This window comes from Glandiceps talaboti, chromosome 2 (genome assembly GCF_964340395.1).
Source record: "Glandiceps talaboti chromosome 2, keGlaTala1.1, whole genome shotgun sequence".
Classification (NCBI taxonomy): domain Eukaryota; kingdom Metazoa; phylum Hemichordata; class Enteropneusta; family Spengelidae; genus Glandiceps; species Glandiceps talaboti.
Window position 1 is genome coordinate 1,847,501 of NC_135550.1, and position 209,746 is coordinate 2,057,246.

Sequence of the window (209,746 nt, forward strand, 5' to 3'; positions counted from 1 at the left end):
AAATAGTAATACCAATACAATAAACTAAATTTCTATGTGATTGGGTAAGGTATAACTTGATGCGTTCGTCTTACAGAGCCGATTGTATGTGATCCCGCTGTCTCGGAACGCGTATGGGGGTCACCATGGAAATGGACACGAAATAACCGTGTCTGTTCCATTCACCCTCCTCGTGTTTAAATTTTGTTTCCGCGCGATCCTTTACGTCATACAAATGTAACATTGTTGCCATCATTTGCACCAGATTGTGAGCTCCAATTCTATACTCGGAACAATAACATAACATGGCATTTTCGATGTGAAGGCATGGACGTTTGCACCTGAACGACTGGTGTTCAGAAAAATGTATGTTTTTTGCACTTGTGAAGTTTTTGTACTTGAAGTATATGTATGATTGGGGGTATAAATATGTGTAATGGAACAATTTATGTTGTATATTTTGCATACCTGTGTGTGACGTTTAGCCACTTGTGCAATGTGTGTGGGCAGTATGGGGTCAAGTAATCATTGAGTGTGGTTGTTGTTAAAACTATAAGGGGACAATCATTATTTATTAGTATGGTGGATCCTGTATTTATTTTATTTTATTTGGAGGGGTAGGGGAGAGGTTGGGGTTTTTTTTCCACAAAAAGGCTATCCTCCAAATGCAATGATATATATGGGAAGGTTCCATAAACCACCGGTCACTTTAGTGTGATAAATCAAGAGATTTGCTGGGTTTTCTCTGGGTTTTAAAATTTATTAGTAAAACAGCAAAACTCTGTAAAAATATGCCAACATTTGACATTTTCTTTTATATTCTTATGTAAAATTTACTAATGCTGAAAATTGAATATTAGTAAATTCCAGTTTTTAATAATTAATTTACTAATTAAGAATTATATCCATTATGATGACTGAATATCCACAGGGAGGGAGTAATGTTCCTCCAATGTTCTTCTAGACTAATAGTCCTGTGATCTCTTTCCAAAAGTTGTGCTCTTCATATTGCTCTTGATTAGATTTTCCATTTCAAGTCTTGGATAAATGACTGAACTCATGGGTTCTTAATTACACACACCATGGTTTCTTCTCCGACATCATATCAGTGCAACTGTGCTTAAAACTCTTCTGTGGATTTTCTCTCTTTCTCATTTTGCTTCTTCAACTGCAGTAAAGGAAATGATTGGTTAAAACTTAAAAATCTTTAAAGGTTATTTTACTTCTGTTGAAGGCCAAAGAATATCCATAAGAATACAAATATTTTAAAGATGCATCTGACTTGTGTTGTTGTGTTATAACGTTACGGATAGCTTTGAGCTTCCTCCACATGATGTTTGACTCTTGAAGGGTATGTTATTAAATAAATTGATAGGACATGTATTTAGAGCCAGTGCTGATATCTCAATATGCTAACTACATTAACACTAAATGATTGGTAAGAAGGGGAGGGATGATACTCTCTTCAGATTATTGAAGTATTGAAATATTCATGTATGATGTGAAAAATGGGATTACTCAGTTTCATAGATGTACTGGTTCATTTCATTATATATATATATATATATATATATATATATATATATATATATATCACATCATACATGAATATTTCAATACTTCAATAATCTGAAGAGAGTATCATCCCTCCCCTTCTTACCAATCATTTAGTGTTAATGTAGTTAGCATATTGAGATATCAGCACTGGCTCTAAACAATTGTGTGCATCAATTAAGTTCATGGAAGTATAACCCTTCTTTCATGCTCAGTGTTTGAGATGTGCAGGATTAGCAGTCCGCTACTGGAGCTAATAGTAAAGTTTGTGCACAGGGGACAGCGAGCATGTAATCGATTGATTGATTGATTATTTGGTCGAATGATTGATTGATTATTTTTTCCTTCTCTCCCTGGCTACTTTTCTCTCTTTCAACTAGTATATAATACTAGTTTATGCATGATTGATTGTTTGTATAGGGTGTTATCCGCCAAAAGATTAGAACGCGTTCCAAATTAATTACGGAAAATTCCAATTACCTGGCGGAAAAGTTATATACACTGTGTTTAAATTAAGTTATGAATTTGAATATTTCCTATGTTGTGTGATGTTACAATGACTTTTGATTGATACCAAAATTATTTACTTAGCCCCTCTCTAAATTTTGGTATATCCACTGAGTAATCATGTGATTTTTCAAAATCATATGATTAATCACATGATCACTGTGAAATCATATGATTAACCACATGAACACTGTGAAATCTTCAGAACAATCACTAGATTGTTTTGAAAAAGATGTTGAGTAATCATGTGATTTTTGAACACCAACATTAATCACATGATTACATATGACTCATATGTGATTGATCACTGTATCTTTTTATAATTAATTCTTGATTAATCACATGATTTATTTGTATTATATGACAATGGTATGTTGTGTTACTATTACAAAACAATTTGTAATTTGTCGAACATTTCATGATAATAACCATGTTCTTTTTAGGTTGACTTTGCAAGACATTATACACTTTTAAAGGCATTTATATTTTTAATTCTATTCAAACTCTCATACAACATACAATCCATGCATACTCTATTACCCAGAATGGAATACATAGTTCATATTTAATATAGCACAAATTTTATTTCATTTCACCAATGTTTGGAAAATAAATGATACAAAATATATGATTTATGAAGTTTAAAACTTACAGAACATAATTGTCTAATTATAGAAATGAAATCTGAAATTTGAAGTTTGCATTCTTATGATACAGTAAAATTACTGAAAATCATTACTTATACTTATTAAAATAAAAACTATCACAATAAATAAGGTAATGTTTTTTCTCATAGTTATGAATTAGTTGGAATTTGATACAAGTCTTCTATTTCACATATAAGTTCAATTGCTGAATGTTGTTAATAATGCAAATTGTTTATCAAAAGTAAAACTCCATAAAGAAATCCAATGTACACATCTGCACAGATGTTATCAAATTACATGAAATGTACAAACAGTTAGAATAAAAGTTAATTACCAAAAATAGCGCCAATGGCATACATACATGCACACACCCACACATACATACATATATAAACACACCACAACTATCTCAAATGTATTCTATAAATCTTATAAAGTAAGCTGATTTAATTAGGAAAAAAACCACACAAAAAAATCCCAGAGAAATGAGACTTCTTATAATGGCACATTTATTTGTAAATTTCCTACACAATAAAGTTTCAAAGAGTAACATAAAACCTGAGGGGCATTTCACAAATACTGCACTGCAAGTACAGTCAGTCTGAAATTCATCCACAGAACCACACTCAAAAAAATCTCCAGATTCACTTAAAAAATCAAACGCATTGTTTGCAAGTGAGAAAATACTCCAGACAGCTTAAGAGTCAGTGAAGACTGATAGAAAGGAAGGTAAGATCTTGTGAACATAATGAATAAAACTGGCAATATATATTTGCAAAGATTTTATCTCGGAGAATAGTGCCAGTGAAATTGATGGTGGCTTGGAGGTAATCCATAGAATGCTAAATATGTTGTACTTTCCAGTTTTCCCAACTTGTATGATGCTAGTATTAAAAACTGATTGTAAAGTAAAATGAATTGAAATGTGTCACAATATTAACTACTTGATTAACTTCAACATGATGATAAGGTGAATTAAGTATTGCTTTCTAAAATATTTCACAGTAGGGTACAGATAAAGACATGAGACTTCATACAATTTACAACTTTGAATCAAACTTGTGTCAAAATCTGTATGTTTTTAGTTGTCCGAGATCCTAGTAAATGGTACAATAAATGAAAAACCATGACACTTGTCTATCCCCAGAAAAATTTGCATTAGAGTCTAGAAAATGGTGACATTGATGAGAAAGGTAAGTTAAATTACAAATGACTTTTATTGCAAAAGTTGGAAAAGGGATCTGAGTAAACAAAATATTTTCATAATTTATGAGAAAAATGATGTCATACATGTATGTGCACATTGATTGGTTCAGTTTACCAAGCGATGACATATTTTTTCCATGGATGTTAATGACCAAGTCAGCGTGCTCCCCATATGCACAAAGTACATACAGTGTATAACCTGATAAGCTGACATGTCTTCCTGTCTGTTTTATGCTGCTCAGCTGCCACAGTCTAGTTTAAATTCTCTTTGGTCTTCGTTTTTGTGTCTTTGGCTGCAACAAAATAAAACTCTTATAAATGAAAATGATCATTTTTCTGAAAAATTTATGCAATACTAAATCGAAAATATAAATATTTACATGTGTTCTGACTTTACTATAAGATGTTGTGGTAAAACGTCCACACAATGGCAGAACACATACAAGTGCAGGGCTCGAAATTAACTTTTTTAGTTGGTAGTCACTTTGACTACCACTTTTTAAAACTGGTAGTCAACAGGGAAGATTTGGTAGTCATTCTTTTTTTCAGCATTTAATAATTTATGCATAAACAAAACATTAAGTAATAAACGTTCTGATAACACCTGAGTTTTCTTCATGAAATTAGTGACATTCATATTATGCAAACATTTGACCTGTCCTAAAATAATACATGTAATATCATACTACAGTAGTATCATAGTAAGTAAATATCATATAAATGATTATTGTGTGTACCAAGCTGTTATTTTGCAATGGCCACTTGGAAACCTCAAACTGACAGTGACACAAATTTTGGCATAACACATACATAATAAATATACACATTCATTCAGTCACACACACACATGTATACATGTACAAACACCCCCCCCCCCCACCACCCACCCACCCACCCACCCACCCACCACCCACCCACCAAACAGTTACTGGCCTCAAACATATATACAGGACGTGACTGAGAGATTGACAGAAATAAACTTCAAAACACTGACTAGTCACACAGCAAAATTACGTACTTTCCATGTTGTATTTTATTTCACTGAATCAATAACCTAGAGTTACATGTAATGATTAGTGGCTCATTCCATTTCGGGTGTGTGGGTTGCTTGTCAAACTTATAACACAAATACTCTCAGATCTGAGCATTTATGCTATTTATTATCATTTACTTTATAAAATATAAAATGTCATACGATAAAAAATACACACGGTCACCATCCATTTCAGTTTCCCTTAAATTAAAAAAATAACATGCTATGACCCAACCCTAGAGAGAAATGGTATGTGCCAAGGCACGTCCCTCAAATCTTATCTGTTACTATCTATAAACACAGGAAGTCATTCTGATTGTGTCTAGGATTTGTCTCCTCCGCTAAGGGCTTCGATAAACGACGTAAATTTTCATGCTTCCACTAAAATTGAGGTATCCTAGCATTGAATGACTAGTTGTAAAATACTATTACATTCGCGATTAGTGGTGGGAGAATGATTTTATTCCGTATATTTTCCTAAGTTTTGTATCATTTTGATCGCAACTGTGTGACATGGAAAAGACAATGAAACAGTCATGAAATCAATAGAGTGTTGCGTTTGAGTAGACGTTATGGCGTTTGTAACATCACACATAAGCTACGTGTATTTTGTTTATTTTACCAAGCCACTGTTATTGACTACAAAGTAAGCAATATCAAACATGCCAGCCATATCTAATCACACGTAGCTATAGAGTCCGGTGCTCACGCTACATTGCCAACTTGTCAGCAGGCCTTCCATGCATACGGTGGGTTGGCGTCCCTAGGATTTTCGTGGTAGTCAAGGATGACTACCAGTTTTCGAACTTGGTAGTCATTTTGGAAAAACTGGTGGTCAATTGACGCGAGACTACCGCTAATTTCGAGCCCTGAAGTGTTGTTGGGGCAATTGTACTTGAGTTGCATAAATCTTTTATCTTTAGATATTAACCCTTTCACCACCAATGGCCTCATGGGATTGTGTGTTGTCCACCAGCCCCCTCACTAACATAATGTGAGAATGAGTGTGGTGTAATCAAACTGATATAAAAATACTTAGAGTTGCTTATTTTTAAAAAATAAGGTATCATTTGAATGGAAAATAAATTTTCTACATCATAGTAGCAAATACATACATTCAAATATCACAGACATAACCGAAATATGGATTAATGTAATAAAATATTAATAAAACAAACATAGGTTGTTTATTTATTGACGTATCACAAATAAACAAAATATTTATATTACAAACAAAATTCAAAATACCAACATTTATGTTCCTACAAAACTTCTGTATACTGGTTAAATGGTCAAAATCGGCGAAAATTTGTCAGAAAATGTTATTTTTAGTCGTAATAAATTTGAACGAAAATAATTAACGGCTCACTAATCCGATTACAACGCAATAGTCAGCCCCGCACCGGCAATCAAAGGGACAAAAATATCTGAAGTCGTCCCCCCAATACCTTCTGAAAAATCAGTTTGTGTAATTATATATCATTATTTGACAGAACAACAAAAAATTATCACCAAATTTATCCTCAAAATCAGTAAAAAATGCCGCCAAGTTGGTAGTTTACGAGTCCAAATCGGGACGCCAAAGTGACGCTTTTCGCCGACATGCTTACCCACGAAAGCAAATATGCAGTCGGGACTTTGAAGTTACGTTGCGATAATCTGATCCTTCCATATACTGTATCGAGTTCACTCAGCCATCTCCTTGTACAAAACATCGTATTCATAGTCAAAATTGAGTGGAAATTTCTACGAACATCACCTTTATTTACATTGCAAACGATGTTAGGGGAGACATATTTTGCTTCGGCGTTGTTGAAATTTGAATTTTACATTGAAAAACTCGCGTAAAAAATCCGATCGGAAAATCGCCCATATCACGAGTAAGTTTCCCTCCACTGACTTCTACACACTGAGCTAATACAAATACAAGTCATTATTGAGCCGTAACAAAAAGAAATAAAACCAAAATAATCCACGATATAGCCCAAAATTACCCCCAGAACGTTAGCATGGGCGTCGGCACGGTCACAAGATTGCGTAAATTTGAACGACATTCAAAAATTCAACCGTAAACTGCCGTCGGCAGCTCACACGGCCTTAGCGGGAATTTGATGCTTACATACAAGTACAATGTGTTCCCACAGCTAAATACTTGTATTCAACGATGTATTTCAAGTCAAATTCTGTCGAAATATCCAAAGATAGTGACATAATTTATATCGTAGGCCATGTTATGAGAGCCGTTAATTACTTCCGCCATGTTGAAATTCGATTTCGTGAGCGAAAAACGCACAAAAAATTACGATCGCTCGTCATTTGGATCGTACTCCAGAAACCGTTCACTGTCATGCTTTCAAAATGGCTGTGTAGATAAACAAGGCTAATACGCATGTGTGGAACTAGTTATGGCAGCAAATTTTGCAGCAATAGCTGCCGTTAAACGGCTTAACGGCGAGGTAGGTGAATGAACTTTGGCGTTCCCGCAATAGCGGGAATTGGTGGGCGCCCTAGCGCGTTCCCGCAATAGCGGGAATTGGTGGTGAAAGGGTTAAATGGCATCCATCTTCCTCACGAGTTTGGCTTGGAACTTGCACATTTAAAGGATAACCAGAGCCAGATTTTGCCAATGTTGGACCAATCACACAGTTTCTTTGGCATTTGGGGATTTACACGTCTTTCATTACGATTTGGTGTATAAACATATTTGCCATGTACTGGATAGTTCTCACGCCACTAATCCTGACACCTATGACGGTACTGGGAGACAGTACTTCCGTCAACATTCATCATTCCTATTATTCTGATAGCGCAGACAGTTAATGATGTTGCACAAAACAATATAGTTTTTACGAAAAATTTCTCCACTGCACAGTGAGCAGAAACTTGGTTCAATAGTTTACTAAATGGGTTGAAAATTACTATCTTTTGAAACCGTTTTAATGCCCATTACATGGGCATGATCTACAAAGGCATACCACCGCGTTAGGCCTACCGAGACTTTGTGATGATGTCATGGCTCATGCATTAAACATTAGATTACGTCATTTTTTTGCAGTCCTAACCTATTACATCATGCAAACTTTATGTTACGATGCAGTCAAAATTGCATACAGAGTAGGTCGCCCCTTCCGTCTCAGTCCTGCCAAGAGATAGCCCTGAAACTTGGTTTTAGGCAAGAAAAATCAACTCAAAAAATCAAGAAAAGTCGACAAAGTAGTCAGCACACGATTGAATGTTTATTTAGTATGGTATGAAGTGAGTGTGGCATAGCAGTAATTAGCCTAAAGGATCAGAGATGTTATTGTTTACGTTGTAGATTTGCTTTTTGGGATGGAAACGAAAGATAGGAAGTTGTTTACATTTTCATGGGAGGGGGAGGGGGCGATGAAATTACATAGAGAAACAAATGGTTATATAAGCCCTGTCCCCACTTGAATCGATTTCGATTCGAATCAAATTGAATCGATTCGAATTCAGTTTATGTCCCGAAACGAAATGTTAGAAATGGATTTGAATCGATTCAGTTTGGTGTATTGTCCCGGACACGTTAAATTTGATCCTGTTTAGTTGATTCATAGACCCTCCACTTGATTTGATAAAGTAGTCACAGTGTATTACTATGGCGACACGCAATCAGCATGGAGGATTTTGTGGGGAAATAACCTCATTATCAAAGATATCCGTCAAGGCGAGGGCCGGCTGCCAAAGCTCAAGTTATTTGTCTCTTGACCAAGATACATAGACAAATACAAGCTAATCACGACTACATTTACTACTGACTTTGTGTTAGTAAATAATATGAAATGGGAACATGAGCAATTTTCCTATTGCGGTACCATCGTCAGCTAGATACAAACTCAACTCGCAAACTAAAAAATCATTCAAATATTAAAAACATTTTATTATCTCTGCAAAACATTCTTTCAACGGGAAACTGTATTTGCCAGTCCAGTGTTTTTTCTACTCTGTGGTTTTACATGTATGCACCCCTTTCTGACGGCGATGAGCATCAATAGCTTTCAGTTTGCGTGTTTCAAGTATCACGTGAAGAAATGTACAAATCTCTCCAAAATAACTAAAACCATGGCTGAATAATTATTTCCAACGATCGGTCTTTTTTGTTTTCTTACAAATAAATGGAGCTAATCAACATCAGTGAATTGATCCACTTGTTGTGTATGACGAAATGAAAGTTTGTAATGAACCATGCTCCATGGTTTCACTGTCTTGGAGACGAGTTGACCTCAACTTAAATGATCGGCAATTTCCGGTCGCGGTCGGATTGTTGTTCGTGTAAGTTTCACGATATCTATCTTTGAACATTTTTGACAACGTCCTTTCCACATGAATTCTATCAAAATAAATTCATCGCAATTAGGGTCACAATCATATAAAATTCGGTCGGTGCGATCATTTGATCGGCTCTTCGGTAACTTTTGGCTCTGTTTTGGCGGTAGGATTTGACCTCTAAGCAACAATGCGTGGGCGTAGGTCATGGGTTACAAACTGGGCGGGTTATATGGATGTGTTACAGGATGTACTGATTTACTTATACGTTTTGCCCGATGGTGGGATAAAGACGTTGTCGGGGTCGCTTCCCTTTGATCTGATTCGCACTTAGTGCCAAAATAATGTTCTAGGAATGTAACTATAAAAAGTACCACGCTGCAGAAGAAACTTCAGACAATACCCCCCCCCCCCCCAGCTTTTTTTCATTTTTCGATTGAGTTTCAAAAAACGAATGTTCGACTTTCGATATCAAGACGCCAACACCAAGTTCCAAATTCACATGTAATTCTAAATGTTGAACTCTTTATACGAATACATAGTTTGAAATTGCGTCAAAAAACGAAACATGTCATGTGTAGATAAAATTGGATTTCGCTTGGACGTCGTTAGTCACGCACTATATTCATTGAAATCATGTGTAAACTGTCAGCATGGTGTGGCATCTTTTTGAATACACACGTTTACTTGAAAAGAACGTGCACCATTAGATTATCAAATTAGAAACGACATTCCCAAATTGTCACAGTCATTCAGGATCAGACATAACATGATAGCGTAATTATAACATGTTCTATCTCGTTGATGTGTTATTGTCAACGTGAAAATGGAGAATGTGAAAGTTTTTACCTGGAGTTATGTACAAGTTGCCAGCGACTATGGTATGTCAATCAATAGGAACCTCATATATATCTTCATCCTTTTCACTGCTACAGTCAATAGTGTCTAGAAATAAATAAAAACCATATCATGGGTATTGTGTATGTAAAAGATTTAGACGATCGTTTTTTGGAAGAGTATGTTGAGTTTTCACGATGCATGTAGATTTATGTTATGTGTTCATTACTGTCCCAGGGAGTTTTAAACTCCGACTTGTAATGATTTACACATCATAATTCTAAACATAACGTCTGTTGTTAATGCTGTTGCAGTGAGCAATGTTTTCCCCAACCATACATTTACACGAGCTATAGATGTAGATATAACAGTAAAGTTGAGAGAAAGAAAACACATTAAAAGGATATATGTTTGACCATTACATTAAATTTGTCACAACGAAAATATATCTATATTCTCCCGACGAAATGAATCATATGAAAATTATGAGTTGTTTAAAAATATCAAGTTACTGACCTTCACTTTGCAAGTGTTGGCGAACATGACGCATTACTCCATTAGACGAAAAGTATGATGCATCACATATATCGCATACAAAAACCCCGTCACTCTGACTGTAGTACGCTTCTTCAAATTCTACGGTTTCCATTTTAAAGGTTTCTTAACATAATACTCACGGTTAAAATTACGGTCAGAATATATATATAGACAAGCTCAAGAGGATGGGTGCATGAGTTGCTGGCTCTAGGTCTCTTCTGAAGAGCCTCGTTGCGTCTAATTTGCCGCCACATTTTTCCTCGAAGGTGATAGGTCGATTGTATCGCATATTTATCTTTGCACAACGAATCAGAAGTTTGTAGGTCGCGATCGCACCAAGATATAGACAGATTATACATTGTAAAGTTCAGATTGCGAGATAAAATAAAATATGTCATGGGGTGACTAAGTTAGCTAAACATAGTAATCTATGAGCTTACGACTAAAAACTAGGATCTGTCAGTTAATCGAAAACTATTTTTTTTAAATTTTATCTCAGCATCATAACACCAAAATAACACCACTACACAAGAAATCGATGAGTATACAACCTCTATGAAGCCGTGACATTGCACATTTTTCCATTATCGGATAATAATTGGATCATATCTAACTTCGATTTTAATATTAGACTGCACTGGACTCATCACATCCCCAGCCTCCCAACCAGCACGTCTAATATTAGACTCTAACTTGGATTTTAGACACGTTTTAGATTTTATCCGATAGTATCGTCTTCTGGGCCCCTCGGCCCAACACTACTACGTTTTATCTGATATTATGCGATAATTTCGAACTTAGAGTATAAAATCTAACTTAGACTGTAATATTAGACAGAGCATCAGCGGGGGCCCGACACCATGTTTTATCGGATAATATCCGATAATTTCTAACTTAGAGTATAAAATCTAATTTAATTTAAACTATTATATTAGACAGAGCATCGGCGGGGGAGGGGGCCGCACTACGTTTTATCAGATAATATGTAATAACATCGTATTCTGGGATTTAGACTCTAACTTAGATTTAGGCACGTTTTAGATGATCGTAACAAATGCATAATACAATGAATTTAAATGCTAACTCTGTCCCCATGAGATAATTTAAGATTTGTCAAATAACACCCCCCCCCCCCAACACACACTCACGGTAAGGCCAGAACAAAGTAACCAGAGCTCTGAAAGTAACCATGCCGCAACAACACAGTAACTTGAGTAAGAATATCAGACATACATATAATAACCCACGACTCTCCCAGATTTATTTATGGTTAGTCAAACATGAAGAGTCATTGTACTCACTGTACTCTATGACATGTTGATTAACTTTTTTCCATGATGGTATATTTTAAATTATATTAGTTTACTTCAGTTAAACAAAGAAATGATGACGAGAACTGGCTTTGTGATGCGACCGTGACCTTGGCATTACGTGTTGGTAGTCATGTAACAAAAATGCCCAAGAACATGTAAATTTATGACACATTTTGATTCATTTTACAATGACGTTATTCCCCAACTCAGTTAAACTTCTGGAAATGAATTGAGTATTAAAAATGAGCCAATAACGAACGATTCTGAACTGTAATCACGTGATTGTTCTGTTGATTCTGCTCCCCTGCTAAAATAACAGTCTGACTTATTGTAAGTTTATGGTACATGAAGATCCATTTTAGATTGACACTATTCCCAAACAAAGTTGAAAACTTCCGAGAATGAAGAATTCAGTTACACAACCAAGAAACTACGATTTATAATTTTTTAATCGCGTGATCGTTCTACTGATAATGCACCTGTGCGAAAATAAATTGCAGAATGAGTTATTGTCGGTAAGATGTCAGTTTGTGATACGCCAGGATTCATTTAACAGTGACACTATTCCCGAATTCAGTTAAACTTCAGGGAGAACATCGGATATACATATAATAACAACCCACGACTCTCCCAGGTTTATTTATGGTTAGTCAAACCATCAAGCGTCATTTATCGCCTTCATTATCCCATGGTTATTATGTACATGAACGTCGCAAGGTAACATTGCATGACCATGGCCATTTAAAAGGAAATTGGTTATATGCACAAAAGTTAGAACTGGATATAGGTTATTTGTCAATATATTACTCAACTCAGAAAGAATCGATCAAAGTTTCGGGGCTACAAGCAATCACATTAAAATCAAATGTGGTGAAAATTGTGCGTTGATCTACCCTGTACAATGTGCGACAGGGAGATCTCAACTGAGCTTTTCGAAAAGCAAGCGGTTTAACTAGTAGCGTCGACAGATTATAATTTTCGTAAGCCTCACTGTACTCTATGACATGTTGATTAACTTTTTTCCATGATGGTATATTTTAAATTATATCAGGTTTGTTTAGTTAAACAAAGAAATGATGACGAGAACTGGCTTTGTGATGCGACCGTGACCTTGGCATTATGACTTGTGTTGGTAGTCATGTAACAATAATGCCCAAGAACATGTAAATTTGTGACACATTTTGATTCATTTTACAATGACGTTATTCCCCAACTCAGTTAAACTTCTGGAAATGAATTGAGTAAAATGAGCCAATAACGAACGATTCTGAACTGTAATCACGTGATTGTTCTGTTGATTATGCTCCCCTGCTAAAATAACAGTCTGACTTATTGTAAGTTTATGGTACATGAAGATCCATTTTAGATTGACACTATTCCCAAACTTAGTTGAAAACTTCCGAGAATGATGAATTCAGTTACACAACCAAGAAACTACGATTTATAATTTTTTAATCGCGTGATCGTTCTACTGATAATACACCTGTGCGAAAATAAATTGCAGAATGAGTTATTGTCGGTAAGATGTCAGTTTGTGATACGCCAGGATTCATTTAACAGTGACACTATTCCCGACTTCAGTTAAACTTCAGGGAGAACATCGGATGTACATATAATAACAACCCACGACTCTCCCAGGTTTATTTATGGTTAGTCAAACCATCAAGCGTCATTTATCGCCTTCATTATCCCATGGTTATTATGTACATGAACGTCGCAAGGTAACATTGCATGACCATGGCCATTTAAAAGGAGATTGGTTATATGCACAAAAGTTAGAACTGGATATAGGTTATTTGTCAATATATTACTCAACTCAGAAAGAATCGATCAAAGTTACGGGGCTACAAGCAATCACATTAAAATCAAATGTGGTGAAAATTGTGCGTTGATCTACCCTGTACAATGTGCGACAGGGAGATCTCAACTGAGCTTTTCGAAAAGCAAGTGGTTTAACTAGTAGGGTCGACAGATTATAATTTTCGTAAGCCTCACTGTACTCTATGACATGTTGATTAACTTTTTTCCATGATGGTATATTTTAAATTATATCAGGTTAGTTTAGTTAAACAAAGAAATGATGACGAGAACTGGCTTTGTGATGCGACCGTGACCTTGGCATTACGTGTTGGTATTCATGTAACAATAATGCCCAAGAACATGTAAATTTATGACACATTTTGATTCATTTTACAATGACGTTATTCCCCAACTCAGTTAAACTTCTGGAAATGAATTGAGTATTAAAAATGAGCCAATAACGAACGATTCTGAACTGTAATCACGTGATTGTTCTGTTGATTATGCTCCCCTGCTAAAATAACAGTCTGACTTATTGTAAGTTTATGGTACATGAAGATCCATTTTAGATTGACACTATTCCCAAACTTAGTTGAAAACTTCCGAGAATGATGAATTCAGTTACACAACCCAGAAACTACGATTTATAATTTTTTAATCACATGATCGTTCTACTGATAATGCACCTGTGCGAAAATAAATTGCAGAATTAGTTATTGTCGGTAAGATGTCAGTTTGTGATACACCAGGATTCATTTAACAGTGACACTATTCCCGAATTCAGTTAAACTTCAGGGAGAACATCGGACATACATTTAATAACCCACGACTCTCCCAGGTTTATTTATGGTTAGTCAAACCATCAAGCGTCATTTATCGCCTTCATTATCCCATGGTTATTATGTACATGAACGTCGCAAGGTAACATTGCATGACCATGGCCATTTAAAAGGAAATTGGTTATATGCACAAAAGTTAGAACTGGATATAGGTTATTTGTCAATATATTACTCAACTCAGAAAGAATCGATCAAAGTTTCGGGGCTACAAGCAATCACATTAAAATCAAATGTGGTGAAAATTGTGCGTTGATCTACCCTGTACATGTGCGACAGGGAGATCTCAACTGAGCTTTTCGAAAAGCAAGTGGTTTAACTAGTAGCGTCGACAGATTATTATTTTCGTAAGCCTCACTGTACTCTGTAACATGTTGATTAACTTTTTTCCATGATGGTATATTTTAAATTACATTAATTTAGTTTAGTTAAACAAAGAAATGATGACGAGAACTGGCTTTGTGATGCGACCGTGACCTTGGCATTACGTGTTGGTAGTCATGTAACAAAAATGCCCAAGAACATGTAAATTTATGACACATTTTGATTCATTTTACAATGACGTTATTCCCCAACTCAGTTAAACTTCTGGAAATGAATTGAGTATTAAAAATGAGCCAATAACGAACGATTCTGAACTGTAATCACGTGATTGTTCTGTTGATTATGCTCCCCTGCTAAAATAACAGTCTGACTTATTGTAAGTTTATGGTACATGAAGATCCATTTTAGATTGACACTATTCCCAAACTTAGTTGAAAACTTCCGAGAATGATGAATTCAGTTACATAAGTCAGAAACTACGATTGTTAATTTTAATCACGTGATCGTTCTACTGATATGCACCTGTGCGAAAATAAATTGCAGAATGAGTTATTGTTGGGTAAGATTTCAGTTTGTGATACACCAGGATTCATTTAACAGTGACACTATTCCCGAATTCAGTTAAACTTCAGGGAGAACATCGGACATACATTTAATAACCCACGACTCTCCCAGGTTTATTTATGGTTAGTCAAACCATCAAGCGTCATTTATCGCCTTCATTATCCCATGGTTATTATGTACATGAACGTCACAATGTATGCATTTCGTGCAATCTCCCGGGAACACCGCCCGACACATGATTTTAATCATGTAATGTGAATAAAAAATCGTGCATACAATGTTAAAATCCTTTTTGACTTCGGATTTATAAAGAAACCATTTTAAGTTTGTATTTTTTTTTAATTTATATAACTAATACTACCTTTACAGAAAACACAAAAGTGTTAGGACATTTTGCAATTTAGCAAACATATGAACATATACATGTGAATACACAATTTGATGATGAGTAGAAGTAGCCCCAAAATTAAATTCACGTGATTTTTAGTTTTGGCGAAATCCCACAAACAAATACGTTATCACGTACATTAAGTGGTCGAACTACAATCATGTGACAAATTGATTTCGAATATTTCGACAGACATTTTTTAATTCGTCGCTTTAAAACGAATCATTACGGTTGCGTTGGAAAGGACACATCAAATGTACATTGTAGACCTTGACCTTATAGGATACTGGTATAATTGAATGGACGAATCTGGTATGATCGTAGATTCTTATTCAGTACTTTTAACGTTTTACTTGCTTTATTCTGAAAGAAAACAAATACACTATAGACTCTTCGAACACGACATTTTTAAACAAAGAGTTAATTTTATGACAACCCTAATATATCAGTACTGGGCATTAGCTCTGACATATCGAAAAGTGTCTTACTATCTAACAAAACCGTGCTAGCAGAACTATTGTTTTTGCATTTATTGTTATCACTACAATCTGGTTTATACTTGATATAGTGAACTTTTTCACGATTTATGTCCCTCACAATTCATTGTTTTTATGCGAAGACATTTTAAGAACATACCCCCCTCCCCGTAGTAAACTAGAAATTGCTATATACCTGACTCCATTTCGATACTATAACCCTGTCCCGACACAAATTCTGATCCTGTTTCGATTCGGATCGAATTCAGTTCTCCTGTCCCCATATGCCCATAAATCGGTTGTAAACCGATTTAGTTGAACCGGTTCGAAACTACCTCAGGGGGTGGTTTCGATTCGGTTCAAAGTAAATCGGTTCGGAACAGGTTTAACTTGTCGTAGTTAGGACAGGAAAAACCGACTTAGAACCGATTTAACTTGAATCGGTTCAATGTCCATTACCCACAGCTGCGCACTTGAATCTTGACCTCCAGGTTAAATTTTGCAAGTTTAATACATGCTTTGTACGCCGACACCTTCACTTTGGAATACAAGCAACCGGAGTACATGAAGTATTATCCAGCACAAGATGGCATCGCCTGAGCATGGAATGTTCAGCAATAAATGAGTGACAAAAACAACCACTTGATTGCTATAAAAACCTTATTTATTATGGATTCATCAACACCTAAAAAGAAGTCTTTTTGCCAATTGCAAAATTTCTCAAATTGATAGACACTTCTTTCCCATTTGGCGGTAGTTGTCACAACCAGAATTAAGGTTAACCCCACGGCCCGGGCACGACTTTCTACTTGTTACATTACTAAAATTACTTACATGTCCCTATCATTTCTCGGGTTTATAACATCCGATACAGTTTTAAGGATCATTTGAATCCAAAGTCAAGACGGGTTCGCTCTTGGGACACATCGAACAACAGAGAGATAAACAACAATGTGTGTACGACATGTCATGTGACTCTTGTTAACGAAAGTTAACGGGAAGAGCCGATCGTTCGATCGTACCGGCCACGTTTTATATGGTCGTCACCCTAATTGGTTTTAACAGAATTTATGTGGAAAGACGTTGTCAAAAAGGTTCAAAGCTAGGCCGTGTTGCATGTCACGTTGGGATAGGCCCGACATCGTGAAACTTACACGAATAACAATCCGGAAATTACCGATGCGATGTCACGCATTTGAGGTCAACTCTGAAGTCTCGAAGACAGCCTGGTTCAGCATGATTAGATCCGTTTATTGAGGTGAAAACAAAAAAGACCGATCGTCAAAAATAATTATTCAACAATGGTTTTAGTTATTTTAGAGAGATTTGTACATTTTTTCATGTGATATTTGAAACACGTGAAAGCCGACAAGGTCAATGCTCATCGCCGTCATTGTGCAGTGCCTGTTTTAAAACTGAGTGTCGATATGCGGAAACGAGCGAATAAAACCACAGAAACAGCGTGAAGATTCTATAAAAAGCACAAGGACTGGTAAATACAATATCCCTTTGAAAGAATGTTTTTGCAGAGATAATAAAATGTTTTAAACTTTGAATGAATTTTGCTAGTTTAGTTTGCATACCGATGACGATGTAAATGGGTACATGAAATAGTAAGCGTTGCAATAGGACAAATCGTTCATGTTCCCAATTCCTATTAAAGAACTAAAACAAATGAATTACGTTTCTTATGGGCAGTAAGAGGTTGCAAAGGTGTACAAGTATCGATCAAAATTCCATATACACTTGTCAGCTGTTCTCGATCATCCTAAACTTCAATGATATTTATGTAAAATTAGGGCCAATATTACGTCGCTTGGCCCAAATCGATCGTGGCATTGCTTCACCCATAATATAGTGCTCAGTCAACATCCAAATGTTCCTTCGTCAAGTCAAATAACTGTTCAGCTCTGGCAGCCCTCGCTTTGACGGATAACTTTGACAAGAAGTCAACGAGGTTATTTCCCGCGAAATCCTCCATGTTGATTGCGTGTCGTCATAGTAATGCACTGTGGCTACGTCATCAAATCAAGTAAACAGGATCAAATTTAACGTGTCGGGACAGTACACCAAACTGAATCGATTCAAATCCATTTCTAACATTTTGTATCATAACTGAATTCGAACCGGTTTAACTGAATCGATTCAATTTGATTCGATTCGAAATCGATTCATATGGGGACAGGGCTTAATATTAGTGAAATATAAGACACCTTTAGCGAGTACAGAGCTTTCACCCAAATAACTCGGGCGTGATCAGCGTAATAAGTGCAATGGTGATATGTCATACTGAACTCTGAATGGAATAACCTGACAATAGATGGGTGGAAGGTGGTATCAACCATGACAAATGAGGGGCGGTTAGTGTTGTTTAATTTTAGACGACTCCCCTATTGTCTTAGCCCGGTGTTGGTATTTGACCACCGAAATTCTGAACCATAAAACTTCGTTGTCTGCGCTCAAGCTCTTCCGAAGAGATTCTGAAGTACGCTATGTCTCAATACATTGTGCAGTGACCGTTGTTAACTTCATTTTGCATTACGCAGTCCCATAGGTGTAAGTAAATCCACCTCACCCATCTTCCATGTTTTGGACGAAAACATCTATGGTAACAGATTTTGAAAAAGGTATACCATTCTCATTCAGGTCAAGTCTCAATGCAATACACGTTCTCATGTGGACGTTTGATTAAGGGTCGTTACATAATACATGTATAAAGAGGATGTGATGTGTGTCTACAGTGGGTGTTTGTTTGGATTGTGACTTCCTGGCATGACCAACAACTGTCTCAACTTGGCACTTTGTGACGCAAATACAGAAGACAGTATATGGCTTAGTTCCCTGTATTGAGAGGGCAACATTGGTCATGTCTGCGAAAGTTTAATCATGTTGTAACCATGGTAACATACCATTCAAGTATAAGTTTATACTCAGATAACTATTTTCTTATACTGTAGTTGTTTGAGGTTTATGCGATCTGTCTGGCCCTAAAATAGATTTTCAATTATAGATCACATACGTTAATTTTGGGCGGAAACAGCCAACAAACGGGACTCAACAGTCTAGTCCAGTCTAGTCTAGTCGTGTAGTGTAGTGTAGTGTAGTGTAGTGTAGTGTAGTGTAGTGTAGTGTAGTGTAGTGTAGTGTAGTGTATAGACTTGCCCAAGTCTCTAGGCTAATTATTCCCACTTTTTTAGAAAAAAAATCAAAACTTGCATCATCCTAACTCACCCTAATCTAGTTTAATGAAAACAACCACCTAAGAAAAAAATCTGAAAAAAAAAATCAGTCACGTTAAGGCTTGAGCAACATTGTAACTGCAGAAATTTTGAAAAAGACTCAAAAAAATTTCTGGGTATAGAAATGGGAAAAGAAATAGTACCAACACATAACAAACGCAAAAAAAAAAATCGACCAAGGGACTGGTTCCAGCCTATGTAGTACAGTATAGTATAGTCACAGACTAATGTCTGTGGTGTAGTATAGTATAGTAGAGTAGAGTAGAGTATAGTATAGCATGTATGTATGTATTAGGGGGAGTATAGTATAGTACGGTACAGTACAGTATACTATATTTTATTTGACATGCAATAATGTAAGAAATACATTATCTAGCGTCAAAAACATACAGGAACAACAATTACAATGATAATATATAGTTATGAATATAAACCAGTAAAGCACTAAATTACAGTTACAAAGATATCACAGAGTTAGAGAAGTTTCCAAGCTATTAGTGGAAATCACAAAAAAAATCTGGGGATAGAAATGGGAAAAGATATAGTATCAACACATAACAAATGCAGAAAATATCGACCAAGGGACTGGTCCCAGTCTAGGCAAATGACGAAAACACGAAATTAAAGGAAAATGAACGGCAGCTATGTCGTATATGTGTTTACTTCGTGTACATGGATAAACACCAAAAAGTTTACAAACTCAAAGTGAAATTCAGAAATTAAACATTGCTTCGGCAGGAAAGTTTCAACTGGAAATTGTATATACCAGTGATAATACTGTTTAGTTTCCATGTTGTATCTGTCGAGTTTTTTCATAATGATGCACGTTTGCTTAAACGTAATTTATACATGCAGCCCTGCCCTGCGCGTCAGTAATGAATATGTTGGCGACAGCTCTCTGCTATCACGTACAAACAAGAACAAATCTTATTGAAATAACTAAACTATTGCTGAATAATTATTTAGATGATCGAACTTTTGATTTGAACGTTATAGGAAGCTTGAATCAATATCACTCAATCGATCAATTTGTTGGGAAACCTGGAGCCCTGAAGTATGTAAAACTGCGAGACTTTCATTTGCAACACGTGACATCTCATCGGTAATTACCGGATTCCTACATTCGTATTTTATTTTATTTCACGTTATATTCATACATGGCCAAGCTCAGAGCCATGTGTAGGTGGATTTTGGTAACGTCATCTCCATATATAGTCTATTCAAATCAATAAGTCTTATTCTGGTTTTCTCTTTTTAATTTTCTCCCATACTCCGTGTACATTTTGGTAATATCGTCAAACATGGAGATAGAAGGGTAAACAAGTTCACGCCACATGACTGGAAACTTATGGTTTATCGCGGCACAGTTGCTGACATGTAAGCTTGACCTTTTAGTCATTGAGTTTGTGGAAAATGTGTGTCGGTGTATCAAAATGTATCTCATAAAAATTTGCTTGTCACAGCATATACTTTCTTTCTCTATTACCACCAAGGTTCCCGAGGACCAACCCATGAGCACTCAAGATATGATTTTATTCAGATGTTCATTCACACCGAATACTAGTATATTATGCCGTGTCATGCGGTAATGAACGTCTTATGAATATATGCACTTTAACAAAGTAGTAGAACCAGGAACTTCACTTTCTTTATGATTACTTAGAGAAATGGTTTTGATCTAGCCATGATTGTAACGCAGTAGCAGTTGTAAGGCAAAAGTTTGTCCGACCTTGACAGTACGTCATGGCTCATGCATAATTAGATTACGTAACTTTTCACATCGAGTGGACCCACCCCACCATCCGATCGCGATCGCTGTCTGCAGGCATAGGGCTAAAACTAGTTCTGCTTGCAGACGGTGCACGGCCGGGTCTACCTTACTGTTATGACCCTCTAGTCCTGCTTGCAGACGGTGCACGTGTCTACCCCTCACACCCACAGGCATTTGTTTCCCGAGTTATGTCTCAGAATGTTTCTATCAGAATACAATAAAATGTCGATAATATCGTTAATATTGACGTATTTAGCCAACTATACACGAAAGGGGTAAAATTACACTTGTTGTTTCTGTGATCGCGCAGGTTCACTCACTGCGACAGTGAGTGAACCTGCGCGATCACAGAAACAAGTGTAATTTTACCCCTTTTGTATATAGTTGGTTATGTACGTCAATATTAACGATATTATCGACATTTTATTGTATTCTGATAGAAATATTCTGAGACATAACTTGGGAAACAAATGCCTGTGCTCACACCGTCCTGCGCTGCAAACAACGATGTAACATTACTAACAATCCTATCTCATGCGAGTGCAGAAATGCACTCGCACCAATTACAGAATAATTCCATTCATAATGATAAAATATTAGCAATCGATCGAATATGTTCCCATTATACATCTCTTTGACGATAGTAGCCGGCTGTAACTTAAGATCGCAAAAAGAGTGTCGAAATCGGAACCTTTCCAGTTCCGACTAATTCCAAACGGCCAAAGTCTCTTTCCTTCATTTTAGCAAGGTTGACAAGTTCGTAGAACAACTTTGTAAGAAGATGAATACTTATCATCCTGATGGGTGTATATCTGTAGCCATGAACTATTGTATGATTTTATCAGGAGTACTAATACATTCGTCCTATTAATCAAAGTGGCATTGACATCGCTAGGAATTTTTTCAAGTTATCCAATTTGAACTTTAGTATGTAACTTTTTGAAACACTTGCGTGATTGTCATTAGTGTGCTAGATGAATTTTCGTTTATATAAATCATTACTTCTATGAAACATTTTTCTTCAGTGTGAACTTGTCAAAATAATCCACCAGATAACATGTAAACATTTCTAGAACTCAGTACTCCTTTGGGATTTACTGTATAAAAGTAATTATGTAAACATCGGTAACATGCAATGCAAATCTTGGTTGACCTTACAGTACAGTATACATTACGTGTCTTCTGTATGTAAACTTGTTGTTCTAATGTTACTCTGTAATGTTACAAGACGTTGTTGCATAGTGTCGACACCAACAAATTTACATTCAAACATTCCAATGCTGAAACTATTTAAATGATCAGCTATCACTGCTCCTTTTGAGTCATTTTGTACATTTTTTGTAACGTCCATGCCTAAAACCTGTGTTTATGACACAATTGAAGCTTGTAAGTTGTACAAACACCGTGAGCCTATGCTACGTGTACGTGAATCTGGATAATTTCATTTATTGCACATGCGCAATGAACAAAGAACGTCTTCCAAGGTCTTGCATGTCATGGGTCATGAAACGCATTACCATTACGGAGTCGGTCATTTCCCCGATGATACAATTGATTTAAGCTAAAAACTGGTCAAGAATTTTTTGGGGGGAATGCAATATGACTTTTACCAATTTTAAACATAATTTTGAAATCGATAGAAATATTCTGAGCGATTACATTGCAGCAAAATGTACCGCGACGGCAATATAACTTCGAGCCCTGTCCCTCAAACCTCAACGACACATGCTGCTCCAACGTAACGGGGGGGGGGGGGGGGGTGTTGTAGCACAGGCATTTGTTTCCCGAGTTTATGGCTCAGAATATTTCTATCAGAATACAATAAAATGACGATAATATCGTTAATATTGACGTATTAAACCAACACTATATGAAAGGGGTAAAATTACACTTGTTTCTGTGATCGCGCAGTTTCACTCAATGCGAAGGAATTGAAGACACAAGTGTAATTTTACCCCTTTCATATAGTGTTGGTTTAATACGTCAATATTAACGATATTATCGTCATTTTATTGTATTCTGATAAAAATATTCTGAGCCATAAACTCGGGAAACAAATGCCTGTGGGTTGTAGACACCATGAGGAACGTTTGATGTTCGTTCGAACCTTACAATCTTGCTTTTGAACTCAGGGGTTGGTGGAAACAAAACAATTTTTTTTTCTGATGTCGGAGCTGCATATTAGGGTCGGTCGGGAGATGAGAAACAAAAAAATAAAAAGGGCCACCCTAATGCTCTCTCTACGTAAGAAGGCATCACATCGCGTCAGTCCAACATGTCCAAGATTGGGACGCACCCTTTTTGATCGACACTTGACGACCGGCCGTGCTCATGATTGAATACGCGCCACTCACTGTGACTATCTCTCTGTGTCAGCTGGGCTTAGTAATTCTTGATTTTCCCAGCTACGTATATCGTTTTGAATACTAAACATACATATTACGACTTTTTGATATATATCTGAATATGTGATAGATATTAATCAACATTTTCATGAATTTTGAACAGATTTGTTGAGTCTTGAAAATTACCGTAGCAGAGATCATATCATGTCACAGGTCATTATCTAGTACGGCACAGTAACATCGCAATTTCTAGATTTTGCAAGCGAAATTTAAAAAATCAAAACCATACGATTTTAGAAGAGATTCAAAGGGTTCAAAATTTCAAAATTTTATCGTAAGTAACGAAAAGATACAAATGTTGAACCAACGGATTGTGGGGGTCCGAACCTGATATTGAAATCCGAATAACTATGAGACTTCCCATAGAAAAACAATGGCCGTGTTATTTGTATGATTAGGAAACTTCGCTCAGGTTCATTTTTTTCAATGTGCACCAATATGTCTGAAACTTCGTAAGTAGCACCCTAAAGGTTTTTTCTAAAAATCCTATGGTTTTATAGATTTTTGAATTGTTTGCAATTTTTATGTTAATGTTGAAAAAAATTTACACACCGCCGGTACATTTTACCATACACCTGCATAAATAGTATCCTCTAACTTCATTATTATGTGAGTAATTTGCGCAATACAGACTGACTTAGCCTTTGCTTTCACAAAAAATAATCTTTAATTTTATCTAATGTTTGTGGTAAATAAGGCGAGAATTTTGAAATATTACGTAAATTTCACCCACAAAAATAAAGCTATTTACAAAAATTACAGGTCAATGATGTGTTTCACGTATGTTCACCATAGTCGGTGCGCTTGCTTTCAGAAAAAAAAATCGACATTCTTTTCACTAAACTTTGCAACATTGTATAATCAATCGATATTGTAGCTGCCAATCAAATACTACTCCCTATAAAATGCTTCGCGGAAAAGCAAGACAAAAATTGACCCGTGTTGGTTGGACTGTTGTAAATTGTGCATCTGAAAGAGAAGTTGAGATTTTGTGATTTTCGGTCATCCGAACTTGAATTTTTGTAACCATGGCGAGGTAAAATTGCTAAAAAGACGATTTATTGCAAATATTGGGACACAGGGTGCGGTAATTCTTTAGTTAACAGCATGTCTGGAAAGTCCAGCTTCATGGCTAGAAGTTTGCAGGACGGAGGGGGAAGGTACGACTCACTCCGTATGTAATTCAAGCAGGACTAGGCTACAACATGACTAAAATTTTCAAACATAATAATAATAACTTTATTAAGCAACTGCATTATCTGTGAACACAGTATGGTAAACAACAACAAGAACAAAGAAAGAACAAATAATAAACTAAACATAGTACATGCTGTATGTGATGACCCTACATCGAATCGAAGGGACGGTTCCCGGTGTGATGATTTGTTGTATGTAACTCGGCACAATCAAAGCCATTTTTTCATTGTCCACTGGTCAAAATTATTTACTCCTGCAGTGGTTGTAGGTTCACTAAGTTGATGATCGTTCCTAAGCAAGCCATAGCAACGAAAACACCCCTGCTGTGCAACGCCCACCTACAACAACGTTAGAGTTATACTTCCATGGTTAGAGCGACCTTGTTTTCCTATCATACTAATGATGGTACAGCAAAGAGTATCGTACATGTATCTTGTGTTAGAAAGTATTGATTCACCATCGTGGGGGAAACATTTTCAACATTTCACAATTCCCTTTCCACTGGCAAGTATGACAATGTTAAGCTACGGCCTCTTGATACAAATTATTATTAGTATAGTGTATCCTTACACCAGAAAGAACATTTACTGATCCATGAAAAAGAATCTGCACTCATGTCGACGACAATGTCACAGATTGTAAGAAAAATAAGATAGTTTACACTGCACTGTAACAAACTCTTTTTATTTGTTGTAGCATAGCTCTCTATTGTCTATGGTTGTAGCAAAAGCTCACGACGCGAATGAACGGCAAACAGAAAACACAAACAAAGGCTGTAATCATGGAGATAAAAGCAGAATGTAATCTACCGCTTTGGCGGTTTGCTTTGGCGGTCTATAAACACACGCCTATATAACTAAACATGAATCAGTTGCCACATTTAGTAGTATTGTATCATCCACAATATAGATTAAAATGAGATTAATACAGTAAATCCTCCGAGACAGCAAGGCCCAACACAAGCCCCAACACAAGCCCACAAGTCTACGAGCCCACTGGAAAGATAAACAACGAGATGGCCCGACACAAGCCCACACATAGTATTCACTCACTTAGCTGTAAGCTGTAAGTGTGCGCGCAACGTTGTATCATGGACCAATGTTGGAAATTTTGATTTAACTTCAAGAGAGCGGGCGATTTTCACAACTACGATTTGGCAGAGTTGTGGACGTGATTGAAGGAGACATTGACGATGAAGTGAAGGTGAGTGAATATAGATAGATGTTTCCATTACTCACGGACACCTTCAGTGTCCATTGGCAGTTTTAAAATCTTGTCTGTTTTACTATGTGTTTCTTCACGGTCATGTTCACTGCGAGATAGGAGTATTGATTGTATCACAAAACAAAAGACAACGAACAGCGTTTGATACGTGTATGAACGTCTGCGTTATGATCTTGATGGGTTTTGTACATAGTAATGAATGTATAAGGTAGATAACTTGATAATGATAGGCGGGGGCTGAGAGCGAGAGTCTGTCTAGTTCCTGACAATGTTTATAGTTCCCGTTCAAACATGTATGGTTCGACCAAGTCCTGCTTGCATGCGGAGTAATCCGGGACTCGATTCTGACAATTGTCAGAGTCAAGTCAGTAATACAGACTCGTGCACCGTCATGGAAGCAGGACTAGGTTCGACCATATTTCGATGTAACACTACGTAATTATCCATTTCATATCTAGTCCTGCTTGCAAACGGAGTGAGTCATCCCTTTTGGTGAGGGTCATATCGAAGAGTCTATCTTGTATATGATCCTAGCGATATCGCTATTTCTGGATCTTGTAAATACCACTAAATAACCATTATAGAATGGAATAGTAGCTCACAAGTGACTGTGATTCAAGTGTTAGCCCAAGGTAGTTAGCACAGACAAACAACAATCAATCAATGTTTATTGCATAACATCACAGTATCGTTATTTTGCGGGTCGACAGGCCTAACTGCGGATCGATTTGTGGGTTGTTCAAAAACGACAATTATTTATATAAAATCAACCAAAACATATATAAGTTTACAAAAAGATAAGGACAAATGAATACATATACACATTAAATAATCTGTATGAGCAAATAAGTATTCAGTCAATACTATGGTGATCAACCTCACTATGATGATGATTAATTTTTTTAGTATTATAGTAATGACATGGATAGAATACAGCACAGGGAGCTCTGTTGTGACAATAATAGAGACAAAATTACTGGATGTACTGATTATTCAATTATTCATTATTCACTTTCAAGGTTGTGGCTGTTCCACTATTCCTTTCTGTTCCTCAGTGATGTAACTATGGCCTAACTACTGGTTGTCATCTTAATGTGGTCAGGGTAGTGTGTGGGAGCCATTGAAACTAGTCTGACTAATTAGTCCCCGTCGGACGAAGTCCGGGACGGGGACTTACGGATTGGGTTTCGTCTGTCCGTCCGTCCGTCCGCAGCCGTTTCTTGGAGATACCTGGACCGATTTTTTTCAAACTTGGGACAGGGGCATAATACAATTGCATACATATGCACGTCAATTTGTTTCATGATACGATCAAATATGGCCACCTAGCAGCCATTTGTTTGCAAATTTTCCCTGTCTAAAGCCATAACTCATACATGCTTGAACAGATCTCATTCAAAGTTGGTATTTGGACAGTGTTCTATGACATACATGTGCACATTCATTGTTGTCATGATACGATCCAATATGGCCACCTAGCAGCCATTTTGTTTGTGAATTTTCCATGACCAAAGCCATAACTCGGACATGCTTGAACAGATCTCATTCAAAGTTGGTATTAAGACAGTGTTCTATGACATACATGTGCATATCCATTTGTTGTCATGATACGAGCCAATATGGCCGCCTGGCAGCCATTTTGTTTGTGAATTTTCCATGTCCAAAGCCATAACTCGGACATGCTTGAACTGATCTCATTCAAAGTTGGTATTAGGACAGTGTTCTATGACATACATGTGCACATTCATTGTTGTCATGATACAATCCAATATGGCCACCTGGCAGCCATTTTGTTTGCGATTTTTCTATGTCCAAAGCCACAACTCAGACATGCTTGAACAGATCTCATTCAAAGTTGGTATTAGGACAGTGTTTTATGACATACATGTGCATATCCATTTTTGTTATGATACGATCCCCCATACCCGACCCATCCTTTATTAGTCCCCGCCGAATGAAGTCCGGGACGGGGACTTATGGATTGGGTTCCGTCTGTCCGTGCGTCCGTCCGTCCGCAGCCGTTTCTTGGAGATGCCTGGACCGATTTTTTTCAAACTTGGTACAGGGGCAACATACAATGGCATACATATGCACGTCAATTTGTTTCATGATACGATCCAATATGGCCGCCTAGCAGCCATTTTGTTTGCGAATCTAAAGCCATAACTCAGACATGCTTTAACAGATCTCATTCAAAGTTGGTATTAGGACAGTGTTCTATGACATACATGTGCATATTCATTGTTGTCATGATACGATCCAATATGGCCGCCTAGCAGCCATTTTGTTTGCGAATTTTCATGTCCAAAGCCATAACTCAGACATGCTTGAACAGATCTCATTCAAAGTTGGTATTAGGACAGCGTTCTATGACATACATGTGCATCTCCATTTTCGTCGTGATACGATCCAATATGGCTGCCTGGCAGCCCTTTTGTTTGTGAATTTTCCATGTCCAAAGCCATAACTCAGACTCCATTTTCATCGTGATATGATCCCCCATACCCAACCAATCCTTTATTGTTGGAGGCATATTACATGTCCAACAAGCACACACAACATATCTAAGTCTGTTTGTTTTAGGTTCACAAATGTTGTTGCATGATCAGAGTAGTGATAATTCCTTAAAACCCAATTATAGCGGGGACTATGTCATTCTCAATGACTTGTCAAATTGACATATGCATCAGGACCTCCGAAAATATTGACCTTCATCTTCAAGGTCAAATAACCACATTATTGTTAATGCTTATGTATATGTCTTATTAGCATGGACCAATTTCAACCAAACATGGTGCAAATTTCAGGTAGTGTAGTGTCAATAACTAAAGATAAAAAAATCTTGTCATCAAGATCCTGTAGCATATACTACAACATGTATATATGGAAGTTGTTGTCCAAAATAAAAACTATAATAATGATGATAATAAAGTTTCTATATTGTATTAGATACCTCCATTTTTCCATAACCTACATTGGAAATTGTGTATTATAAGTCATTCCCCCAGTTCAAGAAAAAAAATCATTTCTTTATTTTACAACATTTTAACATTAGCCATGGCTTATAATTTGATTGTTACGCTACTATTTCACTATTCATATACCTGGGGGGAGGGGAGGAACTAGATATTCCACGAAGACTTGTTCCCCAAAGTTATGCTTCTCTTTATATCTTCACCCATGACTTTGAATTGAATTTCCATGTTCAATATTTTGGTTCTTTAAAGTGGCCATATGGATGAGAATTTGGTATTTATTTTGGATTTTTATTTGATAAAACAGCTTCACTATGTTTTTCTACTTGAAAAAATAATGTGAAATAACATATACCAAATCCATGTTCACATCTCAATAAACAGCAAAACACTAAACAATGTGTAAAATGTTTGTTATTGTACGTACAATAACAAACTTTTTACACTTTTTGCATCTTTTTGCAATGTATTGAGTTATGAACATGGACTTGGTATATGTTCTTTCGCTTTATTTTTTCAAGTAGAAAAACATAGTGAAGCTGTTTTATCAAATAAAAATCCAAAATAAATACCAAATTCTCATCCATATGGCCGCTTTAACATTATTTTTCAAAAATTATTTTAAGTGTTTAGTTCTGTATGTAGACACAAACTTACAGTATAACTTTGGTACATAACACACCAGTTTGAGATTGTGTGTTCAGAGAAGTTTTATTTGTATTTAGAAATATTTTGAATAGAATTAATTCTGTTTGTGGTAACATCAAAGAAAATCAGAGTGTTACGAAGAATAAAGATACAATGCTTCTATGCTATTCACTGGGTGTAAAACTCTTAAAATATTCATGATATTTTTTAAAAATTTAAATATGATTTTAAAGATTCCTATATAATTTTATTTCAGATCAAAACAATAATGACTGAGGAAGACATTGATGTTAATGAATGGATTTTAACAGTGTATGACAAAGAAATGCACTGTGGTAAAATGACTAAGATCACTGGTGAAATAGAACATGCAACCTTCTTGAAGTGAACTGGTGCTGGCATAAATACAATAAACAAAAAGGACAAACAGAAATTAAACAAGAAGTTCGTCATCTGTAAAGTGAAAGAGGAATCAAGGGGAGATGAATTAGGGAGGAAGAATGGGAAAGGTTAAGGGGCCATGGAAAAGATATATTTCAAAATACATTATGTAAATGTAATATTTGAGTATTGAAAAGAACTTTGAACAATAATAATATAAGGTGGAAAAAATAACTGAAATGATATTAATATTAGCTATGAGTGCAAAAGATACATTTTTTAAATCTGAATTTCAGTGAGTGTGGAGTTTTCATACAAATCACTTGGACGTCTTCAGCGTAATGGAGATTACATCATACTGTCAGGTGAACTCTGAATGGAATCACCCAACAATAGACTGTTGTAGATGGGTAGAAGGTGGTATCCATGGGTAGAAGGTGGTATCCACCGTTACAGTTGAGGGTCGGTTGGTGTTGTCTGATTTTGATTGACCCACCTATTTACCTAGGTCAGTATTTGTCTTTCCTGCCAATAATTTTCAGGGGTATGTGATGTCCTGTATTTTTGAGATGTGCGCCGACTGCTGTGAGTGTGTCAGTTTGACTCTTGTGTTCTCTGAATTTGGATGCCAAATACTCTCGCTTGTCAAGTTGTCAATACATGAAAAACGTGTATTAGTTGCATGCATGTTTTAGTCTGGATTCCAACTGTGGTTTCTAAACCCTAACCTGTGAGTGGACCTTTAATGGTAACAATACTGTATAGGAACTAGATTAGTAAAGTTTATACCAGTAACGTTTTGTTATAGTCTTGTTGTCACTTGACTATGACGTTAAAGTTGTACGAGTTGTCAATACAAGATGTAAAGTTTTGTTGTTTTATGATTGGACATCAGAGCAGTATTAAAGTTGAAGTTGTAAAAGTTTCACCATTAAAAGTTGATACTAGTATTTTCTAGTAATGTGTTAGTAAATAATGACAACACAACAGTTTAAGATGTTACATAGTCTTTACAGCTGATTTGACAAAATAAAGAACAAAAATGAAAGTTAGCCTCCCAGTTTACTTCATTTGTGGAAGTCTGTACAGTATATGACTTGCAGATTTACGATCTTATCTCAGTTGATCTTAATACAAGCATTCAATGGGTTTGCCTGAATGAATAAACAAGTTAATACTGTACAAGGAGTTTTCTGCTTTTCCTATACCTGCAAATTACATATGTATAACTATGAAAAATGCACATATATAAAGTAGAATTACTTACGATTGTAGAAGCTATATCATTCAAAAATACATGGGACTAATATTTTCATAGGCGACTACTAACTGTGTGAACCCTGGTGATATTACATCTAAGTTTTAGTGTAACTTCAACAATGTCTGTTACTGTTGTAGCAAACGTTGAGACAGAGTTGGAAACCAATTCTAGTAATCTATTAATATATATGTAAACATTTATATTTGTTCTTTATTTCGTCAAATCAGCTGTAATCGTTTTCAAAAAAAAATTCACAATGACAGTAAAAATTGAACTATAAATGAACTTTATGAAGTATTTTGTTGTGTAAAACACTGTGTATGTATGTATGTGTGCATGCGTGATGTGATACAAGTAATTAATGAAGTTTGAGTTGAAGCAAGGACAACAAGGTAAACTGACACTAAAATGACCACACATGGTCTCAATGAGTTTTATGGGGCTAATTGTTTACTTTCCAACTGATAACCAACAAGATTGTCTGCTACAACCTAGCAAAACAGGACAGTCAAATAATTTCTACAGAAAAGACTACTTTTGACCGTCTAGCTTGAACTAAAAAGAATTAATTATGAATTTTCCCATGATACATTACTACATGTTATTAATATTACTACTGCAGACACCAAAAGTGTATCTTACTTTTTACTGTGAAGGATTTATGAATGATATATTTTATTCTACAGTGTTTCATTGTAGCTAGTAATCATGCGAATGTTATCAGTTTTATGCCATTTTCACAAATTAGTAAAATCCAATAAAATTTTGTGTTTTGTTAAATATAAAATGTCCATTCATTTTTGAGTAATACAGTATGTGTGGATTGTATATTGCATGAGAGTTTGAATGGCATGACAAATAGAAATGCATTTATAGTGTATTGCACATTCAACCTGAAAGTAACATGATGGTTCTACATACTGTGACTGTTTTATATTAACACATCACATATCAGTGTTATATAATAGAAAAATCATAAGATTACTCAAAAATTATATTTAAAAAGATACTGTGATGAATCACATGATTAATAATTTGTAATCATGTGATTAATGTTGGTGTTCAAAAATCACATGATTACTCAACATCTTTTTCAAAACAATCTCGTGATTGTTCTGAAGATTTCACAGTGATCATGTGATTAATCGTATGATTTTGAAAAATCACATGATTACTCAGTGGATTTACCAAAATTTAGAGAGGGGCTAAGTAAATAATTTTGGTATCAATCAAAAGTCATTGTAACATCACACAACATAGGAAATATTCTAATTCATAACTTAATTTAAACACAGTGTATATAACTTTTCCGCCAGGTAATTGGAATTTTCCGTAATTAATTTGGAACGCGTTTTAGGCATAATGAACATTTTCACTGTAACCGATCATGGGATTAGGGGTGTTTTAATTTAGATAAGAAGAGAACAATTGACAAGGTGTCTTTATTTATATAGTAAAGATACAGTTGAAAGAGAGAAAAGTAGGCATATAGACAGTGTAGCCGACACGAAAATAGGGTACACGAAAAAAAGAAAAAAATCATGGGGGGGGGGGGGTATGATGAACTTACTGCGTGGGCTGTAAGGTAGGGGGTGGCCCATTCCAAGCTATCAACTTACTTCTGGAGTTACCAAGTTAGGGCTTGGCATCTAAGGTAGGGGTGCCATGGCCTATTCCAAGTTATTCCAAGTTACCAACTTACTTAGTTACCAAGTTAGGGTTTGATCTCTAAGGTAGAAGGTGGCCCATTCCAAGTTACCAACTTACTTAGTTACCAAGTTAGGGTTTGATCTCTAAGGTAGAAGGTGGCCCATTCCAAGTTACCAACTTACTTAGTTACCAAGTTAGGGTTTGATCTCTAAGGTAGAAGGTGGCCCATTCCAAGTTACCAACTTACTTAGTTACCAAGTTAGGGTTTGATCTCTAAGGTAGAAGGTGGCCCATTCCAAGTTACCAACTTACTTAGTTACCAAGTTAGGGTTTGATCTCTAATCTAAGGTAGCAGGTGGCCCATTCCAAGTTACCAACTTACTTAGTTACCAAGTTAGGCCTTGGGCTAGAAGGCAGTAACTTGTTCTGATTGACCCATTCAATGTTTCAGAAGTAGTTCTGCTGAGCACAGTCCCTCTGTATAGAGACTGTGTGCTGAGAGACAACATGGGTGATACAGGTTCATAACTCTACATTAGGGAGTTGGAACTTGGTAGACTTGCATATGATTTGCATGTCATTATCGGCTACACCATCTGTAGCCCGAAAAGTAGCCAGGGATAGAAGGAAAAAACAATCAATCAATCATTCGACCAAATAATCAGTCAATCAATCGATCGATCGATTACATGCTCGCTATGGCCCCTGTGGTTTGTGCAGTGGCTGATAACCCAACTCTTTGCCTGTGTTTGCTGTTGAAGTATTATCAGTAATGGATAGTGTAAGACCTTGAAGGAATTATACTGTCAGTATAATTCCTCCAAGGTAAGACAAAAGCCATGGTCACATTGGTTTATCTTTGTTGTTCATTCTTATCTCTTCACAATGGCTGGGTCAAAACCCTAAATTTTGGACATTACATTATTTTTGTAGAAGTAGATCACTAAGATGGTTACATGCAAAGCTGTAAAACTACCTGTGAAACACTGGGATTTTCTGAACATAGGACTTTGACAAAGTTACATAATACTGGTAATACTAGATTGTCAGGTTGACATTTATAGCCGGTCATACAGCTGTTATAGCCGGGTGTTGTAACCGGTAACCGGCTATTATCTACATCACTGAGTACGCTGGTGTTTTTTCACAATTTTTTATTATACGCTATTTGCAATGATGTGTAAATGAGTGTCTCTTACTCTAGTCACCACATTGATGATTCTTAATAATGACTGAGACTGCCCCTGGATTATATATATCGATATAGCTAAAAAGTCATGTACTATTTCTTGTCTTAGGTTATCATGTACGCAGTCGTCCTTTTTCCAACTGACAACACAGTTGATGTTGTGCCAAGATCCTGGCTTTATGGCAAGGACCTCAAACAGTGTTGGTGGCCACCACACAAAGGCCTGAAGTTTACCAATATGATCATGAACTTGGAACCCTCCCAACCAGGCTGGGAAAGCTATGACGTGCAGCTCTTAAAAGAAACAGGTTGGTGTGTGTTATAAGTAGTTGCAGTATTTTATTGAAATTTGGAACATTTAGAGTTAGAGGTAAAGGATGTATTACTAGCTATGTATTTAATCATCTGAAGGACAGCAGTAACTAACTGTTTATTCTCAAGTTGATGGTGTCTTCTGTGCTCCCTCTGACAATGACTGGACCATCCCAAGATTATTCTGTCATTTTATCTGTTAGAAGTTATCTTTAAATCAATAATGTGAGAAAACATTAAAACCCTAAAAATTAGGAAAGAGACATATCTTAATTGGTGTGGAGATTTTACTCTTAGACTGATAATATACATTTATGAAATATATTCCTGAAGTACCCTTTTTGTGACTTCTTTGAGACATGATATGTATCTAAATTATTATCATGTAACCATTATTGGAATTCCCATAATTGGTGGAAGCCATGGTTCTTGGGCGTGGGATATCATAGAATTTTATCTGCACTGGCAAAAGTGTGTGTGGTATGTGTGCTTATCTGTCATACCAAGTAATGTAAATATTTCCCCTTTTATACCTGCTGTGCTTTGCAGTGTTTATCAAGTTAACTATAGATATCTTGCTTTGGTGGTAGGTGTATACTACGTTCACACTTAGGCAGTTAAACCGGTGTCGGGCCTACTTAACTTTAAGTCAACTTAAACATTTCTAATGTGAACGCACTATGTCAGCCCAGGGCCGACTTAATTTAGTCCCAGACAAAGGGTGGGTTTAGGCCCGGTCTCAAACCGACTTAAAGTTAAGTCGACATAACATAAGTTGAGTGTGCATGGTTAACCTGACCTAAACCCAACTTAAAAGTCATTCCAAGTTGCTAAAGCAACCTCTTCCCACCAGACCCTGCTGCATTGTCAACTCGAAAGGGTGCGATTCACTGTTATGGTTGAAGGCACGTTCATGAACATCCACAAGGTTATGTGTTTGTTTCAACTGTTCTCCTCCTTTGTCGTTGATATCGCGCTCGTCTTGACCTGTTTAATGTAATCTGTCCGTCATTTTCTTCACTGAAGTTTCTGAATCTAGCGAAATGACCTGTTTAACAGAGTTCGACCTTCTTGAGTGTAAAAAGCGTAAGAATAAAAGAAAGAGAGAGAACAACCTTGCTTGTGGTTGTCCGACGGCCGCCATTACGTTGGAATGAGGGTGCTATGACTTTGGAATGTTAGGTTGGGTCAAACGCAAAAACCTTTCATGAATGTAAGTCGAGTTGTAACATTTTTTGGCTTATCAGGCTAATCCTTATGTCGGCCCTGGGCCACTTTTGGATTTGAGTGTGAACGTAGTCGTACTCTGGGTTTTTGTTTTTTACTTATACCTCGTTCACACTCAAAACCAAAGTGACCCAGGGCCGACATAAGGATTAATCTGTTAAGCCAAAACAAATCACGGCTTGGAGTTAGTTCGGGTTCATACACGAAAGGTGGTAAGGCTTTTGATCCAAAGCCAAAGTGCCCTCACTCCACTCAAACCATCAAACAAGCCATATTCTCTCTCTTTCTACCATTCCTACATTTGTTGCTCAAGAAGGTTGAACTTTGTAAACCAGGGCCATTTTAATAAACTTAGAAACTCAAGTGAAGAAAATAATGAACAAATTATACAGAATAGATCAAGACGACCAGGGAGAACAGTCGAAAAGAACACATACTTAATATCGATGTTCATGAAAGTGCCCTTTGGAGTGGACAACACCGTAGGGTATGGTAGGAAGGGGTTACTTTAGGGACGTAGAAATTGAATGATACAGAATGGGTTGTGTGTGCGTGTTCAGTGCTTCTATGCTGAAGTCAAACACCGAGGACGTCCTAAAGTCGGTTGAACCATTCACATTCAAAATAGTTTATGTCGGCTTATCTTTTACCCCAGCCCTAAACCCCCCCCCCCTCTTGTCTGGGACTAAATTAAGTATATATATATATATATATATATATATATATATATATATATATATATATATATATATATATATATATATATATATATATATATATATATATATATATATATATATATATATATATTGTCTTGCATTTTTTGAATAAATGAATGGACCTCTTTATCACCGTACTGCTATAAAAATAAATATATAAATCAACAAATAAATGAAAAAAAATTATATACTGGGGTATTTCCAACATAAAACTTAACCCTGCAATGTTATGATAACATGGTTAAAGTCTTCTGCAACCCTGCAGTGTTATGATAACATGATAACATGGTTAAAGTCTTCTGCTACTTATATGTTTCCTGTACACTCTTTCAATTATATATTCCAGGTACGCCATCTCAGTACCTTGGGAGGTGTTTCTTCCAAGGATGTGGTGGAGAGGATAATGGTGGCCATGTTCTCTCAATCATTATCCACGATCTACAACTGGCTGGGAAAAGGGAAACTAAAAAAACATGCCCTTTCACAACTGAGTATTGCAACAATTATCAAAGGTAATTTCTCAATTAAGATTTTGCATGTATCCTAACAGAGGGATAATGTCTCTGCAAGGCGAATCCTGTATTATTATTTATTTTTCACAGTGCTGCTCACATTGGTATTCAGTTTTACTTTATTAGTTTATTAACCAAGGTAATGAAATGAGTATACCAGAGTAATGCAGTACATTATAAATAATCCTAATTAACCCCAGGATTGTAAGAGGCACAAGTGATGGACTTCTATATTCTCTCATGGTGCCAAATAATTTGACAAAAGATTTTAGAGTGATATTCATAAAAATTATACCATCCAAATTATGATATGTCTCAAAAAAGTGGCACTAGCCAGGGATCAAAGAAATAAAAAAAATAAAAAATCAGTAATGAATCGAAATCTCATGCAACATTTGCCATTCCAGATGCAGCCAAACAGTCTAATGTAAAGGAGGCTGACTGTGAGGCAGCCATCAAGAACTGGCTGAAGTATGCCAGCGACCGGGATGGGGGTCGAAAAAAGAGGGCAGAAAAGCAAAAAGGTACAATTATAGTGTCATATCAAATATTCATGACCTCAGTGAACTAAATTAAGATCACAGATGTCAGCCTGACTTCAAAATACTCATTTCTTTATGGTGCATATATATTTTTCCAATCAGTTGACTTGTTACTTTGTAAGTTGTAACTGTGAAAGAGGAAGTGTGTTGAAACCAGCCTCCAAAATGTTGTCCCTGCTTTCAGGAAATTCATGTTTTACTATTGAAACTATAATTGAAGGTCCCATGAAGTGTTTGACATAGAAACATTTAATTTTTACCTTGTCAGCCATGAAGATATGCTGTAACAGTTAAAAATATTGGTAATAATGTTATCTTTTTTCAGTATCTGGCAGTTTACATGTGTAAATGACTTAATTTTGACTCACATGCTGGAGTCTGAGAAAACACCTATGATTTAAAATCAACAAAACATGACTGCCTAAAATTTTACTTCTTTATTTGCAGAAAGAGATAGAGTGCAAGCAAGGAAGTTCAAGGCTCTTAACCTGAACCTTGACTCAAGTGATGAACAAGAGTGATTTTTAGCACAACTGAACTGAGGTTCAGTAGTGCTATAGGGATGGCAAAGTGTCTGTCTGTCTGTATGTCTGTGTGTGTGTGTAAACAACTTAAAGTCAAAAACTGCTGGACCGATGGCTTTGATATTTGGTGGTCATGTTACTTCTGGTATCTAGTTGGGAAATTGTTCAAATGAAAATGATAGTATCACAGATATGGGTTTTGGGTCAAAAAATGTGATTTTTGGTCAAAAAACTTAAACTCCAAAACTACAAGGCAGATTGGCATGAAATTTGGTGGGGACATTCTTAGGGGTGAGTAAATTAAGATTGTTCATGACATGATGATTCCCTCAGTAATATGCAAATTAGGGCTAAAAATGTGTCTTTTTGGTCAAAACGCTATAATTCCAAAACTACTCAGCAGATTGGGCTGAAATTTAACAGGGATGCATCTGTGGGTGTATAGACAAAGAAATACTAAGCATACTATGATTTCATGAGTGATATGCAAATTAGGTGGAAAAATGTTCATTTTTGGTCAAAAACTTATATCTCAAAAAGAACTTGGTCAATGAGACTGAAACTTGGGGAGATGTTTCTGAAAGTGTTATTCTTGCAGATTTTCTTCAAAAACATTTCGACAAAATCAAAATGATTGCATCACAGATGTGCATTTTGCATCAACAAATGTGATTCTGGGTGTGAAACTCATGCAAAATGAAAAGTTATAGTTTTATAGATGCAATAAAATCATTAAAATCTTTTATGGGCTACTTCACATGTCAATGTCAATTGCATGAAGATTACCCTCTGTTTAAGGTTGCTTGGAAACACTGTTTTAAAAATACTCTCTATGATTAAACAGGTTCATTCTGTGCTACATACATAATACAGTCTTTGGGGGTCAAGAAAGTGTGATTCACCAAATGAACATGTATACCTAGCATGCTCACCATGCGAATAAATATTTTCAAAACAGTACATTGTACAGTTGTGCTACAACACCATTGGTGGTATTTTTAGCATTCAAAGTTGGTGTGAGGAGACATTGTCCATAGGGCAACCATTTTATTATAAATTCTGCCATGTCTACAGCCTTTATTACTTTGAACTCTGTTAGCAAGATGTCATACATTCCACACACAATTACATTTAAGATAAGTTTTAGATATTTCCAAATATTCAAAAAAAGAAAAGAAAAAAAAAGCGGGAACTGTGTAATATCATTACTTGTACACTAGCAATAAATATTTGATAAAATCCAATATTTTGTGTCTTGTTTAGTGTATTTGAATCACATTCAGCCCTGAATGGAATCTCTGATAGATCTGTGGGCAGCTTGCCATTATGCAGTGAAGCACCATTGGGCCAACAGTGGCCCAACGTTGGGCCAACCTTACCACCAATTAGCAATGTTGGGCCAAAGTTGGGCCAACGTTGTGCCTACCTATTTCTTGCCACTGTTGGGCCAACGTTGGGCCAACCTTGCCAGTGTCCAAAGTTGGGCCAACGTTGTGCCAACCTATTTCTTGCCACCAGTGAGCCAACGTTGGGCCGACGGACAAAACGACGTTGGGCCAACCTCAGTTCCTGACGTTGGCCCAACTGATCTACTTTCGTTGGGCCAACGTTGGCCCACCACAGGTGTGCTATCTGGGGGGCATCTAAATAACGCGCGATGTGTTCCGTAGGGCAGTTATAAGCTGAGACGATGGGCCTACCAGGAATTTTAACCTTATGTATCTTGGGTAGTAAATAAAACATACATACATACATACATACATACATACATACATACATACATACATACATACATACATACATAATATGGCGTTGAATGCCTGCCAATATTCGAAAATTCAATACTGCAATGACTATATGCAATACTGCAATGACTATATGCAATACTGCAATGACTATATGCAATACTGCAATGACTACATGCGATATGACTACATGAGGTGACTACATGCGATATGACTACATGAGATGACTACATGCGATATGACTACATGAGATGACTACATGCGATATGACTACATGCGATGTGACTACATGAGATGACTACATGCGATATGACTACATGAGATGACTACATGCGATATGACTACATGCGATGTGACTACATGAGATGACTACATGCGATATGACTACATGAGATGACTACATGCGATGTGACTACATGCAATACTGCGATGCGAGATGATGACATGATATGCGGCGATTTTGTAATGACGTTATGCCATTCGTAGATTATTCGATATGCATAATACGAGTATTAATATGAAACAGGCTAGGGAGTACTGTCTAACAAGAAGAAACAGGTCAAGAATGAACCACGTGGCTTCCGTTGTCTCTTGCTGAGAATTGCTCTCGTCTAGCGTCTGCCCATGGCTTCCACTTCGACCACAGCCTCCATAATCCGTAATTTACAGTCGAGTGTTCATTCCTTACTGGTAGACCTGCGATCACTAAATGATAGAAACTTTGATGGCTTCCAACGGAAGTGTGTAACCCTTGTGCGTCTGGCATTTAATTTAGACGCTTTAGGTATAATTGACAATAACGTCGTAAGTTACCTACATTTGTTGCCACAATTTTCTGTTTGGTTTTGGCACACGGTAATAGAGAGAGTAAAAAATGCTGTTCTATCACACATATTATATTTAGAAAACTACATATTTCATACATGTTTGATTTTCAATTAAATAAACATCGTTGACAGTTTTTATGCCATGGTATGGTGACACACTGAAAATACAAATCGGAAACTTGATTGGTGAGCTCAAACATTCAGATAGACCGGTCAGTTTCTCCAGCTTGGGGGATGGGGGGGGGGGTGTCAGTGTTTTTTTCCATTGGGCCGACAAAAAGTCACTGACCCCCCTGAATAAAGTTTCATAGCATCTGACAGTAAGTTGTAGAGGGAAGAGCTTTGAGACTGGGATATGTCCACCTCTTGTGTGAGTGTGTGTGAATGGGGGGGGGGGGGGGTTCTAGGGGTCTCCCCCTAGAAAACGGCCTGGAGGATTTTTACTTCTAAAGGCAATGTTTTGGCTATTCACAGACACTTTCAGACAATAATGTACAAATTTTACAAGACAGCTCTAACATGTAAAAAGCAACTCTGTGAGGTTGAAACATTTTTGAAATAATAATAATAATAATAATAATAATAATAATAATAATAATAATAATAATAATAATAATAATAATCCTTATTTAGACTCGATAGCCTCATAGGTATAATACCTCTTTTCATGAGGGTCGAGTTATTATTATCCCTAGCATAGACCTAAATCTATAACCAGGTACCCAATTATACAGCTGGGTTATCTGAGGCACAATCGTGGTTCAAACCTTGCCCAAGGATTTTAGCCATTCAGAAACAAATGGCAGCGACGGGGTATGGCGTAGAATGCCTGCCAATATTCGAAAATACAATACTGCAATGACTATATGCAATACTGCAATGACTATATGCAATACTGCAATGACTATATGCAATACTACAATGACTATATGCAATACTGCAATGACTATATGCGATATGACTACATGAGATGACTATATGCGATATGACTACATGAGGTGACTACATGCGATATGACTACATGCGATGTGACTACATGAGATGACTACATGCGATATGACTACATGAGATGACTACATGCGATATGACTACATGAGGTGACTACATGCGATGTGACTACATGAGATGACTACATGCGATATGACTACATGAGATGACTACATGCGATATGACTACATGAGATGACTACATGCGACATGACTACATGAGATGACTATATGCAATACTGCGATGATGACATGATATGCGGCGATTTTGTAATGACGTTATGCCATTCGTAGATTATTCAATACGCATAATACGAGTATTAATATGAAACAGGCTAGGGAGTACTCCTCAGCATGTTGCACGTGGTAAGAGGTGGACCATTTGATATCCTGGGGGGGAGGGCTTGGAAGATTTTGGGGGAAAAAAGATGCCAAATGGATTTGCTTGAAAAAAAAAATCCGGATATGAGAGGGTTATGGAAAAAAAAGATGGACCACTGCTGCTAGAAAAAAAATGTCTTGGCAGGGAAATGATGCACAGGTTCGAGTATACTGTTCAAATTGCTCGTACCTCTCCAACCAGGACACTTGTCAAATCATGACAAACAGTTTCAAACACATGTCAGGGACCAGTCAGTTTCGTTAGCCTGTGGTACATATAATATTTGTTCTTGTCTCTGTTTCTTTCATAAATGGTTTAAATATTACTTCATGTAAGGGTTCAAACATAACTATACATAAAAAATATACATATAATACATGTATTACCTAGCTATAACACTAGTTACAGAACATGCCATGTAAGTGTTTGGCTGTTTCACAATCAGTGCTTCACTTATCTTACACTTTGGGGCAAAAGTGAACTTGAAGGTTTTGTAATGGTAACCTTCATACTATTGGATAGTTTATAAAAGAACTTAATCTAAATTGTTCTAGTCTCTTCAGTATGAATTTGTCAAAAGGGATATACTTCCTATTTCAGACACTACATGTATCGACACCACAACTCAAATTCAAGTTTATATTGTACACTAGGTATGACCTCCTAAAGTGCTCTAACACATCAGTAACTTTACTATAAATGCAATATCAATGACCCTATACCAATGTTACAGGCCCACTTTTATAACATGGAAAACTTATGTAAAAAGTTATATTTACTTTAGCTTTTCGATGTTTGGCAATAGTATCTCAGAGGCTATGAATAACCTAAAAATCGCCTAAATAGAAACAAAAAACTGCAGATCTGGCGGGGGGGGGGGGGGGGGGGCCTTGGACTCCATCACCCCAGAGGCCACTCATTCGTTAAACCAACAATAAGATTCACCAAAATTGGTAAAAAAAAACTTGAAAAGCTTCTAGGGGGGATCCCCTAGGACCCCCCCCCCCCATAAGAGGTAGACATGTCCAAGCCTCAAATCAAAGTTCTTCCCTCTTACTGTCAAGATGCTATGAAATTTTATTTCAAAAATGTTTCAACCATGTGTAGTTGCTTTTTACATGTTAGAGCTGTCTTGTAAAGCTTGCAAATTATTGTCTGAAAGTGTCTGTGAATAGCCTAAACATTGCTTGAGAATTAAAAAAACCTCGAGGGCTTCTAGGGGGACCCCCGAGAACCCCCCGTAAGAGGTAGACATGTTCCAGTCTCAAATCAAAGTTCTTTCCTCCAACTCTTACTGTCAAGATGCTATGAAACTTTATTTCAAAAATGTTTCAACCTCACAGAGTTGCTTTTTACATGTTAGAGCTGTCTTGTAAAATTTGTAAATTATTGTCTGAAAGTGTCTGTGAATAGCCTAAACATTGCCTTTAGAAGTAAAAATCATCCAGGCCGTTTTCTAGGGGGAGACCGGCTAGAACCCCCCCCCCCCCCCAATTCACAGACACTCGCACAAGAGGTGGACATATCCCAGTCTCAAAGCTCTTCCCTCTACAACTTACTGTCAGATGCTATGAAACTTTATTCGGGGGGGGGGGGGGGGGGGGTCAGTGACTTTTTGTCGGCCCAATGGAAAAAAAACACTGACACACCCCCCCCATCCCCCAATCTGGAGAAACTGACCGGTCTATCTGAATGTTTGAGCTCACCAATCAAGTTTCCGATTTGTATTTTCAGTGTGTCACCATACCATGGCATGCTTATTTAATTGAAAATCAAACATGTATGAAATATGTAGTTTTTTAAATATAATATGTGTGTGATAGAACAGCATCTTTTTACTCTCTCTATTACCGTGTGCCAAAACCAAACAGAAAATTGTGGCAACAAATGTAGGTGTTCAACATTGACGTTAAAAAAATCCGGATATCTCAAAGAAGCAAAGAAAAAAAAAGTTGCCAGCATAGGAAAAGGAGAAAAAAATAATTCTCAGGCAAGCAGGTGGGGAAAAAATAATGACTCTCCACCAATCTTCCAAGCCCCCCAGGATATCGAATGGTCTACCCCTTATGCATATTGAATAATCTACGAATGGCATAACGTCATTACAAAATCGCCGCATATCATGTCATCATCTCGCATCGCAGTATTGCATGTAGTCATCTAATGTAGTCATATCGCATGTAGTCATCTCATGTAGTCACATCGCATGTAGTCATCTCATGTAGTCATATCGCATGTAGTCATCTCATGTAGTCATATCGCATGTAGTCATCTCATGTAGTCACATCGCATGTAGTCACCTCATGTAGTCATATCGCATGTAGTCACCTCATGTAGTCATATCGCATGTAGTCATCTCATGTAGTCATGTGTGTCATTTAGATTTATTGTCATGTGTGCATCATTCGCCTTGTGTGTGCGTCATTTATAGTCACGAGCACAGGGCACGTATTATTGCTTAGATTGCCGCCCTGGATCGCCGTTTTCTTAGGAAAATATCGTACGAATCCTGCTGCTACAAATGTGTCAATCTCTAAAGTAGCGGAAATGTTTTTTCCTTACTTACAGGTAGGAATATATAGTCAAAAGGTTGTTATATCTAGTCTGTAGACCAGGAAAACAACAATCTAAGAAATATTACACGCCCCTGTGGTCATACGTGCATTACTTGCCTTATGTGTGTCATTTATTTCCATACGCTAGTCATTTGCCATAAGATGTGTGTCATTTGCTCTTACGCATACATAATTAATTTTGTGTGTCACTTACGTTCGACTGTAAGATACGTCCTGACGTTCCGCCCTCACCGGCGTGGGAGGGGTTGGCTGAGTGTGAGGGCGCCCCATCACGGCGTACCTTACAGACTACACTTACGTTCATCATCATCACACATCATGATCAAATGTAGACGAATAATAAAAAGTAAGTACCCTAGAGAAGACACTTAACACTCTAAGCCGTCAGATGTAGGTGATGTACACTTGATATCTTGTAGATGTAATAGAAATTGCCTTGAATGACAGCCACAAAAGCCAGACGATAGTACTTTCAGTTGGTCATTATATGTATAGACTATTTATAGAACTTATGGTATATTTTATTTCATTTATTTCATTCATCTAGATTAACTGGTATATACCGAGTACCGTTATGATATGGCAAGTCGGGCAAAAAAGTCCCCTGAACGTTAGATCCTTGATATTTTTATTGTCCATTCCTAATCCCAATGATATGATGTACAGGGTTGGTAGAACTTCACTGAGCTCTGTTGAAATGTGGCGCATGAAATATTGAATCTAACGTCCATATTATCTAGTCAATGCTAGGGGTATCATTGCTGCCAAGCAATTCTTTGTCGCTTCCTTTGAGTTGCCATACATACCCTTTTATATACAATAGGCCACAGTTTTTCCTTTATTTTTATTTATTACTTTTATTTATTTATTTTTTTTTGGGGGGGGGGGCAAGTTTAATACACACACTAACAATGCTTGACAGCCAATAGTGAGGAGTTATGAGGGTATGGTGCCATTATAACTCTCAAACATGAAAACCTATAGTTTGTGTTGGTGTTGGTGTAAAAATAACTTGAATATGACACAGGGCGAACATGACGAATGCAGGTGGAGACGCGGGAAGGATGGCGAATGCAGATGAAGACGCAGCGAAGATGATGAATGCAAACGGAGACGTGGTGAAATTGGTGACAGTGGTGGAAGTGCGAAATTTGTGTCTGTGGATGTTAAGTATGAGAGAAAGTCCATAGCCAGGCAAGTGAAAATAATCCAAACTACCGACCCTCTGACCTAACCTAACCTGAGGACAACCCAAAATGAGAAGAAAAAAAAAAGATGAACCGTTTTTGTGTATATGTAATATGTGGTCATGCGTAGTGATGGCAAAAAAGGACCGAGGCGTGAGGTAGTTGATGGCGATGATGATGAAAATACGGGTAGTATTTGAAATGTGTAGGTTGGAGAGGGGGTTATAAGAACAACAGTCACTCATTCATTCATTCATACTTAAGAAAAGTAAAAGCATTTTAATTTCACAAGATTTTGATAATCATTTTCTTTGGCCTTTGTAACCATCTATTGTTTTGTTATAGTTCCATGCTAATGTTATAAAAAAATAGTATAAAAATTAAAATTACTGAAAATGTAACATGTAAAATTAACTATATATGCAGTGTGCGTGAACAAAAAGAGTGTTTCCTGTCAACAGATGGGCAGGACATTGTGTTTTTATATTTGTCAGGGGGGGGGGGGGATTGTTTTGTGGATGAATTGCAGGGGGGGGTCACTATTTTTAAGTACAACATGAACGGTTGCTAGTATTCAATTCCCACATTTCTTGCAATAGTGCTATTTAATACCGGGTGCTAGTATTCAATTCCCACATATCTTGCAATAGTGCTATTTAATACCGGGTGCTAGTATTCAATTCCCACATTTCTTGCAATAGTGCTATTTAATATCAGGTGCTATTATTCAATTCCCACATTTCTTGCAATAGCGCTATTTAATACCAGTTGCTAGTATTCAATTCCCACATTTCTTGCAATAGTGCTATTTAATACCGGTTGCTAGTATTCAATTCCCACATTTCTTGCAATAGCGCTATTTAATACCGGGTGCTATTATTCAATTCCCACATTTCTTGCAATAGTGCTATTTAATACCGGGTGCTAGTATTCAATTCCCACATTTCTTGCAATAGTGCTATTTAATACCGGGTGCTAGTATTCAATTCCCACATTTCTTGCAATAGTGCTATTTAATATCGGGTGCTAGTATTCAATTCCCACATTTCTTGCAATAGTGCTATTTAATATTGGGTGCTAGTATTCAATTCCCACATGTCTTGCAATAGTGCTATTTAATACCGGTTGCTAGTATTCAATTCCCACATTTCTTGCAATAGTGCTATTTAATACCGGTTGCTAGTATTCAATTCCCACATTTCTTGCAATAGTGCTATTTAATACCAGGTGCTGGTATTCAATTCCCACATTTCTTGCAATAGTGCTATTTAATATCGGGTGCTAGTATTCAATTCCCACATTTCTTGCAATAGTGCTATTTAATATCGGTTGCTAGTATTCAATTCCCACATTTCTTGCAATAGTGCTATTTAATACCGGGTGCTAGTATTCAATTCCCACATTTCTTGCAATAGTGCTATTTAATACCGGGTGCTATTATTCAATTCCCACATGTCTTGCAATAGTGCTATTTAATACCAGGTGCTGGTATTCAATTCCCACATGTCTTGCAATAGTGCTATTTAATACCAAGTGCTAGTATTCAATTCCCACATGTCTTGCAATAGTGCTATTTAATAATGGATGCTAGTATTCAATTCCCACATGTCTTGCAATAGTGCTATTTAATACCGAGTGCTAGTATTCAATTCCCACATGTCTTGCAATAGTGCTATTTAATAATGGATGCTAGTATTCAATTCCCACATTTCTTGCAATAGTGCTATTTAATACCGGGTGCTATTATTGAAGTGTAATAGTGACCCACTTTGAGTGTTATATTATCCATATCCATATTATTGATAATGGTCTTTCTGAGACCTCGACCTTTGACCTCGACCTGTATCTTCAAGGTCAAATAGCCAAACATTAATCATAGTGCACAGTATACAGCAGAGATGCATAGACCAATTTCAATCAAGCCTGGCACAAATGTCAAACTTCACATTTTGTGCACAAGCTCAGTCTGGTAGCTTAATACATAGAAACCTAAATTAAATGACTTAATACCCATTTTATTTATAATGAGCTTTGAGACCTGGTCATTGCTTTGTTTTGTGACCTTTGCAATGATGACAAAATATTGGCCATATTTGTCATAAAAAATTCTGAATTTGACTTGGCTAGTAAGTTGAAATATTGAAGACTGTCTTTGATGAAGACTTGATGAAAATGTATCAGTTTATGAACAACTTTCAGATGAATATTTGAGGCTACATCACTTTTCATCTGTGTTCATGACAGCACAGATCAATTGTAGATGAACAGCAAAGATAAGTAAAGAACTTCTAGATGACGCTTACCATTCATAGCTTTTAGGTGTAAGTGATGTATACTTGATATTCTGTAGACGTACCATATAATAGATATTGCCTTGAAATACACTGCCATGGATACACTAAAGACGACAGTACCTTAAATTCACTCAGTCATTAGTAGCATTTTTATGCCAACAATTATTTAGACTGAGAATGTAGTCATACTCGTATGGTAATTCTGGCTATATGGTCCCCTGGATTTGAGAGTTTAATTTGAATGTTTGTAGTGAAATTGACCAACCCACCCCCCTGATAAAAAGAGGATTAAATGTTTGATAGCTCTCTACTGAGCTCTGTATGCAGTTGAATTTAGGCCGCATTGAAAATTGATTACTCTAAAATCCATATTATCTAGTCAATGCTAGGGGTGTCATCGCTGCCAAGCAATTCTTTGTTGCCAATTTGAATCACCATACAAGGACACATACTTTTTTTTTGGGGGGGGGGAGAGGGTTAACATACATGCACATGCTTGACTGCGAATATGAAGAGTTATAATGGAATGTGCCATTATAACTCTAAACCATACAAACATACATACAGAAAGTTAAAATGAATGGGGGACTTTATTGTATTGTTGTAATGAATATGACGCACAACGGTGATGGCAAATAAAGAAGGCGACACGGCAGTAATAGAGATGGCGGCGACACGGCGGAGGTTTGTGAGGTTTATGTGTGTTGGTATGAGAGATTAAGGCCATAGACAGCAAGTGAAAAATATGTAAAACCTACAAAGGACTAACCAACGAACCATTGCCAACCAACCGACCAACCGACCAACCAACCAACCAACGCCAACCAACCAAACAACAAAGTAATCAACCCTAGAGACCCACCTAGTCAGAGAAAACCAAAATCCACAAGAAACCAGACGTACGGAAAGGGATAACAAAAATCGAGGAGTGCTGTTTGTGTATGTCAATATGTAATATATGATCATGTGCAGCGAAGACAGCGGACCGAAACGCGAGGTAGATGATGGCGCAGATATGACAATTGGTGCCGGAGACGCAAAAATGATAGTGTATTTGATGTACGTATGTTGGAAGGGGTGAGGTGGGATAGTTAAAAGAGCAATCACTCATGCAGCCATACAAACTAAAAAAAACTCAAAAAACTTACTTGGTGCTGATGTCTGAAACTGTTTTTCTGTTCTTCTAAACTCCTCCAAAAGTTCTACTAATAAAATAACTTAAAAATACATTTCAATACATAAATTACATTTTAATAGATATACATAAATGCAAAATACACATCAGTATCGTAATAATCAAATACATCGATCAGTCTTGGGTCTTCTTATCACCACAGGCTAAAAGAAAGAAATTTAAGAAATAGTATAAGAATTGAAGTATTCACTCACAATGCAATTATATTATTTTCTAAATTTATTTTATATTGCAGACATGACAATCAAATAGAAATAAAGTTTCTAAATCTAACTTTCAATGTATAAACATATTAAATATTAAAAAGAAAGTTTTTTGACTCACATTTTCCATCATTTGTCCATCTTTGTCGAGCCTGGCTTCCTGAAAATAAACTTGCATGGAAATTGTATTAATACAGTTTGGTTAATATATTGTGTTTTATTTAATAAAATAATGAAAAAATACATTCAATATAAATTACATTTACCAAAGTGGTTGATATTAAATTATGGTTGATATTAAATTTTCAAGGTTATAATTTGTAGACAATATTTTTTTATGAAATGGGGTGAAAGGAAGAAATCAAATCTTGATGAAGGTAAACTTGCCCAGGTTTGGGAAACCACTATAAAGAAAGAACTGTGTGTATAAATTTGCAAATACAGTATAATTAATTGATTTTTTATTGTTCTACTGTTTCTCCCTGAAAAATCGACCCCAATGGTTAGAAAAGCCAATGAGAATAAGTCAAGCAAAAACATTTTTATACTATTAAATTGATTATGAAATAATAACGGACTAAAGTTGCATAAAGTGGGTAGAATTTGTATGTGTTATCAAAATGTGTATTTTTGTCCTATCTCAGAGAATTAAATTTTTTTTGCAGAAGTAATATGGGAGGGGGGGGGGGGGGATTGCACAACTCCCATAGGTGGGAAAGGTCTGCTGGAAAGTAGTGTTTTTTGTATACTTTTCTGGGCTGGAAAACTTTGGAAAACCCTGCTCAGCTGGACTGAAAGATTTTGCTTCAGTTGCAGCTTAGAATAAATCTATAAATTTCAAAACATTATTACAATTCTTAAAAGTGAGATTTCATTTTCCAAAAGACAATTAATTTGGTCAGTTTTTAGCTATTTCATCGTACAAACTGCCGCCTGTATCTATCATAGATCTGTAGAGTATCTATTTTGTGCTATAAAGTTGGTATTAGAAAGTGTCTCCATTTTTGGGTATGTAATATGACAACAGTAAGGGCTTGGTAATCTTAGCAAAGCCTCCTAGTATCATTTCACACAGAGTTGTCCTGTCATATGAACATGTTTAATGAGAGTAATCCATAATGCCAATACTATTTCAACTTTAAGTGCAATTAATTATGAAAGGAGAATTAGAAATTAACAGTCATTGGTGCCTAATTATGTGCTTATTTACTATATATTAGTATTTATTATATATTAGTATTTATCATACATTAGTATTTATTATATTAGTACTTATTACTTATTAGTGATTATTTATTATATGTTATTATTATTATTATTATTATCATTATTGTTATTAAGATAGAATTTAATAGTAGGGCCGGCAAAGAAAATTTATCTAAAGTGTGCTTCTTTGAACTAGTATTGGCAAAATAAACCACTTTCATTAATTTTGTTCACATGACCATATATCCCAGGATGAGGTGGGCAACTCTTTGTGAAATGACATAGGGAGGCTATGTTGAAACCCCCAAAAACCAAACTGTTGTCATACTACACACCCTAAAAATGGTCTGACTCTTTCTTATACCAACTGTATCACTCAAAATACATACTATACAGGTCTATAATACATGCAGACGGTAGTTCATATGATGTAATACCTAAAAACTGATCAAAAATAATTAATTTTTTGAGAAATGAAATCTTACTTTTAGCAATTGTAAGAATTATTTTGAAAAATATATCAATATTTTGAACTACAATTAAAATAAAATCAACCAGTCTAGATGGGCAGGGTTATCCAAAATCTTCTCGCCTAGAAAAGTATATACCCTATATCATACATGTACATGTACCTTATGACATATGCATACAGACTTTACAGCAGACCTTCCCCGTATAGTCCATGGGAGCTCAAGGCCAGGTTTCAAAATAAAGCTTGTTTTATGATTAATTATGCAGAAAATATTGATTTTTGATGACAAATATGGCATATTTTCCGAATGACATGTCACCTTTGTGCCAGTTTTGAAAGAAATCAGATATTGGAAGTCTGAGCCCATTGTAATAGTCACTCACTTTGGGGGACTAAAAGTGCTTTTGCTGGAGGAATTCTATTCCCTTTTCTAAACATTGTGATCTCTGATTGAGAGAGAAACACAAGTGTGGTAAACCATAATATTTTTGTTCAAAATTTCAATTGATAAATATTGAATCAAACTTTTATGATTCAGTTTTAATTTAGCAAAACCAATTGCAACCTACAGGAGCATTTTGGTTTACACCAGTTATATTTTTACAGCTATTATTTTATTTATTTTTTACAGAGGTTAATGAGGGAGACGGTAGTTCTCTTATAAAAACTTTTTTTTAAAACTCCTCCCATGTAACAAAAACTACTCTAATGGTGAAAAACTAATGGTCCTTACTCAGTGCTCGGGGATCATCATGTTATAGACTTTTTGTAATTACAGATTTTTAGTTGTAGTCTTTTTAGCCCTAATTTGCATATCACTGATGAAATTATCATATCAAGAATACATCTTAATCTAATTATAGACAACCAAAAAGACATTTTTAGATCATAATTTACATATCACTGATTGGATCGTGTTATAGACCTTTTGTAAATATAGACTTAGTTTTAGTCTTTATAGCCCTAATTTGCATATCACTGATGAGATAAACACATCAAGAATACATCTTAAACTAATGATAGATTTTTTACCATAAAGACACATTTTTAGGCACTAATTTGCATATTACTGATTGGATCATCTTATTATAGACTTTTTTAAATAAAGACCGTTAGTTTTAGGCTTTTTAGCCCTAATTTGCATATCATCGATGAGATCATAGTATTAAGAATACATCTTGAACTACTGATAGACTTTTGACCAAAAAGCCACATTATCAGCCCCTAATTTGCATATCACTGAAGAGATCATCTTGTTATAGACGTTTTGTAAATATAGGCTTTTAGTTTGAGGCTTTTTAGCCCTAATTTGCATATCACCGATGAGATCGTGGTATTAAGAATACATCTAAATCTAATGATAGATTTTTGACCAAAAAGACACATTTTCAGACACTAATTTGCATATTACTGATTGGATCATCTTCTTATAGCATTTTTGTAAGTATAGACTTTTAGTTTTAATCTTTTTAGCCCTAATTTGCATATCACTGATGAGATAAACACATCAAGAGTACATCTTAATCTCTTGATAGATTTTTGACCAAAAAGACACATTATTAGGCACTAATTTGCATATTACTGATTGGATCAACTTGTTATAGACTTTCTTTTAGTTTTAGTCTTTTTAGCCCTAATTTGCATATCAGTGATGAGATAAACACATCAAGAATACATCTTAATCTAATGATAGACTTTTGACCAAAAAGACACGTTATTAGGCACTAATTTGCATATTACTGATTGGATCATCTTGTTATAGACTTTATAAAATAGACTTTTAGTTTTAGTCTTTTTAGCCCTAATTTGCATATCACTAATGAGATAAACACATCAAAATTACATCTTAATCTAATGATAGAATTTTGACCAAAAAGACATATTATTAGGCACTAATTTGCATATTACTGATTGGATCATCTTGTTATAGACTTTCTTTTAGTTTGAGTATTTTTAGCCCTAATTTGCATATCAGTGATGAGATAAACACATCAAGAGTACATCTTAATCTAATGATAGACTTTTGACCAAAAAGACACATTATTAGGCACTAATTTGCATATTACTGATTGGATCATCTTGTTATAGACTATTTTATTGTTAGTCTTTTTAGCCCTAATTTGCATATCACTGATGAGATAAACACATCAAGAATACATCTTAATTTAATGATAGATTTTTGATCAAAAAGACTCATTATTAGGCACTAATTTGCATATTACTGATTGGATCATCTTGTTATAGACTTTTTGTAAATATAGACTTTTAGTTTTAGTCTTTTTAGCCCTAATTTGCATATAAGTGATGAGATAAACACATCAAGAATACATTTGAATCTAATGATAGAATTTTGACCAAAAAGACATATTATTAGGCACTAATTTGCATATTACTGATTAGTCATCTTGTTATAGACTTTCTTTTATTTTTAGCCTTCTTGAACCTAATTTGCATATCACTGATGAGATAAACACATCAAGAATGCATATTAATCTAATGATAGATTTTTGACCAAAAAGACACATTATTAGGCACTAATTTGCATATTACTGATTGGATTATCTTGTTATAGACTTTCCTTTATTTTTAGTCTTTTAAGCCCTAATTTGAATATCACTGATGAGATAAACACATCAAGAATACATCTTAATCTAATGATAGATTTTTGACCAAAAAGACACATTATTAGGCACTAATTTGCATATTACTGATTGGATTATCTTAGACATTTTGTAAATATAGACTTTTAGTCTTAGTCTTTTTAGCTCTAATTTGCATATCACTGATGAGATAAACACATCAAGAGTACATCAAAATCTAATGATAGATTTTTGACCAAAAAGACACATTATTAGGCACTAATTTGCATATTACTGATGAGATAAACACATCAAGAATACATCTTAATCTAATGATAGATTTTTGACCAAAACGACAAATTATTAGGCACTAATTTGCATATTACTGATTGGATCATCTTGTTATAGACTTTTTATAAATATCGACATTTAGTTTTAGTGTTTTTAGCCCTAATTTGCATATCACTGATGAGATAAACACATCAAGAGTACATCTTAATCTAATGATAGATTTTTGACCAAAAAGACATTATTAGGCACAAATTTGCATATTACTGATTGGATCATCTTGTTATAGACTTTCCTTTATTTTTAGTCTTTTAAGCCCTAATTTGAATATCACTGATGAGATAAACACATCCAGAATACATCTTAATCTAATGATAGATCTTTGACCAAAAAGATGAGATCATAAGCCTTAATTTGGTTTTGAGACACATATATTTGATCACTATATCATGGGTATAACTGAAGCGGTGACATTATTTTGTATTGTAATTTATGAATGTTCTGACCATCACAAAACGAAAAATAAATTTGGTACACATTGTTGGTTGTTATGTGGTTATTAGCTATATTTGTAATATTGTAAACAAACTTATCTTTTTCATCATCTTCAAAGAAGAATGTCTTTACGGAAATAACTCTTAAATTTGTAACATGAATGAAAAAAATATGCTGCAGAGCAAAATACACGGGTTTTAATTTTGTATGATTAGCATTTTAATGAAAGAAATATTTCGATTCAACTTTGTATTTCTTGAAAAAAAACTAACTAACTAGATTTTGCGAAAACTTTAACCCTAATTAGAAGTGGCACAGTCAGTATTTCTAGAAATAATCTATTTTAAGTTTACATTTAGTTTACTAGTTTTTGCGAAAGTTGTTAATTTTAGAATGGGAACCCTAATTAGAAGTGGCACAGTCTGTATTTCTAGGAACAACCTATTTTAAGTTTACATTTGGTTTACTAGTTTTGGGGTAACTTTAGTATGGGACCCTAAATAGAAGTGGTTTTCTGTGGTTATAGGCAATTATGGTTTTCAAGTTTGTGTTTCGTAAATAGTCTAATATAAGCATCAATGATTTTTCATTTGAACATGGCAAAATACAATTGTTTCGGTTGTGAAAGAAATGTGTATACCGGAGGTGGCTGAATTTATAGGAATCTGGGTACCCGAGAACAACTTTGTGTACATGACTATGTATGACGTATCTATTCAAATTTGTTTGTCGATAAATTTTGATTTGTATTTTTTATTCGTAGATAAATTTTGATATGTATTTTGTATTTGTATTTTGCGTTCTTAATGTTTTCGAAAATGGGGAATATTACAGTCTGTGCCACTTGAACAACCAATGACAAACTTTCCTCCTGACAAAACCGTCTAAATCCTAACCTGTCAACCCGGGCCGCCACCTTCCCGCCAAAAAAGGTACCGCGCCGAAATTGCCACCATGGCCCCCATTCCCATACAACGGGCCCAAATGCAGCAGAAAGAACAAACATAGCAAACCGACTTATCTCATATATCATCCTTCGACGTTCTCGCAGGGACCAAACCATGATAAATTGACGAACCAATACGCAAACCATTGACTTCCATTCTCGAACAGTCTCTATTGTACGGCGAACAAACATCTGAAGCAAACACAGCATCCATACGGTGATACACATTGCAATTTTTCCTTCCAACTTCCTCTTTTCGACCAGTGAGCGAAGTAGACAGCATACAGCATCCAGGACCCATACCAAACATCGGAATATTCTTCTATCATCCACTCTCAGCAGTACAAGGCTTCGGACATATACTATGACGACATAGACCAGGGTGAGCAGCACAATACCAGTATCCATCTTTGTTTATCGTTTGCTGGAGTCGCAAAGACAGTTTGAAAATGTATCACGCGTCATTTATATACCCAACCCAAGATGTTAGATTCCTGTCGAGAACCATGAACCAATCAGACCTAGAGGATCAAAATTTTCCTCTACCCCTCCAGGTGCACTTTAAAGGTGGTGGCAGGGAAAACTATTGTGTTTGTAAGACTAGTTAGGTGTTGTTTGTTTCAAATTGGTCAATCACTTGACAGGGAGTACACGTGTTACATTTGACAAACAACCAATCAAAAGTCCGGAGTTGATTTCTCCACATTCTTTTATTTTACAGGAATACAAACTTATGTAACGTGCACAGGGGTGAACACTGTGTAATGAAGGTATAGACTAGCGTTCCTCGCTAAATGCGTGCAATGACGGATAAGCACCGGTATTGTTGATGAATTATAAATGTATGTGTCGACCCCCGTTTGAATGAAAGTGTAATGTATAAAATTATGTCAGGACGTGGTGACGGGGGCTATTGTCTTGGAATAATAAGGTGTTGTATTTTGTTACCAATTACTCAACTCGTTGACATACAGTTTATTTATTTATTTCACGGAAGGCCGGCAAGTCCCATTTACAGGCTCCTAAAAATGAAAAATTCAAGAATACAAAACACACAAGCATATCAAACAAACAAAACTAACTTACTGCACATTAAAAACACATTTTTCGATTACTTATTCTCTAAGTATGTCAGTCATTTCATGATGAACGAAGAAGTCATAATCAAATACAGCTGTAAGTCTTGCACAGTCAACCAGTTCAATTCTGATAGAAATCTTTTTAACAGTTCATGTTCTTTCCTACATTGCAATGTCAGATCCCTCACAAAAAAACTTTGATAGCTTTGTTAACTTTCTAAGCATGTTAGATCAAAATTTTCTTTTTATAGCTCTAACGGAAACTTGGTTACATCCCGATTCAAATTGCTGTCTTTATGATTTGCCTTCCTATACTTTCGTTACTTGTAATCGTGAAGCCTCACAAGGTGGTGGAGTCGCTCTGTATTTTCACAACTCGTTGTCCTTCTCTCGCATTAACACATGTAAAATTAATCACTGCGAATCCATCTTTGGGGAAACTATGATCAACAACAAAAAGATTGTTATAGGCGTTATCTACAGAAGACCCAACACACCTTTTAATGAATTCATTGACAGTTTAGAAGCATGCCTTGATCAGGTGTCAGTGAACGGGCGTGATTGTATTCTCCTTGGCGATATGAATATTGACATATCTTTAGATAGCCCACCCGTTACTCATTACAATACTCTCCTGAATACATACAATATGACACAATTAATTAACACCCCTACCAGAGTTACTAACACCTCACAAATATTACTGACCACTTTATTGAGTCCGGTACAATTGAAACAGACATTTCAGACCACTATCCAATTTTCGGCATTATTAAAAGTCTGCATCACGTTTTTGAAAACAGTACCAAAACACACACCTACGATTTCAGGAATTACAACAAAGAGGCCTTCTTAGCTGACCTAAGCAATGTATCCTGGCAACCAGTCCACATGTGCGAAGATCCGTCTGAAGCATACAATATTTTTAATGATTTATTTCATACTGTTATCAGAAGACATCTTCGAATAAAAACATTTACAAGAACACAAAAGTCAATTAAAAGACCCTGGATCACAAAGGGCTTATTTACATCCATACATACAAAACATAAACTTTTCTCGAAAATGAAAAATCACCCAAGGAATAACCAAATTAAAAATAAGTATACTAGGTACAGGAATACATTGACGAAGCTCCTTAGGTTGGCTAAGAAAAACTACTACACCAATAAAATTTCAAATGCCTCTGGCAACACCAACAAAACTTGGCTTATTATTAAAGAGATTTTGAACAAAACACATACCAAATGTTCTCCCGATAAATTAACTACAAACAACCCTGGAAACATATGCTTAACAGATACAAAAGATATTGCTCAAGAATTCAATAATTATTTCACTGGTATTGGGCCCAATCTTGCTCAAAAGATTACAAGCAACAAAGACTTTAGACAATACCTGGATGGGAACTACCTCAACTCCTTTTTCTTTCACCCCGTGTCTGAAGAAGACGTCCTTGGAGAAATATTCAAGCTTGATCCCCGCAAAGCTACCGTCAGGACACAATTAATCCCCTCTTACTTATACACGCTGCTCACATTATTGCATGCCCTCTCACACATATAATTAACTGTTCTCTCAACAATGGTATTTTTCCAAGTCTACTTAAGATTGCCAAGGTAATACCTATTTATAAAAAAGGTTCGCAATGCGATGTTGGCAATTATCGCCCCATTTCAATTTTGCCCGTAATCAGTAAAGTGTTTGAATCTATTGTCAATCATCAACTTGTTATATATTTTGAAAAATACAACATCCTCATCAAAACTCAGTTTGGTTTCAGGAAAAAACACAGTACTAAGCTTGCCCTGGTTGACCTGATCACTGGTATTGCTAATAAGCTGGACAATGGTTATCTGACATGTGGTATATTCATTGATTTGCGGAAAGCCTTTGACACAATAGACCATAGTATTCTTCTACAGAAACTGAGTCACTATGGTGTCAGAGGCTTGCCTTTACTTTGGTTTAAAAGTTATCTCTCCCAGCGTAAGCAGTGTGTCTGTATAAATAATGTTACCTCGCCATATAGCGAAATACAATGTGGAGTACCACAAGGCTCAATTTTAGGCCCCCTTCTCTTTCTGATTTACATCAAAGATATTGTGAACGCTACTGATGCATTTGAATTTCGATTATTTGCCGACGACACAAACTTGTTTCAATTTATCAACAATCCCTCAAATATAATTCAGCTTGATCAACTCCATTTCGACTTCAGGAAAGTCTGTGACTGGTGCGACGCCAATAGGCTCACTATCAATGTAGAAAAAACTAATTTCATGATTATTAAGACTTCGCAAAGATTGGTGAAAACGGAGGGAAGTCTGGGCATCAATCGCTCACAAATTTCACAAGTAACGTCAACCAATTATCTTGGCGTGTGTTTAGATCAAAATATGCTTTGGACATCACACATTGAAAAAGTTAGGAAAGCAATTTCTCCAATTAATGGCATAATTTCCAAAATTCGCTATTACGTACCTAAATCTACTCTTCTTCTGCTGTATAACTCTATGATCTTGCCCCATATCTCATATTGTATAGAGATATGGGGCAATACATACAATACATTTCTCAAGCCTATCTTAAACCTTCAAAAGAAAGTTATTCGCTTTATAACTTTTTCAAATATTGGTGCTCCCTCCTCCCCTCTTTTTCAGCAACTAGGAATTCTAAGTGTCCACCAGCAATGCAAATTTAATACTTCTTTATTTATTTTTGATTTGAGGGCCGGTCACTTCCCGCAAACAGTTAACGACTATTTCAACACACCACCAAATACGTATCACACTCGGAATACAACGAGAGATAACTTTTACATTCCAAAAGTAAATCTTACTTTGACGCAACACAATTTTCAGTATGCAGCTGCAAAGCATTGGAACTCCTTACCTGAAGAATTGAAAAAAATACAATCCAGGACTACTTTTAAATCTCAGTTAAAACAGTATTTGTTACAAAATTAATTCAGCTTTTTCTACCTTACATTGCATTTAATGCCAGTTGTTATATATATTTTTTGATGAGAACGCGTTTTGTTTTGTTTGTTTTTTGTTTGTTTTTGTTTTAATTTCAAATTTGTTTTTGTTTTTGCTTTGATTATTTTATTTGTTTAATCAATTGTAGTATGGGCCACAAAGTTGACTAGTTTGTTTCAAACTATTTCTGTGGTCCAGCCATAAACTCTGTATTCATCCATCAGTTTAATTGTAATATTTATTCCACTGTCTTTTGTACTTTCTCTCTTGTTATGTTGATATGATTTTGAGTTTGTGGCAAATAAAATACTATATCTAAAATACATTATGAGGCAAATATATAAAATCAATATTGTCAGGTGGACAATCTGGAAAATTAAATTTGATAAATTAAAGTCAATATTCAAAATACTACAACAAAGACCACTATACGTTGTTATACATGTACATCTGTGAACGGCACAGTGTTTAAAAACATTAAATTTACTGGCATCAGGTTGTAAACTTTCTAGTTCTCTGATCCGGCATCTGTGGAACTTTAAAATGTAACTTGAAAAGCATATATGGACTATCATAAACATTACTTACACACTTGTAAAAAATACCATGTCTAAAAACATCCTCCGTTGCGCTGAGAGGGGATTGGCAAATCGAAAAACGTGCATAATGTGCATATTGTGTCGGTTAAAAATTATTCCGTTTAATGAATTTTCCAGAACCCTTTCAATGCTAGCCTGTGGTTTATTTTGGCAAGGTTACCAAATGATTGAGCCCTATTCCAGAATACTCCCCATGGGTGATCAAGGGATGCTGTTCCTGCGCCAAACCACAATTGAATGGGGTTGGCTAAGTATCTCCAAATATAGATTACGATCCAACCTCTCCTTGCAAATCCCACACTTATAAAGAAATCTCTTATTATGTATGAACACTGAAGTCGATTACCACTGTTATTTTATACTAGTGTATCATACATTTGCACATCTCCAGAATACGGGAAGTATGCCATATAACTGCACAAATGAAAATCAGCGACAACGTTTTTTTGTGAGCTTGATGGGAAGAGGGAACTGGGAAACAATTTGTACAAAATATTTTCTCATCAGCCCCCACCCCTTCCCTAAGTGTTGTTCGTTCCCTCGGTTTGCATTTGCGCGGAAATGTAATTCAGGCCAGATATACTCTCTGTCTAAAATAGGTGGAACAACATTATCCACATATTAGGGCAAGAAATGGCAAGACAACTAGTTTATTAACTGTTGAAAGCTTCATAAGACAGTTGATTTCTCGGGATTCAATTACGATATGAGCAGTCAAATTTTTGGTCGCTTCTTTCTTTATGTGAGGAGGATTTAATTTAGAAGTGTTTAAGACGATTTTTATGAAGATAGCACACTCGAGTAAACATATAACTATCAATCCAACAATATCTACCAATGACAACTGTCAATCAAACGTGTCACGTGAACTGATTGCTTTGGTAAATGAAAATATAATTTCATTGAGACACTGACCCGCCCCTGTGCTACATCCAAGTGGGAAACACAGAAGTATCTTTATACGCATATAAAGTCCAGATACGTCCTGATAAAGGAAGTCAAAAGTACAAACCATGTTTGGCAGTGTCATTTTATTTTGGTACATGCAAATGTATAATTGTTTTTTCTTCTGAGCTAACATAAAATGGAATATTAATGCTAGTACCTTTAGAATTCAAACTGTTCTTACTACATTTATCAAGTAAACAAATATACCTCACGTCTGAATAAAGACTTGAATATGTGCTGAACAAGTAAAAATGAATCGATTAACTAGAGATTCTTACATTAATACTTTTGTGACTTCTGCACAAATGTTGAAGACATTCATTGACATCACTGTACCAGTCATTCTGTAACGTACACGTACTATAGCGTAGAATGCCTACCAATATTCGAAAATACAATACTGCAATGACTATATGCAATACTGCAATGACTATATGCGATATGACTACATGAGATGACTATATGCGATATGACTACATGAGGTGACTACATGCGATATGACTACATGCGATGTGACTACATGAGATGACTACATGCGATATGACTACATGAGATGACTACATGCGATATGACTACATGAGGTGACTACATGCGATATGACTACATGCGATGTGACTACATGCGATATGACTACATGAGATGACTACATGCGATATGACTACATGAGGTGACTACATGCGATATGACTACATGAGATGACTACATGCGATATGACTACATGAGATGACTACATGCGATATGACTACATGAGGTGACTACATGCGATATGACTACATGCGATGTGACTACATGAGATGACTACATGCGATATGACTACATGAGATGACTACATGCGATATGACTACATGAGATGACTACATGCGACATGACTACATGAGATGACCGTAGCTATATGCAATAATGCGATGCGAGATGATGACATGATATGCGGCGATTTTGTAATGACGTTATGCCATTCGTAGATTATTCAATACGCATAATACGAGTATTGATATGAAACAGGCTAGGGAGTTGTTTCTGTCGAGTCGTTTTTGTTCGCACGTTTCCGTAATTTATACACGTTGATTTTATTTCCCGACATATGTATCAGAATGTTTCTATCAGAATACGTTACAATGACAAGAATCTTTCTTTCTATTCATTCATTCATTCATTCTTTCATTCATTCATTCATTCATTCATTCATTCATTCGTACTTATAAAACTAAACTACTCACTCCCGTACTATATAATGTACTGAGATTTTGGAAAAAAGAAAGAAAAAAAGCTACTTTTGGAATACATAGCGATGCTATTAAAATCGTCATTTACGTGACGATTCCTAGCATGCGCGATTTAAATGGATAGTTCACTAAAGTGACTGTACACTGACTCCTGGCTAATATGTATCTTATATCGCTATTGTACGCTGGCTTAACTTTGAATAAAAATGTGTCCAGTTCAAAATTTTAACTTTTTGCAGCAAATTAAAAATTCTTTGTGCGGGAAAGTACAAAAGAAGTGCGCACATGCACTGTGCATTTTCCGCGAGTAACAGTAGTCTCCTTCATTTGAAGAGAGCAAGTCGCAATTATAATGTCAGCGAGTGAAACTCAACAAAAAAGACGGAAAAAGTCATTCAAAGAGAGGTCGCCCGCTATGCTGCATGCAGTGACTCCGAAGATGCGCTCGATCTCATTTACATCTTGTTCCGTATAATTATTAAAACATTTCATACTGATAAAACGGCAGATCTCTTTTTGGAATATTTGGTGGCCCTGAAAAACTATTAAACTAGGTACGCAGTTTAAGATCCACTATTATAAGATATTTCTTTCAATAATTGTGTTCGACGTTGTCTTTGGTTAAAATGTTGTTTGATATAATTATCTCATTGCACACTGACACTAGCGTTATTCCGCAATTCATTTAGAAGCGACAATTTGCTATGGAGAGAATGGCCCTCAGTAAACAGATCTGTACCTTCGACATCAAAATCCAAACTTCAATTTCCATTATAATGATAATGGCAAGGAGAATTCACTGAGTTCACCTTGGGTTCCGACATAAACGAGGCCATAACAGTTTTGGAAGTTGGGTAAAGAAAATGATTATTTTGTTGTGTTACTTATTTGAGAAAGCACCATCCATTTTTTTTACTTTGAATGTGACATCTTTTCGGCAACTACTTTGAAAGATACGACATTAGGCCAGAAAAAATGAAAAAGCTGTTCAACCTACCCATATATTTTTTTCTGGTGATGGGCAATATATCTTCATGCGGGCTTCGCATTTTTTTTCAAAATTAAGGACATTTCTTTATATTTTCTGAATAGTACATGTAACACTATACATTTGAGTCTATTCCAAATTATATAATATCTTATACAGTGGTTTACTTGGCTCTGATGTTGCATACAAGCATGAATTGAGATTAAATATCCAATGTGCACTAAAAATAATTGAACAAAAGTTTACGACCATTTGGCCATCACCAGTCTGAAAGTCTTGAAATGTTTTGCTCTTTATTCGGGATTTTTTGGAACCAAATTAAACTTCAGGAGAAGTCATTTACCATGTGCACATCCGCATAATATACTAAGCTTCCAGATAATACTTCCACAAAATACACTTCCAGATAATATGTAATGCATAGCATAATTATTTCAATTCTGGTATTTTATTATGTCTATGGTTTGATATTCTATGGCTCTAAATGGCCTCCTACACTGTCTTCAATTTTTTTTTTCACCTTTGGAGTAGTCTCCTTCCAATGCATCACTGTACCATATGATTTGATATCTCCACTGTAGAAGGGGTGGCTAAAATAATGCTCGAGATTCAATTGGCGGGGCTTAACATTTTTTGAGAAGAGAGGGTGAGAGGAACTACAACATTTGTTTGCAGACAAATTGCATGAGATAGTATCAAGATGACTGAATAAGTTCTATCTAAACTCGACCTGAAATATTTTGCTATCATTATATATGGTTTGTTTTATCCTTGTCAAGCATTGTGAAAAAATGAAATCGACCGACTTACCTAATTTGATGGGTTAGGTTACCCGTTGACCAGCATTTTTTATTTTTTCTGACCTTACATATGATATTTAATTTTGTATGCTAAAATAGATATTATGTAAATTGCATGCAAATTTATGTAAATTAACATTTTTCTAAATTTTAAATGCACGATTGTACCAAGACAAAGTTCTGCCCCCCCCCGGCAATTTGGTCAGGCTACGGCCCTGTCGATTGTACTTAGACTAATTAAAATGGTATCAGAAAGGGTATCCTTTTTTGCATAAAAGTGGTATCACAACAGTTTGGGTTTTAATGCTTGTGAGGAGCCCCCCCCCCCCCCCCCCCCCTAGTTTAACACACTGCTCTGAACGAGATTACTTTGCACAGGATGTGGATTTCACATGCATAAGGAGATGTCTCTAAATTAGCTCTAACCTATACAGGTAGGTACTTAGCCAGACACCCCCGGGGGGGGGGAGGCAACTCCATGGGTAACATTACCAACAGATTTCCGTTCGGACCGACAGTTTTTCAGAATTACAACAACATATCTGTCCTTATGACCAGTTGAAATTTGGAGTAAATAAAAACATTTATTCAAAGATAGATCCAATTTCACCTACATGAATCTGATCTTGTGTTACCTATTTTACTCTCGACATCTCGTTCAAGTCAAGCAACACAGAGCTAGCTTGCTATGTGTTGTCAATGTTGATGCATGTATCATGTCTACATATGACGCAGCATACAGCATTTACTTTATGAAATTATGTTAGATTGGCTGAATTTCTCGAATTATTTTTGTCTTGACTAATCAGAACGTCTTAGACATTCAGACACATTTTACGCATTCAGCACATGCGTCTATTTTACATAGTGTATGAAACTTTTAACGTGTTTGAGACAGTTCCACGTTGTATTTATAAAGTATGTGGCGATATTTAGAAGGCGACAATGAGCTTCCGAAGAAGAAGACGAAACAGACAATGTTTTTAAAGGCTGGTATTAAAGCTGGTAAATGTTAGCGGGTTTCCCGATCAATTTTACCAGAGTTCCCCATGTGTGTGGCCATGATCAAAACAAACTGACGGAAAACATATAAACTACTCTGACAATGGTGTTTTAACTAATAAAGAAAGCAGGTACACTTCGTAAGATATCTCCAGTACGATAGGTTTTTTTTTGTAAAAACAGTAAAAGAAATGCGTAGTCTGATTGCTTTCAATTTGATGCATATGATAATGTATGTCCTGTTATGTTGCAATCAACGTATAAACTTAGAAATGTTACATTTTTGTTGCGATTGTTGTATCTGGAAAAATACTTCATCATGCCAAACACGGGTACATAGTGGATGACACAGGACAGTCAACACATCACGCTCCCACGTCAAATAAACTCGCACTGTAAGACATGATTATCCATAGTTCTCTTCATCATGGTCAGATTTTTTACACAAACAGTCAGAGACGATACTCAATACACCACGGTAGGGTATACGGGTAGGGCTTCATGGGGGGGGGGGCTTCAGTACATTTTTGTAAAGACTGAAGGAAGACGAAACCGCTCCGTGTCACTGTGTGGATGGAAATTAAAATAAAGCGAAAACACAGTTTTCAAGAGGGATAGTTATGCGACAAATCTTTCTGCTATGATGAATTTGTGATGAATTTGTGGTCTAAGTTTGCTAAGGTTGGGAAAGCTACATCAGCTGTTGACACAGACGATGAATCTGACTTTGGAGGATTATGTGATTCAGAATTTAGTGAATCGTACAGAGAGTAAGGAGATGACTGTGAGCTCTTAGAGATTGCATATAATGTAGAGTTATTGATTCATTCATTCACCCCATATTATCTACAATCTATGGATCTGTATTTCTATGATGGAATTAATACATTCAGTCTCAGGCCACTATAGTCTATAGGAACATGTTAATCGAGAATGAATATTCATAGTCTCTGGGTTCATAGTTACAAATGAAAATCTCTCCTCACAGAGTCAAAAATTACTTGGTTGCGAATCCAAAATTTACTGCCAAGTTTACTTCCAAGTTGTATTTTTTGACTCTGTGAGAACAGATTGATGAAATAATAGTGGATAGTAAACAAAAAAAACCCCTACCCATATTTTTGGCATTTCAATTTTTTTTTTTTTTTTTGGTGATGGGCAAAATATCCTCATGCTGGCTTTGCATGTCAGTGAAATGCACACTTTGTTTTAAAATTAAGGGAATTTCTTTATATTTTCTGAATAGTACATGTACCACTATACATTTGAGTCAATTCCAAATTATGTACTATCAGTGGTTTACTTGGCTCTGATGATGTATACAAGCATGAATTGAGATAAAATTAAACTGTTGCATATCCAATATTCACTAAACGAAATGAGCAAAACTTTATGACCATGGGAAGGGCAGTCATTGGGCCATCAAAAGTCTGATAGTCTGAAAGTCTTCAAATGTTGTACTCTCTCTTTATTCATGATTTTTTTGGAATCAAATTAAAGTTCAGGAGAAGTCATTTACCACATCTGCAAAATATCTTTCAGCTTTGCCACAACAAAATACACTTCATCGCCAGATAAAATGTACTGCATGTCATAATTGTCTCTTAATTCTGGTATTTTAAAACCACATTCAAGCTTTGTAAGACTTTAAATTATGTTTTTTGTTTGATATTTTATGCCTCTAAATGGCCTCCTATATTGTCTTCTTTTCAAAAAAGTTTGCATTTTTGAGGATGTATCCTTCCAATTAGTAGCAATCACGGTAATAATTGTCTTTCTCTCAAAACAAGATGGAAGGTGGCTGACTAAGTACCTCCCTTCATAGGTCAGAGCTAATTATGAGACATCTCCTTATTACAAGTATCCATGTGAAATGCACATCCTTTGTCAAATAATATCATTTGGACTGTTATTGTAGTTGATTATCACTTATTTTTAAAGCATCATTGTACCTGTGCTACCATATATAATTTTATATCTCCTCTATAGTGTAGGTGACAGAAGGAGTGGCTAAAATAATTCTGGGGTTTCATTTAGCGGGTCTTAACATATTTTGAGAGGAGGTACAAAATTTGTTTAACTGTAAATTGTGCACATTTCCTAACTAGAGCTGATGGAAATCAATTGCCATACAGACAAATTGCAAGAGATAAAATCAAAATGAATGAATAAGTACAATGTAAACTCAACTTCAAATGTTTTGCCATCATTACATGTGGTTTGTTTTTACATCCTTTGTAAAAAAAAAAAAGAAAAAAAAAAAAAAGAAATCGACCTACCTACCCAATGTGTCGGGTTGTGTTGCCCGTTGAACAGCTTTTTTTTCTGGCCTTTAGTACCAAACAAATCGAATCCAAACTTATACTTGTGTTTTGTACACTCGTTAGGTAGTACGACCGTCTTCGTTATCGTTATCTTAGGTGGTTCTCTTTCCGTTCCGCCATATTGGAAAAAGAACGTTGTTCGATAGTGGCGTGAATATCTACAAACCGTGTATTGTGCTATATATTTTGAACACAGTACATTGAAATGTCCTCTCATATTCCTAAAGAATCATTCAGAGTGACTACTTCGAGTAGTGGTGTTCGATCTTTTGGAGGTAAGCCCTTTCAAACTCGTGTTTCGTCACAATTAATATTATAATGCTACAATTTAACGTTGAATGATACACCTTGCTTATAAAGGTTTCCACGTCTTTGATCTTTGAGATTACTGTATTTATCTGTAGAATTCGATGGTATTGTTTATATTTAAATTAGATTACAACTTAATCTAGAACTGTTAAGGTCAGATGAGTCATGACGCATCAGAGCGAAATTTACCGCCTGGTATAAACAACACATTTTTGCTGACTCGTCAAATTCTAAAATCATTTGTCCACGTATGTATTTTCCACCATGTAATATATCTGTACGGTTCACATAATTACCCACTCTATCTTACCATGTGATATATCTGTACGATTCACATAATTATCCGCTCTATCTTACCATGTAATATATCTGTACGGTTCACATAATTACCCGCTCTATCTTACCATGTAATATATCTGTACGGTTCACATATTACCCACTCTATCTTACCATGTAATATATCTGTACGGTTCACATAATTACCCGCTCTATCTTAAAATGTAATATATCTGTACGGTTCACATAATTACCCACTCTATCTTACCATATAATATATCTGTACGGTTCACATAATTACCCGCTCTATCTTAAAATGTAATATATCTGTACGGTTCACATAATTACCCACTCTATCTTACCATATAATATATCTGTACGGTTCACATAATTACCCGCTCTATCTTACCATGTAATATATCTGTACGATGCACATAATTACCCACTCTATCTTACCATGTGATATATCTGTACGATGCACATAATTATCCGCTCTATCTTACCATGTAATATATCTGTACGGTTCACATAATTACCCGCTCTATCTTACCATGTAATGTATCTGTACGGTTCACATAATTACCCGCTCTATCTTACCATGTAATGTATCTGTATGGTTCACATAATTACCCGCTCTATCTTACCATGTAATGTATCTGTACGGTTCACATAATTACCCGCTCTATCTTACTATGTAATGTATCTGTACGGTTCACATAATTACCCACTCTATCTTACCATGTAATGTATCTGTACGGTTCACATAATTACCCGCTCTATCTTACTATGTAATGTATCTGTATGGTTCACATAATTACCCGCTCTATCTTAAAATGTAATGTATCTGTACGGTTCACATAATTACCCGCTCTATCTTACCATGTAATATATCTGTACGGTTCACATAATTACCCGCTCTATCTTACCATGTAATGTATCTGTACGGTTCACATAATTACCCGCTCTATCTTACCATGTAATATATCTGTATGGTTCACATAATTACCCGCTCTATCTTACCATGTAATGTATCTGTACGGTTCACATAATTACCCGCTCTATCTTACCATGTAATGTATCTGTACGGTTCACATAATTACCCGCTCTATCTTACCATGTAATATATCTGTATGGTTCACATAATTACCCGCTCTATCTTACCATGTAATATATCTGTATGGTTCACATAATTACCCGCTCTATCTTACCATGTAATGTATCTGTACGGTTCACATAATTACCCGCTCTATCTTACTATGTAATATATCTGTACGGTTCACATAATTACCTGCTCTATCTTACCATGTAATATATCTGGCATTTTCGTCCACGAAGAATGATACATTTCTATAATGATATTTGATTCCACAGACCACGACGATAGATCATCGCCACCATCATGGCGGGGAGGAAGAAGTCGACCATCACGTGGTGGTGGAGGTCGGGGTAAGCGGTACAACAACTATAATGATCGAAATCGTAGGAATAGAAGTCGAGGCGCACGTGGTGGAAATCGAAGTGGTCCATATCCCCGATCACGACTAGAAGAAGATGATGATGGTGATGTTGCCATGGATGATGGTGGAGGAGGCAGTTCAAGATTGTGAGTTTTGTTTATAATATAAATGATACTTGTGCTGAAATGGCTTCCTAAATGTGGTCTGTTCAACCTAAAAATATGTCTTTGTGTACTATCCCCAGATGCTCTAGATTCACTTTGTCCCATTTCAACTTGCCACAATTTCAACTAGCATCTTGTTCAATTCACCCCAGTTTCTACTCTTCCCACTCTTCTTAAGTCATGTAGGAAAGTAATTTGCAGATCTTTGCAATGTGATGTTATGATACACTGTACAGAATTTTACCTGGCATGTACGCGGATTCATTTGCTCACGGGTTCGATTGCGCAGTAGTGTTCGAAAAAGGGAACGTGTGCACACTATAGTTAGTTGCACTGAAACATTCAGGTGAGACACACACGTACGTGTACATCCCTTCTGAGCAAACAAAGTCTAGTCTGTTGCACAGAATCTGCAAATTGTGTTCAAAATTACTCATTTTTTTCTTGCAAGTGAGTTTTCTATAGATTGAACTACATTTTGTTCATGTCATTTTAGCTCACAAGCATACAACTATTATACAGTATTGAAATAGAAGTGCGAGTGGCCGTTTCTATTTTTTTCAGTGTCGCGTGGCGTGTTGTCACTACATACATTTTTTGTAAATATGTTGCATATTTCTAATCTCTCTATCTCTGTCCACTTTAAAATCGAAGTCTTTCCTCAGTACTGTCAACTTTACCACTCCTCCAGCAGTAAAAATTCCACGAATCACTAAACGACAATGTCAGTTGTGTAAAGGCTGCTGCCATCAGAATACAAGGGGCTGAGGCTCAGTCTGATAGTAAAGGCATGTCATCAAAGTCCACAAACAACGTAGACATACATGTACATTTGTAGATAGTGATTCTGCTTGTATTTCTTTTGAACCATCTGCTTCTGTTTCTACCGTTTCTGTCTCTATTCTTGGTATATCTTCTAAACTTTTAATGAAATTTTTGGTTATTGTTGTTATTTTACTGAAGGTGATCGAGATGCGGAACAATTTGAGAAAATTAAAATTTTATGTTCATTTTGTATGGTTTGTTCCTGTTTTTTATGCAGTCGGTTGTTGTGATATGTTTTTATCAAATATGATTAAGTATTATGTTCCAATTTCAAATGCACCTTGTGATAAGTTTTCTCGACATTTATTTCAAATATTTAAGTTAATGAAAGCCAGGGCAAGTGTAAGTCAGGAAATGGGGATTCATGTAGATGCAATAATCAAATCAGGGCTGCTGCTAGAAAATTATTCAATAATTGTAAAGAGGGTATGGGTACTGGTCATGTAGATACAGATGTTTCTGTTTTATTTTTGTCCAATCACTCTAAATTTTCAACAACAAAAAGCAAATCTCACTCGAGTGTTAAGATCATTGGTACAAAATTGTCAGGTGGTGATGAAGTGGCTCTTTGGAGAGCCCGTTTAAAGTCTGACAAGGACTTTGCCAAAACTTTGTTGTTGTCTGATTTTTTTAAGGAAGCGACAACCTCGAGTGATTTTGACATCCTCCGCATATTAACCCTGTGAACCCTGAGCCCCTGAGAGGGTATGAATTGGGTTTAAGTATCATGTAACATAACCCCTGGTGTCCAAACTGACCAAGGATGACCCAAGAAAACTATATATTTATGGAATCTATATATATCATAGTTCCCAAAAATATGCAAATTTTGTCACGTGACATCATTAAATATTCAAAATGTAAAACCAAACCAGTAAAGTTATGAAATATTTTTCACATTTTTATAATTTTTATAATTTGTATTGGTGAAAGTACAAAATTCTCCATTTTTTATAGCATTTTAACCCTCAATGTTACCAGTCTATGGAATAATATAGAAATATTACATAATATGTAAAGATTTATGTATAAAATTTTGATTTTCACCCTCCTAAACATGTGGTAACTCGTTATTTTTGCATGCAATTTAAGGAGTGGAAGTACCATATTGCAGGATTGTTTGAGTCCAAACTGACCAATAATGATCTGATGAAACCATATATTTTTGAATTTTAGCCCTCAATGTTGCAAGGCTGTGGAATAATATGAAAATATGACATCAGATGTAAAGATTTGGGCCAACAATCTTTGGTTTTAGTCATTATGTACTAGGCAAACATATAGTAATTTGATATGTTCGGCATACCATTCAACAAGTTTAATACAAAAATTTAGTCATATTACATGGGTGCCTGAGTCTAAACTGGCCATGTTTTACCATACATAACCAAGTATTTTTGGATACATACAAAGACAGTGGTCCTAAAAATATGCAAATTTTGGTCATGTGACCTCATTAAAAATTCAAAATGGCTGCCATTACAGTCAAGTTATTGAATTTTTCACAAATTCTTCAATTCGTATTGGTGAAACCTGAAACATTCTTCATTTTTCATTGCACTTTGTTGTTCAATGTCATAAGCATGCAGAATTATATGCAAATATTTTATAATATGTAAATATTTGGGCATCAAATCTTTTAGTCATCATGTACATGTACAGGGTAAACATACATGTATGATATATCTGTGTGACATGATGCAAAAAATGTAAATACATGTATCATATTACAATACAAGTGTGCTTGTGTCCAAACTGGCCAAGTGTCATCTGGTATAACCATATATTTGTGGAATGAAAATGCAACATGGATCCCAAAAATATGCAAATTTTTGTCTCATGACATCACTAAATATTCAAAATGGCCTCCAATACACAAATCATAGTTTTCTTGATATATATTTCTGTATTTTGAAGGTGGACATAAGACTTTCTTGAATTTTCGTATCATTCTATTGCTCATTATCACATGGTTGTGCCTTAGCATGCAAATGTACAACAACAAACAATATCTATAACAGAAAAATAATGTTTAATATTCATCAAGTGCTGAATGTAGGTGGTAAATCTGAAACGCCATCCCAGAATTCAAAAAGGAGGAGTATCATATCACTAGGGCCGTAGGCCCCAGGCCCTCGGTTGAATGTGACTTCTCTTTCTCTAATATTACTATACACTTTTCAACTCAGTGTGACACAGAGGACCCAAAAATAAATAATTTGGTCACATAACTTCACTTCTCTTTCAAAAATAGCTGACAGTCTCTAACTGATATCAACAATATTTTTGGTTGTGTTCATCAGAAGTGTTGATGATTGAACTTATGATGGGCAACACATGTAACAATAAACTTACATGAATTAAAAAAAAGAAGAAGTATTTTACAATGTACATGTGCTACTGTTGATCTCGTTGGCATGTATCACATTGTGGTATCTAAACTATCCAGATGCATACATAAACCTACATTGCTTCATTTGTGAACTACATGTAAAACTGTAAAACCAAGTTGATACTGGAAGATAACAAACAACAAGACACTAACAACATCTTGTATGATGCCCTCAAATAAACTAGTGATACAGCATACAAATGTTAGAATTTGAGCTACAAACAACTATACAACACTATTTGCAATATAAATATGTAGATGATAAAATAAGGTACAAATCATAGACTAATATTGTCATGAATAGTGCATGTAGGTTGTTTTTTTCCATTTTGAGAATATACATGTAATACCACTGTCAATGTTCATCCTTATTTCTTGAGTGTGTAAGGAGTTAAGTTGTAGCTCACTGTTCAATCAAGTAATGGCTCTTCCTGGTACACTCTGTTGGGTATGAAAATTGTCCATACACAGCTCATCATCAGTATTGAGTAGACCCTTCGAAATATCAATTTCAATAGGTGCAGGCTTATCCCAGGTTTATTGTATTCTTTTCCTGAAATTCAATAACAAGAATGACAAGGTTTGTTATTCTCAATATTTCTTTTGTAATTTGACTCTGGCTGATGTCAAAATTGCAAATCATACAATGCACTAACAACAAAACACTTGAACTGAAAATAAAAATTGCAATGAGGAAAAAGTGAAAATAAGTTTCATTGTACAATGGAATGCCCACATGTTTGTATGCATGTCTACATTTTTCACAATTTTTCAACATTGCTAGAGTTCAAACATACTCTATAGAACAAGAAATGAACTATGTGTATCTTGCTATTATTTCAATGAAACATGTACATAAATGTCCACCTCTGAGATACACTTCACACATAACATTACATAAGCAGATGACTTATCTCAATAGTTCAATAGTTTATGTAAATACTCATGAAATTCAGTTGAACACTTGTCAAGAAAAGTTACAATTTGTTTATATAATTTATTACACATTTACTTTGATCTGAACTGATTGATATGTGTAACCTGACTCGAACATACAAATGAAGTATCAGAAATAGTATTGCTTGTTTTGAGATAATAACCATGACATACTACAAATCTGACACTCTAAAAAAAAAGGGAAATTAGAAATACATAGTCACCTAATTCTAGTAGTTTCAAAACTCATGAATACGAATACACGAATACATTTCATTCATAATGCAACACATGGCAAATTCTGAACATATTCATATTTACCTTGATTGTGTTGAAGTCTTCCAAAAGTGCTCCAAATTTTATCTGCTTGACTTCAACAAGGGCAAAACGCTGTGCACTATCTCTGTCACCTGGCATCAACACATGTCTGTGTTGACATCCCAAGTCCTGTTGCATTCTATGTATAGCATTCAGATTTGCGATGTCAAATATGTTGACATTGTTATCATTCAGATAATTACTTTACAACGAACAGTTTGTTTGATTGCCGTGCACCACAGTGTTTATTGATACCTTGCCCACGCTGACGATCATAAATACAGCAAAGCCTATCATAATTTTGGAGCGTCGCCATTTTGACATCGTAGTATTACGATTAGCTGATCTTACACTTGTTCAATGACATGACACTGGCCATTTTACGACCGAGGTTCGATTTGTTGACACTACAATCTCCAATATGGCGGACCTTGATCCCATGTGTGCCTATACACAGTTCTGATGTCTTGAACACTGATTTTCAACAACAAAAACATCAAAAATAGCCTAGAAACTTCCCCATCCTGCTGCGGATCTGTGCCTAATGGTTGTGTTCTCGCCATTTTTAAAAACTCGTACAAATTGTGCTCAAAATTCATGTAAAAATCACGGTTTTCTAGGGTCAAACATGGTCAAACGTACATACTATAACAGAATGGGTGTATGGTTCCCAAGCTTACTCATATCTGATAGCTGGCCCCTCAGCAATGTCTTTAAAGGCGCGAAATCTTGTACGATGTTGGGGTATTACAAAATGGCCTGTTATAACGCATGTGCGCATTTAATATATTACCGAGCCGGGTGGGAAGGGTTAAGTCAGCTATATTGAAGCCTGAAGTGATGAGTTCAGAGCAGTCCATGGACGATGGGTTCAACTTGTGGACTGACAGACTAGCTGAACATATGCTATACATCTAGGAGGGGGTTGTCAGAAAATGATTCTGATTCATTGGAAAAATCTTTGTGGTCATCCCAGAATGTTTCCCACATACCCAGACTTTCTTTGTGGTCATCCCAGAATGTTTCCCACATACCCAGACTTTCTTTGTGGTCATCCCAGAATGTTTCCCACATACCCAGACTTTCTTTGTGGTCATCCCAGAATGTTTCCCACATACCCAGACTTTCTTTGTGGTCATCCCAGAATGTTTCCCACATACCCAGACTTTCTTTGTGGTCATCCCAGAATGTTTCCCACATACCCAGACTTTCTTTGTGGTCATTCCAGAATGTTTCCCACATACCCAGACTTTCTTTGTGGTCATCCCAGAATGTTTCCCACATACCCAGACTTTCTGTTTTGAAAAATAATCTGAGAAGGTTTTATGATATGGTATGTGTCACAAATACTGAAAATGAAAAAGGGTGGTGATACATTTCAGGATAGTAAGGGAGTAACACAGAACTATAAAGTGTTTGCAGTAAGTGGTGGTATCCGTTTGATCAAATATGAGGACAGAGAGGTATGGAGAGATCCAAATCCTCAGTCAGATGATAGCCGTGTCCCCTTTGCCATCATTAATGCTTCAGAATCTGATCAGGTTATCAGATCAGATGTGATTCTGCCCATATTTCAAGAAACAGACCAACTTTCACAGTCTGGCACAAATGGTATGAAATACTCCCGAAAATTAGAGGGTGATGAAAAGTATAAATGCCTTGTTCTGCAAAGGAAGAGTACCAAATTTTTTTTGCAATTTTTGCCCAGAAAAGTGCCACAACACAAATCACTCATGGGACATGACTGTAACATCTTCAAAAATGGAATCATGGGCAGAGTCTCATTATGATGGTCAAATCCACAGACTGAATATTCAATGGATCATTTACATGCAAAACTCTGCAATATGGGAATGATGATTGATGAACTGGTTGTAGAGGCCACTTTGATTGATAAAAGGACAGAATACCTCCTTAAGTATGCAGAATTGTATACAAAATGAAGTACATGTAAGGGCTTATGAAAACAGTCTTTCTGAACAATTCAAACTTAAAATGGAGTTACATGATGAAGCCTTTGAAAAAGAGATTGCCCAACATGAAGACATTTCTACTAAACTACAAACCAAATTTAAACTGAATACCTCCCGTAAGGGCCAAACCATAGATTTTTGGGCCTACACACATTGTTGGAATACAAAATTCTAAACTATAGCTATTATACATGATGTATCACTTAATTGGAAAATTAATTATAAGGAAATAAATGAAATTTGGAGCTTGCATGGTTAACATATTGCCTAATTATTAAAAAAAACATTGATTATGCAAATTAACCATATAGATTATAAGTTACAACATCAAGCTTTAAATGACACATGCAGTTCTTTACCATCGACAATATACAAAATTATCTGAAATTTGAAGTTTGCATTCTTAAGAAAAAGCCTAATTACCGAAAATCATTAATTATGCAAATTAGTCATACAATTAAAAATTATATCAAGTTCAACAGGCTTTAGAGGATGTGCACTTTGTTATGGTTGATGTGTATGTGCAAAATTATATGGAATTTGAAACGTGCATACCAAAGATATAGCTTAATTACTGTAGATCATTAATTATTCAAATTATTCATTAAAAGTAAAGGCTATGTCAACAAACTTGTGCGCATTGTTAATCCATGTTATGATTCATTGGTATATGTACCAAATTCTATGAAATTTGAAGCTTGTATTCTTTTTTTTTTCATGTGTGTCTAGTTCAGGTTTTCCATTGTTTTCCAAATGGTCTCTTTGTTATTTATTTCATCCTATCAAACTGAGATGTAAAGTCATTACATATTGGAAGAACAGTTTTAGAGTGTCTTTTTAAGTTAATGGCAGTTTTTCCATCCAATATTTCTCGTGAAACTTCATAATTTTTGCAATTTATTATTTTTTTCTCGAATATGTGAAAAAAAGTTTAGGGTCGGCAGTGAAAAGCTAGGTGGGGTCGGGTAACTGGAACCAAACAGTTATTTTTTTTGGCCTAACTAAACAATTATAAATAATTGACACTGAATACGAAGAAGACATTCATATTTTCAGTATTTAAAGCTACACTGTTCTTCAGAGTTTACCAGTAAATTTGCCGCTAAATAGATGAATCATTCTCAGTTTCACATATTAAAATGAGGTCACTTAGGAAAAACTTTGGTAATTTGACAATTTCAATGAGGATCGTATCAGACAAAACTTTAAAATCATTGGTTTATCCGAAGTATAGCATCTGGACAACTAACACCTTGCTAATTTACATAAATATTCATTGGCACTGAACTGTAGAAATACTGGTAGAGGCATGGTGCAGGTGCATATATTCCCGCTTTTATCAAATATCAAATTTTATATTATTCCAGACAGAAGTGACATATGGACTTAGACACTACTACCGCTCTGTCTGCAATCAATGCTTTTGTGTCAAGCCATTGTATAGTGTACATGTAGGTCATTTCATCTACAGGTACGCTCCTTTGAAACTACAATGGCTTCTCTGCAAAATGAACCAATTGTTGGCTACATGTATAAACCTGAGTATAAAAGTGATGAAGTTGATGTTGAATCGACAGATAATGACTCAGGTACAGAGTCTTCCAATAGCACTGTCAATTTAGGTGACTCCGGGGAAAATGACAATGAAGCTGTAGTTTGCAACAGTTATTTGATCGTTCTCACCTGTCATCACTGTTCTGGTATAAATGTGGCCACTGTGATGGGAAATTACATCGACTGTAATTAAATATTAAATTAGGGAAAGTGGCTCCCCGGGTTCCACACAGCAAATTTTAAAGTTCTATGTTGATGCTGAAATTTTTGCATCCTTGAGGATGCAGATTTTTAAAAAGATTTTTAAGAGTCACAAGTCCATAATTATGTGTAAAAGACACAATGTATTGTGTGATGTAAAACCTTGGTGTGTGTTTATGTCACAAGTGAACAGAAACAGATGCAATGGATTTTGTGAACAGACAACATTAACAATCCTGTGATGAACATGTGCTTGTGTGTCTCAGTATGCAAACACGGTCATGCGCAAGCACACAAAGGATAATTTAAGAGTTTGTATTCTTACACACAATTTTCTTTCAGTACTCCATATGCAAGACCACCAACAAGGAGGGGGCACCGTGCTGGAGGAATTGGAGGAGAAGCACTGTCAAGACTAGGATTACCATTGGAGTCTGGTTCACAACATCGGAGCAGGAACAAGGGGAGAGACCAGAGTCAAAGGGATGATTACACATGGGCTAAAATCACTGTAAGCAACGTCAACCTTATGTTTTGAAAATTTCTATAGGTATCCTATATATGTAATAGATTTTTCAATCATAGATGAAGTCAATTGATAAGAATACCGAAATACATTGAGTAAGATTGACAATATTGATGGATACCGGAGAGTGGGCTGGGATGGGGATGGTTTGATTGGGCTTGGTGTGAACAGGGTATTCAAGAATATTTGTAATAGCAGGGCAATCATTAATGATAGCAGGCCAGATTGCTGGTCGCAGAGGAGGGTTCAGGGAGAGACACTTTTTGAAATTCAACCCTATTTGAAGACATGTGGACCTTACATGTACCTTTACTAAGAATCATAATCACTGTTATCATCCAGGGGATAAAAATTCCAGTGGTCAGAGGTACCAGACTAGCGAACTTTCCCATCGGAATGGTAGTTTTAAAATCATGCTAGTCTGTGGGACTAGTGAAAATTGCCATTAAAATTATATCATGACATGAGTACATATTACGGTCGGTCGGGAAGCTATACAGAATTTCTTCATGATAATAAATACCAGAATCCATGACACGCTAACGTGTGTGAACATTTGTTTACTCCCTGTATTTCCCTGTTTACTCCCTGTGTTTCCCGGGCAACTACCTAACGTTAAAAAACAATTACCTCAAGAGGGGGTAGCTCAGGTCATATCATGTAATCATGATGTTTCCTTGTTCAAAGAAGCAGATTTTCCTAGCAAAAGTGCTGCATTACCAACAACACAACACATACATTGCTTCAGCAGTACCTGTAGTATTAGTATCTAAAAGTCAAGAGCATAATTGACTAAAAAGGAAGTTCAGGACATCATAGTCTAATCACTGGCCATGGTTTGACTATGATACATTGTAGTAAGAGAATGTTTATACTGTCGCAAGTTTCCTGATGTTTCACATAAAAGCAGTGCTTTGTAAGAAAGGGACAACAAACTTCAAGGTTGATCCATTAAAGTCTAGCATTTGAGTTGCACCTGTCGGTATTTCCATGATATTAGAAACGGTACCAAACTTTTTGGAAACACCATCAGTAGAGCCACTTTGAAATTAACTGATGGTAAAATGAAAACACTTGATCTATAGGAAACTCTTCAGAACTGCATATGACATGTTAAAAAGTGGCAATCCATTCTCTGATTGCATGTCAATTTGCCAATTACAAGTCTAGAAGTAAATGGAGTTGACCTTGAAGACAATTACTATTAAACATACCAGCCTGCAAGTTGTTTATACATGTATCTGCAATCTATGATAGTAAATCTGATGACTGGTATCAAGGATGAAATAATGGGTGTTAATTAGTCCCCGTCAGACGAAGTCTGGGATGGAGACTTACGGATTGGGTTCTGTCTGTCCGTTCGGAGCCATTTCTTGGAGATCCCTGGACCGATTTTTTTCAAACTTGGTACAGGGGCAACATACTATGGCATACATATGCACGTCAATTTGTTTCATGATACGATCCAATATGGCCGCCTAGCAGCCATTTTGTTTGTGAATTTTCCCTGTCCAAAGCCATAACTCAGACATGCTTGAACAGATCTCATTCAAAGTTGGCATTAGGACAGTGTTCTATGACATACATGTACATGTGCATATTCATTGTTGTCATGATACGATCCAATATGGCTGCCTGGCAGCCATTTTGTTTGTGAATTTTACCTGTCCAAAGCCGTAACTCAGACATGCTTGAACAGATCTCATTCAAAGTTGGTATTAGCACAGTGTTCTATGACATGATACATGTGCATATCCATTTTCGTCGTGATGCAATCCAATATGGCTGCCTAGCAGCCATTTTGTTGGCGCAGTTTTCATGTCCAAAGCCATAACTCAGACATGCTTGAACAGGTCCCCCCCCCCCCCCACCCGACCCATCATTTATTGTTGAATTGTTTATTCCATGACATCATCTTGAGTAGGCATGTTCCATGTCCAGCGAGGAGACACAACATGAGTAGGCATGTTCCATGTCCAACGAGCAGACACAACATATCTAAGTCTGTTTGATTAGGTTCACAAGTGTTGTTGTGTGATCAGAATAGTATAAAAAAACAACCATATGAGGCCAAACAACATTAACCAGGTTTGAAAATGACAACATAAACCGCCAGTTCCTTAAAATCCAATCATAGCAGGGACTATGTGACGTCATTCTCAGTGACTTGTTTTATGAGTGTACTGGGTACAAAAAGTCATATAGCCAACATGATGGTATTATTAGCCATGTTAGGCACTTTTTAAAAAACGTCCTGTAGTAGTTGGATGGATGTCATTGAAAGATGAACCAGATTTAAACTGAATGCTTCACGTAAGGGAATCACTAATTATGCAAATAACTCGTTAAACTAAAAAAACTATCATGGTAACAGGCTTTTTTTGGACAAGCGTGTTTTCTTAGGTTAATGTATGTGTCAAATTATATGGAATTTGAAGAGTGCATGATACTGCTTAATTACTGAATATTGTTCATTATTCAAAATACTCATTAAAGGTAAATGTTGTAGCAACAAACTTAATAGGACAGGTGCGTATTATTATGGTTGATATATGTACCATATTATACAAAATTTGAAGCTTGCATTTTTAAGATACAACCTAGTTACCTAAAATCATTAATTATGCAAATATTTCATTAAAACTAAGCTATTTCAAGAAATTTTATTGGACATATCCGCTTTGTTATGTTAACGTATGTACTAAATTATATTTAAATTCAAGTATGCATTCTCATGATATATCTTAATTACCAGAAATCATTAATCATGCAAATTAGTTATTAACACTGTAAGCAACTTTATAGGGCATATAAAGTTTGTTATGTTTAATGTATGAAGTAAATTATATTGAAATTTAAGCATGCAGTTTTAAGATATAGCCTAATTACTAAAAATAATTAATTATGCAAATTATTCACTAAATCTTTAAGTGAAATCATAGACCCTCCTCCACCCACAGGATACGCAACTGCGGTAAACATCAAAGGATTTCTAAATGTTTATTGTACAATGTTTGTTTGCATACATTAAGCTAAATAAGCATTTCCTGTCCATTTCCGAGTTGTTTACACTCACTGTGACTCAGGGCTAGCTATCCTACATGTTTTTGACTAAATTTTCCGACGATTTCAAAGTTTATAACTGGTTGAAGGCCCCAACAAGATATATAGTATTTGTTGTCCATTGTTTGTGATTGTTGCAGTATGCTTTGAGTACAGTGTTTCATTTCTCTCAGTCAGAAATGATTCTTGAAATTTTGAGTCCATTTATTGATGCTTTTTATCACATTTTAATATTTTATGCTGTTTTCATTTATCAGGATGACACATGCTATTATATAACTACATTGAAATAAAACGTAAACATCCAATGTGTGGTTGCCATTTTACCTCTATTGTCGCGGTTGATATATTCACAGAAAACGATACATTTCGTCAAAAACATGTCTCCAAAACGATTACTAGAGTACTAGACTTCAAATTTCTGGTTGCTAGTCGGTTGTCTTTATGGAATTTAAAAGTTTACATCGTTCACAGCCAAACCATGACCAAACTAACAGGAAATGAGAAGTACTCCAACTGTGACTTGAGAGATTGTATTTACGCAGATTACCTTTCAAGTTGTGGCTCAATTTTAATATTTGAATGAATTATAACCCATTTTTGACTTGTTTGAGTTGAGAAGTACAAATCTTTTATGTTCTTGAGCATAGTACATGTGCCAATGTGTTATGTAGGGCTATTAAAATGGCATAAAAATACATGGTATTGTAGAAATGTACGACGAAATTCGTAGACATACCTGTTCAATCGATTATGTGTTTCACAAAACTACATTCATTCTTCAAATTCTAGATGCAGGGCATTGATTTAAAAATGTCTCACGCAATAGTCGAGGCAAAAACAGCTGAATTGTAGATTTGTATCTAAACTTCCGGCCTTTCTCACACTTGTCACATAAGTTCAGCCACTATCGGCCTGTCTACGTATCGGAAAATTACATATTTTCATCATCATTGTACGTTATCATTTACATGATTTTGTATGGCTTCATGATATAACGTATCTTTGAACGATGCAATTGTGGCATGGGAACCCGTTTAGTGGGGAGGAAAGTACTTCGCGTTGCCTATAAACATGGCGTGCGACAGTATGAATGCTGTTATCTGCTCATTCAACTATCAAGTCCTTCCTTGTGTATACATAGCTGACAAAAATCAAAAATCGTTGTCGAAGACACCAGAAAATTCATGATCCTCACAGGAAGACGCCATGCCATGCCATGATGTGTTGTGGTTATCAACATAAATTAGCATAACCACGTATAATCTCTTCTCATCTTTTGTGAGATTTTACGTGCGATTTATGTAGCGTTATGAGGTTTTTACACCCCGGACAGGAAGTCTTCATTACCGTTATACGTAATCGGATTATACATAATGTATGCAAACGCACATCGCTTCAAAGGAAATACTGCAGTTGGATATCCTGTTGGTGGAAAGTCTATGGTGAAATCAACAACTTTTATAGGAGATATGCACTCTGTTATGTTTAATGTATGTACTGAATTGTATTGAAATTGAAGTATGCAGTCTTAAGATATAGCCTAATTACTGAAAATCATTAAGTATGCAAATTATTCATGAACACTGTAAGGTACATCAACAAACTTGATAAGACATGTGTTTTCTCATGGTTTACGTACAAAATGTATGTACTAAATTATATTGAATTTGAAGTATGCATTCTTAAGATATACATGTAGCCTAATTACCAAAAATAATTAATTATGCAAATTATTCATTTACGCTGTAAGGTACATCAACAAATTTTATAGGACATATGTATGTTGGTATGTTTAACGTATATACTAAATTATATTAAAATTGAAGTATGCAGTTTAAAGGTATTGCTTAATTAGTTGATTTCATTGATATGCAAATTTCCCTAATTAACATGAACAGATCTCGCTCAAAAACTAATCAGGTCTAGCCATTACCCCAAACATTATAGGTACTAAATTTCATTATAATTGAGCAAGCCGTTTTTAAGAAAATGGTGACACAGACAGACACAGACAGACATACACACACACACACACACACACACACACACACACACACACGGGTGCCTGACAGACACACAGACAGACATCCCCCTTTTAATACCTGCCGTACCCTTAAATCACTAAAATCGGCCAAGAACTTTTGAAGATACAGATTTGTAAAACATTAAATTTCCAAATTTCTTTCTGCCATGACTTCCAAGTTGTGAACAATTAAATTTTTGCCAACTTTGTGATATTATTTAAACAAGGAAATGACATTTCTAGAAGTTATCTGATTTTCACATAGAAAAAGTGTTTGTCAACTGAAATAAGGAGGTACTGTAGTAAGCATCTATCATACATGTAAATATGAATACAGGTACATGGAAATCACGAGTTTTGCTAAAAGTAAAATCAGTAATTGCTGAAAACTGTTTTCTGAAAAAAGTCCCATTAATTATGTATGCATATTTCTTGTTAAACACTTTCTGTAAATACTATCATCATGAAATTTCAAATTTTTATGTTTCAAAGGGTGCTGAATCTGATGGTGTTAAAATCTGGGGACACATCCTCCCAATACAAGTTTTGGAAATTATGCAAATTAGGAAGGCTAATTATGCAAATGTTTGCAAAATTGATGGAAGAAAAAAAGTACACTGGTCTTTATTAAATTTTCTTCCATACCATACGATACCAAGTTAAAGGCCAAGGTTCAACCAGGCTATGTGCCCACGCTACAGAAGTAGGTTTGCGCATGTGCAACGGAATACGTTTGTTTATCTGGGAGGAGCATTTGGTAAATCTGACCCAGGTAGTTTATCAACATATTAGTGGTTGTTCACACATATTGATTACATGTAGTTCTTGCCTAATCCGAAGAGTCCCTTGTTATATTTTTTTTTTCAAGTCTAGTGGCAGTGTTTCTGCTACGTTTTTTTCCGGTGCGTACGTATGGCCAGACACCCAGTCTGGGTGAAACACGTATTTCTATAAACTTATACATACAAATTATAACCCGAAAAATTATATTTTGAGGGACCTGTCCTAACACGATCCAAACATTACACAGTGACAATTTGTATCATTGAAATTGTAAACTGAAATTCTTGGGTACGAACAAACTTACTTACTGTATCATTTGTACAAGGTACTAGATTACAGTTGCACACGTACATAGCGTCGGCATTTGGTCGATCGTTACCACACCAAAATCGTTAGATAGATAAGATTTTTTTTTTACAGATTACATGTAGGTCGTGTTTTGACAACATAATCGTGAAAACTTCAAAATTACATGTAACTTCACAAGTATCGCACGGGTCAGAGCGGACTAAGCTTTGCACTTCCATACTTACTGTACACTAGGTAGCTAGCTACGTGCGATCTCGAGTTTGGTAGAAATGTCATCGATGTTCCCGTTATTTTCCTTCCGTGTTCTAATTCTTTGAAAGTATCTGTTATGGCTGTTTTATGATTGATTAAACTTGTATTTCCAAGCCCAATGTCCCATCTCAGAAAACAGTCAATAAAATCACAAACATGTGTTTCTCTGAGTTATCCCGATGTGTACGAGTACCACCCCAGCTATTTCAAAACAAACACATAAATGCATACATCATGATGGGGTGAGTACGGACTCTTGTTTGGTCTCCGCGCGTATGTTTGACTACGATGTCAGTCGATGTCATTTACATGACGAGGATTATTGCTGGATAGTGCCAAAACATACATGTATGGAAACGATTTTTGAGAAATCTGGAAAGAATTTAATACGATATCACATTTGAATGAAACAAATATTTATGATGACTTCATGATTGTACTTGTAGTCTTGTCAGTTCGCGTTACGTTCATCTCCACAACATGCACAGAGCTAGAGATCGTAGAGAACAGTCGACAGGTATAGGAACTAGACTAGGCAGTGATGTATGATCTATGTGTACAACATAGACAGTTGTCCTTGAAATTTGATGATCATTACAGAAATAAAAGAGTTTCCAACGTTAGATTTGTTTATGAATTATATCACTCGTTTATCAGTATCAAATGTCGCACTAAATGTTTCAAACATGTCTTGCTTCGGGGTCATCAGAAAATTTAACTGAAAGTATGGGAATTCTTGATTGAAATATATTCAGTCATAAAATCCTCAGGTTTCTGACAATTTCCAATACTTGTTACAAGAAAGGCTGCATTCCAAGAATATTTGGTTAGCTACATGTATTACATCTGATGCCATATACGCGTATACGTGACACGCACGATCATTGTCCAGTTTGCACCACATGGTGTGCCTCGCCTCCTGTATACGTACTGTACGTCTATCTTGTCTGTCAGTGCTACATTTTGCTTCCTCTCTTCATTTTTCTCAGATGTTTTAAGAATTTGAAAATAGTCAGTGTCCATTCGACAAAATTTCTTTCCGCTGAAGTTTAGAAAACATTTAGTTCTACTCTACGTAAACGTCGTGTTGTTGCATCGTACATCATGAGACGTCACATTGACCTCACACTTCGCTTTGCGCTTCCTTCAACGTCCGGTCCCTATGAAACTAGTTCGAAGGCTTTCGCTAGCGATAGCGTGGCCAGTCTTGTTTTACCGCGTAATCCTCAAATGTTTTCCAAATAATTATGAATTTATTTCTTTTTTTTTTACACTTTGGGTATTTTACTTGCTATTAGTACTTCTGGGAAACTCATATTTAATTTTCTGACCTTAGAATTTTTTTCAATGGTCGTCAGGTTTTAGTACTTTCCTTAGCCGGTCCCACAACTAAACTGTTGTGGTTATACTTATAAGTTATAGCTGGGCGTTGTGACCGGTAGGTAACCGGCTATTATCTACATCACTGCCTACTAGGTATAGGTACGTCAACGACACAACTACTTGTCAGAAAAAACCTGTCGCACACAAAAAGTTGTATGAAATTGTGATTTTACTAAGGAGTGTAGCAACCCAGAACGTACATTGATCAAACTGAGAAACATTTTGGTTTCATTTTATGTCATTCTATTTCAGTAACAATGTATCATTTTCTCGTACGTACCGTTCACACATGTGAGCTTTATTTTAGGCAAAATATCGGGCTAACAGAGTGCACACAGACTCTTTTGTTCGCTTGTATTGTTTGCATTCGATATTTGGCATTTCGCACGTTGTTTATTTGCACCATTCACAGTGTCTTATCATGCTTTGTGTAACTTGTAAGCCTAACTGAACTGATAAGGTTCAGTAGTGCTATAGGCATGGCAAAGTGTCTGTCTGTGTGTGTGTGTGTGTGTGTGTGTGTGTGTGTGTGTGTAAACAACTTAAAGTCAAAAACTCCTGGACCGATTGCTTTGATATTTGGTGGTCATGTTACTTCTGGTGTCTAGTTGGGAAATTGTTCAAATGAAAGTGATTGCATCAGGGATGTGGGTTTTGGGTCAAAAAATGTGATTTTTGGTCAAAAAACTTAAACTCAGAAACTACTGGGCAGATTGGTGCGAAATTTGGTGGGAACATTCTTAATGGGGTGTAAAGTAAGATTTGTTCATAACGGGATATTTCCATCAGTGATATGCAAATTAGAGCTGAAAATGTGTCTTTTTGGTTAAAAATCTATAATTCCAAAACCACTGAGCAGATTGGGCTGAAATTTAATGGAAATACATTTAGGGATGTATGGAAGAAAATATTTTAAGCATACCATGATTCCATGAGTGATATGGAATTAAGGTGTAAAAATGTGAATTTTGGTCAAAAACTTATATCTCAAAAAATACTAAGTGAATGAGTTTGAAACTTGGTGAGATGTTTCTAGAAGTGTTATTCTTTGTCATTGCTTTTCCTCAAAAATCTTCAACTCTGAAATTACCCAGTAGATTGAGCTTAACTTTGTTGAGAATGTGTAGATTTGTCCTCATTACTAGCTGACACAGTGAGAACAGTACATTGTTAATTAACTATAATGTTTACTTCAGAGGAGGCTGGAAGGGTGCAGAGCATGATGGGTAAAAACAACTGTGAAAGCTCATTACGCAGTGAGCCGCCATTGTGTACACTTCGATGTGTGGTACGTGTACAGTGGTGGCTGGCTCAGTGCTCACCAGCCGTATTTTGGGGCATTTTCAACTCGCCATAACTTTCACAACAATTCATGATTTTGGATACTTTAAAAGCAAAAATCTCGACTGATATTTCTCCCTCCGTGCTAGAAGAATCGATTTCGGAATTATTGATAGGATTACTGTGATTTTTCGGCGATTTCGTGAAGAATACTTGACCCCGCTAGCTGAGGTCGGAAATTTCGGCCCGGTTTTTCGCCCAAAATTTACAAATTTTGCAAAATAGATGTATTCTTGTGTACTTTTAAATGGTTATTGTTAGAAATAGACAAGGTCTGTTCAAGATTTTCGATAGAAAGCGGGTGATCCGACCCATAGTCGAAGGTGACCTCCATTGACAAGCGATGTGATGTGACTAGTCGAGCTTCTCACAACTTGCTCAACTACTAGTACATTTGTACTACAGTAATTAATCTACACGAAAGGGTCTGTTTTCGCACATGTTGAGATATTTTCAAGTTAAATGTAACTTGCCAAATTCGATATTACCCTGCAATCGTGTGTAATAGTGACACCAGAATAAAGGCAACTCGCGTAAGCAGGTCGTATTTTTGAGTGCAGTGTCCTGAGTAGTCTCGCTGCCAGACTCGAGACTATCGTCCCTAATCTGTTTATGTATACCGAGCGGCGCAGAGACCAGTCAGGGCTGTCTACCTTCAAAAATACAAACATTTGCTCAAAACATAATAAATAAATAAATAAATAAATAAATAAATAAATACAAATGATAACAACAAGACTTCGCCTTTATATCATAAAGTTTTCTATTGCCATAAATTGTGCGAGTCTCTCGGTTTCGCGGCATATTTTAATCCGACATGGTTTTGCTCACTTGTCTGACAACGCGACAAACATGTGTTGCAAAATGTGTTCAGGCTACGTAAATTGTGGTAACGTATGATGAGGTATTTTTGATCATGTAAGCATTGCGAAATATTATATAACTAGCAAGGTAGATGTAATATATGTAATTTTGAGCTGGAATGGCGAGATTTGTAGATACCGACATATATCCTTTGATATTTTGAGTGATTGGCATGAAAGCCATTTGAAAAGGAAAATATTCACTACATGGATTCGTATTAATACGAGTGTTTTCTGGCCTTGGTTCGAGGTCTCAATATTGTCTATCATACAAATTTGTAATACATGACGTTGTTGTACATTAATTTTTTAACAATTAGTTTGTAAGATGTAAGCTAAATTATTTCTTTAGCAATCATCAGGGGGTAGGAAAGGGGTTTACGTTAAATTACATTCAGGTCTTTTTCTCACGCAAGACAAATTTATAGAAGTCAACACAGAGATGGTTTAATACGAAACAAAATGTAACATGAAGAACAGAAGAAAGTCCAGATTTGGCACAGCAAATCGACTAGCGATAGCGACGAATCTGAAAATAAACAGAAAAATGACTTGATAAGAGTGAAAAGGGCAAAATTCTAAGGATACAAGAGAAAATGCTGAAAATTAGTGTTATGGGTAACGATCATTGCACGACACGAGAGTGTCAATAAGCACACCCGGCCAGAAAGTGTAGGACAGCCGTCAACAGCAAAGCCACTTCGCGTGTTACTGTTATAACATATGCACATACGTACTCACAATGGGTCGCCATCTTGAAAACATCGAAAATCAACAAAAAGTAATGACAATTTATACACATTATACGACGGGGTATTGGGAAGATCCCTGCAGAGCAACGAAATTCACAACGATAATTAATAGTAAAGTGAAAAAAGCATACACAAAAACATAATTTTGTGTTAAAACGACCGAGGTGAAAAACCCGGAAATGTAGATATGGCTAACATTGACTTGTCGAGTACCAAAGTTTGAGTTCGTTTTAGACACACTATAAAAACTGAAAACACGATTGCCATGTTGCATTACACTCGTAATGGTCATTTCAAAAAATAGTGATAGTTTGAACGAAAGACTAATGACGCAAATGGTAATAAAACGGATAAAAGCATCGGGTACTCACCGAGGTCATCAGCGTCAGATCAGCGTGTGCTCTATCGCGAAACGGTCACATGGGTGTCACGTGAGACCCCTTCCAGCCTCCTCTGGTTTACTTTACTATTTCCTCTGGTGGTAAAGCCTGTAGCATGGCCAGTTTGGTTTATGACTGGATTATGTAATATATTGTAAGACAGCTGTTTCATCACCTACCCATATAAACTGAATGTAGCTGGCTTTTACAATATTACAATAAGACAACCAAGAAAAATAAACCTGTTACATTGGTATGACTTGGTTCCAAATTGATTTAAAAAAATAAAGAAGTACAAAACCTTGTAGACACATCCCTTTAAAGTTTGATTAGGATGTTGCTATACTTGTCTTGTACACTTCCAACATAGGATGGCTGGATTATGATGATGGAAATTAGGTATGAAAATTTTGTTTTGGTTACAACTTTAAATCTTCAAAAAATTATATATCTATCATTGCCCTGAACATGAAGTTGTGCGGCAACACAATATTTGCGCTATTTTTACTAGACAAATTTGAAACAAATTTTGCGTCAGTTTGACGGTAAACCTGCTATATTGGCTACCAAACTTAGTTAACGTCAGTTATTTCTACTCATGTTGCATCACTATATATTTACAAACAGTATATATGAAATATGAGAGCCATGTGAAACTTTTTCAGTGCAAAATGGGATGAAGACATGAGGGCAAAGTCAGTGCTCCTTACAGCAGTTTGAATTTCCCGCATATACATACATTACCCATAATCCTCTTTATATAGTGGACCTTGGCCTTTAAGTGCAATGTACATAGGCCACCATTCTGATTTCAAATGCAGGTTTCAAACTCAAAAGTAACCACGATCAAAAATGCTAACGCACTGATCTCCTTACTTCTGCATTGAATAGCTAGTTATGTGACCCCTTGACCTCAGTGCAACTTTCTATATATGGAAGTGTACATCAGTAGAATGCATGGACAAATTTGCATATCAATATGCTTTCACGTGATTCAGCAAGCTCTTTAATATTCATGTAAACAACGTCTTGCCGTGACCTGAGTTGATCCCACACTGTTGAATAATCTTGAGTTTGTTGAAGCGTGGATTCATCAAAAGTTTGAAAGGAGGACTTCCTTAAGGAAGACAATGGGAGTAAAAATACGACAGGTGAGAAAAGGTAAATAGAAAAGTGCCGATGGTGGTGAGAATTTATTTATTTATTTATTTATTTATTCAGGTAAACCAACGGGCATAAAGCCCATTTACAGGCACCTTTAGAAACAAATAAGGAAAAACAAGCACTAAAAAGATAAAAACAAGGGGTAGCAATAACAGAAAGATGTGACATGACATAAAAGGCAAACACAGAAATAAAAACAACAAAACAGGAAAAATTATTAAAAACACGCAGCCTGAAGCACACGCCGAAAGGCGGAAACAGGACTAAATAAATCTATGTTTGGATTTGCTTTAAAAACGTCATTACAAGTGGTTAAACATCTTAACATTGGGGAATATTTTCTCAGATTTACTCTGGAGGCACTGATGCGAAAGATATGGTTATTACGTAGCTGTCTGCTCTGTACATTAAAACAAACCTTGTACAAAATGGATAGACAATTATAGCATGAATTGACCAGTTTGTAAACAAAAATAGCATCTAAAAACTTTCGCCTCCTCACCAGTGGGGGAAGCTTAAACCTAGCACATAGCAAATCGTAATCTGTTGAAGTATATTGCACATTTGATTTAAAATTTAATAAATTTCTGCTGTACACGTTCGGTTTTATCAATTTGAGTTACTTGCCATGGTGACCAAATTACACTGCAGTACTCAAGATGGCTTCTAACATGGGTCACATGTAAAGATCTTAATGTAGAAATGTTGGAAAAATTGGCACATGTACGTTTGATAAAACCCATCATTCTAAAAGCTTTCCTGACAATACTATCAATATGGGTGCTAAAAGACATCTGTGAAGAAAGTAGAATACCAAGTTTGATACTATGAACACGAACAAGGGGACCATCAGCAATACTGTAATTGTATGTAATCAGTTTCTTTTTGTTACTAAATGTAATTACATTACACTTCCCCACATTAAGCTTCAATTTCCATGTATTACACCATTTGTAGACATTGTTAATGTCTGTTTGAAGAGAAATACAATCATCTTGTGTTCTAACTATGCAATATATTTTGGCATCGTCAGCATACATTGAGTACAGTGATGACCCATGACTGTTAACAATGTCTGGTATATCATTGACGAACAGAATAAACAAAAGTGGCCCAATCTGGGAACCTTGAGGCACACCTGAAGTGCCGTCACAAGGTGATGACATGTGACCATTTATAACTACACGTTGTGTTCTATTTTGGAGGTAAGATGAAAGCCAGGACATAACATTGCCAGAGAAACCATATGCGCTCAGTTTGTGTGACAGTAAAGTATGTGATACAGTGTCAAAAGCTTTACTGAAGTCTGTATAAATGCTATCTACCTGTAATTTGTTATCAATAGCATCTGTAATAAAGTCAATATAATTTACTAAATTGGTTTGAGTGGATCTACCTTTCATAAAACCATGTTGGGATTCTGAAATATGTTCCCGTACATGGGGGAAAAGGTGGGCATACACTAATCTCTCAAAAACTTTAGATACTAATGGTAGGAGAGATATTGGATGGTAGTCAACTACCTTTGACTTGTCACCGGATTTAAAAACTGGTGTGACATTTGCGACTTTAAATGCTGTGGGAAAGACACCCAAATTTAAAGACCTGTTGAAAAGTATGCATAATGGAGTGGCAAGTTCATGAGAACATGCCTTGAGAATGATACCAGATAGAAGGTCAGGTCCTACTGCTTTGTTAACATCAATACTATTTAGCTCATGTAAAACATCCTTATAGCATAATGATATATTTGAAAGTTGGTCTGTAATCGAATGATCGTGTGAGAGTATTAGTAAAGATTTTAGTGGCTCAGTCCGAACTCTATAGACTTCATACACATGCCTTATGTCTCATTATTTGGTAATATTTGATTCATACTTGTACATAATCAAGGGGAGGTATGCACCTGTATGTAAACTATGTTATAATAATAATAATAATAATAATAATAATAATAATAATAATAATAATAATAATAACTTTATTGCCACATATAAACTTAAAAGTTTACAATGGAAGTTGGTGTGGTTTCGTAGTCAAAACACAAAAGATACAAAAACTAGGATATAATACAATGACAGACACAAATAAAAAGGCAGTGACTAAAAAAATGTTGTGATCTAAGGACCTGCTAAAAACTGTATATCATGCTCTGTTTAGTGTATGTATGTCCGTGGGGTAGAAACTTTTACTGAAACGATTTGTATGTGATTTAATTTCTCTATACCGTGACCCAAAAGGCAGTAATTCAAACATATTGTGTGCAGGGTGAAATGCATCTTTGATTATTGATTTCGATTTCCTCATTGTGCGATCGATAAAGAGTGATTCAAGGGAAGGAAGGTCTGCCCCAATAATTGAAGACGCGGTTTTAACAACACTGTTTAGCTTATCATGGTCTCTATTAGTAATATTGCAATACCAGACAGTGAACGAGAATGTGAGAATACTTTCGACTACTGCACGGTAAAATTTGACCGTGATCGTTTTGCTGACACCGAAACTCTTTAGGCGACGGAGAAAGAAAAGACCATGACGGGCTTTCTTTACGACGTTATCTACATGCATTCCCCACTTAGGGGCGACGTCAAAAGATCGATGTTTACAAAAAAACTTAATTGCTTTAGTTTGGGGGTGGGGGGGTTTTGGCCAAAATAATTTCTCAACCGTCAAAAACGATTTAACGCCATACTTGGCAAATTTAGTACGATTTCAAGGCTGCTTTTACCTAAAACACTGCGTACAGTCGGTCCGATTTATCAGCGGTACGCGGTTCAGCTTTCAAATTTGCTGCAAAATAGGTATTTGGGAACGAGGTGGGTATCCAGAGTGTGCGTACGCACATTTCATCAGTTGGCGTCGTCGAGACACGAAGGGTTCGTACAACTTTCTGGTCCATATATGTTCCCCTCACACAATTTATAAATGCCCATTCGAACGACATTCAGAAACTAACGAACAAGATTTGGGAGTTAAATATCAAAAAACAACAGGGCAAATCCCGGGCCGGTGTACAGGAAAGCGCAACGAAGTTGTGGCATGCCAAATACAAAAATGACCGACGGTCATTAGCCGAGTTCATGTCCCAGGAGGTCGAGTCGAAACAATCTATTTTGAAATACGTTAAAAAATATGTTTGAAAGTTAACGAAGTCACAGTGGGTACGTGATCAGAGCCGATCGTTCAATCGTAGTGGTAAATTTTAAAGGACCTTCACGATAATTGATTTCAATAGACTATGTGGATAGGACGCGTGACGTTGCCATAATCCACCTACACGAAGGTTCTAAGTTAGGCCATAAGTTATAACGTGAAACTAATACGAATATTCGTATTATTATATTCGAATGTAAATCCGGAAATTACCGATGAGATGTCATGTTTGATGTGACCTCTCAACTTGGACTAAATTGTCGTAGATAGCGTGGTATTGCGAATGTTTATTTCTAGGCACTCGCAACAAGTTGATCGTTCGACTGATGTTGATTCAATCCTTCGTGAAAATCAAAAGTTCGATCGCCTGAAATAATTATTCAGCAATAGTTTCGCAATTTCAAACAGATTTATAGATGTTTGTAAATGATTGATAGTTGGAACATGCATGTGAAAGCCGTGGCCGCCGCGTCAACGTGTTCATCACCGTCGTGGTGCGATGCGATGTCACAGTCAAAATCAACGGAAACGTGCGAATATATACGACTCGACAGAAACAACTTTAAGGCTAAAAAGCATGAGAGCTGGTAAATACAATTTCTAGTTGAAACTATGTTTTGCAGAGACAGTTAAATGTTTTACAGTTTGAATTGCAATGTTACTACATAGAGTTCTTTCCTCCAGTGAAAATGGTTACTTCATCCGATCTAATCTTTGGAATGGCCTTTAAATTTAATGGGAAGTGGTATCCTGCTGTTTGCAAAACATCTTGTCAAGTTTTATGAATAAAATCTATCTGTACAATCAATTTAGTCGAACTAGTTAACAAAGGCGATTCCTACACTTTCCCGACCGGCCCTGTATTTTTCAGTTAAACAAAAATCATCCGATCAAAGTGTTGCTGATGAGCCTACACCCAGTCACGAAATGTCTCCCATTTCAAAAAACAAAGTGAAACCAGACATACCAGTATTAGTAATCAATGTGACTTGACGTGTAAATTCAGTGTTGTTGTGTTCTGTTGGTTTTCAATAAAAGTATTTTTCTGAGTTAAAATGGTTTTCTATTTTATTTATAATTCAGTATTATATTGGTACGTTGTTTGAAAGTGGAAGTATACAGTATGAGTCTGAAACGATTTTCAATTTTAGGTCAGTTAAGTTAGATGGGGGGGGGTGGGGGGGTCTGGGACCTAACTTAAGCAATTAAGTTAGATATATTATATTGAACTTTTGATGTTGCCCCTTAAGATCATCTGAAATAAGTGTACCAAGAAACTTAAACATTTCAACAATCTCGACCTGTTTACCGTGAACCGATAGTGGAATGTGTTTCGTACTGTGTTTTCTAAAGTCTACAATAATTTCCTTGGTCTTGTCAACATTCAATTCTAAGTTATTTTCACCACACCATCCAACCAGCTGACTTACTTGTTCTCGGTATGCACTCTCATTGTTATTCTTTATAAAGCCAGTGACGGTAGTGTCATCTGCAAATTTGACGATCATGGAGCTATCGACACTTGGAGTACAATCATGTGTAACAAGGGAATACAACATCAGGGAGAGAACACATCCTTGTGGGGCACCTGTGCTAAGAGTAATTGACTTGGACGAAAATGAACCGATCTTAACAATTTGGGGTCTGTTTGAGAGAAAATCTAAAACCCAGTGACATAAAGAGCTGTTAATACCGAGTGATATCAGTTTCTGGTGGAGGTTGGTAGGTATGATAGTGTTGAAGGCCGAACTGTAGTCAATGAATAAAATTCTTGCATATGTGTTGGCATTTTCTAGATGGTTAAGGACATGGTGTATTGTTAGGGAAACAGCATCATCTACAGAACGATTAACTCGGTAGGCAAACTGGTAAGGGTCAAGTGATCGGGGAAGAATGGATTTGAGATATTGTAGGACCAAGCGTTCTAACACCTTCAAGTTAAAGCCACTGGCCTGTAGTCGTTAAAGCAAGTTACAGCAGGTTTTTTCGGAACTGGTACTATTATAGATTTTTAAGTCCCCGCGGACAAAGTCCGGAACGGGGACTTATGGATTGGGTTCCGACTGTCCGTGCGTGCGTGCGTCCGTCCGTCCGTCCGTCCGTCCGTCCGCAGCTGTTTCTTGGAGATGCCTGGACCGATTTTTTTCAAACTTGGTACAGGGGCAACATACTATGGCATACATATGCACGTCAATTTGTTTTATGATATGATCCAATATGGCCGCCTAGCAACCATTTTGTTTGCGAATTTTCCCTGTCTAAAGCCATAACTCAGACATGCTTTAACAGATCTCATTCAAAGTTGGTATTAGGACAGTGTTCTATGACATACATGTGCATATTCATTGTTGTCATGATACGATCCAATATGGCCGCCTAGCAGCCATTTTGTTTGTGAATTTTCATGTCCAAAGCCATAACTCAGACATGCTTGAACAGATCTCATTCAAAGTTGGAATTAGGACAGTGTTCTATGACATACATGTGCATATCCATTTTCATTGTGATACGATCCAATATGGCTGCCTGGTAGCCATTTTGTTTGCGAATTTTCATGTCCAAAGCCATAACTCAGATATGCTTGAACAGATCTCATTCAAAGTTGGTATTAGGACAGTGTTCTATGACATACATGTGTATATCCATTTTCGTCGTGATACGATCCAATATGGCTGCCTGGCAGCCATTTTGTTTGTGAATTTTCCATGTCCAAAGCCATAACTCAGACATGCATAAACAGATCTCATTCAAAATTGGTATTAGGACAGCGTTCTATGACATACATGTGCATATCCATTTTCGTCGTGATACAATCCAATATGGCTGCCTGGCAGCCATTTTGTTTGCAAATTTTCATGTCCAAAGCCATAACTCAGACATGCTTGAACAGATCTCATTTAAAGTTGGTATTAGGACAGTGTTCTATGACATACATGTGCATATCCATTTTCGTCGTGATACGATCCAATATGGCTGCCTGGCAGCCATTTTGTTTGTGAATTTTCCATGTCCAAAGCCATAACTCAGACTCCATTTTCATAGTGATATGATCCCCCATACCCAACCAATCCTTTATTGTTGGAGGCATATTCCATGTCCAACAAGCACACACAACATATCTAAGTCTGTTTGTTTTAGGTTCACAAATGTTGTTGCGTGATCAGAGTAGTGATAATTCCTTAAAACCCAATTATAGCGGGGACTATGTCATTCTCAATGACTTGTTGAGTACATGTGGTACTTTGCAAAGGCGAAGTGACAAATTAAAAATACCTTCAAAGACTGTAGAGAGTTGACTAGAGCATGCTCGCAACAGACGTGGAGTTATTTCATCTGGACCTGCTGCTTTACTAACATTCATCCTAGCAAATATATGACTTACACCTGTATCAGTTATTGTAAAAGCCTGAGTGTCATTGCCGGTACTAGTAACATTAACATAGGACCTATTGTTCTGCTTGTCAAAACGACTGTAAAATACATTTAGCTCATCGGAAAGATTTTGATTCTGCATAACTATACGTTTAGATTTGCTTTTATAATTAACGATCTTATTCAGACCTTGCCAAATTTCTCTTGGGGTATTCGCACTAAGGTTGTCTTCAAGTTTACAGCGGTAATTACGCTTGGCTTTCTTGATAGCTTTTCGAAGTTCATATTTCGCCCTCTTATAACTCTTCGGATTATTTGAATGGTAGGCTTCCTCTTTTGCCTTGAGTTGACTTCTGATGCTCTTATTAAACCATGGTTTGTCATTAAAGTATTTTGTTACAGATTTTTATGGGATGCAAATATCCACACAGAATTTGATGTAACTGATCACCGACTCTGTTAATTCATCGATGTCCGTGGCGTTTTCGTGAAACACACTCCAGTCTGTAATTTCGAAGCAGTTATGAAGGTTTTCAATAGCATCCTCTGACCATACGCGGATACATCTTTTGACGGGTTTTTCACGTTTTAGTTGTTGTCTCTAAGATGGTATCAGGTAAACCATAACGTGATCGGAGTTACCGAGGGTATGCAGCGTAACAAAATACTTTTGTACCTGATACCCTCAGAAGTGGACAGGAGTTAGAGTACAATTGATGATTATCATATGTATTTCTTTATATCAGTTGAAAACTATGAGAACGTTGTCAGTTTATTCTTTGAAATTTGAAATAAGCAAAGCTTAAAACCTAATTTTACATTGAACTTCTGTGTTCAACAGCTGAAAATAGCTGACCCAGTTGACTGAATAGCCAGGCAATCTGGTCTGTGACCAGCTTAGAATGAACTCCAGGGGTGAACAAATCATTTTGTGAACTGATGGTCCCTGGACTGGTGCCTTAAAAAATCCAGTGGTCCTGCTGAAAGAATTAGTGGTCCCAGGTCCCGTGAATGTGAAACATTAAATCTTACCTATGAATCTGTATATTCATATGACTTTTTAACATACAATGTAGTTATTAACAGTAAGGTACTAGTCCAACGGACCAGACAAGGTAAACTTTGTGTGGTCCGCCCAAAAAAATCGCTAGTCCCGGACCCAGGACCAGTGGATTTGTTCACCACTGCACTCGCTGAAAATACAAAATGTAGCTGACCCAGTTAACTGTGACCAGCTTAGAATGAACATACTGAAAATAGCTGACCCAGTTGATTGAATAGCCAGGCAATCTGGTCTGTGACCAGCTTAGAATGAACATGCTGTAAAGATATCAAATGAGATGTAATGTCATTGCTTGTAGAGAGATATCAAATGATATGTAATGTCATTACTTGTAGAGAGATATCAAATGAGATGTAATGTCATTGCTTGTAGAGAGATATCAAATGATATGTAATGTCATTGCTTGTAGAGAGATATCAAATGAGATGTAATGTCATTGCTTGTAGAGAGATATCAAATGAGATGTAATGTCATGGCTTGTAGAGAGATATCAAATGATATGTAATGTCATTGCTTGTAGAGAGATATCAAATGATATGAAATGTCATGACTTGTAGAGAGATATCAAATGAGATGTAATGTCATTGCTTGTAGAGAGATATCAAATGATATGTAATGTCATTGCTTGTAGAGAGATATCAAATGATATGAAATGTCATGACTTGTAGAGAGATATCAAATGAGATGTAATGTCATTGCTTGTAGAGAGATATCAAATGATATGTAATGTCATTGCTTGTAGAGAGATATCAAATGAGCTGTAATGTCATTGCTTGTAGAGAGATATCAAATGAGATGTAATGTCATTGCTTGTAGAGAGATATCAAATGATATGTAATGTCATTGCTTGTAGAGAGATATCAAATGATATGAAATGTCATTACTTGTAGAGAGATATCAAATGAGCTGTAATGTCATTGCTTGTAGAGAGATATCAAATGATATGTAATGTCATTGCTTGTAGAGAGATATCAAATGAGATGTAATGTCATTGCTTGTAGAGAGATATCAAATGAGATGTAATGTCATTACTTGTAGAGAGATATCAAATGAGATGTAATGTCATTACTTGTAGAGAGATATCAAATGAGATGTAATGTCATTGCTTGTAGAGAGATATCAAATGATATGAAATGTCATTACTTGTAGAGAGATATCAAATGAGATGTAATGTCATTGCTTGTAGAGAGATATCAAATGAGATGTAATGTCATTGCTTGTAGAGAGATATCAAATGAGATGTAATGTCATTGCTTGTAGAGAGATATCAAATGAGATGTAATGTCATGGCTTGTATAGAGATATCAAATGAGATGTAATGTCATTGCTTGTAGAGAGATATCAAATGAGATGTAATGTCATTACTTGTAGAGAGATATCAAATGAGCTGTAATGTCATTGCTTGTAGAGAGATATCAAATGAGATGTAATGTCATTGCTTGTAGAGAGATATCAAATGAGCTGTAATGTCATTACTTGTAGAGAGATATCAAATGAGATGTAATGTCATTGCTTGTAGAGAGATATCAAATGAGATGTAATGTCATTGCTTGTAGAGAGATATCAAATGAGATGTAATGTCATTACTTGTAGAGAGATATCAAATGAGCTGTAATGTCATTGCTTGTAGAGAGATATCAAGAGGATGGAATGTGTAACTTATAACAGTTTTTTTTTCTTTGCTAGATATCTGAAGGTCAGAAGTATGAAAAAGACTGGTTGATGCAGTCATTGCAAAACCTGTGTCATGTTCCCTTTCAACCCGTGGATGTAAGTACTGTCTGGTCAATATACAATGTAGTATGTGCCTCTGAAATCTCATTATTTTGTTTATTAAAGAAAATTCCAACTGATCCTCAGTTAAAAATCAAGCAAAAAAAATCAGGGGTCTCCAGTGTATCCATTATGTTTTTTCCAGTGTATATTGAATATGCATAGACATCCTGTCAGTATGTATGGTACACTGTGAAAATCAATGCGTACACACATATTTCTATATAAAGATCTTCAAAATAAAGGCTTGAGAAAATTACATTTCGAGGAACCTGTTCCAACAACATCCAAACACCGTTTTTAGCACAACTGAACTGATAAGGTTCAGTTGTGCATAGCCATTGCAAAGTGTCTTGTCTATCTGTTTGTGTGTGTGTCTCATGCATGGTTAAAACACATAGTTTTACATATTATTCATCAATCAGAGTAACCGCAAGTTTCATTTTTAACTGGGGTTTTTGAACCCAATACTGGCAATAGACCTTGGTTGTTGCGACAATGAATGATAGTATGTACCGACCTCCCCCACGTCAATATTTTCTAAATTCTAGAGATGTCGACCACAGGTTTGTTCTTCATATAAATTACATTTTACTTGTATATGGTTGTGAGGACAATTTCTTCAGTTTTATCTCATTTGACATAGCTCTGAAGGTATCATGATGCTAAAATCTACAAAGGCCTGCTAACTAGACACATACACACTGTACACGATTTTACCCACAACTCTCTCTGATTTGTACTGTTGGACATCAGCTCCTTGAAGTCAGACAAATCTCACCTGTGTACAGGATTTTGTAAGAATATTTTTGCCATTTTCAAAACGTAGAATTGACACTGGTGAGTTTCTGAATATATATTTTCATTGGTTCTGGTATCAATGATTTATTGTAGGAGTAGCAATTTTAGAAATTTGTCAACAGATTTTCTTGAAAGACATGCAAAATATTTTCCACAAAACTAAGGAAAATATATGCACCTGTTAATGTGTTTGCCAAAGATATAGATTTATTTGAATAGGTATGACAAAAGAAATGTACATACTAAAACTCATCATACACACTGTCTACCCAAGTTATTGATACTTTGACATTGTAAAGTGTTTTATTCACAGTACATGTTTCATTTACTTGTTAGCACATTTTATGCAAAATTTAGAACTTTATTTTTGATTCCCAAAGGTACTTTTGTTAGTCCCTGTCAGACGAAGTCCGGGACGGGGACTTATGGATTGGGTTCCGTCTGTCCGTGCGTCCGTCTAACCGTCCGTCCATCCGTCCATCCGCAGCCGTTTCTTGGAGATGCCTGGACCAATTTTTTTAAAACTTGGTACAGGGGCAACATACAATGGCATACATATGCACGTCAATTTGTTTCATGATACGATCCAATATGGCCACCTAGCAGCCATTTTGTTTGCGAAATTTCCCTGTCTAAAGCCATAACTCAGACATGCTTGAACAGATCTCAATCAAAGTTGGTATTAGGACAGTGTTCTATGACATACATGTACATGTGCATATTCATTGTTGTCATGATACGATCCAATATGGCTGCCTAGCATCCATTTTGTTTGTGAATTTTCTATGTCCAAAGCCATAACTCAGACATGCTTGAACAGATCTCATTCAAAGTTGGTATTAGGACAGTGTTCTATGACATACGTGTGCATATCCATTTTCGTTGTGATACGATCCCACATACCCGACCCATCCTTTATTGTTGTAGGCATGTTCCATGTCCAACAAGCAGACACAACATATCTAAGTCTGTTTGTTTTAGGTTCACAAGTGTTGTTGTGTGATCAGAGTAGTGATAATTCCTTAAACCCAATCATAGCGGGGACTATGTCATTCTCAATGACTTGTTACATATTAATTAAACATAATTACTATGCTTAAATGTTGGCAAATATGGGTTATTGAAGAAGTTATAAAATAAGGAACTTCCAAGCATACCAATCAGAGAGAGTTGTGGGTAAGATATCACACAATGATACAGTCAATGGATGCATTTCAAAAATGACAGCACAATGCCATTTATCTCCTGTAAACGACACAATATCCAACGTATCTCAATCAGCAGTAATTAATTTGAATGAATTATGGAAAAAGAAAAGAAACTGTGTACACATGACTTAAGTATAAGAACTGATAAATACAATTTCCCGTTGAAAATATGTTTTGCAGAGATAGTAAACTTATGTTTGCTAACTTGAATAAATTCCTTGTCAGTTGAATTTGCTCACCCGGCATCTTGATGTCACGCTCTTGTCACAGCTACATGGGAAATGGCCTGCCCGGACGGAAATACCATACTAAATGAAATGCGAACATTATAACATTCATGCTGAAATGTAGCCAATTTGTTGTGCAATCACATGCCTTATATATACAATGTATATGAAATAATAGCTGATACAAATTCCGATCTGAACAGGTACTAAGTATACTATAGTAACTCCAATATGAATGTTCCAGATCATGATGAAAAATTGTGAGATCATGTTTACGTAGCACACAGACATCAGGAAATGTGATTTTTACGCAACATGACCAAATTTCCTAGGAAATCACTTGTTCTAAACATGAACCTATAATTATAAAATTTATATAAATATACATGTATGGTTTAAAGTGGTCCTGAACAAACTCAAATGGTATTTGAACCACTTTTTCTTCAGATAAATCAGTTTGCAGCCAAAATTTACATAATACTGGGTGTCACTGAGGATCAGTTATAGTGAAAATGATTTCCCATCAGGCATGGCGCTGAAAATGACGATTACATCCATTATATTTATACCTTGGCATGTTTGTCAATGATGAACAGCTGCTACACACACACTTAGATCTAGATGCCAGTGGACGTTTAGGATGACGTGATGTCACAAGCAGGGAGTTTTCCCAGCATCCCTTGCAACAAAAGTTTCCAAAATGGCAGCACACAGTGTAGAAATTTTGACATTTCAAAGTCACATAAGTTTAATATGTTTCATTTTATTTCTAAAATTAACATATCAGTTGGAAACACAAAGTTGAGCTATCTAAAAGTGCAAATGTATTTGATTGGACCTTCCCTTTAAGAATAGTTCATGATGTGATAATCCCATCAGTGATATGCAAATTTGGGCTAATATGTGTCTTCGTGGTTAAAAATCTGTAATTCAAACCTACTGAGCAGACTGAAATTTGATAGGGATGCGTATAGGGATGTGTACAAGAAGATGTAGTCACAAAATTATCATCCCATCAGCAGTATGCAAATTAGGTCTAATAAACTTAATTTTGGTCAAAAACTTTTGAAAAATACATGGTGAATGGGGCTGAAATTTGGTAGGGATGTTTCTGGAGATGTTATCTGCAGCTTTTTGTTCAAAACATTTTGGCACAACTGGCCCTAGCATTAGCAACCATGGCCACACCCTTACAACAGTGATAATGCATATATACAAAGATAACAACAGAGACAGGTAGGTAAATGAATATAGAATCAAGGAAATGTATGTCAATATGCCTAGCACCAAAACCACACCCATAGCAACATGCCTAGCAACAAAATCACACCCATAGTAACATCCAAATGAATTGTTCATGACATGACAAATGATGGTTTATATTACAAAGATGAAAACTGGGAAGGGTAGGCGAGTGAATGAAGAGTCCGAAAGTAGTGTATGCAAATATGACTACATGTAGCAACAAGACCACTCCCATAGCAACAGCCAACTACAGTTGTGCTACAGCACCATTGTCGGTATTTTCTTTTTCATGTATTCTGTTAAATTCCTGGGCATAGGCATATGATAAATTGGTTATTACCTGATGCCGTTTTGGCACTCATGGTGATATGATGAACAAAGAGGTGATATCAGGTAATAACCTCATATTATTCTAAGTTGCACAGTCTGACACTGATCTCAAAATGTTAATATATTTTGTCTTCTCAGGTCCATTTTACAAAAGGCAATGTCTGTTTTTATGTAGACGATAGGAAAGCAGGGGATGCTATCAAAGCATTGACAAGGAGAATCACAACTAAGGACGGAGACAAGGTAGGCAGTACATTTTAAAATGTGTCAAACAGATAACCCTGTGTTTTCGTATGTAAGTGATAGCATGTTTTACTAGTCCACATGCTTAGTACATTGTGCTAGCCTACCATTGCAGCACTGCACTGGTCCACATGTTTAGTACCTTGTGCTAGCCTACCATTGCAGCACTGTACTACTCCACATGCTTAGTACATTGTGCTAGCCTACCATTGCAGCACTGTACTGGTCCACATGTTTAGTACCTTGTGCTAGCCTACCATTGCAGCACTGTACTACTACACATGCTTAGTACATTGTGCTAGCCTACCATTGCAGCACTGTACTACTACACATGCTTAGTACATTGTGCTAGCCTACCATTGCAACACATTGTACTGGTCCACTTGTTCAGTACATTGTGTTAGCCTACCATTGTAGCACTGCACTGGTCCGCATGTTTAGTACCTTGTGCTAGCCTACCATTGCAGCACTGTACTACTCCACATGCTTAGTACATTGTGCTAGCCTACCATTGCAGCACTGCACTGGTCCACATGTTTAGTACCTTGTGCTAGCCTACCATTGCAGCACTGTACTACTACACATGCTTAGTACATTGTGCTAGCCTACCATTGCAACACATTGTACTGGTCCACTTGTTCAATACATTTTGTTAGCCTACCATTGTAGCACTGCACTGGTCCGCATGTTTAGTACATTGTGCTAGCCTACCATTGCTGCTCGAACCTGCAAACTGCAGATTCCAATGCAAGCCTGCCACTCTAACCATTTGCCCCTCATGACTTCACTAGCCTAGCATTGCATCACTGTACTGCTCTGTTTGTTTAGTACTTTGTACTGGGTAATCCTGTTAATCCTGTTCACTTGTCTGCTTCCTAATAGGTTATTGTTCTTATGAGGCCATGCCCTGAACCAACCATTCATGTAGAAAGAATGTCTAAAAATGCACTTGATGCATCACAACTTGATATGTTGAAACAAGTGATGAGTAAGAGATTTGATCCATCTATTCTAGCACTTGATCTGAGCAATTTGGTGAAAGATAGTGGTGAGTACAATAATATAAGTTATGTCTTTTCATTGTTTGGCCTTAGCAAGATACAAAGACAGCAAATCAGCTTTCTGGTAGCTAACAGTGAACACACACAAAGTCAAACTATTAGTATTATTGCAACATGATGTCAATGGATGTTGATGTACCACACTCACAGTACAGTGACACCTTTAATTAACAAGTTTTCTTCAAACAGCCGCAGTCAACCTCATTCAGCTTTAACACCATCTTGATACAAGGTGATTATATCATATAACCCTTAACCAATTAAGGCAGCTAGTTCTATCAGGGTGAGGTTTTTTTTTTTGTTGTTTCTCATCTCCAATGGAATAGTCAGGCGGGTCGGGCGGGCGAAATAAAAAAAAAAAGGGGGGCAAGAAAAAAAAATGTATTTTTTCAGTTCTATTCTCTGTCCTTTCTGTCCTGTTAGTCTCTATACAACTTCATTTCTCTTCTCTTTATTGAATTCCTTGTTACAAGTCTCTTTCCTTCATTTTAGCAAGGTTGACAAGTCTGTAGAACAACTTTGTAAGAAGATGATTAAATACTTATCATCCTGATGGGTGTATATCTGTAGCCATGAATCATTGTGATATTTTATCAGGAGTACTAATACATTCGTCCTATTAATCAAAGTGGCATTGCCATCGCTAACAATGTTTTCAAGTTATCCAATTTGAACTTTAGTATGTAACTTTTTGAAACACTTATGTGATTGTCATCAGTGTGCTAGATGAATTTTCATTTATATAAACCATTACTTCTATGAAACATTTTTCTTCAGTGTGAACTTGTCAAAATAATCCACCAGATAACATGTAAACATTGCTAGAACTCAGAACCCCTTTGGGATTTACTGTTTAAAAGTAATTAAAAGTAATAATGCAAACATCGGAATGTCTTCAAAGGTCATACATGTCATGGGTCATGAAACGCTATGGAGTCGGTCATTTCCCTGATAATACAACTGATTTAAAGCTAAAAACTGGTCAAGAAATTAGGAATGCAGTATGACTTTTACCAATTTTAAGCATAATTTTGAAAATGATGGAAATATTCTGAGCTATTATTACATTGCAGCAAAATGTACCGCGTGACAGTATTAATTTTGAGCCCTGTCCCTCATCAAACCTCAACGGCTTCTGCCATGATGAAAGACACATGCTGCTCTGACGTAACAAAGAGGTTGGGTGGGTGGGTGGGTGAGGGGGGGGGGGGGGGGGGGGTTAGACGGCGGTGTTATGCCAAGGTTTCCAACAAGTGGGGACACAGGCCCCTTGGTTCCAATAAGTGGTGTCATTTGACAGGGAGTGGGGTCAATTATTTTTGTCTATGAAATATTTATATAAATTATCTCAGACCACTATAGAGATACTGTGGTCTGAGATATTCCATTACGTATAGACCATTACCTAAGTACATAAAAAATTCCATTCATAATAACAGTTCCCAGTAAGCTATTTTTTGAAAATTGTGTACTACACATTACACCTTAGAAAAAAAAGGCAATTAAGATTATGTAATTTTAAGTTTTATATATATATATATATATATATATATATATATATATATATATAACTCGGTGAGTATCAATCTGCTAAGACAGTGCTCTATACCGCAGTGGCAGAGCGTAATAGCAAAACTATATATATATATATATATATATATATATATATACATATATATATATATATATATATATATATATATATATATATATATATATATATATATATATATATATATATATATATATATATATATTGTTTAGAAAGATTGGACAGCCAGGTAGTCACAATTTTTAATCTGAATATCAATGAATAGCAGTGCTAAAATTTATAATTCCCATTTTTCAGACAAGGACAATGAACAACTTCAAAATAAGTCACAGTGAACATATGATTGAATAAAAACTTTGAGAAATCCTAAACTTGTAACCACTTGTTTCATTTTTAAAATTGTTAGTACACTGCTGTGTTTATCATTCCCTCTTCAAATTCATGACATTTTGAAGAAAAAAAATCCCTGACTTTAAAAAGTACCAAATGTGAACGAAAACTTACAAATAATAGTCAAACAAACTTTAACATAATTTATTTTTTATTAATTAATCGTTACTGGCTGTGTATCATGATTTGGTCCTGCTATATCAAATGACAGCATAGTTACGTACCGTAAACTTGCAATGATACGGAAAGCTGACATTAGGTGTCCTTGAAACTCAGAACTTTAATCTTTAACTAAAACTATCAACAAAGTCAAAGTTGGGATGCTCTGTAAATATTACAATTTACATTAATTTTTTTCTGATTTGCACAACAAGTCCGTTCTTCATGTCTGACCGGGCGCACATGCATCGGCCGTCTATAGTGGCCATGCCAGTGATGACGCATTGATTCAGTGCCCAACATTCACATGTGTCACTAGCACTGTCAACATCATGCAACACGATCCCCTAACACAGCTTTTTCGGAATCAAAATACACATGTACTCATTTAATTTAACCCATCAACAAATGAAAATCACAACCTGTCCCATACATTTGGTTCACGAAGGCTTCTGAGCTGTGGCATGGCAGATAGATGTTCCGGTAGCAAGTTCAGTGTTTCGCACACGTCAGTGATTAGGTCAGAGGTCACGACAGTGACAGTAGACAAAACATGTGACGAGAGACGTCCATTTCGACGTCTCATCTAATCCCTCTAATGTTTTAATTTGTAGATTAAGTTTATCAAAGTTGATCTTTTTGTGGCATTTTTTATGTTAACAATATATAGTAACTGCGCGTTGTCACTGTATCTTATATGATGTCAACAAAACTTTACGCAGTCAGTATACTTCTTGTGGGATTCACGTCGAGTCAGAGCCTGACCTGGTCCGGCCGTGGACTTAGATAATTTTGATGTCTGCCGTAAAATGAATGCGCCAAAGCGATGCAAGGTGGGAAAATTATTGCTTCATTTGTAATTTTAGGGGGCCAATGTCGCAAGGTCGTGGCTTCGGCAGAACTGGCCTAAGACGCCATGGGGAACCTTACAATTTTGCTGTGCTCAGGGGTCGGTCGGAAATAAAAAAACTTTTTTTTTTCTGATGTCGGAGCTGCAAATTAGGGTCGGTCGGGAGATGAGAAACAGAAAAATAAAAAGGGCCGCCCTCATCGTCTTGTGTAATCTACCACACACAACAATAATATTGTTGGTGTGTGTTTATCTTAGTTTGTCGATAGTTTGGTGTCCGTAGTAATATATGAATGACTTGACTGCAAATAACAGTATTTTTTTTAACAGAGCAACAGATGTCGGTTAGTTTAGGTGATTCTTCCAGGTGAATGAAACTGATGTCAAGCATTTGATTCCATATTGACAGATCTGCAGAGTCAAAACATCCAGGCTAATCTGAGCAGGGAAAACATTACAACTGCTATTGGTACTATCATTAGTGAAAATATACCACAGGTGAGAATTATATCAATCAATCAATCGATGCAATTTATATAGCGCCAATTCCACTATGACAAGAGTTCAAAGGCGCTGTACAGTCAAAATGTTTTAGAAAACAGGTAAGTCTTTATACATCATTCACGTTGAGGTCATTTGTGCATAAGAAATTGTCTTTGATTTTCCTTGCTTGACTCCAATTGAAATCAGAATATATAGAGATTAAAGGTTAATGACATGAAACTCTGTTGATTGATAAGATTTCAGAAACATGCTCACTGTAAGAGAGGAGAAAATAATTTGTTTACTGTTATCGTGTGTTCAAACATTTTGAAATTTTTTTAGCTCCGCTGTCAGTGAAAGCCGGCAGCGCAGCTTTATGTATAGGTGGATTCTCTGTTGTCATCCGTCCATCACATGTCCGTCCGTCTACTTTTTAGCAAAACTGAACTGAGCTTCAGTAGTGCTATACCTGTAGGGATAGTCTGTGTGTGTGTGTGTGTGTGTGTGTGTGTGTGTGTGTGTGTGTGTGTGTGTGTGTGTGTGTGTGTGTGTGTGTGTGTGTGTGTGTGTGTGTGTGTGTAAACGACTTAAAGCCGAATGTCAGGTATAAAAGGTCCCCTAACTTCGTGGGGGTTATTGTCAAAAATTCTGATTGCGTGCTGGCTGACCTGTGCCGAACCAACTACATGGCTGTGAACTTGTCAGAGATATGGTAAGCACAGGCAGTATCTGCAGACGTCTGCTGCGGACTCCTCGAGATAGTTCTGGTTCAGAGCTGGTTATTGTGACTTGGATCTTCAGGGCGGTCGGTTGACCTGTCAGCTGTATGTAAGCTCCCAATCAAAAAGGCTAAAAAAAAAATGCTGCCGTGCATTGTCCTTTGCTGACTCTGATTATTATGGTTTACGATGTTTTTGTGGAGACAGCAGGACGCCAATATGTGACGCAGTTTACAAGTTACAATGAAAGTGAATAAACACTAATTTTCACTCTAAATACAACACGTGTAATAGTTTTTTAGAAATCATAAATAACTGTTTACTTTTTGTTTGTTGATTTTGATTTCAGTAAAACGAAAATGATATCTCGAAATATATTTATATTTTGCTTTGGATGTACGAAAAAAATGATCTCGAGTTGTAATGTTAGATTTCAGAAAACGAACGACAATGTTATATCCGGTCTTGTGAATTTTTCCTTTGCATTTGAAAATAATCTTGAGGTAGCTTTTGCATTCACAAAATGATGTTATCTCGATATATTGGTTGCTTTCGATTGGAAAATGAGATACAACTTGTTGACTCTCTCGATAACGAGAAGGTTTCTCGACGTGTCTATATCTTGAGATCAGATTACGTTTTTGTTGCCGTTTCTGTTGAGATGTGAAGTACAGGCCATTCACGTAAAACAGCCGACCTAACCACACATTTCGTCGTTTATGAATCATTGGGGCATATGTATCATGGGTAGGGTTCTTTATTTTTATGAATTACAATATTGTGGACAATTGTATGTTTATATTTTTTCCCCATGTATTGACTCGTAGTGTCATGTTCGATTGAATATCGCCAACACATATGGAACATGTACTAAAATGTTGTATAGAACAAGCAGGCTGGTGGTGATAATTGGTCGATCATTTAAACATGTCATAAGTGTAATGAGATGATAAACAAGTGGTCCCCACATATTGTAGATTTCCTGTGCATTGAAATATAAACAAACTTTCCCACAATGGACAAGTTTATCTATTGAGTAATAGCTCGTGCAGCGGCAGTGAAGCTGCCGCGTAGCGGCTCAATGACTAGTACGCATGCGCGTTGTATATACTATGCGAAAAAATTTGGTGGTTCTCCCAGGGATGCATTGCGGCGCGCAGTGACTACGCATGTGCCTTCCATATACTACGTGCAATACGTGCATCCCCCACGCGCTACCGTATCGTCATATAGCATAGGCAACATATAACATCACCATGCATTTCAATATTGTAACAGTAGGTCTGTTGGCACGATTATCGTAACATTGTAACGAGTATTGTGGCATCGCTGTACCACTAGGAGAAATTGTTACACTATTTGGAAGTTTGACGCACGGCGGTACTGATACGGACCACTGATGACATAGCGCAGTTGAATTTCCGGGTTGTGGAAGTGTAAATTTGACGTTTATATTGTCGATAATTGATTTTTTACATGTTCTAAAAAGAATAACTGCTTTCCTATGTTTGTTGGTACAGTAACATTCCTAAATCATCGAGTTGAATTCAGAAATCGAGTGTATCAACCCTGACCCAAATCAAGTGTATCAACCCTGGCCCAGGCAGCCGGTCACAAATGAATCTACCCTGCGCGAGCTTATGGGCTTTGCCTAGTTATGATATTATAAAAGTCGAGTGTAAACTTATATAGTTTCTCGTCCTAAAATGAACTTACAGTGTATGGATTATATATTGAGTTGAGTTTTGGGCTGAAAATTGCCACCAAACATGACCTTACAGCAGAACATAGAAACAACATTCAAGTCTTCACTGAATAATTAGTTCCAGGGCGCCCTCTACAGGGCGACCTGGAACTAGTGTTTTACTAAGAGTTCTCACTTTCTATCCACTTCTGGTTTACAACTCTATACGGGGTCCCCACGTAGGTTTTTTTTTGGGTTTCCCAGCATGCATTGCGGCAAAACACTAGCCATGTAGGACCCCCTACCTCCGTCGCTATTTGCGTAAGCTAAAAACTTGATAGCTGACAATATCGTGTTGGAGGTGACACTGTGCAGCAAGACTTGTCGTTAGAAAGAAAAAAGTTGAGCATATTACCCCAGTTCTTCATTCATTACACTGGCTACCTATTCAGAAGCGCATTGAATTCAAAGTACTCTGTATTGTATTTAAAGTTCTTAATGGGTGCGGGCCTTCATATCTAGGCGATTTATTAATGATTAGATCCACCCGTCGTTCCCTTTGGATTTTTTTCAAACTTGGTACAGGGGCAACATACAATGGCATACATGTGCACATCGATTTGTTTCATGATACAATCCAATATGGCTGCCTAGCAGCCATTTTGTTTGCGAATTTTCCCTGTCCAAAGCCGTAACTCAGACATGCTTGAACAGATCTCATTCAAAGTTGGTATTAGGACAGTGTTCTATGACATACATGTGCATATTCATTGTTGTCATGATACGATCCAATATGGCCGCCTAGCCGCCATTTTGTTTGCGAATTTTCCTTGTCCAAAGCCATAACTCAGACATGCTTAAACAGATCTCATTCAAAGTTGGTATGAAGTTGTCCCCCAGCTAAATACAATGTACAACTCCTTGGGGAGAAGCTGAAGACGTGGTCTGAATAGGAACTGTCGTAACAAAACCGAGTCTCTCAGAAGACATCGAGCCGTCGTAATGTAACCGTGAGTCTCTACAAAACTTTACAGTTCCAATTTACTCATTCAACGACTCACCCCATTGTGGTTGGGATATCGTTGTTTGGCGTTAAACTGTATCGCTTTGGAACTTGTATTGTACATGGGAAATGGTAGAAAACTATTGCAGGGACCGGAGTATTCAAGACTGTTCGGAACTTGAAACCACTGCTGAGTGTTGGTGCAACGTATTGTGCAAGACTCCGTTGACTATTCATTCTCGTAGTGTTTTATTGTTGTCCAATATTGTGTGTGCGTGACATTATCGTCTGTACGTAGGATTTTCATCTTTGTTAACTTCTTGCTGTAGGCGTGTAACTCATATTTTATTGAACTTCATTGAAGAATTGTCGTACACTATCTCATTGTTCTCGTTTGAATTGTCATGTCACCTGTTGCTGAAAGCTGTTTCACGCGTACTGACTTCTAACAATTTCAAGTATATTCGGGTATAATTCTGTTTGATATTCGATTAGGACTATATCACAAGGATTTGTTCATGCCAAGTTGATCTGTTCCATTTTCAATTTTTGAGGAATTTTTTTGTCAAAAATGACATCTTCATCTTCATCATCTTGTCAGATTGCTTTAACATTTGCCATGTAGATGCACACAGCATACGTGTAGCTTACTTAGATTTGTTAATTTCAAGTCAGCATGTGTTCTTTTCTATTTTTGATGAATTTTTTATTGTATTCATTAAATTTTTATTTGACCAATGCCATATTGGAAATCAGCCCACTAGACTGAAGTAAACAGCCACTTTTCAAAAGACCCCTATTGACGATAGACAACAAGCAATGTAGTTCTATTCATCATGCACCCTCAACGACAAGTGACCAGCATAAATCCGAAATCAACACCCCTTCTATGAGACTACCTTACTACAGAATGGTTTATTCCAGAAAACAAGATGGTGTGTTGTTCTGAGGTCTTGGCAAACGAAAGGTTTTTAGCCTGAATCTATAAAAGAAGACTTTAATGATCATAACTTAGGTTAGATAGGGTTCGTAACATTCTAGTTTATTTACAACTTGACTTTCAATATCTATTAGACCTCTAAATTTGGCCTGGGCAGGTTATAATGTCTCAGCCAGTACATGATGATGATACATGATAAAACTCTATACTGCGTCACTATGCGTACGGTAGGGTAGTGCAGTGCACAAGTTACTTTAAGTTCCATGACATGAACGACAGTGTTATCTTTCAACTTGACAGAGACCCAAGTGTAAAAGTGTTTGATACAAGTGTTACATGTATGTTGCTGAAGACAACTGTAAAGTCGGTATACATGTACACTGACAGATCCATGTTCTTGAACGATGCCAGTGAACCATAGGCACTCGAATGAATTTGTATGATAAAAAAAATTGTAAAGAAAATGAGTCTTCTTTATTTACAATTTTTTTTTAATCATACAAATTAATTTGAGTGCCTATGCTGTGAACCATCTTGAGCATACAATGAATGGTAAATTCACGCACGCACAATCCCTAGAGGGACGTCGTGTAATGCGTTCTATCGAGTAATGAAGCTAAAAATGAAAAAGTTTCAGTTATTGAACATGAAATGGTGACGAGGGTGTGAATTTATCTAGGTGGAGTTTTCAGCATAAATAGTCTGCCGATGGGGTGTATTTGATCATCGCCAAGCAGATACCAAAGCCTTTCTAACCATGTCTCAAGGTCTCATGCTAGCTACAGCAGGGCTCGATTGTCTGGGACAAGTACATTGCCATTCCATGCCCGTTTGGACAAGTAAAATATTTGTGTCAATACACTAAGATCAACTGAAAAAAAATCATAATACAAATGTACATTGTTTTTCTCTGATTTGAGAAGTCTTAATTGAAAAGACCAGATTTAAACTGAATGCATTCCGTAAGGAATTTCATGATTTATACAAGAAATTTAGCTCTATATCTGTGATGCATCAAATCCCAATGAAAGTTAATAGTTGTCAAAAATGTTGTTGAAATGCCCACCACGCCTCCTATTCTCAGCACAGGAAAGCTTGCCATCCTCGACTTCACTCGGCTTTCGTGATCCCCTACATACCCGGGATATGGCATGTGCGTGTTGAACTTCCTTCTGTCCCACGAGTTTACGGGAAAATTAATTGTCAAGATTTTGTTGAATGGCGCACCCTCACTGTACACTATTATATAGAGGTCAATGTATAGGTCACCATTATTGATACATTGTCGCGAAATTTTCTTCGCAGGCTAGGCGAGGCTTGGTCTATTTTCCATATTTTGACCACACACATGATTTGGGTATAAATTATAGATTATTACACTTGATAAATATGTGAGAGTGTATTTATATCCTGAGATACAGAGCTAGATAAATGATTATGTTCAAGCCTTGCAACAAACAGCGATAGTTTGTTATCGAGAGAAATTGGAAAAGAACACAGTAAAAAGGAGACGGTTCGTGGTCAATATAATACTTCCTAAACTTCTAATCGAAAATCTAAAAAGACACGATTTCTCTTTATTCATCTGCGCATTAGTGTGTGAAATTTGAAAATGATAAGTCCATATTTGACGAAATTGAAACGATGATAAATATTTCACCTGTTTGTGAACTCATTGTAAACCTATTTTAAGGCCAAGAAAAAAAAAGTTTTCTGGTGAGTTTGAATCACTTAAAATACCCTGCCTCAGAGTCTTCTTTTTTCTCGTGTTTGTCCAGCCAATGCAGAGTGCAGATCCAAGGGAAACACAAAATAAGGTTGGCACATACGAAACCCCTGAAAACAGAGTCTTTCTCAGTGTAGCGCTATGTAGAGCACGAGTATAAAGTTAGCGGCAGATTCAGATTCAGGTAGCATCATATTGAGCATCAGATAGCCTCAGATCTGAATACACCCGACGGCAGTGAAGCAGAATCCTTCGCTGTAGTCTCAACGGTATTATTTCAGGTTTGAGTCCGTCGGGTGTCTTCGGATCTGAGGCCATCTGACGCTCAATATAACGTTCATAAGATAACGCTACCTGAATCTGAATCTGACGCCAACTTTATACTCATTCGATCAATTAATTACTCAAATTGGTCATTAATATTCATTGGATTATTACTAAAACCTAATCAGTTCTTGCCATTACCCTACGGAACATGTCTATGAAATTTCATTTGAATTGATGCAGCCGTTGTTTCGGAAATTGTGATACAGACACACACACACACACACACACGCACGCACGCACGCACGCACGCACGCACAGACACAAAGACTTCATCGGTATATTGTCACCTTCCTTACGAAAGGTAAAAATGGACATGCCATATATTATGACAGAATCCCCTGGCCTCGCAATGGATGGTTGGGCATGCAGTTATTTTCATGAGTGATTCGGTTTATTCTGCTGCATATTGTTATTACACCTCAATGTTTTGAACATAATGATTTGTTTAATTTGAATTATTTTGAACATTCTGAGAGTGAATTTTCTTATGATCAACAACAGCAGGTGAGTGATATCCTGACAGGTATACAAAATAAATCTACCCGAGGCCTGCCATGCCAGCAGCTACGGCCACCGATGTACACATCAACAACGCCCAACAAATGCAGTCGATGGGAGATTGTGCAACACGTTCCTCAGCACCATCAACCAGCCAGAACACAGTCAATCAATTCCCACGGTTATGCGGAATGTTTTCAAGCACACAGCTGTCGCTCATGAAAATACAGCAGAATAAACTGAATCATGAGTAAAATAACTCTACCGTCCATTGCGAGGCCATGGGGTTAGGTTATTATTATATATGTACATCGAAAATGCAATGTCAATGAACTGCAGGTGGGGAAGAGCAAACAACATATTGATTGACTGCGTTCTGGCTGGTTGTTGATCATGATAAAATTCACTCTCAGAATAATTCAAATAAAACAAATCATTATGTTCAGAATTCAAAATATCTGTGATCTATAGTGACTGTGTGTATGAGTCATCATATGAAACCACTAACCACTTTATTACTTTGCTAAAACGTAACTGGATAGTGGAGGAGCTGAATTAAATAATAAACCTAGAAAACATGCACAGAATAGATGTGCAACGGTCAAAATAAATTCACTGCTGCACATTAGTCTGTGCACATGCGGGCAATATCACTGCGCAGGCAATAGTCTATTTAAAGTAGGTCATGTGATTCAATTCTGACCAATGACAGCTCGTGAAAGAACATTGAGGTGTAATAACAATAGATAGAACCTGGTGACTCCTACATGGTACAAAATCCCCACCAAAAACAGCGGAGCTACATTCTGACTGATAGGTCGCTTGTTTATCATGAGTTCAAATATTCTAAAAGACAAGGAAATATAATTTGTTACAGCTTACTGCTGTAGATAGATTTATCTCTTAGTACTCTTTTTCAAGTAATTAGTCTATTTCACAATTCTTGTGTACAACTACAAGTCTCATTTTGTAAATAACATTTGCCAAACCATGTCTTTTTCTAAAGCCACATTTTCACTTTCTATCAGTTCCAAACAATTATACCAAGTAATATTACGCAGCCTTAGGAATTGCAGTTGTGTGCTCATCATTGCCATGGTGATTTCACTGGCTTCCTATTTCTTGCAGATGGTATCCTTGAATCTGAGTGAGAACAGATTGTACAATTTGAATAATTTTAGAGAACTCGTTCTGAAAGCTCCAAATTTACAAAAACTGTCTCTCTCCAAAAATGGGGTAAGTTGCTATTTTCAATGTTACTTGCTAGTCATACCTTTTCTGTCTGGAAAAAAATGCCTGTCTGTACAAAGTCCCTCTGTACAAATTTCTTGTGTACATCATTATAATAAGTAAAACTGAATTGGCTAAAGTAATTTGACTCTCAAGGTAATTCAGTAAATCACAGATCAGCTACATTTTACTTCTCTGTTATTGACTGGTTAACACATCAAAATCTTTCTTGTGTGCAGCATTAACTAAAGGTTTTGATCATTGGCAATGTGATAATCTAAACATTATGAATTGTAAATGTTATGATTTTTTGTGGATAAAGAGCAACAAATATTGAAGTGACTTTGTTAATAGTAATAATCCATAGGATTTTAGAGGAAAAATCCATACGATTTTAGAGGAAAGTTGGAGAGAAAGGTCAACAACAGATATTGACCTTGTCAAATTTCCAGTAGTAATTTTCTAGATGGACAGATCAAAGAATTGTCTAAATCAACTTGATAGTTTCATATCACTGTAAAATGTTCCCCCATATATAAATTATATTATCAACTTGTTTTCTTCTTCTAAAGTCACCTTGTAAAATTGAGAATTTTATTTTTTTACTAGCTGAAGAGTGAATGGGACCTTGATAAGATCAAAGGGTTTAAGTTGACTGAGCTGGTACTGGACGGAAACCCACTGTGTGATAACTACAAAGACCAACGTTCCTACGTCAGGTAACATTGTGAAATTCCACATGTTGTGGAAAATTGCGTACAGGTCATCATCGCCATACCAACCATAGTAACATCGCAGTGACATGGACAACCCACTTGAATCATGAGTTTAGAAACTTACTTCATACAATACTGCAAGAATATGGACATTGTGAAAAATCATTTTGATATGTCAACCTGTGAATAACGGGGAAGTAATATGTAGATGATGTGGGCCTTCCTAACCCAGACACATCTAAGAGCTAGTATAATTTGAAAAAAGAATATGAATGGATGGCACCTGTACTGACTTTATGTATTTTTAATCATTATTGCACATGACTTCATGATTTTGTAAACTGTTAAAATCAAAATGATGCCAACAACTGCAGTAGTGGAAGTGATGAAACGGCTCACAAAAAATTGACAAATCAAAAACCCACTGCATATTCATCGAAAATACTCCAGCAGAAATTTTAGAAACTTGAATACACTCCAACAGAAGACAAGAAGATGTAAAGCTGCCTAGAGTTCTGATGAGACGAGACGATGATGTGTCTTGAATGTGTAAAGAGGGCTTCATTGTCTATGTACACAGTCTGTCTTTAGGGAAGATTGATGTACTGCCCTCTAGAGTCAATTTCCTGAGACTGTTAGCCAATGACGGGTAAGGACACTCGTGTGAGTGACAACCTAAGCCAGGCGCAGCCAGGAATTGACTCCCTGTACACTGGATTATATTCTTGTTCTGTATAGCCATGTGCAGCATATATAGATTATGTTGTCTATTGTATGGTACCCATCACATATAATTATCACTGCAGTAATGGCAGCCAACGTGTTGAAATGTGAGGACAACAATGACAATCATAATAATGAAGATGATGATGATGATGATGATGATGATAAAAAGCTAGAGAACTGTGGTTCTGTTGTGTATTATGCCAAGGAGCAGTTGTTTCCTACTGCAGTTGTTTGTGGTCAAACAAAATGGAGACTTGTCAAAAGAAATTAAAAAACAAACTTGACATGAAGAAAGATAAGAAAGTGAGAAAAAGACATAAAAATAAAAATAAAAATGAGAAAAATCTTTTTGCAAGTAGTTTTACAAGTCAGAGAAAATGCTAGTCCAAATTAATATTCAACCATGTTAATAAATAAAATAAAAAGCTGGGTTAGCAGAGGAACATACCATCTAGCATAGAAACCTAAATAATCTTTTCTGTACAGAATTATAAAATGCATGTATACATTTACCTTACTCCTGGCAGTATGGTATGGAGCAAGTTATCTATGTCATATTATGAATTAAAAGAAAATGATATTCAAAATAAGAAACAAATCACTTGGGAGGAAACTATTTGAATGAACATAGTACGTCTGAGATCAGTCACGGATAGCTTACTATTGACAAGAGTTTTTTTACAGCATTCACAAGGGTTGCCTGAAATGAATGTTTTCAATGTACCTACTGTCCATGTCTTTGGTTGGTTGGTTGGTAAGTATACACCGCAGGTAAGCCTGTATGTCTGAGTAAAATATCTGATAAGTGCTTATCTTATTATTTATAACCATGTTATCTAGTAGATGGCTAGAATGACATGATACATTATCATATCTTGCATTGTTCATTACATGTATGTGTCCTCTTAAATCAAAGTGATATTTCTAATGATGTTGATGTTTTACATACGTCCGCAGGACAGTAAGACAGAGGTTCCCAAAGCTTGTAAAACTGGTAAGTTGATGTTTTGTATTGGATTAAGTTTGATAACAGTAATTCTCCTGTAGTTTTTCAGTCATAAAGTAAAAGTTCATTCAGACTTTACTACACTTGTATTGATTACTGCTATCAAGTCCAGGCCTCCAAATTAATTTTTTGCCCACCTACCCATCGGGCTGGTAACTTTGAAAATTACATGTCCAACCACAATTTCTACCTGCCCAATTTTTAGCTCCGCTGTCAGCGAAAGCTGAAAGCATAGCTTTAGGTATAGGTTGTATAGAGTATAGAGAGTAGAGTGAAAATCATAGGTGTCCGTCAAACTTTTATATTTTCATTATTTTCTCCGAAAGTGACAGTCAGTATTCTTAGATATTTGGTGTGCATGTTCCATGGGGGGAGGCTATTCAGATTTGTTCATGCCAAGTTGATCTGTGCCATTTTCAATTTTTTATGATTTTTTTTCATAAAATGTCATTTTCATCATCTCCGTGAAAACTTATTGTCAGATTGCTTTGATATCTGGTGTGTTGATGCGCAGGGGGTAGCTTACTCAGGTTTGTTAATTTCAAGTCAGCACATCTTCATTTTTATTTTTTATGATTTTTTTTTTGTAATTTGAAAAAAAATGAACATGTTAATGAGCATAATGACCGACGCCATATTGGAAATCAGTCGACGAGACTTTAAGTAAACTGCCACTTTCCAAAAGACACTATTGACGTCAAACAAGCAATGTAATATGTGCTATAGTCATAATTCTACGCATTGGGCGCCCAAATGCATGAAGTGACAAGCGTTTATTCGAAACAGGGTTGTAAACTTCAAATCCAAATTCTGCACCCCTTCTACATAATCAGCCAGTCCGCAACGTCCTTATTTGCATACTCTATCCTGATTCGACCAGAAGCTGAAGCTGACCTCATTTGACCGGGCGATTTTCCACAGCAAGTAACAACACAGGACGTTCTTGGTACTCACTAAAATCTCACTTCAGACCCACTATAAAAATGTGATGTTTTCAGATAACATGTAACTTGTGATTAATTCTATATTGTCGTGCAATTTGGAGTGACAGTGAACCAGAATTAAGACAACTTGCGTAAGGAAGGCATGCGGTTGAAGTTATGCAAGAGCAGTCTAACTGCGGACTGTGAATGAACCAAATTTTGTTTATTGGCCAACAGTTCACATGTAAAGTTAAACGACATGAACATGTCTTGCCATTTCCAAAATGCAAATATTTGGCAAGTAAAAATAATTAAAATAATCACAACTTTAATTTGGCTTCAGACTTTGCATTATGTTTTGCGTATCTTTCCCCGTTTTACATGTAAATCCGAAAAGGTTCTCTTGTCATGTCATCAGTGATCATACCGCGAGGGGCTGCTTTGAGTATGAGCGAAGTGAGGCATGTTGAGGTATTTTGTTGAGAATTATAAATATTGCAAAATGTCAAGTACAAGGTTTAAATACAATGGAATGATGAAAAAAAATGGCCGAGTCTGCTGACAGGCGCCGGTCACAAGAAACACTGTAAATTCTTTCTTAGTTTCCATACGGCGACAACCCCAGGTACCCGGATGCACGAGGGACTAGGGTTAACCCGGAAGCAAGCCGTTGTCAGCCATACGTTACAGTGGTAACATCGTCCGAGAAATCGCTGCCTTCAGAGTGTCATTATTCACAGAATTGTTGTTTTCGAGTGAAAACGCGTCTTGAATTGTATAAATCTAACAAATGAAGACATGTCAAGTTATATTTTGAAAGTTGTATCGCTAGTTTGAGATGATTTTCTCACGTACTATCGAGGCTTACTTGGACTTGGACCTTACTCCAGTTCATCGGGAAGTTTAGCCAGTCCGATAATTCTTTCTGGTTTAGTTTACAACACTTTTGATCACGTAGATTTTGTTGTTGTGATGAAAAGAAATTTAAAAAAAAAAGATCACTTCAACCATTTCGTTGTGTTTTCTTTATGAAAGGTAATAGAACATGAACGAGTATTACCACTGTAACGTATGGCTGCCAGAATGACTCTCTTTCGGGTACTTGGCGGGGATTGTCAAAATCCTCTTTTTTTTCTTTTTCTTGTGTGCATTTCCCAGTCATTTTTTTTCTGAGATTTTGTGCAATTTTTCATAACAGTAGATTTTTGTTATAAAATGGTGACTATGGTATAAAAGTACAATACATTACCAACTTCTGTGTAAAATGTGTTTTACAGTGAGACATCATATGAACCACTAACCACTTTATTGCATCGCTAAAACAAAACTGCATAGTGAAGAGCTGAAGAACTGAACCACTTCTACATGTCACCAAAATAAAAAATAAAATTAAAAAAAAAACAGCGGAGCTATTCTGACCGATAGGTCGCTTGTTGTACAGTTGGGTTCTATAGCATGTCACTGTGGTACAATAGTCACACATTGAATTTGGCATTTTAAAGTAAGCACTGTCCTACCAACCTACCTACCAATCATGTTCAAAAAATAGAGAGATATATATTTGTTAATTTCATCTTTGAACAATGAATATCAGCTTGTTTTTTTATAGCTATTCATGTTTTTAAAACAATTTTTCAACCATATTCCTAACCATTATATGTCTCTTGATGTGCACTAAGTTATTGTTATTATGAAAATTATTACATTCACTGTGTAACTTTGCCATGAACTACTGTATGATTTTATCACTAGTACCTTTTCAAGTTATCCAATTTGAATTATAGTATGTAACTTTTGGAAACACTTTGGTGATTGTCATCAGTGTGCTAGAGGGATTATCATTTTTACATGTCATTGATCGAAAATCATTACTTCTGCGAAATATTTTTCTTCACTGTGAACTTGTCAAAATAATCAAGACAGCATGTAAACATTTCTAGACCTCACAGTACTCCTTTGAGATTTACTGTAAAAAGTAATACTGTAAACATTTCTAGATCTCACAGTACTCCTTTGGGATTTACTGTAAAAAGTGATACTGTAAACATTTCTAGATCTCACAGTACTCCTTTGGGATTTACTGTAAAAAGTAATACTGTAAACATTTCTAGATCTCACAGTACTCCTTTGGGATTTACTGTAGAAAGTGATACTGTAAACATTTCTAGACCTCACAGTACTCCTTTGAGATTTACTGTAAAAAGTAATACTGTAAACATTTCTAGACCTCACAGTACTCCTTTGAGATTTACTGTAAAAAGTGATACTGTAAACATTTCTAGATCTCACAGTACTCCTTTGAGATTTACTGTAAAAAGTAATACTGTAAACATTTCTAGAACTAACAGTACTCCTTTGGATTTACTGTAAAAAGTGATACTGTAAACATTTCTAGATCTCACAGTACTCCTTTGAGATTTACTGTAAAAAGTAATACTGTAAACATTTCTAGAACTAACAGTACTCCTTTGAGATTTACTGTAAAAAGTGATACTGTAAACATTTCTAGATCTCACAGTACTCCTTTGAGATTTACTGTAAAAAGTGATACTGTAAACATTTCTAGAACTAACAGTACTCCTTTGGGATTTACTGTAAAAAGTAATGCTGTAAACATTTCTAGATCTCACAGTACTCCTTTGAGATTTACTGTAAAAAGTGATACTGTAAACATTTCTAGATCTCACAGTACTCCTTTGAGATTTACTGTAAAAAGTAATACTGTAAACATTTCTAGAACTAACAGTACTCCTTTGGGATTTACTGTAAGAAGTGATACTGTAAACATTTCTAGACCTCACAGTACTCCTTTGGGATTTACTGTAAAAAGTAATACTGTAAACATTTCTAGAACTAACAGTACTCCTTTGAGATTTACTGTAAAAAGTAATACTGTAAACATTTCTAGACCTCACAGTACTCCTTTGGGATTTACTGTAAGAAGTGATACTGTAAACATTTCTAGACCTCACAGTACTCCTTTGGGATTTACTGTAAAAAGTGATACTGTAAACATTTCTAGACCTCACAGTACTCCTTTGGGATTTACTGTAAAAAGTAATACTGTAAACATTTCTAGATCTCACAGTACTCCTTTGGGATTTACTGTAGAAAGTAATACTGTAAACATTTCTAGACCTCACAGTACTCCTTTGAGATTTACTGTAACAAGTGATACTGTAAACATTTCTAGACCTCACAGTACTCCTTTGAGATTTACTGTAAAAAGTAATACTGTAAACATTTCTAGACCTCACAGTACTCCTTTGGGATTTACTGTAAGAAGTGATACTGTAAACATTTCTAGATCTCACAGTACTCCTTTGGGATTTACTGTAAAAAGTAATACTGTAAACATTTCTAGACCTCACAGTACTCCTTTGAGATTTACTGTAAAAAGTAATACTGTAAACATTTCTAGATCTCACAGTACTCCTTTGGGATTTACTGTAAGAAGTGATACTGTAAACATTTCTAGATCTCACAGTACTCCTTTGGGATTTACTGTAAAAAGTAATACTGTAAACATTTCTAGACCTCACAGTACTCCTTTGGGATTTACTGTAAGAAGTGATACTGTAAACATTTCTAGAACTAACAGTACTCCTTTGGGATTTACTGTAGAAAGTGATACTGTAAACATTTCTAGACCTCACAGTACTCCTTTGAGATTTACTGTAAAAAGTAATACTGTAAACATTTCTAGACCTCACAGTACTCCTTTGGGATTTACTGTAAAAAGTAATACTGTAAACATTTCTAGACCTCACAGTACTCCTTTGGGATTTACTGTAAGAAGTGATACTGTAAACATTTCTAGACCTCACAGTACTCCTTTGGGATTTACTGTAAAAAGTAATACTGTAAACATTTCTAGACCTCACAGTACTCCTTTGGGATTTACTGTAAAAAGTAATACTGTAAACATTTCTAGACCACAGTACTCCTTTGAGATTTACTGTAAAAAGTAATACTGTAAACATCGGTAACATGCCATGTATGTGTACAAATTAAGACTCTTGGTTTTTGTACAATTGGGTAGTTGCAGTACAGTATACAGTACCAGATTATACGTCTTCTGTAACTAGTATTTGTAAATGTTAATGTTAGCAATAGCAAGACATTGCAAAGTGTTGACACCAACAAACCTACATTTAAACATTCCAACATTGAAAGTATTTAAATGATCAGCTATCACTTTTATTATTTTTGTAACATTCATGCAAGAAATCTGTGTTGATGACACAATTGAAGCTTGTAACAAACATTGTACGGCATCAGGCCTATGCCACAGGCACTTGTTTCCCGAGATATGTATCAGAGTGTTTCAATCAGAATACAATAAAATGTCGGTAATATTGATGATATTGAGTTGTTTTAGCCAATTGTATATGAAAGGGGTAAAATAACACTTGTTTCCTTGATCGTACAAGTTCACTCACCACGAGATATAGACAATTTTTGCAACAGAACACAATTACCGTATGGCAACATGAACTTTCAACCAGTCATTTTACTCAGCAAACATTATGAAAATTTTACCTTCCATCACTTCCTAGTTCCCAAATTTAATAAACTTCTGATAAATTGTGTTGTTGTTACAATCGGACCATGCCTTCCAAAGATATCAACCAATTTCTGACACCATGTAGGAGAATTGGAGCAAATAAAAAATTTTCTAACTACCTTCTGTGAATTGATTGGATATCGATGTTTATGAAAAGCGATATCCAATCACATTCATTCAAGGTAGTTAGAAAAAATGTATTTGCTCCAATTCTCCCACATAATTGTGTTCTGTTGCAAACCTTGTCTATATCGCGCAAACTTGTGGACTTGCATGATCACAGAAACAAGTGTTATTTTACCCCTTTCATATACAATTGGCTAATACATGCCAATATTATCGATATTATGGACATTCTATTGTATTCTGATTCATTCTCGGAAACAAGTGCCTGTGGTCTATGCCGCATGAAGCTGTGATAATTTCATTTATTGCACATGCGCAATGAACAATGAATATCTACCAAGGTCATGGGTCATGAAAGATGCATTACCATTACGGAATCAACCATTTCTTCGGTGGAACAACTGATTTATAAACTGGTCAAAACAATTGTTTTTTGAGGAATTCAATCTGCCTTTTTAGCTCCGCTGTCAGCGAAAGCTGAAAGCGTAGCTTTAGGTATAGGTGGGTATTGAGGTATAGAGAGTAGAGTGAATCATAGGTGTCCGTCAAACTTTTATATCTTCACTATCTACTCCGAAAGTGACAGTCGGAATTCTTCGATATTTGGTGTGCATGTTCCCTGGGGGGAGGCTATTCAGATTTGTTCATGCCAAGTTGATCTGTGCCATTTTCAATTTTTTATGATTTTTTTTCCCAAAATGACATTTTCATCAACTCCTCATAAACTTTAAGTCAGATTGCTTTGATATCTGGTGTGTTGATGCACAGAGGGTAGCTTACTTAGATTTGTTAATTTCAAGTCAGCACGTCTTCTCTTCTATTTTTTATGATTTTTTTTTTGAAATTTGAAAAAAAAATGAATATGTTAATGAGTATAATGACCGACGCCATATTGGAAATCACTCCGCGAGACTTTAGGTAAAGTGCAACTTTTCAAAAGACACTATTGACGTCAAACAAGCAATGTAATATGTGCTATAGTCTTAATTCTACGCATTGTGCGCCCAAATGACAAATATTTGTTCGAAAAAGGGTTGTAAACTTCAAATCCAATTCTCCATCCACCCCTCCTACAGAATGGTTCATTCCAGTATATGCACCTCCCTCATGATCAAGTTTGAATGCCTGTGAACTGAAGTGTATGGGACGATTTTTGACAGAGTCAGTCGTCAATAAAAACGATAATACTCTTTCTAAAATTACCACATTTTGAAAGGGAAAGTACTTTGTGGTTCATTTATGGAGTTTTGTTTTTGTACGATCAATATTGGTGGCAAAATTACAGCGTCAAAATTGCCGATGTGGTAGTTCCGTACGGCGACAATCTCAAGTACCCGGATGTACGAGGGACTAACCCGGAAGCAAGTCGTTGCCAGCCGTACGAGAAATCGCTGCGTTCAGAATGTCATTATTCACAGAATTGTTTCTTTCGAGTGAAAACCCGTCTTGAATTGTATAACTCTAACAAATGAAGACATGTCAAGTTATATTTTGAAAGTTGTATCGCTAGTTTGAGACGATTTGCTCACGTACTATACCCACGTACTATACCTCTATGGAACTCATTACCACCAAGTACAAAAGCAGCAAAAGATGTGGCAGTTTTTAAATCACTAGTCAATCTCAATGTGGAATAAGGGAAAAATTGAAAGTGTGATGCATGACGAACTGTACGTGTATAGCCACATCTGGCGTTTTGTACAGTAATGGACAAGACAAGACAAGATCGAGGCTTGGACATTGTTGGACCTTACTCCAGTTCAGCGGGAAGTTTAGCCAGTCCGATAATTCTTTCTGGTTTAGTTTACAACACTTTTGATCACACAGATTTTGTTTTTGTGATGAAAAGAAATTTAAAAAAAGATCACTTCAACCATTTCGTTGTGTTTTCTTTATGAAAGGTAATCGAACATGAACGAGTGTTACCACTGTAACCAGGAGGGTCTATGCTGTAACGTATAGCAAGGGTTCGACATACACGTACACGCTGGTACATGGTCCGCTATCCCGCGAGTCGAGTAACTTTCTGTGATAGGTATATTAGTAGGGAGCTCAGAATTCAAACCACCGGCTATATGATGAATTCACGGTCATAGTAAAATTCATTTGATTTTTAATTTGCTATTTTGACCAACTCCGGTTGTCTATTCGCGATAAAATTACCAGGGAAAATTACGATTAGTTTGGAAACGGGGTAGATTTTCTATGATTCCGTGTCATAAAAGCATGTGTTTGTGTAGTTTTCGAAAAGCACACCCGGTGGGAAAGTCGCCCAACAGGCGATCTCGCGCCATTGCTGTACTACGTTGCACTTTATTCTGGCGGGGTGTCTCTTGAAAACGGGAATAGCGAAGGATGAGCCAATCAAGTGAGACCTTTCAAATGTAGCTAATATTATAGCCAATAAAATTAGTTGTACGATGATTTGTGTATTACACTGTACTGGCCACGTTCAACGGAAGTAAGTGAAGCTCAATCATAACAATGGTGGCTGTCAAAATCGAAGACGCGATTTGACCGTGTTGTTATTTCAGTGAGTTTATTCAGCAAGAAAACAACGTGTTCTATGTTTTTGTACTTCCTACATGATGTGATGATCGTTTTTTTACCGGTACAACTTACAGCCTACAATGAAACTGCTAACTTAGTTAGTAACACTGACACGGTACGATTCCGTGTTCTGTGTTCCGTGTTCATGTTTTGGGGCACATTTCTAAATACGCGAAACCAGTTATTGAATGTGTAGTGGATATTGATATTCAGTTTGAAAAATTAAAATCCTGAACTTTATTTTGCGAACGGTTTTGTCATTTCTTAGTAATTATAGGGCCGACTGTATCACGTTTAACGTTTATGTCAACCCGGAAGTACATAGACACGAAAATAGACGAAGTGACTTGTACATGTAATTAGTAACAAAATTTTGCTGTAACTGCTGGTAACCTTCAAATTTATTTATTTTTATGTTGTAAATACATTCTAATATGCACTAAGGACAACACTATAAAGACTTGCTCCATGGGAAGGTAATTTTTTGTCTTTTAAAAATGCAATAGTTAGATCAATGTGTACCAGAAATGTTATGAGCTAGAAATAAGACCACATAACATCTTATTACTCCCCCCCCCCCCCAATTAAGACAAACTACTCACAGAAAGCAACAAAAAAAGAGAAGAAGCTCCAAAACATAAAAAAGAGAATAAAATTACAGTAATGAGTTGATGATGCACAAACAACTACAAAGAAATAGACAGTTCAATTACAACACTGGGTTTGAAATAAATATGGGGTTTGGAAAATTGAATTAGAAGTTGAGCAAAAACTAAGAGAGATGAAGAGCCTAAGTGAACAAGTGAAAGCACTTAAAGATAGGACCACCAGATTTTTTGCAGGACTACTACGTTATCAATTTTACTAGTCCTGTGGGATAGTGACTTTTTTACTCCAGTGTCGAACCCTGTCAATGGCTGAGAATGACTCTCTTTCGGGTACTTGGGGATTGTCGCCGTACGGAAATTAAGATGGCGATTAATACATTTCTTCCCTATATATATATATCTACTACAACTAGTACAAGTTCAATGTTGTTGACTTGGTAAATTTGTTAGAAAATTGAAATTCAAATTGCCTCAAAATTATTTTAGATCCCTAGTTTATTTCATTCATCATTAAAATTTTCCAGGGTTAAAGCTGTAAGACACTGGAATTATTTATAGCCAACCTCAAAATCCTCTTTTTTTTTCTTTTTTTTGTGTGCATTACCCAGTCATTTTTTTCTGAGATTTTGTGCAATTTTTCATAACTGTAGATTTTTGTTATAAAATGGTGACTATGGTATAAAAGTACAATACATTACCAACTTCTGTGTAAAATGTGTTTTATAGTGAGACATCATATGAAACCACTAACCACTTTATTGCATCGCTAAAACAAAACTGCATAGTAAAGAGCTGAAGAACTGAACCACTTCTACATGTCACCAAAATAAAACAAAAAACAAAAAACAAAAAACAGCGGAGCTATTCTGACCGATAGGTCGCTTGTAACAATTTGAAGTCCAGTGGGGCAGCTCTTTCCAAAATCTTCTCATCCAGTGTGGACATTGACACGCCCTGGGCCAGTGGGCTGGCGTTAATTTCGAGCCCTGAAGTCATTTATAAAATAACACCCTGGTAGCTTGTTCAACTTTGACTATCTATACTTCCATATGTTCTGCCATTTTTGGGATTTCCTGCAAGGAATTGTGGGAAAACCTTGTGGGAAATGACATAGTGTCTACCAAGTTGTGCAGCGCTAGGGTGTCATCAGAACTTGAGGAAAATAAACATGTTAAGTAATTGGACTTGTTTGTTTCCTTTGTCAGGATGGTCATGAACTTCCTCCTATGATTGGATTTGACCTTGATTCTCCCAACAACAAATTGCCAGAGACAAAGGGTAGTTTCTTTGTAAATGAAACCTTGCAGACGTTGATTCTCAAATTCTTGGAACAGTAAGTACTATACTTTCATAATACATCATTTACATGATCAAGTTTGCCATAACATGTAGGAATATCTTAATTTGGTATAAAGTTATCCAATAGGCCATTGCAGACTGCAAACAGGAATTGAGAATACAGTGCCCTCGCTCAAATTGGGGGTATCATCAGCTCCTAGTACTGTTTCTTAAGAGCTTTGTCCCATGGTATTCTGTACAAGTGGAAATCATGGATGTTTTTCGTATTGTTTAGACATCAAGAAAAGAAGCACTCACAGTGCTCTATGATTAACCGAGTAACATATACTATGTATACCCCAAGGTACACCCAGACAGGAAGTAGAGCAACACCACGGCAAATTTTGGAAAGGCCTATTTGTTGAAGAAAACTGTAACTCTTCCACATAGACAACACTACAAAAGTGTTCAAATACTCCAGATTTGCATGATACTGTATAATTGTAGTGTGTGATAATGACATTCTAATCAATAGGCCATTTTAGACTGCAAACAGGAAATTGAGAATACAGTGTCCTCACTCAAGTTGGGGGAATCATTACCTCATATCGGTAGTACCGTCTCTTAACAGTTTTGTCCCTTGGTATTCTGTAGAAGTGGAAATCGGGGATGTTTTTGGTATTGATCAGACATTGGGGAAAGCAGCAGTGCTCTATGATTAGTCCCCGCCGGACGAAGTCCGGGACGGGGACTTATGGATTGGGTTCCGTTTGTCCGTGTGTCTGTGCGTCCATCCGTTCATCCGTCCATCCACAGCCGTTTCTTGGAGATGCCTGGACTGATTTTTTTCAAACTTGGCACAGGGGCAACATACAATGGCATACATATGCATGTCAATTTGTTTCATGATACAATCCAATATGGCCGCCTAGCAGCCATTGTTTGCAAATTTTCCCTGTCTAAAGCCATAACTCAGACATGCTTGAACAGATCTCATTCAAAGTTGGTATTAGGACAGTGTTCTATGACATACATGTGCATATCCATTTTCGTCATGATACGATCCAATATGGCTGCCTGGCAGCCATTTTGTTTGCGAATTTTCCATGTCCAAAGCCATAACTCAGACATGCTTGAACAGATCTCATTCAAAGTTGGTATTAGGACAGTGTTCTATGACATACATGTCCATACATTGTTGTTGTGATACGATCCAATATGGCAGCCTGGCAGCCATATTGTTTGCGATTTTTCTATGTCCAAAGCCATAACTCAGACATGCTTGAACAGATCTCATTCAAAGTTGGTTTTAGGACAGTGTTCTATGACATACATGTGCATATCCATTTTCATGGTGATATGATCCCCCATACCCGACCAATCCTTTATTGTTGTATGCATGTTCCATGTCCAACAAGCAGACACAACATATCTAAGTCTGTTTGATTTAGGTTCACAAGTGTTGTTGCGTGATCAGAGTAGTGATAATTCCTTAAAACCCAATCATAGCGGGGACTATGTCATTCTCAATGACTTGTTAATCAAGTAACATATACCATGTATACCCCCAAGGTACACAGACGGGAACTAGACTTCCACATGGCAATTTTGGAAAGGCTTATTTGTTGACAGTTTCTGCCAAATTCTTCTTTTTTTCTCTTTCTCCGCAAATTTGCAACATTTTGAACGTATTTCCGTTTCTTTTTATAGTAGTTCACCTTCATAATTATTTTTCTTTCACCCAGGTATTATGCTGTATATGACTCTGGTAACAGGCAAAAGCTTCTAGATGCCTATCATGAGAAGGTAATTTCTTTGATGAAAGACATGTACTTGTACTTAGGTTTTATCACCTATTTATTTAACCATTTTAGAGTGTAGTGCTAAGTGTGAACAAGACTTTGATTGGTTAAAGAGTGTACTGTACAAAGTGTGAACAAGGCTTTGATTGGTTAAAGAGTGTACTGTACAAAGTGTGAACAAGGCTTTGATTGGTTAAAGAGTGTACAAGGCTTTGATTGGTTAAAGAGTGTACTGTACAAAGTGTGTACAAGGCTTTGATTGGTTTACAGAGTGTACTGTACAAAGTGTGAACAAGGCTTTGATTGGTTAAAGAGTGTACTGTACAAAGTGTGAACAAGGCTTTGATTGGTTTACAGAGTGTACTGTACAAAGTGTGTACAAGGCTTTGATTGGTTTACAGAGTGTACTGTACAAAGTGTGTACAAGGCTTTGATTGGTTTACAGAGTGTACTGTACAAAGTGTGAACAAGGCTTTGATTGGTTAAAGAGTGTACTGTACAAAGTGTGTACAAGGCTTTGATTGGTTTACAGAGTGTACTGTACAAAGTGTGAACAAGGCTTTGATTGGTTAAAGAGTGTACTGTACAAAGTGTGTACAAGGCTTTGATTGGTTTACAGAGTGTACTGTACAAAGTGTGTACAAGGCTTTGATTGGTTAAAGAGTGTACTGTACAAAGTATGTACAAGGCTTTGATTGGTTAAAGAGTGTACTGTACAAAGTGTGTACAAGGCTTTGATTGGTTAAAGAGTGTACTGTACAAAGTGTGTACAAGACTTTGATTGGTTTACAGAGTGTACTGTATAAAGTGTGTACAAGGCTTTGGTTGGTTTACAGAGTGTACTGTACAAAGTGTGTACAAGGCTTTGATTGGTTTACAGAGTGTACTGTATAAAGTGTGTACAAGGCTTTGATTGGTTTACAGAGTGTACTGTACAAAGTGTGTACAAGGCTTTGATTGGTTAAAGAGTGTACTGTACAAAGTGTGTACAAGGCTTTGATTGGTTAAAGAGTGTACTGTACAAGTGTGTACAAGGCTTTGAATGGTTACAAAGTGTGTACAAGGCTTTGATTGGTTAAAGAGTGTACTGTACAAAGTGTGTACAAGGCTTTGAATGGTTACAAAGTGTACTGTACAAAGTGTGTACAAGGCTTTGATTGGTTAAAGAGTGTACTGTACAAAGTGTGTACAAGGCTTTGATTGGTTAAAGAGTGTACTGTACAAAATGTGTACAAGGCTTTGATTGGTTAAAGAGTGTACTGTACAAAGTGTGTACAAGGCTTTGATTGGTTAAAGAGTGTGTACAAGGCTTTGATTGGTTAAAGCGTGTACTGTACAAAGTGTGAACAAGGCTTTGATTGGTTAAAGAGTGTACTGTACAAAGTGTGTACAAGGCTTTGATTGGTTTACAGAGTGTACTGTACAAAGTGCGAACAAGGCTTTGATTGGTTTACAGAGTGTACTGTACAAAGTGTGTACAAGGCTTTGATTGGTTAAAAAGTGTACTGTACAAAGTGTGTACAAGGCTTTGATTGGTTTACAGAGTGTACTGTATAAAGTGTGTACAAGGCTTTGATTGGTTAAAGAGTGCACAAGGCTTTGATTGGTTAAAGAGTGTACTGTACAAAGTGTGTACAAGGCTTTGATTGGTTTACAGAGTGTACTGTATAAAGTGTGTACAAGGCTTTGATTGGTTAAAGAGTGCACAAGGCTTTGATTGGTTAAAGAGTGTACTGTACAAAGTGTGTACAAGGCTTTGATTGGTTTACAGAGTGTACTGTATAAAGTGTGTACAAGGCTTTGATTGGTTAAAGAGTGTACAAGGCTTTGATTGGTTAAAGAGTGTACTGTACAAAGTGTGTACAAGGCTTTGATTGGTTAAAGAGTGTACTGTACAAAGTGTGAACAAGGCTTTGATTGGTTTACAGAGTGTACTGTACAAAGTGTGTACAAGGCTTTGATTGGTTTACAGAGTGTACTGTACAAAGTGTGAACAAGGCTTTGATTGGTTAAAGAGTGTACTGTACAAAGTGTGTACAAGGCTTTGATTGGTTTACATAGTGTACTGTACAAAGTGTGTACAAGGCTTTGATTGGTTAAAGAGTGTACTGTACAAAGTGTGTACAAGGCTTTGATTGGTTTACAGAGTGTACTGTATAAAGTGTGTACAAGGCTTTGATTGGTTAAAGAGTGCACAAGGCTTTGATTGGTTAAAGAGTGTACTGTACAAAGTGTGTACAAGGCTTTGATTGGTTTACAGAGTGTACTGTATAAAGTGTATACAAGGCTTTGATTGGTTAAAGAGTGTACAAGGCTTTGATTGGTTAAAGAGTGTACTGTACAAAGTGTGTACAAGGCTTTGATTGGTTTACAGAGTGTACTGTACAAAGTGTGTACAAGGCTTTGATTGGTTTACAGAGTGTACTGTATAAAGTGTATACAAGGCTTTGATTGGTTAAAGAGTGTACAAGGCTTTGATTGGTTAAAGAGTGTACTGTACAAAGTGTGTACAAGGCTTTGATTGGTTAAAGAGTGTACTGTACAAAGTGTGTACAAGGCTTTGATTGGTTTACAGAGTGTACTGTACAAAGTGTGTACAAGGCTTTGATTGGTTTACAGAGTGTACTGTATAAAGTGTGTACAAGGCTTTGATTGGTTAAAGAGTGTACAAGGCTTTGATTGGTTAAAGAGTGTACTGTACAAAGTGTGTACAAGGCTTTGATTGGTTTACAGAGTGTACTGTACAAAGTGTGAACAAGGCTTTGATTGGTTAAAGAGTGTACTGTACAAAGTGTGTACAAGGCTTTGATGGTTTACAGAGTGTACTGTACAAAGTGTGTACAAGGCTTTGATTGGTTAAAGAGTGTACTGTACAAGTGTGTACAAGGCTTTGAATGGTTACAAAGTGTACTGTACAAAGTGTGTACAAGGCTTTGATTGGTTAAAGAGTGTACTGTACAAAGTGTGTACAAGGCTTTGATTGGTTAAAGAGTGTACTGTACAAGTGTGTACAAGGCTTTGAATGGTTACAAAGTGTACTGTACAAAGTGTGTACAAGGCTTTGATTGGTTAAAGAGTGTACTGTACAAAGTGTGTACAAGGCTTTGATTGGTTAAAGAGTGTACTGTACAAAGTGTGTACAAGGCTTTGATTGGTTTACAGAGTGTACTGTATAAAGTGTGTACAAGGCTTTGATTGGTTAAAGAGTGTACAAGGCTTTGATTGGTTAAAGAGTGTACTGTACAAAGTGTGTACAAGGCTTTGATTGGTTAAAGAGTGTACTGTACAAAGTGTGAACAAGGCTTTGATTGGTTTACAGAGTGTACTGTACAAAGTGTGTACAAGGCTTTGATTGGTTTACAGAGTGTACTGTACAAAGTGTGAACAAGGCTTTGATTGGTTAAAGAATGTACTGTACAAAGTGTGTACAAGGCTTTGATTGGTTTACATAGTGTACTGTACAAAGTGTGTACAAGGCTTTGATTGGTTAAAGAGTGTACTGTACAAAATGTGTACAAGGCTTTGATTGGTTAAAGAGTGTACTGTACAAAGTGTGTACAAGGCTTTGATTGGTTAAAGAGTGTGTACAAGGCTTTGATTGGTTAAAGCGTGTACTGTACAAAGTGTGAACAAGGCTTTGATTGGTTAAAGAGTGTACTGTACAAAGTGTGTACAAGGCTTTGATTGGTTTACAGAGTGTACTGTACAAAGTGCGAACAAGGCTTTGATTGGTTTACAGAGTGTACTGTACAAAGTGTGTACAAGGCTTTGATTGGTTAAAAAGTGTACTGTACAAAGTGTGTACAAGGCTTTGATTGGTTTACAGAGTGTACTGTATAAAGTGTGTACAAGGCTTTGATTGGTTAAAGAGTGCACAAGGCTTTGATTGGTTAAAGAGTGTACTGTACAAAGTGTGTACAAGGCTTTGATTGGTTTACAGAGTGTACTGTATAAAGTGTGTACAAGGCTTTGATTGGTTAAAGAGTGCACAAGGCTTTGATTGGTTAAAGAGTGTACTGTACAAAGTGTGTACAAGGCTTTGATTGGTTTACAGAGTGTACTGTATAAAGTGTGTACAAGGCTTTGATTGGTTAAAGAGTGTACAAGGCTTTGATTGGTTAAAGAGTGTACTGTACAAAGTGTGTACAAGGCTTTGATTGGTTAAAGAGTGTACTGTACAAAGTGTGAACAAGGCTTTGATTGGTTTACAGAGTGTACTGTACAAAGTGTGTACAAGGCTTTGATTGGTTTACAGAGTGTACTGTACAAAGTGTGAACAAGGCTTTGATTGGTTAAAGAGTGTACTGTACAAAGTGTGTACAAGGCTTTGATTGGTTTACATAGTGTACTGTACAAAGTGTGTACAAGGCTTTGATTGGTTAAAGAGTGTACTGTACAAAGTGTGTACAAGGCTTTGATTGGTTTACAGAGTGTACTGTATAAAGTGTGTACAAGGCTTTGATTGGTTAAAGAGTGCACAAGGCTTTGATTGGTTAAAGAGTGTACTGTACAAAGTGTGTACAAGGCTTTGATTGGTTTACAGAGTGTACTGTATAAAGTGTATACAAGGCTTTGATTGGTTAAAGAGTGTACAAGGCTTTGATTGGTTAAAGAGTGTACTGTACAAAGTGTGTACAAGGCTTTGATTGGTTTACAGAGTGTACTGTACAAAGTGTGTACAAGGCTTTGATTGGTTTACAGAGTGTACTGTATAAAGTGTATACAAGGCTTTGATTGGTTAAAGAGTGTACAAGGCTTTGATTGGTTAAAGAGTGTACTGTACAAAGTGTGTACAAGGCTTTGATTGGTTAAAGAGTGTACTGTACAAAGTGTGTACAAGGCTTTGATTGGTTTACAGAGTGTACTGTACAAAGTGTGTACAAGGCTTTGATTGGTTTACAGAGTGTACTGTATAAAGTGTGTACAAGGCTTTGATTGGTTAAAGAGTGTACAAGGCTTTGATTGGTTAAAGAGTGTACTGTACAAAGTGTGTACAAGGCTTTGATTGGTTTACAGAGTGTACTGTACAAAGTGTGAACAAGGCTTTGATTGGTTAAAGAGTGTACTGTACAAAGTGTGTACAAGGCTTTGATTGGTTTACAGAGTGTACTGTACAAAGTGTGTACAAGGCTTTGATTGGTTAAAGAGTGTACTGTACAAGTGTGTACAAGGCTTTGAATGGTTACAAAGTGTACTGTACAAAGTGTGTACAAGGCTTTGATTGGTTAAAGAGTGTACTGTACAAAGTGTGTACAAGGCTTTGATTGGTTAAAGAGTGTACTGTACAAGTGTGTACAAGGCTTTGAATGGTTACAAAGTGTACTGTACAAAGTGTGTACAAGGCTTTGATTGGTTAAAGAGTGTACTGTACAAAGTGTGTACAAGGCTTTGATTGGTTAAAGAGTGTACTGTACAAAGTGTGTACAAGGCTTTGATTGGTTTACAGAGTGTACTGTATAAAGTGTGTACAAGGCTTTGATTGGTTAAAGAGTGTACAAGGCTTTGATTGGTTAAAGAGTGTACTGTACAAAGTGTGTACAAGGCTTTGATTGGTTAAAGAGTGTACTGTACAAAGTGTGAACAAGGCTTTGATTGGTTTACAGAGTGTACTGTACAAAGTGTGTACAAGGCTTTGATTGGTTTACAGAGTGTACTGTACAAAGTGTGAACAAGGCTTTGATTGGTTAAAGAGTGTACTGTACAAAGTGTGTACAAGGCTTTGATTGGTTTACATAGTGTACTGTACAAAGTGTGTACAAGGCTTTGATTGGTTAAAGAGTGTACTGTACAAAGTGTGTACAGGGCTTTGATTGGTTTACAGAGTGTACTGTATAAAGTGTGTACAAGGCTTTGATTGGTTAAAGAGTGCACAAGGCTTTGATTGGTTAAAGAGTGTACTGTACAAAGTGTGTACAAGGCTTTGATTGGTTTACAGAGTGTACTGTATAAAGTGTATACAAGGCTTTGATTGGTTAAAGAGTGTACAAGGCTTTGATTGGTTAAAGAGTGTACTGTACAAAGTGTGTACAAGGCTTTGATTGGTTTACAGAGTGTACTGTACAAAGTGTGTACAAGGCTTTGATTGGTTTACAGAGTGTACTGTATAAAGTGTATACAAGGCTTTGATTGGTTAAAGAGTGTACAAGGCTTTGATTGGTTAAAGAGTGTACTGTACAAAGTGTGTACAAGGCTTTGATTGGTTAAAGAGTGTACTGTACAAAGTGTGTACAAGGCTTTGATTGGTTTACAGAGTGTACTGTACAAAGTGTGTACAAGGCTTTGATTGGTTTACAGAGTGTACTGTATAAAGTGTGTACAAGGCTTTGATTGGTTAAAGAGTGTACAAGGCTTTGATTGGTTAAAGAGTGTACTGTACAAAGTGTGTACAAGGCTTTGATTGGTTTACAGAGTGTACTGTACAAAGTGTGAACAAGGCTTTGATTGGTTAAAGAGTGTACTGTACAAAGTGTGTACAAGGCTTTGATTGGTTTACAGAGTGTACTGTACAAAGTGTGTACAAGGCTTTGATTGGTTAAAGAGTGTACTGTACAAGTGTGTACAAGGCTTTGAATGGTTACAAAGTGTACTGTACAAAGTGTGTACAAGGCTTTGATTGGTTAAAGAGTGTACTGTACAAAGTGTGTACAAGGCTTTGATTGGTTAAAGAGTGTACTGTACAAGTGTGTACAAGGCTTTGAATGGTTACAAAGTGTACTGTACAAAGTGTGTACAAGGCTTTGATTGGTTAAAGAGTGTACTGTACAAAGTGTGTACAAGGCTTTGATTGGTTAAAGAGTGTACTGTACAAAGTGTGTACAAGGCTTTGATTGGTTAAAGAGTGTACTGTACAAAGTGTGTACAATGCTTTGAATGGTTAAAGAGTGTACTGTACAAAGTGTGTACAAGGCTTTGAATGGTTACAAAGTGTGTACAAGGCTTTGATTGGTTTACAGAGTGTACTGTACAAAGTGTGTACAAGGCTTTGAATTGTTACAAAGTGTGTACATGTACAAGGCTTTGAATGGTTACAAAGTGTGTACAAGGCTTTGATTGGTTAAGGAGTGTACTGTACAAAGTATGTACAAGGCTTTGATTGGTTACTGAGTGTACTGTACAAAGTGTGTACAAGGCTTTGATTGGTTAAAGAGTGTACTGTACAAGTGTGTACAAGGCTTTGATTGGTTAAAGAGTGTACTGTATAAAGTGTGTACAAGGCTTTGATTGGTTAAAGAGTGTACTGTACAAGTGTGTACAAGGCTTTGATTGGTTAAAGAGTGTACTGTACAAAGTGTGTACAAGGCTTTGATTGGTTAAAGAGTGTACTGTACAAGTGTGTACAAGGCTTTGATTGGTTAAAGAGTGTACTGTACAAAGTGTGTACAAGGCTTTGAATTGTTACAAAGTGTACTGTACAAAGTGTGTACAAGGCTTTGATTGGTTAAAGAGTGTACTGTACAAAGTGTGTACAAGGCTTTGATTGGTTAAAGAGTATACTGTACAAAGTGTGTACAAGGCTTTGATTGGTTTACAGAGTGTACTGTACAAAGTGTGTACAAGGCTTTGATTGGTTAAAGAGTATACTGTACAAAGTGTGTACAAGGCTTTGATTGGTTACTGAGTGTACTGTACAAAGTGTGTACAAGGCTTTGATTGGTTTACAGAGTGTACTGTACAGTGTGTACAAGGCTTTGATTGGTTAAAGAGTGTACTGTACAAAGTGTGTACAAGGCTTTGATTGGTTTACAGAGTGTACTGTACAAAGTGTGTACAAGGCTTTGATTGGTTAAAGAGTGTACTGTACAAAGTGTGTACAAGGCTTTGATTGGTTAAAGAGTGTACTGTACAAAGTGTGTACAAGGCTTTGATTGGTTTACAGAGTGTACTGTATAAAGTGTGTACAATGCTTTGATTGGTTTACAGAGTGTACTGTATAAAGTGTGTACAAGGCTTTGATTGGTTTACAGAGTACTGTATAAAGTGTGTACAAGGCTTTGATTGGTTTACAGAGTGTACTGTATAAAGTGTGTACAAGGCTTTGATTGGTTTACAGAGTGTACTGTACAAAGTGTGTACAAGGCTTTGATTGGTTTACAGAGTGTACTGTACAAAGTGTGAACAAGGCTTTGATTGGTTAAAGAGTGTACTGTACAAAGTGTGTACAAGGCTTTGATTGGTTAAAGAGTGTACTGTACAAAGAGTGTACAAGGCTTTGATTGGTTTACAGAGTGTACTGTACAAAGTGTGAACAAGGCTTTGATTGGTTAAAGAGTGTACTGTACAAAGAGTGTACAAGGCTTTGATTGGTTAAAGAGTGTACTGTACAAAGTGTGTACAAGGCTTTGATTGGTTACTGAGTGTACTGTACAAAGTGTGTACAAGGCTTTGATTGGTTAAAGAGTGTACTGTACAAAGTGTGTACAAGGCTTTGATTGGTTAAAGAGTGTACTGTACAAAGTTTGTACAAGGCTTTGATTGGTTAAAGAGTGTACTGTACAAAGTGTGTACAAGGCTTTGATTGGTTTACAGAGTGTACTGTATAAAGTGTGTACAAGGCTTTGATTGGTTTACAGAGTGTACTGTATAAAGTGTGTACAAGGCTTTGATTGGTTTACAGAGTGTACTGTATAAAGTGTGTACAAGGCTTTGATTGGTTTACAGAGTGTACTGTATAAAGTGTGTACAAGGCTTTGATTGGTTTACAGAGTGTACTGTACAAAGTGTGTACAAGGCTTTGATTGGTTAAAGAGTGTACTGTACAAAGTGTGAACAAGGCTTTGATTGGTTAAAGAGTGTACTGTACAAAGTGTGTACAAGGCTTTGATTGGTTAAAGAGTGTACTGTACAAAGTGTGAACAAGGCTTTGATTGGTTAAAGAGTGTACTGTACAAAGAGTGTACAAGGCTTTGATTGGTTAAAGAGTGTACTGTACAAAGTGTGTACAAGGCTTTGATTGGTTACTGAGTGTACTGTACAAAGTGTGTACAAGGCTTTGATTGGTTAAAGAGTGTACTGTACAAAGTGTGTACAAGGCTTTGATTGGTTACTGAGTGTACTGTACAAAGTGTGTACAAGGCTTTGATTGGTTAAAGAGTGTACTGTACAAAGTGTGTACAAGGCTTTGATTGGTTACTGAGTGTACTGTACAAAGTGTGTACAAGGCTTTGATTGGTTAAAGAGTGTACTGTACAAAGTGTGTGCAAGGCTTTGATTGGTTACTGAGTGTACTGTATAAAGTGTGTACAAGGCTTTGATTGGTTAAAGAGTGTACTGTACAAAGTGTGAACAAGGCTTTGATTGGTTTACAGAGTGTACTGTACAAAGTGTGTACAAGGCTTTGATTGGTTTACAGAGTGTACTGTACAAAGTGTGTACAAGGCTACATTTCCAAAATATGAGAGTATCCTTGCAGAAAGTACAATTTTAATGAGGTGCTACTTTAATTACTAGCCCCCTGAAGAAGATACTGTTAGAGTGAGCTCCATGTGTGCATACATGTGTTTGTCCATCTGTAATACGTCATTTCTCAGACATGCAATATGTTATTTCATTCATACCTGGCACATAGGTTACATATCATGTGGTACATGTGCATGTTACTTGGTTTTGCGATATATATGCAAATTTGACCAAATGGCGGCCATATCTGTAGTTAAAAATCACTATTTACTGCATAACTCAAAACTGTAATACATAGAGACTCCATTCAAGTCACACTGTGTCTACCCCATATTGTCTGAAGTGAGCTACCTTTTGAGACCTTGACCTTGACCTTCAGGGTCAATTATCAAAATCAAGCCAATTCCTGCCTATCACAGACACATTGTAGTGTTTACAAATTTCTTTTAAATCATGTTTACAAGTAATATTGAAGAAAGAAGTATACACAAACATTATTTTTGGTGCTCATGTAACTTTACTGAATGGCAGCCATATTTGTAGTAAAAAATCACTATATTACTACATAACCCAAAAACTTCAATACATAGACTCTATTCAAGTTGACCTTTACCTTGACCAACAGGGTCGACCATCAAAATTAAGCTATTACTTACATATTGCAAACAATTTGTAGCAATTGTGTGTAGCTAATGTCTTTTAGATCATGTCTATAGATAATGCACAGATACTTTGTAGCAATTATGTGTGGCTAATGTCTTTTAGATCATGTCTATAGATAATGCACAGATACTTTGTAGCGATTATGTGTGGCTAATGTCTTTTAGATCATGTCTATAGATAATGCAGAACCAGATAAATATACATGTATTACTTTGTTCATAACTCTTTTTACTCAATGACAGCCATATTTGTAGTCAACAATCATGACTTACCACATAACTCAAAAATATTAATACATAGAGACTATAAGCAAGTGTCAAACTTGAGTTTGACCTTTGTCCTTGACTCTGATCTTCTCGTTCAATTATCAAAATTCTGTACATACAATTACCCACTTTTTGGCTTACTTTTGGGTGTCCCTCTGCTTCCCCTTGTGTAATTGCCAAGTTTTTTTCATTTGGTTTTCCCTCCACAAGATTGTGTCAACCTCACTTAGGAACTTGTGTACATCCCATTTTAGTTTAGAATGGCCACAATCTTTGTGTAGACTGCAGATCTTGTCAACAAGACCATTCATGTGATCATGGCAGTCAATGGATGTGTTTTCATTGTGTAGTGAGTCCAATGACATCATGCTTCAACACATTTTTACACTAGCGTCTAGAGCGAACTTCCACGTCTTCAGTAAGTATCTATGGTGAAGGTAAGTCCGCTTCTTTTTCTCAGCAAAACCTTCTCTTTCAAGGCAATATTATTACCTTTCAAAGTTAAACTGGAGTGCCTGTTGTTGTCACCACACCACACTGGTTGATTTGAGTACCTCGGAACTCGATCTATCAGTTCGATAGACGTGTTCCAAACTTCCTACCTCGGTGTTCTCAGCCCAATTATGGACTAGTTTGCCTGATCGATACGATCACACAGGGAGAAGCGGGACTTATCCCCACTATGGAGGTCAGGAACGTCTCTCTTAGTTATGGTCAAACCACTGCAGCGGTACACAGTACATTACTGCCGGCAGCATACATGACTGGTCAGTCTGTACACCAGACACCCATCAATTCTATAACCGACCGAAACAGCAGTGCAACCTGGACTATTTTTCTCCCCTTGGGTGACACTCCTATGTTCCTTACAGCCAGTTTCTTGTGATAAACTCTCAATATTGCAACTAATATACAGGGGTTCATGCGCAGATGACGGTGAACACTGCCTGTTTACCACAGGGAACAGTACCCTATTTACCACAGGGGACAGCACCCTTCTTCCTCAGTGCTCCAATGCCTGGCAACAAACCATTCATCAGGGTGGACTCCACCTGTCACTAACCCCACACCAGGTCCAGTGACAAATGAGTCCCCACCCCAGGGAATTAGAGGGTCGCAGCAGGCATTCAATCTATGTCCTCTTGGCCATCCCATTCCCGTAGTAGGTCTTCTGCTTGGGGTAGGGCACCCTCTCTTGATCCAGCTGTTTCTGAGTTGAAACACAGTGATTGTGCTCGCTACCCTTATAATGACCATCCCGAATGTTTGATCGGTTAGCTCAGGAAGGAGGCACATCTCCACGTCCATCAAGGGATGTTTTGGAAATTCATGCTAATGGTATCAGCGATGTTGAATCCCGTTCTGAAATTTTGATTGGAGTGACTAGTCCCAGCCCATCATCTCCGACTGCTTGTGATGAAGTTGCCTATGAAGAGGTAATTTCGTGGATTTACGAACAGTTTCGCGACTGTAAACAGCACGCTCCAACCAAACTGCCCGAATCACAAATGTTTCAGTCATTTGGTGGAAGTGCTGCGAGTTTCCTATTACCCAGCCACGTCTCTTCCTTGGGCCGTTTCAGTCTCATCTCAACAACTACAAATCAAGAGCAAATTGGCAGGTGTGAACGACACGGATCCCCTCCCACTGGGTTGATTCCCATGGTTCAAATCTAAGTCGAAGTCTTACCATGTGCATAGTCTTACCATGAACCATGACTAAAGGTATCCCACATTGGAAAAGGAAGTTAGGTTAATAGTCGATGAAAAGTATACCTCCTTCAAATCCTATGTGGTTTGTCGCTTCCCCGTGCAGTCCTTAGATGAATTTTTGTCTAAGAACGTACGTTTTTTCACTCAGTAGCGACAAGCATGACTGATCTCACAGACTCATCATTACGTCAGCAGACATCGCTCATTTTATTGGAACATGACACCTTCATTGAGTGACTGGCACCGAAGTACACCCCTGAACTGAAACTAGAGGCTACGGCTAGTAAGTCAAGTAGCTCTAGATTTTTGTTTGGAGACCCTTTGAGCTTGATGGCTAAGCAGGTACCGGTCACGGTTGAGAGGGAGCCAAAACACAAAACCCCCTCAGTTTTGGGCCACTGCCATGCCTCAAGCATCTGTTCCTGTTCCAACCATGAGACAACAACCACAAGCCAGTGGAAACAAACGTCAAGGTCAGAATAAGAAATGCAACTGTAAGTCCAGACAAAAGCGGGGCCAGGCTGTGAGTTCGAGAGGCAATAGCCAGTTGAATAAGCCAGCCACTTCCTAAACCAACACACAAGAGTCGGGAAGTCGCCAGTGGTTTTCCTGACTCCCTCTCTGGTCAGGCCACTGCATCGGTATACAATACATTTCCGCCCATGGCAAATGCGATCGATTAGTCTATGGACCAGACACCGGTAAATGCTACTACTGACCAGCCCTCCAGACGAACGTTTTTTATACACTGCAAGAGAAGGTTACCACCCATTGTTGGTGCTTGGTTTCCCCCTCTTTCGGCCAAACATCAGGGTCTGGTTGGATTTTTTTTGCAACCACGTCTTCAAAACTGGTTCCAAATAAACAGTCTTTACCTAAGTAGTTTCTGCCTGGTTGACCAGCATCCACGCGATCTTCTATTCAACCTTTGCTAGTCGACTGGATGCCACACGAAAAGCATGTCGAGCAACCGCATTTTGTATGTCACTTTGTTCGAGACCCCCAAGCAAGCTAGTGGGCCCTCGGATTCTGTCTTTAGTCCCGACAATCCATTCTAGTCGCTACACAGTGCATGTTTTTTTTTTGTCAAAATGCATTTTCTTACTAGACAGGGTGTGTGGACTAGATTGTCTTTCTAGTAAGGCTTGTATTGGAACAATCCCACATATAAGCCAGACTATTTCGGGCCAATGTTTTCCATTACTGACATTTACTCAGGGTACGACTCCTAATGGGAAACCTTCCTTTCATGGTCAGACCACTGCAGCGATATTCAATACAAATTTCCACCAGTGGCAAGTGTGGTCGGTCAGTCTATGTATCAGACACTGATTAATGTTATGACTGGCTAGTTGGGAATACAGAATGTGCCCTACTCAGATGTACTTGTTAGTCAACTAACGCACCAGTGCCCAACCATTGGAATCCGTGGTTCCCATCCTACCACCTCCTTTTCCTCACCTTCATTAAAGGTGGTTGGACAAGGAGGCCCAGTTGGAAGGGAAAACCCTTGTTGAGTTGGAAACCAGACTTTCCCCTTTTTACCGATGCGTCCAAGGAGAGATGAGGAATCTCTCTGATCCACCTTCTGACTTCTGGTACTTGGGATCAGCCGACCAGCCCCTGTTATGTCAGCTGATTAGAAGTACAGTAGTGTTCTTAGTGCTTCATCAGTTTGAAGACCTGGTGTAACATCACTGTCTGCTAGCAGAATAGTGGTAGTTTACATCAACAAAAAAAAAAGGGGGGGGGGGGTGTCCAGGTCATCAGCCCTGTGTTATCTCACTTTGGACCGAATGTTTTAGGGTACAAGGACAGAAGATAACACTCAGGGTACGTCATCTCCTGGAGAATCACAACAGTATTGCAAACACACTTTTGCGCTGCATTCAGGTTCGCTCCATAGAGTGGGGGATTCCACAGGATGTTGCCAATATTCTTCATCAAGTGGGATAAACCAGTGGTTGGCCTGTTCGCAACTTTTCTTACACAAACTGCCCCTCTTTGTGTCTTCAGTACCAGACTTCATACCCTTGCCACCAGGTGGACCAGGTTCTCTTTCAACAATCGATTGATCCACTCCGAAGCTCTGTTCAACAGTTTACTACCTCCTTGTTTGAGCTTGTTGGCATACAGAAGTTAGCTGTTCATTCCATCATGGTATAACCATTCAGCCATTTCTAGTACCATTAGGAGTGTTGGAGGTCTCGACTTTGGACAGAATAAGGTCTTGTCCAGTATGATCAGGAATTTCCACTTTCAGAGACCACCACAGCCCATTTCAGTTTTCCAGTGGAGTCTTTCTTTAGTGCTCAACATCCTACGATCTGCCTTTTGAGCCTCTAAGCATGATTTCGTGGGAGTATCTCACACTTAAGACCGTCTTCCTTCTAGCCCTTGCTTTAGACAGTCGTGGAAGTGAAATCCATGCATTGGATGTTAACCAGGGTCTAATCCAGTGGCTTCAACACCAGGTTGTCCTCTGGACTCACCTTTGATTCATCGCTAAGAATCAGGTCTTAGACTTGGTGGCTTCTCCCTTTATCATCAAGGATGTAGCCACTCTTGTGGGAAATGACTGAAGAAAATGTATTCTATGCCGGTCAGCGCTCTCAACCGGTACTGTAATTGCACTAAGAACATTAGAGGCGATAGTACCCATCTGCTCATCCCTTGGAAATCGAACAATTGGAGTGTGCCAAGTGGATAATTAATATCTTTAAAGTAGCATACAGTTCTTTCACAGCTGACTTGCAGGTCATCTAAAGTCATTGCTCATGAAGTACGAGCAGTGGCTACATCCTGGGTACTCTGCTCTGGCGTACCCATTAATCAGTCATAGAGGCAGGAACCTGGCGCTCTAAGAACTCGTTCATCAGCTTTTACCTCTTGGACATGGCCCAAGTGGCAGAGAGGATGTCTACCCTAGGTGCTATCAGTTCTGCTCAGAATATTGCTACTCCTTTTGGCGTGGAGACTCCCTCCACTGAGTAGGTGTCGTATTCTAGACTTACCCAAAAGTAAGCAAAAAGGTGGGTATTTGTCTGTACAGAATTGTAATTTCTACTGACATGAATTTCTGTATAAGACTAATACCCACCTTTTGCACTCCCATCCTCCTCCCCTCAGTCTCCAGCTAGTTAATCTTTGTTTTAATAGACCAAGGTGTACTGGGGATTGACTAGTCAGGGTCATGTGACCACTAGGGGATGGCCCACTGGGTGCAGTGAGCACAAATTTATCTACTTGGCAATTACACAAGGGGAAGCAGAGGGACACCCAAAAGTAAGCCAAAAGGTGGGTATTAGTCTTGTACAGAAATTCACTTCAGTAGAAATTGTAATTCAGCAATTTCCTGCACTATCAGACACTTTGTAGTATTTATTTGTTGCCACCAACTTCATTTAAATCATGTCTGCATTCAGTCACATAGAAGTAAAGTATTGGGGGGGGGGGGGGGGGAACTGTGTCTTTTACAAAGAGTTGTTTTCTAGTATATCATGTACTATCTGTGGACATTATATGAGTCTGGTATCGAGCCTTCGGTTTACTAAGATAGGTGCTAACTAAATCTATTGTTCTTCAATGTAGTACATTCTTCGAGTGGGTGATAGTGGTTCCTCTGTTATGCTAGTCTAATCACCCTGTGATCAAGATAGTGTAAACATTGGCAGCACCAAAACAGTACAGTGCAAGTTCATGGAATTCTGTCAATAAAACTCAGCAATGCCTCCAAACTGAGACTATCTATTCAGTAACTTATCACTGTTGTATCAACATGTTTGCGTCTATCTTAGTAAAGCGAAGGTTCAGTTACCAGAGTAATAAGTTTGACTTGGCCTGGCAAGATAGCTAAGCATGTGTATATGTGAGGGTATGCAATAAGTTTGACTTGGCCTGGCAAGATAGCTAAGCATGTGTATATGTGAGGGTATGTAATAAGTTTGACTTGGCCTGGCAAGATAGCTAAGCATGTGTATATGTGAGGGTATGTAATAAGTTTGAGTTGGCCTGGCAAGATAGCTAAGCATGTGTATATGTGAGGGTATGTAATAAGCTTGACTTGGCCTGGCAAGATAGCTAAGCATGTGTATATGTGAGGGTATGTAATAAGCTTGACTTGGCCTGGCAAGATAGCTAAGCATGTGTATATGTGAGGGTATGTAATAAGCTTGACTTGGCCTGGCAAGATAGCTAAGCATGTGTTTATGTGAGGGTATGTAATAAGTTTGACTTGGCCTGGCAAGATAGCTAAGCATGTGTATATGTGAGGGTATGTAATAAGTTTGACTTGGCCTGGCAAGATAGCTAAGCATGTGTATATGTGAGGGTATGTAATAAGCTTGACTTGGCCTGGCAAGATAGCTAAGCATGTGTTTATGTGAGGGTATGTAATAAGTTTGACTTGGCCTGGCAAGATAGCTAATCATGTGTATATGTGAGGGTATGTAATAAGTTTGACTTGGCCTGGCAAGATAGCTAAGCATGTGTATATGTGAGGGTATGTAATAAGCTTGAGTTGGCCTGGCAAGATAGCTAAGCATGTGTATATGTGAGGGTATGTAATAAGCTTGACTTGGCCTGGCAAGATAGCTAAGCATGTGTATATGTGAGGGTATGTAATAAGTTTGACTTGGCCTGGCAAGATAGCTAAGCATGTGTATATGTGAGGGTATGTAATAAGTTTGACTTGGCCTGGCAAGATAGCTAAGCATGTGTATATGTGAGGGTATGTAATAAGCTTGACTTGGCCTGGCAAGATAGCTAAGCATGTGTTTATGTGAGGGTATGTAATAAGTTTGACTTGGCCTGGCAAGATAGCTAAGCATGTGTATATGTGAGGGTATGTAATAAGTTTGACTTGGCCTGGCAATATAGCTAAGCATGTGTATATGTGAGGGTATGTAATAAGTTTGACTTGGCCTGGCAAGATAGCTAAGCATGTGTATATGTGAGGGTATGTAATAAGCTTGACTTGGCCTGGCAAGATAGCTAAGCATGTGTATATGTGAGGGTATGTAATAAGTTTGACTTGGCCTGGCAAGATAGCTAAGCATGTGTATATGTGAGGGTATGTAATAAGTTTGACTTGGCCTGGCAAGATAGCTAAGCATGTGTATATGTGAGGGTATGTAATAAGTTTGACTTGGCCTGGCAAGATAGCTAAGCATGTGTATATGTGAGGGTATGTAATAAGCTTCATTTGGATCAATAGTCATGTTTTCTGAAATGTTGAAAATGTGATTCAAAGTTATTATTTTCATCCAGGCCTGTTTCTCACTAACCATACCACCACCTCCACCAAGAGACTTTAGTGGACCTAAAGGACAGTCACTGGGGATATATGTAGAATACTCAAGATCCATAAGAAGGACAGCAGACCATGGTAGGTATCTGTGTGTATCTGTGTGTGTGTGTGTGTGTGTGTGTGTGTGTGTGTGTGTCTGTGTCTGTGTCTGTGTCTGAGTGTGCGTGTCTGTGTGTGTGTCTGTCTGCCTGTCTGTCTGTCTGTCTGTGTCTGTCTTTGTCTTTGTCTTTGTCTGTGTCTAACTCTCTGACCATCTGTTTGCCTGCCTCAGACTTTCTTACTGTGTAGATGGGTGGTTAGGATGCATGCATATGTGGCTAACAGACCATAAGATACAGTCACATTCTGTGTTTGACAATATCATACCATGTTGACAGTGAAACATCACGTCTTCAGAACTCCCAATAACTAGATTTTACAGTTTCCTAAAATTACCAATGCTGCCAATAACAGTATTTTACAGACTGAGTGTAATTTCCTAATTACTTCAGAATTATTGTTCAGCTTCACTTTAAACCCATCCTTTTACAAAATTCAGAAATTAGCTTGTTGTAATGTTTCCTTTCCTTTCCTTATCTCTACAGAAAGAATGTTTAAACGGTTAAAACAGAGTAAAATCAATGTGGTGGCGTATTTAAATGAACTACCTGAAACACAGCATGATTCAGCATCATTTGTTATAGATGTCAGTATGGCTACAGTAAGTACTATTATATTATAGATGTCAGTATGGCTACAGTAAGTATTGTCAGATTATAGATGTCAGTATGGCTACAGTAAGTACTATCAGATTATAGATGTCAGTATGGCTACAGTAAGTATTGTCAGACTATAGATGTCAGTATGGCTATAGTAAGTACTATCAGATTATAGATGTCAGTATGGCTACAGTAAGTATTGTCAGACTATAGATGTCAGTATGGCTATAGTAAGTACTATCAGATTATAGATGTCAGTATGGCTACAGTAAGTATTGTCAGACTATAGATGTCAGTATGGCTACAGTAAGTACTATTATATTATAGATGTCAGTATGGCTACAGTAAGTACTGTCAGACTATAGATGTCAGTATGGCTACAGTAAGTATTGTCAGACTATAGATGTCAGTATGGCTACAGTAGTACTATCAGACTATAGATGTCAGTATGGCTACAGTAAGTACTGTCAGATTATAGATGTCAGTATGGCTACAGTAAGTACTATCAGATTATAGATGTCAGTATGGCTACAGTAGTATTGTCAGACTATAGATGTCAGTATGGCTACAGTAAGTACTATCAGATTATAGATGTCAGTATGGCTACAGTAAGTACTGTCAGAATATAGATGTCAGTATGGCTACAGTAAGTATTGTCAGACTAGATGTCAGTATGGCTACAGTAAGTACTGTCAGACTATAGATGTCAGTATGGCTACAGTAAGTATTGTCAGATTATAGATGTCAGTATGGCTACAGTAAGTACTGTCAGATTATAGATGTCAGTATGGCTACAGTAAGTACTATTATATTATAGATGTCAGTATGGCTACAGTAAGTATTGTCAGATTATAGATGTCAGTATGGCTACAGTAAGTACTGTCAGATTATAGATGTCAGTATGGCTACAGTAAGTACTATTAGATTATAGATGTCAGTATGGCTACAGTAAGTACTGTCAGATTATAGATGTCAGTATGGCTACAGTAAGTACTATTAGATTATAGATGTCAGTATGGCTACAGTAGTACTGTCAGATTATAGATGTCAGTATGGCTACAGTAAGTACTGTCAGACTATAGATGTCAGTATGGCTACAGTAAGTACTGTCAGATTATAGATGTCAGTATGGCTACAGTAAGTACTATTAGATTATAGATGTCAGTATGGCTACAGTAGTACTGTCAGATTATAGATGTCAGTATGGCTACAGTAAGTATTGTCAGACTATAGATGTCAGTATGGCTACAGTAAGTACTGTCAGATTATAGATGTCAGTATGGCTACAGTAAGTACTATTAGATTATAGATGTCAGTATGGCTACAGTACTGTCAGATTATAGATGTCAGTATGGCTACAGTAAGTATTGTCAGACTATAGATGTCAGAATGGCTACAGTAAGTATTGTCAGACTATAGATGTCAGTATGGCTACACTAGTATTGTCAGATTATAGATGTCAGTATGGCTACAGTAAGTACTATTAGATTATAGATGTCAGTATGGCTACAGTAAGTATTGTCAGACTATAGATGTCAGTATGGCTACAGTAAGTACTGTCAGACTATAGATGTCAGTATGGCTACAGTAAGTACTATTAGATTATAGATGTCAGTATGGCTACAGTAAGTATTGTCAGACTATAGATGTCAGTATGGCTACAGTAGTATTGTCAGATTATAGATGTCAGTATGGCTACAGTAAGTATTGTCAGACTATAGATGTCAGTATGGCTACAGTAGTATTGTCAGACTATAGATGTCAGTATGGCTACTGTAGTACTGTCAGATTATAGATGTCAGTATGGCTACAGTAAGTACTGTTAGATTATAGATGTCAGTATGGCTACAGTAGTACTGTCAGACTATAGATGTCAGTATGGCTACAGTAAGTATTGTCAGACTATAGATGTCAGTATGGCTACAGTAAGTATTGTCAGACTATAGATGTCAGTATGGCTACAGTAAGTACTGTCAGATTATAGATGTCAGTATGGCTACAGTAAGTACTGTCAGATTATAGATGTCAGTATGGCTACAGTAAGTACTATTAGATTATAGATGTCAGTATGGCTACAGTAAGTACTGTCAGATTATAGATGTCAGTATGGCTACAGTAGTACTGTCAGACTATAGATGTCAGTATGGCTACAGTAGTACTGTCAGATTATAGATGTCAGTATGGCTACAGTAGTACTGTCAGATTATAGATGTCAGTATGGCTACAGTAGTACTGTCAGACTATAGATGTCAGTATGGCTACAGTAGTACTGTCAGACTATAGATGTCAGTATGGCTACAGTAGTATTGTCAGACTATAGATGTCAGTATGGCTACAGTAAGTACTGTCAGATTATAGATGTCAGTATGGCTACAGTAAGTACTGTCAGATTATAGATGTCAGTATGGCTACAGTAGTATTGTCAGACTATAGATGTCAGTATGGCTACAGTAAGTACTGTCAGATTATAGATGTCAGTATGGCTACAGTTACTGTAGTATTGTCAGACTATAGATGTCAGTATGGCTACAGTAGTATTGTCAGATTATAGATGTCAGTATGGCTACAGTTACTGTAGTATTGTCAGACTATAGATGTCAGTATGGCTACAGTAAGTACTGTCAGACTATAGATGTCAGTATGGCTACAGTAAGTACTGTCAGACTATAGATGTCAGTATGGCTACAGTAAGTACTATTAGATTATAGATGTCAGTATGGCTACAGTAAGTACTGTCAGACTATAGATGTCAGTATGGCTACAGTAAGTACTATTAGATTATAGATGTCAGTATGGCTATAGTAAGTACTATCAGATTATAGATGTCAGTATGGCTACAGTAAGTATTATTAGATTATAGATGTCAGTATGGCTACAGTAAGTACTGTCAGATTATAGATGTCAGTATGGCTACAGTAAGTACTGTCAGACTATAGATGTCAGTATGGCTACAGTAAGTACTGTCAGATTATAGATGTCAGTATGGCTACAGTAAGTACTATTATATTATAGATGTCAGTATGGCTACAGTAAGTACTGTCAGATTATAGATGTCAGTATGGCTACAGTAAGTACTGTCAGATTATAGATGTCAGTATGGCTACAGTAAGTACTGTCAGACTATAGATGTCAGTATGGCTACAGTAAGTACTGTCAGACTATAGATGTCAGTATGGCTACAGTAAGTACTGTCAGACTATAGATGTCAGTATGGCTATAGTAAGTACTGTCAGATTATAGATGTCAGTATGGCTACAGTAAGTACTATCAGACTATAGATGTCAGTATGGCTACAGTAAGTACTATTAGATTATAGATGTCAGTATGGCTACAGTAAGTACTGTCAGACTATAGATGTCAGTATGGCTACAGTAAGTACTGTCAGACTATAGATGTCAGTATGGCTACAGTAAGTACTGTCAGATTATAGATGTCAGTATGGCTACAGTAAGTACTATCAGACTATAGATGTCAGTATGGCTACAGTAAGTACTATTAGATTATAGATGTCAGTATGGCTACAGTAAGTACTGTCAGACTATAGATGTCAGTATGGCTACAGTAAGTACTGTCAGATTATAGATGTCAGTATGGCTACAGTAGTATTGTCAGACTATAGATGTCAGTATGGCTACAGTAAGTACTGTCAGACTATAGATGTCAGTATGGCTACAGTAAGTACTGTCAGATTATAGATGTCAGTATGGCTACAGTAAGTACTATTAGATTATAGATGTCAGTATGGCTACAGTAGTACTGTCAGATTATAGATGTCAGAATGGCTACAGTAAGTATTGTCAGACTATAGATGTCAGTATGGCTACAGTAAGTATTGTCAGACTATAGATGTCAGTATGGCTACAGTAAGTATTGTCAGACTATAGATGTCAGTATGGCTACAGTAGTATTGTCAGATTATAGATGTCAGTATGGCTACAGTAAGTACTGTCAGATTATAGATGTCAGTATGGCTACAGTAGTATTGTCAGACTATAGATGTCAGTATGGCTACAGTAGTACTGTCAGATTATAGATGTCAGTATGGCTACAGTAAGTACTGTCAGATTATAGATGTCAGTATGGCTACAGTAGTATTGTCAGACTATAGATGTCAGTATGGCTACAGTAAGTACTGTCAGATTATAGATGTCAGTATGGCTACAGTTACTGTAGTATTGTCAGACTATAGATGTCAGTATGGCTACAGTAGTATTGTCAGATTATAGATGTCAGTATGGCTACAGTTACTGTAGTATTGTCAGACTATAGATGTCAGTATGGCTACAGTAAGTACTGTCAGACTATAGATGTCAGTATGGCTACAGTAAGTACTGTCAGACTATAGATGTCAGTATGGCTACAGTAAGTACTATTAGATTATAGATGTCAGTATGGCTACAGTAAGTACTGTCAGACTATAGATGTCAGTATGGCTACAGTAAGTACTATTAGATTATAGATGTCAGTATGGCTACAGTAAGTACTATCAGATTATAGATGTCAGTATGGCTACAGTAAGTATTATTAGATTATAGATGTCAGTATGGCTACAGTAAGTACTGTCAGATTATAGATGTCAGTATGGCTACAGTAAGTACTGTCAGACTATAGATGTCAGTATGGCTACAGTAAGTACTGTCAGATTATAGATGTCAGTATGGCTACAGTAAGTACTATTATATTATAGATGTCAGTATGGCTACAGTAAGTACTGTCAGATTATAGATGTCAGTATGGCTACAGTAAGTACTGTCAGACTATAGATGTCAGTATGGCTACAGTAAGTACTGTCAGACTATAGATGTCAGTATGGCTACAGTAAGTACTGTCAGACTATAGATGTCAGTATGGCTACAGTAAGTACTGTCAGATTATAGATGTCAGTATGGCTACAGTAAGTACTATCAGACTATAGATGTCAGTATGGCTACAGTAAGTACTATTAGATTATAGATGTCAGTATGGCTACAGTAAGTACTGTCAGACTATAGATGTCAGTATGGCTACAGTAAGTACTGTCAGACTATAGATGTCAGTATGGCTACAGTAAGTACTGTCAGATTATAGATGTCAGTATGGCTACAGTAAGTACTATCAGACTATAGATGTCAGTATGGCTACAGTAAGTACTATTAGATTATAGATGTCAGTATGGCTACAGTAAGTACTGTCAGACTATAGATGTCAGTATGGCTACAGTAAGTACTGTCAGATTATAGATGTCAGTATGGCTACAGTAGTATTGTCAGACTATAGATGTCAGTATGGCTACAGTAAGTACTGTCAGACTATAGATGTCAGTATGGCTACAGTAAGTACTGTCAGATTATAGATGTCAGTATGGCTACAGTAAGTACTATTAGATTATAGATGTCAGTATGGCTACAGTAGTACTGTCAGATTATAGATGTCAGAATGGCTACAGTAAGTATTGTCAGACTATAGATGTCAGTATGGCTACAGTAAGTATTGTCAGACTATAGATGTCAGTATGGCTACAGTAAGTATTGTCAGACTATAGATGTCAGTATGGCTACAGTAGTATTGTCAGATTATAGATGTCAGTATGGCTACAGTAAGTACTGTCAGATTATAGATGTCAGTATGGCTACAGTAGTATTGTCAGACTATAGATGTCAGTATGGCTACAGTAGTACTGTCAGATTATAGATGTCAGTATGGCTACAGTAAGTACTGTCAGACTATAGATGTCAGTATGGCTACAGTAAGTACTGTCAGATTATAGATGTCAGTATGGCTACAGTAAGTACTATTAGATTATAGATGTCAGTATGGCTACAGTAGTACTGTCAGATTATAGATGTCAGTGTGGCTACAGTAAGTATTGTCAGACTATAGATGTCAGTATGGCTACAGTAAGTACTGTCAGATTATAGATGTCAGTATGGCTACAGTAAGTACTATTAGATTATAGATGTCAGTATGGCTACAGTAGTACTGTCAGATTATAGATGTCAGTATGGCTACAGTAAGTATTGTCAGACTATAGATGTCAGAATGGCTACAGTAAGTATTGTCAGACTATAGATGTCAGTATGGCTACAGTAGTATTGTCAGATTATAGATGTCAGTATGGCTACAGTAAGTACTATTAGATTATAGATGTCAGTATGGCTACAGTAAGTATTGTCAGACTATAGATGTCAGTATGGCTACAGTAAGTACTGTCAGACTATAGATGTCAGTATGGCTACAGTAAGTACTATTAGATTATAGATGTCAGTATGGCTACAGTAAGTATTGTCAGACTATAGATGTCAGTATGGCTACAGTAGTATTGTCAGATTATAGATGTCAGTATGGCTACAGTAAGTATTGTCAGACTATAGATGTCAGTATGGCTACAGTAGTATTGTCAGACTATAGATGTCAGTATGGCTACAGTAGTACTGTCAGATTATAGATGTCAGTATGGCTACAGTAAGTACTGTTAGATTATAGATGTCAGTATGGCTACAGTAGTACTGTCAGACTATAGATGTCAGTATGGCTACAGTAAGTACTGTCAGACTATAGATGTCAGTATGGCTACAGTAAGTATTGTCAGACTATAGATGTCAGTATGGCTACAGTAAGTATTGTCAGACTATAGATGTCAGTATGGCTACAGTAAGTACTGTCAGATTATAGATGTCAGTATGGCTACAGTAAGTACTGTCGGATTATAGATGTCAGTATGGCTACAGTAAGTACTGTCAGACTATAGATGTCAGTATGGCTACAGTAAGTACTATTAGATTATAGATGTCAGTATGGCTACAGTAAGTACTGTCAGATTATAGATGTCAGTATGGCTACAGTAGTACTGTCAGACTATAGATGTCAGTATGGCTACAGTAGTACTGTCAGATTATAGATGTCAGTATGGCTACAGTAGTACTGTCAGACTATAGATGTCAGTATGGCTACAGTAGTACTGTCAGATTATAGATGTCAGTATGGCTACAGTAGTACTGTCAGACTATAGATGTCAGTATGGCTACAGTAGTATTGTCAGACTATAGATGTCAGTATGGCTACAGTAAGTACTGTCAGATTATAGATGTCAGTATGGCTACAGTAAGTACTGTCAGATTATAGATGTCAGTATGGCTACAGTAGTATTGTCAGACTATAGATGTCAGTATGGCTACAGTAAGTACTGTCAGATTATAGATGTCAGTATGGCTACAGTTACTGTAGTATTGTCAGACTATAGATGTCAGTATGGCTACAGTAGTATTGTCAGATTATAGATGTCAGTATGGCTACAGTTACTGTAGTATTGTCAGACTATAGATGTCAGTATGGCTACAGTAAGTACTGTCAGACTATAGATGTCAGTATGGCTACAGTAAGTACTGTCAGACTATAGATGTCAGTATGGCTACAGTAAGTACTATTAGATTATAGATGTCAGTATGGCTACAGTAAGTACTGTCAGACTATAGATGTCAGTATGGCTACAGTAAGTACTATTAGATTATAGATGTCAGTATGGCTATAGTAAGTACTATCACATTATAGATGTCAGTATGGCTACAGTAAGTATTATTAGATTATAGATGTCAGTATGGCTACAGTAAGTACTGTCAGATTATAGATGTCAGTATGGCTACAGTAAGTACTGTCAGACTATAGATGTCAGTATGGCTACAGTGAGTACTGTCAGATTATAGATGTCAGTATGGCTACAGTAAGTACTATTATATTATAGATGTCGGTATGGCTACAGTAAGTACTGTCAGATTATAGATGTCAGTATGGCTACAGTAAGTACTGTCAGACTATAGATGTCAGTATGGCTACAGTAAGTACTGTCAGACTATAGATGTCAGTATGGCTACAGTAAGTACTGTCAGACTATAGATGTCAGTATGGCTACAGTAAGTACTGTCAGATTATAGATGTCAGTATGGCTACAGTAAGTACTGTCAGACTATAGATGTCAGTATGGCTACAGTAAGTACTATTAGATTATAGATGTCAGTATGGCTACAGTAAGTACTGTCAGACTATAGATGTCAGTATGGCTACAGTAAGTATTGTCAGACTATAGATGTCAGTATGGCTACAGTAAGTACTGTCAGATTATAGATGTCAGTATGGCTACAGTAAGTACTATCAGACTATAGATGTCAGTATGGCTACAGTAAGTACTATTATATTATAGATGTCAGTATGGCTACAGTAAATACTGTCAGACTATAGATGTCAGTATGGCTACAGTAAGTACTGTCAGATTATAGATGTCAGTATGGCTACAGTAGTATTGTCAGACTATAGATGTCAGTATGGCTACAGTAAGTACTGTCAGACTATAGATGTCAGTATGGCTACAGTAAGTACTGTCAGATTATAGATGTCAGTATGGCTACAGTAAGTACTATTAGATTATAGATGTCAGTATGGCTACAGTAGTACTATCAGATTATAGATGTCAGAATGGCTACAGTAAGTATTGTCAGACTATAGATGTCAGTATGGCTACAGTAAGTATTGTCAGACTATAGATGTCAGTATGGCTACAGTAAGTATTGTCAGACTATAGATGTCAGTATGGCTACAGTAGTATTGTCAGATTATAGATGTCAGTATGGCTACAGTAAGTACTGTCAGATTATAGATGTCAGTATGGCTACAGTAGTATTGTCAGACTATAGATGTCAGTATGGCTACAGTAGTACTGTCAGATTATAGATGTCAGTATGGCTACAGTAAGTACTATTAGATTATAGATGTCAGTATGGCTACAGTAGTATTGTCAGATTATAGATGTCAGTATGGCTACAGTAAAGTACTATTATATTATAGATGTCAGTATGGCTACAGTAAGTATTGTCAGACTATAGATGTCAGAATGGCTACAGTAAGTACTGTCAGACTATAGATGTCAGTATGGCTACAGTAAGTATTGTCAGACTATAGATGTCAGTATGGCTACAGTAAGTACTGTCAGACTATAGATGTCAGTATGGCTACAGTAAGTATTGTCAGACTATAGATGTCAGTATGGCTACAGTAAGTATTGTCAGACTATAGATGTCAGTATGGCTACAGTAGTACTGTCAGATTATAGATGTCAGTATGGCTACAGTAAGTACTGTCAGATTATACGTGTTATTATGATCGACAAAATGGAAAATCAGTCGATAGAAAGGTTTTATATGCAATCTATATACATTGTAGTTATGAAATAAGGTTTCTGGTTGCTGTGTATCAGTTGCCATGACATTTATTGTTATGTATCGGTTGCCATGGCATTGAGTGGAGTCACAATAGGCGAATGGTTAGAGTGGCTGGCTGGCTTGGAATCTATAGGTTGCAGGTGCGAGCCCCATTGTTGCCGTTTGTTTCTGAATGGCTAAGGTCCTTGGGCAAGATTTCAACCATGAATGTGCCTCAGTCAACTGTATAATTGGGGACCTGGTAGGATAGAGGTTGCCATGTGAATGCTTTAATCCTATGTGCTTATAGAGGTTGCAATAGATTATATGCTCCCAAGGGAGTTGAAGTATACAGGGCCATTGTGCCACTATAGATCTGTGCCATGGGTAATAATTGTAACAGCTCTGTGCACAAATTGGAAAAGCTCTGTATAAAAAACCACTATTATTATTATTGTTATTTATTGTTATGTATCAGTTGCCGTGACATTTATTGTTATCCTTAAAACTGATTCATATTGAAACATAATTTATTGTACAGTATTTAAATACTAGGTGATAAATATTAATAACAGCTTTATTAAAATATTATCTAATGATTTTATGTTCAATTACAATTCTCTGCAGAATACACTCCTGAATTTCAGTGTTTCTGGTCTTTTCAAAGAAAGTAAGTCACTATTTTGAGAACTGTTCTCCATCCATCTATCTGTCTGTGTCTGTATATCTCACTTTTAGTGATAATAGTGTTGTGTCAGATATGTATGTATGTATGTATGTATGTATGTATGTATGTATGTATGTGTGTGTGTGTGTGTATGTATGTATGTGTGTATGTATGTATGTATGTATGTATGTATGTATGTATGTATGTATGTATATGTATGTGTGTGTATGTATGTTTGTATGTATGTATGTATGTATGTATGTATGTATGTATGTATGTATGTATGTATGTATGTATGTATGTATGCATGTATGTATGCATGTGTATCATTGTATGTATGTATGTATGTATGTATGTATGTATGTATGTATGTATGTATGTATGTATGTATGTATGTATGTATGTGTGTATGTATGTGTGCATGTATGTGTGCATGTATGTATGTATGTAGGTAGAAAGAAATGCATAAGGAACTAATAAACCAGTCCGTATATATAGCTGTTAAATCCGACGTTTCGAATAAATATTCTTTTTCAAAGGAAAAATTGCCGAGACAGAGAAATGCCAGGTGAAAACCCGAACATATCTAAATATAATGGAACAAAACCGCGCGTGATATAAATAAACGGTTATACGTGGGATAAGTTCTTAAATTCGCACGCACCTAATAGAACCCAATAGAATACGCCTGAAATTTAAAAAAAATACCCAATAATCATGATAATTAGATTGGGAAAGACGAGAATAATCTATTAATTCCAAGGGGTTCCAGCGTTCCAAGACGGAAAATGATTTCTTCTTCCTTCAACCTCAAAGCTTTCTCATCACCAGAAACCTTACAAATTCCTGAAATGGACATATCTGATACATTATGATCGTTTGTAATAAAATGCATAGATACAGGATAGTTACGATTCTTTTGTCTGGTCAAACGGAGATGTTCCACGAAACGATCACCAAGACGACGTACAGTCGAACCTATATATAGAAAACCACATTTTTGACATGTAATGCAATACACTACATTAGTACTAATACAAGTAAATCTACTTGTGACAGGCACACTATTCTTAGGGCCAAAAACATGATTAGTATTAATAATGAAACGACATGTACCACATCGAGTACGATCGCACGGAAAAGAACCAGCATTAACTTCCAATTCACGTTGTTCTGTACGTACCACCATATCTCTAAGACTGGTATCACGACGCCAAGCTGTTAATGGTACTGCAGGGAACAATGAATTGGTAACCCTATTAGAACGTAAGATATTAAAATGCTTGTATATTATGTTTTTAACTCTAGTTGAAAAGGGATGGTATGTAAGATCTAGTATGGAACGATCGTTGTTACTCCTCTGATCATGTGATTTGATACAAGCTTCCCTAGACAAAGATGATACTTTATGTAAAGCCGCGTTGGTAACAGACATAGGATAACCACGTTGATGGAAGTACATGCAAAATTCAGCAGACCTTTTTCTGAAATCCAAATCACTACTACAAATACGACGTAGACGAAGTAATTGTGAATAGGGAATGGAATCTTTACACTTATTAGGATGTGATGAACCATACTGCAAATATGAATGTGAATCAGTAGGTTTAGTATAAATAGATGTAGCTATATCATCACCATCAATCCTAAGGGAGATGTCAAGGAAATTGATAGTTAGTTCTGAAATATCATAAGTATACTGAATAGCAGGATTAAAATTACATAAATTATGTAGTTAATAAACTGCATAAGGTCCTCAAGTTTGAGTGATGCTGCACCAACGCCGTCATCAATAAATCGTTTATATAGATCAGGTAAGATCCCTTGATATGAGCTGAAAATAAGGTGTTATTGATAAGACATAAATAAACAAGCATAACTAGGTCCAAGACAACTTCCCATAGCAACGCCGCGTTTCTGCACAAAATACCTGTCATTAAAGGTAAAATAATTACAGGTGAGAACAAGTTCAGCCAATCTCAGAAGTACATGGGTAGGAGGGTCAAGTACAGGTCTTAAATTAAGATAGTGTTTGATTGCAACTAACCCTTCATTATGTGGTATGGAAGTATATAAGGACTTAACGTCCATAGAAAAAAGGTATCGTGGCTTACCTTGTTGGAATTGGAAGCCATTAAATACTTTAAGAGCATGGTTCGTATCTTTAATGTAGGTAGGCTGAGATGCCACAATAGGTCGTAAAAGGGCATCTAAATAACGCGCGATGTGTTCCGTAGGGCAGTTACAAGCTGAGACGATGGGCCTACCAGGAATATTAACCTTATGTATCTTGGGTAGTAAATAAAACACGGCTGTCCTTGGTCGACGGACTATAAGGTTGCGTGCTTCCGTTGGTAATTCGCCAGTGGATATAAAAGCGTTAACAGTATCCATAATTTCGCGTTGCACGTCTTCTGTAGTATCACATTCCAATTCCTGGTAAAAATCCGTGTTTAAAAGTTGTCTCTCTGCCTCAGCTACATACAGATATGTATGTAGGTATGTATGTAGGTATGTATGTATGTATGTATGTATGTATGTAGGTAGGTAGGTAGGTAGGTAGGTAGGTAGGTAGGTAGGTAGGTAGGTATGTATGTATGTATGTATGTATGTATGTATGTATGTATGTATGTAGGTAGGTAGGTATGTATGTATGTATGTATGTATGTATGTATGTAGGTAGGTATGTATTGTATGTAATGTAGTAATAATCTTTACGGCCCAGATATGGGTTTTGTGGACTATGGTTGTATGGTGGAAGGGCCCGACTTTAGGAGGGGCCGTACTGTAAGCCATACTACTGGGGTCCATAATCCATATCTGAGCCGTAAAGGTTTTTAGTCCCCGCCGGACGAAGTCCGGGACGGGGACTTATGGATTGGGTTCCGTCTGTCCGTCCGTCCGTCCGTCCGTCCGTCCATCCGTCCGTCCGCAGCCGTTTATTGGAAATGCATGGACCGATTTTTTTCAAACTTGGTACAGGGGCAACATACAATGGCATACATATGCACGTCAATTTGTTTCATGATAAGATCCAATATGGCCGCCTAGCAGCCATTTTGTTTGCAAATTTTCCCTGTCTAAAGCCATAACTCAGACATGCTTGAACAGATCTCATTCAAAGTTGGTATTAGGACAGTGTTCTATGACATACATGTGCATATCCAATTTCGTCATGATACGATCCAATATGGCTGCCTGGAAGCCATTTTGTTTGTGAATTTTCCATGTCCAAAGCCATAACTCAGACATGCTTGAACAGATCTCATTCAAAGTTGGTCTTAGGACAGTGTTCTATGACATACATGTGCATATTCATTGTTGTCATGATACGATCCAATATGGCCACCTGGCAGCCATTTTGTTTGTGAATTTTCATGTCCAAAGCCATAACTCAGACATGCTTGAACAGTTCTCATTCAAAGTTAGTATTAGGACAGTGTTCTATGACATACATGTGCATAGTCATTGTTGTTGTGATATGATCCAATATGGCCGCCTGGCAGCCATTTTGTTAGCAATTTTTCTATGTCCAAAGCCATAACTCAGACATGCTTGAACAGATCTCATTTAAAGTTGGTCTTAGGACAGTGTTCTATGACATACATGTGCATATTCATTGTTGTTGTAATACGATCCAATATGGCCACCTGGCAGCCATTTTGTTTGCGATTTTTCAATGTCCAAAGCCATCATAACTCAGACATGCTTGAACAGATCACATTCAAAGTTGGTATTAGGACAGTGTTCTATGACATACATGTGCATATCCATTTTCATCGTGATATGATCCCCCATACCCGACCAATCCTTTATTGTTGTAGGCATGTTCTATGTCCAACAAGCAGACACAACATATCTAAGTCTGTTTGATTTAGGTTCACAAGTGTTGTTGCGTGATCAGAGTAGTGATAATTCCTTAAAACCCAATCATAGCGGGGACTATGTCATTCTCAATGACTTGTATCATATACCCCATGTAGTGGCACAGAAACATCATTTGATTCACATAAACACATAAATTGACACTGAAATATTATTTTATTCACAAAAATGTAGAAATAGTGAAGAAATTAACAAAGTCAAATCACTGAACAAATTGATATTGATGAGTATGCCACTTGCCATATTTGGGCAAAGTGTGCTGGAGTGTGATACAGAAAGTTACTGCCTGGGTTTGATGCACATGCTCTCCATTGAATTGTATTGAAAGCTATACTGTGTATATGATAATGAATATGTATTGTGTAATTTAGTAGTGTAGTAATGTTAATGGGTGGCTATATACTAATCATTCTATAAACTCTGTATCACAGACAAATTGTAACCAGGAATAATGAAATACTGTATGTGTGTAGATATTAAAAAAGCTAGTACCATAATAGTTACTTTATTTTATAACATATGATTAGTGAACTCATGACCACCTGTCTCCTATTTCTTTAGCAAACTCTGAATCTCACCAGTTACCAATCAGAGCTTTTACAAGGACATTCTTAGCTGTACCAGCAGGCAATGGGTACGTTTGAACATTTGGTGATTGTACAAATAAAGTTGATGGTCAGATACAAATCGTGTGTGTCACTTACATAACATGTGTCTTTTTACCTTCAACTTAGTGTTTTTTCTAAGGTTGGGAACATCCTGTAATGTAGAGAAGGGAAATGAGTTGTGGTAAAACTTGTACACTTTCCATACCATGTTCTGTAATTACAAGGTTTTCTGGGGAACTCTAATGAGACGTTATCATATGAAGTGCCCTACACAACAATGCTATTCTTTATTATATGCTCACTTATTTAGTAAACTTTTTGATAAGAGATTTACAATATATCTTTGTTATGCATACAGCTACAACTTCAATGGTGTGAATGTCATGGAATATTGGTATGAAAGTCTATGTGATTAGATCTACCATACAGTGATGTTTATTTGTTTTAAGAAGCACTGCACTAGATTTGTGATGAAAGTTGTCAAGTATGAAAATGACGATTTGATGTTGTTTTTGTCTCCTACACAGACTGTGTATAATCAATGATCAGTTATGTATTATGAGACCAACAGCAAATCAACGAAAGGTGAGTGTTCACTGTGTTGTGTTTGATTTCCTATCAGATCTGTTTGAAGTACTTATTATGTAAATTATTTTCATTTCTAATAATATAATGATCAAATTTAGTCACACAGGATGTATGTAAATATTCCTCCTGGCAATTTATGTTTGAAGCCGTAAATTTCTCCTGATCATTTATCTTGTAAAATGACCATGTAACATAACCCTAGTATTATTCAATCAATTCCAGGGAGCCTTTAGAACACCAGCACCAACTCCTTCAACCAGTCCAGTACCTCCTGAAGTGCAGCAGGCCCCCCAAGTCATCCAACAAGTCCAACAGACCACCCAAGTTGGGCAACCAGTGGCCTCCACATCAGCTGTGTCAGTACCAGGTGGACTAACAGTACAGCAACAACAAGCTGTACAGAGCTTTTCCCAGCAATCTGGCATGAACTTTGAATGGTCTCAGAAGTAAGTCAAAATATGTTCATTCTACAGAGAACGACCTTTTAAGTATACAAGCCATAGGTATTGTGAAATGGGCACAGATATATGTCCACTATATACACAGTCCGGCACCACTCCAAAACGTGAGTTTTCACTATCAAGGAACTGCACAGTGGCAGTTGAAATGACCCTGTGAACTTGAAATCTGTGCAGGTATGCACCAAGGAATGACATCACATTCTGGTCCCACTCACAACTTGCATAGCCTGTGGGCAAGCTAGCTCAACTGATGGTAGTAAAAGTAAACCGAACTGTGTGATGCAGTCCCCAAAACAGGCTTTTATCTTCGCAGTGCTCATCCCAAACCACATAATCTAGCAATCGATGGCACATCTAATTTCAAAAAGGTGTACGTTAGAGGTGTCTTGGTGGACTAGCATGTTTTCCTTTTAATTTTCAGTGGTCCAGAACTGGGTAGTTTTAGCCATTCTCCCTTTGGTTTACTAAATGAAATACACAGCAAAACTACCAGAATTACAATATTAATAAGAACTAAACTAAAGCTGCAAAATGGTAATGATGATACTCGCGCCTACCTTCACGTCAATCACTGTCGCTAATATTCACCATAGTTCACCATAGTCGACTAGTCTGTACAACATGGGTGGACGAACGTATGTGATAGACACTGTCGTGATGTGATATGCATTGTTTAAATGGATATCTAATTGCCTCATATACATTTCCTCCTTTCATAAAGAACTTCCACATTTCATTAGAAATACCTTGTAATTTTATGCATTTATTTCTTTTAAAGTTGAAAACTATTTTTAAGGTTACAGTTGAAATGGAAATCATAGTTATGTTTCTAAAATACCGCCAATGGTGTTGTAGCACAACTGTACAGTTTTTAAAAATGTTTATCCATATGCTAGTCCATGCTAACAATAGGTGTTCATTTGCTGAATGACTATCCAGTTGCCTATCCAACCATGTCACTATCTTTGCGATATACTGTATACCGCATTATCTCTTTAATATTAATGAGCAGTGGAACACTCCAAGTGTGGAGATTTTGTAACCTCCTATTTTGGAGTGGTGCCGGACTGATACAAGCCATAGCATTGTGACATTGACCATAATGGCAAGTTTGTGTAGCAATGCTAAAATCGGTTCCCAAAAAAGCTTTCTGTCTTTGAATGTCTGCATTATTCACAATGATTGTTCTCTGTAAAAAGGTATTAATATAACCCTGAGGACGTTATTTAGTGCTAGTGTTAGCATAAACAAATATAACACAATCCACAACTGTTATATATTTTATTCTATTTACAGATGTTTAGCAGAGAATAATTGGGATTATGAAGGCTCTGCAAGAATATTTACTGACTTACATGTAAGTAGTTATATGTCATTTATTATAACAATTTCTTGTATGAAAATATCACCAGTGATGGTTTAATTGTCAAAAGAACTCACAAAGAACAATTTCTAAAACTTAAGGTAAATGTACAAATGTAGCTGAAAAATGAAACAAATTCATTGGTTAAAATTGACACAAATTCTGCATTAGGTTATGATGAGACTTTGCCAAGATTTCATTCCAATATGTAGACTGCATGGCTGCATAGTTTGTAGATGTACAGTAGCACTACTATTACAGTCAGTAACAAATGAGGTTTATGACATGACATGTGTTGCATAAAAACTGCCATATGAGCAGTCAGTGTTAAATGTGCAACCTTGAGTATAATCTGGATTTGTGGCATTAACGATGTACCATGTAGAGCTCTCAAGTAACATAGTGGCATCAACAGTGTACCATGTTGAGCTCTATAGATTCAGTGTCATCAATGATGTACCATGTTGAGCTCTATAGATTCACAGTGTCATTAATGGTGTACCATGTAGAGCTCTATAGATTCACAGTGTCATCAATGGTGTACCATATAGAACTCTATAGATTCAGTGTCATTAATGATGTACCATATAGAGCTCTACAGCATCACCAACAATGTGTTTTATTCAATCTTGAATGTAATCCTGAGTCTGTCCCTGTACAGCCTGTATCATGTTACTAATTTTAGACTGACCACAATGGTGTTTTTCTTCCTTATACAGGCAAAGGGTACTATACCTCCAGAGGCCTTTGTAAAGTGAAGTCACAGAAGTTGCAGCATTTTTCCTAGATTTTTGTCAAGTGAAATCATGGAAGTTACAGCATTTTCCCCAGAGTTTGTTGCTGTTGTCACTTTTCTATGATACTTTTCAAATAGTTGTCTCTTTAAAATAACATTCAAGTGTTTTATATTATTTACAAATGGTCATTACCCTCACTCAGATAAAATCTAAGACTGTTTCCTATTATAAATGGACCCTCATGTTATATTTGTTAAAATACTTTCCATAGGGTATTTTTGTATTATATGACCCACAGTGATGTGGTAATCAAAGTATACAGATAATTATATGTGTACAATGGCATTCATTGAATGTATGTGTTTTTATGTGAACTTACCAACGCAAAAAAAACAAACAAGGAAACAAAACAAAATGGCACTGAAGTAGCACTTGATTTGGTAGATGTACAAATTAGTGTGTGTGTGTGTGTGTGTGTGAGAAGTACAAAGTTGAAACAACATGCAGGATTAATTTGTGTCAATGGGAAGATTTCAAAACTGAAGAGAAAGAGATGATCAGAAACAATTCAAATTTAAACTTTGAAGAAATAAAAATAAGCAGACCTTTTGACAGAGAGTAGACTTGTCAAATCTTGACACACTGATGATAGCACAATTTAGTAGAACACAGTAGGAGGAGGCTTTAGGGGATTCAAGAGATGTACACCTTTAAATTTGGATGAAGATTACAGATTTTATTATTTTAATGGTCATTTCATGAGCAGTTAAAGTGGTTAGCAAACAAGTCAAAGAACCATTTAGATATGTTCAGGTTGACATTTGGCAGCCATTTTAGTGGGAATATGATTATTGTATAGTATTATTATTATTATTACTGCCCTAACTTGGGTGTTTACACATGAGGAGTGGTTGGTAGTCATTCCAATGCAAATGCCCACCCATATTATGGGTGTAATACTTTTTTTACTTACCAAGTAAATGTTTATAAGGTGGGAAATGAGAACTAAATAGTGGTAATTATGTTTTTCATCTGATTAGCTTGCCAAGATTTGAGGATATCATGTAAGAATTGCAATTTAGGCAAAGAAGTACTTTGTCATGTATGTTGCCTGTCATCATCACAAACCACGGCCTGTTTTACAGCAACATTCTTAACGAGCCTCCCACTGGTGGTAGAAATAATAACTCTGGTTTGCAAGAATGGTTGCCTGTGAGCAGTATAAGCTTCACCTGCCCGGCAAGTGTCCAGGAGTGAGTCTTGATGTTTCTATGTGAAACAGTGCAAGACTACAAGACAACAGGTGTATAGTTATACTGAGGCATGTTAATACAGAATAAATATAAGAGACCTTGAAATAAGTAATTTAAAATAATGGCAAGTGATTTTGTTGTATTAAAAACTGTAACAATTTTAACAAAACTGAACTTCTAAGGTTCAGTAGTGCTATTGGCATGGCAAAGTGTCTGTCTGTCTGTGTAAACAACTTAAAGTTAATAACAGCCGGACCGATTGCCATGGTATTCGGTGGGTATATTACCTTTGGTGTCTAGTTGGGAACCGGTTTGTGATTTGGGTAAAACAAATTCAATTTTGGGTCAAAAAACTTAAACTCAAAAACTACTGGGCGATTCAGTCTGATATTTGGTGGAAACGTTGTTTAGGGGTGTTAAGATGGAGAGTTGTTCATGACATGATGATCCCATCAGTGATATGCAAGTTTAATAAGTATAAAAATGTGTCTTTGTGGTCAAAAATCTTTAATTCCAAAACTACTGAGCAGATTGGGCTGAAATCTGGTTGGAACGTTCTTTCAGGTGTTTATATGAAGAATTGTTGATAACATGACGATCCCATCAGCAATATGCAAATTAGGGCTAAAAGTGTGGGGTTTTTTCTTGAAAATGTATAATTCAAAATACTAATCAGATTGGGCTGAAATTTAATTGGGATGCATTTGGGCATGTGTTGAAGCTGACAGATCCCATCACTGATGTGACAATTAGTTCTAAAAATGTCAAGTTTGGTCGAAAACTTATATCTTGAAAACTGCATAGTGAATGGGGTTGAAACTTGTTGGGGATGATCTAGGTGTTATTCTGCAGTTATTGTTGAAAACATTTAAACATAATTGGTCCTAGCAACCATGACCATGCTCGTAGCAACATTGAAATGATGATGCATATTACAAAGAAAACAACAGGGATGGGTAGGTAAGTGAATACAAATTCAAAAAAATGTATGTAAATATGCCTAGCAACAGGACTACGCCCATAGCAACAGCTAAATGATGAAGTGGGAAGGGCAGGCAATTAATAGATTCCAAAAAATATGCAAATATGCCTAGCAACAAGACCATGCCCATAGCAACAGCCAAATACAGGTGTGCTACAATGCCATTGGTGCTATTTTCTACTTCAGAGATGGACAGTTGCAAATCCATTATTTTGTTGGTTTAGTCTTTGTCAGGAGTAGTGTTACATTGGAAACTATCATTTGCATATTTAAAAAATACTGCCAATGGCGTTGTAGCACAACTGTAGTTTTTAGAAATGTTTGCATTTAAAAAAACAGTTCTAAAGTGCTATCATTGAAATCTTGTACTTAGTACAAAAAGTGAAGTCATTAGAATCATGTAGTCATAGATCTGTTGAACAGAATTGCAACTTTGTTGGAATCACCTGAATTTTGATTGCTTTCAATATTTGTCAATGAAAATGGATAATAAAAGACAGTTTTTAGCACAACTGAACTGAGGTTCAGCATGCTATAGATTGACTTCAAATTTGTTAGGGACATTGCTTATGGTGTGTATTAAAAATGAAAAACTTCACTTTACCTGAACTGTTGTGATTTTCACTACAGTTCCTCACCATAATTGCACAAGAATGTATGGACAGCTGTACAAGGTATGCTGCAGTATTTCTACTCTTTGTTTACCAGATTTCCCTTAGTTTAACAAAAGCACTAGTTATGTCTAATATTGAGTTTTACTGCATAGAGTATTATCCTCTTATCTCATGAAAGAAATATTTGTATTTGTTGCTGACTTTCTTTGCTATTTTGAATGTTTTCCTGTATTAAAACCTGAAATGTATACACTTAAGGTATCACTGTGTTAGAGGAAAAAGTGAATGTAACATAGTTTATTGATGTTAAAGTTATTTTATCCTTGATATTTTATTGTTCAATTTCACGAATGAAATAGATTTGACCAATTTGTACAGTTCTAATGTTACATGTATTATGTGATGATTTTTACAGTAATGTTCATCTGTTTTCATTTTCATGCACTACTTTTGGGATGGAAGAACTTCAAAATGGATACATACAGAATGTGAAACTATAGATTTTGTTGTTCCATTTCCTGAGAGTTGTTCTTTTTATTGATATCTGTATTGTCCAGAACACAAGACAATAAATGTTTCATTTATTTTCCTTGTTACTATCCAATGGTGATTCTTACTGTTCTTACTTTTACATATTGAAATAGCTGAATTTCCCACTTCCAACGTAGAAATTCAGCTATTATGTATAAAATCCAACATTCCCCATCATGAAATCTATTCTTGGTAGCCATGGTAACATCAATAGGGTTGATTTTGGTCTATCTTTATGAAACCACATACTGCGTCCTGCACTTGAATATGCAGGTGAATTACTGATATGAAGTCAAACTGATATGGACTGTTTTGAAAAAATGCAAAAAACAGTGGGAAATTTCATATTAAAAGCATATAGATATCCTGCAAATGAAGCAGTTCTGGGTGACCTTGGCTGGAACACAATGTCAAGTAGATTGAATTTGTTGAGATTAAAGTACTTAAAAGACTTTGTAATTTAGATGAATCAAAATGAACTAAATTTGTCTTTAACCATCTCAATTCCATTAGTGAAGAATCTGAAAGAAATATGACAAAACTCCTGCAGACAAAATGGCTGCTAGGCAGCCACATTGGATCGTATCATGAAACAAATTGACGTACATATGTATGCCATTGTATGTTGCCCCTGTGCCAAGTTTGAAAAAAATTGGTCCAGGCATCTCCAAGAAACGGCTCTGGACGGACGGAACCCAATCCATAATCCCGTCCCGGACTTTGTCCGGCGGGGACTAAAGAGAACAGTAACTGCAATGTATATTGATTAACATTTGTTGAGAATGTAAAAATGTAAAAATAATTGCATCGTCACACCACTTTAGACAACATTTCCTGACGAGAAACTATTTTTTCCTTTTTAGTGCTCAACAAAAATATGATGTCAATTACTTATTAAAAATAAAAGCTACATCAATAATATTTTCAGGACAAGTGCACTTTGGTATCGCAAATTTATGCATCAAATTATATTGAATTTGAAGCATGCATTCCAATCTGATTAAAATCCGATGTGGTGAAAGCGGCTAGATGTCCTTATTTGCCTCTATTCATCGTGTTGTGACGTTTGTTTTGTTCGGAGTAATCGCCGCCTTTGTGGGAAGGCAGTGATCACTCCGAACAAAACAAACGTCACAACACCATAAGTAAATAAGGACATCTAGCCGCTTTCACCACATCGGATTTTAATCAGATTGCTGACGACCGTATTCCGATTTTACTCTACGTTATTAAGGTAGGGTAAAATCAGAATACGGTCATCGGGAACTAGACTGGTACGATAACATGTGGTAAAATCGGAATACGATTGTCAGGAACTGACTATGATTTCCCGACCTGTGATGATAATTTAGAACTTTTCAATTCTGAACTCTAGGACCAAAACGGGACATTTGTACTCTAAAAACGTGTAAGACTTTTAGCTTTCGTCCGTATTTGTCAACAGTGTAAATGTCAACGGTTCACAAGGGCTTACGGCCGGTGGATGTGTAGTAGTACTACTACTATGCCATACTTCATGTGCATTGCATTCTATACTTCTATTGAAAATTGGTGACGGGAAATGTTTCCACCATGTACATGTGTACTAATAATCAAAACTACTCGATTTTGCTTGTCATTAATTACCATTTCTCAAGATTGAAATATTATAGCCATCTAGTATGCTGCATAAGTTTGGCACTGACAACATATTCCCAGAAACGACAGCCAGTTCAGAAATATAATGATGCGTCGACGGTGTGACACTGTAGTGTGACGTATCTTTCTTTTAACTTGTTGACACGCCATATTTTCGTAAACATGCTCTTTAGTTCGTGTACTTTCAATTTTTCAATGTCTTCCATGACGACTTACGATTGTAGATGGTCAAAAACGGTAGTATTTTTTTCAGACTAATGCATTGACTTTCATATAAACAACATGACCAATCCGCAAAGCTTGACCCTCGTAGCAACCGTTGCTAGGTTATTTGCATATCTCGCGAGATCTGCCGCGAGACGGGGAATGCTTTATTGGGATAGGTGTTGATGAAAAACAAAAATTACAGATACTAAACATTACATGTGTATACAATCATTTAAAGGAAGTCTAAGCTAGACTTTCTATTTCTGCATTCAGTACACCTGTATTGCTTACTGTTATCAATTTCAAAACACAGAGTACCATGACAAATATATTTGGGTATTTGTAGCATTTGCATTGCAGGAAATCCCCAAAATGCTGGAGTGCATTAGAGCTTCTTTACAACATTTTAAAGTTGAATAAGTTACAGAAGTGCTATTTTATTATATGTTTTGTTGATAGCAGTAATGAATACAAATATACTGGACAGAAATATGGATGACTGGACACTTCCTTTAACATTTATTGATGACAATCATTCAGTGCTATGACGTGCACACTCAATGACAGGACAACAAAGCTAGAATATGAACTACTAACACACTATATTTATTGGTGTCTTATTTGTGGATCAATTCAAATACAGGAATCTTGATAAAATTACCATGGGTACAATGCTATCACCATTTCAACAAAACCTGTAATATTACATGATTATAAGCCTAGTTAATATAAGTATATGATAAGAGAATATAAATCCCAAAAGTTATCAGAAAACTTGGAAAGAACTTGTGATGTAACTTGCCATCCATGCATGTAGTCCTCCAAGTTGATTGAGAGGTTGGGTTGGTTGCAGAAACGCATAAATGAACTGAATTTTCATAAAAATTTCAAACTTTCTTAGATAATAATAATAATAATAATAATATAGTAACTATCTCTGCTACATCTACAGATATTGTCATCTAGTAAAATTTGAAGCCTCAATGACCTTGATTACAAATAAAGAGAAAGCAGTAGACCCAGCTCACAATGGTTTGTGCTACATTTGAACTAGACTTGTTGTGGCAGTAGTCTCAGAACGCAATGTTTGCAGTCCTGATGTTAGGTCAAGCATGGGACACAAAACACAGTGACAAATGGCATGATGGTGAAGACAACCAGTATGTCCAGGGTGTATATCCTATTTGTGTCTCACAAATTACTTTCCCTTTAGAGAGCACTATCATAATCACAATGAAGCCGTGAACTTGGCACACTGCTGACTCATAATAAAATTTGTCTACCACCTCACAACACCTATACATGTACTTTTCTTTAACATTCTTTTTGTGATACTAGAAATATAAATATGTGGTCTGGTGAAAGTAGTTTTACAATAAAAACAATTTAAAAACACCTCCCTGCCTGGAAAAATATACATGTTGGATTAATCAAAGTCATGATTCATTGAAAAAATGGCTGCTTTGGTGGTGGCACTTATAATGATCAGAATCACTCTATGTGACACAGCAGTGAGCAGCCATTCAATAACATTTCATGTGGTTTTTTTACTGATCTATATGCATATATGAATATTCATACCCAATTTGAATATTTTATTACAAATTAGAATATTGTCCCTGATGTTTCATGATGGGTAAAGATGACTTAGTGGAATGTTTGGAATCTACAGACTATAATTGCAAGGCTGGGAAAGGTGTAATAGTTACCAACAAAGACTACAACAAGAATATACTGAGTGATTGTTTTGCCTTTCAAACAGGCCATTTTGAAATTTGAATGGGATATAAGAATATCACCTGGAGTTTCTGAGATTATTTTCAGAAAAACTAATTATTGAAAAGTTGTCATCTCAAAAGTGATCATATTCACACACAAAGAATGTTTTTGTTGATCCAACTTGAAGCAGCATTTTATGAATGTAAAATTGCAATATCTCTATCTCAAGGTAATTATGAAGCAAGTTTTGGACAATTGTGTGATAATCGCTGGCAGTAAAACAGACCGTTAAGCTGAATAATTGGTAAAAATTAACAATGCACTGATATATGTCTGCGTATATGTGAAAAAGATGAACAATATGAGCAATTATGTCTAAAACAAAAATCTAGAAAAAAAAATACACAAAATGACCAAATATAACTGAAAAAAGTAAAATGTGAAAAACATCTCTGTGAGTAACTGCTTGGAATGTGTTTGTTATTGATCTATGCACGTTCACCTCGGATTCGACGAGCCAGTTGGATGTCCTTGGGCATGATAGTTACACGTTTTGCATGGATGGCACACAAGTTGGTGTCTTCAAACAAACCAACAAGGTATGCCTCACTAGCCTCCTGCACGTAGAGGGAAAATGGAAAACAACACATATTAAAATTAACATTGGTAATCATAAATATTGTTAGGGTCTAAAAAAACAACTCTAAATTTGTAATCAAAGCACACAATATGAGGATTATCCATATTTGCTGTTGTAAACATATTGTTTTCTTTCCTCAGTGATGGATCTATGCCTTGCTTTTTAATTATTATGACTGCTTCTTATGGTTAAACACTATTTTGAGTAGCTTTTCTTTTTGTGAAAGAGGTCCCTCAACAAGTCCTGACATGTAAACAATTTTGAACGATACAAATATTGTAAAGTTGCTAAATATAGGGACATCAACGAGAGTTAAGATATAAAGACACCTTTCCTTCAATAACTTACTTATCCAAATTACACATTATTGAGTGTGTAGAAAGTTGTACTATAAAAGGATATTTACAATGTCAATCGCAAATGGGAAGGGGGATAACATTCTGTTGATATGTTTAGCCCTATGCCTTGCTTGATTTTTAATTCTTTGCCTGTCTTGTTTTTCAAGTGTGCTATCATGCCTATCATTATCATTATTACCGAGTACCCATATTTTGGAGTTTGTTATGTATATTTTCATTGATGGAGGTTATAAATGGGATTCATACTCCAGTAGGTTATCGTAGGAAATAAATGACATTTTATGCCTTAAGTTATTTGACACAGTGTATCAATAATTTAGATCAATGTTTAATATAACAAAAAGCTGAGTGACAAAGTGAACACACAAGTTTTTCAGTTTACTCATCATACTGAATGCTAGCTTTTTCACCAATGATCAGTGTGCCCTCTAAGCCAATTTGACGTGCCACTGACGCACACAATTTCTAGTGATGCACCAAAATTTGGTGTTCCCCTATCTCTTACTATGTGGTGACACACAAGAAATGCCAGTTTTTATCATTTTGTCTCGAAAAAAATTTGGCTATCAATAGAGGGCACAGTGCCAATGATTCTTATCAATTCTATAGGCACTCTCACATGTTACTGACAAAGCATAGCCTTGACACCCACAATGTAAATCTCACCTGAAGTGCACCAATAGCTGCACTCTGAAATCGAAGATCTGTCTTGAAGTCCTGAGCAATTTCACGAACCAACCTCTGGAAAGGCAATTTGCGGATCAGCAATTCTGTGGACTTCTGGTAACGACGAATTTCCCTGAGAGCAACTGTACCCGGCCTGTAACGATGGGGTTTCTTCACACCTCCAGTGGATGGCGCACTCTTACGTGCAGCTTTAGTTGCCAGTTGTTTACGTGGTGCTTTACCACCAGTGGATTTACGAGCTGTTTGTTTGGTACGTGCCATTTTTAACTTTCTGAAAATCAATGCACAAAAGTTTATATGTGTATGGATATGTTGTATATCTTGTCAAACTGAGGGTGTGTGGGACATGTAAACACTGTATGAACAACAACTTTTGCAATTGCCCCCCCCCCCCCCCCCCCCGTCAAGTATTAGTGTACCTGTAATTGTAAAATGCAACCCTTTTCCTGATTTTCATGCAGTTTGGTTTGTGTACTTACTTCGTTCATTATCAAGGTGTGTGTCGCCTCGCCAATAGTTTTAAATTTTGTAAAATATTCTGATATAATTTCTACTATATATTTATCCAAACTGAGAATTATTATTGTTGAAATTGTAAGATTTAGATTTCTGTTGACAGAAATACCACCATGACACAGTGATTGGGAAGTCAACGCGCCCCGCGCCATAGTCGCATTTAATTGAAAATTGGCACATTGAAATCGACTTCTTGGCGCCCACAAAGGCGCATTGTGGCTAACAGTGAAATTTAGACACTTCAGTGCTGGAGTGCCGATTCGGTAGAGGCGAAGTACGGAAGTACATTGTAAACCCAACTCATGTCAGCTGTTTGAAATGATGCCCCCACACGTCGTCTTTTGCAAAGCAAATCTGAATACTTATACTGTTTCATGTCCCTCTATCCATGTTTGACTATTTAATACACGACACACGCATGACCATTCCCCGGGTATAGTGAAACAGATCAAACCAATTATACGATTCAAGATATTCAAATTAGTATGCCCTTTGATGACCTCGCCTGACCGTCACTGCGTTCATCATGCATGAGAAAAGACGTCAACTCCTTGAATGAATGTTACGATCAGTGATTATGATCACCGATGTTTCAGAATAAATACTTGAAGTATAAATTTATCAACACAATTACTAATCTTGTAGGTAACAACTCAAATCGCTACCACAGAAAACTACCGTCGCGATGTCCACTGTAACAAGTAAATTAGTGAAGTTGAAATCTTTGTCGCATGACTTCGTATTTAAAATTATGTACGGATGCGTAGTCTTTCTAGACAGTAATTTTTAGATCAGTTAGTATTTAAACTACGTTACTGAGTTAATTATTCGTTATGTTATTGACGACCTCCCTTTGTAAAAACGCTGTACAAATTGAATGTCAGCGTTCACCCGGCCGCGTTCAACGGAATGAAGCTGAATCATAACAATGGTGGCTGTCAAAATCAAAGACGCAATTTGACCGTGTTGTTATTTCAGTGAGTTTATTCAGCAAGAAAATAACGTGTTCTATGTTTTTGTACTTCCTACATGATGTGATGATCATATTTTTTACCGGAACAACTTACAGCCTACAATGAAACCATGGTATTCGTACTGCTAACTTAGCTAGTAACACTGACATGATTCTGTGTTCGTGTATTGGGGACATTTCTGAATACACGAAACCAGTTATTGAATGTGTAGTGGATATTGATATTCAGTTTGAAAAATTAAAATCCTGAACTTTTTTTGCGAACAGTTTTGTCATTTCTTAGTAATTATAGGACCGACTTTATGTCAACCCGGAAGTACATAGACACAAAAATAGACGAAGTGACTTGCACATGTAATTAGTAACGAAATTTTACTCTAACTGCTGGTAACCTTCAAATTTATTTATTTTTATGTTGTAAATACATTCTAATACGCACTGAGGACAACATTATAAAGACTTGCTCTATGGGAAGGTAATTTTTTGTCTTTTAAAAATGCATTAGTTAGATCAATGTGTACCAGAAATGTTATGTAGTATTTAAGCTAGAAATAAGACCACATCATATCTTATTATTCCCCCCCCCCCCCCAATTAAGACAAACTACTCACAGAAAGCAAAAAAAAAGAAGCTCCAAAACATAAAAAAAGTACAGTAAGGAGTTGATGATGCACAAACAACTACAAAGAAATAGACAGTTCAATTACAACACAGGGTTTGAAATAAATATGGGGTTTGGAAAAGTGAATTAGAAGTAGAACAAATACTAAGAGAGATGAAGAGCCCAAGTGAACAAGCGAAAGCAAATTTTTTGCAGGACTACTACGTTATCAATTTTACTAGTCCTGTGGGATAGTGACTTTTTTTACTCCAGTGTCGAACCCTGCCATGTCAGGCTTACAACGGTTGAATGGCTTCATACGATACAGACTTACGGTTCGCGACTTGAACATGCTTCCCTACTGTACAAACAATAACAAGCAGAAATATTACTTTACTTATTATGGTTACTTCATTTTAACTATTTCGCTTTATTGTTGGATCATGAATGCTAACTTGGGCCCATTAGAATTTCTGGATGGCCCATTGAAATTGAAAATGGCCCATTCATTTTTGTTGGAATGGGGCCATTGTCACATTGGTGTTTTGAGACTTCCCAATCACTGTGACAAGAAAGCATGTAACACTACTGGAATATTTGCAAATATTACTTGCATTGACACTACTAATAGTACATAAAAACTAAATAATCATTGCATAGAAAAGAGCTATATCTGCTTGTTGAAAAATAAAATCATACCTGTGCCTATATAATTGATAAAGTTGTCAAACAATCGGTGTAAATGATGTTTGGCAGAATGTCAACTGCCGCGCTCTTAACAAATTATTGTCATAAATTATCTCAAAATATCCGCAGTCGTGGCATTTTTTTAGAATTAAGATGCACAACTTTCACACTAATGGTATGAGTATATAACGCATGTACGTTAAAACATGACAGCAAAGGAGCTTCCGAAGAATAACACAAACCATCGTCACAACAAAATGGCGGCAAACGCAAATTATGGCGTCTTCACCTCAACGGTCAAAATGGTGGAAACTACAAGTCTATTTTCAACTGCGCAAAACAATCCATATTACACGACTGTTGAAGCGGTTGCTGCAACACCAACAACACGTGAAATTTACAAGGTGGTGCTAGGGAAAAACGGAAGTAACACTGGTAGGTCCGACTTCCGACGCGACTCTGTTGACCATTATCTCCAAGAAAGCATTGAATCAAAAAAGGGCGTCGCGAAACAAAAATATAATGCGCAAACAAAGAGTGTGTGATTTTAAAATGACCTCAATCCGAGAATACTAAATGATTCCCACTACTAAACATTCGTGTGTATCTAAATGTACGCCATGGCTTTTCGCGTCAGTTCCCAAACTACGTAATGAAAAATACTGGTAGACGCTCAAATACGTGAACTTATGAATGAAAAATCAGCTGGAAATGATTCTGAAATAGTCATTATCAAAAGAAATTTGGTATCGTTGATGAAATTACTGAGAAAATCGAAATTTTACCTTTCTTTCCAAGACAACTACAAAATTAGAACGCGTTCGTCTAAAAAAGCCTCGTTTTGATTAAAGTCTTGCTCACCTCCCATGACGCATAGCTCTTTACTCATTCCATACGAGATTATTTTGCAATAGTCGATACCCCCAGAAAATGTCAAAATTAATCTTCTACCCTTTTCATGTATGTAAAGTTTTGTCAAAATTAGATTTATATACGAAAAATAGATTTTCTATAATTAAGATTATGTCAATAAAATACGTACTATCTCCACGTTGTGAACGAGGGTAAGGTCTAACGCTTCCGGGATTTCCTAGTGAAGTCATATTATTACTCATCAGTTGTGTCTTTCACAAAAATGCGTGGCATTGTTTAGACCTGTATGAAATGACATTCCTTCGAATTACATGACAATGTCCAGTCATTGCTTTATTTGTGCAACAAAGTTTGGATTTTTGAAGAAAGAGGTGAGATTCTATGAGGATTTAGGGGCGCTTTTGGTTTTAAACTGCACATGTTGCAATATCCAATAATTTGGAGCTTATTCTTTTTAATATTTATTTTGTGTGACTCAACATTTTTTGGTTTTACTTTTTATTTTATTTTCCTACATTGTATGGGGTTTACAGATATAAACGGAGAACCAAGAACGATGGAGCGAAACCGCTACAGTACTGCATCTACTGTTTTAGTTATGTCGTATGTATTGTTGTGCGGTGATTCCGTCATGTCTGACGCAAAGGAGGAAGTGACTGATAAGTGATATAATGTGGAATCCCCTCAAAATTACCAGAAAGCCGACCGAGTTGATAAAGCGATGACTTAAAAGTGCTAAAAAGCAATAAATGTGACGACTCCTACAAATCACATTCACTGTGTACAAATCATGTATCATGGAGGTAGGAAGTTCCCACCTCCATGTTTGTATAAGATAAGATAAGATAAGATAACACTTTATTTTAGCCGTTTAGAAAATTTTACATTTCTAATTTGGTATTTAAACAAAATAAAGTTAATAATGATCTATGAAATATAAATATTAAAGTATACAGTAGTTCTAGTGTGTGTCTATTGACTACATGTATCATCCAGGTATATGTAGAGAGCGGTTATAATATCCTTATGTTTTGATTGTAGTATATATCTAAATTGCTCTCCTCTATCTAAGTTTATAAAGTTTGAGTTGAGGGTAGTGATAATACTAAACATTTTTTCTCTTTGTTTTGTATATAATTTACAATGAATTAGATGATGTCTTTCATCTTCTATTTCTTTACAATGTGTACATAGTCTGTCTTCTACTGGTGTTTTTGGTTTTGTATATCTACCCTTCTCAATGGCAAGTTGATGGCAACTTAATCTAAATTTGGCTATTGTTTTGATGTGTTGTTTATTGTTCATTACTTTAATGTATTCTTCTTGTTCCAGGGAATTTTTGAAGTTGTTGTATGTACGTAACTTAGAGTTTTCCCTTTTGTTATTTTCATTCCATTGATTGATATAATATTGTCTAATTGAGTTGTATAGTTCTTGTTTTGTTAAATTGTTGATATTCTTGCTGTTATATAATTGTATATTGTGTTCAAAGGTAGTTAGCCATGAACCTGTGTAATCATTGTTCTCCATGTCATTCATTGCATAATAGGCTAAGTTGTTATTGTCTAATGTCTTGAGGTATTTGTAATAGTTTATTGCTGAGTAGTATATTCTACTAATCAGTGGTTCTGTTTGTATATGTACTGTGTACAGTTTTGATCATCTCTGAGTCTGACACACCCTTATCTTTGCCTCCTATGGTCAGCTATTTGTCAACAATAGAACACTTGTGCACATAACAGTTACCAACTAATGTACACTTGTCAAAGGAAGATAATTAAATGGGGGGGGGGGGTGCTTTTCCAACCCAGGGTGCCAATAGGCAATATTAATAACTAATAAGATTCGTTTTGATTAAAAGACAAATCAAATGGAAAAAGATAATCTGGTCTGTACTGTTAATGACTATGATGAAAAAGATAATCTGGTCTGTACTGTTAATGACTACGATGAAAAAGATAATCTGGTCTGTACTGTTAATGACTGATGAAAAAGATAATCTGTGGTCTGTACTGTTAATGACTGATGAAAAAGATAATCTGTGGTCTGTACTGTTAATGACTATGATGAAAAAGATAATCTGTGGTCTGTACTGTTAATGACTGATGAAAAAGATTATCTGTGGTCTGTACTGTTAATGACTGATGAAAAAGATTATCTGTGGTCTGTACTGTTAATGACTATGATGAAAAAGATAATCTGTGGTCTGTACTGTTAATGACTATGATGAAAAAGATAATCTGTGGTCTGTACTGTTAATGACTGATGAAAAAGATAATCTGTGGTCTGTACTGTTAATGACTATGATGAAAAAGATAATCTGTGGTCTGTACTGTTAATGACTGATGAAAAAGATTATCTGTGGTCTGTACTGTTAATGACTATGATGAAAAAGATTATCTGTGGTCTGTACTGTTAATGACTGATGAAAAAGATAATCTGGTCTGTACTGTTAATGACTATGATGAAAAACATAATCATTCTTGATGTGATTTCATGGGAAATCCAAAATATTTAAAGAGCTACCACCAAAAAGAGAAAAGTATGACAAATAGATACATATAATCACAGACAAGTAAAAAGATTTACTTGTCTGTGATATAATCAACTCTCCATAATGATGCACCAACAGTAAGAACAAGTTTCAGAATTCTTATCTGTTGAGTTCAAGCAGGCCAGCATTGGGTACTATTAGCCAAACATAGAGACTTCAGTGATCATCATCTCTTGTATTTTATGAACAATTAATGAAACCATACATGTATGTAACTGTACTACACAACTGTAATGTATATGTAATTTTAGATTGTACATGTGACAAGCAGAGATGGAAGGGACAAGGGTTAAATGAGAACTGACATACAGTCTGTGTATGTAATTTTAGAGCAATCACTATTGTATGACAAGTGGTACATACTACATTACTCAAAATTTGATGTAACTTCTTATTTCAGTATGGATGTGCAAACTGTGGCCATTCAGTCTGCAAGAAGTGTTGTTCAAAGCAGGCAGTTGTACCCAAACTTGGTCCAGATTTACAGAATGTGTGCAAGAAATGCTACAATATCTTGACAAATCCAGACAGTGCTGCCCAAAATAGGGAGAACCTGGCACGGTATTCACCACCTGCAAACTTTAAAAAGTAAGTATATCATTTCTTATCAGTGTGATTGTTCATCACCCAGTACAATATTTACTATAGTATATTCTTGATTTCTGTGTGACTCTTTGTGCTGTAGGAGATTAGAAGTGCAGGCAGCTAAAGAAGCTGAGGATAAAAGAGAAGGTCATGTACCAAAGTCAGATCATCATAGGAAGTACAAGGGACTATCAGCAAAGGACAGAGACATTGCAGAAAGATTAGAAAAATTGAAAGAAGATAGGAACAGAGAAACAGGTGATGTGCCATGTAGTCTTGGTAAACTAGGCTCTTCTGACTTCATCTGTCCCCAGAGAGTTGGAGAGAATGGCTATGTAATTTATTGGAACAAGATGGCTGCTCAGAGAGACTGACATACAACCAGTGTGTTCTCAAGTCTAAACCAATTTGACCATTTCTAGTGATACAACAAAATTTGGTGTTCCCTATCTCGTACTATGTGGTGTTCACAAGAAATCCCAGTTTTTCTCATTTTGACCCACAACAACAAAATTTGGTTATCATTATAGGTTGTAGTAAAATTACTTGGTAGCAACTCTTACCAATAGTATTTTAATTTTTTTAACAAAGATGAGATTCAAAAAAAAATTGTATACTATGATTTGCGTGAAATATATACAGAGTTGATGAAAATCAGTTATCAACAGTTGAACAGTTGTTTGGAATACAACAGCGGAATTTACTATTGTAAACGTATCATAAATTTGTGTCCAAAGTTGATATATAGCAGGGAAGGTAGTATGAAGAGTAGTGGTACTCATTTTAAGGAAACAAAAGGAAATTCTGAAAATATTTCTGGTATTTATTTAATTCTAGCATTATCAAATTAGTAGTATAATATAATGTGTTTACGCACAGTCTATTATTATTGATGATGAGTACTAGACTGTCGATAGTCGTTTGTGCCTTTTTTGCTACGTTTTATCTAAAACTAAAGTTGTCATCTCGCTCCGATTCGGAGCAATACTAAAACCGCATACTGCTCAGCGAGTGTTGGAGGCACAAGCGACTGTCATAACTCGCTGTATCTCCCTTTCTGTAACTTATTCGTGGTGTGACGTCATGGAATTGGGCTTTACTCTATCGTATGATTTGTATACAATTCACTCAACATTCAATGCAGTGCATATTTGACCCCATCTTTCTTTGTGAAAGCTTGAAACCGTGCATTTTTTTTACATTTGTAAATGACGTCGTTGGTCGACCTTGATGCCCAACACGGCAATTTCATTGACAATGTCATGCTCATGCGCTCACTAGTCTATGGTGCCGTGTACGTGTACAGTCTACTAGCTAGCTGCGAGTTGAAGGAACTCAATTGGCTCCAACTCATGGACTGTTATCATGCATATAATTTTTCTTCTCTGAAAGTCTTTCACGTGTGAATATCCAAGTTTCTCCAATGCGTCTTGATATGTTAACTCACTTGGTGACTCTGGTGACGCCATGTTGATTTTGATTGACAAGCTCGTAGAACGATGACCCCAATGTCAAATATGCTACAGTAAAAATGTTCTTACTGTTATCGCGTTAGGGCACGGCAAGGATAGGACAGTCGTTTGTGCCTTCAACACTCATAGTTCGTGCCATCGGCAATTGCAGTTCCTATCAGTATGCATTAGTATTCAGTGCTCGGAATGAGGCGACAACTTTGTTTTAGATGAAATGTAGCAAAAAAGGCATGAACGACTGTCGACAGTCTAGACGTGGTATCTCCATTAAAATTCAGTGAGAGGAAAAAAAAGGACATCTGCATGTATGGGGAGAACCTATTGAAGACTGTATTGATTTATCATTATTATATTCATCATTTTTTTATTTCTTACTATTTTACATTCAGAAAAAGTACCAAGTACACAGGAAATGGAGATTAGACTTGCAAAGTTGAAAGACATGGACCCTGAAGTTGTTAAACAACCTCCACAGCCAGTGAGTAGTCAACTGAAAATTATTTCTTAAAAAAGAGAGAATATTTAAGTGAAATCCTTCCTGTGGTTCAGAGAAAAATAGCCCCAAAATATATTCCACAGTGTAGATGTGCTATAATTTGATACAAATTGACAAATTGACATTTCCCATTCAAGCTTCAAGTTGTAACAATTGGGAGCTTGGTACTTGCCATTTATATGAATAAAAGTATAACAATATTATTTTATTTATGACTAAATTGGCACTAGCACTGCGGCCCAGCGAAGATCTCAATTGTCCAATATTCCCTGAAGCATTTAGGCACTAATATTTGATTGACAGCTACGGTAGCGGTAGCGATGACTCAGATTTTCACAAAAGTCTCTACTTACGATTTTTCAGACAGATTGGTGGGCATTTGAAAAAGTTGAACATGAGCTGAGCGAAGTTTAGTTGTCATAAAATAATGTTGCAAAGTTTAGTGAAAAGAATATCGATTTCAAGTTTTTCTGATAAGAGCGCAGTAGTACTGTACTGACTGTGGTGAGTGTCCGTGGAACACATATCACTGACCTGTTGATAGCATTATTTGCTGATGGGTATTAAACTAAAATATACGGAATAACTCGAAACTCTCGATTTTATTTGCCACACAGCTTTCATGAAATTAAAGACTGATTTTTGTGAAAGCAAATGCTAGGTCAGTCTGTATTACGTGTAATTTACTTACAGAATAATGAAGTTAGAGGTCTGTATTTATGTAGGTGTACATGGTAAAATGTGCCGATTTACAAATTACAATGGTTTTCTTAATGAGTTTTAACAACATAGTCAGCGATAGCACATCATTTTCCAGAAAAGAATTTAAAAAATGACAAATCTAAAACCAAGAGATTTTTTAGCTCAGCTGTCAGCAAAAGCTGAAAGCGTAGCTTTAGGTATAGGTTGTATAGAGTATAGAGAGTAGAGTGAATCATAGGTGTCCGTCAAACTTTTATATTTTCATTATCTACTCCAAAAGTGACAGTCGGAATTTTTCGATATTTGGTGTGCATGTTCCCTGGGGGGAGGCTATTCAGGTTTGTTCATGTCAAGTTGATCTGTGCCATTTTCAATTTTTTATGATTTTTTTTCATAAAATGTCATTTTCATCATCTCCTTGAAAACTTCTTGTCAGATTGCTTTGATATCTGGTGTGTTGATGCGTAGGGGGTAGCTCACTTAGATTTGTTAATTTCAAGTCAGCACGTCTTCTTTTCTATTTTTTATGATTTTTTTTTTTGTAATTTAAAAAAAAAATGAATATGTTAATGAGCATTATGACCGCCGCCATATTGGAAATCAGTCCGCGAGACTTTAGGTAAACTGCAACTTTTCAAAAGACACTATTGACGTCAAACAAGCAATGTAATATGTGCTGTAGTCTTAATTCTACGCATTGTGCGCCCAAATGACAAATATTTGTTCGAAACAGGGTTGTAAACTTTAAATCCAAATTATCCACCCTCCTACAGAATGGTTCATTCCAGTATACGCACCTCACGATCAAGTGAGCTCTATGAGAAGTCCATGCCTAAACTGAAGTGTATGGGACGATTTTTGACAGAGTCAGTCGTCAATAAAAACGATAATACTCTTTCTAAAATTATCACATTTTGAAAGGGAAAGTACTTTGTGGTTCATTTATGGAGTTTTGTTTTTGTACGATCAATCTTGGTGTCAAAATTACCGATGTGGTAGTTCCGTACGGCGACAATCTCAAGTACCCGGATACACTAGGGACTAACCCGAAAGCAAGTCGTTGCCAGCCATACGTTACAGTGGTAACATCGTCCGAGAAATCGCTGCGTTCAGAGTGTCATTATTCACAGAATTGTTTTTTTAGAGTGAAAACCCGTCTTGAATTGTATAACTCTAACAAATGAAGACATGTCAAGTTATATTTTGAAAGTTGTATCGCTAGTTTGAGACGATTTCCTCACGTACTATCGAGGCTTGGACCTTACTCCAGTTCAGCGGGAAGTTTAGCCAGTCCGATAATTCTTTCTGGTTTAGTTTACAACACTTTTGATCACACAGATTTTGTTTTTGTGATGAAAAGAAATTTAAAAAAAGATCACTTCAACCATTTCGTTGTGTTTTCTTTATGAAAGGTAATCGAACATGAACGAGTGTTACCACTGTAACGTATGGCTGAGAATGACTCTCTTCCGGGTACTTGGGATTGTCGCCGTACGGAAACTAAGATGGCGATTAATACATTTCTTCCCTATATATATCTACTTCAACTAGTACAAGTTGAATGTTGTTGACTTGGTAAATTTGTTAGAAAATTCAAATTCAAATTGCCTCAAAATTATTTTAGATCCCTAGTTTATTTCATTCATCATTAACATTTTCCAGGGTTAAAGCTGTAAGACACTGGAATTATTTATAGCCAACCTCAAAATCTTCTTTTTTTTTCTTTTTCTTGTGTGCATTTCCCAGTCATTTTTTTTCCGAGATTTTGTGCAATTTTTCATAACAGTAGATTTTTGTTATAAAATGGTGACTATGGTATAAAAGTACAATACATTACCAACTTCTGTGTAAAATGTGTTTTATAGTGAGACATCATATGAAACCAGTAACCACTTTATTACATCGCTAAAACAAAACTGCATAGTGAAGAACTGAACCACTTCTACATGTCACCAAAGTAAAAAAAAAAATTAAAAAAAAACCCAGCGGAGCTATTCTGACCGATAGGTCGCTTGTTACAAAACCCCTTTGGTCTCTATTTATGAATTTTCAGACCGATTGGTGCACATTTGAAAAAGTTGAACGTGAGCAAAGTTCAGTTGTCATAAAAGAACACGGCCGTTGTTTTTCTGTGGGAAATCTGACGTAGTATTCGGAAGTAAATGTCGAATTTGCACTCCTACAATCGCTTGATTCAATTTTTTTTATCTTCGCATTACTTGCGATACAATTTTGAGATTTTAAGTCGTTTGAATCTCTTCTAAAATCGTATGGTTTTGATTTGATTTGATCGCAATCGAAAATGCGATGTCATTGTGCTGGCATGCCATAAAGTTGACTTGACCTGTGTCATAACTTCTGCTACTGTAAAACGTTGTAGAATATTGTTTCATTTATTACAAATTGTACTTTCATGAATAGCCGATAACATGTAATAATATATTAATCCGAAAGCAAAAACGTACCTGAAATTATGAAATGTACGGCATACATGCGGAGAGCGTGTGATATAGGTCATTCCAGGCATGATGATATTGTTACACTGTGTAACATTGTATCACTTTCACAAGGTGTGTACGTGTGCATCTGCACAGCACGTGCGTACTAAAACAACACAAATAAAAGGTCACAACCTTGATGGTGACACAACTGCGAAATCATGGATAATTTATCAATATTCCCTTAAAAATGGAAGGTATGGAAGGCTACTCATCCTCAACTATATCCAGCGGCATTGTGTTCAATCATAACGCAACTGACGGTTTCCGTGAACGCAACTTTGGATGGATATTTTGGTGCACGAGTGTCAATGTTGTGTCAAACTGGACCTTATTACTCAAACACCTACTTAATCGAATGTTACATCGCTTATCCATCACGATCATGTCATATATTCAACTGAAGTTTATGTACTATGTGTGCATATATATATTATATATATGATTTACACTGCCAAGAAAGGAAAATTGAACTTTGTTTATAGCAAAAGGTATGTAGAGCTCATGACTTTGTTAACGTACATGTTTGTAAATGTCAGCGCAACTGAAAAGGATAAGAATATGTCAAGATGGGGTTGCATTTCCAAGCTGAGTAATTTGTATTAAATCGTAATTTCACACAGTATATCTTTATTTCTGTGTTATGCTGTCATTATTGCTAACGGTTGCAGGCTTTTACATGTAATATTTGTGTTTTATTTATTTATTCATTTATTTATATATCTATTTATCTATTTTGTTTTGATTTTTGACGTAGGAGCGTGACCTATTCACTGTACTGTGCTGTGTCCATATGAACCTGTATTTGCCACAATGCATGTAATTTTCCAGGTAGACACAACAATGGCAACACTGAATTGTAACATCACTGTTGCGTCTTTTTACATTGATTGTGACAATGGTACATGTTATGTATCAAAATAAAAACAATCAACTCTCAGTTGTCTGCTTGAAAGCAAGACAAGCAATTCAATCAAACTATGCATTATTGTTCCAAAAAAAGATTATTATCATGAAGCTGACTTGCCTTCTTTGTATCAGTTCAAACACAATTTTCGATTTCACTTTGATCATGAGCCACACTCGGGGGTACTCTTAAATTGGTCAGGGAACCCAGTTACATTTACATGCTTACTGGCCTTCAAAAAGTTCGTTGCATCAGTAAAAGTCATTATTGTGATGGCCAAGTATAGTGTGTATATTTTAGTGTGTTGTGTTTCTTTGTTCATTGTGCACGATTGAAATAGAAACATGTAAAATGCACATAAAATCGTAAGTGCTAATTCGGGTTGGAGTAGGAAACGTAGTCAAGGCACAGTACTAACAACAGTCTAATGTACTCCTACTAACGCACATGTTGACGTCGACCTGTATTACATGTAAACAGATGTGTAGTTCTCAACTTGTCATGCTATACTGGAATGTACAATGAAGCAAACTGAATCTTTACAACAACAATAACGATGTTACAAAGAGAGCAACCAGGACCACACCCATAACAACAACCAAATGGCAGTATATTTTGGTCAAATAACAACATCATCTGGTAGGCGAGCGAGTAAACATTCAAGAAATGTATGCAAATATCCCTAGCGACCATGACCACGCCCATAGCAACAACCAAACGGCAGTGTATTTCACAAAGATAACAGGGATTCTTAGACAATTGAATAAATATTCAAAAAATGTATGTAAATTTACCTAGCAACAAGACCACACCCATAGCAACAGTCAAATAATCCCATAAATTGCAAAGATAACAACAGGAATTGAAAGACAAATGAATAAACATTCAAAAAAATGTATGTAAATTTACCTAGCATCAAGACTACGCCCATAGCAACAGGCAAATGATGACATATTTGCGAAGATAACAACAGGGATTCATACGCAAGTGAACAAAAACATTCACAAATGTATGCAAATGTATCTAACAACAGCCAAATGATCGCATATATCGCAAAGATAGCAACATAGTGGATAGTCATTCAGCAAATGAACACCTATTGTTAGCATGGACTAGCATATGGACATTTTAAAACTGTGCAGTTGTGCTACAAAGCCATTGGCGGTATTTTTGTATGGAAGATTTTTTGAGTTACTACTGTTTTATTCTAATTGTGATGTAAAATATTCTTTTTTCAATATTCTACCCTGATATTGTTAGCATAATTTCTTTCTTAAATTTTGCCCAAATACTGGCATCCTTGTGTTTTTCTGCACAATGTTTGAGCCCATCACATTCATATGTTAACACAATGAATTCACCTGTTATCCAGGGGGTATGTTCTCCCCCTGAAGACCAAAATGGAGCTTTAGAATCACACACTGGTATAAAAAGCTCCTTCCACATGCCGCAAGCATCATCTGGGTTGTCTTGAATTTCTATTGTCTGCCAGGGAATATTGTGAACTTCATCCCAAAACTTCTCTGCATTGAAATTCTTGAAAGATCTAGTTTTCACCTGTTTTGGTGCAGACTTTACTTTCTGAATTTCACGAACTTCATACACCAGACAGTGATCGCATAGACTGGTGGAAAGAACTATGGCTTTAGATGTATGAGCTTGTCGTTACACAGTTAAGTCAATAAGAGTTTCTGAACTATGTATTCAAATCATCTCACCTTTTCAATGGTAGAGGGTGCATGTCAAGATCTCTAGTGTCAATTTTAAAACTTAATTTGGTACCATGTATTTTCATTATGGTAAAGTTTCTAAGAACACCACTGTCTTGTGTTTAGGTTCATCAGCCCCCAGACAAAAGAACATTTACAGAACAGATAGATGATATATTTACAGAGATAGCTGATGAAGTAGCATTAGATGCAAAGGTGTATGGGCAGCAGCAGCAAGGTAGGCACATTTTGTGTGTTGTCAGATAGGGTAACATGATATTTCTGATTGGAAAAAAGTAGAAATATTAAGTAGTTTGATAGAGTGTACATTTGACCCTGTCAAACCTTTGTTTTGAAAAAATAGACATTGGTTGAATGATACTAACATGTAAACACTAGAAGGAAGTGTTTTTTGAAAAGGATATACACCTAAATGTTAATGATAACATTACAATAATTAGTTAAAGATAACATTACAATAATTACAGTTGAAGATAACATTACAATAATTACATAACGTTACCATAATTACAGTTAAAGATAACATTACAATAATTAAAGTTAAAGATAACATTACAATAATTACAGTTGAAGATAACATTACAATAATTACATAACGTTACAATAATTACAGTTAAAGATAACGTTACAATAATTACATAATGTTACAATAATTAGTTAAAGATAACGTTACAATAATTAAAGATAACATTACAATAATTACAGTTAAAGATAACATTACAATAATTACTTAACGTTACAATAATTACAGTTAAAGATAACGTTACAATAATTACAGTTAAAGATAATGTTACAATAATTACAGTTGAAGATAACATTACAATAATTACATGTTACAATAATTACAGTTAAAGATAACGTTACAATAATTACATAACGTTACAATAATTACAGTTAAAGATAATGTTACAATAATTACATAACGTTACAATAATTACAGTTAAAGATAACATTACAATAATTACAGTTAAAAGATAACGTTACAATAATTACATAACGTTACAATAATTACAGTTAAAGATAATGTTACAATAATTACATAACGTTACAATAATTACAGTTAAAGATAACATTACAATAATTACAGTTAAAAGATAACGTTACAATAATTACATAACGTTACAATAATTACAGTTAAAGATAATGTTACAATAATTACATAATGTTACAATAATTACAGTTAAAAGATAACGTTACAATAATTACATAACATTACAATAATTACAGTTAAAAGATAACGTTACAATAATTACATAACATTACAATAATTACAGTTAAAAGATAATGTTACAATAATTACATAACATTACAATAATTACAGTTAAAAGATAACGTTACAATAATTACATAACGTTACAATAATTACAGTTAAAGATAATGTTACAATAATTACATAACGTTACAATAATTACAGTTAAAGATAACATTACAATAATTACAGTTAAAAGATAACGTTACAATAATTACATAACGTTACAATAATTACAGTTAAAGATAACGTTACAATAATTACATAATGTTACAATAATTACAGTTAAAGATAATGTTACAATAATTACATAATGTTACAATAATTACAGTTAAAGATAACGTTACAATAATTACATAACGTTACAATAATTACAGTTAAAGATAATGTTACAATAATTACATAACGTTACAATAATTACAGTTAAAGATAACATTACAATAATTACAGTTAAAAGATAACGTTACAATAATTACATAATGTTACAATAATTACAGTTAAAGATAACGTTACAATAATTACATAATGTTACAATAATTACAGTTAAAGATAACGTTACAATAATTACATAACGTTACAATAATTAGTTAAAGATAATGTTACATAATGTTACAATAATTACATAACGTTACAGTAAATACAGTTAAAGATAACGTTACAGTAATTACAGTTAAAGATAACGTTACAGTAATTACAGTTAAAGATAACGTTACAGTAATTACAGTTAAAAGATAACGTTACAGTAATTACAGTTAAAAGATAACGTTACAGTAATTACAGTTAAACAACATGACCATGCCAATAGCAACAGCCAAATGATCGCGTATATCGCAAAGATACGGTAGCAACATAGTTGGATGGGCAACTGGAGTCATTCAGCAAATGAACACCTATATACACCTGCTATGTCGAAAAAACACTGACAGAATTATTTTTATAATCATGTTTTATTGACCAAAAAATGTGTCATTCCATTGCCATGAGTAACAACATATAGCGAAAGCTTTTAAAACGGGATACAAAGGGTGAAAAATGATGTTATTCGTGTATTTTTAGCATTTTTTACAGCACCTCTTTTGCTTGGATCTGCTGGCGTATTTGTCATTTTGACACTCTAGTAAACGTTTAGATTATCAATATGGTACGTCCTTGATTGTATGGTGTAGAAAACTATTCAAGCATGACACATGTCAAACCACTACCAGAATGTGATACAATGTAGCTAGGCTAAGGGGTCGTAAACAATAGACACTACACTACGCATGTGAAGCGTCCTTTCACTGGCGAGCTCTTTAGCGACTTATACCACATGCTACGCTTACACTAAATGCTCAAAGAAATTGTTATTTTACCGAGATTCGCCGCTCTGTATCAAAATGGTTTGCTCAGTAAGTAAGATAGAGAAGGTAAGAACAAGCATGAAGGCTCTGTCTCATCTAAGAAAAATAAGCAAAAGTCATCGAGGACTCTGATGCCTTCGTCAGAGAGAGAGGCATACTGTATAAGTACATGCAACACCATGTACAAACAACAAGCTCTGGAACTTGAAGTGAAAGAGAAACTCTAACACCCAGTATGTGTTACATCAAACTCAGTTCAATACACATAGTAAAATCATGATTTTGATTCAACAGTTTTGTACAAATAAAGATGCACAAAGCACTCCAAAAAATTCTTCGAACAATGTACTGATTTCGATCCTAACCTCAAAGACCTCGCAAAAAATCTACTTCATTACCGTTCTACACAGCCCCTCACAACTGCCACTAAAGCACGGATCTATTAGCTCGTAACAAAAATAAAATTACACTTGAGAACAGTCGAAAAAAAAACAAATGTTAAAGACTCTCTACCATCAGCATCTTCGAACTGATAAGACACTTCCTCTATACAGCACTTATGATGGCGCTCCTATCGTGTGTGACACTAAATACACGTGGATGTCGTGACTCAATGAAACGATACAAAATATTTGAACACTTGAAACAGTCCAATCAAGCAGATTTCTACCTCGTGCAAGAAACGCACACCAGCATAAATGAAGAAAACACCTGGCCCCTAGTATGGCGTGGAAAATGTTTTCTATCCCATGGCACCAACAACAGTGGAGGCGTCGCAATTCTATTTCATCCGAACACAAAAATAGACATTATAAAAAAAAAAAGAAATTATCCCAGGCCACCTACTACACATCCGTGTTAAAGTCAACGATACAGTTATCAATATAATAAACGTATATGCTCATGCAAACGCCAAAGAACGATTACATTGCTTTGCTCGCCTTAACACAGTATTATCAAGTCTAAATGAAGATCTGATTATTCTAGGAGGCGATTTTAACTGCACCCTCAAGCCGGAACTCGATAGACTTCATTGCGCGGATTCAGACCGCCATACAGTTCGTGCCCTCAGTAACATCGTAAATAAATACAAACTTATTGACAGTTGGCGTCACTACCATGGAAACGATCGAAACTACACTTGGCACAAAAATGAATCGAAAGCACGATTAGATCGGATCTATATAAACAAGTGGATGAAAACCCGAATCAAAACAGTCTCTATCCAGAACTCTACACTCACCTTCTCCGACCACTCTCTTGTAAAACTAAAAGTGACAATATCACAGAAACAAATAAACAAACGAAGCCCACTCTGGTGTCTCAATACCGAAATCCTAACACATGAACAGTACCATGAAATCATTACGTATTTCTGGGTGAACTGGCAAAAGGAAAAGGTCAACTATAAGGATATACTCACCTGGTGGGAAATTGGAAAACTGAAAATAAAATTGCTGACTCAACAATATTGCATATCAAAACGCAATGTACATAAACAGAAAATAGCTCAGCTGGAACGTGATATACAACACCTTGAACAAAGATTGCATAATGACAATAGCCTAATCAATAAATATAATGAAAAGAAAAAAGTGCTGATTGAACTTGTCAATTACGAAAGCCGAGGAGCAGCTGTCCGGGCCCGGCATACAATTCTCAATGACAGTCAAGTTTCTAGCAAATTCATGTTTGCCCTTGAATTAGACAAGGATGCTCTCTCTCAGGACAACTCTACATAATTGCCCTCGAACCACTCCTACACAAAATAAGAAACGCAAGCGGTATCACAGGACTATCAATACCCGTCATTCCAAATCACACTTCATATCTGTCAGCCTACGCCGATGACGTTGAAATCTTGCAAACCAAAGATGAAGAGTTCCACAGATTAAAAACCTGTCTCTCCGAATACGAAAAGGCCTCTAATGCCAAAGTAAACTATGAAAAATCTGAAGGACTGTGGGTAGGGAACTGGTGCCAACGAATTGATAACCCACTTGGAATAAAGTGGAACCCAAATGGACTTAAACTTCTAGGTGTATACCTAGGAAACAGCGAACAATGTAATCGAAAGAACTGGACCGATCTAATCGACATCACAGAAAGTAAAATTAAGAAATGGTCGGCGTATGCCCCATGCATGTCATACCAGAAAAGAGTACTCATCATAAACCAGATCATCTCATCCAAACTTCTCCACAGACTTAACTGCACTACTCCAAGTAAAAACACTGTTTCATATATTCAAACTCAATTCTTACGCTTTGTCTGGCAAGGTCGTCACTGGATTCCGATCGAAACAATGTGCTTACCACTTTCCAAGGGCGGACAAGGACTTGCTCACCTTTCAACCCGCCTAACCTCACTACGCCTCGGACACATCCAACGATACCTCTACCAAGATCATCTTCACCCATGCTTTTCATTCATGGACTACTTCCTCAACAAAGTTGGCAACCTACACTACAAAAAGCAACTATTCCTCACAACCGGCGTAACTCTTAACAAAACACGTATACCAAAATTCTATATCGAATTGCTACATTATTTGAACGCAATAGACAAGATCCGAAAAGGAGAACCAGAAACCTTTTCAAATATTCTAAAGGAGCCGCTGTTCTATAACCCAATTATACTACACCCATTACGTTCGTCGCCATTCACATAGACCCACTTCATAGACGCAGGCATTACAACAATAAAAGACCTCATCAATGTAGAAGAAAAACGTTGGCTAACCTCACACGACCTCAAGGACACTGTAAACATTAGATCCGAACGCATCTTAAATCTCACAATCAAAACTGTTCAACAGGCAATACCTATCAAACTGAAAACAATAATTCACAACCACTTGGAAGACTCTCCACATGTAAATGTTGTAAATACACAGTATTCAATTGAACTCCATCATTCACCGGAACTCAACCTGGCACTGTATAAACTGGAAAAAGGTGCCATTTATAAATACCTGATCTTGGCACAACACGCATTAAAGCTACCGACCAGATTAGATACCGTATGGAGAGATATCCTCAGTCTACCAGATTCCATAAAACCCAATTTCAAAGCTTGCTATTACCCACCAACAATACAAAGAGAGGGAGACCTACAATGGCGTATCATGCACGGTGCATACACAACTGGTACATTCCTGCACAACGCGGGCTTCCGACCAGACTCAAACTGTCCACTTTGTGAAGAACAAGATTCCCTATCTCACATTTTCCTGGATTGCTTACATATTCAACAGCTTCTGGATTTTATAACTACAATCTCATCACACCTTACCAACGACAATCAAACTACACCAGCGTCATGGTTCTTCATAAACCCACCGAAGAAAAACAGCACCTTTATCAGCAAAAATGCCCTCCTTCTATTCATCCACATCACATCTACAGCGAAGCTATCTATCCATCTTGCCAGAAGAAATAAAACCAACGACGTAACACCCATCGACCCACTGGAAATATTCAAAACACGAATTCGCACCAGACTACTGATTGAATTTGAACATTACAATCTTAAGGAACAACTAACAATATTCAACTCAACTTGGAGCATCAACAACACCATCTCCAGCGTATCAAATGGACAATTACATTTAGAATTTTAGCACTGATTTACTTAACTTAAACATGTCACAGTAACTCCAACAACATCTGTTTTGAACCCATTTATAAGCTACGTACGTTATGAATAATGAAAACATGTAAATAGTGTATTTGTACAATGACAAGATTCGTACTTTGCTGAATAATTGTAAATATTTTAACAATTCACTGTAAATAGGGCAAATACGAATAAATGTCCCATTGAAAAGATGATGATGATGATGATGATGATGATGATGATGATGATGACAATGATATCAGGGAGCTTTTACAAGTGACCATATCAGACAGAGTATGCACAACATGGAAAGCACGTTTTAGATACTAACTAGATTGTGTATGATTATAAGAGAAAGGTAACTAGCCAGACTTTTACTGTTTGTCACTTTATAATTATGTACGAATATTGCTTTCTAATACATATATTTGTATGTATACATATAATGGGAATATTGATTAATGTTCAGTATATGCAAATGTCATGGGGAGGGTCACGTTTTACAAAATGGGACAAAGGGGAGGGTCATTTTTTAAGAATGGAGAATAGGGGGAGGGTCATGTTTTTCTTAACAGACCATGTGTGATTTCCTCCCCCCCCCCTTGTAAATACTGAAGGCTCCCTTACATGATAATTCCATTAGCGATACGCAAATTAGGGCTAAAAACCATGAAATTTTGGTGAAACGTCTAATATTGAGGCCTTAGGACTGTACAGAAATTATTGTTTTATTGATCTCATTAAAGCATTGAAATTTTTATGGGGTACTTCATGTAACAAGTGTGAGTGAATGGCTCTAGAATTAATCTCTCCTTGAGGTTGCTTGGAAACATTGTCTACCTACATGTAACTTTAACACTGAACTATAGGTTGCCTGATTTCTGTCTGTCTGTCTGTCTGTCTGTCTGTCTGTCTGTCTGTCTGTCTGTCTGTCTGTCTGTCCTGTAGATGTATACAAATTGTAGATGGTATTGAGCTTTACCTCTCAGACTACTGGGGGATAGTCTGCAAATTGTCAGTGGGTCATACTTAGTAATTGGCCCTAGCAACCATGACCATGCCCTTAGCAACAGTCAAATTCTAGGTGTTTGTTTTTTACAATAATACCAACAGGGATGGGTAGACACTATCTCTCTCTCTCTCTCTCTCTCTCTCTCTCTCTCTCTCTCTCTCTCTCTCTCTCTCTCTCTCTCTCTCTCTCTCTCTCTCTCTCTCTCTCTCTCCCTCCCTCCCTCCCTCCCTCCCTCCCTCCCTCCCTCCCTCCCTCCCTCCCCCCCCCCTCCCTCCCTCCCTCCCTCCCTCCCTCCCTCCCTCCCTCCCTCCCTCCCTCCCTCCCTCCCTCCCTCTCTCTCTCTCTCTCTCTCTCTCTCTCTCTCTCTCTCTCTCTCTCTCTCTCTCTCTCTCTCTCTCTCTCTCTCTCTCTCTCTCTCTCTCTCTCTCTCTCTCTCTCTCTCTCTCTCTTTCTCTCTCTTTTTTTAAATCCCAGCCTGTCAGCCAAGGTAACCTCCTGTCCATCCACCCTGTCAGTCAAGTTAACCACCTATCCATCCACCCTGTCAGTCAAGTTAACCACCTATCCATCCATCCTGTCAGTCAAGTTAACCACCTATTCATCCACCCTGTCAGTCAAGTAAACTACCTATTCATCCACCCTGTCAGTCAAGTTAACCTCCTATCCTCCCACCCTGTCAGTCAAGTTAACCACCTGTCCATTCACCCTGTCAGTCAAGTTAACCACATATCTATCCACCCTGTCATCAAGTTAACCTCCTGTCCATCCACCCTGTCAGTCAAGTTAACCACCTATTCATCCACCATGTCAGTCAAGTTAACCACCTATTCATCCACCCTGTCAGTCAAGTAAACCACCTATTCATCCACCCTGTCAGTCAAGTTAACCTCCTATCCACCCACCCTGTCAGTCAAGTTAACCACCTGTCCATTCACCCTGTCAGTCAAGTTAACCACGTATCTATCCACCCTGTCATCAAGTTAACCTCCTGTCCATCCACCCTGTCAGTCAAGTTAACCACCTATTCATCCACCCTGTCAGTCAAGTTAACCACCTATCCACCCACCCTGTCAGTCAAGTTAACCACCTATCTATTCACCCTGTTAGTCAAGTTAACCACCTATCCACCCACCCTGTCAGTCAAGTTAACCACCTATCTATTCACCCTGTCAGCCAAGTTAACCACCTATCTATTCACCCTGTCAGTCAAGTTAACCACCTATCTATTCACCCTGTTAGTCAAGTTAACCACCTATCCACCCACCCTGTCAGTCAAGTTAACCACCTGTCCATTCACCCTGTCAGTCAAGTTAACCACGTATCTATCCACCCTGTCATCAAGTTAACCTCCTGTCCATCCACCCTGTCAGTCAAGTTAACCACCTATTCATCCACCCTGTCAGTCAAGTTAACCACCTATCTATTCACCCTGTCAGCCAAGTTAACCACCTATCTATTCACCCTGTCAGTCAAGTTAACCATCTATCCATCCATCCTGTCAGTCAAGTTAACCACCTATCCATCCACCCTGTCAGTCAAGTTAACCATCTATCCATCCACCCTGTCAGCCAAGTTAACCACCTATCCATCCACCCTGTCAGTCAAGTTAACCACCTATCCATCCACCCTGTCAGTCAAGTTAACCACGTATCTATCCACCCTGTCAGTCAAGTTAACCACGTATCCATCCACCCTGTCAGTCAAGTTAACCACCTATCTATTCACCCATTCAGTCAAGTTAACCACCTATCTATTCACCCTGTCAGTCAAGATAACCACCTGTCCATCCACCCTGTCAGTCAAGTTAACCTCCTGTCCATCCACCCTGTCAGCCAAGTTTAACCACCTATCCATCCACCCTGTCAGTCAAGTTAACCACCTATCCATCCACCCTGTCAGTCAAGTTAACCTCCTGTCCATCCATCCACCCTGTCAGTCAAGTTAACCACCTATCCATCCACCCTGTCAGCCAAGTTAACCACCTATCCATCCACCCTGTCAGTCAAGTTAACCTCCTGTCCATCCACCCTGTCAGCCAAGTTAACCATCTATCCATCCATCCTGTCAGTCAAGTTAACCACCTATCTATTCACCCTGTCAGTCAAGTTAACCACCTATCTATTCACCCATTCAGTCAAGTTAACCACCTATCTATTCACCCTGTCAGTCAAGTTAACCACCTATCTATTCACCCTGTCAGCCAAGTTAACCACCTATCTATTCACCCTGTCAGCCAAGTTAACCACCTATCTATTCACCCTGTCAGTCAAGTTAACCACCTATCTATTCACCCATTCAGTCAAGTTAACCACCTATCTATTCACCCTGTCAGTCAAGTTAACCACCTATCTATTCACCCTGTCAGTCAAGTTAACCACCTATCCATCCACCCTGTCAGCCAAGTTAACCACCTATCCATCCACCCTGTCAGTCAAGATAACCACCTATCTATTCACCCTGTCAGCCAAGTTAACCAACTATCCATCCATCCTGTCAGTCAAGTTAACCACCTATCCATCCATCCTGTCAGCCAAGTTAATCTCCTGTCCATCCACCCTGTCAGTCAAGTTAACCACCTATCTATTCACCCTGTCAGCCAAGTTAACCACCTATCTTTTCACCCTGTCAGCCAAGTTAACCATCTATCCATCCATCCTGTCAGTCAAGTTAACCACCTATCCATCCACCCTGTCAGCCAAGTTAATCTCCTGTCCATCCACCCTGTCAGTCAAGTTTAACCACCTATCCATCCACCCTGTCAGTAAAATTAACCAATTATCCATCCATTCAGAGTTCATGTATCTCTTTCTTTGAAAAGTGCATGTAAATGATAAATACCATGTCTATTTCCCTCACAGACATTGACAACTCATTACAACTGGATACATGCACAACTCAATCTGTAGACCCATCTACTGTCAAAAAAACTACACCAAATGTTGGTGAAGCGGCAACTCAGGCACAGTCTGATGGAGACAGTAGTGGTTCAAGAAAGATAACAGAAGCTGATATAAGGCAGCTGATAGAACAAACCAAACAGGAAATTAAACTTGAAGAAGGACAAAAAACTATTGAAGAAGAAGTAGAGGACAGGTTGGCCAGGTTGAGAGGAGACAGTGCTGTAGATGGTGGGAAGTCAGAAACAGGTGTGAGATTTTAACATGGTAATCTGTATGTCTGTTTTAAGATTGAATTTCCCAGTGCATGTAATAGCACTTTACACCAAATAGAACATATGTAGCACATGGAGCAGAAGTCATAGAGCTGGCAAAGAAACCAAATAATGAAATGCCTAGATGGTGAAATCTATTTCAATTAATGTGAATTGCAGATTTCAAGAAATATTTGAAGTACTTGCATTGATTGCTAGTCACTAATGTTGTGACATACATGTAGGGGGAGTTTTCATACAAACTTACTGTACACAAAAGGAGTTATTCATAATTAAGTGTTGCAAGACATTCTGAAAATGACACTATATTACTTTATGAGGGCTAAAAGAAAGTATTGTATTGTTTTAAGCACAGCTAAATTGTTCAGGTTCAGTAGTGCTATAGGCATCGCTAAGTGTCTGCTTACTGTCTGCTTACTTTCGGGTTTCCCTCTGCTTCCCCCTGATATTGCCAAGTTTAATAAATTTGTGCTCTCTGCACCCTGTGGTCCATCTCTCATTGGTCACATGACCCTGACTAGCCAATACCCAGTACACCTTGGCAAGACAGCAAGACTCTCAAACCCGCCATGTTGAATGTTGTATCCTGGAAAATGTGATAATAAATACATATGAATTGGTATTGAAAACAATACTGTTACATTGTTTGCAACCACAAATGATACCCTGACAACTGTGGGAGGGTTTTTTTTATTGGTAGCTCCAGATTAGGTAATATGATAACCACAGATAATCCCATCATCCTTTGCGTCTGAGCATGCTCAGTCTGAATTACAAGTTCCCCATTCCATCATCGACATTTCACCATGGGCACACCTCAGAATGTGTCGCATTCAGCTCTACCTGTTGGCTTACTGGCGCCCAGTATCCATTCAGTGGAGTTCACAGTTCCCATCCTACCACCCCTTTTTCCTCACCTGTGTCTCACCACAATGTACTAGTCAGTACCGACAACACAACAGTGGTGGCTTACATCAACAAAATGGGGGACCAGGTCACCGACCCTATGTTATCTCACCTTGGACCTAATATTCTGGTGCAAGGAGAATATCTTTTATGCACTGTCAGAGCTCTCAAGTGGTACTATAATCGCACTAAAGATATTAGGGGTGATCGTGCCTGTCTGTTCATCCCTTGGAAATCGGACAAGTTGGATTGTACTCCTGCCGATATTTCTAAGTGGAGAGTTAATACCATTAAAGTAGCATCCAGTTTTTCCACAGCTACAACACAGGTACTTTCTAAAGTCACTGCTTACGAAGTAAGAGCAATGGCTACTTCCTGGGCACTCACTGGCGTACCCATTAAGTCAGTCATTGAGGCAGGAACCTGGCGCTCTAAGAACTCGTTCATCAGCTTTTACCTGCGGGACATGGCCCAAGAGGCAGCCAGGATGTCTACCCCGGGTCCTGTCAGTTCTGCTTAGAATATTGCTACGCCTTTCTCTGTGGAGACTCCCTCCACCAAGTAGGTGTCATATTCTAGGCTTACCCAAAAATAAGCTAAAAGGTGGGTATTTGTCTGTACAGAATTGTAATTTCTACTGAAATGAATTTCTGTGTAAGACTATTAAAATAAATACCCACCTTTTGCGCTCCCACCCTCCTCCCCAAAGTCTCCAGTTCTTTCACCTTCGGTTGCTTTTAGGACCAAGGAGTTCTGGGTATTGGCTAGTCAGGGTCATGTGACCACTGAGGGATGGACCACAGGGTGCAGAGAGCACAAATTTATTAAACTTGGCAATATCAAGGGGAAGCAGAGGGAAACCCAAAAGTAAGCTAAAAGGTGGGTATTAGTCTTATACAGAAATTCATTTCAGTAGAAATTACAATTTTGGTCTTCTAACTCAAAAACTACTTGGTCAGTGAGACTGAAACTTGGTGAGATGTTTCTAGAAGTGTTATACTGCCGATTTTCTTCAAAATATTCTGACACAATTGGCCCTAGCAACCATGGCCATGCCCTTAGCAACAATCAAATGGCAGTATATTTTGGTCAATTAACAACATCATCTGGTAGGCAAGTGAGTAAACATTCAAAAGATGTATGTAAATTTGCCTAGCAACAAGACCATGCCCATAGAAACAGCCAAATGATCACATATATTGCAAAGGTAACAACAGAAATTAGTAGACAAATGAATAAACATTCAAAAAATATATGTAAATGTGCATAGCAACAAGACCGCACCCATAGCAACATTCAAATGATCAGTAATATTGCCAAGATAACAACATGGTTGGATAGGCAACTGTATAGTCATTCAGCAAATAAACACCTATACCTAGTATGGATCAACATGTGGATAAACATTTTTAATAAACTGTACAGTTGTGCTACAATGCCTTTGGTGCTATTTTTACTTTCCAATTTCTCAATACAGTTATAATAGCTCCTATGTTAGTTTACCAACAACTAATAGTACATTAGGTCACTGAAATTAGATTTTTAATTTTTTAAAAATTAAAATTAATAGCTCACACTAGGCAGGTCAGGCACTTTTTTCAATGCACATATTGCTCATTAAATCTGCCATACTTAGATAGATCTCGGTGAAAGAAAGAAAATGATACTTGAATGACTAAAATGGGACAAGAACTGTTGAAGATACAGATTTTTAAAGTATTAAATTTTCCGATTTTTTTTCTGCCACCATTTTGAAATTTTGAAAATTTGAGTTTCCTTCATTTTTAAACCATAGTTTCAACAAGAAAATGACATCTTAAGAGCATTTCATTTTTTTTTCATACAGAAAAAGTATTTGTAAACTTAGGCAAAGTGGCATTATTGCAAGTATATATCATATATGTGAATAAACGTACACTGAAATCACAACTTTGTCTAAAAACCAGGTGCGGCAGAAAACTGTTTACCTGAAAAAAACTAAGTCCCCCTAATTACGTATGCATATTTCTTGTAGAGCTCTTTCTATTTATGCTATCAACATGAAATTTGGAATTTGTATGTTTCAATGGTGCTGAATCCAATGTCACCATTCAAAAAAATTGTAATAGGGCTACAAATATGAGATTCCACAAATATGCAAATGAGGTGGCTAAATTATGCAAATGTACATGTAAAATATGAAAGAGAATAAAATAAACTGTATTCATTATAATTAGTCAAGTTATCTTTGAATTTTAAATTGTCCCTGCACCAAAAAAAACACAAAAAAAACACACATTTTTTATTTTTCCAAAATTGCATATTTCTGATATGATCCTGTTACAAAAGACAAACTAGACAGTGATGTTTCACCATGACAACCACTAATGAACTTTTCAGTTCAGTTTTTCTCTGAAAAAAAGCAAGAGGAAATACTGTGTAAGTGTGGCATCTGTGGACCTGGTAATGTAGTATAGTACTATCATCCAGTCATGATAAACACTTGTTTGAAGTAACTTTGAATCAACATTAAAATGCACAATCATTCTCTACAGCATGTAAAAATTTGAACCAATACTTTTAAAACAATTATAAGTTGACAATAATTACAAGAAAATGAAAATAAAATGAAGTCTGCATACGGATTTGTAAACTCTCAACAACGTTACAACAGTGATATATGCTAGTGTACTGTTTTAATTTCAACTTACTGTAGTCTGTATACGTGTGACAAGTATCCAGGCCTAACCACACAAGTAGCGAAAATCATTAAATATCAAAATATTTTTTTTAATTTTGTACTTCAACATAACACAACACTTCTTCCTGATCATTTTATTATGAAAAAAGTCAATATTGATCACTTTAACCAACTTTCAGTTTCAGACCACTTAGAACTAGTGGTATGTGATGGTCACTGCGACCTGGTACATGAACAATGGCGTCCTATTCACACTCAAACTCCACTCGCGTGTCATTCCGAACTGATGGTTCACTAGTAAAACTAAAATCGTTAGTGCAGAGGACTCGCTCATTAAAAATCACTAAAAATACATGATTTGATAGAAAAAACACCAAATTTTAACATGAAAGTATCGTTTACCTGAAATTCCTCGGGCTTCTGGTAGCAAATTGACTGCGAACTTGAACTTTGATTTCAAACGGCAATGAACGGCAGAGAATCACCAGAACGAGGCTGTGACATATCGCACTATGTCATGACTTTTCAAATAAGGGGTCATGTGTGTAGGTCAGGTGACACAGTCCCCTGCACTTCGAAAATGAAGTGAGGAAGTGAAAACGGCCGATTTTTACCGCCGTGAGCAGTTGAATAAATGTCGTTTTTAAGGTATTTTTTTTCGGATTGCTTCCAAAATTTACTAAAAATTATTTTAACAGAAATATTGACCTTTTAAATGTGAACAAAATGATGTTTTATTCATAAAAATCCAACTTTTCAAAGCAGAGATATTGTCTAGTCAATGTCAGGGTTTATGCTGTGAACACACAGTGGCAGAAAATTTTTCAGTGCGTCTGACCTGCCTACTCACACAGTGGCCACAAAGCAGCCACATAGTGTCCACTTTCTCGGCACAAGAGGATAAAAACTCGCAGAGTCCTGGGCTTTCATACAAAATTTCGGTGTCTTGCCAAGGTGTACTTCAAAACGGGGTCCACTTTGCATTATTTATTATTTGGCTTGGTCGAAAATGTGTTCCAACTTCCTTTACCAAACCATAACTGCCATTAATTGCCCCAAAATGTTGCCTTCTAAGGAAAATGTAAAACTTACATCTTTTAGAAACCTGTAATGGCCTAAAATGGGTATGAGTGTTTAATCGTACAACTTTATTAGAAGTGTGCTCATTAAGCAAACTGTAATAGTATGTACTGAAATGTGTACTTGATAAACAGACTTGCTTTCCCATGTCAAGGTGAAACTAAAGGTGCAGTGGCAGCATCCAGTGTTGATGATGACATCATCAGTGAAGAAGAAGCACAAAGAAGATTAATCAAATCAGTATGTATAATTATTGTAAAAAACTGCATGAGACATTTGACAAATTGTTTATCCAGTCTACATTTAAATGCTAGGGGGTATGGTTTCATATTGACCTAGGGGGTATGGTTTCATATTGACCTAGGGGGTATGGTTGCATATTGACCTAGGGGGTATGGTTGCATATTGACCTAGGGGGTATGGTTTCATATTGACCTAGGGGGTATGGTTGCATATTGACCTAGGGAGTATGGTTGCATATTGACCTAGGGGGTATGGTTGCCTATTGATCTTGGGGTATGGTTGCATATTGACCTAGGGGGTATGATTGCATATTGACCTAGGGGATATGGTTGCATATTGACCTTGAGTGTTAAGCTGGAAATTAAATAGACAGAGGAAATATTTACCACTCAAATTTAAGCATATGAAAAACCCCAAGGTTTCATGAAATCTGAAGATCTTGGAAACCTTTTTTCGACCATTGTTGTTGTAGATTAGTTGTCAGGTATAGACAAGTGTGGGGGGGGGGAATAGGTATGGCAGCAAATTTTTTTCCACACCACTGTGATCGCGACAGCAAATTTTTTTTTCTGTTGTCAGTCCTGCATCAAATTATTTTTTCCATATGCAGAAGCAATGCAAATTTTTTTTGTCGGTTACCATTTTTGTAATGTGAACACTTTGGACACTTTTCAGAGATGTCATATTCATGCTATTCCGTGGCACACAAACCGAACTCAATATTTGAGTGAAAAGATAAATGAAATGCACCCAACATTAAAATTTCCGTTGGTCAGCTCAGAAACGGAAAGTAGTATGCCTTGATTTGGTGATTTACAAAGGTCATAGGTTCAAACAAACCAAAAGGTTGGATATCAAGACTCACACCAAACTAGTCTAGTTCCTATACAGTATTGATCGTTACGATTTATACAATGTGTGGTTGTAGAAACCACATTCTGGTCATCCAGGCTACGCCAAACCGACTGACACTTTTCAGTACCTCCACAGACAATCATGTCACCCAAATTTCGGTCTTTAATGGTTGTTATTAAATTGAAACAATGAGGTATGAATGTGCAGTAACGAAGAAGATTTCCAAAACAAATTGAAATTCTTCATAAACAAATTGACACAAAGAGGATCCAACAAATCAGAAGTGATTGGCTCGTTAGGTCCATTATGAGAATAGGGAGCCTTATCTCCAAAATCGGACACCAACTCAAGAGATTCCTCTAGTCTTCAAAACAACATATATAGTCCCAACATCAAAACGTCTAAACTAAAAGATGCATTAACAAAACATTAATTTAAGAATTGCTAGACAATAATGTAACCTTGAACCAACTCTACCCGACCAAACCAATCATAGCACAGAAAAGATGAAACAAAAATCTTAAAGACATACTTGTCACAACTAAACTGAAGTCCACTGCCTCTAAAAGCAAGGCTGCTTTGCTGATCATAATGTGATTGAAATACTAGCATCTCTGCTTGATGAACAATATTAAATTTTAAGCCAAACAAATGCGAGAACGCTGTCTTGTTAGACATAACTGCGACTGATGAAGGACCCCAACAGCCTGTCCGTAACGTCTTAAAAGAAGGGTCAACTAGGTATCGACCAGGGGATTTATCGCCAATGTCTTCCCTGCTAACCTACCCTAATAGTAATACCAGGGTCAATAACTTTGACAAACTGGTCACTTGGCGAACTGACCTTAAACCAATTTATTATACCAACTTAACAAAAATAATCAAGTTTGAACCAGCTTTGGAAAATGCTTCCTTTTATTAACAAACTTGAATTAACAACCCTGTGGTTATATGGTAAACGCAATGTCATACACTTATTTAATATTGATGGTGTTCGGAGTCCCCTTCCTTTTATTACTGTCCAAATTTAGCTGATTTCAGCACATCACAACAATATTTTTTTTTTACTGTCTGTCTGTTTGAACAATTTTGTTTCTCAAGCTATTATGGGATCAAATTATTTTTTTTTCCTCCTTCACCTGCTGACAAATTTTTTTCTCTCAAAATCCTCCTCCCCCCCCCGAAATCTAATGGTTCACCCCTTATCAAATTGTTTACTATTCAGACAACACTAAACAGAAAACAGAAAAGTTACTCAAAAGTATGTAGTATGTATTTTGAAGCTAATCCATTCTTATATACTCTGTAAAAATGATCTAATTTGTTGACAAAAACCCAATTTGGAGCCAGCAGATTTCAGCCAAAATGATATGACTTGATTTTACACCTGTGGTGTCAGATTCACAACTATCATCATATTTTGGTATCTTTGTAGATTTTGTTTGTTCTTTGTCATCTGTACTATACTAAAAACATTTATTGTAATCAAAGTGTCATTGGATCAAACAACAGGGAACTTGATAGCCAAACTACCGTAGCATGTTTAGATGCAATGATTTACCTTTGCTTTGTGCTATATACATGTAATCTACTCTAATATGATGCAATCAGAAGGATAGCCCTCCTGTAAGAGTCTAAATAACCAAGACCAGATTATTGTGTTTACAAAGAAAGTGACTATATTTTTACAACAGTGAGGGATTGATGTATAGTTATCATCACATTTCCCTTACACATCAACCAAGATCTTCAAAGTGGCAGGTTTGCAAGTCCCATGTTAGCCCAAAATAATTTTTAGTAGGAATTATATTTGAAAAAATTCTTATTATGAGTTTGTTTCAGTACTAACTTTCAAAGACATAGTTTTGCCTGACCTTGGTTCAATCCATAGTCAGCACTAAGATATTGTGCACATTGATTGGCTGCAGCATTGACACCTCCACATGAAACCTTTTTTTTGCAAACATTAATTAGGCCAAATTACTACCAGAACCCAAAACAGGATGGATTCTGTTTTACCCATGGCATGTGAAGAGAATATTTGTTGTAAACATTGCTACATCAGTAGGAAACAAGTTGGATACAATCACAGTTAGCTGATAACAATTAATACATGACTTCTGTATTATTTGCCTTGTTGCAAATTTGCTGTGAGTGTGATTTTATACAGATTTCTTCACTCATATAATTATCTGCAGATACTGGCTGAGGAGGCCCTTGATGACAAAGTACGAGATCAAGGTTATGGTAATTTGTTGGAGAAAGCTATCAAGAGAGCTAACTCTATACAACAAGAGGTATACCTAAACTACTTTCAATTCATACATAAATCTAGAGTTGAAATAGTTGAAATACTACACCATACATTATTAATTCTGCTTTATTTCTTTCCTAATTTATAGACATTCTTTCTATGTATACTATGTATATTAGTGAGATCAAAAGATGACTATCAGATGGGCATTATTAGCATGAAGAGCTATCACAATCTAAAATGTCTAGAGATTTTAAAGATTCCAAGTTATCGTATTTGTATGTAACTGTTTTTTCCCATTTTAGATTCTGGTCAATCAACTGTTTTCTTGCTACATGTTCTTTTCTCCAGCAGGTGCATTTATCAAAACAAGCATGAATATCTTCAGTGATAGATTTATACCTCTTCAAAGTCTTTATACGAGATTTATATTCAAATGAGAACAGTGGCAAAAAATGGTTGCTTTGTTTGTAATTCCATAAATAATCAGACAAACTGGTATGAGCATGATTAATTTTTAAAAAATGAGTTTACTATTAATCTTCTAGGACCTACCTGTTGATCCTGATGAGTTGCCATGGTGTTCTATATGTAATGAGGATGCTGTACTAAGATGTCGTGGCTGCGAGGGTGATCTTTTCTGTAAAAGATGTTTCAGGTAAGTGAGCTACAGTATTGACTTTTGAAAATAAGCATGTGTATGTACACATGGGTTGTTTGTCAATGCAAATTAGTTGTTTGTCAACGAAGATATTAGCATAGTAATTCTCAGATTACTTAGTATATGGTAATATACACATGTAGTGAAATGATCAGTTCTTTAGAAGTGATCAGATCTATTTTTGTGCTTGCCAACAATTGCAAATTACTTTACATGTACGTTTTCCACCCAAAATAGCAATACATGTTTATGTCTGTGCAGTTAACTTGTAATATTTTACATTCTGCTTTACAGCATGGGTCATGATAAATATGATCAACATGATCACAAGACCACACCTTACCCACTCCAGATGTAGCAGCAAGTCAAAGATAAGGTGTACAAATTGAGCGAGTTCTACTTTTAATGTCTTGTACAGACAAGAAGATGGACAGTATGGTGAACTTCAAGATTAAGTTACTTTTGCAAAAGTAGAGGAAAAAGAGATGTACAATGTAGTCTGTATTGTTAGGTTCAGTGCTGGTATGTATTGTTAGGTTCAGTGCTGGTATGTATTGTTAGGTTCAGTGCTGGTATGTTGCTACCTTTTTAGGGATATAGGGATCGCCCGGCGTCTGTCTGTCTGTCTGTCTGTGTGTGTGTGTGTGTGTGTGTGTGTATGTGTGTAAACAACTTAAACTCAAAAACTGCTGAACCGATTGCCATGATATTTGGTTGGTCCATTACCTTGGGTGTCTAGTTAGGAAATTGTTCAAATCAAAATGATCGCATCACAGATGTGTGATTTGGGTCAAAAAATGTGATTTTTGGTCAAAAAACTTAAACTCAGAAACTACTGGGCAGATTGGTGCGAAATTTGGAGGGAACATTCTTAAGGGGATGTAAAGTAAGATTTGTCCATGACGGGATGATTCCATCAGTGATATGCAAATTAGGGCTAAAAATGTGTCTTTTTGGT

The 209,746-nt window shown here is 36.6% G+C and overlaps 3 protein-coding genes across 4 annotated transcripts; 2 read left to right on the forward strand and 1 right to left on the reverse strand.

The window, feature by feature from the left end:
• The first annotated feature begins 67,528 nt into the window (after positions 1-67,528).
• LOC144449796 (nuclear RNA export factor 1-like) lies at positions 67,529-169,893 on the forward strand. Of its 2 annotated transcripts, XM_078140380.1 has the most exons (21): positions 67,529-67,664; positions 69,346-69,577; positions 78,137-78,305; positions 99,911-99,994; positions 103,947-104,051; positions 104,934-105,099; positions 108,473-108,561; positions 116,572-116,679; positions 117,283-117,392; positions 119,073-119,109; positions 129,101-129,228; positions 130,919-130,979; positions 148,281-148,398; positions 148,905-149,020; positions 158,813-158,855; positions 163,299-163,371; positions 163,873-163,930; positions 164,156-164,269; positions 164,318-164,379; positions 165,691-165,751; positions 166,477-169,893. In XM_078140380.1, the coding sequence occupies exons 1-21, from the start codon at positions 67,595-67,597 to the stop codon at positions 166,513-166,515; spliced, it is 2,043 nt and encodes a 680-aa protein (XP_077996506.1). In that variant the 5' UTR covers positions 67,529-67,594; the 3' UTR covers positions 166,516-169,893. The 2 variants fall into 2 exon arrangements, with proteins under 2 accessions (XP_077996506.1, XP_077996500.1); XM_078140374.1 differs by having other exon boundaries at positions 164,156-164,379.
• Positions 169,894-172,304: 2,411 nt separating this feature from the next.
• LOC144450339 (histone H3.3A) lies at positions 172,305-178,758 on the reverse strand. Its single transcript, XM_078140940.1, has 3 exons — positions 178,687-178,758; positions 175,104-175,395; positions 172,305-174,055 (listed from the first exon to the last, which is right to left on the reverse strand). The coding sequence occupies exons 2-3, from the start codon at positions 175,383-175,385 to the stop codon at positions 173,927-173,929; spliced, it is 411 nt and encodes a 136-aa protein (XP_077997066.1). The 5' UTR covers positions 175,386-175,395; positions 178,687-178,758; the 3' UTR covers positions 172,305-173,926.
• Positions 178,759-178,998: 240 nt separating this feature from the next.
• Positions 178,999-209,435, forward strand: LOC144449392 (abscission/NoCut checkpoint regulator-like). The gene is made up of 10 exons (XM_078139922.1): positions 178,999-179,145; positions 181,729-181,916; positions 182,014-182,171; positions 183,775-183,863; positions 189,824-189,935; positions 199,796-200,083; positions 204,930-205,015; positions 208,072-208,170; positions 208,676-208,785; positions 209,083-209,435. Exons 1-10 carry the CDS (start codon positions 179,086-179,088, stop codon positions 209,144-209,146), a joined length of 1,254 nt encoding a protein of 417 aa, XP_077996048.1. The 5' UTR covers positions 178,999-179,085; the 3' UTR covers positions 209,147-209,435.
• The last annotated feature ends 311 nt before the right edge of the window (positions 209,436-209,746 follow it).

What these genes read in the sequence shown, in the direction of transcription:
- LOC144449796 (XM_078140374.1), top strand. Translation starts at nt 67,595, where the DNA reads ATGTCCTCTCATATTCCTAAAGAATCATTCAGAGTGACTACTTCGAGT. An exon ending in TGTCTCTCTCCAAAAATGGG is followed by an intron (nt 116,680 to 117,282) that starts GTAAGTTGCTAT and finishes TTTTTTTACTAG; the next exon opens with CTGAAGAGTGAATGGGACCT. An exon ending in TAGATGCCTATCATGAGAAG is followed by an intron (nt 130,980 to 148,280) that starts GTAATTTCTTTG and finishes ATTTTCATCCAG; the next exon opens with GCCTGTTTCTCACTAACCAT.
- LOC144450339 (XM_078140940.1), bottom strand. Translation starts at nt 175,385, where the DNA reads ATGGCACGTACCAAACAAACAGCTCGTAAATCCACTGGTGGTAAAGCA. An exon ending in CAGCTATTGGTGCACTTCAG is followed by an intron (nt 174,056 to 175,103) that starts GTGAGATTTACA and finishes CTCTACGTGCAG; the next exon opens with GAGGCTAGTGAGGCATACCT.
- LOC144449392 (XM_078139922.1), top strand. Translation starts at nt 179,086, where the DNA reads ATGACAATGTCCAGTCATTGCTTTATTTGTGCAACAAAGTTTGGATTT. An exon ending in CTAACTCTATACAACAAGAG is followed by an intron (nt 208,171 to 208,675) that starts GTATACCTAAAC and finishes TTAATCTTCTAG; the next exon opens with GACCTACCTGTTGATCCTGA. An exon ending in TTCTGTAAAAGATGTTTCAG is followed by an intron (nt 208,786 to 209,082) that starts GTAAGTGAGCTA and finishes TCTGCTTTACAG; the next exon opens with CATGGGTCATGATAAATATG.